The sequence below is a fragment of the Sciurus carolinensis genome, chromosome 1 (assembly GCF_902686445.1).
Source record: "Sciurus carolinensis chromosome 1, mSciCar1.2, whole genome shotgun sequence".
Taxonomy (NCBI): domain Eukaryota; kingdom Metazoa; phylum Chordata; class Mammalia; order Rodentia; family Sciuridae; genus Sciurus; species Sciurus carolinensis.
In genome coordinates, this window is record NC_062213.1 from 130,748,853 (window position 1) to 131,037,210 (window position 288,358).

Consider the following 288,358-nt stretch of genomic DNA (forward strand, 5'->3'; position numbering starts at 1 on the left):
AGTTGGGAAAAAACAAATAGGGCAGAATTTATGTGTGCGGGGGCAGGGGTGCTGTGCTGGGGTGTGGGCAGAGGGTGTGATGAGTTTATTTGCGGTTTTAGAATTTTTATATCAAGACCGAGGAGCCAAATAAAATCTCAGCTCCTGCAGAGCTGAAAAGTCTGAAGGATCTAGTTTGAGCGAGTGAGTCCGTGTAGTTCGCACAGCTTTGGCCGCTCTTCTTCCCACCCGCTGTCCCAACCTGGGTGCGCTGAGTCCGGCCGCACCCCAACTCCTTGGCTTCTCCGCCGTGAGGGAAACACAGGCTTGAGCTGCTCTTGGGGCTCATCCATCAGCCGGGGAGGCTAAGGGGAGGAGAGAGGAGGCGGGAGGCGGGAGGAGGAGTTTCTGGGCGGCCCGGAGCCCCCGGTGGGGACGCAGCGGAGAAGCGCCCTTCCCCCCGCGCGCTGATTGCTGTGGCGTCCTGCCCGACCCCGCCCGCGTGTGTGTGAGCCAGAGCGAGTGCGCTGGGTCGGCCCGATGGGGGTAATCGAGGGTTTCGGGGACGCCAAGCGGCACTTTCCTCTTCTCAGGGAGTGAGGGAGGGAAGTCGGTGGCTCTCGCGCCGGCCACTTTCCCTGCGTGATTCTCGGAGCTCCCTGCAGGAGGTGAAAGTCCCCGGCGGGTCCGGATGGCGTAGTTGTGCCGCGGCGCAGCAGCTGCCGGAGCTCGCAGCCGCCGAGTGCTGGGCGGGGAAACTTTGCTCTGCTTTCCTCCAGTTTGCCGCGGGTGGATCTCCTCTTGACACACCGCCTCGGAGGTACGTGCCGGCTCGTCCGCTCAGCTCTGCAGCCCCAGCCGGGACTCCCTGGCTATGCAGCTTGCTGGTCACCCACCGGGCCGCGGACTGTGCAGACTGCGCGATACCCGTCCCTGGGGCGCGGGCTGTTGGTGCCTGCTTAGCTGCTGGGGTCGCCCCGGACGCCGGAACCCCTGAGCTTGGGAGGGCGGCCTTGGTCTTGCAGTGTTTATGCTCCGAGGAGCGGGGACCTGAGGTGCGTGGGAAGAGGTCGTCACCGGTGGCCAGTGCTCGGGGCAATGCGCAGTGGTGGGGAGGAATTCTCCAAGACTGCTTTCACTCTTCCTTTCTGCGGTTCCTTCTGACCCCTGTGGGGTGCGCCGGCCACTTTCCTCCCTGCGCGTGACAGCGTCAGTGGAAAGGTTTGTTGTGGGTTTGCACTCAGTGCCGTGGCAGAGGCCGCGTCTCCAGGACTAGCGCACCCACGCGACCCGCGCTCCTAGCTGGCCGCGCCCTGGGGGTGCTCATAGGTTTGCGCCGCGCGTTGCTGCTGCAGCCCCAGCGGAGTACTCACCCGCATTAACTTGGCCGCGCTTCCCGATTTATTTTGAAGGCTCTCTTAAGTGTGTTAACTTGGTTCGGATAAACTTGGAAATCTTGGACTGTTGCTAGAAGAATCAGTTTACAGACTTGCTCTTATTAGGGCACTTTCCAGGATCACGTAGTGTAGGGCAACCGGCGTGTCAAGCATGCCCTACCTTGGCAGAATAGAACCTAATTGATTTGGTGTCCATACAAAAAACTAGGACTGTGAAATCGCCCTTTTTCCTCAGCTGTGGAATGGAAATAGCCATACCGGCCCCACAGTGTTGCTGTGAGGATTGAACGATTTAATATGTGTAAGGTGCAAGAACAGAGCCTGGCGCCGGGGAAGCGTTGCCAGGTGTTAGTGTTTGCCGGAGCATTGCAGTGATACAGCGGTGAGGGTAGGGGACTATAGGAGTGACAGACTGAGATGGGGAACCAGGCGTTTTCGGAGTTCCATCTTCACTAGATGACGTGACCGTTTTGGAAAGATAGAAGATAGACAGGTCAAGATCTTTGAATCTTCCTGGAATGGTATTTCTGACTACAGTTACTTCAGTGTGGAATCAGCTATTTCTTTTAGATAACAGTAATAACTGATATTTATTGAACCCCTACTGTGTACTGGACATTTTATGTTCTTACTGACCTGGTGGCACTTAAGCATCACATCAATTCTATGGTAAAAACTCTTATCAATAGTCCCACTTTACAGGTAAGACTGTAGAGGTTAAGTTACTTGCCCAAGATCATAGCTTTTTGTTAGTTCTCACTCCTCCGCTAGCTTGGTGAGCTGGGCAGAGAGCAGTCAGATTTGTGTGTGGTGAGTCAGTGACCTTCTCCCATCACCCAGCTTCCCATCTGAGCTCAACACATCTCTTAAAACTCAGATAACATATCTGTGATTAATTTAGGTGATCATATATGTACACATACTTATGGGGGTGTCAAATTTCAGCTCCTCTGAGGACTGGTTCCAAATAATTATAAATAGAACTGACTTGTGTTAATATGGATCTTTATTCTTAATTTCTTTTATTAATTTTCCAGACATTGTTGATCACCGTTACTTGGCTTCCTTAGGAAACAGCTTGAGGCTGGCACAGGAGGCAGGGAAATAATTCTTACCCCCTTAAGGGCTATTAAAATGGAATTGATTTCATGCCATTGTGTCAGTTAAAGGATGTTGCTCTGTTTCTTGGTGTTCTCTGCGTTTGGCTTTAATTCTGCATTGTTTAGTGTTTCAAAGCTTCAGCATATTTTTTGCCCTTTAGTTTGTCTTTGTCATTTGTCAGCCTTAATTTTTCCTGTTGTGATGGAATCTGACCATTATATGGCAACTTTTCTTAACAACTGTTGATTCAGCTCATGTTTTTAAATATAAAACCACCAACTTACTTTTGAACACCAGAACTTCAAAGGCAATCCCTGGGGAATTCATTGTTATTTTTAATATTAGCCAATAGGGGGAGCACAACATACTCTTAATGTCTATAAGGTATACAAATCAGTTTTAATGTCTCTAAGGTATACAAATATATTTTAGAAGAGAAAATTGTTGCTTCTATCAAAATAACCAAGTTGCTTTCTAAATTTGCAGTAGAGAACTGTATTTAATTTCAACTAATTAAAATAACAGTGATTTTGAGGACAGGGCCTCTATATTGGATATGTCAAGAACCCTGGGGTGTCTGGATAGATATTAAATACACACATACATGTTCTTCTTTTTTAAAAATTTTTTAGGAGGAATGCATGTAAAATAATTTTGTGTAGTTTGAATAGTATTTCAGGTTATTGGGAAAACTGATAATCCAGAGAAATCCATTCTGAATCCTCTTACAAGGCTCCTTATTTAACTCACTTTCTCTCTCCCTCTGTACTGGAGATTGAACGCAGAGGGGCTTAACCACTGAGCCACATCCCCAGCCCTTTTTAATATTTTACTTAGAGAGAGGGTCTTCCTGAGTTGCTTAGGGTCATTCTAAGTTGCTGAGGCTGACTTTGAACTTTTGATCCTCCTTCTTCAGCCTCCAGAGCCTCTGGGATTATAGGTGTGCACCAACGTGTCCGGCTATTTATCCCTTGTATAAAACTGGTTGTAATGAATTGTTCTCAGACTAGTACACTCATAGTCCTGTTATTATTATGTTTCATTAACATCTTTCAAGTGCAAGACAATAGAAGATTATCAACCCTAAGTTAACGACAATTCTATTACTGTGAGTTCTTTGGAGGCATATATTTTAGTATAGGTTGAATATGCCTTATCTGAAATGCTTGGGACCGAAAGTGTTTTGGATTTCTTCAGATTTTGGAATATTTGCATATGCAGAATAAGATGTCTTGGGAAAATGACCCAAGTCTAAACAAAATTTATTTATGTTTCATATATACTTTATAGCCCAAAGGTGATTTTATAGTGTATTTTTAGTATACTTTTTGACTTCGACTCATCATATAAGGTCAGGTGAATAATTTTCTACCTGTGATGTCATAGTAGCACTGAAAAAGATTTTGAATTTTGGAGCATATTTGAATTTGGATTAGGGATGTTCAGATTATCATATTCAATATCAGCATAGATATCTATGATGTGTCTATGAGTGGTCATACTTGTTACTACATGTGTAAACAATATTTAAGAGTTAACGTGCTTGGAAGGTGGGCTTGATGGCACACACCTGTAATCCCAGCAATTCAGGAGGCTGAGGCAGGGGGTTGCAAGTTTGATGTCAGGCTGGTCAACTTAGTGAGAGCCTGCCTTTAAAAATAAAATAAAATAAATTAAAAAATAAAAAAAAATAAAAAAGAGCAGGGGAACTGGGGATGTAGTTCAGGGGTAAAGCACCCTTGGATTCTATGCCCAGTATCCTCCCCAACCCAGTCCTGCCAAATTAGTCAAATTGACTTTTTAAAAAAAGGTTTTCTATCTTCGCAGTTTTTTAAAAAAATTGTTCTATTTAGTTATACATGACAGTAGAATGCATTTTGGTTCATTGTACACAAATGGAGCACAACTTTTCATTTCTCTGGTTGTACACGATTGCACTATTTATGCAACCATACGTGTACATAGGGTTCTTTGCAGTTTTATAGGCCAGTTTCTTTTCTTGTTTCTTATATATCACACAGTTTCGATTTAACTTTACTTCATTAATTTAGGTTCATGTGGATCCTATTTTTAAATAACTTTCAGATTTAATCCCTTCTTTCAAAATCCCAGCATTGTACTTACACTACAGAGTGGCATTTATTTAGGATCTCATTTAGTCTTTCATGCCTCCGTCTACTTTACTTTCTCCACAAATGTTTATGAACCCCTTACTCACTAATCGGCTTATGGTTTCTGGTTTTGGAGTTTGGCAAATTATTCAATTCTGTGATAGCAGGGGGCTAAGATGCCTTAAGGATGCCTAGGACTTTGTCACCCAACGCCTTTAAAGATTGACAAAATTGGTTTGCTGGAAGAAAGCTATTGTCCCATTCCTTTTAAGACTCCAAGGAATTAATCTTTCCTTTTTGTATGAAATTTGCTTGTAGCTTGTAAAAGTGAGGTGACTGCTTGCCTGAGAGCACAGAGAACTTAAAAATGTCCTTTGCAGGTCATTACTGACTTATTTTAGTATGTAAGGGATGTACAATTTCCTGGGATCATAAATCTGTGAAAGGTTCTGACTTTATATTTTAAGCGTAGAAGACAGAATAATTAGAATTTAGAGAACAACTGGGTAATTTGTAACATTGCTGTAATATTTTTCCTGGATGATTCTGCTCTGTAGTCACTTTGAATTGCCAGTTCTTGATAATTCATTATGAAGTGCATGTTTCTGTCTTTTCATTGCTAATGGATGAATATTTATAATTGTCAGGTTTACTAGTTAATAGACGACAGTCTTCTTTTTTGCTCTTAATAATTATTATAGCAGCGATATTGTCATTTTCATCAATCCAATGGTAGATTTTCCTTATATTTCCAAATATATTTAATTTTGGGGGGGTACCGGGGATTGAACTCAGGGTTACTCAACCACTGAGCCACATCCCTAGCCCTATTTTGTATTTTATTTAGAGATAGGATCTTATTGAGTTGCTTAGTGCCTTGCTGTTGCTGAGACTGGCTTTGAACCGAAATCTTCCTGCTCAGCCTCCTGAGCCGCTGGGATTACAGGTGTGCGCTTATATTTTTTTAAATTGAAAAAATGTTAAATACTTTTAGAAATTTTTGTAAGTTGAGTTGGATAAGTATTTTTAAGGGTCTTTAACTCAAAAAGCAGTCTCATCTTGCCATTAGGAATGTGGACAATTTGGAATGAGTGAATCTAGATTATATGAAAATCTAGTCTTTAACAAATAATAGTGAGCCTTTAAACGAATTCAGTAAGGGCATTTTTGTCATTGGAAGAAAATTAAGGGCACTAAGATGAATGGCAGTAATTTCTCTGGTTCCACGTCTTCAGAGTAACACTTGGAATGATAGTACTGTTACTTTGTAGCATTTCATAAAACACAAAATTTTACTAATTCCGTTCAATTTCTAGTCAAGGTGAAATAAATCAATACCACTTGGAAAGGCTTTACAAAAAGGATCTGGGTCCATTTCCTGGGCTCTGACCATTTCTAGATTTCTTGTTTTCTACTTTGAAATAGCACATTTGCTTGTTAACTGACGTTGGGCTTTATTTTCTGTGCTTGCAAAGTCCTTTCTTAAGATTTAGCACAGATTTCCAGCCGTTCTCCCTCTCTATCTTAGGGACTAGTGATTGATCTCTTGCTCTCTCAACCAAGATATGTGCAATATTTTGTGTGTGAAGCAACATTAATATAAATTCTGCCTGAGGCTACTCTTATTTGGACCTTATTCTACCTTTTTTATTCTTTAGCTTTCCAGGCTAAAGATGGAGACTAAATAGATTGACAGCTACCTAAATATGGTGGAAACCATATTTTAAATGGAAGGTCTGGCACACGAACCCTAGAACTGCTCCTTCAGTCCATCCCGACATATCCTGCTAATGATAATTACTGTGTGAGTAGGGGGAAGTTAATATCTGGTATTATTTGTGGTGATTCCTTTATGTTGAAATCTCCTAATTGGAAAGAGGACTCTGAGTGATACGTATTTTGAAATTTAATGTTAAACTGTTGCCAGGATAATAATTTAGAATTAAGTCTGAAATGTTAGTCCTGTCTTCACTTTAAGAAAAAGGATCCCAGAATCCCAAATAAATAAAGAAAAAAAAAAAGAAAAAAGTTAATGCAGAAGCATGTGCTCTCCCTACCTCTTGAACCCTGGACTCTGAGAGGGGCCTTCCAAGTTAGGAGCTGTGTGCAGGAGGATGAAGCACTCACTTTTCTGTCTTTTATCTGGTATATGCTGAAGGTCAGGTTTTTGTATAAAATTGCAGACAGACCATTTGTAAAAACACATTTGAGTTGATTAGTTCCTGAAAAAAAATGATCTTTAGAAAACAATCTTTATAGACACTAGTCCTTGAGCTTCCCTGTTAATCAGATTACCTTGGGAGATGGTCTGTAGTTTCACAGGCAGGATGACCAACACTCCTGAGCGGCCATGTGGAGGGCCTAACAGAACTTTGGATTTCTTTTTCACTATTTTATTAACAGAAACCTGGTGACTACTTAATTCCATTTGGTGTGTGAAAAGAGTCCCTTTGGAGAGTATCATTCTATTAGGATTTGTAATGATTTATGTATTTCGACAGTATGATATTGGTCCTTGGAAGCAAAAATGCACTGGTGGCTATTTGCAAATTTCATTTCGTAATTATCTAAGTGTATGATAATTGCTGTAGTAGAAAGTGACTTTTTTTCCCCCTGAACTTGGAAGGTTATTTGAGGTGAGATACTTAGATTCTAATCACTAAGCTCCATGTTCTGGTGGTATCCTAAGTACTTTGGTATGATCCTCAGTGCTGTTATCTCTTTTATACTTTTTTCTGTAAAACAAAACATACTCAAACACAAAACTCACCTGAGTGTCTATGAAATATGAATGTTTCATTTTGTTATATTAGACTCTGTGCAGTTGGTTGGCAAATTAAATGCAACTTGGAGGGAAAGCACCATTGACTCATTACATACATTTTTCATCATTGCAGTGTAAGGTCTTCCCTATGTGTGTGGGAGAAGTTTCTGATCTTCTAAATGGGCATGTTTATTATTGCTGGTCTCTCTTTTTGCCAAAGGCTTTCCGAACAGATATTCCTATTAGTTTTATTATTTTTGTGACCTTAAAGAAATTGTTACGTGTCATGCATTCATAATATGCCATATGAATCATGAAAAAACAACCTGTTTTGTGAAGATACACCTGTCTTTTTGTTTTTAACTCATCACATTATTTACCACAGTTGCAGGAAAGCCATTAGATGAATCACGTTTTTAATAAGAGCCAGGGTAGGGATGAACAACTTGTTACATTTCACATTTTCCTGTATTTATGCTTTTTTCAGTCTGTGGCATCTTTATTTCATGGCTTACAGTGTTTGCTCCATAAGGTGCTCAAGACATTACATTTATTATGGGCTAAGTAAAGAGGATTTCTTTAGAACCAGTTCTACTAAATTCTTGAATATGACTCTAGAAAGTGTCCCATGTAGATACCATGCTGGTTGGGGCTTTTGGTAATGTCTGAATGGGAGATAGCTGAACTCAAAGCAGGATTTCACTTAGTTTAAATGGATAGAGAAGTGAGGAGAGGGAGGGAGGTGGCTGATTATTAGGAGAAAGCTCACTTTTGCATAATAATAAGGGATTTAAGTGTTTTCTTTGGAATCAGTATAGATTTCAAGTAGGTATATAGGTAAGAGCTTTGCAAAAAAACATTTTTTGCTAAAGCTGAGGTTCTATAGCGGGCAATCCTTATAACCCCAAAGGATCTTATTCTCTAAAAGCCAGGAAAAAGCAGTCTGTTTCCAATTATGTATCACAAAAAATAGTGAAATTAAGCCAAGAAAAATGATCATTTGGGAGTTGGATTGCTTTTTTTGCAGAGGGTAAAGGAGAAAGAATTGTAGATGCACATTTTAAAGAATCTGCTAGTTTTTTGTTGGATTCAGATGTTTCTCAAGTGCTCTGTATTGGAAATTAAGAATAATTTTAGGATTAAAGTCTTTTTCCTCTTTTGGCTCCTTTCTTTTCTCAGAGAGCACATTGAAGAGTGGTTAGGCAACTTTGCTGACACTAACTGGTCTGGGCCCAGTGTTCTGGGTCCCAGCTTGGATTTTTGGTGAAGCCTTTTCCTGTCTGATTTATGCAATGTATGGATCCACAGTATCACACGTGGTAGTTGGTGCTATGGACTTTTGTTACACTTAGCCTTGCTTTCAACTGAAATGCAGTCCTTATTGCTCAACAGTATTCTGCTAGGGGAGAAAACACAGAGATGCTAGTGTTAGAAGAGAATGGAGGCCAGAGGTCTAATAGTTGGACAATGCGTGGGTGGCTATGTTGTCCTTGACACTTATCAGAAGCAACTAGCCTTTCTGAGTGCCTGCTGCTAGTTTCAGGATTAGTGGTCCCATGAAATCAACCAAGAAACCTCCTTTTCACCACCAGAAGATCACCCCCAGCAGCTCTTGGTTCCTGTTTCTCACACCTTACACCTCCACAGTGTTGAATAAAACTTTCCTGATGGTACAGAATCTCTGATAACAACTAGTCTCGCCAGGGCTAGTGGTGTTAGCTCTTGGTTCTTTTCTTCTAACCTTCCATTTACTTCTCAGCTTGCGGGGCAGGCAGGCTCCCACGCCCACCACACCATGAGGAGCCAGAAAAGGTGCAAAGTGCAAAATTCCGAGCCTGCTTTCAGTCAGCATCTTCATTGTTCTCTCCCTCATGCATTTTCTGCTTTACTCTCCTCTTTTCCCCTTGTTTTATTTTCTTGGTTTCCCCCTCATGTTTCTGATCTCTCTGCAGTCTTCCTTTTCAATGTTGGATCCCCATGTATTAGTGTTTGTGTTAGTCCGTTTTCTGTCACTGTAACAAAAAAGCCAAGACTGGCTTACTTATGCAGAATAAAGTTTATTCAGTTTACAGTTCTGAAGGCTGGAAGTTTAAGATTGAGTGACTACATTTGGTGAGGTACTTCTTGCTGGTGGGGTACCTGCTGCACAGTTTCTAGGCAGCCCAGGGGTAGACAGAGCATTCTAGCTCTGGTGTCTCCACCCTCCCCCCCCTTACAAAGCCGCAGTTCCATTGGATTAGAACCCCACCCTTATGGCCCTGTTTAACCTTAATTACCTTCCAACCCATCCCCCACTCCAAATACCATAGTTGGATTAAGTTTCTAACCTCTTAGTACCTCAACAGGAGATTAGATTTCAACGAGTTTTGGTGGAGACATTCAAACCATTAGCAGCATCTCCCCCTTCTTTTTCTTTTCTCAGTCTACATTTAGTTTCTCCTATTTCCATGCTTCATTGGCCATGCCTATGTCAGGAACTTCCGGTTTTTTCATTTCATACCCATATTTTCAGCAGCCTGTTATTTAGCATTGACACCTGGTTGTTCTGTAGGTATTTTCATTAGAACTAATTCCCAAACCCAAATACTACTCTGTGGTCCTCGGATTGTGGCCTTCCTTAATTATCTTTTGTTATGCTCTTATCTATCAATATAATAAAAGATAATTTACTTATAAAGAGAAAAGTTTTATTTTAGGTCATAATTTTAGAGATTTGACTCCATGATCTGTTGACCCTGTTGTGTTGGGCCTGTAGTGAAGCAGCACATCCTGATGGAACTGTGTGGCAGAATAATCTCACTTACCTCAAGTCTGGGAAGCAAAAAAGAGGAAAAGAAGAGATTGGGATCCCATCATCTCCTTCCAAAGACCTAAAAACCTCTTACTAGACCCCGCCTTATAAAGATTCTACTATCTCCTAATTGTCGCCACCCTGGTGATATTCCTTTAGTACATGGGCCTTTAGGGGAGGCATTCAAGATCCAGACCATAGCAGAGTGTTACCGTCTTTGTATCCTGGGTGTATTGTATGGGCCTGATGCATGATGTGTTGTCAAATTGAATTCTTCAACTCAGTTTCACTGCAGTTAAAGCTTTGAGGAAAGGTCGGGGTTATAGTTGATATAACTATAGACAAGACAAAAGAAATCAAATCAGAATCAGAATTTGAGATTAGAGCAGGATTTAGAATACTCTTCTTTAAGGCCCTCTCAAGATGAGAACAACCAGAGAGGTTAGGTGGTCTACCCAAGATCACACAGTCAGTGAGCAGCGTTTCCCTCCCCTCCTTACCCCTTTGTAATCTAGTCTCTGCCTAATAGCCAGAATGATTCTGATAAAACCTAAGCCAGAGCCCATCATTCCTTTCTTGAAACTTTCTATTGCTCCTGTCTTTTTCAGAGTAAAATTCAGAATCCTTACAGTGATCTGTGAAGTCCTGCATGGTAGCCAACCGTTCCCAGGTCTCTTGTTACCTCTGTTCCCTGGCTTGCTCACTCTGCTCTAGCTGCCTTGCCTGCTTTCTGTTCCCTGAGTGTCCACTTTGTGTCAGGGCCTTCACATGTGCTGTTTTTCTCACTTGGAAGGTTTTCCTCCTAAATATCTACAGAGTTCACTTCTTTTAGGTCCTTACTGAAAACAAAGAAACAAACTCAAGACTCACATGCATGTCTTTGCTTTATGTGTTTTCTTAGCACTTATGTCTACCTAACACACAGTTCCATGTCTTGTTCGTGTTCGTCCCCTATTTAGAATGTAAGCCTCATGAGGGCAGGGATTATGTGTTGTTCCCTGCCCAAATCCCATGTGGAGAACAGTCCTAGAGTAGAGAAGGCACTCGATTAATACCTGCCGAATGAATAAATGAATGAGAAAAATAAGAGTTTGTAGATTCATTATTATTCCAGTTAAATAGCACTCAGGGTGTGCAAAAGGGAACACATCAGGCCTGTCAGGAAGAAGGAGAATCTGATTTTTTAAAGCCTCATTTAAGACTTGTTGGACTAGAACACTGATCTCTTTTTAATTGTCCGACTTGAAGCAGCAACCCTGGGCTCTCCCCAGCCTTACAAGTGGTTTGGGAAGATTCCCATTTTACCTCTAACAGGCATGGGCTTGCTGTGGTTTTTCTCTGCCTGTGGTTTGCCCTATAACCTATCCAGCTACAAGGATGAAAAATAAACAGAGCAATAAAGGAAAGAGCTGGGGGAGAGGGTACCAGGCAGAGAGGAAGAATTTCCTTGTGGCCCTGATATTCTCCCTTAGCTCTGAGCCCATGCCGGTGATGGCGTATGGTGCCTTCTAGAGTTGGTACTGTGCTCCAAGGAACAGTCTTGAGACTGCCAGCCCAGATGATTTTTGAGTTTTGCTTTACTGTTCTATTTTCTTTGAAAAGAAATATTTATTTTAGGCCAAAAAGAACATTGGAGAAAGAATCAAAAAAAAAAAAACCTAAATTGTCATCTTAATTTTGAAGTGCAGCTTGAACCCTTCTGAAGATGGAGGATGTAATTGAGGTTGCTACTTGCTTCTGTCAGTGATGCCAGCGAGGAGTGAAGATGGTGGGACCAGTCCTGTGACAACCAATAACGTTCGCCTAAGGGGCAAGAAATCCTGTCCTGAAGAAGTGTCAGATTCTGGGGGCAGGGAGTGTGGAATGAAGAGCATAATTCATGTTAGTGTAATAGTAAGGCTAGAGTCATGTGCCTCCCACTGTTACTGAGATAATATCAGTATGGTTCCATACGGGACTCTTCTCCTCAGGACAGGAAGCCCAGCCACGGAAGTCTAAGGCTTAGGAGGAAGTTGTTGGCCATGTACAGAGCTAGTAGTGTAATTAACCCTGGGATTCAAAACTATCGATTGAAAATGAATTGTCTTGAATGGAACTGAGTTATTGATGACTAGTTCACAATCATCATAGCTCTCATTTCCTGAACCCTAACAACGTACTGGGTATTAAGTACTTTATATGGTATTAATTTACTTAATCTTCCTAACAGCCCTGTGAGGGAGACAGACACATTATGCCTGCTTTACAGATCAGCATGGAGATTTACCTACGTTGCCCTTAATTACATTGCTTGGAAGAGGCAGAGCAGGGATTTGACCCCTGTGGGCTTTGTGGCCCAATGCTTCCACTGCACTGTAGAACTCACCAAGGACCCTTGCCCTTGCTATTTCCACTGCCTGGGATGTGTTTCCCTTAGATGTTATCACAACTTTGGCTCTCTCCTCTGTGCTTAAATGCCACCTCATCTGAGAGACCTTCCCTGGCCCCCGTTAAAATAGCATCTCTCCTCACATCACTGTCTCTCTTTATCCTGCTTTATTTTTCTTTCTAGGCCTTACCACAGTTTGACATATATATTTGTTGTCAGTCCCCCACATCAGGAGGTAAAACGCCTTAAAAACAGATGTATTTCCTGCTTTGTGTCCAGCTCCTTAAACAATGCCCAACATGAGGTTGGTGCTCATAAATGTTTGTTGAGTGACTGAATGAGTGAAGTAAAATATAATTGCTGGTCAAGCTTTACAATCCTGATTTCAAAACAAAATAATTTGTCTTTGTGTCTGATTTCATCAGACTGCCTATTACCAGAGTGACTGCCCATTTGGAGCCTGTTTGGTATCCATAGTGGTTTAGTGATTAGGCATTGACCCTGTCTTTTTTTCTTTTTTGGAAGCCAGATGTTTGTGGAGGAACCCTAATTTGTAGTGGGTAGGAGGATGGGCTATGTAATTAGATATGGGCTCAGATCTTGGTGCCAGGACTTAATAGCTGTGATCTCAGGCTTTCTTAGCTTCTTGGGGCCTCTCTTTTTTCACTCTAAAATGGGTGGCAATGCTTATAACTCCAGCAATTTGGGAGGCTGAGGTAGGAGGATCGCAAGTTCAAGGCCAGCCTCAGTAACTTAGTGAGGCCCTAAGAAACTTAGCAAGACTGTCTCAAAATAAAAAATAAGAAAGGACTGGGAATGTGGCTCAGTGACTAGGTGCCTCTGGGTTTAATCTCCGGAACAAAACATAAAAATTAAAAATTAAAAAATTAAAGGGAGTCAAGAGTAAACAAACATCCTTGGGTGCTTGAGGGGATGGAATGAGAAATTGTGAAGCATATACTAGGTGCTCAGTAGTAACAGATGTTCTGAGGAGTCAGAGAAAAAAGCAGGGTGTAAGCCTTTAATAAGAAGGGGAATGAGGTACAAGTACAGAATAATTACAAAGCAGCATGTGAACAAGCCTTGCTTTACCGCTAACTGTGTAACAGTGGGTCAGTCATGGAGTTTTTCTGATCCTTGTTTTGCTAATCTATAAAATTAAAGGGTTGGAGTGGATTTTATCTATCTAACATGCTGAGTTGGCTCTGAGTAGGAGATAACATGGAAGAAATTATAAACAAAATGTTAAGGAGACCGTGTTTAGGATGAGATGGGATTAATTAGAAGTGGCTTTGAAAGGAGAGGGAATTAAGTAGAGTTCCTGGACTTTGAAGAATAGCATAGAAATGGCAGGTTTGGATAAAATGAGCAGATTTGGACAGACTTCAGGCTTTGTGTTTGCTTGCATTGTTGGGAATTTGCCACACTTAAATATTTTTGGTTCAAATAAATTATAGATTAAAAACAACTAATGTAGTATTAGTATATTATTTACTCATATGATATCAAGCTGAATGTTTTTGTTGTATAATAGTTTCTAATTTAAAGTCATTCCTGCTAGCCATTACATGATTACATATTTCAAAGTTCTTTTTTTTCTTTTTTTTTTCTGGGGCAGTGGTGCTGGGGATCATCTGAGGCCTCACATGTATCAGGCAAGTTCTCTACCACTGAGCCACACCCCAGCCCTTCTACATATCTACAGATATGTTTGAAGTCTTGTTTTCTAGGGAGGATTCAGGATCAGTCATTAGTCTATATGATGACAATTATATGTAAGATGTACAAATAAAAATTTTTCTTGTTTAATCTCTTAATAATAGAGATGAAGCAAGTAAGTCCTAGAATGTCTGAACTTATAAAATACATTGATGTCAGAACTCCTCCCCCAATTGCTTTGTGGGTGCTTGAAGCTCCAACCCTTATTTGTTGTTTTATCATTTGCTATCAAGACATGTTCTAACAATTTATCATTTGTCCATACTACTTTTGTTGTAATGTATGTATATGTTGTATGTATGTAATGTATGTATGTATGTATTGTAATGTAATGTATTTTATTTTATTTTATTATTTAACCCAGCTTCTTATACATGCTAGGCATGTGCTCTACCACTGAGCTATACCCACAGCCCACCTAAAGCTTTTTGTCAGTGGCCAGTGCTTGCTAGGGCCTGGGGAATAATGATTGCAGCCTTGGGAATATTAAGTGTGCTGAGTTTTGCTGAAATAATTGCAGCTTCATGATTTAAACCCTCTTGATGACAGCTTGTTCCTCATTCTAAGTAGTTTGGCTGGTTTGGTGGCAGTGCCAGGCTAAGTTCCATAGTCCCCTGGCTAAACCTCTACCGCTAATATGGGAACCATACGGTAGAATATAGGGAAGATATAAAGCCAGAGCCCTAAAACTTATACCAGAAATGTTGAGGCAGTGCCTTCCCCATCATTTGGGAGCAGTTTTGCAATATTATGACTATCATTAGGACTTAAATCTGGTATTGAGTTTGGAATCATTATTTTTTGGTGATGGAAAGAAATTTTGAAATTCTAGATAATAAAGTCTCATCTCAAAATGAATACAAAGCTTTCTATAAACTACTATTGTATAATCTCATTACTGGTAATTGACATTATTTTTAGAAGTCTTGGGGTGTTTTAACCATAAAAACAACAATGACTATTATTGATTTAAAATGAACTGGGGGTATAGCTTAGTGGTAGCTTGCTTTCCTGGCAAGCTCGAGGACCTGTGTTTAATCCCCAACCCCAAGGGGAAAAAGAGAACTCTGGGACAGAATATAAGTATTATTTTTAAGTACCATGCCCATGTTCTATCTCATGTATTATAATCAAAGTGTTGTTATCATTTTACAGGCGAGTGAGTGGTAGAGGCTGGGTATTTCAGGTTTTGAACTCCCAAGTAGAGTTCTGTATTAATTCTAGCTTAAAAGAACCCAGCCTTGTAGATCATAAGCAGCAGAAATTTTGGAATGCAAAAATTGTAAATGTGAACAGGTGGGTTTTTTTTGGGGGGTGGGGGTTCTGGGGATTGAACTCAGAGGCACTCAACCACTGAGCCACATCTCCAGCCCTATTTTGTATTGTATTTAGAGACAGGGTCTCACCGAGTTCTTAGCATCTCACTGTTGCTGAGGCTAGCTTTGAACTCCCGATCCTTCTGCCTCAGCCTCCGGAGCTGAGCACTGGGATTACAGGCATGTACCACCACACCTGGTTGATAAGGTGGTTGAATTTGAACAAAACATGGTCTTTCACAACTTGTGAAATGTATCTGTGCTTTCCTTCCCGGTGTTGATATGTTTTCCTTGGGAGGTCTGTTGTGCCTGGGTCTTTAAGAATCCACTCGTATTGACCGAAGAATGGCAGGACCAGATGTATTGATGTGGTCTGCACCCTGGGGCAGCCCCCTGATTTCCTGTGAAGGTAGCCATTGCGAGCAGGGGAGAGTGAGCCCAGCAGTTCTGCTCCCCTCCTACCCTCTGTGTCTCCTGCCTCCCTTCCCACTAGTCTTTTATTTTTATTTATTTATTTATTTTTATTTTTTTATTGTAAACAAATGGGATACATTTTGATTCTCTGTACATGGAGTCAAGGCATATCATTCATGTAATCATAAATTTACACAGGGCAATGTTGTTTGATTCATTCTGCCATTTTTCCCCCTTCCGCCCCACCCCTCCCACCCCTTTTCCCTCTATATAGTCTTTCCTTCCTCCATTCTTGTTTTTTGAGATTGGCTTATCTCACTTAGCATGATATTCTCCAATTTCATCCATTTGCCTGCAAATGCCATAATTTTATCATTCTTTATGGCTGAGTAATATTCCATTGTGTATATATGCCACAGTTTCTTTATTCGTTCATCAATTGAAGGACATCTAGGTTGGTTCCACAATCTGGCTATTGTGAATTGAGCAGCTATGAACATTGATGTGGCTGTATCTCTGTAGTATGCTGATTTTTAAGTCCTTAGGATATAGGCCAAGGAGTGGGATAACTGGGTCAAATGGTGATTCCATTCCAAGCTTTCTGAGGAATCTCCATACTGCTTTCCAGAGTGGTTGCACTAATTTGCAACCCCACCAGCAATGTATGAGTGTACCTTTTTCTCCACATCCTCGCCAACACCTATTGTTGCTTGTGTTCTTGATAATCGCCATTCTAATTGGAGTGAGATGGAATCTTAGGGTAGTTTTGATTTGCATTTCTCTTATTACTAGAGATGTTGAACATTTTTTCATATATCTGTTGATTACTTGTAGATCTTCTTCTGTGAAGTGTCTGTTCATTTCCTTAGCCCATTTGTTGATTGGATTATTTGTATTCTTGGTGTAGAGTTTTTTGAGTTCTTTATATATTCTGGAAATTAGCGCTGTATCTCTAGTATGAGTGGCAAAGATTTTCTCCCACTCTGTAGGCTCTCTCTTCACATTGCTGATAGTTTCCTTTGCTAAGAGAAAGCTATTTAGTTTGAATCTATCCCAGTTGTTGATTCTTGCTTTTATTTCTTGTGCTGTGGGAGTCCTGTTAAGGAGTCTGATCCTAAGCCGACATGTTGAAGATTTGGACCTACTTTTTCTTCTATAAGATGCAGGATCTTTGTCTGATTCCGAGGTCCTTGATCCATTTTGAGTTTAGTTTCATGCAGGGTGAGAGATAGGGGTTTAATTTCATTCTGTTGCATAAACCCACTAGTCTTTACATGGAATTCCTGCCTGCTAGTACTGTAGTAGTTCAGGAGTAATCTTCCTCTTTTCATTTCCTCCTACTGGCAACCGCAGCACTTTAGGACTTTCATTAATCCTAGGCCCCAGGATAATAAATCTCTTTGGTTGAGACAGCCTGTTAATGATAAATAATGATAGCTTTTATGCTGTGTATGCACAATCTCATTTGATTCTTACAGCAACCCTGTGACCTAGTTTAGTTTATTACTTCTTACAAAAGAACAAATTGCAGTTCCGTTTTGATCTCAACCTCCGTTCTCTCTTGTCTGACCTGCTGTAAGAATCTCCATACAGCATCCAGAGAAAAATTTAAAAACTCAATCTGAGCTGGGTTTGGTGGTGCACACCTGTAATCCCAGTGACTCAGGAGGCTGCAGCAGGAGGATCACAAGTTTAAGGCCAGCCTGGACAATTTAGTGAAGCTGTGTCTCAAAATAAAGTATAAAAAGGGCTGGGGATGTGGCTCATTGGTAAAACACCCTTAGGTTCAATCCCTAGTACCAGAAAAACAAAAAGTGATGGTGCACACCTGTACTCAGGAGGCAGAGGCAGGAGTATCACAAGTTTGAGGCCAACCTTGGCAATTTAGCAAGACCTTATGTTAAATAAATAAATAAATAAATAAATAAATAAATAAATAGGGATGTAGCTCAGTGTCAGAGTGCTACACTGGTTAGCGAGTGTGAGACACTGGTTCAAGTTCCAGGACCACAAAACGACAACATCAACCCCATTCTGATCATCCCCTTTCCCTGCTTATCTCCCTTTGAATCTGCTCCTCTTTTTCCCTGTGGACTTGCTGCAGAGCCAGGACCTGTAATGTCTCTTCAGCCTGAAGGGTCTTGCCTCACCTGACCTTTTTTTGCTTACCCTCAGGATGTGGATACTCTTCATTTAGCACATTTGTACACATTGTGTGATTACATATTTGTGATTATTTGTCTTGTTTATTTCACCAGACTTAAAGCCCATTAAGGCAAAGAACATGTCTCTTTGCTCAGTCATTATATCCCCATTGCCTGTCATGGAGTAAGCAATAAAAAAAGATGTATTGTTAGAAGACACGAAGTTCAGAAAAGTAGACATCTTGCCTAAAGCAATGAATATTACTTTTGCCAAAATGTAAACTCCATGAGGGCAGGAGTTTGGGCTCCTTTTTTCATTGCTAAACCCTTGGCATCTTGAACAATGCCTGGCACGTAGTAATAGTAAATATTTGTTCAATACCGATCATGCTTGGATATGATTCCAAAGATTTCTCTTCTAAATCCGGGACTTTTTCCCTCTCTGTGCCAAATCTGTCTGCAGTAGGGATTGGAAATTGTCTAGTTCCCCTTTTGTGACAGAGAAATCTGAGAGTTGTTGCTGTGACAGAAAGGTGGCTTTGCTTTCTGGGTACAGGTCCTAAAGGGCATCCAAATGTCATCAAATAACAGTATCTATTCCACATGCTGTGCACCCCTTTTTCTCCCTTTTTCTAAACTGACAAGCTAGATTTTGATGTCATTCATGCTGCCTCTTTCTGCATCCCCCAAAGAACAGGTTGACTAGCCATCAGAACAATTTCTTTATGAGCCTTTTTTAATCACTTGCAGACTTAACTGTATATTTCTCAAAAAAAATTTTTTTTTTCACTTAAATGGCAGACTAGAAACATTGTAAACATTGTAAAGATCTTTCTGAAACCATTCCATGTTTAAGCAACTAGTAGCTCAGGTGTTTCTCACTATTTGAATTTAGACAATGGTAATTTTAAAATTCTACTCAATATATCTGTGTCCTTGAGATCTTCAAATTTGTTCAATCCCTGATTTCCCCTAAACTGTCAAGTTAGGATGTGACAGTCACAGGTTTGTGCTTCATCTTGCCCTTTGCATTTTTAAAGAGCTTTGAGTTCAGCATTACCAAGGATCATTTATTTATTATAGCTGCCACCTGTGGTCCTGCAGCTGAGTCTTGGTTGTGATCAGTAATCAGTTGTGCAGAGTGCATGGCAGTGTTTGATAGTAGCCCTGGCAGGCTTCTCCCTCTCTTGGAAAAAAGGTTGTTTTGTTTTCAGAGATTGAATGTTGAGAGGACAGAATGGTTTCCAGTTTGTGGCAACAGCTGAAGCTAGGAGGTAGAGTGGTAGTCATGGAAAGAAACCTGGTTTCTAGCCTTGACTCTGCCCTATTATTTTGGGCAAGTGTAAGTCTTGGAATTTGGGGCTCATCTTCATCAATGAAATCTTGTACATCTCTTTCAATTTGAAAAGTCATTCACATATCTTTAGTATGCTAACTTTTTTAACTGTGTAATTGATCAGCTACAAATTAATTGTGATTTAGTGCTAACTGAATAATCTCGTATAGTCACATGTTAGCCATCAAAAGGGTAGTATTTTTTTTTAACTGATTACTAGCCTACTGCTAAACACCCATTTTTCCCATTTTCTTTCCTCTAAAATAGAGCAAGTTTTGCTCTAAAACAAAACAAAACAAAACAACAACAACAACAAAAACCCAATCAGGGAATATTATTCCCAACCAATTTCTTTTTGAACATTGGTTTAAACCCATGATGGTATTAAGGATTCATTTGAATTAGGGTTTTTCAGCTAATCCCAGTCTTTACCTGTGTGCTCTATTGGATTACCAGGGAACGTGGGATGGCACGCTCAGTTTGTTGGCCTCAGAAATGAACAAAGACAAACTCTTGAAATTAGCAGAATTAGTAGCACATTCTTTTTTAATTCATGAAGCTCCTTTTTAGAATTTTATTTTCTTAATTTATGAATGCTAAATGTTCTCAAACCCCTTAAATGGAATACATTGCTTTGAAATGTGGGCAAAGTGATTATTCCACCTCAAATTATTCTCAGGATCGCAGAGGACCTATCTGTATTTTGAAAGGCAGCACTTGGATCATGAAGTCCCAAGTGACTCAGTGAAGTCAAAAAGCCAGGACCTGGAGTCCCCGGTCTTTGCAAAGTGAATGTGGCAGAACCTTCCAGAAGAGAGGAGCTTGTGTTGCTTGGGTTTATTTCAAAGCCACTACTTACCAGAAACTTGTATCACCTGCATTCTTCTAACTGGGGAACAGATCCCTGGTTCTTGTGTTGAGGTGCTGGTGCGTGCAGGTGGTGGCTCACACTGGAGTTGGAACCTCATGCTTCCCTTTCCATTCTCCTCTGCCTTAGGATCCTGTCACCACACTTGATGATTAGACAAAAGCCCGCTGCAGTTTATTTTCTTTTTACACAAGTTACATTGTGAAGGGACTTTTAAGCTAAAAGAAGGAAAGCTCTCTCTTTGTTAGAAACAGCAGTGAGTAGTTTCAACTTGTCTTGGACTTCCTCCGAGATGTTTTAGGATCCGGTGTAAACTTGCTGTGGTTTGCCTTTGGGCATCAAACTGTTTAGCTTGGCTCTATTATATCTGTAATTGCTGCATTTTAATAATTGCCCAATATTCTTGTCAGCAATTTGCAGTCTATATTTTTAATAGAACCATTTGCCTTTCTTTTCACAGGTTTGTGCAAACCTGGTTTAAGCCCCTGAATTAATGGACCACAGCCCCACAGACCCTCTGTGGCTGTGGGCAGCGGGTGACACATGCTCATTAAATATTCCCCCTAGCCTCGTGCTGCCTATGCTTTATGTGCTCCATAAAAATCCTTTGGGAAGCCATCTTCCTCTGTAATCTCCTTGGAGGGTTTTGCTTTATAAAAATAGCCCTTGGCATTTGTAGAAATAGCGTATTCTTTTAGAGAGTTTTCTCCTTATCGATCCATTCAGGAAATCTGATTTCTTGAAGGGAAAGCATAGGTTTCCCTATTGTTGCCAAATCGTTAACAGAAGATTTTCTTTTTGTCTGAGGTGCTTTGGAAATATAGCAACAGAAATGTTGGACTTTGAGGGTCGATTGAAGTCAATTTTATGACTTCCAAATTAGCTCTATAATTTAGTTGGCTTTGAGACAAGACCATTGTGCCACCGATGACTTGTGCCTCAACTTCACCGGCAACTTTATTCTTTTAGTGATTCTACTCTTCAGTTTATCTCCTGTTTTTGGTCTGTGTGTGTTTATTTTTTAATTAAGAAGGGACTGAACAGGTTTGACAGTAGCTAAGATTTATGTAAATGACCACATCCTAATCTTTCCACTTTATCAGTTTAATTATCTTAAAGAGAATGAACAGGTAGTGAGAAATCAGCTAATATTTACTGATTGCTTATTTTTTTATATGTTAGTCACTTCTCTATGTATGTACTAATTGAATCCTCACTATTTATCTCATCCTACCACATGATAGGTTCATTCATGAAAAGTAATCTTCCTAACATCAGTCATCACTCATTGATAGGTGGCAGGGTGGATTCACAGCTGAGCAGATTTTTAACTCCCACCATAAACCATATTCTATTTATACTAAGCTTTTATTGTTCTATACTAGGCTTTTAATCCACCATCATATACCAAGACTGAATCACAGTGCCTCCTGCATATATAATAATTTATTTTTAAGGCATATCTAAGAAATTCTTTTTGAAGTTAGAACTTTATTTTTATTGTTTTGGATAGGTAATACTCACATATGGTACAAGGTCCAGAACCTGCTCCCTGCCACCCATGTCCCCTAATATCCAATTTTTCCTTTGTGCATAGACATTGAGTGTTACAACAGTGAAGAGCCATTTTATTTATTTATTTTTTGTGGTGCTGGGGATCAAACCCAGGGCCTTGCTCATGCCAGACAAGTGCTTTGCCACTGAACTACGCTTTCAGCCCTGAAGAGCCATTTTAAATATTTTTCTGTTGACATCCGATGAAAGACCATTTAAATGGAAACTCATTCTGTGGATGGCATTTCCTGGGTGGGGGTGACAAGGTTGCAGCCCTTCTCTGAGAGATTTCTGTGACCTGCCCCCATCCCACCTTGCCCAGGGTTTAGATCAAGCAGAGTCTTTGAACTTTTATCCGGTTGTTGGATAACTTTTATTGCTGATGAGAAGAAACCATACCTAGAACACAGTAGGAGCTCAATACACATTTGCTGAATTGAACAACTTTTGGGAGTTGTTCCAGATTCAGGGATAGAGGGCTGGAAAGCATACTTGGAAGCGTCTTTATGCGGTAACATGGCCATGGGAGGAATATTCAGGTTAAGTAAACCACCAGCAGACTCTGATTAGATTCTGGATAGGAAAAGATTGGAAAGGACCTTTGGGATCATCTAGTTTAGAGGGGGCTGAAAGGCAGGGAAGACATATGCTAGAATGTCAGCAAACAGTTGAAATAAAAGCTTTGTCTTTTTTATGGTTCTTTGTTTTTTCAGATTGATTCTCAGTGTAATTTAATTTGATGCCTGTGATAACCCTGTCATTATAACATTAGATTGAGTCTCTAATCAGAGCTATTTCTGTTTGTGTGCTGGCACTAGGAAAGCTTGTTTCATGACATTGTTTACTTTAGTACCACCATGTAGCTGGTGGTATTACAGGTGCATTTGAATTTTCTTCTGTGGTTGTGATTTATCTAGTTGTGGTGGTACGTGCATGTAATCCTAGCTACTCAGGAGGTTGAGATGGAAGGATTGCATGAGCTCTGGAGTTTGAAGTCAGCCTGGGCAACATAGAGAGACCCTGGGTCAAAAACATTCTCAAACCCAAAGATTTAAAATGCCAAATATTTAAAATGTCAAATTTAAAATGTCATTTGCTAAAGTATTTGCTATAAAAATCTTTATTTGGTTATCAGCACCTTTACCCTTGTTTGCTTGAGTACTGGCCTATCATTTTTTAAGTCAGATTTCTTCTTTGACACTTTTCAGAAATTCTTGATTTAACTTTAATGTGTTTGTTTATGAAACAATTTTCTGTACTATGTTTTCTTATTGAAAATTGTTTATTTTTATAGGCATTTTGAACTTGCAAAGAGGGATTTTAAGGCCATTTTTGATTTGCAAAAATTGTGATCTGAAGAACTACAGGCTGAAGTGACTGGAAGTGTACTGTTGGAGAAATAAAAATGACATCCCGTTATGTGATCACCATGTTTGCTCTGATGAGCTCTTGTTTAGCCACTGCAGGTGAGTTGTGTAATATAAATTGCATATTCATTATATTCTTTTGAATATATTATTTCTCAATATCTTCAGTTTACAAATATTTGTGCCATGCGATGTTCACATAAAACTTGAATATTTAGGTTCTTCAGGTAAATAAAATATTTCACTACTATATAGATTCATATGTTTGCCTATGCTAGTCATTCCAATATCAGTGATACAGATACTTGCTAACCTTGTTTAGGCAAGTAGAGAACAAATATGCTAAATGCTAATAATTAGCCCCACTTTAATTTTTTTACATGCATAGATTATACTTACATTGTTGTCTTTAAATAAGAATTTTAAGAAAGAAGTTTTTATTCTTTTTCTCAATTACAAAGTAAATATGCCTTCTTGATGAGTTGACATTCTTGGCATGGAATGCTTGGGAGGTACTTAATTTTGTCTATTTCTTATTTATATATATATATATATATATATGGTTTGGTTCTGGGGATTTAACCCAGGGGCATTTTATCACCGAGCCACATTCCTAGCCCTTTTTATTTTTTATTTTGAGACAGGGTTTCACTGAGTTGCTTAGGGCCTTGCTAAGTTGCTGAGGCTGGCTTTGAACTTGAGATCCTCCTGTTTCAGTCTCCTAAATCACTGGGATTATAGGTGTGCCTGGCTAATTTTGTGTATTTCAGATATTTTAGCATGTAACTTTTTGAAAAGTAGAGGAAGGGACTGGGGATGTTGCTCAATGACTTACTTAGCAAGTGCGAAGGCCTAGGTTTGAAACTTAAAGCTGCAAAAAGCATAAGTCACTTTTTCAAGAAAACAGAGAAATTCGTGTTTCTTAGGGACCATCAGAGTATGAAGTTGGAGCTGAGAAGAAGCAAATGATATGTTGGAATGTTGTCCCTTAAGTAGGAGTATCAGATCCCTTACCCCAACGTCTTAGTGTTCCTTGTCAGGTTTACTTAATAAATTCGGAAGCTTGATCGGCTCCATTTGTAGTAATTTGCTTTGTGTCTTTTCCCTAATGGCTGCATAAACTAAGGGTTGGATCAGTTTTGGAAACTGGCAGGTCTTAAAAAGAAAAGCATTGACTTGAAAAATGATTAGCCCCTTGGTTTTGGCTGTTGACTTGCACATGCACATAGGAGGGGTAATAATGACCACTTACTAAGTATGTACCACAACCAGCCACTGGGCTGAACCATTATAGAGTATAAAAATGCATAAGGATATTTTTATTTAATGAGCTCAGATAATCACAACTCTGAGTTAGGAATTACAATTTTTGCCACTTTATAGGTGATGAAATGAGATATGAAGAGGTTAGATAACTTTCAGTGTCATGTAGCAGGGAAGTGGAGGATTTCACATCTGTGCTCTTAACCAGGTATTGTACTGAAGAAACCATCCCATCATGAGGGCTCCCATAGCCTCAGACCAGGGGTGGTATGTAGGCAGGCTGAATGGAAGTCAGTTGGGAGAAATTGGTTTATGAGGCTGGAAAGTAGAATATTCTCTTCATTGCACATATTTTGAAAGAAAGTTGCTCGGTTTTGGGTTTCCTTCTGAATGCCAATGTGTAAATTTGAACTGCCTATTCTTCAGTGTTAGTGTCTGTTAGCAGTTTCATTTTGTCTCATTATTGAAGAGTTATTTGCCTTGAAGCCTGTGTATTAAAATGGGTCTTAATTAAAACCACATTGAAAATTAGTAGCAAGAGAGAAGATGAAGAGGAAGAGAGAAAGAGAAACATCATGCTTTGATAACAAGGTGTGAAACCACCTCAGGTGGCTCTGAGCAGGGCTTTCTGCTTTCATTGATGCCCAGATCAGACTGAAAAACACATTGAAGAAGGTCCTTCATGGGAACGTGGAGAGGTTGATGGCCTTGTACAACCTTGATGTTTTTGATAGCAAATAAGTTTTGCTTAAAAATAACTTCCTTCCTCTTTCAAGCCATTGGGAAAATATTGTTTTGAGTTGCATGCATGCTCAAAGCTTTTTAGAAGTGGAAGGGACAGTAGAATTGCAGATTTTTTAACAGCACAAGGTAACCGATAAATAGTATAGGGATAGGGAGGTCTTTAGGGTAAAGTTTGTTGGTTGTTACTATTTTTTAACCAAATAGGCCAAATGAACAAAGAAGTTAGGGGAAAATGTTTTGTATATGCTGATACCTAGTAGCTTTCTATGTAGGTGCTGCATACTTTACCAAATGCTTTTTTAGGGCATTATGGATGAGTTGAACTTCAAAAAGATAGTAATAATAATAAATATTTAAAGAGTATTTACTGTGTGCCAACCCAATCAAAGTGCTTTATCTAATTTTATCCTTATAATACCATAAGATGTATAGATGGTTTGGTTATCTTGTTTATAGATGAGGACACTGAAGCACAGAGGAATTAAGTAACATCCTGAAGGTCACACAGCTAAGTGTAATGGATTTAATCATAAACCTAATAAGTCTAGATCTGGAAATTAAGCTATTAAAACTTTTTTTTTCCCCTTGGTACTGGGGATTAAACCCAGGGGTGCTTAACCACTGAGTAACATCCTTAGACCTTTTTTATTTTGAGACAGGGTCTCACTAAGTTACTGAGCACCTTGCTAAATTGCTGAGACTGGCTTTGAACTTGCGATTCTCCTGTCTCAGCCTCCCAAGCTGCTGGAATTACAGGCATGCACCTGTATGCACTAAGCCTGGCTGAGCCTTTAAACTTCTGCACTATAGAAGAGTATTGATCAGAAGGGTGTTTGTTTTGAAAGAATGATAATGGGTTTGCTTTACACCATCTATGTCTTCTTGAAACATTAAGTTAATCACTTATTCACTGAATCATTGCTAAATGCAAACACAGTACTAGATTTTTAGGGTTACACAAAGAAATGTAAGACTTATTCCTGACCTTCTTGTACTTTAATTATGTTTGCAAAATATGACTATATAACAAAATAATCCATGCAGGATGAATGCCAAGTAAAACCCAGAAGACCTCAGAGGGGTCAGAAGGGAAGCCCTTGTGGACCAGAGCAGCCAACAAGGGCTTTGTGGAAACTCTAGTCTTCAGCTTTGTCCTCAGGCTAGACTGTCCAGGAAGAGAAAGACTCTGGACTGACCAGTTGGGAGAACCATGCCTGGCACATACTTGACATTTAGTGCTTGACTTTTTTTCTTTTTCTTTTTTTTAATGAATGGATGACCTGGAGAATGGTGCAGGCATAGAGCAGGAGGTCTACGTGGAAAGAAGGATGGGAGTAGATTGTAGAGGACCTTAACTATCAGAGCAAGGCTTGCGGATTCCATCCTGAGGTTTGGATTTTCTCCATCCTCTGTGGTCCAAAGCATGCATCATAGAATTCAAACTGGGCCTCCAACAATGAGGCTGTGAACATAGCCTCATCATCTTCAAACACAACAGTCCTGGGACACAGACTGACTTTTATCAAGGGCTTGCTCTCTGCCAGCTAGTTAATTTTGTTTTAATAAGACAACCCTATGAGGTGGGTATTATTATGATTATCATCATCTCCAGTTTACAAACAAGGAAGCTGAGACTCAGCTTGGTTAATAGTGTGTACAATGTCCTGTGACTAATAAGTTAGAGCTGGAACTTAGTCCGAATAGTTGACTGTCAGTTCATCAGTTCAGCTGAAGGTCGCTACATTAGTGCCTTCTCTAGGAAGACCCTCATGTGGAATGAGCAAACCTATTAGCTTGACTCTAAGTTCCAGGTGAGCAGCCACCAATGATACATCCTGGAATCAGATGAAACCCCTTTGGCCTCAGAAGAGATGGGTAGAGCTGTCTGGGCAGAAAGACCCTCCAGTAATCTTCGTTATTTGTATTCCCACTTCATGGAAATGGCCTTGAAGCTCTACATCAGAGTAAAGGCATAGAGTTCTTGGTAGCAGAAGAGGTAAAAGAGGTAAAAGGCTCCCTGTAGATTCTGGGAGGGGGCAAGCCCAGTGAAACATGAAAAATGAGCCCAAGTTACTCGAGTAAGAATCTGCTTGCTCCAGCCCTGCGGGTTTGGCTGGCTGGTCCCTGAAAGCTTTCCTTTTCCTTCTCTGCTTGCGGTGGAGGGTGAAGAAGGCAGGGGGCAGCAAGCCACAGCCCAGGGTTAGTGGTTGCCTCCACAAAATTCATCCTTTCCTCCCTCCCTTGTTCTGTGGTTGTTGTATAGCATTGAGAGGAGGGAGGGCCCTGCTCTTGGTGAATGCATGCTACATAGGAACCATATTGCCTCCTGATTAGAAAGGGCCTGAGGTTATTTGTTGGCACTTTATCTTGAGTCCTATGATCTATCTTATGTAAGAAAAGTGGGAAGTTTGAAAAATAAATGCTTGCTACTGCAGGCTTAAGACTCACTACATTTTTTACTTTAAAAACGGTTCTTACACATCTTTAAAAAATATTAGCTGCTGCCTCTGAGGCTTGGCAGTGTTAGGTAGGGCTGTGTTTCCAGGAGTTTTAATAATGAGAAAAAGAGGCATGCATGGAGAATTCAAGGAAGTTAGTTTGGTTGGAAGGGCTGGATTTGGCAGCATTCCATGGGCCCTTGTGCCAGGTTGGAAGAGGTCTGCCGAGGTGAGTTCTGCAGAAATACTGCTGGCATCCTTGCCAGAGGCTAAGATGGACACCTGGTTCCCTCATTCCACTGTCTCGATTTGGTGCCCAGATGTTCCGTTTTGGAATCTTGTTCACAACCTGCATACACACTTCTATTGAGAAAATATATTTCTTTTCATCACTGTTGGATATACCTGAAATCCCAGGTAGAGTCCACGGGAAAATTGAGACATTTTTAGTCTGAGCTGTTTTCTTGCTAAGAAAGTTCAAAAGTCTTTGTGTCTGTGGGACAGCAAGCAGTGATGCCAGCTGATTAATGCTTGGTCGGGAATAGGACAACTGGCAGCCTTGCAGAGTATGTAAACTAATAATAATATCATATTGTATTTATAGTTTTCAAAATGCTTTTATATGTAGTACTTCATTTGATCCTCCCAGCAGTCTCCGGAGTAGGCAGGTATTACTTTCTTTATTTCTAGAATGACAAGTAATGAGGCTTAGAGCAAGTGAGTGATGTAGAAAGATGATTCAACTCTCAGTTAAACCAGAACTCACACTTTGGCAGACAAACTGCTCCAACAGATTCTTATGTGTTTTCTGCTGCCAAGCACCCCTTAGCACCTCACCCCCAGCACCTCTTTCCACAGTGCAGCCAGGTGCTCTCCTAGGCACGTGGCAGGTATTAGTTCATTTAATCCCACCAGAAACCCTGTGAGAGGAGTATTTATTATTTCCCTATTTTTGTTATTATTACTACTGCCACCATGGCTAATATTATTATAACACTCATTTTAGAAATGAGGAGACCAGGGTTTAGGGAATTAAATATAATATATAATGAGAAGCAAATAAAGAAATAAGCAGAGAAGCAGACTCCAGAGTTTATGCTTTTTTGGTTATGCTGCCCAAAAGGGACTGGCATTCTTTCAAAAAATATAATTAATTTTTAAATTTACTTTTTAATTGACAAGTAAAAATTGTGTATCTTTCAGGTGTACAACATGATGTTTTGTTATATCTATAACATACATGTTTGCATCGTGGAGTGGCTGAATCAAGCTGTTTAACTTATGTATTACCTCGCATGTCATTTTTTATGGTGGATCCTTAAAATCTATTCTCTTACCAGTTTTCAGGTGTTAACTGTAGTCATCATGATGTACTATTCAGCTCTTGAACTTGTTTTTCCTAACTGAAATTTTATATTCTTTGACCATATCTCCTCAATCCTTCCCAGTCCCAGCCTCAAGTAGCCATCATTTTACTCTCTGTTTCTATGAGTTTGACCTTTTAAAATTCCATGTATGAGTGAGATGATTATGTAATATTTGTCTTTCTGTGCCTGGCTTATTTCGCTAAATATAAAATCCTCTACTTTTGTCCATGTTGTAGCAAATGACAGGGTTTCTTTCTTTTTAAAGGTTTAGTAGTACTCCATGATGTTTGAATACCCCTTTCTCTTCATTCATTCATCCGCACTCTTTCTCTAGGTCTTGAGTTAGTGGCCCGTGAACCTCAGGGTTTCTCCTCTCTGCCAATTAAAGGATCCAAGGTTTTAACTCCTAAAGGCAGGAAGCAGGGAGGGTGCTGACTGACAACCACACCAGGGAATGTAAAGGATGGAGGATGATGGGGTTTGGGATGTATCTCAGTGGTACAGCACCCCCCTGGGTTCACTCCCTAGTACTGGAAAAGAAAAAAGATGTCTTCTCTTTCCTGCTCCTAGATCTTTGGATATAGTTAGTTGATTTGGTCTGTGATTATTTTTAATATTAAGTCTTTACTTTTGCACTTAATTCTGATTTTGGAAACTCAGGGAATGCCCATTATCAATTTTGATGCCAGTTATGACCAGGATGCCAATTTATTTTAAAGAGTAAAGAATTGTTCCTGAAAGACCAGAGTGGGTGAAGTGTTGTGCATTTAGGGCACTCCCTTGTTCTCTTTGGATATAACCATGCACATCAAGCATGGTGAAGTTTCCCTTCTCCCCATTTTCTTTAGGTTTTTGCATAGAAACAGTACATATAAACATGCATGAGCATGCAAGCACACATACACAAATGTACACACACAATTTGGACAGTTAGTAGTAGTCAAGAAAGATGAGTTCATTTCTCAAAGATTCCTTTTCCCTGCAAAGGCCTGTGTATGTGTGGGTGAAATATATCTGTATAAAAAGGACTTTTTCTTCTTCTCACTTGCAAGGAGAGTTTACTAATAGCTAGTTGGGTGACTGGATGTACATATAGTGTAGGAAAGATGATTACTATATCCATAGATTTGATGTCACAAAGGCAACAGGATCCAAATTTCTCCTTCCTTTTCATCCTTTTCCTAGGCTATGTCATTGCTACCCTGCTTTCTGAATTTTTGATTTATTTGGATTATTTTAGTATACCAGCTATGGTTTGTTTTACAGTGATCAACATTTTTATCAGGACAAAGCTATCCATATGTGACTACATAACTGTTTAATTGCTGAAAGTTTATACTATGACACAATTGTGCGCAGAGGAAATTAGACTTTCTTATTTGTTTGCTTTGGTAACTAATTCCTGATACTCTGGGGGGCACCATGAATCACTGATAGAGCTTGGAGCATGCTGGTTTTGGAAATGATGTAGGAGCAGAGAGTGTCCCAATGTGAACCTTTCCCCTAGGAGTGACCCTGCCCGTGGCACCTGTTTTGTGCTGAGGCACTTGCCCCATTCAAATGATTGGCCCACTCTGCACCATATCCATGTGAACCACTGGCTTTCATTCTCTTTAAAATGTCATTACCAGAGTGATCTAAGAAAAATTGATCTGAAGTCCAATCTAGTCATATTTTTATTTTCTGAGAGAGTGCTATAAACCAGGCAGAATTCTATAGGGTTTAAAAATGCACTTGCTCTTAGAAGTTTCCTTCTAAGAAATAGGCAGCAGGTGCTCTGGGGACTGAAGCCCAGCTCTTCTACTGCCCTATCCTGAAATCTTAAAAAAAAAAAAAAAAAAAAAAGTGGCAGAGGGGGTGGAGGGGTGTGTGGAAAATCTTACTACCCTCAAAGGAAAATGTTGATTTTAAAACAGTTTTGAAGTTATTCTGTCTGTTGGCAATGAGGGGAACCATATATGGCAAAAGGAAAAAGTTTCAGTAATACTTGCTTCCAGTTCTTTGTGTCGCTTCCCTTTGTCCTCAAGCCTGAATAGCTTTGTCCTAGTTTAGAGGAGCCATCAGAAGGAAGACCTTTCTTTCTTCAGGCCCATCTGGAAGGATGCTGAGGAGAGTGGGGCCACAGCTTCTGAAGTCAGCCCCTGCACTGTTCTTTCCACCAGGACGCCACTGGGCTTCTCTGTGCTTTCCTGTGAAGAGCTTCCCAGTGGGTGTGTCTGTGTGTGACAGTTGTGTAGTTTTGTTGCTGAAAGTTTTAACTGCATATCACCATTTTTTGATTTGTATTTTCCTTATATTTTTAAATAACTGCTATGTTTTAGATAGAACTTATAGACTTATCAATAAACTGAGTAACCTGCTGAGTCTCAGGTACTTTTCTGGCTTCTGAGGCATGGAAAGGGAGAAGGGACTTTAAAGTTAGTGCAAAGAATGAGGCTTTTCCATCAACATAGTTAAATTTTCAAAAGTGTTTATTGATTCATTGATTCAACGAGCGTTTATTGATCACTTGTTGAATTCGAGACACTATTCAGGTATTGGAGATAGCAGAAGGGAAAAAATAGACAAAAACTCTTGTCCTCAAGAAGCAAGTCTCTAGTGGGGAGAGATGGATCAAAAACAAAACAATCATTCATATTTTAGCAAATGGAGAAAAAACAAAAAGGCTAGGGATTATTAGTGGGGGTGTATGATTTAAAGTTCAGTTAGGGACTAGGGGTATAGCTCAGTGGTAGGGCACTTGCCTAGCATGCAGGAGACCCTAGGTTTGCTGCCCAGCATAGGGGGGAAAAAGCATTAATTAAAAAAAATTGGGATTATATCACTAATTGAGTGCATATTTAGCATGCACAGGGCCCTGGATCGAGTCCCTAGCATGTGCATATATGCGCACATGCACACACACAGACACACACACACACACACACACACAGTAAGGGAGGCTTCACTCAGATGATTTTGAAGCAAGGTTTGAAGGAAAGGAGCTAAATGAATATCTCAGGACAGAGCATTATAGGCAGAAGGAAAAGCACAGAGGTCCTAAGGTGGGAGTTAGCTTGAAGTGCTCAAGCAATAGCAAGCAGGCCAGGTGGCTGCTGGAGTGGCAAGTCAGAGGAGCTGAAGGGTGGGGAAAGGTGGGCTGAGGGTTCATTGGTATGTGTGGGGCTGCATATAAATTAGGGCCTTGTTGGTCATCATACAATTTTTTTTCCCCCCTGAGTGAGATGGAGCCATCTGAGGGTTTGAGCAGAGGAATGATATGATTGAAAAGATGTTTTAATAGGATCATTCTGGTTGCTGTATTGAAAAGGACTGTAGGGCAAGGGTGGATTTGGTGATATTTTTGGTTGGCTGCTTTAATAACATATTAAGGCAAGAGATGGTGATGATGAGGATCACTTAAAACAAGGAAGGCTCTTTGGGAGTGATATGCTTATGAAATTAAGAGTGACAATTCTGTGATTTTTTTTTTCAACCTAACAGATATTCCTTTTGGGGAGAAAAGAGGATAATGATTTATTTCTCACATTAGTGGAGTACTGTGCCATAAGCTAATAGTAGAGATAAGTTCTTCTACACAACGGTAAAAACTGTATCTTAAAACAACCTCCACAAACCATTTAAAGACAATTTATTCACACTGAGTGACTATCCTTGAAAAATCATTGTGTTAAAATCCTGAACCTCTCTTCCCACTTTATTTTCCTTCCTGGTTGCCAAGTCTCGTTCTTTTCATTCCTCAAAAGTCTTACTACCTTTTGCAGAAGTGCTTCTTATAGTGTTTTAAGGTGGTGCTTCAGAGAAATGCAGTCACATCCAACTTTATATAGTAAATAAGTCTTTCTTAGTTGTGTGTAAACCCATTTTTATAAGTTATACTACGTATGAAGTATGAACAAGGAGTTTGATATAGTAGTTTTTTCTATAAAGAAAATAGTCACTTTTAAATATGGATACTTATATTGGTATTGCCTAAGGCAGAGCATACCCATCTTGCTTGTGGAGTAGGAAGTTTTGCTTTTTAGAGATGGAAGTTATAAACATTCATTAGACCAGTGCTTCCTAAACTTTGAGGTGCATAAGGATCACCCGGAGACCTTATTTAGAAGGCAAATTCTGTTTCAGCAGGTCTTGATAGGTCACAGGTTGTACATTTTTAAAGTAGACCCATATGCTGCCAATACTGTTGCTCTGAGGACCACATTTGACTGTATAAATCATCTGTTTTCTCAGTGTACAAATTTAACAGAACCTGCTGCCACCTAGACAATTGCTTAGTGTCATAAAACAACTTGGTTTTAGCATGCTTTTTGAAATGCTACCTTGAAAACCTTTTTGGTAAATTCATTTGGGTCAAAGGGAGCTATGTGCTAGAGAGGAAATCGGTTCCACAGACACCTTCAGCTCCTGACTGTCCATGGGGTACACATGCAGAAGCCATGTGCATCTTTCACCAGCTGGGGCTGCACCTTGATGCAATCAGTGCAGTTGTTAAAGCAGGAACCCTCTGCCTTCATTTATTCCTTTTATATGCCTTTTTTGCCTGGTCCCACTTCTTGCCTTATAACTTGGTAGACCATGGTAGGAGGCTTGTGTTGACTTGGTGAAGGTGGGGACATTCATACAGGTGGCTGTGGCTGAGGGACTCTAGTTAATGAGGGAGGATATTGATTGACTAGATAAAAGAAGGAGTTGAGATTTCTCTGGGAGGCTGGGTCTAAAAGTTAATGGTAAGTTCCTCATGACTTCCTACTCCATTCCTATAATCCGACTCCAGGCTAGAGTTTTAAAATTTAATATTTCCTTTTAGAAGGGAAAAATGGACCAAAGTTTTTACTGATTCCTATTAAGCATGCCGACACCATATTTATTATAAATTGGGATAAGACAATGAAAAGATTTAACCTCTGTGACCAAAAAGTTGTGTGTTGAAATAACTTCATTTATTTACCATTGATAAATCTGTAAGTTTCCCTGATTCACTTTCTCAGGCCTTGTCTCTGTTACTAGGGTGGCCATGTGCAACCTCACGATGCCCAGAGATCACCATAAGCCCCAGGTGCTGGTCATTCTGTTTTTGAGAAATTGAACCAGAAAAGTCCAGAGGAATGCAACAACATTTTTTCTTTTTTGCCCCCTGCTAGTTTTTTTCTAGGCCTCCCAAAAATGTGTTTATCTTGTTGGCCATGCATGTGGAGCAGTCTGGAATTCTGTGTAGCATTAGATAGGGAAAAAAATAGAAAGATTTCCCATATGACTGACATTATGGGATGAGAAATCTTGGATTATGCAAGACTCTTTGATCAGAAAAAGAGAATCCTGGATGAGACTTTTTTAAAGATCTATATATTTAAAACTATATATCTTTTTTCTTTCATACACCAGTCTTTTGGGGGTGGAGGGGTGAGGGTGTAGACTAGAAGCAGTACCAGTAACTTTTCGGCACTAAATTCAGAACTTGTACTGAAAAAAACATCTTTAGGGTAAAAGAATAGCTTGAACTTTAAGAGCTTGATACTTTTTTATATAATTTGAGAGGAGGTCTTTCATATTATAGAGGATCTCAAGGACTCGACTCCAGCAGGCCACCACCTTTGTCACTCCAGGATTATTTGCAAAGACAGCTTCTCTGTCTGTCAGGGACCAGGTCTCAGCCTGGCCCTGGCTGGTGGCCCGGGGAATCTGTGTCCTCCGTTTTTGCCAAGCTTAATTAGCTCTAGAAATACACTATCAAAAGCTGTCTGGCGACATTTCATTAATGATACGGGGTGAATTCAAAAGCACTAATTAATTGTGTTAGATTATTTGCAAAGCCCATGCTGAAAAACCTAATGCCTGTAGGAGAAAGTTGGCAGAGAGGTTGTGCAGAGATTAGCCTGGACCTTAGCCTGCTCAGTTGCCTTTTGGAGTTGGGCCAAGAGGGGAGTTGCTTTTCTTTTAGGAGTAGTGCATGTGACCATATTCTTCACTAAATTGCCAGTTGAGTGCTCCAGGTCCTTGGATGATAGAGCTCATGTGGACCTTTGCAGATCTAGAGAGCCCAAAGGGCATCTTCAAGAGCCTTTGCATGTTTTTTGTTTTGTGAGAGAAGCATAATCACTTAACATTCATTAACTAAATAAATACTTCCCAAGGGCCTCTTAGAGAGAGGGAAGGGAGCTCTAGTTTATTGTGAAACAATTCTGATGTTAAGTGTTAAATGTTCAAAGGCACCAGGATCATACTTCTAAGTAGCCTCTCCTGCCCCGCCCCCCTCCCCCCAAATCAGGTTCCTCTTGTCCTCTATTTAAGTGGCTCAGGGCAATAAAAAGTGAAATTTTTCTTCTTTTTTAAGTTTTTTGGAGACAAATTCCTATTATGTTGCCCAGACTGGCCTCGACTCCTGGCAACCCTCCTGCCTCAGCCTCTCAAATAGCTGGGACTGTACAAGTTGCACACCACTGTGCCTGGATGGCAAAAGTGAATTTTTCAACTGCTGCTGCATTTGGAAAATGATGTTTAAAAGAATCTCAATTTGAAATCATACACGTGTCAACTGAAGTTCAGGGCATACTGAATGATAAAGAGAAAAACAGGTTTACATGATTTTGCTACATTTGGCATATCTTATAGAATAACAATGCCTAGGATTAGCTCAGCCTCACGAATTGTAGAAAAAGTATAGACATTCCTGTCCCTTAAACATAGAGATTTTTTGAGTCAATGCCAGTTTCTGTTGACTCTGAGGCAATGCACAGTTGAAGAAAGTGTAGAAGAGTATTTCAGACTTATCTTAGAGCCAATCAAGTGTCATTTAAATAAGGGAACTGTGTATAGCTCTGTTTGAAAACATCTATCCAGAAATCTTCCAATTCCTAGGCCTGGCCCTGCCTTGCACTGACAGCTCTCAGTGTCTTTTCCTGTCCTTCTGGATTTGGGCAGCTGTGAGTAAGTATTTATATACAAATCCCAGACCAAATTTTACTTTATTAACATGATTCAGAAGAAAAGAATTCTAATGAGTTTCAGAGGACTATTGCGAGCCATTTCGTGATATTGTCAGATCTTCCTGAACTTAAGGAAGGCCCAAGAAAATCTATTTTTTTCTGTTTATTACTCCATTTGGAATATATTGGACCAAGCTTAAGTGAATGCCCCAGGAGAGAGTGGCCTGGTAGAAGGATTTATTCCTGAGTACACAGCAGCCTCTCTGTTTACTCTGTGTGAGGCGGGCTCTCCTGAAACTGGACAACCTGCTTCCTCCTCAGTCATAGGCCCACAGTAGCAGCTTTGGACTCAGCCATTTCTGGAGATGATCCCCAGCCAGCTGTATGGAGTTGATAAGATCAAAGCCCTCAGAACTATGAGGGATCATGAAAGATATTTTAAAAGTTGGAAACAAGGTCCTTGAACTAATAAATGGCTTAGGATTTTTCTCTGGGAAAATAATATCAAGGCCTACTGGTATATTCCAGTTAAGCTGTGAGATACCTGAATAATGTTATAACTAATAGTTAAATTGAAAAATTTAAAAACTGATTTTTCTTTAAAAAGATGAAACAAAACCCAAGGGGGATCTGAAATAACCATGGCCATTTGCATTTAAATATATTTGAGATGAAGATAGGGCCTAGGGTTTGCCAGTGATAGAATGAAAAGTGCTCAGAATCTATAACTAGTTGTGTCTTTTGTTATTCATGAACATGGTATACCCTTTAATTGTCTAGGTTTTGTTATTTCTGTAGTGCTTTTGTAGTTTTCAACAGTGTGTGTGTGCATGTGCACTAGAGATTAAACACAGGGCCTCATGCATGCAAAGCACATGTTCCCCCAGCCCTCAGTAGTTTATTTTGAAAACTACAGTGTGCCCAGATATAATATTGCTTCACCTTGTCTGTTTCATTAGACTTAAGTTCTAGAACCCATTTTATAGCTATAATTTTGTCCTCTTCAAATCGCTCTTTATCAATCATGATGAAAACTAATATTCCCTCTGGACATCTGAAAAGTGAACTCAGTTGCAGAAAAACCAAGGCCAGTTGCAAAAGTGAGTTTTTGACCTGACTGACTTTGCTTTAAGTTGTAGGAACTCAAAGCTCAGTATGTCCTATAAGGAATATGTTCTTTAACTGAGGCTCAAGACAAGTGTTGCTGAGCAGGGGAGAGTCGTAGCATCTCTTCACTGTAGTAAAATGAAAATCCTTGTTTCTTTGAACTAAAAGTCAAAAGAAGTAAAGGGCAGTCTCAGACCCCAAAGATTATTCAATTGTTGTAAGCTTTTGTCAGGTCTTTGGATTTTTCCCATTACAGTTTTGCTAGTGCACATTTACTGCAGTAAAATTTCATTTTGAACTTATGAGGATTTTGCAGAGATTTCACCCTCCAAATATGGGTACTATCTGAGGACTTTATCAAGGTGAACAATCACTGTGAAACTATTCCACTTTCAGTTAGGGAAAGTAATTCTCTACTGCAATGTCAAGATTGGTCTGGACAGAGACATTCATGTTGCAGATTAACTCTTTAAACCAGTAGTTCTCAAATTGTGGTCATGGTTTGAGACTTTTTCAGGGGGTCTGTTAGGTCAAAACCATTTTTGTAATACTGAGATGGCGTCTTTTTCACTGAGTTAACTTTGTGCTGATAGATAAAAGCACTTGTATAAAACTGCTGGTGCCTCAACAGGAATCAAGTTGGCACTTCATTGCCTCATACTTTCATCTAAACACCTGACTACCAGTTTCTTTAGTGTTCTTGATGAAGGAGTAAGACCCTTCAAATATATGCCTCTTTTATATTCTGAATGATGAAATGGGAAGTCCGCGTACCACTTCTACATTTCAAAATATGATGGTTGCCTTGAGGAAAAGTACTTCTGTAGTTATTTGAATTATGAGCTGAACTAATCTGTTTTTCATGGAACACTATTTTACTTAAAAGAACAACAGACAGACAAATGATGGTTATCCAGACTTTGGAATTTGGCAGGCACTTTTTTGACAAAGTATAAAGTGGGCCTGTTACTTCAAGGAAAACAACTGACAGTATTTGTTGCCAGTGATAAAATCTTATTTTTCAAACAAAATCAAAATTTTGGAAAACTTTTATCCACCACCACGAATGACAGTTTCTCAGTAGTTGAATACTTTTCTGATGAGGTCAAAGGAGATACTGTTAACAAATGTGATTAAAAAAAAATACTATATAATGAAATGTCTTATTGGGCTTATTTGTATAACTCAGTAAGTAAACTATTATTTTCTAGATGACCGATATATGATGTTATAAAAATTGTGCATGGATAGGAGAGTCAACATCTTAAGGGCACAAAATAGAGCAGTTGATTTTTAAAAACCTTTTTATTTTTAGATAATTTTAGATTTATAGAAGTATTGCATAAATAACACAGAATTCTTTTATTTCTACCACTCAGCTTTGCCTTATGATAATATCTTACATATAACCATAGAACAATGGTCAAAACTAAGAAGTGAATGTTGGTACAATACTATTAACTAAAGTATGAAATTTATTTGGATTTCATGAGTTTTTCCACTAATATTCTTTTTCTGTTTCAGGATGCAACCTAGGATCACACATTGCCTTTAGTTGTCATGTATCCTGAGTCTTATCCAACCTGTGACAGGTCCTTGGTCTTTCAGTGACCTTAACATTTTTGAAATATATGGAAGAACATCCTTCAGTTTGGATTCATCTGATGTTCTCTCATGGTTACAGTGAAGTTATACGTTATTGGGAAGGACACCACAGAAGTGATGTACCCTTTTCAGAGCATCAGATCAAGGGTACATTATGTTGGTTGCATTTACTGGTTATGTTAACCTTGGTCACTTGGTTGGAATGGTGTCTGACAGAATGCTTTGCCATGAAGTTACTATTTTTCACTTTGAAATTACTCAATAGTTGAGGGAAAGCAATGGATTTTAATGGAGTAGGGTTTTAAAAGTTCATTGTGGAACTCAGATGCTGTATTGCAACAAACCTTAAGAAATGGCATTTGTTGAATTGAGGTATAATATCAAAGAGGAAATAGCCACAAGTACATGTGAAAAGACTATTAATCTTTGTGGCTCCAGTTGCTTATATAGTCAGTCCTCAATATCTACAGGTTCTGCATCGAAGAATTCAGCCAATCATAGTTCAAAAATACTGGAAAAAAAAGCATCTGTACTTAACATATACAGATTATTTTCCTAGTCATTATTTCCTGAACAAAATAGAGCTATTTAAATAGCTCTTACATTGTATTAGACATTATCAGTCATCTAACAAAGTTTTTTGTATGGTCCTGGGGATTGAACCCAGGGCCTTGCATATGCTAGGCAAGTGTTCTATCACTGAACTTTATCTTCTGCCCTCATTATAAGTAACCTATAGATAATTTTGAAGTATCCAGGAGGATGTGTGGAGGTCCTGTGCAAATACTGTGTCGTTCTATGTAAGGGACTTGAGCATCCACAGGTTTTAGTGTCTGAGGGGGTCCTGGAACCAATCTCCTGAGGATACTTTGGGACAACTGTATCTGTGTGAGGCCACATTTCTTCATATCCTTCAACCAGAACAGGGTATCACAACAAATTGAATGCAGAAGTAGATCTGAAAACCCAGCTGTCTTTTATTAAGCAGACATTGAAGAGATGTGCAAAAATGCAGAACAGTGCTGCTCTGCTCACTAAATTATGCTTCATTTCAGAGAACAATTATTTTTCACTAGCAATACTATTTATATTAACATGCAGTGAGTTTATTGTTGATTTTGAATGAATTATGATTTTTTTTTTTTGTCCACAGCCCTTTTAATTTATTTTTTTAAATTTTAAGACAGGGTCTTGCAGAGTTGCTGAGGCTGGCCTCAAGCTTGTAATCCTCCTGCTTCATCCTCCCAAGTCACTGGGATTACAAATGTGCACCACTGCACTTGACTGAAATAATAAAATATTTCAAAAATTAGTTTAAATTTCGATTGTGGTAAACATTGATGCATGTAACTCAGAAATAAAATCTCCTTGAGGTCCCCAGAAAATTTTTTTCTGTTTTTGAGACAAGTTATTATTATGTTGCCCAGGCTGGTCTCAAACTCCTGGGCTCAATTGATCCTCTTGCCTCAGCCCCATGAGTAGCCCCATGAGTAGCTCCATGAGTACCAGCAAGCACCACCATGACCAGTTAGTCCTCAGTAATTTAAAAGCACAAAGGAAACCTTAAGCCAAAAAGTTTCAGAGTTGCTGCTTTCTGAATAATACAGAAAAGATAACTTAATGGAAGGAATTTTTTCTTCTGACCCAAATAAAGATTTAATGCAGGGACTCCACCAAGGAGTCTTGACATGAAGAGAAGCCACTTAGCCTCCCTGCATTAATCAACTGGCAGATAAGGGAGATTTCCCACATGATCCCCAATTTTCTTTCAACTCCAAACTCTGTGATTTGAAACCACTGTCACTCAAAGATGCTTTCTTGCCAGCACAAGCTTTATGGAGCAACATAACAATTGCCCAGGTATGGCATTTGCAAGGTTAGAGATGAAGAGCGTATGATGTGGTAATATTTGTGAGGAAGGGATTTGAGGACTTTGTTCTGACTTTTTAGGCCTGTAAAAGTGATTTCTTTCAAATTCCCTTTTGAAAAAACAGAAGTTTTAATAGTTCTTGTATTTTACTATGATGGGAAAGATTTTAAATTATTTGAGTATTTTCATCAGTTTATGTATATCACAAATAAAAAGTGCACCATTTCCTAGAAATTTTCTGCTGTAATGTTGTGTATGTGTATAAATCTATTTCATGTGAATATTTATAAATTTTATGTAAATAATTTTAATTTGTTAATAGGTTCTTAATATATTACCAATTTCAAAATTGAAGCAGACTCAGGTTGTATATTTGCTATATGTTTTTAATCTTTTTGAAGTTAATTTGCTATTTTGTGCTTGGACTTTTTAAAGAAATTGATTACTAAAAACTTCAAATATCATTAATATTTGTAAATTCAGATTAAAAAAAAAAACCCTCCAGCTGGGATGTATCAAGAATCTCAAACTTTGGAGCTTACGTTTTTCTTTTGTACTTTAAGTGGACTTAAAGGAGACTTGATGGCTCAGTTTTTCAAATGAGGGGAGGGGGAATCTAATAGTATCTTGTCATATTAAATATCAGTTTAAATCAGTTTTTAAACAGGATCCTGCATTTCCACAAATTGGATTTTGTAATGGAAACTGCCACAGCTAAGGGCCAGCTTTGTCATAATCACCAATTTGGGCATTGATGATATTTAGCAGAAATATAAATATCTAATGCAGTGTGTGTTTGTTATACTGTCACAGGAAAAATGTTGTGACTGATTCTGAGCCAGATTCTTGTAGTGTTTAAGCTACTACTTGGACCTGAGATTTGGAAGCTGAACTAACTTTCTGAGTGCTTCTACAACTTAGTAAATTATAATCAAGTAAGTTCAGTATGTATTCTATCTAAAGTAGAAATTTATGATTATTTTACATCAAAAGAGTTTCATTCATCAAATTTCAAGAGTTCTTTCATATTTTAGAATATTGCTCTAGAATATTCATGAAACCCAATCTAAGAGGAAAACAGTCCCCACCCCACAAGACAGCTTCTGGAGCATAATGCCCAGCTCCGATTTGAGGACCAAAGACCTGTGTGCACTCCCAGCTCTGCCGCTGAGGAGCTGCAAAACATGTTTGTTGCTGATCTGTAAAGTGGAAACACCAACAGTATCCACCTCACTGTATTGTTTTGAAGATTTGATGAGATACTATGCTCAAAAGCTCTGTCACTTACTAAGCATTGCTAAGTGTAGCTATTAGAATTTATGTACTGTTGCAATTACTGCTTAGTGGCATATTTTAGGTTGCTTATTTCGTCATGACATCTGAATTTTTTTATTTCATTAGCAACATTATCCTCAAGTAATATTTTAGGATAAGTTACATCTGGGAAGGTTTTGTGTTCCTAGGGCACAGTAGAGTTCTAGTGGTACAATGGCATTTTAAGAATCTTTAGAGATTATCTGGTCCAACTCAGCCTGATACACAGATCACCTTTCTAATATCCTGTTGACTGAGCCCCCAGTCTTTGCTTGAATTTTGAAAAGCTCTGACTCTTGGGAAATTGTTTTTTTATGTTGTGCTGCAGTTCACCTCCTCTCAGCCCCTAGAGCTACCCTGTAAAGCTCCATAGAATTTGGATAACAAATAACCCATCTGAATGGTTAAGTGAACAGATGGATTCCGAATAATCAGGTATTGTCTGAAAGTAACCAGGTACTTTGTGTCAAAATTGAGAGGGCTCAAAGGACTTTGCTCCCTGTTGGTAAAAGAAGTGAGGCTTAGGTTGGTAGTTTGAGCTGTCCCGCACAGTTGGGAACACATTGGCATAGAGATTTGTCCCACTGAGCCTGTGATGGGGCTGTAAGCTGGACAGTAAACAGTCAGTACCTGGGTTTCTGGGTCCACTTTCACAAAATTCCTGCCTTATTGTACTTGTCCTTTCTGAAGGTGGGGCTTCTTGGCTTTAAAAATTCACTTTAGCATATTTGTTGTCTGGTTATTGCTTTCTTAGAATGGAAGCTCTGTAAGAATGGAGACAAAGCTGCTCATCTTGGGCTTTGCTTTTTCTCTAGCAGCCATAGGACTTGGCGGTGAGTGCACTTTTTAAATGATGCAATTGAAGATTGACTTTGTTGCTGGGATTGTGGCTCAGTGGTAAAGCGCCTGCCTAGCACGTGTGTGGCACTGGATTCGATCCTCAGCACCACATAAAAATAAAAAATAAAGGTATTGTGTCCATCTACAACTAAAAAAATTAAAAAATAATAAATATTGACTCTGAACTTTCAGATGGGAATATATCTTCAATTTAGTGCAGAAAACCAAACCTTACCATCCCTTGTGTGTCATGGGCCTGTTCTTCTGGCCCAAAGGGAAGAGGAACCCATTAGAGGGGAGGAAATGAGATTTCAGGAGAAGTAGCTATTATTACTTGCAAATTTCAAACAGTTCAGATAAAAAAAAAAAATCCTTTCATGCTTGGTAGGTGAAGATTTTCTAGAAAGGAAAAGTTTCTAATTGTATCAGAGGCAGGAGTTTACTGTGCTATCAAAATTGAGATTTTAAATCAGCCCAGCTGAATAGCTTCAAATTGCAGCCCCTGGCAATGTGTGATGTGTTATGTGAGCTTAGCTTTACTTTCAGTGTTAATGATCAGGTTGCTAGAAACATGAATTGTAAAAAGTCATTAAAAAATTAGAATGTAGAAGAAAAATGTAGTGAAAACTTCAACATATAATGTCCAAATAGTTCCTTTCTTTGGGGACATTAAATATTTTCTTAAATAATTTTCAAGGACTATCATTATAGAAAATATAAAATTAAAATAAAATAAGCTGAGAATTTTGAGAATTAAGGGATTCTGGTGTTTGTATCTCTCTTTAATATGCCAGTAGCTGAGCTTTTTATGGAATGAGGATGTATATTTAGGTTGGAGCTCATTGGCATATTGCTTGGCTTATCTTGATTCAGCATTTTCTCTGAAACAAACACTCTTTGATTTTGGAACCAGGAAGGCTAACCTGCCTTCCAGTCTAGGTTCCACCCTTGCCTGTAGCCTGGTTTGGCATAATCATGTGATTCAGTAACTTCATGACTTTGAGTTACTTAATATCATTCTACTTCAAATTTTTTTAACTCTGTAAAATATAGACAATAATAGTATATCTCAAGGTTGTTGTGAGGAATAAACCTACTATTGCATAGATAGTGCTTAGCAGAGAGCCTGGCACATGGTGACATTCCATCAATCTAATATTACTCTCAAATGTGAGTATTTTGAAGGTACTATAATGGAAAATAGGTGAAAGAACTTCAAAAATTTAAAAATCCCTATATAGCTGGGTCCAGTGGCACACTCCTGTAATCCCAGTGGCTCAGGAGGCTGAGGCAGGAGGATCACCAAGTTCAAAGCCAACCTCAGCAGTTTAGCAAGGCCCTAAGCAGCTGTCTTGAAATAAAAACATAAAAAGGACTGGGGATATGGCTCAATGGTTAAGTACTTCTGGGTTTAATTCCTGGTAGCAAATGAAAAAAAAAATCCCTATACAGATTTAAAGGAATATTAATTGTTTGTCTCCATATATCAAAGGTGACCTTGTTATTTGTGAAGCTCTCTCCCAGTTATGGTCCCTTGCACTTCCCTGTGTACTTCTCTGTGGGTGTTAGCTTCTAGGGTTAGAACTGGGAATGTCCTGAAGAGAAGTAGTTAAGTACTACCTAGTTAGGAAATGAAATAACTTTGAATTTTCTAAGCTTGAAATCTTAACTTTGTTGAATTTCTAAGGGGACAGAGGAGCTACTGTTTGATTATTAGATTCACAGCATTCATAGGCAAAATGGAAACAAAAGTAATACAGGAAAAAATTATAATTTTGGAAGGAAAGTAATTTTAAACTGCCTGTATTAATCAAATCCCATGCAAATTGTCTGTGCAGAGATTTTGAACACACTTTACCCCCTGCTTAAAGCACATTGGCCATTATATTTAACAGGACTTGAGTTCTTTTACAAATAGAGGTAATTAATTGTGAAGTATTTCGATGTTTAGCAGACAAAGGAAACATATTACTTTGTGTAAACAGAGGTTAATATGGAGTCTTTGAAGTCTAAATTAGTGAACTGTTTGCCTCAGGACAAACTTCTTAACTGTTTAGGTTTCCTCTGCCCTGTAATAAAATACAGTGGTGGGAATTTAAAAAAAAAATCCTGTATGTAAAAAATTTCAGTCCTGTTTGAAAAACATGTTTGACCCATATCTTCAGGCTAATCTTTGAGTTACACTTATGAATTAGGGAATCCCATTTCCCTTCTGTGTTGTGGTCTAATTGGCTCTTGATTGATAAAGACAGAAGCATATGTTTCTTGGAATGGAAAGCCTTAATTTTGTTTAAGTTTTAAGTGATCACTTATCTCTGAAAGTGGTGCTGGGGCCACAACATGTTTATTTCTTCCATGTCATTAACATGGGATCAGGTCTGAAAGACTTAAGCGAGGTTTATGCCCAGTTCAGTTCTATAGCTTCTTTGGATCCTGCCAATGGTTTGATTTTTGCTAGAGTGAAGAGGACCCATCATATAGAGCAGCCTCATTTTTATGGTTATTTTTGCTAGAAAGCATCTATCTGGAGGGCAGAAGCTGCATTTTGCAGAATCAAAGACAAACTGTTAACTGATCTTCCCAAGTGGACACCCCCAGGCAGGTTGGCAGGGGTGTGTGTTCCCACAGGCTGTGCCTGGCCTCTACTTAGTTTGTATCACAGGTATAGCAGATCTGTGACCTTCCCAAGAGTTGCCTTGGGTAGGTGGAAACAGTAGTGATAGTCTCTAATCAGAAAAGACCTTTGGGACTCCAGCGCTTACCTGTGTGCTAGCTGGAAGGTATGATGTGCTTCCTGCTGTGGAGGTGGGAAAACAGTGTCCTACCTCCCTGGAAAAGAGAGAAAGTATCTGATTGACCCATGTGATGCAGAAGTGTCACTGGCCCAACTACACTTTCAGTTTTCCAAGAGCCTTCCTTTTGCACCGAGTTCCGACCTTGCATCCTTTCACTGCTCTGGGGGCTGTTGAAGGAACAGGGAGAGAGTTGCCACTCATGCCCTTCACTGTTCCTGTGTCCTTGGTTAACATCTGTCAGGTAGGGTCTGGGCCCCACCTGAAATGCCATTTGTGTGTAGCAGTTGATTTGGCAGTTCCTCCTTAGGACCAGTTCCTGTATGAATTCCTGGCTGATATGACTGCAACTCCTATTCACAGATGCATAGGAACAGACTGTAGAACCCAAAGAAAGCTCTGGGTGACCTCTGCTATTTAGCAGCTGCGCACAGCATCAGTTGCTGTGGCAACTGGGCTCTGTTTATGAAAATGAATTAGGACCTCAAGCCTGGGGCATCCACACCATGGACAGAGCCCCCCCTGGAAACAGACTGCTTGCCAGATTACCAGGGCTAAACCAAAACAAAGACATACCAAACAAAAGTGGCCGGGAAGCATTCTATCCTAGGGGACATACACCAGCACCCAATTCCCTGGATCATTCTTCACCAGGCAGAGCTTGCCAGGGTGAGCTTATCTTGGTTATGTCAGAGAAAGACAGAAGCCAACACCATGGCCCTAGTGCTAGCAGTTTGCAGAGTGCGGTCTTGCATTGCACAGACCTGGCCTCTGCTGTGAATTTAGAGAAGTAGTTTTTAGTATCAAGGATCTGACTTTTCCAAAAAAGTCATTTTAGGTCTTCTCTTTATGTGAAGGATAAAGCTATCTTTGGGTCTGCACCTTTAGAATGGACCTTTGTTAGGAAGAACCAAGTTTGGAGTTTGTCCTCTTTGAGTTCTTTATTTGACAATGATGGTCTTTTAGGTCTAAAGTACCCTTGGTGGTTATAACTTCCCATGACAAGTGGTGATTCATGGACACTTTGAAGCCCAGAACTTCCTTTGAGGGTTCTTCTATACTCTCAATGCTTCTGGCATTCTTAGGTTTCTTAATTTCATAGCTGCACCCTTTCATCATTTGTGTCCTTTGCTTTCACTTGAGTACAGCCCTTTGGAAGAGCCAGAGACAGTGCCTGGATCTTGCAGTGCCATTCCAGGGCTCCAGTCTGCATGTCATGTCTTGTCACTGTGAGTCTGCTTGGGTAGTGGTCCAGGAGTCCTGGTATAGGAGGAAGCATTGGGGAAGTAGAGAGGGCTGATTTTGGTGATTTGCTAACAGAACAGATGCTCAGGAAAATGAACCAGAGAAAGAGAGTCTCCTTCACACGCATATAAGCCAGCCTTAGCCATAAAGTTTAAAGCACACATTCACTGTATGCACCTGCTTGTCCTCCTTTGACTGGATGTCAAGGACTTGAGGGAGAAAAGGGGACAGAGACTTGGGGTGGGGGTGCTACTAGTTGTGACTACAGTGATGGGAGTAATCTTAAACAAGAATTTCATCCCAGAAGAATTCAGGTCTGCCTCTACCCTTAGAAGTCCTCGTTCCCTACCTCACAGTGTGCTTTGGAGCTTGACCCATCCAGAGGGACCCCATCACTATGGGGAAGGGAGTGAAGCTAAGTTCCCTTGCTTCTCCGTCCTGTGCTTAAGGCCAGTATTTAAGGGGTGGCTGCTACCATTTGCTTGGGATAATTCCTTATGAACTCTCCTGTTGATGAACTGAACTAACTCAGCTTTAGTTCGCCTTAACTAAGATTTAAGTATCACCTCAAGTGTCCTGTTGGTTTCCATTCACTTCAGTGCTAAACATTTATGTATCGGGCTATGGATTTGATGTTTCCTTCCTGTCTTGACTGACAGACCTGTGTGAAATGTGAGTTTGCCATTTGGCAGGCTCTTTTTCCTGTGGCTAGTTAATGAAGCCAAAATATTGATGGAGGTGTGGGTGGGGTTGATTGGTTACATTGGAGATGTCATCATGGGTGCAGATATTGGTACTGGTGAATCTAGTGCTTTATGCTAATGGTAACTAGGGAAAGAAGTAAATGTTTCCAGGTTTATTCTGTAGCCATCATGACCTTTGGGTTCTCTCGAGGAAGGCATGGGATGAGGACTATCAGTGAATGTCCTGCCCTGGTGTGGATCAAACTTTGGACCTCAGGGTGAGCTGTAAAGCAAGTACCCTTGGCTGGGGAGATAGCTCAGCTGGTAGAGCGCTTGCCTCACAAGCACAAGGCCTTGGGTTCAATCCCCAGCACCGCAAAAAAAAAAAAAAAAAAAAAGCAAGTACCCTGGAACAGATGAAGCTGTGGACCAAGATGCTGCTCTGGACGTCTGCAGCTGAGCTGTTTTCTCAGAGATCTATTCCCAGTTGGCCAATGAGGTTAATAACAAGTCAGTTGGGAGTCGTGCCTGCACTGGCCATAGCTACCTTGCATTCTGGATGAGAGTCAGAGAAACTGAATAGATTTATTCATTCAGTGAGCAGTGAGTGACAGCAACCTTACCCAAACCAGCCCTTTTTCAGCTTTTCGATGACATGAACTATTATTGTTGTGAATAGGTTGGCTAGGAAAGTGACCCTGGAAGAGTCAAGGCTTTGTTCTGCTGTCTGCACTCAGATGTTTTCTCCTTCTGTCCTGTACTGATGCTTTAAACATTTTTCAAGTGCCTTCTGTGTGCCAGGGACTGTGCTATCATGACCTGGAACTTAATGAATTATCTCATGTGTCATGCATACAAAGAAACCTTAAGAAGGGGAGGCTATTTGGAGTCCTTTGTGTTTCTTCTTGCTTATCTTTTGGTGCCTTCACACCAGGGAAAGGAAGCAGCAGTCAACCCAAATCAGTTTACTTTGGTAATAGCAATTTTAGAAAATGTTTGGAGCAGGAAACTGAAACTGTGGAGAAATAGGTGGTTTGGGGATTACTGCTGGAGTTTTCTTATTCCTACTTGCCCAGGGACTCTATCCTAATTACCACTGATAATGGTTCCTTTTTATGTTTAACTGTCTTGTCAGTAAGTCAGTGACACATGCTGAGAATAGCAACCAGTACCATTCCACACTGTAACTGCCAGACCCCATGTGCCCTAGTGGTTCTGTTGCTGTGATTGTCACCATGACACTTCACATTAAATGCCAGCCATGTGCTTGGCACTTTACCTCACACCTACAGAGGCCCCGCCCCAAGAAGCTTACCTTTGCTAGAAGCCCAGGACACTATAGGACATGGTGGAAGGGAAGGGACAGAAGCCTTTCCTCAGTAAGATGTGGTCTTTGTTTAAATCAATAAATGTGTTTGTCATTTTTAATAGGGCAGACCTTTATTTAGGTAAAACAAAATTTTTCCTGTTAAATTCTGCTTTTTAAAATATCTAGAGTGGAGTGTAACAAGAGCAGACTAACAATTCTGTTCATTATTTTTATGATCTTTGAGGACACATGATTTGCAATAAGTGGGGCACAGTGGCACATGCCTGTAATCCCAGTGACCTGGGGGCTGAGGCAGGAGGATTACAAGTTGGAAGGCAACCTTAGCAACTAGTGAGGCCCTAAACAACTTAGCAAGACCCTGTCTCAAAATAAAAATTAAAAAGGGCTGTGGATGTGGTTCAATCCCCAATACCAGAAAAAAAAAAAAAAAAGATAGGACATTTTTCTATCATCTATTCTTTCTCCCTCACCCCAAAGAAAATTCTGTTCGCTCCCTTTGTAGTCAAGATCCCTAGTCCCAGGGCATTATGGATCTGCTTTCTGTCACTAAAGATTGTTTTTATCCTATTTTGGAATTTCATGTACTCTTTTGTGTCTGGCTTCTTTTGGCATAGCAAAATGTTTTGGGGAATCAACAGCCAGGTTGTTGCATGTATCAGTAATTTGTTCCTTTTCAATGCTGAGTATATTTAATTGCATGAACATATCTCAATTTGTTTACGTATTCACATGTTGAATGTTTGTGTTGTTTCCTTTGAATCTTATGCAGTTAAGTAGTTGTGACCTTTTGCAGACATGTCTTTTGGTGGACATACGTTCTCACTTTCTTGAGTAAATACCTAGGAATGTAATTTCTGGGTTGAATCATTCATGTATGCATAAATTTATAAGAAACTGCCACCTAAGTTCTCCAAAGTAGATGTACTTAGTTGATACAGATTATTTTAGCACAGATTTGTTCTTTCCAATCCTTTTTGCTTGGGTAATTTATACTAATTCTTTAAAGTCATCTCAGATACCACCTTGCCCTAGGAAACTGTTTTTGATCCTTCTCATCTTTCCTTTTCTTGAGGTGGATTAGGGCGGCTTCTCCTCCATACTCAGATAGCACTGTGGGCATTGGTTGTTCACTTGCCCATCTTTCCTGTTAGATTGTGAGCTCCTTGAAGGTGGAGGATGTGTTATTATTTCTGTATCCCCAGAACCTTCTGTGGTACTTACCACCTAGCTAGGTGCTTAACAAATGCTTGTGAGCGGATGACCAAATTGGATATTATTTGGCTTTCTAAGGGAGCTTACAGTCCTGTAAGTGAGTTAAAATAGGCATGCAGATGACTAATTAAAGTAAGAATTGATAGATTGGAAAAACAAAGTCTATGGATGTTCACAGAGGGAAATGGCTTTTAGTAGTGAGGATTTGGGAAGGTTAATAAAGGTGGGATTTCAACTGAGCCCCAGAAGATAAATTTAGGAGTGCAGAGACATTATTACTCATTGGTTCCAAGGGGATTTGACTTGATCTTCTGTCCCAAAGATTGAGAAGACTGGATAATGAGGTTGTCTTTGGAAAGGTCACAGGGATTCATGTGTTTTTTAATGCTTTGCTATTCCTGGCTTATAGCTGGTATTAAGAGATATTGAAAATGTATTCTATTGTGCACTAAAAGAATAGGAATATGTCTGCCTCGCTGTATTGCATCCCTCCAAATTCTGAAGTTTTCTGGACTGAAGGAAAGGCTTCTCTTATCCTCTTTTTTGTTACCTCAGGATTTGGTAACAGTCACAGAAATCACACCATTCCCCAGGTCCTGCCTGGCAATGCTGTTTGCTCTGTGTTGTCTGGTCTTTGGTCCTGTCACCTGGTCACACTATTCACTATTCCTTGAGTGTTTGCCCATTTTTTCCAATAGCATATGTTTGTAGAACATTAAAACCAAACTTCCAAAATAATCAAATGGTAGACCCTCATTTTACAGATGAGAATGATCTTGAAACTCAGAGAACTTCCTGATTAACAATAATAATAATAATAATAATAACAGCTGCTATTTATGGAGCACTTAGTAGGGGTCATATATTTGCCTGCGTTAGCTATACTTCACAGAATGTAGATATCCCCACTTGACAAATGAGAGAACTGAGTCAAAGTGTCAAAAAGTACAGGCAGAGCCAGGATTCAAAGCCAGTCTTTTTCACAACAGCATCCTATTGAGTCCAGGCAATACTCCAGGTTTGTAGATTTGCTGACCACAGAGAACAAGAAATTTGGGCCAAAGATGTCAAGTTGATGAGAGGATGTCGGCACTCAGTTGAGAACAGAGTTTTCTGTTTCCTAGAGGGCACTGAGTCTGTTCTTTTGAACCACATATGATGCTGTCCTGAAACAAAACATCCAGAGCGGGAACTAGTCAATCAGCATTTGCTTTGGTTCTAATATCTGTGTGATAAACTAGGGCTTATTTTTTGGTTTTTAATTATACAAGTAATACTCAAAAACATTTGCATGGTAAAAGAGTTACATGTTGTAGGACAGAGAGAAAAGTCAGAGCTCCCCTTCTTCATCTTCCCAATCCCTCTTCTTTGGCATCACCCCACCTTAGGTAAGAACTATTTTCAATTAGATATCCATTCAATCCTTTTTCTATACTTATCTATCTATCTATCTATCTATCTATCTATAGATACACACACACACACATAAACATAGTTTTAGAGGGTCAGTAAATCTTGTCATTCCTTACATGATTTTCTGCAATTAAAATATTTGCATGTCATTAAGATATTTCCGTCAGTACTTGCACTGTTTTAAGTGCAGCATATACGTTTTCATGATACAGATGTACCATTAGTGATGATCACTTAGGTTTTCTAGTATTTCTCTATTATAAGTACTGTGGCAATTAACACCTATTCCTGTAATACTGTATTATCTTTACAGTTGTGTTGTAAAGTTATGGTGTAATACTTTTGGTATATTTGTAATTATGCCCATTATAGTATGGTATAATTACATTTATGGCATAAAACCTTTACAGAAAGGTTGGCCAATTTCTACCTAAACCTGGCTGAGAAGATTGAAAAAAGTTTAAAACATTCCTTCTGGTCTTTATTATTGAATGACCACACACTTTGAAAAGTATGAGTTGAGAATTATGATTGCTCTGTAGGTAAAAGGTTACTAAGCACTCAATATGTATTAGGTACTTTCTTATAAATTCTCTAATATAAATCTTATAACAGTCTTGTGCAAAATGTGCTACTCTTCATTGCTTATCCGAAACTAAGACTCAGAAAGATTGCGAGCTATATGAGTGACAGCGTCTAAGAAGCCAACCGAAGATTAGAACCCACATCTTATCAATTCACTGTTTCTTTCCCCATTGTTTTGAAGCTGACCCATTCTCTTAAGTACTTTAAAGAAAAGATTATAGAAGGTAAGTATCTTTGAAATAATGAAATCATAGCATGAGCAGAGAAAGGAAGAGTGAGTATCCCCAGATCTGGGGATGGTGGTGCTGGTGAAGCCACTAACCCCGTCATCAGGCTCAGAGATGTGATCCGTAACTTTAGAGGCAGTGACAATGGCTGCTCTGAGAGACCTTGGTGTCCAGCAGGAATATCTTGCTACTATAAGCTGTGGATTTAGTGTCAGGCTAACTAATAAATCACCACCAGGAGTGGCTGACTGTGTGTTTGGAGGCTATCCATTCCTGGAGGCTTCTCCCAGCAGGAGAATGACTCTTAGCAGAGGAATTGTCCCAGCTTCCTTTGAGTTTTAATTTCTATATGGGTCAAAGGGTCACTTTTGGCCTTGAGATGGCTTAGCTCTTTGAGAAGTGGCTACTTTACCAGGGACAGTGGATTGGGATGAGGTCAGGGTTTAAGAGTTGCTTCTGAACTCTTCCTGGACCCTGTGGTTGTAGGTCCCAGAAGGAGGTATGAGCAGCCTTTTGGAATCGGTTCTACTCCATGGCAAGCACTTGTGTTCATGGATTACAGGAGGATCCTGTTGGCAGTAAAACTATCTCAAATTAAGAAATAAGTCATCAGATATATTTTAAGAAGAGAGCTGAGAAAATCTGGGGGGAATCAGGCAGAGTGGTGCATGCCTGTGATCCCAGTGACTGGAGGCCAAGTCCAGAGGATGCAAGTTTGAGGTCAGCTTCAGCAACTTATCTAGGCCCTAAGCAACTCAGTGAGACCTTACTTAAATTAAAAAATAAAAAGGACTGGGGATGTGACTCAGTAGTAAGGCAATCCCTGGGTTCAAACCCCAATACCAAAAAAAAAAAAAAAAAAAAAAAAAAATTGGGGTAGAAAACTCCAAGAACAACAAAATTCCCCAAACTCCCACATTCAAATAGGGTGAATGATTATGTCAAATGATTATGTCAGCATTTTTAACAGTTGTGTACTCAAGTGTGTGGTGATGCAGAGAATATATAAAAATCAAAAACACAAATGTAGTCAATGTTTACATTAAGCCTCCCACCTCTAAAACACACACACACACAAACGGTCCCACTTTTGTATGTATAATTACATCTCTGAATACTCCCTTGATCCCATTTTTCCCCTTTTCCCCCCAAACACATATTTTGGTTGCCTCTGTAAAGACACAATATATTTTTGCCTCACTTAGAACTACAGGGAACAGACTGAATTGAATCACACCTCTCTGAGCAGTGCATAAAGTGTAACACTTTGAAACCCCAGGGACCAGGGACGGCAGGTCCATGGGGAATCCTAAATGCTAGTTTCCAGCCACAACTGTACTGGAATGAAAATAGAAAACAATGAAGCATGTGCAGAGTCAGCTTTTCTTTGTGCCTCAGCTCAGCTTTCCTGCTGTCCTAAACTTTTCTTTAAGAAAAAAAAAGAGAAAAGAAAAGAAAGGCTGGGGGCAAAGGGGAAATGATCCAGTTTAAAAACTGTTTAATGGTAAAGAGTAAAAATGTAAAATAGCAGCTAGGGCTCTGGGAACATGTACAGAGCTCACAACTGAGAGCTGGGCCCAGTGGTGCATGCCTGTAACCCCATCAACTTGGGAGGCTGAGCCAGGAGGATCACCAGTTCCAGGCCAGCCTCAGCAACTTAGCAAGAGCATCAGTAACTTAGTGAGAACAAAATATAAAAAAAGACTGGGGATGGGGCTCAGTGGTTAAGCTCCCCTGGGTTAAATCCCTGCTACCAAAAAAAAAAATTACAAAAAATAAAAAATAAATCACACCTGAGTCAATGATGAGAAATCTCAAAGCTCTTCCCTTGTTGTGAGGATGTGTGTGCACATAGGCACAAGGCGCAGCTCACCACACGCATAAACCCAGGCCCCCTGAGGGTTTTCCTTGCAGATGGTATAAACTGTGCTACTATGGTCATCGTGAAGAGTGGATTAGATTTTTGCTTCTGTTGCTCACTTACCGTGGAACCTTGGAAATACAAACGTATTTGTTACTCAAATAATTCCATGTAGCAATATGTATTGAATCCTTGTTATGTATGAGGACCTGTGCCAGGTGCTATGGAGAATTCATAAGAAAACACTTTTCCTCAGATGCTGGGGAATCTGGATTGGGCTCAGTTCTGCAGCCATGGTGCTAGGGTATGTGCCCGGTGGAGAAACAACCTGTTGCAGGAATGCAGAGGAGAGGGCAAGGTTCTTTCTAGCTGAGACAGGCATGGAGGAGGCTGTGAGAACCACTAGGGTGGGCTGCAAAAGCTGGGTGAGAATTCAGCATGTGAGAGAAAAGCAGTGAAGGTCAGGAGTCCACAGATGAGCTATGGAGCATGAGGCCTTGCTGAATGGCCAAGCTCCAGAATAGGTGGACCCTTTTGTGTTGCCACTGACCACCAAGCTAAACTGTCCCTTCATTTTTCTGGGCCTCCTCTGCAAAAAAAGACAGTTAAGATTTTTTTTTTTTTTTTTGCTTCAGTTTGCCAAAGGAAGAAAAAGAACACCATGTTTGCGATATAGGTATGCAAATTGCCACTAGTCATTTGCCTTAGTGGTTTAACCCTTCATGAGAAGTAGATATCAAAAAGCTTTGCCTTTTCCCCTTTTCTTATCTTTCCTTTTTTAGCACCGTTATCACAAGGAAAGTGATTGATACAGGAAGAATTAGTGGAAACTTATTTGGTAAAACAGAAAAAAGGAAAAACCAAGTCGAGCCTTTTTTGTGATTGGTGCTGAAATCCAGATTTACATACCATAGTTTAAATATAAAGCTTTATTAGCAACAGTATTATTTTAAACAGCTGTGTATGCATCTGTAAAAGATAACAGCCAAGACAAAGGGAGATGTGAATATCAAGTACTTTCACATTTTTCCCTTGTTATCAGTGGCATCCTTCAGAAAGTACTGATTAAAAAGGAAGGCTGTTCCAGTTTTTGGTTTACTTGTCTCATGGTGCACCAAGGCTGAGCTTGGGGCCTCATTCCAGAGAGTACAAACTTCCTTTCTGGTTGGAAATAATCCATATTTTGTTTGACCTTCAGAATACTTATGGCCTTACTGGAATACTCGGGCCAACATTTGTCCTGGCAAGGCGAGGGCAATTTAAGATTGGTGTCCACAGGGACTGCTTTATAGAGCATTTAAAAGCAGTGGGAGGAAGGTGACTGGAGTAATGCAGATATTTGCATCCTTTCCAGCTTAAAAACCAAGGGGTTCTAAGATAGGCAGTATTTGAAAACAAACAAGCCACAAACACTTCTCTGAGTTCCTACTTGTCTGAAACCTTGAGGTTTTTGCCAAGGTCAGAGTGTTCTTTTGCTACTGACCTTGATATGAGGAGGGTATTACATTTCATTTATTATACTGAACTAATATCTACAATCCTTCTCTGAAGATTGTCAAATATAGACCTTGGAAAACTCAGTTTCCATGACTTTTGAACAATATGCTCTTTCTGATACTTTGTAAAAATATTGTTAGATGGCTAAGAATGTCTACTATGCTGGTGTTAGATAGGCCTCATGGTTCCTTTTTGTTGATCAGGGTGGAGGTGAGTCCAAATCCTATCACAGAGATAAAAGTTTTGGTTCTTTGGGCAGGGAGTGTAGCTCAATGATAGGGTGCTTACCTGCATGTGAGGGACCTGGGTTCCATCCCCAGCACCAAGAAAATGAAAAAAAAGTTATTGCTCTTATTTTAAAGTAAATGTATGACTAGAGACTATATACTAAGTTTGTGAATTATTAGGTAGGCCAATAATTTGATTATGTCAGATATGTAATTGGGCAGATGATAAATGGTAAGGTACGTAGGGACTGGATGAATTCATATAGGAAGACATTATGGCGTTTTCTTTAATAAGAGTATCCATTATATGGAAGTAATTCAAAATAATCATCTTAATGTAGTCAAAATCCTGTATTAATTTAGGGAGGAAAGTAAATACTTTATAGCCTGATTATATAAAAGGAATACAAAAGAATATGTATCGTTAAATTTCTTCATGCTGTATTTTACTTTCAAAGCATTTTGCTCTTACTGGGTAAAGTTATAATTGAATGTTGGCACTTACTGAATGAGTCTAAAGTTTCAGATGAACCCCATATATGGGAACCATAGTGTCTAGTGATTTTCAAAATACAGCCCCACAAAGATGGAAAGGACCCTACAACTCAAACAGATGGGATGCTTGACTTAAGTGAATACTTGCTAATTTAGGAAGATTCAGGAGCCATTCTGATTGATAGTTACAAGGGAGAAGTCTTCAATTAAAAGAGTCTACAACTGAAAAAAATGTCTTTAAAAAGAGAATAGATATTAAAACAAATGTGTTACTCAATGTCTCTTCAGTCCAGCTTTCTATGTAATTGCCCACTGCAGTTGAAAAAGCAGGAGTGGTAAAAGTGAAATGCAAGAGTTTGGGGAAAATAATTGAGAAAAATGAGTAGAAAGAAAGAAAAATACATGTTTTGATAATCTTTGTCAAATGTTTTCTCAAAGACCAACCTCAGATTTAAAGTATTATCCAGATGTAGTCTTTGGCCTTTGGTAGTTTTCTGATAGGAATTCAGCCTTGAGTTGAACTTGGAGATAAGTTATTTTCTTTTCTTTTTAATTACAAAGTGACCGATCTATTGTAGTTTGTTGATCTATTGTCTCCTCTTACCCTTCTTCTGTTGCTTTCCCCATGAGCTGCTGTTTATTCTGGAATGCTGGGCATCCACTTTTAAAATTAGGAGTTTGTGTGCCTGTCTTAACCAGGAATGGAGAAAATCTGACCTGATATTTCAGTTTACAAACTTAAGTAGACTCAGAGGAATTAGAACAGGTATGTATTCAAAATTCCAATTTTTAAAGCCCTGTTTCATTACGTAATGAACACCCACGCCGGCTCTTCTGAGTGCACACTGAGGGGGCGTCTCCACTCCCACCTTGTTTGACTTTCTTCCCCACAGTTCTCTCTGATCACAGCCAGATTCTTTACTTATCTATCAGTTTTAGCACATAACCCATTAAAGTCCAAAATTTTTGTTGGGCAAATCTAATATATTAATTTCTTATATAAGTATCTCACTTTCAAGTTTATCTAATTCTTTGTTGTCTATTACTTTAGATCATTTTGGCAAGGCAGGAAATATTAGTCCTACGTGAAGCATAAGTAAAGCAAACTAAGAGAGGTGGCCCAGGCAATCAGCTTGTTAGTGTCAGAACTGAGACTGGAGCCCAGACCTTCTAACTACAAGTTTGGCCTTTCTCTATTCCCATGGTTCTCCTTGTATGTTGTGGGCTTCTCTTTTGAAGGGTGTGAGTGGGATGATGGGAGTATAGGAGTCTTAACGATTGATTGGTTATGTATTTATTGGTAATATCTTTAAATTTATGTAGAACTTCCTGATTTAGCTAACATCTTTCAAGTACATGGTCTCAGTAACATCTCTGGGTATTAGCTTAGGACAGGTATTATTATTATCATTATTATTATTACTATTATTATTATTATCATTATTATTATGGTGACAGGGATCTCACACATGCTAGGCAAATGCTTTACCACTGAACCACACCCTGAATGCCTATCCCTATTTTAAAGATGAGAAAACTGGGCCTTGGGGAAACTGATGTTATTAGTGGGTCTGGAGTTATACTAAGACCAAAGTCAATGGGAATTAAACATGAACTTTTCCTTTTTGTAACATAATGTACCACTTGCTATGTTAGAATGCTGTGTGTTCAAATATACCCGTTATTTATTTATTCATTCATTCATTCTTTTGGCCCTGGAGATCTAACTGGGACCTTGCATGTGCTAAGCACCCGCTCTGCCACTGAGCTCTATCCCCAACCCCATGGTGTGTGTGTGTGTGTGTGTGTGTGTGTATGTGTGTGTGTGGTGCTGGGGATTGAACCTGGGGACTTATGCATGCTAAGAACCTGCTCTACCCCTGAGATATACCTTTGGTCCCCAAAAGGCCTGTTTTAAATTGCTCATAGAGGTTCTTACAGTTTAGTGGGGGCTGGAAGTTAACTTTGTTTAAGGAAATTAAATTTGGAAGACAGTGTTGTAGAACTGCAGCCAGATACATGTTTACTTTTGTGAATGCGTATTTTATTTGCTGGTTTATTCACTCCTATGCATTTAGATAGAAAAATAAATATAGTTCTGTTTGGGCTCCTTGAAATAGTTTTTATATTTTCTGGAATTTCCTCACTTATTGTCTTTAATATTCCAAAGTTTTATTATGACTCATTTTGGCCATACAATAAAAGAAGTAGGTGTAGGCCTGTTTGAAGATATTCATTAAGTAATTTGGGAAAGTGTATTTTTGAAAGCTTGAGATATTAATTTTCTCTTAGTGTTGAGATTGTGCATGTTCTTGTATATTTTGGATGAGGGAGAGTAAAAGTTAGGAGTTAAAAGAACATAGTTTATTTTTTTTCTCTGCTCAAATATGTAGTTTTGCCATAAACTACTGAAAGTTTCCTGTGCTTGTTTGATAAAAAGCATACTTCCATTCATTGTTTGCATGCAACTTCCTATACTTTTTACATTTAAGAAAAGTTGAAATCTAGGATAAATTTTGAGTTATCTTTGGGGGCAAAGAAGCTCTTATTTTAGAAAAGAGCTTAAAAAGTGGACCTTCTTAAGTCTGTACATATGTTTATCTACCCTCAATATATGTGTATATTTCTTTTTTAAAAAATAATCTTGGTTTACAAAGAGTGTACCCCTATTTGTAATGTATGAAGGCTGGGAGATTCCATATTGTGATTTTTTTTATTTTTTATTTTAGAAAACTTTTGATTTTAGAAATGGTATCGTTATACCACAGAGGGACTTTTTGTGTGGCCCCATTGTGCATTTTCCTTGTGAAATGGTACTTCAGCTTGTGGCTTGCCTTGGGTTACATGGTATGTAATGGATCATTTGTACTGACCTGGATACGGACCACTGGTAGGGGCATCTGTTCTCTATGATGGTGCCCACTGGCCCTGACTAGAGAGTGAAGACAGGAAGAAGTAGTGAATACAACTTCCACTGAGGAACTGCAGTGGAAGTATCTGCATTAACCTGGAATGTGCAGGTTAGATATCTTTTCATCCTAAAAGATGGGGGAGAGGGCACCAGAAGAAATGGAGTGGAGAATCATGAGAACTCTGTCAGATCTAACTATGCATTTGTTTTTTTCTCTTAGAATTTCTAAAATGCTTGAAGTCTCAGAAGCAATAGGAGAGTAGAATTTTAAGCAATTTGGGTGTGATCTAAGTTTCTAATAGTTCACCCGTAGTACATAATCTTCACTTTCTTTGATGGCTTGCCATTCAAATTGAATTGGTGTGGACAGGGTTCCCAATATTGTTTCATATTATTATTTGTCAGGGTCTTAAGCCCTCTTGCTCTTCTCGACCAGCGGCAAGGGAAGGGGACACCCCCCAACAAGGTCAGATGGGGATAGGTAGGGCCGACTGACCACCCGCTCCCAGCCCTACAGTCGGAGGATAATCAGTCGCGTCAGGGAGACCCGTCACAGCAGGAACTCGTTTATTGAGGAAGTCACACAACTTTTATGTAGGGTGGGGGCTAGGCGGGAACCAATCAACTTAAAGATCAGCAAGGCACGGGGGTTCACACAGGCCTGAGTTAGTTAACGTGCCATTAGTCCCAACAATAATTCTTCTTCTTCTTCTTCTTCTTCTTCTTCTTCTTCTTCTTCTTATTATTATTATTATTTTTATTATTATTATATGTGTCAGTTTACAGCAGGTTCTTGCATCATGAAGGAAGCCAAATCATTTTAGTGAGTCACAAGAAAAAGAGATGTCAAAAACCTATATAGATTACTCTGTATATAGAATGGGGAGCCACCTCTGGCACTCATCCAAAGCTGGCCTGCTTAATGTGGAATGTGAGCCAGTGTAAAAGATGGTAAGTGATGAGCTTGATGTAGACATAGGCTTTCAGTCAGGATTAGAAAAATCCCTAGAAATATAGAAAGTATAGACAGAACTATAAAGTGTAGAAATTTGGGAGCATGTGGTGGAGAGAAAAACTGAAATTTCATAGTAGCTTTTAATGAACTGTAATTGGTATTTAATGAGAACTGTAAATATTCAAGAAACGTACAATAGGTGATATTCAGGATGCTCAAACTATATAAGGAAGTAATTAAGCATTCAGTAACTTTTAAATAAATTTCCCTTAAAAATGACTAAAGTTTCTTTCCTGAAATTTTGTTTGGAAAATTTGCTTATGTGGAATATCTCATTACCAGTCAGTGTTGAATAAATGAGACATTTATTGTGTGGTGGGAAGGTGGGAAGAAGGGAGTATAATATGAATTACTGAGCACAGGTATTAATTATTACTTTAAATAATTGATGTAGCATTAGTACATTTTTCTGTGCAAACATTGAAACAAAGCTCTTTTTGTTGTAGGAATTGGCTTGCAAAGCATTTTATTTTCAGATTGAGCATTTGAAAGTATCAGAGCTTGTCTCCATGTGAGAGAAGGTGAATTCCCTCTGGCAGAGTGGTTTCCGCAGGTTCACTTGAGAGGAAAGGAGAGGAGCTAGTTGATTCAGAGTGGAAAAACACTGAAGAGAAGTTTCCCCCCAAAATAACACACACAGATTTTAGAAAAACAGAAATTGCTTTGACCCAGTGTGACAAACTTGAAAAAAAAAAAAAAAAAAAAAAAAAAAACACCAGCTTTCGCTTTGAAACATCATATGACACTTCTGTTTTGAAAGGTTGCTTTGTCAGATACAGATGTGTGTTTTACAGTCTGTTTCTGTGTGTGGTTTTGTCATGAGCATGATCAGTAGATGTCTTGTGGTACAGGTATCTCATTTAGCCCAGTTTTAAATTTTGGGGGGAGATTTTATCATACAGTAGGACAGTAATTTATGTACAATGACCTCTGGATTCACCAATCCTTACATTATTGTAGGTCTATTAAATGTGAACCTAGGAAAAATATTTTCTTGTCCAAAGAGCTGACTTGTTTCCTTTTTATGAGTTCTGTGTAAGCATCATGTTTTCTCTTTATCTTGGCTGCTAGGAAGCTTAGAGCTGAGCTTGATACTCAAGTGAAATAGTCTTCCTTAGCCAGGTTGTTGATAAGATTTCCCTTTTGCCATAGTGACTTTTAATTGATTGGCAGCTGAAGTAGGTTTTATGGGTCCATTTTCTTGTTATAAGCCCCTCAATTTCCTTTCTAGAAATAATTGAGTATATAAATAATAAAGGAATGTGTAACATGACATTTTGGTGGGATCAGGAATTTTCTAGGAAAGTGTTCACTAAAACTGGGGGCTTCCTCTTGGTATGTTGATTTTGCATCTCTAGAACCAGAAACCATGTCAGAACTTGTCTGAAAACTAGGAAAGATTTGGAAGAAGCCTTTTTGCTAACTGATTTGTAGAGTTCTCTTAAACTCTCTGGGTAACAGTGAAGGCACTGAACTACCTAGTAGCCAAGGTTCCATTAAGTTCTACTTTTCTGTGATTCCTGATACATAAGAAGACTGAGATGAATTAAAAAGGTATTTTTTTCAGAACATATACTATAGTTGGATACATGGCAATAATTGTTATAATAAAAAGAAAGCAATCCTAAGAACAGTCCTTTTGGTATCCACAATGTATAGAGAAGAAACATGAAGAGAAATTGAATGCTTGGGTAACTGCCTGAGGCCACAAAGCTAAAATTTGTCAGGGTTGAGATTTAAACCTGGGAGACTAGTCCACAGTCTACAGATAATTAGCAGCTTGGATCTTTGGTTGTTTGGCCAGTGAATTCATCACTCAACAATCATTTATGAACACTTACTGTATGCCATGCATGGTACCCAACACCAGGTTGGAAGATGAGCAAAAGAACCATGGTCCTTGCCCTCATGGAGTTTCCAGCTGTGGAGAGGACATAAAAACACATGTCCAAATAAAAGAAACAATAGGTTTGTGAAAGCTGATATTTTCTATAAAGGAAAAGTACAATAAATATAACAGGTTTAAGGGGTTTCTGAATCTAATCAGATATACAAATATGATGCTGGACTGAGCCTACTTAGCTAGGCGCAATGTTTCTGTCTTTCTCAGGCCCACGGTTCCTCAGTCTGCACTGGGTAATTCCATGGAACTGCTTGATTGGCCCATAGCGGTCATAAACTCTGGAAATTCCAGCTCCATAGCTTCTCCAGAGCCTGACTGTGAAAGGAACAAGAATGCACTTGTGCCCAGGTGTTCACAAAGCTCTCTATAAACTTTTAGCTCTCAGTTTCCCTTGTAGCAGAAGCACCTGAGCAGCCACCTAGCTCGTCTAAAGAGGAAGGAATATACTTGAGTCTTGTAATGTGGTTTGACATATACATTAAGCTGGGTAATTGACATTCATGTTAAGCATTTCCTTCATTCCTTGAAAACCAATTGTTGACTGCCCTGAGTTATATATAAAATCCTTAAAGTAAATGTGTTTCAGGTCATGGCTCAGTTTGTACACGTGGCTGTAATTAGTAATATTTTGCATGGCCAAACCAAAGTTTGTAGATTTTCCTTTTTAAATCTCTTTTATCTGTAATCAGGACTAGTGGTTACTGGCCATGATTCAGCTCCCTGGTAGTGTGGTTCCCCCTTCTGTCCTTCCCAACATGCTTCCTTATATCATGTCTTGCTGCTTGCCATCCACCCCAGACCCTATGCAGTCCTAACAGAATGCTTGCCAGTCCCAGAGTAGATCCCTTGCGCTATGTCCCATTCCTCCATGGTTCTGTGCATATTCTTGCCTCTGTTTCTTCTGTCTTTTCTTTTGTGTCAGACACCAGTTTGCTAGAGCTGAAAAGAGAAAATGAGATGTTGGGGGAAATAACTCAGAGGTTCAGCCTGTGCTCAGCCTGTGCAAAGTCCCTCATTCAGTCCCCAGCACTGCAGGTTGGGGAAGGAAATTGGTTTAGCAATTATCTTAAGTATAAGTCAAGGTCTGAGAGATAAAAAGATTTGGTAATATTATTCCTCAGGGTTAAAGAGAAGTCACTTCATATTCCTTAAAGTCTCACTTTGCCCTTAATGCTGTTAGGAGGAATAAACTGATAATTTTTATTACGTGACTAAATTGAGTTTAATGTCGCAAACCCACATCAATTATGCATTTTCCTCTTAATAAAGAAGCATGTTTTCTCTCAGTTATATTGTATCTGCAAAACTTGGGGTAGGGGAAAAAAGAATGTATTTTCTTCCATCCTTCAAGCCTTCCCATTTGTCCTTGGTCTCTAGGCTGAGACCAATAACATCTCATCAATTCTAATTTTCCCATAAATGAATACTGTAGCAAGTGTCCCCATCTTCTTAGCTTCCTTCTCAGCCCTTGTCAGAAGAATAGAATTTGGTACACCATTTTTTAGATCAAAGCCAACAAGAGAAGTTTGACGAAGATGGTGCCACATTTTCTTCCTGGATTGCCAGAATTCCCTGCAGGCACAAATCTGGACTGTTCTCACCTTTGTTTAGAAAATGGCAGAATGTACTCAGAGAACAGGAATTTTTACTCCTATGCTGTTATACTGTGCATAGTTTTATTTTAAATCTCCCCAGTGCAATTCTTAGACATACTTTTTGGGGAGTAATGACTAGGGAGTAGTATAAGAACATCTTATCTTAGATACTTGATTAATCATTCTAAAAGTCTACAAAGAAAATATTTTTCAATTGGAGAAAATATTTTCATTCATTTATTTCTCCTCCCCTCAGGGGATTTAATTTCTCTAACACTACTTGTGCTTCTTTTGATCTACAAGTGGAGCCTGTCATAGAGTAAGAGAGAACTTAAAAACAAGGTTCGAGTTGAGGGTGTAGTTCAGAGGTAGAGCACTCATCTAGCACAAATGAGGCCCTGGGTTCTATCCTAAGCACCACAGAAACAAAACAATGACAACAACAAACAACAACAACAAAAACAGCTGGTAAGCAGCAGATGCAGGCTGAAAACTGGCTCCTTTAGCCACTGGTCCAGTACCTCATGCTTACCTAATGCAAGGGCTCCTCTTTTTTTTTTTTTTTTTTTTTAATTTTTCGGTGTGAAAACCAGGGCCTTGCCCATGCTAATAAGCACGTTTTCTACTATGGAGCTATACTGCTAGCTCCTCAGAGGCTTCTCTTGCTGTGTCTAGTGGTGAAATCTGGGACATGCCCCCTCTGCTGCCTTGTCTTAGCTCATAAAAAATACAAAACAGCACCCCTTCCTCCTCGAGCTGCACAGATCCCCTCTGTGGACACTTCTGGATGGTATAATGGTATCCTGCCTAGATGGAAGGGTCAGTACCCTTTATAGCTTGGTACTTCCCAGCACTTGGAGAATTTAGGTTCTCAGTAAAGCTCTACCCTTTGTTTTCTTTAGAACACCGAAAAACATAATTTGAACACAGGAAATTCTTTAACATGGTTGCACCACAATTTCAACACAACATATACAAATATGCACTGGCTTTTAGCCCAGCAAATGGGCATTTGACTTCTTGGAAGAGGGCTGGTTTGTCAAGAGGAAGGCTTGAATTTAGATATTTGCCTGGAGGATGAAAGAAACTATGATAAGATATGCCTAAAGAATTGTGCTGTAGAAAAATCTGGGCTTTCCCCCATCCCTGAGAAATCCATATTGCAAGTATTATAAGTTTTCTTTTCCTAGCAGGAATAAAATTCAGCCTCAAGCTAAGTTTTATTGTTGAAAAACCCAGGTGGGGGCTGCAGTAGAAGGGCCCCTTTGGAGTTTAATGGTGGTACATTCCGCAGCTCCATCCCCAAGGGGCTGTAGATCCAAAGTCTTGTAATCTGAGATGGTACAAACATGAGCACATGTGTACAGATCAGGCAGGGCCTTCCAGGTGTTTTTCCCTTGGAACTTTGTTTTTGCATCCTATCCTGGTAACATTCTGTCTCATAAAGCCAGACTGTGCTATTGCCTGAGAAATCATCCTGGGTGCCCTTTCTTACAGATTCTGACATCCCATGGGTGTAGAAGGGATGTTGGGCTTAAGGACAGAGTAGATCCTGTAGTGCCCAGTCCCACAGTCTGTGGGAGTTTGTCCCTCTTTGCAGCTGACAGCATTGCAGAATTCCCTGTGGGACAATAACAGAAACCCTTATGAGCCAATGGTGTTGGTAGAATAAAATCTCCCCACTGCGATGTCTTGGTCCCAGGCTATAATGTTACCCCTTAATTCCCTCTGCATCTTTACCACTTTTATTACAGCTGAACACACGCTCCTCATTAGTACTCTGGGTGATATGGGGAATCAGAGCGCTGGAAATTATGTGGAATAGGTACCAGATGTTTGTGTCAACTTGGTATGCATTAGAATTGGGAATGCTTGCAGATCACATTTATTAAACGTGAAGATTACTTACTATGCCTTCCCCTAAACAATACCCTCCCCTCAATATTTTACTCTGTGTCACATGAGGTGTAACATTAAGAATTTCTTTGGGGATAGATTAAATTTAAAGTGTATGCAGCAAATGCATCTGTTCCCAAATGCTTTGTCTGCATTCTATCAAGGCTTGGGGCTGGCCTGCAGCCAGCATGGACGTGGGGGTTCTGTACTGAGATTGGAATGCTGTGTTGTAGTTAAAGGACATAATGAAAGGGTGAGTCCATTTTCATTTTTTTTTTTTTCTTTAAGTAGAACTGGGAATTTAGATGTTGGTGTTATAGTCAGATCTTTGAAACGTTTCCCATGTGTCCTGATAATCAAGCATTAGTGAAAAAGACAAAGAGGATATTTGGTAAAATGAGAAAGGAACTTGTGCTTCCTCATTGAGTTTACAAGGTCTTTTAAGTCAACTAAAGGTTAAAAGTATGAACTGAGAAGTTTATTTTATCTTATCAGACATGAAATAATGTTTATGTTTGTCCTGTGAGTCTGTTCAAGCCTCCCTAAGGTGAAAGATAGGAAAGTTCAAGTCGAAACCTGGTGTCATGAGAAGAACCTAGACCTAGAGTGTGACACATCCAGGTTTGAATTCCCTGCTGTCACTTACTGGTGCAGTGTGTTCTTTGGCAAATTCTTAACCCCTCTGAGCATCAGTGTCCATTGCTCTAAAATCTGGGCTTTAACACTGTCTTCATGGTAGTGTTTCAAGGATTAGAAACAATACGTGCAGAGTATGCACATGCACACGATAATCCTCCACCAGAAGAGTGCACCTTTGGTTCATCACACCAGGCCTGTGAGTTGCCTCAAGTAGCCTAGTTGCTGAGCAGGCTGAAGGGTAGGGACCCTGCTTGGTGCAGGAGTCTGCTTGGCAGTGGCCTTGTCAGTATGGCTCTGACCCGGGCCACCTGGTGAGTTTCTTACCACAGGATTCACTGGAGTCTGCACTGTGTTCAGGTCAGCCAGTGTTTCAGTCAATAGAAGTAGCATCTTGTGGGTAGGTAGGGCCAGGTGTCCATCCTGGTGCCTGAGAGAGTATAAAAACAGGAAGGTCAGAACCTGGCTACAGGTCAGGAGGGAAGAGGACAATTTAGACAGAACACAATACCCAGGAGGATTATGAGAAGGTCAGATTTTTCCAGGAGCCAGTAGGGAGTAAAATATGGCTAAAACCATAGAAATGCCCAGTTTCTTTGGGAATAACCCCCCCCCCCCCCCCCCCATCCTAGACAGGACCTATAGTAGATGCCCAGTATAAATAGAAATATCCAGATTGGGAGGCAGCAGTGAGGTCTGTCTCTGGAGGTGAGCCTGTATGTGCATTCCTGTCAGGAAGCACTTTACTGAAATATGCCCCCAGCTTTGTGGCTTTACTTATAGTAGGAATAATAATATTTTTTCTACCCATTTTCAGAATTTCCATGAGGTTTCCAATAAAGTATTTATAATATGCCTTTTAATAAAAAGGGGAAGTCCTGAGCATTGCTCTAAGCCAGCATTTGTTCCTTCTTTACCTGGCCTGTTGCTCCTTACTGTGGTCAGACAACTTTTGCCATATTGATTAGGATCTTCACCAGCTTGCTGCTTACCAGTCTCGTGACTACCAGAATGGATTGTATTGTGTAGGGAAGATCAGGTTGTGGGATTCCAGCCTGCAGCCTCTGAGGCTGTCCTGTGGGCCTGTTTCAGCAACTCCAGAATGCTCGGGGCACCACACATATGAGCAACTGAATCACTCGGGGTTGCGGAACATGTTCTCCTGGTGACTGGACTCTGGTGGCTGGGAGGTGCCTGCCCTCTGGAAGCACTAGGCTACCTTGTTTCATTGGGAATGCACGGGAGAGCCTGTGGGGCTGATCACACTGTTCCCAGAGGAAGCTTTTCTAAATGGAGCCTGATGTAACCTTGTGTGGGCAGATTGCACGGACCCACTGTGAGCCCAAGGGCAAGGACAGAGGCAAGGAGGGCAGGTGAGGTCTTGCAAACAGGCTGTGTCTAGGCAGAGGGACAGGGAGGCTTGGGCCAGATGTGGAGGTGGCAGGCCAAGGTTGGGAATGTGAGGTATGGATAGGGAGATAGGGGGCCCTCCAGCTGCCTGAGGAGGACCTTGCCAGAAGAATGTTCAGGAAGAGAGGATGGCAGGTTTGTGTTTCCTGCTTTCTGTGACAGTCGAGGGTGGAGAACCCAACTGGGACTTGATTCTTAGCAAACCCAAACACTTCTTCATTTCATGATTGATTCCCCACCCCACTTTGGTGTACAATTAAAACTCTTAAAAAAGAGCAAAAGGAAGAATTCTAGGATAGTCTCCTGGTCCTGTGAAATTCATCAAGCATGGATCACCTCAAGGTTCCTTCCTCTTTCCTCAGTAATGTTGGCGTGCCCACTGTGCATAGCGCACTGTGTTGGTGAAAGTGTACAACAATAAATGGAATGTGTGTATTCCTTCTTTTGTGGTATTTTCAGTCTTTGGGAGAATGTAGACATTAAGCAAATAATTATGTACATCAAATTACATGAAGTGCTTTGAAGAGAAGTAAAGGGTACTATGAAAGTATGAAAAAAAAAAGGTATCTAACATAGTGAGAGGTAAGGGAAACTTCTTTAGATGAGATCAGGCACTTTCAGGGTAGTACAGCCATGGAAGCTTCCTTAGGAGATCCAGAGGATAAGCTAGAGTTTGTCTTGCCAAGGCCCAGGAGGGAACAGAAGTGGTAGGGCAAGTGTTCATGGAGGAAACTGGGTGTATGTGGAGGCCCCTGGAGGGTTGGCAGGTTTGATAAAGTAAAAGAAGGAGAGTATATTAATTAGGGTAGATTAAGCAGCAAGTATCAGAAAACCCAAAATGACTTTGGGCTCGAAGAGAGAAAAGTTGACTTGTATTTCACATATAAAGAAGCAGCCCAGAGCCTATTCAGGGGCTCCATGTTCATCAAGTACTCAGGCAACTTCTTAGTGCTTTGCCTTCCTCAGCAGAATTCTTCCATCTTACGGCCCGAAGGCTGCTCTAGCACTGCTCTTCACATCTGTATTCCAGTCAGCAGGAAGGACAGAAGAATATATCTCTTACTCTTCACAAGGAAACTTCCTGGAAGTTCTATGTGTCATCTCTGGTTAATATCTCAGTCAAAATTTGGTCTCATGGCAATATGTAGCTGAAAGTGGGACTGTAGTCTTATTCTGGATGGCCATAAACCTTACTAAGAGTTGGGGGAAAATGAGAATAATTGATCTTGGGAGAAAACTAACAGGTTTATGCCTCAACCAAAATGGCTAAGACACAGTGTTTTCCCGAGTTTTGAGAGAAGAGGCCTGACTAGGAGGCAAGGCTAGATCTGGAAGCGCCCTGTAAGTCATGGCAAGATTTTTGGGCTTCGCTGGAGAGCAGAGAGAGATCACTTTTAAGCAGTGTATTAAGCACAATCCAAATTAATGTTTTGAAGGTTTATTTTCATTTTATCTTCTCTCTTAAGTTGTTTTTCCCCCCATTGGTACACTCTGTACTCTTTGCATACAGATCCAGTTATTTCTTTATGATAAGTTCTTAGAGGGAAACTGCTGGGTCAAAGGATATGTACCTTTTTTTTTTTTTTTTTTAAGACTTTTGATACTATTGAAAAGTTAAACTAGTTTGCTTTCTCAGAAGTGTGAGTGTGTTTTCTGGGACATTTCTGGCCTGATTTTTTAAATAATCATCCCCTCCCCTTCAACATTTTTGTATGAAACATTTCAACATACAGAGATGTTGAAACCACTGTACAATGAACATCCAGATTCCAGAATTAACATTTTGCAATGGTTGCTTTATCAAGTATCTATTCATCTATCAATCCATTATTTTTTAGGCACATTTCAGAGTAAGTTGTAGCCTTAGGATACTTTACCAATACATCTGTGATTCACTGAGCCCATCTTCCTTTTCCTTAAGATGGACTAATACTACCTCTTTATGGTGTGTTGAAAAGATATATAGTACCTCTCATTGCCTAACACATAGTAAAATCTTAATAAATGGGAGAAGTGTCTTCATTGTTTTTATAAGAACAGTCTGACACTGAGTGTTGAACTGTTGAAGAAAAATTTTCTTATATATTCTTGGTGTTGGTGATGGATAATTCCTGAAATTTTTGTTGGGGTTGTTGTCTTTTTGGCATATTAATAGCTTAATCACATATCATATTTTCTTTTTCTTTTTCAAACTTGGAGGTAAAAATGCAGTAATGAACCTCAAAAACTCTAGTATGTCAGATGGTCAAGAGCACTCTTGCTGAATGTTAGTCAGCTGTCCATTGATGCAACAAAATACCTGAGATAAACAACTTAAAAGAAGGAAAGTCTTATTTTGGCTCATGATTTCAGAAGTTTCAGTCCATGATGTCTTGGCTCTGTCACTTTGGCCTGTGGCTGCATAGAAAATCCTGGCAAGAGCGTGAGGCAAAGAATACTGCTCATCTCATAGCAGCTGAGAAGCAAAAAGAGACAGTGAGGAAGGGCCCAGGGCTCCAGTATCCCCTTCAATGGCATGCCCCCAATGACCTAACCTCCTTTCACTGGGCTCTACCTCCTAAATTTCCAGCACCTCCCTCTAGCTCCACAAGTTGGCAACCAAGCCTTTAGCACATGGGCCTTGGGGGACATTTAAGATCCAAATCATAACATTGAGTATATTTAAACATTGACCTCAGAAGGTTGCTATAAAGAAATGCTGTCCCACACTTAATCAGAGTGTGCTCTGGGGCATTGCCTTTCTCTCTGTCTCTCTCTTTCTCCCTCTCTCTTTCTTAATCTTGGACTGACTTGTATTACTCATGGCTAGAGCTCAGCCCAGAAAGAGGGATTCTGCCCTTCCTGGACTCTAGCAGGACAGAGAGAAAATAAACTCTGAGGCAAAGTATTCTTGCCTTCTGTATTGAGGCGGTTTTCCTCTTTGGGTTAGATCTTGCTCTATGATTTGCTTCCATTGAGTTTTTACTCTTGCTTTGTTGTGAAAGTGAACCATATGGTGGTTTTTTTAAAATTTATTTTTATTTTTATTTATTTATTTATTTATTTTTATTTAAGGAGGACCCCTGTGGGCAATGGTGGCATTAGAAGGAAGAGGGCCAGTCAGGCAGATAGTAGCCTTTTTTGCAGATGTGTTTGGGGTCCAGTGACAGACTAGTAAGAACTTTGCACATGTATATCCCAAATGAAACTTAAAAACATTTTTATTTGTGTTTAACTTGTGATCATTGCAAATTCACTTCAGAGAGGTTCCCAGAGTGGGTAGCTATGGCCAGTATGTGTCCCCAGAATTGAGTAGGAACGGGAGACTTTCTCTGGGGCTTTGGGGTGTACCCAAAAATGTGCCTCCTGCCATTGCTGCAACAACATCTTCACCAACTCCTACTTTCTGAGAAAGCAGCTGGGCACAGTCCAATGGTACAGAGTGGCAGTGATTATTTGAGAAGGCACATACTTCATTTTAGACCAGATTGCTATTATCAACCTAGATAATTTCTGTGAGTCCTGAAATAGATTTGGCCCACCAGGCAGAATGTCTACTTATGACATAGCAGTAGGATCCGGGAGTGGCTAGTTCTGAACTCCATTTTAGATTGGGGCTACGATCCTGGAGAATACCTTTATTGTTTAGAAGTCAGAAAGAACTGATTGGAATGCATGCAAGTCTTTTATCTGGGTTCCATTTGAAAGGGTGTGGTTTAGTGGAGCTGTGTGTTCAGGTCCCAGGCTCCTCAGCCATTGAATGGGGATAGTAGCAGCAAGCTCACAGAGGTGTGTGAAGATGAAGCATTGTAGGGGTGAAGGGAAATTTATCACTGCTCTCTGAATGTTCTCTGGAATGAACTGACAAAGACAGACTAAATAGGAGAAAAGGAATACAAATTTATTATTTTGTTCTATTTTACTTGTAGTACTGAAGAGTGGACTCAGGGATACCCTAGCTCTGAGCTACATCCTCTGTCATTTTTATTTTTATTTTTTTAGACAGGTCTTGCTCAATTGTCTGGGTTGGTCTCAAATTTTCTATCCTCCTGCCTCAACCTCCTGAGTATCTGCAGTTACATACAAATTTATTAACCTGCAAAAATAAATTCTTCCAGGGCTAAATGACCAAAAGTGCTCATCTGTTCTTCTGAAACCCCAATCTCTTAAATTTCTTTTGGGTATTTTGATATATATTTGATTTTCTAAATTCCCGTTTAGACTCACAAGTAATGAATGTATTCCTCTGGATAAAGGACACTCCTATTTGATTTGTGTTGAATTCTTCTTCTCTTAGAAGAAAGTCAGAGATAAATGGAATAAATTGCTTAAAGTCTCAATTAGTTCTGGAAACAACTTACTTGTAAAGGCTCCTCTGATGGGTTGGCAGTGGTATGATCATCCGGAAACACCGGATGACTACATTGAGGTAGACTACATTGCTCTTCCTGAGTGGCTCTTGTCTGTATTCTGTCTGCAGGTCCAGAGCCTGGTACCCAGTGTGAGCTGTCTCCTGTCAATGCCTCCCATCCCGTCCAGGCCTTGATGGAGAGCTTCACGGTCCTGTCAGGCTGTGCCAGCAGAGGCACGACTGGGCTGCCACAGGAGGTACATGTGCTGAACCTGCGTGCTGCAGACCAGGGCCCAGGCCAGCCGCAGAGAGAGGTAGGTACAGGTGTCAGCTTTCAGCCCACCACCCACTGAGTCTGCAAAGATGCTTTTCTGAATAAAGAGTCCTTTTCTTTTCTTCAACGAGGATGCTCACAAGTGAACACAAGAGAAAGCAAAACTTAGAATATCAGATTGCTCTCAGAGCTTGGAATAACAGATTGTTCCTTAGCCTGGTCAACGTTAAGATTTCTCTCTCTAGGGATTGTTTGGCTCCCTCCTTTCCTGGCCTTTCATATTGGGAAGCATGTTTGTAAGAATTTTCGACTTCTAAACATGATTGTGAGGAAGCAAGGTGCCATTCTCTGTAATTTTAATGTCTCCTCATCCTCACCAGTGGCCTCTCTTTCTTCTGTCCTTGCTTGGTCTTACAAACCTCTTCCAGAATGAGTCAGGGAAAATGGGAACACTATGAAATAAACCCACCAGCACTTCGTGTTTCTGTGAAAAGGCCTGAGGGCAACTCCTTATTACTGTCCATGTGGCTTTGCCAAGATGGTAGAGGTCTCAGTTGTGACAGTGAGAATGAAGGTACAAGCCCAGCGCTATCAGTATTTGCTCTGTTCTCAGCACTGTTCGAGGCTACTCACATGCTACCCCATGAAGCTCTGTCATTTTACATGGGACTAAACAGGTTCAGAGATAGCTCACTAGCCCAGGCATATCACCTTCAGAGAGAAATGACCTCCACTTTCTTGTGACTCATGGCTGAGATCCTGGTTGCATAGTCATTATACTTTTTTAAGAGGATGAACTTCCCCCAAGACAACCTGCTGTTGTTATTCTTTCTGTTTTTTAGCTTCTGTGTCAGAGATGTTATCACTTAGGTATTATCTCTCTGGGGAGAATGAAACCACAGTATATCCTGATCACAATGAAGTAGAGGAAAACTAATGTAGAATGGGATTTATCTTTGAACTTTCTCCCAGTCAAGAAAGTGAATTTCCAGAATGACTAGTCTATGTGCCTCAACCACCCTGTCCATCTGGGGGAGTAGGGATAGGAGAGGCATGAAGCATCTTGAAGGAAAAGCAAACTGATTTTAATCTTTTGAAAGTGTGCAGAGTTGGCTCATTTCAAAGATGGATCGCCTAACCTTTCCAGCTCCGTTGGAAATTATTGTTAATACTCTTGGTTGCTTGCCATTGTTGCTGCAACACATATTTCAGGTCAGATTTCTTTATCCTGGTAATGTGTCTTTAATTCTTAACTTATGGGGGAGAGTTTGTGGTAGGAGGGGAAGGAGGAGAGGAGGAAATGCAGCTCCTACCAGGCGTTGCTGACTCCAGCAGTTCTTCAGCAGCAGTAATCACTCATTTTATATATGCATCTCTCAAAGGAACTGAGAAGGGAAAAAAAGTCCAAGCTATTACAGAAGCAGCAACAGCCGAGAATTCTTGATGTTAAATTGTGCGGTACTGTTGTTGACCATGCAAATAGATTCAACAAGACTACTGGAGCAAAAGAAAAATACCTCAAGGAAGGACAGCAGAATTCTCCCACACTTTCACTTACTTTGTTAGATCAAAATGGAATTTGTTTTAGGACATGGCAGTGCCAAGGATATATAAAATTAGATGGCACCAAGTGACATAGTGTGATTGGTGAGAAAAGAAAGAGGGACTACATGAGATAATCCCAGACTTGTTTGAAAACTGTGCATTGTGCTCCTTCAGTATTTGTGCAGTATGTGTACGATTTGGGGCTAGTGATTTGAAGACTTTTCTGAGAGTAGGTGACCAAGGAAAATTGCATTATTTCCTTCTTTGGGGACCTTTAAGGATTAGATGATTTTAGTTCAATCCTGTTTGAAAACATGATGCTGGGGTAACTGATATTTGGAATTTCTATCAGGCTCTGTGTGCTGTCATTTTGTAGACCTCCAGGTATTTTGTGTATACAGAGTGAATGTAGAAGACAACATTAGACAGAGAACGAATGAGTCTTTGGAGGAGTGGCAGGATGGGGGTGAAGTATTAAATACCACTTGCTCTTTTCAGACATCACTATGAGAGAAGTTACTGCAGTTGTGCAGACAGTTTTGAAAAAGGTCTCTTGAACCATGTAACCTAGCAGTTCTCCTCTTAGGTACATGCCCAGTAGAAATGAAAACATAGGTACCCACAGAAACTTGCCCATGAATGTTCATGTTAGCATTCTTCTGGATACTCAAAAAGTGGAAACAACTTGAATGTCTATCACCTGATGGATTAAAGAAATGTGTATTTATAGAAAGGAATGAAGTACTGACATATGCTATAACATGGGCAAACCTTAAAAATATTATGCTAACTGAAAAAGAGAGACACAACAAACCCTGAATTATATAATTCCATTTTTATGACATGTCCAGAATATACAAGTTTATAGAGTCAGAAAGTTAAATGAATGCTTGTTTAGGATAGATGGGAAAGGAGGAAATGGAGGTTGACTTACTAATGGTTAAGGGTTTTTTTTGGGTGGGGGGTAAAATATTCTAACTTTCAATTGTGGTGATGGTTGCACAACCTGAAAATATAATAAAAACTGTTGAATTATAATTTAAAGGGTGAATTTGATGGTATGTGAATTGTATCCCAATAAAGCTATTTAAAAAAATCATTCAACCTGCCAATGTGTTCTAATTAGCCCATAAAATGTATCTTGGCCCAATTCACTTATTTTATACCCAAATTGCTTCCTTCTCCAACTCACTCAATTCTTTTCGCTATTCTCAATGGATAACTTGCTTTTTATAGATACGCTATAATATGGGCTATGCAAAAACTAACAGCTGATTTGTTTGGGGGCAAGAGCGCGAGGACCAGAGGCAGTCTTTGTACAGCCTCTACCAAATGCTTAAGGCAAATAGTTTTGAAGATGAACTAAGTGCTGATGCTTGCAGTTTAGCAGAATTATCATGCTGGCTCCAGACTTCACTTGCCTATGACTGATGACTGCAGCAGTAGTTTTTCACAAAGTCCCCTTTGAATTCATGAGGGAACAACCCCATTCCCCCTCAGCTTGTGAGTGGTGCAGGATTATCATGAAGATCTATGACAAATCATCCCTTTTCTGACATTTTACTAAACTCTTACCTCCCAGGTGCCTTAAGGTCCTTCAGCTGAGAAGTGTTTTTTTTTTTTTTTTTTTTTTTTTCCCCCCAGAGTAGAGGAAGTGACAGAGACTACAACTAGAAGTAGTAAACACAGCAGGTTGACAAGGTTTGGGGAGGCAGTTCTGCTCAAGCTGGATAAACAATTGTATCAGCCAGCAGAGGGTTTGTATCAGAAACATACTCATTATGGCAGTGTCGGAAGGCCCCGCTCCTCTCCCATGGGCCTCCCTGCCGGGTTCTTTCAGGACAGGGAGACCTGTAGTTGTATTTTTCTTCTGAGACCACACCTCTCATTTGTAATCATTGGTTTTGGAAACAACAGTCCTGGCAGTGACAGGAAACTGGAAAAAGACTCTCTGGCGACTGAGGAGGGCAGAAGAGGATAAACAGCCCTGAGAGATTGGATTTGTCTTTTAGCATAAGTGAGGACCTGTGTCATTTCTCATCACTGCACACACCAGCTCCTAGGGCCCTTTGACTGTAGAAAGTGCAGCTGGCCCCTCTGTGAGCCTCTGGAGCGTGGAGTGTGGTGCCTCGGGTGCTTCTTAGTCCTTGAGCAGGACTGTGAACCATCAGAGGCTTGTTTACAATAACATGCTTTCATTTAGTTGCTGGAATGGCAACAGTTTTGTTTCCTATCATGTAATTTTTACTTGTGATCTGCTTTTATGTGGTGGTGTGAGTCTTTTCTATTTCTGATCTAATTGCTTGCTTCTTATGAAGAGCTGTTGAGGGTAAACCCCTAGTTAGCCACTATACATGCATTTAAAAGATACAGGCATTTACATTTATGTATTTGTTCTGACATTAATGGACGGACTGTTGATGGGTGTGCCAGTGCCTGGCTGTAGGGGTGGAGTAAGGATTAGGAGGCTCCCTTGACAAGGGAAAGGGGCCAGGTTTAATAACTTCACCCGTCAGAAAGCACATAATTCCATACTTTTATATATTTGCTTCTCTGCTTCATTCCAAAAGACAATTTGGGATGGGCTTTCAACAAGAGATGTACCAACAATGTAAGTAGAAGTACAAAATGAGAAACAAAGAAAAAAAGAAGAGTGAGACTTGTTGGCTGTGTGGGTTAATACGTGCTGTGATTGAGTTTGAAATTTGGCTCTAAGCTTCTTGGCAGGCATGACCAAATGGGATGTGTGGTTAATCACACATGTGGCTCCAAATTGCTTTTACTTTATACCTTCTCTGAGGACTGGGGCATGAACTTGTCCCTTTCTTGGTTCTTTTGAGGGCAGGAAGGCCCTCAGTTGGGAGAAAGAAGGAAGTAAACACATCTAAAATGCTAACTGTTCTGCTTGCCTTTTACTAACTCCCTTATTTCCCAAATAACAGTACCAACAACTAGCGGTGGTGGTTGGTGCCTACCATGGGCCAGTCCTGTGCATGAAGGGCACTCGTATTAACTTCGCCAGTCCTCAGCAGCCTGAGGATGTTTGGTTTTAGGAGGTTAGACAAGCAGTTGTGGAGCTGCTTCTGAGCAGTGTTGATACTACACAGTTCAAGCTTTTCCCACCCTTTGGGATGATGGCCTGTATTTTACTTTTAGCTTTTACCTTATTCCAGGCTGTGGGCTCTATCAGTTGGCTGAGCAGGCAGGTATCTGAGGGAGGGTTTGGGTTTTGTGCACAGGCTTTCCAGTCGCTGGAGTCCTTTCTTATTCCAGTGGGGTTTTAGGCGCAGTATTAAGGTTGGTATGTGTGTGGCAGTGTTTCTTTTTTCCTTTTCATGGTTTAGGATTATCATTCTGAATGTCAGTAATTATGAAAGCAGGGCTGAGCTCAGGAGCCATTGTGCTCTGTGTGGTTGTTAATCCTCACACTAAATGCCACTGCCAAGGGGGCTTTGGGCTGTTTTCATAACTAATCATCTCCCTAATGCTTTTAGAGTCCTTTGCAAAAGTGCTTCACCTGTTCTCTCCTTATAATCCAGTACTTCTTAGGACCAAACTTGCTTAAACTGTGTAGGGGAGAACTGGTACATTGAAGGATTCTCCCTGGGCTGGGGGTGTAACCACGAGGAAGAGTGCTTTCCTAGCATGCACAGCGGGCCCTAGGTTCGGTCCCTACTCACAAAAGCAAACAAACAAACAAGACTCTTTCTTTTCCTGCTAAGGATGAAAAAGACTCAAGAACTTCAGTATTCAGACTTTGCTATCTGATTTAATATCTTTTTTGCTTACTTTGAGGACTTTGGTATTTTCAGAGATCTCTACCTCCCTACCTGTCTACCTACTTACTTACCTCTCTACCGATATCTAGTTTTTCCTCATGTTTCTACAATATTAATAGATGCACAACTTTTTCTTTTTTCCTCTGAGTTATCAAAATACAGACATGACTGCTTGGAGAGAGGGCAAGGAGTGTGTGTCTTGCCCATCACCATTGAAAGAACTGATACAAGATTTCAAAGCTGGCTTTTTGGAAAGCACATGTATGGCAGCAAAAACATCAAATGAACATCTATGGCAGCAGAAACATCAAATGAGCATCAGCACACTTGTTACATTCCTTCTCTATCTGGAGCATTTTTTCCTCTGCTGCTCTTCAGGGATGACTTCCCAGTACTAGTTTTGTATATATGCAGGAAAAAAAGAGCTATTTATGTTTGTGTTATCTCAGATATAGTATGTACTAAGTAAGTGTCAGAGTAAACTCCCCTCACACACAGACATTGTATATTGTTGAAATTCAGTTTCTAAACAAGAAGCTCCTATATGTAAGCACTGCTTGGTGTTTGTTTAAAAGGAGGTTGTTCTGCAATTTGCTTCAATGTGGCAGGTAAGATTATCTCTAAACTTACCATTTTGTCAGAGACAAATACATTAAATTTTTCCCAAACACTCTTTTTTTCCTTCTTTCTTCCACCTCCTTCCCCCTTCATTCTCTCCTTCCCTTTTGCCCCACCCTCATTTGAATGTGGCTGTAAAATTATTTCACATTTTCAAAGGCAACTGACTTTGTCTCTCACCTGGGAACAGAGAACCTAAAGGAATAGTTTACTTTTCTTTAAAGAGTTGCACCTTCACATGCTGCTCAGTGCAGTTTGAATGACGGCCTGCTCGGCAGCTTGGAGTCACCAATCCAGGCCTGAATAGAGCAGCAGGAGCAGGGTTGGGGGCAGCAAGACAAGGGTGTTGCAACAGAGGACAATGCAAACCAGTTAGGACTGGCCACACTAGTCAAGGATGACTTCTAACATGTAGGGGCAAGATGTTTAATCTGAAACTATGGCTAATTCTCAAATAAGAATTCTCCAAAATCCCAATTTTGGAAAAAATGAAATAAATTTTTTTAAAAAAATGGAATTCAAGAAAAAAATAAAAGCAGAAATCAAAGAATACTAGCAAACACCAGTGGTTAGCAAACAAATCAGGACATAATGCGCCTACCAGGACCCTGGCTGGCTATGTAGTTTAACCCTATCATTTATCATAGGAATGTCTAGGTGCTACAAAATTGCCCTGGGAAAGCACGTCCTGTGCCCCACCAGGGGGACTGAGCTTGGTTAGACTTTGCTGTTTTAACAGGTTATGTTCTTTGCTGGCTGGAACATGACAGATTGGGAAAAGACCTCTTATTGCCTCCTCCTCAATGGAGAAGAGATGCCCTGACCCCTTTTACAATTTGTTCAGCAGCAGGTTTCCCCAGTGTGATATTTTGTCTTCTTGGAGGTTAGGGTTACAACCCTGATGCACACTGCTATTGTCATGATAACTGCTCCTGATGTTTTAAAATTTTCTGAAAATCTTGTTAGATTTGTTTCTATAAGAACACCCTCCATATTTGAAAATGTGATCTTTTTGCTCTTACAATATTTTTGGAGAAGATTTTAAAAAAAAGTCACCAAAGTAAGGAGCAGGTCTATAAATCTGAGACCCAGATGTGTCAATTTGTTGTGAGCTCAGATGTTCCCAATTTGTGTGAGCTCAGAATGTCCAGTTATCCAACTTCTGTTTCTCCTTCCCATTGCTATCTGCTATCTTGACATTTTGTTTGAAAATATAGGGAAACTTACTGCTAATATCTCTAAGTTATTAGGCTCAAATTCTGCAGAAGTATTATCATATTACCTTCCATCCTTCCTCTGTGTTTTCTAAATATTTTTGTGTAAATTAGACATATGTCCAATAATTTTGCTTTTCTTTCTTCCACGATGAAGAACTACAGGTGAACTTGGCTCCTCTGATTGCCTCTGGGTGCTTCCTTATTTCCCTTTTCCTTTCCTATCCAATTTCCTGAATGAATGAACATCTGGGTGAAATTCTTCCCTATCTGCTGCCTGACTTCTGCTTTCTGGGGTTACCTGTGGGTGTCACTGATGTTGCCTGTTGGCTACTCATTGGATACTGTACTGGGGAGGGGCCTAATCTAGTCCTGCCCACCTTCAGAGGGGACCAGTCCAGGGAATAAAGCTAATGCTCACTGTCAAATAGGAGCTGGACTGGTACCCAGGGACCCCAATTCCTACTGAAGAGCTCTTTCTACTGTGTTGTCTTTCCCTGTTCCTTATCTTCCTCATTTCTTTTTACTTTCTTCAGGTAGCTCCCTTTGATTTCAGCATGGTACATTAGCCAGAGTCTCCTCCCTTTCCACCTATTTTTCTGTTTCCTTTCTATCTTCTTCTCAGTGTTTCTTAATTGAAGCAGTTGTTTTGTTGGCCCTCTGTTTTCCTCTCTTTTCCTGAGGAGGCCTGTTGTCCTTAGGATTTGGATTGTCACATCCTGCCTATCACTCCCAGAATTCTACTGGGCTTGTCAAGTGTAGGGCCAGTTGGGTCTCTCCAGCATTCCATCTCCCAGTCCTCCCTTGACCTCCTGGGTGCCTGAGGTGTGGTGTAGAGGAGAAACTTCAGATCCAAGGTTAGTCTCAGCTCTTTTCCTTCCCAGGTGTGGTCCTGGGTGAATTACCTAATTCTTTAAGCCCACTTGCTTCAACTGTGAAGTGCGGGTGATAGTAGCACTTGTTTAGGGGGTTCGCTGATGATTGAGTGGCATCGCTGTGCATTTAGGCTGGTGTTCTCTGCCTGGCACACACTCAGTGATCAACTGCTAGCTAATATTGCTCTTTATGATCTCTAAAATGGAATCCAAGAACTTACCTAAACTTGTTCTCCTCAGTCCACTGCTGGTTTTTAGGGCCAGGTTTTTAGGACATCAGTGTCCTCACTGCCATCTGTCTTAGAACTTCTTAACCATCTTGGATTTACCTGTCCCCCTCAAATCTTATATCGCGTGAATCTCCAAGTTTTAATGCCATTTCCCCTTTTCCTTTGAACATCTTGCTCTCCCCACTAACCCTGCAGCCTCCCGTTCTTTTGGGACTGGTGTCTTCAGCTCTAGGCCTTGATTCTTTCCATCTGGATTGGGAATCACTTCGTAGAACCAATCTTCTTTAAATATTACTCCCTTGACTCCTTCATTTACTCACTCACATCCCCTTTCAATGACTTGTTACTAAGAACCCACAGTGTGTCAGGTGGAATCCTCTCTAGATTCTACTCATTTTTTAAAAAAATGTCTTTAGTGCCTATTGGGATCAAAGGAGAATAAATTTAATATAAATGACAAATAATATAACTAATGTATTAACAAAATTGTGCAGAAACTCAACAAAGGGAGTGGTCATTCTACGTGCAGGTGAGGGAAGGCTTTCCGGAAGACAGAGCATGTGGCGAAGGATGTAGAAGGCAAGCAGATATTGCTGGACAGCAGGACAGCGCCTTCAATATACCCAGAGGGCAAAGTAGAAACCAAGTGTGGAGGAAAATTTCCCCTATACATGGTGTGACTGGTATACAAAGAGAGTGGCAAACTGTGGCCTTTACACCAAACTAATAGGCCTGCTGTCTGTTTTGGTTTCTAAGGAGCTTTATTGAGATGCCATTTATATACCATAAAGTTCACCTGTTTAAACTGTGCAAGTTTTTAGTATATTTTTAGAGGTATGCAGCAAGTACTATAATCTAATTTTAGAATATTTTTATCACCCCAAAATAAACCTTGTATTCTTTAATAGTTATTCCCCATTTTCTGTGCTCCCTGCCCAGCCCAAACCAACCACTAATCTCTTTTCTTTCCAGATTTGCCTATTCTGGACATTTATATAAATGAATCATGCAGTATGTGTTCTTTTGTGACTGGCTTCTTTCACTTAGCATAATGTATTTAAGATTAATCCATGTTGTAGTCTTCCATTGTATAGCTATACTTTTTATTTATCCATTTACCAGTCTGATATGTGCTTTTGTAAATAAAGTTTTATTAGGATACAGCCACACTCATTTGTTTATATATTGTCTGTGGCTGCCTTCTTAGTATAATAGTAGAGGTGACTACTGTGACAGAGACACATGACCCACAAAGTGTTTAATATTTACTGTTTGCCCCTTTGCAGAAAGAGCTTGCCAACCTCTGGGATAGAGGATGGGACAATGTCGGGGTGGACTGGGTCATAGAAGTGGAAGTGGAGACTGAAAAGGCTGTACAACTAAGGATTTGGATTCACTCCTGTGGATCAGTGTTTCTCAAAGCCTGGGTGATATGTGAAGCCCTTATATCTGAATCCCTTGGAGTTGCTGAAGAGTGCAGATTCTCAGGCCTCAGATTCCTTGGGCACACATCTATAGTCCCAGCTACTTGGGAGGCTGAGGCAGGAAGATTGTCTGAGCTGGGAATTTAGGGCCAACCTGGGCAACATAGCAGGACCCTGTTGTAACATACAAACAAAATACTGGCTAGGGTCATACCTCTGACTTATCTGCTGAATCCATTGCTTACAAGCCTTTCTTCTTTTTGTTTGGTACCAGGGATTGAACCTAGATGCACTTAACTACTGAATCATGTCCCCAGCCCTTTTTATTTTTATTTTTTTGAGACAGGGTCTTGCTAAGTTGCTTAGGGCCTTGCTGATGTTGAGGCTGGGATCCTCCTGCCTCAGCCTTCCAAGTCTCTGGGATTGCAGCTGTGTGCCACCACACCCATATGCCTTTCTTCTTAATTCCACTTGATTGTTTATCTTAATTCTCCCATGCCTGGTCATGTTAGAAGCCTATGCATCAGTCTTTCCTCTCCAGCAGTCCTTTTTCTGATTCCTTTACCCTTCTCCATCTTCCTCTTTTTAAAATGTTGCCTGAATTCTCCATTTCCCCCAACCATACTCTGCTCCTCCCTAGAGTACAGAATTTTATTTTCCCCATATTCTTTGCTACTGAATTGTATGTATTAATTCTGTGCACCCAGCTGGGGAGGGAACTTCTTAAGGACTGGAACTAGGTTGAGGACCTCTTTTGCATTTTGCAAATTGAGTTCTTACATGACATGAGGATGTTATTTCAAGTATCACTCTCAGTTTCTTAAACTACTTTACTTTTCCATGGTGCCATGTTTATTTGATTTGCATTATATCAGTGAACTTTGTGTTTGGTCCCCAGGCCCCTGCATTTTCTATAATTCCTTTGATGTATTTTCTCTTAGTTTAATCTCCTTTAATCTACTTTAAGATTTACTCTAAACTCTGTAGATCTCTGTTTCAGTCTTTCTGCAGACCATTTCTGAATCTCTGTAACATTCTTTTTTACTCTTAGGGGTTTTAGTCATCTGCTAGTAAACTAGTTAGTCTTTCCCTTAGCTGGGTAAAAGCTATAAATGGTTTTTGACTCTGTGTTGCTCCCTTGGGTAGCTCATTTGATCTGAGCCGGGTTTGAAGTTGGGCCATTGAGAATGATTTGTCCTCATGATGTAGGAGGTGACTCTCAGCCAATTCTTAATATTGCTGGAATTAATTAACTTTGATTCCTCCAATTGAAAGAGAGTATTTTACTCTACTGTGTATTATTAAATACCTAATAACTTGATTTTTTAAAATTTTGTTTTCTCGCTCAGTGAGTACTTAAAATATCCCTGCCTGTATAGTAATTTGTTCCTTGTTTAATGTGGCTCTTTCCTTTGTTTACTCTGGACTCAAGTCTTTGTAGCTTGTTTTCTAAGTCAGCTCAGAAGTTGCTGGTCATTGGATTTGGCAGCCTTTTCAAGCTTTACCCACCAGAACCCTACAGGAAGTTGTGTGTCGGCCAGAAGAGTCTGTTTATTTAGAGCATGGTGTCCAGCAGAAGCAAGCCATTTATGAGGGTCTGGTTTTAAAGACACAGGAATCTGACTTACTTTGGAGGACTCACTTCTCTGGCCTCCACTGCCCTAAGCTTTTCTTTCCAGCCCACAGGGGCACCTTGCCTTGACCCTGGGCTTCTTGGAGTAGTCCTTTCCCTGAGCTCCTTGGCTTTGTCTGAAAGACCGAAGTGTCAAGACCCAGATACTAGGTAGCCTTTGACACTTGTGAGAGTGGGATTGATTTTTATTTTTAAGGCTTTTACAAGTTTATCACCATTTCCTACAAATCTGGTAGAATTCTGTTAAACTTCCTTGAGATGGTTGTACTTGGAATTCCTGATAGTGATTCTTTGTGCACAATTATCTGGTACTGTGTTCCAAGCACCCTATAGTTTTTGCCTGAATCAGAGTCCTTTAACTGAATCTAGAATGTTTATAGCTCTTGGAGGAAGAGGGGTGAGTTACAGGTAGTTTTGATCTCTTTTGAAGGTAGACCTGACTGGAGGTTATCTGTTCTGTGAGCCAGCTTTGGGATCCAGGATTACTGCCATAGTGTAACTTTTGCCTGTAGCCCACTATGCACACACACATCTGATTCTATTTGAATTTGCTACAGCAAGTTAGTGATGTGGCTATAGAGGCCTTTGTGCCCACTGGGCCTGCAGCAGGGTAGGTGCTTGATACCTTTGTGCTGATTTAACTGGAAACTGCACACGATGTTATCTTAAGAGGTGAGTTCCTCACGAGTGTGACCTCCTGAGTGATGTGAGGGTGCCTCGGGGAGAGGAGCACAAAGATACGCAGCTGCTGAGGCCTGAGAAATGAAAGGTATCCAGAGAATGAGATAATGTATTCTCAGCTCTAGCCATGCTCCTGGGGTCTTTTAGTGGCTTATAGTTGGATTTTTTTTCTGTGATGTGTAAGTTATATTGAGATTTCTGCCTCAGACTGGCACTGACTTTCTTGGATTCTTAAGTAAATTTAACACTTCATGAAGTTTGAAACAATGCACATCTCTTTCCTTCTTCAACCTCAAGTAAACGCACATGCAAGCAGCGTCCTCCTCAGGACCCAGCAGTTTCCGAAGTGAAGGAGAAGGCTGAAGTTCAAGGGAACCAAAATTCTATTGGGACATGTGCGTTTCTTCGTGGGACATATGGCCTTTAGGTTGTCCCCTTTGCTTACCTTGCTCAGTCTTAAATTTAGGAGGCTTCCAAAATCAAAGGCAACTGAAGAGCCTTGTTTCCAATAATGATGCACTTTGCCTCAGTCATCTGTCACATCTTAAGGGCTCATTACCCTCCCTTATATTCTGAACACCCCCTGAATTTTCATCTGGTGCAGTTGTCCAGGGGGCTCTGTCTCTAGTCTATAGGGAGTTCTTCCTCCTGAGCCTCCAGTGTTTCGGAGGAGCCTCCAGCCCTGGCTTTGGTCTGCTGTTGGTGCACGTGTTGCTGTTTATTTTTGTTTCCTGCTTTTCTAAGGTTTGAAGATTCTACTTTTGCCCCACTTATCGCTACTGGTTGTTAAGATAATGAAAATCAAAATGAAATGGTAATAGTACCATTGTGAACAAATGTGTTTCTGAAAGAATCTTGTTCATTTTTAATGCTGTTAAAGATCTAATTCCCAGTGTTTGAATTGGAAGCTGTTCATATTTCCCAAATCATAAAATCTTTCAAAGCCTTCTGCAAGTTACTTTTTCTTGATTCAGTTCTCCTCCTACTTGCATTAAAAAAAAAAAACCTGTTTCCAAATAGGAAAGTGACTTATGTTTATTAGAAACCAGAGTGATAATGGACCCTTGCCTTGAGTTTTTGGATGTGATTTGAACAATGTACAGGAGTAAATTTTAGTCCTGTTTTGCTGTGTGCTCTTATATACATTTCCTAAACACTTTTCCTGGCTTGGTATTATTACTATGTATATGTCCTACATGTGTTTCCTATTTTTTATGACTCATACTTACGGTACTCATAAAGATTTATCCTTTATCTTGGCTCTGAGTAATGAGCCCACTTGCACTTTTCCAGCAGAGATGTGGGCTGGGGCTTTTGCATTTAATCCTGCTGGAGGCCCCTGGAGGGCCCAGCACAGCAGCATGACAGTCATCTGTAGGCACTGTGTACTTTTCCCTGAGGGAACGGGCAACTCAGTTTTTGTGAGTTTACCAAATACTTGTTTTTCAGTTTCCCTTTTCCCCCTTTTAGCCAATTTCTTGCTTATGGGTGAGACCACTGTGGGCCACCAGATGAAATAGATGCTGTGCTTCTTTTCCCTAATGTGGTAAAGGGTATGATGGAGGTAGAAATGGAAATAATTAACTGAAACGATATGTGTAACATGCGGCAACAAGCACACACAGGGGGTCTCCTTGGGTTCAAATAAACATTCAGATCCAAGAGACGCAGGCGGCTTCAGTCTACTCAGAAGACTCTAGGGTTAGGACTGCAGCTGGTAGGTAGCAGGGCAGCATGGCGTTCCTCTGTTTGGGGGTACCTTGAGGCTATCTGTACATTGTTCTTACAGCCACTGGGAGCTCTCCAGTTGATGGTTTAAATGCCCGGAGATGAGATCTACATTGTGTGTCTGTGTGTGTGTGTCTTACCCTAGTTTAAAAGCCTCACATCCTCCCAGCAACCAATAAGCAAGTATGTTCTATGGGACTAGTTTCCATGGTACCCACCAAGCCATTGCTCTCAGGATCCCCCAAATATTGCTTCATATGAGATATTTAAAAAATTTCCAAGCCAGGCATAGTCATGCATACCTGTAATCCCAGCAATTTGTGACGCTGAGTCAGGGGGTTTGAAAGTTTGAGGACATTCTTGACAATTTAGGGAGGCCCTAGGCAACTTAGACCATGTCTCACAATAAAAAAGGCCTGAAGAGGCAGCTTAGTGGTAAAGCACTCCTGAGTTCAAGCCCCAGTATCCCCACTCTTGGCCCTTCCCCCTGCAAAAAAAAAAAAATCCAGCTCCAAATAAGTGAGTTGCTTTGTATTATGGTTGACCTCTTGTCTTATCAGGTTACCAGGGTCACAGAATTAAGAGTTAATAGAAGATCAAGTTTTCAAATGAAAGAGGAAAAGTTCTTTAACTCTTTATCCATATCTGTAAATTTTATTATTTTCATTCCTATGATAGGTTCAAAGATATGTCTACATCCTAACTCTCAAAACTTGTGAATGTTATTTTATACAGAAAGAGTCTTTGCAGATGTGATTAAGATTCTTTTTTTTTTTTAAAATTTTTTAGTTGTCAGTGAACCTTTATTTTATTTACTTATATGTGGTGCTGAGAATCGAACCCAGTGCCTCACATGTGCTAGGCAAGTGCTCCCCCACTGAGCCACAACCCCAGCCCGTGATTAAGATTCTTGAGATGGAAGTTTATCCTGGATTATGTGAGTGGCCCCTAAATGCAACCACATATATCCTATTAAAAGGGAGATTGACAAGGAGAAGACAATCTGACCTTAATGTCAGGGCTTAAGGGAATGGCGTCACAAGCCAAGGAACACCAGTAGCCATGAGAAATTCAAGAAGCCAGGAGCACTTCTTGTCTTTGGACAAGTCAGTTAACTTTTCTATGCCTCACTTTCCTTGTGTAGGAATAATGATAAAATCTACTTCATAGGGTTGCCAGGACAGTTAAATAATTAAAAGGTGACAGGTGGTTACAATGGTGGGTGAAATATAATCAGCACTCAATAAATGTCAGCTACTGTCATTATCAGCTAATAAGATCTGTACATAGCAACAGTGCAGTTCTTTAAAAACGCAAGTCCATTCATGAAATTCACAGCTCAGCTTCCTGGAGTCGTTTCCCATTACATTTAGAATAAGATCTCCAGTCCCTTCTAGGGCCCCAGGTGATCTTTAGGCCCCTCCCAGCATCTCAGCATTGCTCACTGTCCACTGTTGTTGGCCCTGATATTCTGCCTTCCTTCTTTGACAGGGTCTTTGTTTGGCTCGGAGCATTTCACTCAGCTCCCTACCTTGGCTCAGTCTGGCTACAGAGAGGCCTTCACTGACCATCCCATTTCAAATGCCATAATCTTCCCTCCTAAGTCTCTGGACCCTGTTTTTTAGAAAATGACTCAGAGCCAGGCACAGTGGCACATGCCTGTAATCCCAGAGACTCAAGAAGCTGAGGTAGGAGGATCACAAGTTCCAGGCCAACCCCAGCAACTTAGTGAGACCTGTCTCAAAATAAAAAAATAAAAAGGGCTGAGAATGTAGCTCAGTGGTAAAGTACCCCTGAGTTCAGTCCCCAGTGCTGAAATAAGTGCAGGAATAAATAAATAAATAAACAAATAAATAAATGATAACTCCTATCACCACCCGGTATTCATTTACCTTCAGACATGTTTATTTTCTATGTCATCACCTAGAATATCCATGAGGATAGATGCTTTGTTCACTGAAACCTCCAGCATTCGGAACAGTGCCCAGCACTCAAGTATTTGTGAAATAAATGCATGAATGAATAAATAAATATGTTGTTGCAACGGTGTAGCTTTAGCAAATAGGTTAAATCTAGCAGTTTGTATTTGGAAATTTCTCATTAATTGTATTTCCTGGAAAATCTGATTACTGATATTAGTATCCATGGTTCAGGCATAATGATTTTTTTAAAAATTTATTTTTATTGTAAACAAATGGGATACATGTTGCTTCTGTTTGTACATGTAGTAACAGCATACTATTTGCATAATCATACATTTACATAGGGTAATGATGTTTGATTCATTCTGTTATTTTTTCCTCCCCCCGCACCCCTCCCACCCCTCCCACCCCTCTTTTCCCACTATACAGTTCCTCCTTCCTCCATTCTTGCACACCTCCCACCCCCCATTATGTGTCATCATCCGCTTATCAGTGAGATCATTCGCCCTTTGGTTTTTTGAGATTGGCTTATCTCACTTAGCATGATGTTCTCCAATTTCATTCATTTACCTGCAGATGCTATAATTTTATTATTCTTTATAGCTGAGTAATATTCCATTGTGTGTATATATATATATACATATATATATATATATATATATATATATACCACAGTTTCTTTATCCATTCATCAATCAAAGGACATCTAGGTTGGTTCCACAGTCTGGCTATTGTGAATTGAGCAGCTATGAACATTGATGTGGCTATATCTCTGAAGTATGCTGATTTTAAGTCCTTTGGGTATAGGCCGAGGAAGGCATAATGATTCTTAAACCAGGGTTTCAAGGTGTAGAAAACAGCACTGAACTGTGAGTCTTAAGTTGGACTTGGTCTTCCATCTAGCACAATCTTTTTTGTTTAAATTTAAGCAAGTGTGTCAAACCATGTGAGTCTGTTTCTTTTTTGGTCATTATAAGCTAGTTGGGAATATTGAGCTCTAGTGTTTCTTTCAGTGCTTTTTTTTATTTGTAAAAAGCATTTACATTTATGCATTAGGCCCACAGAAAACATAAACTTGATACAGAACATGTCTTTCTCATTTCATATTCCTGTTACCCCTTCAGAATATTTTTTTCCTTTCATTTATTTATTTTAAAATTTTAATTATTTATTTTTCAAAAAATTTTTACAGACTACACTTTGATTCATTGTACACAAATGGGCACATCATTTCATTTCTATGGTTGTACATGATGTAGATTCATATCATTCACGTAATCATACATGTACATAGGGTAATGATGTCTGTCTCATTCCACGATTTTTCATACCTTCCCTCTCATTTCCCTCTACGTAATCTAAAGTTCCTCCATTCTTCTCTCACCCCCCACCTTCCACCCCCATTATATATCATCATCCACTTAGAATGAATAAAGAAACTGTGGTATATATATACATAACGGAATATTATTCAGCCACAAAGAAGAATAATATTATGACATTTGCAAATAAATGAATGGAATTGGAGAATATCATGCTAAGTGAAATAAGTCAATCCCAAAATCCAAAGGCTGAATATTTTCAGTGCTATTTTTAAAAATATTTTTTAGTTGTGGATGGACATAATAACTTTCTTTTCTTTTCTTTTTTCTTTTTGTGGTACAGGAGATTGAACCCAGGGCCTTATGCTTGCAAAGCAAACATTTTACCAACAGATTTATATCTCCAGCCAAATAGCTTGATTTTATTTGTTTATTTTTTTACGTGGTTCTGAGGATCAAACCCAGTGCTTCACATGTGATAGGCAAGTGCTCTATCACTGAACCACAACCCCAGCCTGGTGCTATTGTTTTTTGAGTCTACATTGGGAATTGAGATATATAAATTTATTTTTATTGTAAACAAATGGGTTACATCTTGTTTCTGTTGTACATGAGTAGAGGCATACCATTTGTGTAATCATACATTTACATAGGGTAATGATGTTTGATTCATTCTGTTACTTTTCCCTTTCCCCCACCTCTCCCACCCCTCTTTTCCCTCTATACAGTCCCTCCTTCCTCCATTCTTGTCCCCCTCCTATCCCCCATTTTGTGTCATCATCCGCTTATCAGCAAGATCATTCGCCCTTTGGTTTTTTGAGATTGACTTATCTCACTTAGCATGATATTCTCCAACTTCATCCATTTGCCTGCAAATGCCATAATTTTATTCTTCTTTATGGCTGAGTAATATTCCATTGTGTATATATATATATATCCATATATATATATATATCCATATATATATATATATATCCATATATATATATGGATAAAGAAACTGTGGTGTATATGTATATATATATATATATATACCACGTTTCTTTATCCATTCATCAATTGAAGGGCATCTAGGTTGGTTCCACAATCTGGCTATTGTGAATTGAGCAGCTATGAACATTGATGTGGCTGTATCTCTGTAGTATGCTGATTTTAAGTCCTTTGGATATAGGCCAAGGAGTGGGATAGCTGGGTCAAATGGTGGTTCCATTCCAAGTTTTCTATGGAATCTCCACACTGCTTTCTAGAGTGGCTGCACTAATTTGCAGCCCCACCAGCAATGTATGGGTCTACCTTTTTCCCCACATCCTCGCCAACACCTATTGTTGCTTGTATTCTTGATAATTGCCATTCTAACTGGGGTGAGATGGAATCTTAGGGTAGTTTGATTTGCATTTCTCTTATTACTAGAGATGTTGAACATTTTTTCATGTATCTGTTGATTGCTTGTAGATATTCTCATGTAAATTGTCTGTTCATTTCCTTAGCCCATTTGTTGATTGGGTTATTTGTATTCTTGGTGTAGAGTTTTTTGAGTTCTTTATATATTCTGGAAATTAGTGCTCTATCTGAAGTATGAGTGGCAAAGATTTTCTCCCACTCTGTAGGCTCTCTCTTCACATTGCTGATAGTTTCCTTTGCTGAGAGAAAGCTTTTTAGTTTGAGTCCATCCCATTTATTGATTCTTGCTTTGATTTCTTATGCTTTGGGAGTCTTGTTAAGGAGGTCTGATCTTAAGCCAACATGATAAGATTCATGCCTACTTTGTCTTCTATTAGGTGCAGGGTCTCTGGTCTAATTCCTAAGTCCTTGATCTATTTTGAGTTCAATTTTGTGCAGGGTGAGAGATAGGGGCTTAATTTCATTTTATTGCATATGGATTTCCAGTTTGCCAGCACCATTTTTTGAAGAGGCTATCTTTTCTCCATTGCATATTTTTGGCACCTTTGTCTAGTATGGAAAATTGTATTTATTTGGGGGGAATTGATATATTTTTAATGCAGTTAGTCTGGGCCTTCAATGTGAAAACCAAAGAACTTGCCATTAATGAAAAATAACAACAAAAAGTTGGAGTTGAAAGTATTTCTGGAATTGTTAATCTAGAAAATTTCCTTTAAGAAACCATCAGCATCCAGTGGTTAATAGCTGAAATGTAAATTAAGGTTATCTGATGATTTTATTTAAAAAGAACTCTGGATTAAGTAGGATTTACGGATCTGGGGGTGTGTGCAAATCTGGCTTCTAAATACATGGAAAAATGCTTTTGAATTTCATTGCTTAGATCTTAATGCTTTGCACAGTAAAAAAAAAAAAAAAAAAGAAAAAGAAAAAAACCATGATTTTTCAAAGAGCTCTGTTCTGTTCCATCGGGACAGAATACACACATGAATTTTTCCCTCTCCCGTTTATTTATTGAAATACAGAAGATTAGAGGAACTAATCATTTCAGCTTGCTGAAAAAAGGGCCCTCCCCTGGTAAATTAGAACCAGGCAGTTGGACAGTCAGCAGGGAAGACTTTGTGGACTGTGAGCCAGTGCAAAGCATTGTAGGAGTGATGGAGGAAGCAGCCCCCGAGCTCTCGGTCTGCTGTACATCCCAGGGACAAGAACAACACCTGTGAGCAGAGAGGACCGAGACCTAGAAACAGCATGGCCTTAAACACACATGACAGAAACTTAACCAAATAGACTTAATCAACTACAGCTGGGCTGAGATAAACAAGTGCTAAGTAATCAGGCATGTGGGAAGGGGCTGGGGCTGGAACCAGGCTTGTTGCTGGAGTAATTGGAGCCAGGTGTGCTAACCTGGCACTGCTTCTTGGAGGTGAGAAGTTGGAGAAGTTTGAAATAGGGATGTGGTTTGGCTGCGGTGGGGGGTGTTGGAGGCAGACTTTCCCAAGACTAGGGGGGAAGAGCAGTAAATAAAATAAAGGCGAATTGAGGAGTATGGAATATGTTGAGGACAGCAAGGACCTTTGCAGCTATGATGGCCCATGTCTGGTGGCCTTGCCTGTTGGGGTTTATGTGGGAGGATGGGTGTGTTCAACTGTACTATTGCAGGTCTTTAAAACTGATTGAATTGATATCATCATTAACACTGGAAGGGGTAAATTAGGTAGACCTCTAAAGATAAATGTTTGTCCCCAAACTTCCCAGCTACAGATCTGGGAGGAACCTCCCACTTCGCCGACAGTCCAGCTGCCTGAATGAAGCAGTTCATTGCTCTGGCACTTCCTATGTGCCAGTTCTCAGCAAACATCCTCTCGGGTGAGGAGGCAGCAAATACTGATGGTGGAGTTTCCGTTCAGAAATGTAGGGTCCCTTTAGAGCAGAAGTGTTGGGGGCAGATGTGGATTGAAAATGGTATTCCCCAAAGTTGCAGTGAAAGTTTATGAGCAAGATCCAGGTCTGACCAGGTTACTGATGCTTAACCAGGGGTAACCAGTGAAGATGCAGCTGGCCATGGTAAAGAGGATTGTACTCATGCTGCTCAGGCTCAGTTTCTAGGGCCTGATCTTTTTTGCAGTGATATGGATTGAACCCAGGGGCACTTTACCACTGAACTACATCTGCAGCCCTTTTAATTTTTTTATTTTGAAGTAGGATCTCGCTGAGTTGCCGAGGCTGGCCTCAAACTTACTGTCCTCTTTCCTTTGCTGGGATTCCAACTGTGTGCGACGAGCACCTGGCTTAGGGGTTGATCTTAATATGCTCTTAGTCCCAAAGGTAAGGGGAAGGTAGACAAGTGGCAGAATACTGTTAGTTTTTTATTAGAAAACCAAGTGGTCTGAAGATCCTGTGTATATGTGTCATCAGTTTGTCATCCTGCTTCAAAATCCAGGCAGAAGGTAATGGTACTGCACTGATCAGAGCCACAGTCATGCACTGATAAGCTTCTTTCCAGAGAATTAAAACAAGAACAACAACAAAACAGCATTTTATTCATTCTTAACACCCACGCAAGGGTGATGTTGTTGAGTCTGTTGTTAGATCCACATCAACTAATTGAGGCTGAGAGAGGCTAACCGTTTTTCTACCCAGGGTCATAAGCTAGGAAGGGATTGTTGGAACCCAAGCAGGAATTCATAGCATACCACCTTAGATGGAATTAACAGGGTTAATGGCTGGGGGCAAGGTGGGCTTTCTCAAAGTATAGATATTTCTTCAATCATTATTTGCGAAGCACCTGTTATTTGTTGGGCACAGTGCCAGGCACTGGCAGTCCTGACAACTCTAACCTTGGGAATTTGCTAAAGGTGGCAAAGAAACAATGGATAGTGGGTTCTGCCTTGCTCCTATTCCATTTAGATGATTTCAGCCTTTTTAAAATGTGGACTTAAATATTGCTCCTGGGGTTGTTTGTTGAGGTAATCATATTGGAGATAAGTCTTTGAGCTGCAATAAAACAGCCATCTGGTAAGAATTAAATGTGAATAGCTGGGTTGTCATCTATAGGTGAAGAGCTTAGAAAGAGGGACAGGTTGGGGCGCCCTGTTATTAAAGATAGCTCTGTTCTATACAAACAACTCTCTTTACTGGATTATCTGTGCCAAAATATTACTAAATAGCTTGGAAACAGGTTGGTGTTTTTGCCCTTTAGGGAAAAAAGACCATGGAGTTGAATTTGGAAAGGAATCTTGGAGAACGTTTCAATAAAACAATGTATCATTCACATGCCCAAAAATTTAGCACTGCAGGGCTCCTGCTGGCAGAATCAGGTGAACTTTGAAATATATTCTGACTTGAACTCTTGCATATCTTGAGCAGGACTAAAGATGGTTATTTTTGTTTTATTATCAATAACCTTTTTTTTAATCAGAAGTGCCCAGGAGAGCCAGGCACATTGGTGTATGCGTGAAATTCCAGCAACTTGGGAAGCTAAGGAGAAGGATGGCAAGTTTGAGGTCAGCCTGAGCAATTTAATGGGACCCTGTCTCAAAATTTAAATAAAAAAGGGGCAACTGGGAATGTAGCCTGGTAGTAGAGTGCCACTGTGTTCAGTCCTCAGTATAAAAAAAGGAGAAAACAGTGCCCAGGAGATAAGCCTTAGATAGAAGTCTTTCTCCTTCCCTCCCTCCCTCCCTTTCTCCCCCCTCCCTCCCTCCCTTTCTCCCTCCCTCCCTCCCTTCCTTCCTTCCTCCTTCCTTCTTCCCTCCCTCCCTCCTTCCCTCCTTTCAATTTATAACACTGTAAATGAAAGGACTTTCAGCTCAGAGTTCTGGATTTGCCCCACATGTTGGTTTCCTTGTCTTTCATAGATTAGTTCATTTAGCCATTCTAAAAAGGTGCTTACTGTGTGCTCTAGGATTGGAGATTCTGTGGCAAATAAGGCCATTTCAGCCCTTCCTGGTGCTTTTGAAGATGGGGTGCCCAGGTATTCAAGAGACAGGAAGGGCTTCTTCGCAGAGGTACACTTGAACAGAGACTGAGTGATGAAAAGGATAAGCTGTGCAGAGAGCTGGGGGAAGAAGAAGCAAGATAAAGGATCTGCTTATGTCAGGACCCTACAGTTGGAAGTGCCTTGGAGGTGAAAGGGCCTTTGTGACTGAAGGAGGTGGCGGGAGATGGGATTAGTTGGGGCTCAGATTGTAGGGTGCTCTGCAGGGGAGAAGTTGTTTCTTGGCATTTCTAATGTTTCTTTATCCTTATCCAGTGGTTAAGAGCTGATGCTGAATTCTGAGGACTTGGTGAGGCCCTGTTTCCCAATTGGTTCTATAAGGAGAGACATGAATAGTCCACTAGCAGGATCAGCTAGATGATGGGAATGAACATTTGGGTTCTAATCCCAGTGACGCTGTAGCCAGCTGTGGTACTTGGGCAAGTTATGATCTCTTTGGGCTTTAATTTCCTTAACATCTGGAGTAGAACATCATTAAAATCTCCTTTATCACTAAAAACCAGTGATTTTATTATATACACATTTCATTTGGGGTTTTATTCTCTTCTTTCAGACTTATCAGTATTCTTACAGTAACCAGGCCCATGAACTGGTTCTAATTTCACTTTTTTCCATATTCCTTTGCTTCTGGAGCAGCCAGTGAAGTACCACAGGGGCGGGGAGTGGGGGTGGAGCGGGGATGGCAAAAAGGTGTAGGCGAGGGAACTTTATGACTCCACCCATGTGCCTGATGGTGCCCATTTAGTACATTGCTTGTTATCCTGAAAGAATTCCCAATCACCAAATGAGTGGATTGTGATGACTGAGACTTGTTCTCAGGCTAAGATTTACATAAGGGTTAACCAGGAGCTGCCCTTGTACTTTTGAAAGATGATTTATATAATCTAATGGCGTTTTAAAAACCTGCTGGTGTGATAATGTTGTTTGCATTTACTCTTATTTTTAAAATTATATTTTGATATATTGGAAGCTGTATGTTTCAGTATAAAATAGAAAAATTTTGCCAGTTTTCATGAAATTCAGTATAAATCATACAACTGTCTTTTCAGGAAGTATATCTAAAAGAAATTAGTAAAACTGAATAAATGAACTTAAGACTATTGTCAACACTACCTATTTTAAAAGACACTATAAATCATGATTTGCCCTTAGGATTAACTTTGAGTATTTCATGATTTCTTTTGCTTCTGCCAGGCATAGAAGACTAGAGGGCATGTCCTCCCCAGGGTAGTGAAGGGGTGGGGACAAGGACAAAAGAAACTCTGTATAACATGTTCACACTGGTCTAAAAAATAAGACAAGTTCATTTTGGGATATTTTTACTTGTTTAAAGAAGAAAGATCTTCTGTTTTGTTCTCTTGTATTCACTTTGGCAGGTTAAACAAAACTTTGGTCAATTGTTCCTTTTAGTTGAGTATGCAAATTATTTGGTGTGACCTGGCTTTATAAAATTGATGATTCAGTCACATTAGCCTATTCTTTCTTGTCAGCTGCATCTATTTCTAGGGATCTGTCTGTCTTGATGACTGTTCCTCACTCCATCAGTTGCTCAAAGAACCATAGGCTTTAAAATTATTGGTGGACATGGAGATGTGGTCTAGTCTTTTCATTTATGGTGAAAGTGAAGCCCACAGCAAGATACTTCAAGAACACTTTTTTTTTTTTTTTTAAAGTGCATGATGCCAGGAATCTTACAGTAGGAGGATGACAAGCTTGGATAGCACCAGTATTTGTGCATTATAGTTCATTTCCTCTGTTTCTCAGACAAGACTTAACTTTTAATCACTGAAGGCAAAAATGAATGATTATTTTCTGGAAATCAAACAATCTTATTTTATTCTAAAATTGCTTGCTTTCTTTTTTAAAATGTGAGCTGTAAGAGAGATTATGAACTTAAATTGTTTTAGTCATATATTGGAAATACTGATAATTACCTTGCTAAGTTTTAGAAGGACATCTTGGGAAGACATTGTAGGGTGAAAATTGTAGTCAACTTTTTCACTGCTGTGATCAAAAGACCTGACAAAAACAATTTTTAGAAGAGGATAAGTTTATTCGGGGGCTTACGGTTTCAGAGGTCTCAGTCCATAGAACCACTGGTTCCATTCCTTGGGGCTTAAGGCAATGCAACACACCATGGCAGAAGAGTGTGGCTAAGGAAAGCGGCTTCAGACGTGGCCACCACAAAATAGAGAGAGAAATGGGCAGGGAGAGGGAGAGAGACACACTACCTCCTTCCAGTTACCACTAAATTAATCCCATCAGGGGATTAATGCACTGATTAGGTTAAGGTTTTCATAACCAATAATTGGGACTCTAAACCTTCTTGTACTGTCTCACACATGAGTTTTTGAGGGACACCTCACATCCTAACCATAAGAGCGAAGAAGGTGAGCTATTTGTGCTTTTGAGGGGAAAACTAGGGGATTAGGTAAGAGGCTTAATCCAATTCATTTCTTGCACAGAAAAGAACCATGTGTAGGACTTAATGAAGTTTTGCATAGAATAATATAACCAGGACAAGAATTGCCAGGCCCGTGAGTTTTTCCTTGTAAAAATATATAAAGTTCCATAGTTCACATGCTTGATTGATTGATTATTTTTGATTAAAATATACCCATAACTCAACAAGTATTTATTGAAGGCCTATGACATAGAGGTAAAGCCAAGAATAAAATCCTCAAGTCTAGACTTGGGGTTGAAAATTAAAGTTAATTTTTCTTACTTGGTGAGATATTCCTTGTTAATTCAGTAACAACAATCTAAAAGGAAACCATAGAAGACTTGGAATGGGATGGTAAATAAAATGGGATTTAAATTTTTTTTTAGCTGTTAATGATATATAGTCTTTTGGGCAAGTAAGTCAGGTGATTGAAGTACATTTAATGAATTAACACCTTAATGTGATCGACAGTTTTCTAGAAGTTAATGTGCCAATCATTTATCAGGAAGCAAATGGTAGTCCACATCTTTGAAAAGGGAATCATATACTGTGTTATATTGTCTTCACCACTAGATAAGCTCACCTTTTAAGGCCCATTGTGATGTACCCCAGTTCACCTTTTCAAATTATTTCTCTTTATTCCTTTTTATATTTTCTCATGTGAGTTAAATGTTCCTCAGACCTCCGTATGCTGCCTCCACTGCTCTGACGATTCTTTCAAGTTTCTCCCTGCCTCTCTTACAGCTCACATTGCCCTCCTTACTTCAACTTTAATTCTGCCTGTCCCTGTCTTGCTTGCCCTCAGGGATCAGCTCATGTGCCCCACTTTCACCCTGTGTGTTCTCCACAGAGTGTTTATAGCTGTTGTTTTGTCCCCTTGTAACTGTGAACTTTATTTTAAAAAAATTTCCCCCATACTGAGGACTGAACCCAGGGGTGCTCTACCACTGAGCTATATCCCCAGCTCTTTTTATTTTTTATTTTGAGACAGATTCTTGCTCAGTTGCCTAGAACTTGGAATCCTCCTGCCTCATCTTCCCAAGTAGATGGGATTAGAGGCATGAGACACAGCAATAAGTTAATTTTCTTTTCTTTTCCATTTTTTTTTTTTTCTGGTACTGGGGATTAAACCCAGGGGCACTTTACTACTGAGCTATTTTTTAAAAAATGTTTTATTTTGAGATAGGGTCTCATGAAGTTGTTGAGGCTGGCCTTGAACTTGAAATCTTCCTGCCCCAGTAGGAAGTAGTTGGGATAACTGGCATGAGTCACTGTGCCCAGCAACTATGAACTGCTTAAGGACAAGTTTTGTGTCTGATTCACATTCAAATCCTTTCATTACTTAGTGATGTTTCCAAATATGTGTACATATGCTGCCTTCACAATTTGTATAGTATTATACTACCTGTATTATTTTTTATCTAATATTTTTCTTCATATCTATTCACTAAAAAAACAAATCCTATAAAAATAGCTTTAGCCTCAACTTCTAATATCATAAAAATAAATACATGAACTATATTTTTAAAAATTATTCGGGATCTCCATACTTTGGGGAAGTTGATTTAGCAATGCACCTTACACATAGTAGCCATTCAGTAGCTACACGATTAACTGATATATATAACTTGTGAAATAAGAACCCCTTTTCCTTGTCAGTTGGGAGGTATCAAGTCACATACTTGTTAACTTGGAGATGAAACTGGAAAAAACTAAAAAGATTGAGCAAGTATGTAAGCCAAGCCTTTGATTCCTGTCTGTGAAGCATCTAGGTGTTAGAGGTTATTTCCTTATATATTGTGAACTGCTGGGCCAAGGAGCCTAAGGAACAATAAATCTGTGGCTAACAGACCCCCTACTCATTCACTGAGCCTCCTGCTGAAACTCCAGTAGTTGTGCAAGTGGACCCTGTCTCTCTCCTGAAGAGAGTCAGGAAGCAGCCCTATACTAGGCTCATCCTAGAAGAGTGTGATAAGTGTGTGTACACAGCACATAGTTCTAGTTGAATTTCTAAGAGTTCTTGTTCAAGCTAGTTTGAGCGACAGATTCCTTACTACCTCTAAGTGTTTTTCTATGAGTATCTTTTGTGTACCGTCACTATGATTAAGGATTGAGAATTGTTTTTATAAATTCTTGCTAATGGGAATTGTATGTTTTTTTCTTACCCAATTTTTGAGGATGCTCTAAGGCTACTCAGGTGGACCACCCTGAGTTTCTTTAACAAACAAACAAATAAAAAAATCAAAACTATATTCAAGCCATAGTTAACAATTAGATTAATCATTCTAATAAAAATTGAGAGCTTTTATAAATCTACAAATAAATTTCCAAGCTGCTATATTTTGTAGTTCCTGCTCTATCGTTTCTTGTTTGCTTTTTCAACTATTGTAGATTTAGAGTAGCAGACCAAAGATTCTAGAATATGCTGTTTTTTCATTGACTGTTTAATAAGGGTTATAGAAGTTTTTCTTAAAATTATAGGAATTAGTCCATGAAAGGTCAGCATGAAATAAAATCTATTTAATATTTTATCAGAAAAATCACACTCATTTTTTTTTTCCCCTTCCTTTTTTAAAATCCAGGGTTTGGATCAACAGCTGTTCTTGCATGGGCAGGGTAACTTGATATAATGGCATACATTTTTACCCTGGTCTGTTCTTACTGCAAATTTGAAATGGGTGTTTTGGAAAATGTGCTATGAATTTCTCTCTAGACCTTCTCATCGGAGCAGCCTAGCAAATCCCTGGCACTAGATGTGCATCTTTCGTAACAGAACTTTGATGCTGTGACTTGATGCCTTGAAATCAGCACAACAAAATGGTGCTTGAGGAGCAGTGTTTACTTTGATCATCTTTCAACTTCTGTGCCCCAGCCTTTTCACGGAGTACAAATTGCTTTACCAGAGTTATAGGGCTGAAGCCCACGGACTGTTTTTGTAGTCTGGTTGCTGTGGTGATTCTTAGCCTTCCATGACTCTCCCATCTCCAGGGAAACAGAAACCTTTGCAGCTGTCTCGACCTTTTTGATATTGTATCTGTTGGAGGTCTTCACTGAGCTTGTAGCAAGCCCAACAGTGATGGGTTTGTGTCAACAAATATTTGGAAATAGGGCATCTCATTTAGGATATGTTGCCTTTAAAAACAAACAGCTTCCTATCCTTTCCCAAATCTTATGGGCCTTCAAAGCATCTCAAAGTCTGGTTGAAGCCAGAGTTAAGTGATCCTTGGAGATGTTGGTCATGATAATGATCTAAGAAAGAGCTCTGAGGATGATGGAGGAAGTTTTTAGAGTTGTGAGGTGGGGGAAGAAAGAGACTAGTAGTGAAGGGGGAGCTTAATGGGGCTTGTGTGTGCCCTGAGAGAAGATGATTCAGGAAGAGGATGTGAGCCAAACCCAGCAGTCTGTGTTTGGAGATCTATGAGGGAAACTATCCTAAGCTTGAAGGACAATATAGGCAAGAACTTCTTTCTATAGGAACCAAAGGAATAGAGGAAATAGCTGTGGTTTTAAACGGTAGGTGTAATAATAGCTAACACTTAAAGAGCATTTACTATGTGCCAACTCACTGTTCTAAGTGCTTTACACAAATGACATATTTAATCCTTTGACATCTGATGGGATAGGTACAATTATTATCCCCATGTCAAAACCAGTGAAACTGATGCTCATAGAGTCTTAACATAATCAAGGTCCTAAGGCTGGTAAGAGGAGAGCTGAGATTCCAGCCCAGAGTCTGGCTCTGAGTCACTGTTCTTACCCACCCGGTCAAACTGCCTGTAATTTAGAAAGGAAGACAGAGTGACCCAAAGGATTGGATTACAGAACTTGCTGGCCAAGTTGGAAGAAAATGTAGAACTTGGGAGAGACTAAATTTTACTTTAGGATGTATTTATTGGTTTATTTATTTATTTATTCCATATTTATATACTTCCACATAAGTGCCAGGTATTGGACCAGGCTCTAAGGTGATAAAAACACAAGTTCCAATCCTTCCTGTGCAAACTTTTTGTCACTATAATGAAATACTTGAGATAATCAACTTTTAAAGAGAAAAGATTTATTTTGGCCCACAGTTCTGGAGGTTCTAGTCCTAGATCAGTTGGCCCTTTTGCTTATCATGGCAGAGCAAAACCACTCACCTCATTAGCCAGGAAGCAAACAGGGAGAGACCAGGGTCCTCACAGTCCTCCTTGAGGTCACACCCCCAGTGACCTGTGGACTCTCCACTGGGCCTCATCTCCTAAAGATCCACAGCACCTCTCAATAGTGCCACCCTGGGAACCAAACCTTTAACTCATGGACCTTTGGGGGGATAGTCAGTATCCACACTATAGCACTTCCTCTAAGAGAGTCCATTTGTACAAAGTTAACTTAATATACGGCAGCAGATGATAGGTACTGTAAGAGAAAGGTTAAGGGTATTTGCTGGTAAGAGCTTCCTTCTGAGAGCACTGATAACTTGAAACCTTCATAGAAGGGCTGGTATTTTTTTTTTTTTTCTGTGAGAAGAACAAAATTGATTGTATGTGAAAATATGAAACTATAATTAAGTAGGTTAATACATAAACCTACCTCTTTCTAAAGAGTTGAGAAACCTAATTTCCTGAGTTTGCATATAGTTTGACTTTGAAAATTTCCAAAGTAACAGTAGAACATTATGTCCACTTATACACAGCTCGGATACGAGTGTGTTTCAGGGTAGTGAGTAGAGAACACTTCACAAGAAGGAAAGAGGTTTGAGAAGGATCTTTGTAGGAGAAAGTTGAGAACCTGTCTCTAGCTAACACATCGTTTTTAACTGTGGGACTATATTAACTTTCTTGTTTCACATAATAACTCAAAAAGGTAGGTACTGTTATCCTGTATTTTAGATGAAGAGACTGTAGCACAAAGGGGTCAAAGCAACTTTTCCCAAGGTCACATTGCTAAGAGAACCAGTGGAGCTGGAGTTGAACCAGAGAGTCTGGCACAGTGTCCACATTGTCATTCCTTATGCTACGTTGACAGCCGTGTTTCACTTCATGAAGCCCATTCTAGATGATAAATATTAACGGAAAGGCAGATGGTAAGACATTCATTCTTAGTGTAGCTTGAGGCCAGTGTTAAGAGCCCCTCCCTCAATTAACACTGGGCTGTTCAGTGCCCTGACTTGTCCATTTTTCCCATCATTCATACTTTATTTCTTGATGCTGATTGGCAACCTTCCATGGTGAGTGGAAAATTAATAGAAGAGGAAACAAAAATCACACTATTTTGCTACTTGTTAACTCTGGTTAGAAGGTTTGTTTGCTTAAGGATGTGGAAACTGATGGCTAGATTATGTAGGTAACTGACTATATCAGATTTCTGTCTCTGTTTTAAAGGGCATTTTAGAATATTGCTCATCTGCCATGGTCTGGAAAATGAAACTCCTTATCTTTCTTTGATATAATAATAAAATTTTCCTTATAACTTGGAGTTTACAAAGTAATATATTTATAGCAAATATAAATTATCTAACCTCAGCAATTTTATACCATTGGTCTCTTTTAAGGTTTGGAGAAATTAAGTTTAACATTTTCTGAAACATATAGCTTTTCCAAAGCTAGTTTTAATTTCAGAATCTGGACTTAAAAGACAACAAGCCCCCCAGACTCACCATATTCCAAAACATGGACAGATGTGACCTGAACCTACCAGGACAGTTTTCCAGATCTTTGTGAAAAGCTGAAATACATGGGCTTTTTTTTTGTAGTACTGGGGATTGAACCCAGGGTCTTGGGCAAGCTAGGCTCTACTGAGCTACATTCCCAACCCTTTTTGTTTCTTATTTTTGAGATAGGGTCTCACTAAATTGCCCCGGGTGGCCTCAAAATTGTGATCTTCATGCCTTAGCCTCTCAAATTGTAGGGATTATAGGTGCACTACTGTGCCCAGCCCAAGTGTAATGCACTTTTAAAAACAAATTTAGGAAACATCTTCAGAGAAGAAAATAAATGGGAAGTAGGTAAAGAGAATCTGAAGATCTTAGGAAAACTCTTCAATAATGAAGTCGTGGAATCATTAGATCCTAAGGTCAGAAGGAGTCTGAGTACTCATCTAATATAGCTTATTTTTCCTAAAATATTTCTGATAATTGATCATCCAGCCAATTTAAGTAGTTCAGAAGTTGTGAGAAACAAGAAAATTTATCATGGTCACAGATTTTTATGTTTCCTAACTAGTTTGGGTTCAGTTTGTCCTGTCTGGGAGACCTGTCCCAGTTCAAGCTGCTTGTTTTTTCTTCTGCATCCTCTTTTCTCTCCACATACCCGACACATCTGTCATGGTGTCGTATTGTATTCATCCCTTCAGGCGTCTATCTTCCCATGAACTGTGACCAAATTGGGGAAGAATAGTCTGTTTGTCTCTTACCTTTCCATCACTGGTAATTGATGTGGTACCTGGCCCATAAGAGGCACTTACTTCATACTGTTCGAATAAATGCAAAAAAAAAAAAAATGCACAGGAAACACAAGGTTTTAACTGAAGCTAGCTTAGTGTATGGCTTAGTTTTGGATGCTGTGGATTTTAAGTTCTGAGGATTGATAGGAACTTTGAGCCTTTTAAGATAAAATGAATTCCTTATAGCATCACATGAAAGTCTTTTCCAAATGAGATTTTAAACTCTAGAGTTGGTCTGCTCTATCCTATGTGAAAGTTAAAACCACATTTTATTGTGGTAAAACATACATAGCATGAAAATTTACTATTCCGGTTGTTAATTTTAAGTGTCAATTTGACTGGGTTAAGAGATACCTTCTTAGCTGGTACCCACTGTTTCTGGATGTGTCTGTGAGGGTTTCCAGAAGAAATCAGTATTTGAATTGGTGAATTAGTAAGGAAAATCTTTCAGTGTTGGCAGGCATCATCCAATCTATTGAACGCCCAGAGAGAACAAAAGGCAGGGGAAAGGAATTCATTGTCTTTTTTGTCTCCTGCCCTTGGACATCAGAACTACAGGATCCCAGGCCTTCATATCCTGGGCCTGGTATCAGCAGCTCCCTAGGTTTTCAGGCCTTGGATCCTGGACTGAGAGTTATATCAGTGACTCTTGGGTTCTCCAGCTTGTGGACAGCATATCATGGGACTTACCAGCCTCCATTATTTTGTGACCCAATTCCCATGATAAATTCCCTCTTATACAAACAGATGATCGTCTATGTAAATGATGGAGTGTTATCCTGATAAACCCATCACAAGTTGAAAATACTGTAAGTTGAAAGTGCATTTAATCCCCCTAACCAGCTGGACATTGCAGCATAGCAACATAGCACACCACAGAGTACTGGTTGTTTTCCCCCATGATCTCATGCCTGACTGGGAGCTGTGGCCTCCTGCCCTTGCCCAGTGTCAGCAAAGAGTATTGTACTACATATTTCTAGCCTGGGAAAATATCAACATACAAAATTCTAAATATGAGCCTGTTGTGGTTGTGCATGCCTATAGTCCCAGCTATTCAGGAAGCTGATGCAGGAGGATCACTTGAGTTCACTTTGAGTTCAGCCTGGGCAACATAGGGAACCCCCATCTCAAAAAAAAAAAAAAAAAAAATTGATGTATGATTTCTTCTGAATATGTATCAGTTTTGTACCATCATTGACTTGGGGATCATTAGGCATAAGATAATTATGTTTCTCTGGAGAACCCTGACTAATAAAACCACTTCAGCCATTTTAAATTGTGCTGTTCCATCACATCTATATACTCGTAATGTTGTGCAACCATCTCCACTTCAAAAAAGAAACCCCATATCAATTAACAGTAATGTCTCATTTTCCCTATCCCCAGCCCTGCAGCTTCCAATCTACTTTCTGTCTCTGTAGAGTTTCTGGTTCTGAACATTTAATAAAAATGTAATCATACAACATGTGACCTTTTGGGTTTGTCTTTTTTTTTTTTCTTTTCTTTCTTTCTTTCTTTTTTTTTTTTTACTTCACATGATGTTTTCAAGGCTCATCCATGTTGTATCATGTATTAGTACTTCTTCCTTTTTATGCCAAATAATCGTTTATTGTATGGGTAGTGCCATATTTTATTTATTTCATATCACATTTTAATGGAGAGATTTGTCATACTATGAATAAAATTTCTTTTTCTCTGCTCAAACATCACATGTAGAGAATTTCAGTTACTTCTGTAGGATGCTGGTAACTTTGTCATATTGAACTTTATAATCAAGACCTGAATATTTAGTAAGATAACCCCCCACCCCTAGTTCTACTTTTCTCATTTTGGCTCTAATTACTATTTATTAGTGGTAGTTTCAAAGTATGAGTATGAGGCAGGACTGAAAACTATATTAGTTTTGCAGAAAAGGAGAAGTAGAAGACTAGAAGCTATTGACTTAATAAGCATTTGAGATTTAACTGAATTATAAAATGGAGCTTAAGCAGTATGACCTTGATATCTTTTAGGACCTTCTATATTATGGACAGAATTAGAAAATTCTTTGGAGATCTATTATGAAAAAGTAGCTTGAACCTTTTCCATTTGCATGAAACCAGGCCTTCACAATACTTTCAAATCCTTTAAGTTCAGGTGCTCCAGCTTACGTTTAGTTAAATTTAGTTAAATATTTGAATGACTTCCCTGTCCATCACACTGAGTAGAGTTCAGATATTAGAAACTCACTTGAAGAGTAAAAATAAAAGTTAGCATACAGTTTTCCCTCATGGTAAGGCAGAACCTCATATTTCCCAATGTCAAATATGGAAAGCAATAAATTTTAATTACTCACTTAGAAGATAATTAATGTTGTCTCTTTTCATTCTGTTGCTCTGTCATATGTCACACATCCGCAGTTGTATGAACGGATTTACCAGCATTTAAATATGCTGACTGTGCATAAAGCTTTGATACGACTACAGTATCTTTGAATGACTGGTCTTATATTAGTAGTGTAACTTGAAAATCAAATGGTCTATGTTAGCATTTACACTTACTTCATTCTGAGGTAAAACCCCTTCTTAGTCCCTGCGTAACCCTCAATTCTGATCTACCTGTGAATAAATGTCCTCAGGATCATTGTTTAGACTTCTCACCACTTGGACCTTCTGCTTTTTCCTTTCTTTCATTTCTCTTTTCTTTTTTCTCCCCTTTTCTTGAAGGGTATTAAAAAGTACTTATAGGATCTTAAGGTTACAAAGTAACCTTAACAACTGAATTGCCAGGTGTCTCACTCTGTATTGTAAGCTTCACCCCTTTCCAGTCAGAACAAATGTGTTGAACTGCTTTTAATGCTGCCTCAAGAAAAATGAAACTTAAACACTCGAATGCTACTTTAAGAAGATATTATCCCACCTTAGACACTTATCAGCTCCAACATGCCAAATTCCAAATGCAGTTTTGGCAACCTTCCCTCTACTTTTCGTGATGATAGGTTCTTTGCCCTGAAAAGGCATCCCAGGGCTTAACAAAAACTGATTGTGTGGAGGAAAACCAGCAAAAATACCAAACTGACATGAACATTGCAAACTGTATTTGCTCCCTTGTGTGTTATGCTGTTCTGACATTGTTTATTTCCTGAATTAAAAACATTTATGATTCCATGCCTCTAAAAGAGTATGGAACATTTGGTCCAGAAAGATAATACTTTTTCAGGAAAAATGCTCCCCAAACATCGACTGATAACATGTTCCCCCACCTTTGACTCCGTGTTACTTTCTCTCTCTTCCCCAAGGTAGGCCATGTAATTGAAACTGAAGTTCCTCTGAAAACATTTCCTTAAAAGCATAACCTGACTGAACCAGAATACTCTCAGGGGGCTGGGACTGTGAACTTCAGGAGTTGTTTTTGTTATAGCTTTCAAAGGAAACCAGATTTCACAGAATTCCCAAGGTTTTCCTCCCTTGACCAGAATCAGTTTCCTTAGGGAGTAATTTAGTCTAATCCACACATCAGCCAGGGCCCCCTGCAGCTCAGGAGTGATTGGTTTGCACCTCTGCTAATCCTATGGTTTGTAGAAATCCAGATAGTCTATTTCTGTAGACTGCCAGAGCCTTATGTTCTTGTGGTCCTCATCCTCCTTGAGTTTATGATTCTAATACTCCACATGTCTGGGACACACTTGATTCACATGGATTTGAAATGCCACCAGTACCTTTCTGTCCATAGCACACATTCATGACAGCAGTGGGCACCACGGAAGCTTTTGCAGTGGAGTTGGAGGAAGGTTTGCATCAGAGCACTGGAGCTGCATTAACTGGCACTGTAGGCATACATGGCTGTTCTTATTTGTTGACTCATTCTGTTCCTTGGCCTCTCAGCTTGTGCTTGCTTCCCCTCAATTTGCTTATAACTGGATCCCCTTCCTTTCCTTTTTTTCTTCCTTCTCTTCCAGCAGTAAAGTAGTTCTTGCTTCTGACTTGCACATTCCCCTTATTATCTAACCTTGAGTAGGAGAATATGTTTCAAAGATTATTTTTCACATCTTACATGTTTTAATTCACAAAACTGTTAAGATAAAATTTCTGTTTTCTTTTTTGGCCTCAGATGGTCTCCATACACATTATAAGAACCGCTCTGCCCTGTCCTGAACGCATAGCAGAGGACCACAGTTAGTTGGGGTGTTTGTTCCCACAAGGCCTGGATGTGGCCTCAGAATCCTCTCCAACATACTGTCCAGGCAGCTCCTAGAATTCATTTTGGTAGTTGGAATCTGTTTGCTTTTCTTGACTCGGTTTTAAAGTTCAAGTTGAACTTGATAGTGAAGTTAATGTTCTCTTTATTAAATGACCCCCTCTTTTGGTCAGAAAAACAGGGCAATATGACTTTGTAGTCATTATTTGAGTCATATTTCATTAATAACTTTTGCTCATTCTTTTATTCATTTTCCCAGAAAACTTATTGATTACTTACTAGATGTCTGGCCTTATGCTAGGCCCAAGGATGCAGAAATGAATGTGACTCAGTTCCTGCCCTTGGATTGTGCTCTGAAGACTTCACAATGTCACGGGGGGTGAGGGGGGCAAACATCTAAACAGATGCCTGTCAGTTTCCTCAGACTTGCCATCAGCAGAGGCCTACTGCTGTGTTCCTATACCCAAACACACCTACACCCAGGGTCTCCACTTTCCCTGCCTCTTTCCTGCAGCGGCCAAGCCATGGGCTACTCTGGGAAGGGAAGTCCAGGGTCCCTGGAATCCCCTTGCAATACTCCCAGGACCCCTTTAGAGGGTCATGACCTGTAAGTTTTATAAATATTCTTTTGTTTATATGAGTTCTTGTCCCTCAACCCCCAACCCAAATTTAGTTCCCGGAATTTTTCCAGGGCATTCAAAATATGGAAGAGAGAAGACAGACTTATTTCTGCATCAAATTTCAGACTTTTAGGATCCCCCTGCCCTTTGTGGTTTTATTAGATTATTTTCAGAGGCTCCCAGGGAGTCCAGAATCATGTCCTCATTGCAGGAGGGGGATTAGTTTGGGAATTGATGACTGTGTCCCTCTTAGCACAGTAAGTGGTTTCAATTCAGAACCATTGGGAAATAGCTTGATGCCTTTTTTATCATAACAGTGTGACATCTTTGACCCCAGTGATCTGGAGACTGCAAGGACAGTCAGGTGACTCTCTGTGGTAGGGGTGGGGACATTAGGAGGTCCCAATTCCTTGAATTCAGCACCAACTAATTGATGTTCCTTTAGAAATACAAAACTTAAAAAATAAGGAAATTTTAAAGTGCTCCAAATCCATCCCTCCAAGAATATTTTAAAAGGAATCTTTTTATACCAATTCCCAAGTGGTGAAAGACAAGCAATGGCAAATAAAATGTCAGCTGCATCTTTCCTCAGAATGGATACCCTTAAAAACACTGTAACAATAATGAGCTAAATACTGTTCCCAGCAATCAGTTGTAACATTTCAGATTCATCTGGGGTCACCATTAAGTTCCTAAAAGTCCATTGCCCAAATGTAAGTGAAATTTGAGTATAACTCTGGGACCCTAGTGTCTTGAAATAGATTCATGCCTCATGGTCTGTCTGTGTAATATATGGGTGCTGGGAGGACAGGATTCAGGAGGTTTTCAGTTACTGCCAGCTCTATTGCCAAGGGATGTCTCCTTATTCTGAGGAGGGGACAGATAATGGCTATATACAGACCAGGCTGCGATTTTATGGGTCTTGGTTATAGGCATGCTGTTGGAGTTCTTTTCTTATCTGTCTTAGTGTAAACTGATTATTGAATCATCCATTTCAGAGCATTATTTGGTCTGGTTTTAGATACTAGGAGTCTCTCTGGTAGTATTTTGGATGACTTCATTGCCTCGTGGGTCCACCGTGGCTGTTCTAAGAATCAGAAATGTTGAAATAAAACCTCACTGACACGTTAGCAAAATTGGGCAACGGTTAGACTTTCCTATCAGTTGTTTCTCTCACTTTGCTTTTGTTTGTTTTAACAAACCCCAGGAGTAGGGGTTTCTTACTAATAAGAAATCTTTTGAAATCTCTATGGTAGGGATATCTTGCATCTATACTATGAATTCTGGGAAACTCAAAACAATTTTCATATGGCAACTTTTCATAAAAAGTTAAGTATTTTCCCCTCCCTGTAAGGACATAATTCATTTTCATAAAGTGACTTACAGAGTCTGAGACAATATATGTAACTTTTGCTTATCAAAGATATTCCTTGGAAAACTGAGATGTCTTTACCACCCAAGGTCTAGAGAATGTTGTCCTTGCTTTTTTTTTTTTTTCTGGTGATAATGCAGGTGAGGACATGCATCCTAATTGGAAGATAGGAAGGTTGTCTTTCCATTTGGAGGCTTTATGCTCCTTAGAGTTGGCCTTGACTTTGTACTAAGTGGTGTTCAGATTTCCCAGAGAAACAAATGATTTGCTTTGAATTTCTTTATGAAATTACACATAGCATGTTTGCTGAGCTGCATAGATAACCTCAGAATATCTGGAATGAGAAGATGTGGTAGACCTGATGAGACCAGTTGACTTTCCTCCTTTTAGGAAAGGGATCAGTGAGGTGTGAGGCACAAAGTATACATGTGGGATGTGACAGACTAGATATACTTGCACTTCCTCACCCCACCAGGAAGACTGACTATTCACAGTTTGAAAGAAACATGATGAAAGCAGAAGACAGGACTGCATGGATCAGTATGTGGTCAATTGTGGGTTGAAGAGGCCTCTGAAGCCCCCAGAAACTACACTGAAAGATTTTTAGTTCTGAGTTATCATCTATGAAGTTCTTTCCCAGACAGGGTGACATCTTTAGACCAGAAATATGCTTTCTAGTTTAATCAGATGGAACTATTTTGTTTCCATTTCTGCCATTAAAATTTTCCTGCTATTCTACGATGGGTTCCTTATCCAGAGTTTATGGGCACTTAACCTGGAATACGTGGCATCTGCAATGGATGTGTTTCCTTACCATTGTCTGCAAAATGTTGTGTGGTGTGTGTGTGTGTGTGTGTGTGTGTGTGTGCATGTGTGTGTGTGTGTGTGTGTGAGAGAGAGAGAGAGAGAGAGAGAGAGAGAGAGAGAGAGGATTCATACTCACATTGAGTTCTCAAATGCTGTCACTCCCAAAGATTAACAAAGAAGCCACTGATTTGGAGACTAGCCATTAATCCTTCATTTGGGATACATCTCTATTAGCCCTGTTAGCTTCCATGACTCATATGACCCCTACATTCAGTTCCTTATTACTTTTGAAGCCTGTAGATTAAGCTGATAAGTGGATTTTTATGTGTAAATTTGATAAAGGATTGAGGATCAGCTCCTTAAACTACTATTTGAATTTCTAAGCTAGAAATTGTTGGATACCATTTATATCATTTCTCCTTTCTTTGCTGCAATCTGCCTTAGCTTTGGTCTTTAGCCCACCAACACTGGACAAGCTAGTGGTGAAGAACTGCAGAAGGATGTTCTTATGATCTTATCTGTTACCTCTCCTGACCTATAATTGATCCATAGAGAGGACCCTTCCTTCCTTTCTAAAACCTAGGAGAAATTAGGCAGCTTGGCCAGGGATTCTTTGAGATATTCCAGGTACATTCTCCCTACATTCCCAGGAGCTGTTATACCTTCATTCTCTTTTTGGTTGTCCCCTGTCTTCCCTGCAGCACAATTGCTCAAATGTAGGAAGTATAGAAAATCAAGAGTGTTGAGGGATTAGGTGAGTGGATGCTTGTAGGGCTCTTTGTTCCTGCCAAATGATCTTTTATAAAAAGTATTGGGTATTTTTCTTTTAATTTCCCAATTGTAGTGTGAATTCTTCTTTGCCAAATGGCTTTTGGGGCTTTGCCTGGGACCTTTGTGCCAGAAGCAGAGATTCATCTTGGCCAGACACTGCCACATATTGAAGAAGGAGCTGTTTCCAGGAAAGCTCAGAGAGCTGAGACTCCTAGAAATCTTTCCTTGATTGTCTGAGCCAGGCCTTGACACTTTGGACCATCTGGAAAATTTTGGACCTGGGTACCAATATCTGTTTCATACATCTTATTTCATAAGCTTTTTTTAAAAAAAAGAAAAATTCTTATTCATTTGAGATATGTACTTACTTATTTTGTAGTATGCATTTTGACCCAAATGTATGCATATCTGTGAATTTTAAAAAGAATCGTATGCCTGAAAACGACAAAGAAAATCATCAGAAAAGAGGTTTGATGTGCCCTCTGCAGATGGACATTGTTATTGTTTGTACGACTGTGGTGCTCAAGGAACAGTTTTGGAATAAATCAATAGGGAAACCTTTTACTGCCCCGTGCTGTTAGGGAGAGGCCACAGAGAATGGCGTCTTCTGTTAGGGAGAGGGCTGCTCTGCATTTTTCAGGTACTCTTAAGCCAGTATGTCATCCCTCCTTTCTCCACTCTTCACACAGCTCTCTGTAGTATGCATCTCTCTGTTCTGTGAAGGCTTCAGTTTGTATCTTTGCCTCTGACCTGTTTCTATAGTTTCTCTTGTTTTCAGTGATTATCCATTTATTTCCAGATGCAGACAACATCTGCAAAGTGTGGTGAAAAACCTCTCACACACAAAATAATAATAATACGTAAGTAAATAAAACAACAACCAAGGACACTTCTTTTTTTCCTTTAACTGTACTTGACATCACAGTTTATTTCATACTTTGAATTGGTACTGATTTGGCACCATACTTATGCCAAAATATAAAAACAATCCTAGCTATGTGCAAAAAGGGCTTATGTTTTTTTTTTGCTTTTGTTTTTGTATTTTTCTGCAAATTAGCTAGGTAACTCTGTTTGAGCTTATGAATATCTTCAGCCTTTTTTTTTAAAACTTTTTAGGTAACATACATATTTATGAATTTGATGTGATAAGTCAATTTTTTTATTGTCTATGATATGTTAAGCATGGTATTAAATGTAAGGACATTGCCCATAGTCTACTTTGGAAATTAAGACATGCACTTTCAATAGTAAACAAGATACTATCATGTACTTTGGTGCATAAGTACTTTTGTGGCATTGAAAAGTAGAGAATTAAATCATCTAGGGAGTGCTTACCATATGTTAAAGCATGGTGCCTTTTTAAAACAATGACCTGAGAATATACGGTAATAAATAATGCTGGTCATAGGCAGTCCCTAGAAAGGATGGCAGAGATACAGAGAAGGTAGAGATACACGGAGACCAAAGCAGGCTGGCAGCCACTAGGAAGATGTCAAGTAACCAGCGTTCAATGCTGTGTCCCCGGTGACTGCATAGACTCAGATCATGGATCTAGACCATTTCCTCCTTGGAGGGTTATGACTGACATGTATATTGTTTCCCATGTGTCCCTCAGTCTGTACCTTCCTAGCCTAAGCCCTTTTTTGTCCCTTCCCTCCCTTACTGCTCTTTGGTGAGTTCACCATTTAAGTATGTGATTCCTTGTTTTGCCTCACCCCTTGGAATAGAAAGTCCCTATGAGACAGGTTATTAAAAATGTCTCATTAGTATTTCTTCGTGCAGCATTTTGCTTTTCTATGTTAATGTTGACTGCCCTTTGCTCTTGTGCTCTCAGAAGACACTGAGTCCACCTTTTCTGGCTTTACTTACAGGTGCCTTTTGATGATGCTAATGATAACTTACAATGGTCCTTGATCCTACCTCAAAACTGACCTCAGTTGTTTTCCTATCCAGGCTCATAGTTTTCTCCCCCATTTTTCCCCCTGGGGAACTCTGTACAATCAGTGTTTATTTGGTGTGTTTTCTGCCTCATTTCTTTGGAAAACCCCTTCCCACTAGTAACTGGGACAATGAGAGCCTTGGCAGCTCCCTTGGCAGCCCCTTTCTCTTCTCTCTTGGCACTTTCTCTGGCAGAACTCACTTGACTTTATAGAGCTTGGAGCTTACCTGAGAGAGTAGAAAGTCCTTCCTCTGAAGGTCCAGAGGGATAACCCACCCTGAGTGGATCCTATTCTCTAATTCTCAGTATGGCCTCTTGACTTTAAGTCAAGTGAGGGACTTGGGGGAAGGTACCTTTTATTCTGCCTTTGTCAGTTCTTAAAACAAAAAGCGTTTTGTTTTTATTTGTGTTCTATTCTTGGGAGCTGAGTCATGTTTTGACTGAAATTAGTGGGGCCAAACCGTATGAAATAGTCACTTTGTAGTAAAAAAAAGGTGGGGGGAAGGAAAGCAAAAAGGCCCAATATTGGCAGTATCGTGTAACTCAACCTGATATATCTTATTCATAGATTCAGAACTACTTTATAGCTTCTTCTCTTAATGGTGAGTGGTGGAAAGGTATTCAGATGCTGCTCTGAGTGATCTGCATGGAGAACTAGTGCTAACATCTCTCCCCTCTTTCTGTTGCTTCCTAGGTCACTCTGCACCTGAATCCCATCTCCTCAGTGCACATTCACCACAAGCCTATTGTGTTCCTGCTCAACTCCCCACAACCTCTGGTTTGGCATTTGAAGACAGAGAGACTTGCCACTGGGGTCTCCAGACTTTTCTTGGTAATGTTTCAAACTCTTCTAATTGATCCTTTAAGGTTATAATGACCCCAAAACTTTGCAAGTCTTTCTAAAAAGGCTTTTTTGCACTGAAATAATACCAATTTTCAAAGAGCATTGAATGTGGAGCTGTACACTTGGTGATATTTGAGTGGCATAGGTAAGCATTTGCAAGAAGCAAGCACCACCCGTGTGTCCTGTGTGGATGAGGAGTCAGGTCTTGTTTGCATGACAGAGGAGGACCTGCAGTCCTAGGCTGTGTGACCTGAGCTTTGATCTCAGCTCTGAGATCCCCTTGTGGCATCAAGAGTACTGGAAATACTGCAAACAGCCACGGGGTGTGTGGTCTCTGATCAAAATAAAGATGCACAAACCCATTCTATTTGTATATAAAACAGGCCTGACTTCTGATATGAGAAACTGTTTTTTGAGAAAGTGACACAGTGAACTCCAAAATGAAATCATTTGTATTTTATTAAAAAAAGCTGGAACCTAGTTCTGTGGAATGATCCAAATATTACCTACTATTTGTAAATCATGTCTTTTGGAGTTTGCCAGAACATTCAAATTTGCTAGTTGTGGAGAAATAGATGGGTTGTTTGGATGGAATTTTTGGGGTATGATATCATGTCTGATGATGAGCGACACTGCAACTTGGTAGTGATAACTCACATTGTCCACTGCAAGAACTCCTTGCTGGAGTCCTAATGCACAGCCTTAAGCTTTTACACCTCTCTTGCTTGTAGGCATCTCAGGTGAGTGGAGTCCTTAGTTAATAGTTTTCCTCTGGCCTAATCAATAAACTTTCCCCAATTAATGTCCTTAATTCAGATCTGTAGCTTTTTGTCACTTGCATTTGAAGAATGCTTTTAAAAACTCAGAGGCACCCACAGGATAAAGAGTCCATGATCAATACAGTTATTAAGTGAAAAAAAAATAAGTGAAATAAGTGAATAAGTGAAAATAAGTAAATAAGTGAAAAAAAAAGGGGGGGGGGAGAAGAGGAAACTGCTCTTTAGAGTAGACTGCCAATTAAGAAATGTGGAAGAAATGATGAAGTTAGGAAATCATCGTTTTGTAACCATCATAGTAAAAGTTATTCAGGCACAAATCATCAATAGATGTGTAAGTGAAGGAGTTTGAGGAACAGTATGTTTGCATATTCTCCAAATATCTTTTTCACAAGTTACTTATTAAATATGGAAGAAAAGAGCAACTCTATATAGTAGAGATACCCAGAAATACTTCAACCAAGTGATCAGAATTAATGTCACCAATATGGGGCAGGTGGACATTGTGTGCTTGCTAATGAGCAAGAACACGGCATCACTTATGTAGGATTCTAGCCAAAAATATGTAGAAGCTGAATCTAATCATGAGGTTACACTGGGCAAAACCAAACTGAGTGGTTTTCTATAAAATAACTGGCTTGTCCTCTTCATGTTTATCATGAAATTCAAAGAAAGGCTGAGGAGCTATTCCAGGTTAAATAAGACTAAAGAGACACATATGATCCTGAACTGGATTCTTTTGGGTAGAAGTGGCACAATTGCCAGAAAGGATATTATGAGGACAGTGGATGAAATTAGAATCGGGCCTATAGATTAACGTATTACATCAACGTTACAGTTCTTGCAGTTAATAACGATACTATTATTATGTAAGAGAATGTCCTTAGGAAACATACCTGATGCACTTTAAGTGCTAAGGAACAAAGGGTCAAATAGTTCAGGAAAAAGAAATTACAGTGTATAAAGAGAATGTGGCAAGGTATTAAAAACTGGTCAATCTAGCTGAAGAGTATTCTAGACTCCTTTTTTTAATACTTGCAACATGGCTATTAATTTGAATTAATTTCAAAATGAAACATTGAAAAACTCAAGGTGGGAGTTACTAAGAACTTAAATTGTAGCTCTTTTTTGAGAACTGAAATTCTTAATATGTCTACTAAAAAGGCCAAAACTGTAATAATTTACTTGTTATTATTAATAATAAATTTATAGCCAGGCATGGTGGCATATTACCTATAGTCCTTGGGACTCAGGAGGCTGAGAGAAGGATCTCAACTTTGAGACTAGCCTGAGGAACTTAACAAAACCCTGTCTCAAAATAAAAAGGAGTGGGGATGTAGCTTAGTGTTGGAGCGCCCCTGGGTTCAATCAGTCTCCAGTACCGAGGGGAGGGGAAAGTACACTTAGTGTTTAGTACAGATCCAGAATTGTACTAAGAGCTCCAATAGTTTATCTCATTTAGTTCTCACAATATAGTCCTAGTGTATTTACCCCTTTTTATAAGTGGGGAACTAAGACTTAGAGGCTAAAAACTCAAATCACAGGGCTCATTTCTTGCTAAGCTGTCTCTCAAACCCAAATAGTACCTATTCTACAAACTTTTCTGCTGAACTGGTTCTCCTCATATTTAGTTATTGTCAATCTCCTTTAAAAAGATTATTTGTGATATTAAGACTTACTGATCTGATTAGAAACTCATGTGCATTTAATCCTCATGCTGTAGAGTTGCACTATCTAATACTGTAGAACTAGCTATTCATGGCTATTTAAATCAATTCAAAATTCTTTTAAAAAACTAGTTCCTGTTCCTTAGCCACATTTCTGGTGCTCAGTAGGCTGGTGGCTACCACATTGCAGGTTATGGCAAGGTTCTAAGCAGAGGCTTTGCCTATTCTGGGCAGAATTTGAGCAAACTAATTTCTGTTAGTCTGATTTTTCTCGGGAAATAATTTGGAAATAACAATAGTCCCTACACCCTAGGAGTATTATCTTGATTAAATGAGATTACATATAAAATGTCCAGCAAAGTGCCTGCCACTGATATGTTCATAGACATTAGGTGCCATTGCTGGTGTTATAGTAGAGAGCACTTGGGAGAAGCATGTTGAATTTATATTTGTAATTATAAAATATCTAGTTTGACTAGCTGACTGACCCCAGATTAAAAGAAGTTCCTATTGCTCTGGGCTGTAGGTCCAGTTGAACAGTATGGGCCACATATATCCTAGCTATATTTATCACTTTCTGAATTCCTTCTTCCATCTGCCACTGCATGGGTTTCAAGGGAAAGTATCTTACTCCAAGTTATTATTTGCTTTAATTTTGTTTACTATCTAGAAGAACTGCTTGACCATTGGGTTTAAGATCTACAAACAGGGGGACAGTATAATAAGCAATGTAACATCAGTGCTATTTGGAGTTAATCCCACTTAAGGATGAACCTAAATGGTGAACCTAACATTTTAGTTTCAAATGATGAACCTAAAATTACCCAGGCGGGGGAGGCAGCAGCCGGAGAAGTCAAGGATTTAAATTCCAGGACACCTGAACTCTACTCCATTGTCCAGCAGGCTTCCTCTAGGGAAAATGCTTTTCTCCCATCACACATTTCTTCATGGCCTGAAAGAGATGATGGAACATCTGTTGTTCATTCCAATTCTCTGATCAAGAGATGAGTGATGCAAGTTCTCTCACAAGCTGGGCAGCTCTCCCTAGGCAAGCTCTTCCCTTCTTTCCTGTGGGCCGAAGTGAATTTCAGGGCCTCTTTATCGTCTTGACAGTCTTTGCAGCAGAGGGACAGTGATGGAGAGAAAGCTACTTGTGCATTTCTCATGCTGGAGAGAAGACCAGTAGAATGTCCTACTTACCCACTTATTGTAGTTAAGAGTTAAAATTGCAAGATAAGGTAACTCAATTATTTTAAAATTGTTTCTTCATACACTTCATATGGCCCATGGAATCTCTGGAAGCTGAGACTTCTTCGTTTCCATCACTATCCTCTCCAAGGTCACGCGGATTGCTTAGAGTTCCTGAAGAGAGAGCAGGAGTCTTCTGACTCCCATTTCCGGATGCGCAATCCTGGTCTCCTCCTGCATGTGTTGCTGAAGGACTTGCATTACTTTTCAGTTTCAACACTTGAACAATAATTTTTTTTTTAAGTAGGGTTCAATTGACAGCACTTACTCCATTGTCAGGATGACTTTTTAATTTAAATCGACATATTTGCACTGTTAAATGCCAAATTAAAAAAGGGAAAAATGTTCATAATTGGTTAGGAGGTCTTGGGTTGCACAGAAGGTCTCAACCACTCACTTTAAAAGTATAAAATATTTTGCTTTATTATTGTCTAATAAAGGTATCTGCATTTTTTTCTGTCAGCTTATTTGATTCCTCCTCTTGACCCCACAGCACAGGCCAGAGGAGGGAGTGTGTCAGGCAGGGGGAAGTTGGGATTTTGTTTTTTCTGCAAGTGCCGATGCTTGACCCATTTGTTCTGGTTACCAGGAAATAGGAGTGGGACGGAGAGTGTTTCAGACTGAGTTTCAAGTAGTGTATCTTCATGAGTCACATACGTGCACGTACGTGAAAGAGTTGTCACAGTCTTAGTTTTCCCTTTGTAGGATGTGTGGATGGTCCAAAGAATATTGAGTAGGTTAGGATTGTTCCTCAGTGCAATCAAATATTAAGGGAATCTTTCCCTTAATTCATATAGTTTCACGTTGAAACTATAAATAAAAACTCTTAGAAAGGTCATAGAAGCTTATTTTTATTTGTGAACATATTTCCACAATTGAAGAAAAAGTACAATAACTCAACTGGGTAATTGATGTCTGAATTTTCAACCTGAAAGGGTTTTTGTTGTTCTTGTTTTGCTAAAAATTATTGGGAAAAGCCATAATGTTAAGTTGTCTTTAAAAACAAGCTCCAGCTTGAATGGATATTTCTCCAAAGAAAGGACACAAATGACCAAGGGCACGTGAAAAATCTGCTCAGTGTCATTAGTTATGAAGGAAATGTGGATCAAAATCATAATGAGATGCCTTACCAGGATAACTTCATGCTAATTAGGGTAGCTATGATAAAAAAGGCAGATAATAACAAGTGTTGTCGAGGACATAGAGAAATTGGAAGGCTTATATATCACAGATAGGAATACACAACAGTTTTTTTGGAAAATAACTGTAAAACATGTATCCACAAAATCTTTTCTGTAAATGTCCAAGGCATCATTATTCATTGTAGCTTAAAAATGAAAAACAACCAAACGTCCATCACATGATAAAAACAATGCTTTATCCACACAGTGGAATATTATTTGACCATAGAAAGAATGAACCATCAGGTGTGGGGGTACACACCTATAATCCCAGTTATTCAGGAGGCCAAGGAGGCAGGAAGATGGCAAATTCAAGGCCAACCTGGGCAACACAGTGAAACCCTCATCTTAAAAAATAAAAAAAGAATGAAGTTATGATAAATAAATAACACAACATGAATGAACCTTGAAGACATGCTAAGTGAAAGAAGCCAGACATGAAAGACTCCATATTGTATGATTTTCTTTATATAAAATAACCAGGACAGGCAAATCCATAGAGACAGAAAGAAAATGAATCATCGTTAGAGGCATGTGGGGAGGGGAGAATGGTAAATGGCCCCTAATAATGATATGAGGTTTCTATTTGAGAGTGATAAAAAGGTTCAGGGATTGTATCAGGTTTACCACTCTTTAAGAATACACTAAAAACACTGGATTATACAGTTGAAAGGGTAATGTTATGGTATGTGAATTATATCCTATAAAGCTGTTAGGAAAAAATCCTCCTGTGGCACTCTTTAAAAGTGATATGATCCTATAATATGTATAATCAGAAAAATGAGAGATTACACTCTATGTATGATCTATCAAAATGTATAAATGCATTCTACTGTCACGTACAACAAATTAGAACAAATAAACTTTAAAAATTAAAAAAAAGTGATGGTGCAAAGGCTGGGATGTAGCTCAGTAGCAGAATACTTGCCTAGCATGTGCGAGGTCTTGGGTTTGATCCTCAGCACTGCAAATGAACAGAAATAAAGACAAACAAACAAAAAAACCTGATTATACAAAATCAATGAGCTAGATAATAATGATGATGATGATGATGATGTGATGATTTTGGTACTGAGGATTGAACCCAGGGCCTTGTGCATAGTACCCATGCCCTTTGTCACTTCTAGCCCTGAACTAGATTTTAAAGTGTATCTTTTTACTTTATTCCACGTTCCCTTTTTTTTTTATTTTTTAATCTTTATTTGCATTCCAAACCTGAGTGCTATCTCCCACAAGGTCTACAGACTTGAAACTAGGGATAAACAGAAATTTTAAGATGAGACCGTTGGCTTCTAATAACATAATGCCTAATCCAAAGACCATGGCCAACCTATTTATGTCAGAGTTAGCTGCTTTGCATGCTCAAAAGGAAAAAATAGATATCTAAGATTAGGAAAGTCTCGAGAAATAAGCAGCTTCTTCCAACCTCATTCTCTCTTGGGATTACTGCGCTGTGATTTCTTTTTTCCAGCCATTTATCATTAAAACCAGAGGAAAAAAATCTGTGTGAATGTGTGTATGTTTGAGTGGGGGATGGAGGGTGGAAGAGGATGGATGTTGGTCTCCATGGTGTGGTTACTAGAGTTGGCAAATAAAAATATAGGATATCAATATAAGTGGAATTTCAGATAAACATCAGATAATTTTCTTAGTATACCCTTATAATATTTGTGGCATACTTATACTAAAAATTATTCATTATTTATCTGACATTCAAATGTAACTAGATGTCCTGTATTTTATCTGGCAACTCAGAGGTAATTCAAGTTTTTCTAAATATATTCTGTATAAAACCCTGACCTGGGTGTTAGGAAGCTTGAGTACTGGTGGTGGCTCTACCACTAACTAGTTATGCATAAATGAACTAACTAAACTACAGTTCGTATATCTCTAAGAGGAGGGTGTTACATTAACTGATTTCTAAAGTTCCTTGCAGCTTTTAAACTCTGATTCTGTGATAATACAAATGCTATATATTATAGCCCATTTTAATTGGAAACAGAAAACAGCAATATGAACATTGCCTCTTCAGCAAATCCAAGTAAATATCAAGGCAGAGCAGTTGAAATAAATGAGAGAAACCAAACCTTATGCTATTGGCTTTGGATTAAAAACAAATCAAAACTTAATCCTAATGAAAAATGTAAATTAATACCAGGAACATGCTTAATATCTGAAAACCAGTTTTGCATTTTCAAGAATGAGGGAGAGGTGGGTAAAGAAGCTGTGCTTGCCAAAATCTGGTTTATTCCTTTTACTTAAACTGGAGGCAAAAAAAAAAAAAAAAAAAAAAAAAAAGTCCAAATATTTTGGGTCTCTGCCACCAAACCACAGGCAGCTCTCTGGTCTGTACAGCAGTTTGGATGACTGACAAGGCTCAGTGAAAAACAAGTGCTATTTGTTTTCCTGTGCCTCGTATTTAACTGGAAATCAGAAGGCTAAATTTCCAATCAGTTGTTAAACAGCCCCAGATGTGAGCTTAGTGCTACGCTAGGAAGGGACTCGTTCAGCCTGTACCACAGCGCATGTCCAGCCATTACCTTTTCATAAGGCCAAGAAATGTGTAACTGAGGGTCTCAGTGTCCAAAAATGCCCTAAGAATAACTCAAACATTCAAATTTGCTTGTGGAGGAGGAAACTTAGAAATATATATATTCTGTATTCTATTGCATTGCCTTTAGAAATCTGGAAATAATTTTTTTTTCTTTGCTAATTTCCTCTTTTCCTTTTTTGGCAACTCATGTCCCTCAAGTTTAGAAAAACCACAATATTAGCATACCTAGTATAATGGTTTATGTATCTACTTGTTCATTCATCCAACACCCAGTTTTTGATGACTACAATTCTGGAAACTGAGCCAGCCTTGGAAGGTCCAGGGAGAAGTAGGGTGAGTGACCTGTCCTCAGGGAGCTTCCCATTATGTGGGAGAGCTGGTTAGGAAACTGGGAGTTGCCAGTGTAGTATAATAAGTACCATGGTTGGATCCTAGAAATTGGATAAAGTGAGAACCCTCTTGCGAATGCAGCTTGAGGCAGCTTCCTTTGTGGGATTGACTCTGGGAGCAGCAGGGTGCTGCACACAAACACAGCTTCCTGCTCAGTCAGAAGTGTCACCCCTGTACGCTAGGGATCTGAATACACCATTTTGGGCTTTCCAGTGAGGTCTTTCTCCAAATAAATTCTCTCTCAAAGGCAGATTAAATAGCTAAACGTTTCAAGATTGGTGGTTCTTCTTTGAAATGTCTCTAGTGGAATGACTCATTGTGTCCTGTGGGATATTCCAAGTGGTTGTGTACCATGCAGTTCTCTACCAGAGCCTGCTTATCTGTTGGTTTTGTGGCTTGTCTTTAAGAGCCTTAATTATATGGAGCTTGATCCTCTTATGAACTAGGGTCAGTCAACTACCATATTTCCTAGGAATGAGCTTCTGGCCCCTTTGTGGTGAGAGAGCTCTTCCTAAATGTCACTTTGTATTAAGAACACTGGAGAGAGTCCAATTCCATCTGGTAAACCTGATCCAAAAGCATTATCTAAAGACTTCCTAGGAGTCTCACTGGGTTCAGGTTGGTAAATGTTGCCAGTGAGTGAGTGGCCCGGGGCTCTTGTGAGGTTTGCCCGGTGTCTTTTTCCTGAGCAAGGCATCGTCCAGGAGGACTCATGCAAACGTAGACTTTTCCTGGCTCTGACTGGACATGTGTCATGTCTGTGTGGGCATGGCCCCAGCCCTGTGAAGGCTTTGCTTTTATTCAACAAATTGAGGTTAAATAAACTTTCTTTCACTCAGGAGGGAAGGTTGGTGTTTCTTTGTGCAGATTCCCATGGTGTTCTTTAAGGCTTGATTGTCGAAGGCGAATCTGGTAATCTGATGCATCTCTCCTTCCAAGCATTGGGCAATTGTATCAAATGTTAATCTTTGGTGCTATGGATACCAAAGTGGACAACCTCAGAGAGCCATTTGGTAAAACAGTGAGTATTTTGTTAAGGGAGGTTGCAGAATATTTTATTTTTTGTGTGTGTAATGAGAGGCGGGGAAAGTCTATCTTCCAGAAGGCTAGGGGAGGGTGATGTGAGAGCTCTTGGCTGTGCCTAGTTCTTCTTTTAAGTTGCTGACAGCAATGCCCTTGGTAAGGCTCACAGGTGCCTCACACTTCCCATCTCAGAAAGTGACTGCATAATGACCCAGCTCTTTCCTGAGCACAGATTGTTGGGTTTATTTAAGGCAACCTGACTCTACTCTTCACATCCCTGTCATCTAACTCCTGGTTTGGAAGCTACTGCTGATTTCTGGAGGGAGGAAGGAGTCCCAACATCCTTTATTATTTCTGCCTGTGGGGTAGGATTTATATTCCAAGATATGCTTTTGCCCTTGATTCCTAACACCCTATCTTAGATGATCTGGGGTCTTCATTGCAAAAGTGGCTCTTAATGCTACTGTGCCAGGGAGTTACCTTTGGTTCTGCCTCTGGCTTAACCCCTTGGGGTGGTGAATGACAACGTGATGCTAGGACCCAGGGTATACCTGGAAACCAGGGGCTTATCCATCCACCTCCTCTGGCAAAAGCCTACAATGGTCTTAGCCCTCTGGTCTCTAGTTCATCTTTCTCACAGAAAACTATTCTTAAGATTCTCTCTTCTGGATGATATAGTCTTCAGGGCAATGCACAGAGCTGTGGCTTGAAGCTAACACTGACCCAACCCTTGAAAACAGGGTTCTTATATCTTTTTCTAGAAGTTTGGGCAGGAAGGCTATGGTCCTGCCCCAGTGAAGAACGAAGTATGGCCTATCAATCTCAAGATCTGTCAGACAACCCTCATGGCCTTTGTGAGGACACATATGCATGTTTGTGTATATATAACACTTAATAGTGTGTGCCATGTGCTAGGCATGCATCTAAATACATCCATTATTTAATCTTTATAACAAGTTGGTGAAGTGGTTACTATTATCTTCTTAAGAAGAAGCTGGGACAAAAAAAAGTCAACCTGTGCATAGTCATATAGCTAGAAAGTGGTGGTTATAACTCATGTAAAGTACTTAAAATAGTGTCTAGCACATAGTAAATACTCAATAAATGTTAACAATAATACTATTTTTCAAGAATGGCAAATGGTGACCTCCCTGGGGATAGTCACATTGCTTGACTTGAGGGTATAACTACGATGTTATCTGTAACTCTGGTCTCCGACATGGAGCCACTGATGACAATCCCAAGAAGAGGGCTTCAGAATTGAACCCTTAGAGTCACATTGAGGCACGAGATTAGTTGCACAAAGGTGCTGTTTCAGTATGTCGTGAAAGACTTGCTTCAGTATTGGGATCTAGGTCATACCAGTGTTCCATTGGGATGAGGGTTTTGGAACTGTTTCTTTGACCCCTTTCCCAATAACATTCTCCCTGTGGGCTGGTTGGATTGTGTCCATGTCAGCTCCACCAGGCTGCCTCGCTTAGTATCTGCATCTGTCCTTAGTCCTTTGGGTATCATTTCATCATCATTGCTAGTTTTGTTCAGTTCAAGCTTCTTGACTTTGTCATAGACCACTGTGGTCTGCTTCAGAGACTTTTAAATGTCAACCGAAAAGTGGGTGTGGGCATAAAAGTGTCCTGCTAAGGGGATCCTCCCTGCCTTTCTTTGCTTGAGAGCTAATTTTAGGGAGTTCTAAGAGGGCTCCAACCAGCTGTTTTAGGTTGGAGGCTCCATCTCTGTTCCTTCCCACCAACAAAATGTCCTTTAGATGATTTTTTTCTCAAACTGTTCTTGGATCTGTGGTTGCTCAATGGTCCAGAATGTGTAGCCCCATTTCTCCTGGGGCCTTTATCAGCCATTCACACACACTGTTATCAGTTAATGTTTATCTAGAGAAAAATAACCAGTAGAGGATGTATATGAAGAGATGTATTGCAAGGATTTGGCTTACACCATTGTTTTGGGGACAGGCAAGGCAAGTCAGAGAGCCCTGCAGGAAGAGCAGCTGGTATCTGTAGGCGTGAGCTGAAGCTACTGTCCACAGCTGGAATTTCTTCTTCCTCAGGGAAGCCTTTGCTGTTCTCCTAAGGGCTTTCCACTGATAGGATCAGGTCCATTGGATAATCTTGGACAGTCTTTCTTCCTGAATCATCCAGTTATGAACTTTAGTCGCATCTACAAAATACCTTCACAGCAATATGTAGATGAGAGTTTGAGTGAATAACAGGTCTGTAGTCTAGCCAAATTGACATATAAAATGGACCATCACAGACATATTTATATCTTATGTTTATACAGTTATTCTTGTTGTGTTGTATCCATTATCATCTTAATTTAACCATTTTAAGATCCTTGGGCAATTTGTTGTTGTTATTTACTATACCTTGCTTTCCAGCACAATAATTCATTTCTGTAACAGACAGTCCTATTTCTGTCTGTTCCTTCCATTCCCTTTCTCCCCACTTTATCATCCAACATAGCTCCTCAGGCTGCTTGGAGAAGCCAACTCAGAGAAGGAAGCAACCTAACAGATTGCAAAAGGCAGAGAAGGCAGTTACCCTCTAGTTTACCTTCCTGCTTTTCCTTTTAGCTAAAGGAAACCTGTTTGTATTTGCCTGCTTTGTGTTGCTAGAAAGCTAAGCTTATGTTATACAGCTCTTTGCTGACCTGTAAGCTGGTTCCCTCACCAAAGAGGGATGATCTATCCAGGCACATTCCACTCCCCACGTGGAAAGAGCATTGCCTCTAAAGTCCAACAGTCTGAATTGGCACTCATTGCTTGCTAAAACTAAGTATTATAGCACTTTACCTAATCTCTCAGAGCCCCAGTTTCTTCAATTGTCAAATGTAAGGATTTGGAATCTACATGATGTATACTTAGTAAGTGTTCAGACTGAGGCTTTATGCTTATAACCTCCCAGCATTCCTTTAGTATGGGGCTGAGGGAGACTCCTATCTGCCCTATGCTGATTACTGAGTTTGGTAGTGATTGCTACATGATGGTGTAGAGAGAGCGCTAGTGAGAAACAAGGGCTTTCATTCTATTATCAACCCTGCTTATCTATTAGCTCTGTGCTTTGGGTAGACCCTTTAGTTTTTTTTTTTTGTTTGTTTGTTTGTTGTTTTTTTTTTTTTTTTTTTTTTTTTTTGCGGTGCTGGGGATCGAGCCCAGGGCTTTGTGCATGCAAGGCAAGCACTCTACCAACTGAGCTATCTCCCCAGCCCCCCTTTAGAGTTTTTGAGCCTCAATTTCTTTGTAAAATGGAACTGAGATTATCAGTATCAATGAAGAACTCCATAAAGAACATTCTAAGAACATATTTGGAGTCAGGCATTTGTGAAATTTATTTTGTGCACTTGAACCTGGCTTGGCAGATTGGATGTAACCTAAAAAAAAAAAAAGAAAGAAAGAAAAAGAAAGAATGAAAGAAAGAAAGACACCTCCCTATGAGCACATTTGGAGGGCAAAAATAAATTGAGGAACATGGCAAGTAGTGGTAACTTGCTAACTTTTTTTTTTCCTTAAAAAATATGCTTTAGATGACAAATGCACTTTGAAATTTGGGGCAAACTTCTCTTAGATGAAAGGGTAAATGCAGGAGTCTGGGGAGTTATATTGTAAGGCTGAGAAGGATCCTATATAGACTGGGACGCTACTTTGGAAAACTATTAAGCTTCATTAAATTTGGTAACCTGTGGGGAACTGAGTTCATTTTTCAGATGGAGTGAGATCTTTTTCTTCTCTTTGTGTGTGTAACTTACTCACACACATTGTCATTCTTGTAATGTTTCCATGGGAGATTAGAGTATTGCTTTTGCTCTGGCTCACATTCAGGTTTGTGCAAACTCATATTTGGAGGGCAGCATCTCAGAGCTTTCCTTAGGGACATGTGTCAACATGTAGAGGGTTAAGAACATAGGGAAGTTTCAATCCCTTAGCTTTTTACATTGCAGCAAAAATTAAAATTAAAAACAGAGACTAATCATCATAAATGTTTTGAGAAAAAATTAATAGTGTGTTTTAAGTCATTTTTATTGGAGGAAAGTAATCGGGTTTGGGGTACAAAATACAAACACCAAGAATTTAAAAATGGTTGCATGGATTTGTGTTCCTTGAATGCATGATTGGCAGATACTATAATCTTATGGCTCATGAATATGTAGCTTTGCAAATTATGAATGTAGGTTCATGGGCATGGAAGTTATTATTTCTTTAAAACAAACCTTTTTTTAAAAAAACAACAACATTGAGTCATGATATATGTTAATAGAAAACATGTTTCAGATCACATTTCACATCTCAGGGATTGGGAGGAAATAGGCAAATACAGTCCTCCCAGGAGTTGGGTAGGGAGAACGTGAGCTTTTCTTCTTTCAGAATGTAGGGGTCAATCCTCATTAGGGAGGTAAATATTTCAATATTGTTGGAGTAAGTTTATCTTTACTGGACTTTATGTGCACAAAATACATCAAAGGATAATCTCCTTAATACCTTTCTGTGTGGGGGCTGTTATTGAGTTCTAGGGCCAATTTGTAGATCCTACTTAAATATAAGCCTGGATTCTTGAGAAGTGCCTATTCTCCTTTACCATATGTCTTTTCTCCCCTGAAATTGAGCTAGCAAATTCTTGGCATGGCAGGTGTTTCTGAAATATCAATATGTTTTTCTTTGCTTTATCTGTTTTCATTGTTTTGCTTTTTTTATTTTTCTAAGCAGTCAACTCTAAAGAGAGATTTGTGTATGCAGGAGTCAGGAAAACTGAAGAGGAATAGTAAAAGTCAGGTGTGGGGCAAGACAGAAGAGGGAGAATAGCTGATCCTTCATTGTGCAAGTGTTGAACTTCTACCAAAACCGAAATCATGGAAATGTGTGAAGTTGGGTGTGTGAGGCAGAGCTGCCCCAAGGGCCTGTAACATGAATAGCAGGCACTCAGCCAACCGATAACTCAAGCTCCAAGTGGACCACAGCTGAGCTATAGTGTGGTGTGTGTGTGTGTGTGTGTGTGTGTGTGTGTGTGAGAGAGAGAGAGAGAGAGAGAGAGAGAGAGAGAGAGAGAGAGAGAGAGAGATGTTCCTGGAATGGCTTTTCCTCTGAGATCCCAACAGGCTTGTCTTTATCACTGGGGAGCTGTGGCTTCTCTTATTTCACAAGACCCACTTCTTTTTAAATGTGCAAGAAGATGACTCCATCCATAACTTGGCTTTTCCTTCTCCCTCTTGGCTTTTTTCACCAGGGCAGAGGAGGAGATTTTTTGCTTGTTCTCCTAGCACTTTCATTCAAGCTTTATAGAGATTATTTGGAGTTTAAATAATATTTGTGTCTATGGCCTAAAGCATTGTTCCTCGAGTAAGGTTGGAATCACAGTGGTGGGAAGAAGATTATAGCGTGGTTTCCTGGATTGTAGGTCCCCACCACTTCGGAAGCTGCATTTAACTTATTTATGCTGTGATAAACTAGTCTGAAAGTCACACTTTGGGAAGCACTGGGCTTGAGGTGTCTTCTTGACACTGGTTTATGTTCTGAGACCAAACCAAGAAGCAGATGGGCTGGCTGGTGAACATCATTAGTCCATAAACATGTTCCTTCCTCAGGGGCATATCAGGGGGACCTAGATCAGTGCTGTCCAATAGTGATGTAATGTGAGCCACATGTGTAATTTAAGTCTTCTACTAGTGCATTTAAAAAAGCAGAAGAACCCAACAGAGTAGCACTTGCCTGTGGTCCCAGCTCTCTCGGGTGGCTGAGGCCCAGGAGTTCAAGACCAGCCTAGGTGACAAAGTGAGACCCCCCTGCCTCCGTGTGTGTGTGTGTGTGTGTGTGTGTGTGTGTGTGTGAGTGAGAGAGAGAGAGAGAGAGAGAGAGAACAGAAAATTTTAATTAATATATCCCAAATAATATCATTTAAACTTGTAATCAGTTGATAAACATTAACAAGGTATTTGACTTTTTCTTATAACTAAGTCTTCAAATTCTGGTATGTATTTTAACATTTGCAGCACAGGTCAATTCAACTAGCAGTGTTTAGGTGCTTAATGGTCACGTCTGGCAAGTGACTACTGTATTGGACAGCAGAGTCATGGGCAAAGGTGGTCTTGCGCCCTTGACAGACATGTGGCTGATCATGGCATTTGTTCTCATTTCTGCACTAGTCCAGAATAATGATCTCAGAATCTTTCTCTGCACAGAACTTCAGACAGGCCCTGCCAATTAATCAGTCTTCAAGATTCATTCTCTAAACAAGTGCTATTTGAGTATCTTCTTTTACTTGGGTTATACCCATGCACAAAGCAGACTTCAATGCCAGCCTCTGAAGGAGCTTGTGTTCTAGTGGGAAAAGATGGGTACAAGCATAATAAATTATATATTATATGGTATCTTAGAAGGTGTGATGGGTGCAGTAAAATAAAATGCAAAGATGACTTAGGGAAACCAGAATTGCTAGAGTGAGGGCTGGATGGTTGCATTGCAGTTTTATTTGTTTATTTTTTACAGTGCTGGGGTTTGAACCCAGGGCAAGTGTTCTACTACTGAGCCACACCCCCAGCCCACATTATAACTTTAGATAGTCCTTCTCAAGAAGGTAATATTTGAGTAGACTTGAAGGAGGTAAGGTTAAGATGGAGGTGAGAATTGCTGCCTCTAATCTCGTGTGGCCTGAATTTTCATCAGAACTGTTCATCAGGGAGCATTCATTTTGGGGTGGGGTCAAGGAAGCAGGAGGGTGTGCACAAACTAGATGAGGCCTTGTGGTGTGGCACTTTCCACAGCAAAGTTCCTCTTGTCCTCCCTCCTGGAGAATAAACCAAGTTGGGAGAGACCCAGGAGAGACTGTCGTGAACCGCCAGGCCTGAGTCAGTAGATGTGCTGAGATAAGTGCTAAAACGAAGAAGCAGCTCAGTTCCAGGAAAAAGCTGTACCCATTAGCGAGAACTTGTTCACTTTACTCAGACTTGTGGGATCAACCCTGAGGCTTCCGTGGATCTACCTAGGACTTTAAGAGTTAAAGCTTAAACACAGGTGTGGAAACAAAAGAGCTGGTTGCCTCTTTTGCTTTTTTCACGAACTTTTGGACGGGGTTGTTGAATCTAATCCAGAAAAAATAATAAACTTGGCTCTCGTTGCCTAGCCGTAAGTTCTTGTAATAAAACTCCCAGCACTGGCAGATAGAATAATGTTCTGCTCTTTAAAAAAGTCTGGTAGCATAACCAAAATTTAAAATACAAATGTCATGTGTGGTTCAAGTAGGGAAGAATATTCAAGCCAGGAGGGAGCTCAGGTGTGTCTCTGCATCCCAGGATTTGTTAGATTGTAAAATGCTTCATGGTTGCCCCTTCCACAGACCCTTGCTAAGAACCAGGATCTTTGGAGCTCTGTGCTCTGTTCATTCCCACAGGAAGACATTTGTCATGTCAGGGAATGTCAGAGGATTGAGTTTTAATTAGCAAGCAGGAGGAAAGTTCAGTGTACTGTGGGGGGAGACATGGAACTCCTAAAAATGCTTTAATAATTGGTTTTTAGCTAGAGTTATGAGGTGAAAAATCAAATCATTAGCTTTAAAGCCTGACCCAAAGCTCAGGTCTTGGGCAGTGGGGGAAACAAGGAGTTTGGGTAATAGGAATGAAGAAATTATGGCATATCCTTTCCTGTAAGTAACAACATGGAACTTTCATTCATAAGCAATTATTGGGTCTCTGCTCTGTGCCATGTCCTGCACCACCATGACAAGAGATTCAGAATGACAAGGTGCTTCCTTGGCCTCAGGGTGGTATTCTTTGTCAAGTGAAGGTAGCAGGTATGCTGATAAACTGGAACCATTCACATGAGAGAGTGGATGGGCTGGAGGCACATACAAGGCATGTGGGTAGCTGCATCCTGAGGAGCACAGGGATCCTGGGAGGTTTCACAGAAGGGTTGGGGTACCTGTCGGGAGCAAGGAATAGCTCAGTAGGTGAGCAAGGCAGGTTAGTTGTCTGGTCGAAGTAGGGGAGCAGGATGTTAAGAGACCCAAGGGTGTGTGGCCACATGATATGTTCTGCAATTATGATTGGTTCCATGTGGTGAGTCTTGGATACCCTGGGAAGTAGCGTGAAATGGGGGTGGGTGAGACCCCCTGTGGCCATGGGCCATATTAAGATGCTTACCTGCTCTTCTGCATCATCAAGTGTTTCCTTTTGGGAAAGCTCCCTCAGCTGACAGCTTGAAGGAGGGAAAGAGGGAACTGTATTGGTTACTGTAACCATTCCGTCAACACAGAAGGGCCAGAAATGGGTTAGTTAAGCTGGCAAGGACCCAGAACTAAGGTGGAGGATGGGAAATGGAATAAATAGCCTTGGGAAGTTTCTGCCATTTATCCAAATATAAAATTCTTGTTCGTAACCTTTTATTTTTTTTAAACAATTCCACACTCACTCATTGTGACACAGTAAGACATATATATTTAGTTTCTACTCCTATTTCCTGGCACATAGCTCCTAAGACCCTTGGCATCTCCAAAGTGATAAATGACTTTTTCTGTGCTCATGAAGATAAGTAACTGGGGGCTCCTGGGTGGCCTCAGGATGGGACTGGTTACCAGGTGAACCAACCACCTAATTAAAGATTGAAACTTTCAGCTCCTCACCCACCTCTGGAGAAGGAAATGGAGCTGGAGATTGACTTAACCACCAATGGGCAATGATTTAATTCAATCCTGCCCACTTGAAGAAGCCAGTAAAAAAAAAAAAAAAATCCCTGAACTACAGGGTGGGGCTTAAGTGCTCCTGGGTTAGTGAACTTATGGAGGTGCAGGGAGGTTGGTCTCCCAGCGAGGGCCCGGAAGCTGTGCACCCTTTCCTCCATACCTTGCCTCATGCAATGCTTCAATCAGACTGTCCAGAGGTGGTTCTTTTAATAAACAGGTAAATGTAACCAAAGTGTTTCCCTGAATTCTCTGAGCCATTTTTGTAAATAACTGAACCTGAAGAGGGAGTTGTGGGAACCTCTGAGTAATGCTGGTTGGTCAGAAGTACGCTTTGTATGATCTTGCGGTTGGCATTCTGAAGTGAGGCCAATTTTGTGGGACTGAGCCCTATATCTGATAGATATGACACTCTCTCAAGGTAGATAGTATCAGAATTAAATTGAATTACATGACACTGGCAGGTGTTCAGTGGGCTGAAGAATTGGTCGATGTGGGAAGAATACCCACTGTAACTGGAGTCACAGGTGAACTGTTGAGAGTGGCAAGAATATAAAGAACAACAGATTTTTGTCCTATATGCTCATGTAGTTATTTCCCTTACAGTAATGATTGCAACCCATTTTCATATTAGAAAGTTATTTTCCCTTTATTTCTTAATGTGTTTTGCTATTCTCTTTATATTCTATTTTGTTCCACAATCTTTAACCCAATATGGGTGCTGAACTTTGCAAATCAATCAAAGCAGGGTTTTGGGTGTTGACTGAAGAGTCGAAGAACTATGTACACATCACATACTTGTTTCAGCAGGCTCTTGGCAGACCCTAGTATGATGCTCTTAGAAAAATGAGGACAGTTCTATAGGGTCACTTGATAGTTGGGCAGACAACCTGGGACCTCACAGGGGTGTGGAAAGTACCTGTGAGGCATGGACTTCTTAGGGATTTGGGTGAAAACACAAAGAATGTTTGCACAGGAAATTTAGTTGTTTACAGCTAATGGAATAAGAGTTTTTACATAGTCCTACAAACTTGAAATGCAGGTTTAAAAGATAATCATGTGCATTTGCATTTATATTGAAACAATTACTGGTATAAGGGAAGAATAAAACAAAGACATACAGGTGTAGGTATCATCCTTATCACCACCTCCCCAGAGTGAGCTGCCACTGTTTCTTGGCTGGGGTTGTGTTTCGAATGTTTGTGTCCCTGAAAAATTCATGTTGAAATCTAATCTCCAATGCAGTATCATTAAGAGGAGGACCTTTAAGGAGGTGATGAGATCGTAAGGGTGCCACCCTTGTGAAAGAGATTAAGGTCCTTATGAGAGAGGCTGCGCAGCACAGTGTTTGGGCCTTTTGCTCCTCCATCTTCTACCATGGAAGGACACAGCAACAAAGCAGCATCTTGGAAGCAGGGGACAGCCACAGCCCTCATTAGATACTGAAACTACCAGCACCTTCACCTTGAGCTTCCCAACCTTCAGAACTGAGAGAAATAAATGTCTGCTGTTTATAAATTATCCAGCCTCAGGTTTGTTATAGGAGCATGAAGTCACCTAGAGTATTCCAGAAGTCAAATGTTCTTCTGCTCCTTATCCTCAGTCTGGACAACATAGTTGTGAAAACATTTGGTAGATGTTTTAATAAACCCTCAGTGGTGGCTCATCTCGTCCAGACCAATACCAACTTCTTACAGTGGTTTATAGGGTCCTATAGGGCCTTCTGGTCTCTGGGACCTTTTCTCCCTCCAGTCTCCCCTCACTTCTGTGCTGTAGTCATGCTGACCTCTTTGCTAGTCCTTTGCCATACCAGACCTTACACTCGCTGCATCTTCCCTGGGAATGCTTCTTCTCCTGATGCCTGTGTGGCTTGCTCTTTCATTTCCATCAGGTCTTTAACTTCTCATTGACTTTCTCTGTTACATTGTTCAAAAGTATAAAACGCTTCTCCTCTTTCTCAGTTTTTCTTTTTCCCTAGCATTTGTTCACATGGAGGTGGCAAACCCTAAATCCGCAGAGCTGATGTCCCACTTTCAGTCTAGATTCCAGGAGACTTCTCTAGAACAAAAAGAGATGATGTTTTAGTATGAAGGCCGTGAGGCTGGAGAATTGTTTCTTGTTCTGAGATGGTTAGCCTTTTTTTCTATTTAGGCCTTTAACCAATTTGATAATCACACTCATTAGTGAAGAAAATCTGCTATATTCAGTCTACTGATTTAAGTGTTAATTTCATCCCAAAATATCCTCAAACACCAAGAACAATATTTGAACAAATATCTGGGCACCCCATGGTATAGTCAAGTTGGTGCCTAAAATTAACCACCATTTGTCAGACCTTACCTGGAGACCCTGAATCTTGTCCCAGCACATTTTGTAGACTATGCTGGTGAAAAGCTAACAACCAGGGTGTCTGGGGAGGAGTTGAAGAAGCTGGGAATGTTGCCCCAAAGAATCAACATGTGATAAAGATCTTCAGATATGAAAGACTTATCTCATAGAAGAAGGGAAGGAATTCCTTAGTTTCATAAGTGTGACTCAGACTAGTGGACAGAAGGTGAATCTTATGGATAGAAAGAAAGACCAGAAATCTGTTCTGGAAGCTAATGAGTTCTTCCTGAAAGGGTTCAAACAGAAGCCCACTGTGACCTGGCATCAAAAGCCTCACATTCTGGTCCTGTCCTGGTGTTGACTCTCTGGCCTGAGGTAGGCCATTAGTCTCTCCATACTGTGGAAATCCTAGTAGCCTACCTCACAGGTCCTGAAGATCAAGGGGGAGTAACATCTAAACGACACCTTCTGCAACTCTAGGTGTCGGGGCCTTCTGGACACTGGAGAGCTGGCAGTCAGGAGACGGTGCTGACTAATGCTTTGCCGAAGCAGGAAATTTCCACTGACCTATAGTCAGGGACACTTCACTGCTCCTGGCAGCTTTGCTTTCTTCTTATTGGAATGTGCCTGAGGAGTGGCGGTAATTTTGTTTCCAAATTCTTTAGTCCTTAGTCTCTGAACCTCATTGCTGCTGGCCTGGGAGAAGATGCACTGGGGCAGGGCTGACCCATACATGGGGGAATCAGCAGTTGTCCCTCCTGGAAGAGTCAGCCTTGTCATGGTACTGCTTTTTAATTACTTGGTATACATTCTAAAGTTGCTTCTGATTTCTTATTTACACTGTCTGCTTTCTTGCCTCTGGAATGTAGCAGTGTGATATATCACTTCTTTTACTCTGAAAAAAAAGGTATTCTTTGTAAAACACATTTAAAACCCAGGGTTATATTTAATGGCTGTAAGGTGAATGAGGATACAAGCAACAGAACATTTGGGGATTCTTGCCTACAAAGCCAGAACTGTTGGCAGTGGGACAAAGGCCTCTGTACTATTGTGGTTTTTCTCCCCCCAGTGACGGACTTAATAAAAATGCCTTTTTTTTTTTTTTTTTTTTTTTTTGGGTAAATGTTTATCAAATGCTTTTTAGTGAAAAGAAGATTTTACTGTGGGGCAAAGTCAGAAAACCAGATAAAGATGACCTGAGGGTTCAGTGCTGGTGAGCAGCAATGTGTCAGAGCAGTTACCCGGTTTATTGTTAGGCAGGAAGATGTCTCACAAGCTTTTTCACGTGTAGGTGACATCAAGTCAAAGTCAAAGCTAAACGTTCCCTGCTGGTTTTGCTTTTAACTGGCATCAGGACCCTTAGAAATTGTCATTACCACACTTGATAACACTTCACAGTACCTAATGCGTAGTTGGTGGGCAGTTAATGGTCACTCTTGTGAAATAGTTTATTTCCAAGGCAGTACAAACTGTGAAGCCCTCACTCAATAAGTATAAAACAGCCTTATTTTGATCATAGAAGGGGCTGTCAGTTAGGGATTCAGGCTGGAGATCCAGCAGGTGTTTGGTGATAACAGCTGGTTTGAGCTGCCTGAGTATAGAGCAGGGCTTCTCAGCCTGTGCATCATTGATGATCTGGATCATTGCTGGGGGTGATGTGGTGGGTGCTGTCCTGCACCTTGTAGGATGTTCAGCAGCATTTCTGGCCTCTATTTTAGATGCTAGTATACCTCCCTCCTGGTTATGACTATCAAAAATATTTCTTGACAGACGCTGCCAGATGTCTCCTGGGGGAACAGAATCACCCTAGGAAGTATTGGCATGGAGGCAGCTGTGAGGTGGCCACCTGAGCCTGTGCTTTACCTATGCTTTTCACACCACTGGTTGCTCTGTGCTCGTCAAGGCCAACTTTTTCAATATGGGAATTACCCAGGAAGCCTTAAAAAATGTTGACACCTTGGGCCCCACCCAAAGATTCTCACCCACCTGGAATGTGACCTGGGCATTAGGTTATTTAGAAGTTCTCCAGGTGAAGAGTTAGCAGGGAAGTAGAAGGGAAAGGGGGAAATGGGAAAAGGGAGGAACTGTAAGATGAAATCAATCAATCTATGTTATGTGAATTCAGTCTATTTTATGTATAATTATAATGTACCCATTAAAAATAAATTTAAAAAAGGTTCTTCAGGTGAATCTAGTTTGCAGGTGAGATAGAGAGCACAGCACCAGTAATTAACTCATAGAATCAATTCAGTGAAGAGATTGGCAGCATTTAAAATTAAAAAAAAAATACATACACATATGCATGTGTATATATATTTTTAATTATAATTAATCATATTTAATTATATATACATATATATGATTGAGTATAAAATATTAATGTCTAGCACAATAGTTGGGTAAGTACTATTTTGTGTGTACGTTAGGGTTGTAATGCTGCTGTAAGTGAAAGAACCATTTGCAAAATCATACACTCAACTTGCTTTTTGGTCTGGCTATTTATATCCCCTTCAGAAACTGCTTAGTTTTTTTTTTTTTTTAAGACAAGCGTCATCTTTTTTTTATACCTTTATTTATTTATATGTGGTGCTGAGGATTGAATCCAGTGCCTCCAGAGCTAAGCAAATGCTCTACTACTGAGCTACAAGCTCAGTCCCAGTTTTTGTTAAGAATAGTTAATATAAGATTTCATGTAAGACATTTATAAATCTATGACTGGTAAACCTTTCTCCCTACATTTTGAGTTTTCACCTTGACATTGATGAAATAAGTTATTTTTTTAAATGCTAGTCAATGATATGCATTTTTTACCAGTTTGATTATAGCCCAGCAACAAGATGATTTTCCTCCTTGGAATGTGTTAATTATTTATGCACCATGATATACTAGATCAGCAATGGTCTAAATACATCCAACAGTAATGTGGCATTTGCATAAATCATCCTACAAGTTTTATTAGGATCAACTTAATAGCCTCTTGACTTCATTATCTGTTGGAATTTTGAGGTCTTACAAAATAAACTGTTGTATACATTCATCTCACTGCGATGAAATAGAGGAATGTAGTAGAAGATTGGCCCCCTTTGGTCATTCTTTTAATCTCAGAACTCAGAAGAATATAAACCGAAAGGACTCTGTGTCCCTGTTATGGTGACTCTGTCCACAGATGTCACAGCTGTGGAAGATCCAGAAGTCATGTTCAGTTGCCAGCAAACCTTGGGATCACTTTCCCTGATTATGAAACCCATTATAAGCCCATAAGTCCACTCACCAACACTTTCCACTTGACTTGCCACACATTCCAGTCAGTTGACTCCTTGGTACCCATGGGGAATTAGCTCCAAGACCATCTCTAACTCCAGGATACAAAAATCTATAGATGTTCACGTTCCTTACCTAAAATGACTAGTATTTGTGTATAATCTATGTATATCCTCCTGTGTACTTTAAATCTTCTCTAGACTACTTATAATATCCAATACTGTATAAATAATATGTAAATAGTTATTAGACTGGACTGTTTAGGGAATAATGACAAGAAAAAGTCTGTACATGTTTAGTACATGTACAGTTTCTCCCAAAATATTTTAGATATGTAGTTGGTTGAATCCAGTAATGTGAATCCCATGTAAATGGAGGTTCAACTATTCTTGGACAGTGTATCTTTGATAAAGATATAAGAAAAATAACCAGGATAATTCTTATAATTATGCACATGGCACAATGTAGTCTCTCATCACAAAGTTCTTTCAAAGTTCTGAGGGACATCTTGGGTGAGTACTTTTGCCATTATCTGGAAGAACTAGGTGTGGGATTATTTCTTGAATCAACTGCTAAAATTAAAAAAAAAAAAAAAAAAAGGAAAAGAAAAGAAAAAGAAAAAAGATCTACCTGTATAGCAAAGGGAAGCAAAAATCTGGTATTGCCAAATACCCATCAGTGGTCTGATGAGTGCTTTCTGTACTCACTCAGCTCTGGATGGCCTGCTGTGTTAAATGTGCAATTCTGTTTCCTCTAGGTGTCTGAGGGCTCTGTGGTCCAGTTTTCATCAGGAAACTTCTCCTTGACAGCAGAAACAGAAGAAAGGAACTTCCCCCATGGAAACGAGCATCTGTTAAATTGGGCCCGAAAGGAGTATGGAGCAGTGACTTCATTCACCGAACTCAAGATAGCAAGAAACATTTATATTAAAGTGGGGGAAGGTAAATTTTAAGTGACTTCAGTTAATGACTGATTTACGATAGTCAGTTGTTTTCTTTTCTGAGACCAGGTGGCTAGAGCCAGGAGTCATAGGATTCTGAATGTTGGAGCTGGCAGGGACCCTAGGGATGCATTGGGCCTACTCTCCCCCTCCCCTTCTTCCTTTCTTCTGTGGAAACCAGCCTGGTAATGACCAAGTGAAAAATGGGGAGTAACATTTGAGAGAAGGGGAGATTGTTGTGTAGGATTTCAATGACTTGTCTGCACAGAAGTCAGAAAACAAATGAGTGGAAGAAAAGGAGTGAGGGGAGTTGGGGGAGGGAAAGATGGTAGTAATGAATGTGATGAAGGCCCTGGCAGGACAGGTCATAGCTAGGGATTCTTACCTGTTATTCTGCAACTGTTTGAAGCCAATATCAGCTTATAGTATTGAGATATCACTTAAAATTTGGACAATAGCAGAGGAAAAGTGTTCAAATATATTTTTAACACTAATGCCTCTTATAAGGATAAGGCATTGGAGAAAGGAAGTATATGGCCTTGATAAGAAATTGCCCATTTTAATTTCCTTGCATTGCAGAGGGATATAAATATCTGATGACTCAATTTTGAAAGCCTATTATTTTTTTGAAAAAAAAAAAAAAAACCTGCTTCATTATTTTTAGTTGAGTGCATTTGGAATGCCTTAAGTTACTAGGAAATAACTCTTGTGAATGAGTCCTTGTTAAAATCAGGGGATGTGTGAACATTATGTTTCAGGTCTTCAGCATCCAGTGCTTTCTGTTGAATTCTAGGGCATTTGTCAGCGCTCCATCAACAGCATGGCAGGGGAGGAAGGGTTATTGAATGCTTGATCCCAACTTCTTTTTGGATCTGAGCTGGTTTAAACTGTTTGAGACAGGTGCAGGAAAGGCGGATAGTGATGTTGGAGTATGTGCTACATGTAGAGGCCACACTAGGGACTTTCCATATACCCTGCTTAACCCCAAAGTAATCCAGGAGGGAGACATTATTCCCACCATTTTGCAGAGGGCTTAGTGGAGGGTTATGTGAACTTGCTCAAATCATGTCACTAGCAAGTGGCAAAGCCAACTCTCATCCCAGTTTTCCTGACTTGAGTCTAATGCTTGTTGCCTGCTCTTGTACTTTAAGTCTTAGCCACACAAGCATAATCTGAAAATCAAAGTGGGCTGCTGGATGGAGACTTGTCTATTTGGGATGAGAGGAAGTGTTTTAGAAAAGAGTTGGGTTCAAAAGGTTTAAATTTGTCACATGGCTGTCATGGTAGTCAGGTAAGTAATCATGGAGGTGGAACCCCATTGAGACAAAATGAAAAATCTCATTTCATAAAAATTCTAAGCCCTGGTCAATGCTCTGCATTTCTGAAGCAGAATTCTGATAGCATGAAAGAATGTTAATTACCCCTTGGAATTTGTCAGACTAAAATTTGTTACAGTAACATTTAGACTGTTGGGCCCCATTCCCCTGACAGTACATGAGTTTCTATGTATAGCAGCCACCTGCCCAGTGGGCTAGGGGTTAAGTCACTTAAGTGGTTAAGGTACATACTGGGTAGGGGAAATGAACTTGAAGACCTAGTGTCCAGTTCAGTAAAAACTGATTAGCTTTTGGTAACCCCTTTAGAGCCCCTGGAACTTGGCTCCAGTCACAAGCTGGGGTCTAAGTCACTAGCTTTAGAGAGGAGCAGCTGGGGAGAGCAAGCCTTCTTGGTTAGGTTGATGGGTCTTTAGAAATGTTGTCTGTTATCACCATGGGTCAGACTCCCCTGAACCAACCTCATTACCTCGCCTGTATGTTACTCATTTCCAGGGACTCCAGGCCTTGAGCCTTCTTCTGCACAAACCCGGCGGTTCTCAAAGTGTGATTCCATTGCCTGAGAACTTGTAAGCGATCCCATTTCTTAGGCCTCCCATGACCAACTGAATCAGGAACTCTGGGGTGGGACCAGTAATTGGTGTTTTCATGACCCTCAGGTGATTTTGGTGCTCCGCACATCTGAGAACTGTTCTTACCTGTCTACGCAGAGTGGGAGAATTGAGTAGTGTCACTTCTTATCCCAACTGGTCTTAATAACTAGGCCTCAAGCAACACAGATTTACTACCAGAGCCTCAGTTTCCACAGCAGGAAAATAGGGCATTCACATTACCTCTCAGGCTCATTCCTGTTCTCAGAATATATCCTTCTGGGTCTCAAAGTCATTTGCCAATCTTTTCTTAAAATATAAATAAGCCATGTGTTGCTTTGTTCCACCACCCCCTCCCCCCGCCAAATTTGCCTGGTTCCCACTTGGGATTCTCCTTTGTGATTTTCTTTCTACTTGGCAATTGGTGTGAGTTTTGATGCCAGGCATGCAGAAAGTCATTTGGGGGGAAAAACCCAGACATGTGATCAAAAATGATCAGCTTATTCAACTTAATGACAATGGTATCTGGACTGGAGCCCTTATTAGCTGCAACTTTTGAACAATTAAACCTTTCCTAGTGGCTTCCCAACATGAGTGAAGTTTTTCTTATTTGTTTCAAATCTCACATCATTGTTTATGAACTCAGGAAATCAATGCCATTGCCTATTACATGGCAGCTACAAGCCAGTTGCACCTGTGAACTGGAAATGCAGGCCACAGTCCCAGGAGGGTCCTGGTCTCTTGAGTTCTCTGGCCCATACACACACCTTCTGATTCTCGATTAAATTTCAGCCTGGTCGCCAATATCATTTTCCATCCTGTGATCTGGGGGAGACATCACAGGGCTGCAGCTGCAGGGTGTGCATACCTCATCTGCACATCTGGCAAACCTTTCAGCAGATGTGGAGGAAGGCAGCTCTAGCAGCCCAAGTCAGGAGCCTTGGCTCTTCTCTCTGCGGGGGTTTTTAGAAAACAATACAGAGTGCAGAGTCCGTGCTCTCTTGCAATGAGCTTATAAGCAATCCTTGTGGACTGCTCTGTCCCCTCTGTCCTGGGGCTGGTGCTGAGGATGCCATGGTGGTTGGAGCTCTGATGCTGCAGTGTGCACTTCAGACTTCAGCACAAGGGGTGGGGGTTGCACAAATTGGGGAGGGGAGCAGTGTCAACCCAATCTTGAAACTTCCTGGGCTGATTCCTTACTCTCAGGTGAGACTTTCATGTGGATGTGAACCCTGGCATCCCATCCTTAAAATGAAAAAGGCAGAAGTCTGTTTGATTAAAGTGCCAGGTCTCTGATTAATTACCCCTTCTGAAAAGCTTGCTGCACCTAGAACTTCCTTGACACTGGTCCCAGCTGTCAGACTGCCAGCAGTTTCTTTCAAGTTCTGTTTAAACATTTAAACCACGGGATGGAAATCCCATCAAACCCAGTGCTGTGTAAATGGTGTGTGCTGTTGGGGGAGTGTCCTCAGACTCTTAGTACTTGTGTCACTTTCCCCAGGGGGAGGTGGTGAGCAGCACTCAGCACAGTGTTTGTAAAAGCATTTTAAAACTGTAAGGTGCCATATAAACATGAGTTGTCTGGGTCAAGATTATGAAAGTCTGCCCACCCTGGTTCCCCTGAACTCCTACCTTTAATCTTCAGGGTAGAAAGGTCTGTAGGGAATAAATAGGAGGGAGTGATTAATGCTACATGTGTGGACCATAGAGTTCATGAGGCGACTGTTTCTTCTACTAATTGAAATTACAAATATCCATGGAGGAGTATATATGGGCATAGGGTAGATAAAGGATTCAAGGTTGAGTATGCTGACTGTGAAATACCTGTTAGATTTTTAGGTGGGAGATGCTCTGTAGACAGATGGCAATACATGTCTGCAGCTCAGAAAAGGAGTGACAGTCCAGGTACAAGTGGAAGCCATGGAGTGGCCAGCCTCATCTAGGAAAATAGGAGACAAAACGGGGAAGAGGAAGGAGCTGAGGTTCTTAGCCTTGTATACATCAGGATGAACTATGGAGCTTTTCAAAATAGAAAACTGCCTGGGCACCACCTTGATGCCCTGAATCAGATTCCTAAGGATGGGGACTAAAGCTGGTTTCTGACACACACCACAGTTTGGAGACCATTCCAGTGAAAGCAACTGAAACATGGGCCAGAGGAAAGGTACCAGGAAAAGAAAGGAGAGGATTTAGACAAAAAAAGGCCACTAGCATTGGTCAATGGGAAGTCACTGGTGATCTTAGTGGCAGGCATTTCAGAGTAGTTGAGAAGGTCACAGACTAAGGCCCTTCCTTTTGCCTTGTGGTTCCTGGTGTCATGCACTGACTCAGTCTCACCGTCACCTCTTTCCTTTGATTCTGGTTACAGGTAGCTCAGTGGTTTTGACAGATCACCTTGAATTCTTTACTTTCAGATCAAGTGTTCCCTCCCACGTGCAACATAGGGAAGAATTTTCTTTCACTCAATTACCTTGCTGAGTACCTTCAGCCCAAAGCCGCGGAAGGTTGTGTGATGTCCAGCCAGCCCCAGGATAAGGAAGTGCACATCATTGAATTAATCACCCCCAACTCTAACCCTTACAGGTGAGCAAGTGTGTACATGATCTGACTGAGGAGAGGTAAGAGTAAAGGTCTTTCCTGACTTGAGGCAGGGAGAGGCACAGACCTGCCAGTGCAGGAGCGCAGGAGCCATCCATGCTTCAGGTGTGTGTCACAGCAGCTTTAAAGAGGGAGAGAGAGAGCACAGTGGTGTCGTTTATATTCTGCATCTGTCTCTAGATACCATATATTCCAGATGAGTTCCTGAAGACTGTTCTAAATTTCTGGGCATTAATTATGGGACACAATCGCTCTTCCTCCATCATGATCCCCTTTGACTGAGGTTATCCCTGTTGAGAAAATTACAAAATGTGCCTTACTAACATAATAATCATTTTGGTAACATTCTGTTTTTAATAAAGTTCTGTTCATAGTGTCTGCACTCAGAGCTGTTTCCTTTAAAGTTCTGTGCGTGTGTATTTTGGGAGTGGCTCCTGTGGTGATCTGCCAACGACCCATTAGATACAGCTTGCCTCTCTCCTGTGTCCTTTCTCTCTTTCTCTGCTTCCTACCACTGGACCAGAAATTTGACCTTCCCTATTGAGAATAATTAGAGAAATTTTTAAAAGAAAGAAAAAGGAACAAAAATAGTTCCTTTTCCCACTCTAACCTATATTTCATCTGGGTTAGTGACTCAAGAATTTAAATATACATGTAGTGGGGATTTCAAAGTTAAAATTATAATCAAGTTTTGCTTTCAAAAGTGAATAAATTACTGAATAGTTTTGGTAATATCCCATTCTGTCCTGCATGAAGAATTTTGTGGAAAATGAGAAAGAATAGAGTAGCACTCTCGCAAATGTCCTTAGATATTAAGTCCAAGGCTGCATGAATATACTATGCCCTTTGTGCCCTTTATGCTTTACAAGTATGTAAAACCAAGATAAAGACTCTCCACTTAAATTCAGAATGATAGAGATGCTATTGTTTAGTAAAAAAATTATTTTCTTTATACTGAATTCTTAGAAGTTTGGGTTGCATTCATCAATGTTCTAGCAATCCCTTGGTTGACCATCTGTTTTATTTTAATAACTATGTCCTGAAGTTTGGGAAAATAAATGCAGATCTGATTCTCTAACAATTCTTAATGGCTTGAGCAAAAGTTATATAAGGCAAGAAATTCTCCAGCCTTTTACTTTTTATTCTATTCTAAAGTTTCCTCTTTCTTTCTCTTTCATTTTCTTTCTTTGTTTCTTTGTTTCTTTCTTTCTTCTTTCTTTTTCTTTCTCCCTCCCTCCCTTCCTTCCTTCCTTTCCTCCTTCCTTCTTTCCTTCCTTCCTTGCCTTCCTTCCTTCTTTCCTTCCTTCCTTCCTTCCTTCCTTTTTAAATCACCATGACTTCCTCCCTCCTCCCTACCACCAGCCATCCTGGTCACTGAATTGCCACCCACTTCTGGTTTTGAAGGACTTTGAGTGTATAGCCAAGTTGAAAAGTTACACTGTTGAAGGTGTTGAAGGTTGAAGAAGCAACAGTTCTGCTTCAAAGTAAACTCCCCTGGTTTGTTCAAGTCCATTTCAAACAGTGGCTGCATTAAGTAACCGCCTCTTTTTGCCCCACAAAGAAGAGAAAACTCAAGTGACTAATTTTTAGCAGGCTTGTGTTTCTATTGTTATGTAAAACTATTTTGTTATGTGTGCAATAACAATGTGTTTTGCACATGTCATTTGCCTGGGATCAACTCCAGCTTTTTAATCAACTGGCCAGACACTAGAAACATGAAGACTTGGAAGAGAGGAGATAGTTGCAACTTTCTGGCATTTTGGTCCTAACTTTGCCTTTGTTTTCCATTCACAGTGCTTTCCAGGTGGATATAATAATTGACATAAGACCTTCTCGAGAGGATCCTGAGGTGGTCAAAAATCTCATCCTGATCTTGAAGTGTAAAAAGTCTGTCAACTGGGTGATCAAATCTTTTGATGTTAAGGGAAACCTGAAAGTGATTGTAAGTTGGTTGTACATTTGTCTTGATGAATGGCAATAATTTAAATTGTGCTTATGCATGTTAGTTTTATAAGGATTCTAACTCATTGGACTCTCTAAGTTCTCTCAGTTATTTTTTCTTTGCAAAATAGACTGCTTCTTGGCTTCCCCTGACAAGGGTGGTCAGTGTGGTGGTTAAAATGGGCCTCTCAGGGCAAAAAAGATCTGGGTTTAAGTCCCGGATCTTCCATTTATAAATTGACCTTGGACTAGCCACTTAACTTCCCTGAACTTCACTTACTTTTTTTGTGAAATTCCTGAAATGTACTAGAATGCTTCTTATAGTGTCAGTATCATGATCCCAAATATCAGCTTTGTCCTCTGGGGTTAAGTACTTAGGCAATATATGGGAAATTAGGCTGACCCCAAGTCACATCATAGACTTTGAGTTGAACGTGTGATATTGGCATGAATTTTTGCTTACTTCTCTCTCTTAGGGACCTGCAAATATGCCTGATCCTTATGCATTTTATTTTATGAAGGTCATGTACCTAAGAGGCTTAGCTGGTTGGCATGAGGTGAAATAGCAGCTAGTTTCCTGAAAAGTTGAATGTTGAAGTCTGGTGAAATAAATCTTATCTGATAGCTTCAGGGAATAACTATTTGGCAGAATATTGAACTGATTTATACTGAAAGTTAAAGAAAATTCCTTCTCCCCATTTTTGTCTTCTTTAGCATCTCTTTTGTAGGCTCAAATTTTTACACATTGTCTTTTTTTAAAAAGTGGACCAATTTCTCTTTCTGTACCTGTATTGTATCTGTTGAATGGGTTTTATGTTTTCAATATGTTGGGCTGTCTTTGGTTTTGGCATTGGTCACTCAGGGCACCTTCCATGTCTTCAGCTATGGGCAAAGCCAATGATTCTCTAGGGAACACCATGAAAACACACTCACGGGAGGCAGCATGCAAAGTCAGGAGCACACACATCTTAATTTTAAAGTAATTGTTCTTGGTTCCTGTGGGTTTTAAAACTTTTTTCTTAAACTTTGAAAGTAATGACCCATCATGTGTAACAGTGACAAATTAATTTGGTGTCCACCACAAAACCTGGCTGTGATTTTCTGAAGTTGCAGATATTTTGATTGCCTTTCCTGGCATGGCATGAGGGGTGTTGGTGACCTGGGGTGTCTGATGCTTTTGCTGCCTGGCACATCAGCCAAATGTTTTTAATTTCAGAATAACAAAAACAGGAAAGGGAACCATGCTTTGAAAGGCAAAAAACATACGGTACATTTTAATTCCCTGCTGGAGTTCTTGTGTAAATATTCTTTCAGCCCTGACCCTTCAATGGCTCTTTCTCTCCCTGAGTATGTGTGCCTGGTCCCTGGCAGTTCTGGAGTTCACTTTGAATGTCCCATCTCTCATATGAATCAGAAAGTCTAGAAATGAGATCGCTCATCCCAAGCAAGATCTGTTTATATTCCTCTCCTTGGCTGTACTCCTATTGCAGGCCAATTTTGGACAATGCATGACAACATTACTAAACAATTAGGTAATGTTTCATGATGTTCTTTTCTATTCTCCAGTCAGTTTCATGCTTTGTAATTTCCTAACTCCCTAACTTCAGATGTGAATTCTGACTGCTGTAGGGGAAAGGTACTTGCTAATACAAAGGTTTAAATTACTGCTTAGAAAGGGAGGCATGGCTCACAGAGACCCTGTTTCTATTATTTCCTGTTGAGACAGCATGGTGTAGTGGAAAGATTCCTGGCTCAGGGCCCGATCGGACTGGATTCAAGTCCCATCTCTAATTATCATTATTGACAGCAGATGTTGTGCAGCCTAAATGAGCACTAAGTCTCTTCACCTGTGAAATGGGTATGATAGCATTCAGCTTGAGTTATTGTGAGGCTTAGCCAAGTTTATTCATTTGTTTGTTCATGCACTCACTCACTCACTCATTCACTCAAACAGCAAATATTTGTGAAGGACCTACAGATTATTTCATCTAAAGCACCGAGCATGCTGCCTGCACACAGTGAACTCTCAGCTACATAGACTACTTAATCTGCAAGTTTCAGGTTCTTTTCTAACAAGGGAATAGCAACTCCTCTCCCCTTCTATTTTGGAGGATAATTAGAGAATATATGTAAAGTTCCTAGCACAGGGTCTGGCATAAAAGTGTGTGTGTGTGTGGGGGGGAGTTCATCTTCCTTCCATAAGAATTCTCTTTAAGAGTGTGTCTATAGGAACAATTAGGTACTTCTCTAAACAAGCAAAATGTCCACCAAAAGAATTGTAAGGAACTTTATGGAGTAAATTTGAAGAAGAGCCATATGGTGGCTTGTGCCTGTTTGTTGGAGGTGGGGGTATGGGCCGAATGCACCCTCCAAATGGCAAAATGGTCAAAAGAGATGCAAAGGGTTGTTCTGAGTGAGAATGGGAACACTGAAAGTGTCCATTTGCCAGGTCCAGCTCTGGCTCCTTCCTCAGGTCCCCTATGGAGAATGCATAATCACTTCTAGTGCAAAAAGAACCCCCAACATGTAAGAACAGATGGAGGAATCTTATAAGAATTTTCCTCTTACACTGTTTCATGTGGTCTCAGGACTTCCAGGTTGGTGATGGCCAGCTTATTCTTAGAAAAAGTATTTTTCAAACCTCAGTGAGAATATGTACTGCACCCTCTGGCCCACTCCTCCCTACACCTTCTATTCTGATGCAAATGTGACAGGGGGCAGGGTGGGGACACTTAGACTCTTCCTAGCTCATCATCTTTCATGAAGATGTGGTTGGGAAAGATGGTGGTGGTTTTTGAAGACCCCCCTTAACACTCCTATTGGGGAGTAGCTCCACTAAACTTGGAAAAAGCTTGGGGATTCCCAGAAATACAGGGTGAGGAATTCGCTTAGTGCTGAGAATCATTGTCCCAAGCCTTGCTGCCTTACCAATGTGTTGATAGACTGTAGTCTTTTAAGTTCTGAGCCATAATTGATATGAGGTGTACTGACAGCTTCTAGATTTAATGTGGAAAGGTGTAAACAGATGATTCCATATTGGTACAAAAGGACAGGTGGCAGCTATGATGAGAGTATTCGGGAAATACAATATTTCCTCAGCTGTCCAGCAACATGAAAGACTAGGGCAGATGAGGCCAAGCAGTATCGTTTAGGCCAGGGTTGTGATTCCCGCCAATCAAAACAACCCGCTGCTTTAAAAGGCTGGAAGGAGCGGAGCCTAAGAAACCACTGTTGCTAACTGAGTAAAAAGTTCTAAGAACAAATTGGATCCTTCTTAACTTCATTTTAATCTTTCTTTCCTCCTTCCTTCCTTCCTTCCTTCCTTCCTTCCTTCCTTTCTTCTTTTTCTTCCCTTTTCCTTCCTCCCTCCAACTCCTCCTCTCCCTCTTTCTTATTAACCTCTTTCCCTCTTTCTTTTTTAACTTTCTCTTAAGGAGTTTTTCTCTTAATTAAAGCAAGAGCCAAACTATTCTAAATCTGTGAAATTGAGTTTACAAATGGGGGCTGCAGAACTTGGTCAAAACTCCACCTGGTTCCTTTATGTGCAGTGGTTGTGACTGCTCAGTCTGGCTGATTTCCCTTGGATAAGCACTTTGGTTAATAGAGAAATATATCGGCTGAGATCCTTTAAGCTTTAATTGAAATCTATGTGTCTTCAGCCAATCTCCCACAACCAAAGATGCCAAGAGAACTTAGAGCCTGTGAATCTTTTATGGTTTTACAGTGGGAAAGGATTAATATTTAGTCATGTTCGGGGCAAACAGAATGGGAAGCAAATGAGGAATTTAGGAAAAATGCTGCATATATTCAGGAGAAAATCATTGGGCATGGAAATTAAAGTGATTTTTATTCAGCATGAAAATGGCATAATCTGCTGGCTGGAAGGACTTTGCAGCCTGGTTGGAGCTTTGTTAAAAATGTGCCTTCCCCCTGGGGTCCCTCTGCAACACTCTCTGACAAGGTCACTACTGTAGAAGTCAGCAGGTGACATTGACATTTACCTTCCATGACCTGGTTACTCAGACTCCATTTATATCTGTCATTTAGTTTTGATACTGATTGCCCAGTAAAAGCTAATTTTGTGACCTCCTTGTGTTACTGTATAAAGTATCGATTCTTAGAGGAGTGATGACGTTAATTTGTATTTTAGAGTATAAAATGTAAACATAGTCAAGAGAATTGGCAAATGCATACAATTACAGAAGTGCTAAATTAATCATAAATAATAGATGAAATATGAACACTGGTTGTTTCACCATATGGAATTTAATAGTTTATAAAGTTGGAATCATCTCCACACTGAGTAGAGGCAAGAAGGCATTTGTGGGCAACATAACAATTTACAAGTATAGTTTATACATAATTTTAAATAAAACAAAAAAGTTAAGTTTGGTTTATATTTTTGGGGTTGTGTTTTAATAATGTAAACATTAGAGCCAGGCCTGGTGGCACATATCTATAATTCCAGTGTCTCTGGAGGCTGTATCAGAAGAATTACAAGTTTGAGACCAGTCTCAGCAACTTAGTGAGTCCCTGTCTCAAAATGAAAAGTAAAAATGGCTGGGGATGTAGCCCAGTGGTAAAGTGAGCCTGGGTTCAGTACCCAGCACCTGCCTCCCACAAATTAATGTGAACATTGGGTTGGGAATATGGCTCATGCCTAGCATGCTCAAGTTCCTGGGTTTCTTCCCCACTAATAATAATGATGATAATAATAATATAAACATTAAACTTGCTTTATGGCAACAGATTAGGTATACTTTAGTATGTAGCTACTTAGCTATTCTTAGATTATTTTTATGTTCACAAGCAATCTAAAGTAGTGTGATCACATAGTATGAATAGATGTCTCTCTTGATGTGCTCTTAAAAGTTATATCAGGGGACTGGGGAGATAGCTCAGTCAGTAGAGTGCTTGCCTTGCAAGCACAAGGCCCTGAGTTCCATCCCCAGCACCGCCAAAAAAAAAGTTATATCAGTGTTCTTAGCCCAAGGAAAATAGGGATCAAAAGAATAAATGATCCCTCATATACAATTTGGAATCTATGTTTCAAGTATTTAATTATTATTATTTAGAGCACTGTTTCATTTTAGACTCATGAGTAAAAACTTGCTATTATCTTTAGGCTCCCAACAGTATTGGCTTTGGTAAAGAGAGTGAAAGATCTATGGCAATGACCAAATCAATAAGAGATGACATTCCTTCCACCCAAGAGAACCTGTTGAAGTGGGCTTTGGACAATGGCTATAGTCCAATAACATCATACACAGTGGCACCTGTGGCTAATAGATTTCATCTTAGGCTCGAAAACAATGGTAAGTATGATTTTTTTTGTTGTTTTAAAAATATCCTCCAAATGAAGCTTTCCAGTGAGGAACTCTCATTTCAGCCTGAATGGTGCTGTTTTTCTTTTGCACATTTTAACAATTCCTTTGACTACTTTCTACTATAAGACTTAAAATTATCTAGAATTACAAAAATTATTTGGTGAAACTATAATACAGATTTTCTTAGAACCTAGAGTTCACTGCATGTCGAAGAATTTTGGTAGGAATGAATTAGAGCCTGTGTTCTCTCAGGGAAAACTGAGGCTGAGAATTCAGAGGGTTTAGGGCTGTAGACAAGGCTGTGGGTTGTGGTCTTGTCTGTATCTTATAAAAGAAAGGTCATGAGGACTCCTACTTGAACTATCTTACTCAGGGGGAAGGCCAGAGGTGCTACCCCAGTTTGACGGAGTAGAAAGCAGAGGCTCCACAAGTTCTTGAGTTTCCAAAGGCTTATAGTTAGCATGACTCAAACCCCAACTCTTCTGATCCCCAAACCTGTTTCTTACTCTGTGTTACCACTACTGAGTGCAGTGCCAATAGAACAAAGGTTACAAATGTGGGATCAAGTCCCAGTGCTGCTGTGTTGGGGGAGAAGCTGCTTCACCTCTGAGTCTCAAGATTCTTCTTCAGTAATCAGGGGAAGATAATTGCATGTACTTTACAGTTGTTATGGAGGTATTATATGAACATACAAGTTAAAAACCCTCCAAAGCTATGATTGCTATTGGATCTGTTCAGCTATAGCATCCTTTTCAAAAGTATTGTATTGAAGCAGAGTTGATGCCAATAAGTCATCTTCACATTCAACTTCCACTGACATGTATTTGACCTTAAGCATACATTGGTTGACCTTAGATTGTAGATATAGAAATACTGGGGAAACTTATTTTTATTTTAAATTATTGAAAATATGACAGAATACTGAATATTACTTGTATAGAAATATCTCTTCCTTTGAAGAAATAACTATATCTAAGCAGCTTTTTCTTTCCCCCTTAGGGACTAGGATTTTAAAAAGGCATGGTACCCAGATACCTTCTAGAGTTTAACAGTCAAAAAGGAGGTAGTAAAATAATTTTTAAATGACAGCATTAGGGGTGGCGGTGGTAGCACACTTGCTTAATGCTCTTGAGACTTTGGGTTCAATCCATAGTACCTAAATAAATAAATAAATAAATATTAATATCATTTCAAAAAATCTTTTGAGGAACTATTCAAAAGATTTCTAGATCCAGGGAAAGTATTTTAATGGCATTTGTGTAGAATATATTGCCCTACATAACTTGCTGTAGTCAGACTTTTATAACTTGTAGGAACTTAGAAGTCATCTACCATAATGGTTCTCAGTCTTAGGGAGCTTAAAACATATTGTGCTCTGGAGAGGATGTAGAGAAAAAGGAACAGTTTTACACTATCGGTGGGATGTTAATTAGTACAACCACTAAGAAAATCAGTCTGGAGGGTCCTCAAAAGACTAGACATGGAACTACCATATGATCAAGTTATACCACTCCTTGGCATTTATCTATCCTAAAGAATCAAAGTCATCATACTGCAGCAATTCATGCATACCCATGTTTATAGCAGCACAATTCACAATAGCCAAACTATGGAGCCAACCTAGGTGTCCATAAAGAGATGAATGGATAAAGAATATGTGGCATATATATACAATGGAGTTTTATTCATCCATATAAAAAATGAAATTATGTCATTTGCAGGAAATGGATGGAACTAGAGACCATTATGTTTGCAAAGATAAGTCCAATTCAGAAGGTCAAGGGTTGTATGTTTTCTCTCATATGTGGAGGCTAGAGAGGAAAAAGGAAAAGAAAGGTGGGGGGTGGGAATCTCATGAAAATTAAAGGGAAGTCAATAGAGGAAAGGCACCAAGGGGTGGGAAGTGGAAAGTGATATTGGCCAAATTATATTGTTATTTTGTGTGCGTGTATAAATATATAACAAATTTCATTATTATGTACAAGTATAATGCTCCAATAAAAAAAAGTAGAGTAAGATTTTCCTATCCCAGAGACTTGAGTTTTAATTGACTTGGGGTACAACCTGGGTGGTGGGGATTTTTTTTTGAAAGCTCTAAAAGTGGTTTTAATATGCAGCCAATGTTGAGGACCATGAATATGATCCAACCCCTTAATTTTAAAAACTGGGAAACAGACACAGAGAAGCAAGCAACTTGTACAAAATCACTCAGCTAATTAGATGCCAAGACTAGAATCCAGGCTTTTAGATTCCTAATTGCTTTTACATATTTTTAAATGTACATTTACACCTGCCCATTCTGTACTAATTCTTCCAGTTTTTCCTCTAACGATGATGGTTGTGGCCTGGTATCACGCACTAATGATGTTTTGCCTTCTTCTGTTACCACAGAGGAGATGAGAGATGAGGAAGTCCATACCATTCCTCCTGAGCTACGGATTCTGCTGGACCCTGGCTCCCTGCCTGCCCCAGAGAACCCTCCCTTCCGGGGTGGGGGAGGCCGAAACAGAGGTCTCCCCTTTCCTTTCCCCGATATCTCCAGGAGAGGCCAGAAGGAAGTGGGAGAAGATAGGACCCCCCATCCAAAGGACTCTGTCATCCCCAGCATACAACTGTTTCCTGGTCCCAGAGAGCCAGAAGAGGTGCAAGGGAGCATGGATGTTGCCCTGTCAGTCAAATGTGACAATGAAAAGATGATTGTGGCTGTAGACAAAGATTCCTTCCAGGTTAGTACAGTCTCTCAAAGGAGAGGCCACCTCCTTCCCATCTTGCCCCAGTCTGTGTTTATTATTTCCCTCTAGCTTTCTAACTTATGAATTCTGGAGACTTGATGATGTTTTCTCAGTTGGATGAACCCACTTCCCCTTGGCTATGATTCTTACCTGGTTCCTGTTGTTCTCAGTGAGGGGCGGGATGTGGGTGGTGGAGTTCCAGATCCTTGTATGTCAATATTTTGCTATTGAATTTCCAAGGCCAACAAACATAGTCCTTGGGCTGTTGACAGGTGGTCAGCTTGGAAGAGGTAAGTGGGGAGAAGTGTGACGCAAGCCTCCAGCCACCTTTACTTGGAAGACCAGGCAGTATGTGTTAACTGTGTATAGCAGCACTGCCTGTGAGCCCTCCATTATGCCTTTGGTGGTTGTTGTTTCAGGCCAATGGCTACTCAGGGATGGAGCTCACCCTGCTGGATCCTTCCTGCAAGGCCAAGATGAATGGTACCCACTTCATTTTGGAGTCTCCACTGAATGGCTGTGGTACTCGGCACCGGCGGTCAGCCCCCGATGGTGTGGTTTACTATAACTCTGTGAGTGTTCTCCAGAACAAAGCTTTGCCCCTTGTGAAAGTGTTTTGGGGCATTACTTTAAAATTCCTCTTAATGTTTCTATGAAAATGAGGAGGGACCTGAGTAAAGCCAGGTATCAGTTCTCAACAAAATGGGATGTACTTTGACCCTGAACTCTCATTTGCTTTATTGGTGAGTCTTTGGGAGTTGGAAGACCCTATTTCCTCAGCTGGCATTCTGATGGTCTCACCCACTCCTTCCTTCCATCTCCTGATGGAGGGTTCACTGGCAACCAATTGTGACTTCTCTCTACGGCCAACTTGCAAGTTCAAATGACCTGGAATAAAACCCAAGGCCTTGGGCTATGTGTGAATAGCTCTAACCAGGTGCATGGTCTCTCTGGTCTCATTTGAGTCTTGTCCAGAAGTGACAGGACTTCACTCTCTCACATAAATAAAGACCAGAAAGAGAATTTAAAATCTGAAAAGAACCTTTAAGTAATTATTAAATCTTTATCTCTTCACTTCTAAAAAAGACCCTAAGTTGAAGAAAATCTCCTTTGAAATTACCTGAAGACAGAGTCCACAGATAGCCCCTAGTGATAATCCATTGCAAAAGCTAACCTTCACTTCCCAGAAAAACCCTTTCTTGTGACTATCTAAATCTTTTCTCTTCAGATTAAACCTATTCTCTTAGAAATGGAGACTAGACAGTGAATATTAAAAGAATTTGAAGATGAAATCCAAAAAAAAAAAAACTTCAAAGTGCTGATTTTGGAGTTTGCATTGTACTTTTCATGTTAAAAGTGAGGCTCAGAAGTCCCCTTTTGTGCCTCTGATACCGCATGTCTGTGTGCTCCGAGTACCTGCTCCAGTGTTGACCTGGGATAGGGTGACTGTGGCTGCTGGTTCTTGCCACTGCTGATCCACAGATAAATTTGACCCAACACAAAGGAGGCTGGAGATCACATGCTGTGGTCATTGTGGTTCATGTGGGCAGTGGCTCTCCTGTGGGCCCAAGTTTATTATTCCTTCCAGAACCTCAGGATCTTGCAGCTGGAAAGAATCCTCAGATGATCTCATTCAATTTCCTTATTTCACAGGTGAGGAAATTGAACTCCTGGGAGTTAAAAGATTTGTTTAGGCTCAGGGGACTAGTTAATGGCAGAGTCAGAACTGAATTCTCTCATGCACTAATCTTTCCTTCATACCAGGCTGGCCTACCTAACCTCCCTTTGTTACCCAAATAACTAATTTATTAACCTTTATTGTACTACTGATTACAACACTAGTTTTCTTGAAGTTATCCACTTTCTCCTAATATGCTGAATGCCATATATTACTGCTAGACTTGATTTTGGCATTTCAAAACTGGTTTCCAAGTTAACACCAATAAAGGGTGTTATAATCTGCCCATTAAGGCAAAAAGGTATCCTTTCCTTCAGGAAAGAAAAGCATGTCATGACCCCTTAAAGTACCTTCTTTCTCTTTATTTTTATTTTCTTTATTATGATGTCCTGGGTAAGCAATGTCCTAGGTATTTATTTTGATTGTATCAATACTTATTTTTGAGTACTTGGTAAAAAGAGAGGCAGTTTTCCCTCATTCTCTTCCCTTCAGTGTCTTAACTGTTTGTTCCAGATATAACTTTTTGTAGTAATATCACTATATATTTTTTTTGTATCGTGTTCAGAATCCAAACATATGAAGCAGAAATAAATTAGGATTGTGTGTGTGTGTGTGTGTGTGTGTAGCCGTGGTCCTTGGGTGAATTTTTAATCTTATTAAGAACTAACCTAGGAACAATAATTTCAACCAATGTTAAGATATATTGTCCCAGAATAGAACGTACTCTTTTCTGTACCCATATACCATACAGAAAGATATTGGGGGAGAAATGAGCAAAAAAGTAATATAAAGAAAAGAGGAGGAGACTGGCTCCAGGGTAAACATTAGGTCCTCTCTTTCTAACTCAAACCAAGCTTTCCACAAAATTTGAAGGGTAGAGATAACTGAAATTCTTTACAATAGCCAACTTTTAGCATTTTTAGAGATCTAATACAAAGACCTGTAAGGAGAAGCTTCCCTTATAGTAAGGCAAGCCTGTTGACAGCCCCTTTAACCCCGTTTCAGTGTCTAGTGTTTTCCCACTATTTGAAATAATTGTTATTTAATTAATTATTATTCAATGTAGTTGTAAAATGAACTGTATTTTTCACAAGGGAAATATAAGTATTAGTTCAGATCTTAACTTGAACCTGCATTGGGCTTCTCCTTATTATTTATCAAAGGTGAAATCCTAAAAAACTTGGAGATTTTTTTTTTTATATTAAAGTCAGGTTTTAAATTTGCATCTGAATGACCACATGGTGTTCACATGGTTTGGTGTCTTTATAACCAATGGCTATGTTTTCTTTGCCTTTTAGATTGTGATACAGGCTCCATCCCCTGGTGATAGTAGTGGTTGGCCAGATGGTTATGAAGATTTGGAATCAGGTGATAATGGATTTCCTGGAGATATGGATGAAGGAGATGCTTCCCTCTTGAGCCGACCTGAAATCTTGGTGGTATGTGTTTGTTTTAGTGTATAGTTTGTGGAGAATGTTGTCCATTTAGTTGACTTTCTTTGGGGACTGTCAGACAGTAAGATTGTATGTCACAGCTCATAAAACTTGGAGGGCTTCATGCTTCTTGTGATTGTGATTTATCCTTATCTCTGGGCTTTTTTTCCCTAGTTTAATTGCAGCCTGCGGCAAGTGGGGAATCCCAGTAGTTTTCAGGACCAGCCCAACGGAAACATCACTTTCAACATGGAACTATACAACACTGACCTGTTTCTGGTGCCCTCCCAGGGGGTCTTCTCTGTGGCAGAGAATGGGCACATTTATGTTGAGGTGAGAACTGAATATTATCCTCAAGCTTTCAGCTTGGTGCTGAATTGCAGTTCATGGAACACTAACTGAAGCCCCCTGTGTGGGCCTCTTCCTGCACCTCCTCACAGCCTGTTGCTCTGAGTGAAGGCTTGACTGAGAAAACACTTCCAGGGTGCTTTCTGAACAAAGTGGGAAATTTCAGAATTTAATATATTATGCTAAAGGAGAGAGAGTGATTTTTTTTTTTTTTTTTTTAATGTACCAAGGGCACTTAATCTCTGAACCACATCCTCACCCCTTTCTATTTTTTAAAATTTTAAGATAGGGTCTTGCTAAGTTGCTTCAGGGTCTTGCTAAATTGCTGGAACTGATTTTGAACTTGAAATCTTCCTACCTCTGCTTTGCAAGGCACTGGGATTACAGGCATGTGCCACCACGATGTGCCACCACGCCTGGCTTTTTTTTTTTTAAGTGTGTTCTAGTTATACACAATGGTGGGATTCATATTGGCATAATCATACATGCATGGAAGAAGAGAAAATTTCATGGATAAATGTTTTAAAAAATGGGCAGAGCATGAATTCTACTAATAAAACCTTATATTTGCTTTGATATTAGCATTTTTAGAGCATTTTAGTAGTTGCAGTGTCAGAGTTAACCATGGAATATTTCTAACAACCTCACATATTATCTTAAAATTACACTCACCTTTTATTTTAGTGCTAGGAATCAAACCCAGGGCCTCACACATGATGGGCAAGTACCCTACCACTGAGCCACGACACCAGCCCCTTACACTAACTTTTAAGTGAAATGCTTTATACTACCATATCTCATGAAAATTGTTTTTTGGCGGTGGGGTTGTGGCTCAGTGTTAGAACACTTTTTTAGCACGTATGAGGTCTTGGGTTCAATACCTGTACAACCACCAACAAAAATAAATAATAAAGAAAGAAAGAAAAGAAGGTAATTTTTTCTAAGTCATTATAGCACAACTCTGGAATGACTACAGAATATTAGGCAGTTATTAAGAAGTAATAATGAAAAAGTAACAGCTAACATTTTTTGCTGATTTATGATGTGCCAAATACAGTTGTGTATTGTAGTAATTAACTCTTCAGAGCAATCTTGTGAGAATAGACTAATAATAGCTGCATCTCATGGATGAAAAAAATTGCGGCACAAACTTGTCCAAGTTCACACAACTAGTACCTAAGTAGAGTTCAGATTCAGAGTTCCCTGTCAGGCCAGTGGCTCCATGTCCACTGGACACTATTGTCATTTATCCTCAAAGTACCATTTGAAAGGGAAGAAAATATAAAGTCTCATCGATGCAGACATCCATGTTCACAGATTGGGTTCTAAAGACAAATCTCCTTATGGCACTGGGCTGTCTGCTGTTCCTTACACCCTGGGCACAGCATGGTCTTACAGGGAAGTTGGCATCTGATAAGCTGGCTTTGGTGCTCAGCTGCAAGCTGGTGTTCTACTGTGATCACTGTAGGAGGAGTGAGAAGCTTAAGGGGTCGAAATAGGATACTTCCAGATGTTAAAAGTGACTTCAGTGCACATATTTCTGTTTTGGAAAGTCCAACAATTCTCACATCTGCACTGGCTCTGGGACGGAGCCCGCTGGCTCTGGATGTTGTTTTCCTTGATCATATGGATTCTGCCTCTCCTCTTTAAGTCCCTGTTTGGAGAGTACTTCTCTTTCCAGGGTACACTTCTTTCACCACTGGGAAAAATTCACTGCTTTCTACATACTGGCCCTAATCATAGATTTTCCCTAATCCAAGATTGCTGTCATCCTCTGGCTGCACAATCTACATATGCAGTGGTCAATGACTCCCTGTTGTGCTGTGGATTTTAGGGGCACTGCTCAACTGCAGTTTGTTCTTTTCCAAATGTGTGCCTGGCTTTGCTAATTTATGACTTTGCTGGTTTATGCTGATCAGTGGCTAATCTTCCTTATGTACTTACCCTGGATATTTTGGGATTTTTCCTCCATCTCTGGAGTGCCGGCTTACGTGAAATATGTCATTGGTAAGGTTTTTTTTTTCTTTATTCTTATTTTTCTACTCGTATCTTTTCAAATATCATCTATATATTTTAAACTTAAATTTGGTAAAAAGTGGACCATATCTTTTTGCTACCATTTTATATATAAAACACATTGAGAATTTGGGGGTGGACAAAATTTTATAAACTATTTTATCTTAATTGACTTAAATTACTTAAAATCGTAGAAAGAATCTGTAAATGTGTAGCTAAATTAGGATAGCAACCAGCCACACCTTGTCTTTGTTTCCCAAGTTGGATTCCACTGCTGGTGGGAAAATGTTTTACTTGGGTTAAGTAAGACTTAATAAATCATTGATTTGACCTAAAAAACTATTTCCCAGTTTTTTCTCCTAGCCATCCTTCTTATCCCTTCCTAGAATCCTCTGTTCCCTCTTGACCACAGGTCCTTCCTTTAACTCAATACATTATCGGTTTTGCCACCTCTTCCTTGGTCATTTCTGGGTAATTGTTGGTGAAATAATGGCAGTTTTTCTATTGGTTTCTTTGTCTTAGAGAATTTGGAAAAAAAAAAATTTATAACACCCCAAATTTAAATCCAGAATTTTACTGCTAATGATGGGTGGGATTCATTAACTCTCTGGGAGCTGTGTTGTTTGCATATACTTTTAGTAATTTTCACAATAACTGTATCATGTACGTGTTAGTGTTCCATAGGTAAGGAAACTTTAAATCTTGGTACATTTGAGAATAGCAGAACATTTGATTGTCTTGGACTTGTCTCATTTCCTGTTCATTTTAGAGTAAAAGACTTGCTGATAATGTTTTTTCCCTTCCAAGAAAAAAAATAATGGGGATACCCTAGGTGTTCTGCCATTACATACTTTCTTTGAGAATAAGAAAAGATTTGCAGTACCTTTGCTACACATTTTTGTATTGTGAATTCTGAGTTCATGTTAAAGGATACTTATTAGTAGGATATATGTAATTTGCCATCTTTCCAAGATAGGATGTCTTGTTCTATAGAATATCTTATTGCAAAGATAAGATGGTTGAAATATCAGAGTGTCACTATAAGCTGCGGTATTCTAATCATCTTCGTTAGCATTCCCCTACTTCTCATCGTCTTTGTTGCTCAGTGCCTCATGGTTACTTCTCATCGTCTGTGTTGCTGAGTGCCTCATGGTTACTTCTCATCGTCTGTGTTGCTGAGTGCCTCATGGTTACTTCTCATCGTCTGTGTTGCTGAGTGCCTCATGGTTATTTCTCATCGTCTGTGTTGCTGAGTGCCTCATGGCTAACCGCACAGACATCTTTCACAGCAGTGCTGTGGATTCAGAGCTCCATGCAATGTCAGGGATTTCCCCCGGGTATCTCAGAATGGAAAGTTTGTTTATATCTCTGAGTCTTTTGAAAGGATTCTGGGGCTGTTGGCCTGTGGGTAAGGACTAACTTTATTTGAAAGTGTTTAAGTTTATTTTGATCCTAAATTTAGTGAGGGAATGAGGCATAGAAGGGGGAGGGGCAGTTCGCGCCATGATCCATGTGTCACCAAATGGAGAATTCAGTCTATTCTGGGGATTTTAGCTGAGTTCAGGATAGTTGACGTTTGAATTCTGTTTACACTTGGCTAAACACTACTTCCTGTTTCTAAAGAAGAGAACCTTAACAAGATTTGGACATGGCCCATACAAATGTTTTGTAAGAAGGAAGTGTAAATGAATTGGAAATGTTTCCAGATTAGATTTCCCTTAAAATACCCCTGGGCTTAAAGAGTGAAGGGAGAGTACTTGGCAAGGCTGGTTTGGTCCTGTGAAGAGCTGGAACACTTTGCCAGATCCATGATGGCCCCCAGATTGCAGTATCCCTGACATCCAGCACCAGAGGCTAGCTCTGCCTGCTCGCAGACTAAGCAGGACCTCAGATGAATCTGTAGCTGTAATGTTTTAGGTTTGCTCTGACTTGTGGTTTAGAAACTCAGTCTTCCCTGCTAGGTTAGGTAGATTCTGCCTCTGTATTATACCTTTTGAGCAAGTTTAAAAAAAGAACTTGCCCTGTACGCAATACACTATTATTATGACTTTACTGTAGGTGTTTTATTTATTTTGGAAAATTCACTTCAGTGCACCATGTGCTTTTATTTTTATCTCTCAGAGGACTTATGGGAGGTTGAAGAGACTTATTCATCTTGAATTTGAAACTTCCAGGCTGGCATTTGAACTAAATAATTCACTGTCATCATCTATATCAAGTTTAAGTGGAAAATACCTTTCTTTAATGAGCGTATGTTACTTTTGTAGTTAGAAAGAAGGCTATAAATATGTTATGGAAATAAAGAAATGTCTCATCTGAAGGGCTGTGTCAGCATGCTGTCCTTGTGCTGCAAGTAAAAACATGCTAACTTGTTTCTGAATTGATTTTTCTGTTCTTTTGTAGGTGTCGGTCACTAAAGCTGACCAAGAACTGGGATTTGCCATCCAGACATGCTTTATCTCTCCATATTCAAACCCTGACAGGATGTCTGATTATACCATCATTGAGAACATTTGTCCTAAAGATGAGTCTGTGAAATTCTACAGCCCCAAGAGAGTACATTTTCCTATTCCACAAGCCGAGATGGATAAGAAGCGATTCAGCTTTGTCTTCAAGCCCATGTTCAACACCTCCCTGCTGTTCCTACAGTGTGAACTGACATTATGTACCAAGAAGGAAAAGGACCCCCAGAAGTTGCCTAAGGTCAGTGGGTTTTCATCCATCTAGACTGTTACTTTGGCATTTTTAGGTGATGCAGTGACCTACTAGGCAAGTTTAATCCCTGTTATTGCAGGTTGAGGTTTTGGTTTTGGAATTGCCCAGTTGAAGTAATAAAGTCAGGGTGAGCTGAGAACTGTGAGTTTTATGGAGTCTTAGAGAATAAATCCTGAAAGTATGAATTTTTTCTTTCTTTCCTTCCATATGTGCTACTTAGTATTACCTTACGAGTGATAAATCAGGACTGTTTTCCACTGAGGGAGAGATCTGGCTTTATCGCCAAGGTCAGATAGTGTGTAGTGCCAGAAGCACAGGGAGCCGAAAGGACAAGTTCAGCATGAGGATTAATTTTTCCAAATCCCCTTGAGACTTGGATTGCAATTGTTTTTTGACCTTCTCTGTGTGAGTTATAAGGTTCACTCATTTCAGAAAGATTTCTAAGGGAAACTAACAACTATTTTACTCTTTCTCAGTTCCATGTCAGTTCATTGTGTTTGCCTTATGTTGCTTTCCATATTGAACCACTACATTCTGTTGCTGTAACAGAAACCAGAGCCCTTTGGCCTCACTGGAATGGCTCATGCATTGGCTTTGCTAGCTTAATCACAATGCCTCTTTAGGTCAGCCTTGTGTGTGAAAGGTGTCTTCTGTTGTAGTTTTGTTTCTGTATCCTCCCATGATTATGTATAATTTCCTATGTGCATTTATTCCATAGATACCACACAGTGTAAATTAGCATCTTATCCTTTTGTACTCACATGTCAATTGATGTCTGCAAGGCTAAGAATCAAGCTGTATCATTAATAATGTATATGCGGAATTCTTTCACTTAATATATAGGCCATAGGAAATAGGTATAGAAGAGGGAAAATTATCATTATCAAATAGATTACCATTGATCTGAATCCCTTGCACTATAATATTTCCCTGGGCACTCATTTCTTGAGAGTTTTGTCTATATATGAAATTATAGAAAATCTGAAGGTAATCATTAGGGGCATACAAGGTAACTTAGTATCAATTTCTTTGCTTTTGGAAGCATGGATACCTTAGGCTGGTAGACGTTCACCTTTCAGTGTCCTTCAAGATTAGGGCTCAGTGGATGGTGGTAGAGAGCCATGGGGAGCTCAGTGCTTGGCTGTGGGACCCAGTCACTTCCTCCAAGCAGAAGGATAACTTTTAGGAGCTAGGTATTTAGGAGAGGAGGCCTGGCAGTTTTCAGGGGTCTTTGTTGGTAATCCCAGCTTTGTGGTATGTCGACCTGTGAAAATTAATCCTCATGTTTCTTCCAAGGAGAGTTCTGAGTCCCAAGAGATGACATGATGGAATGTGATCCTAAACCTCAAGTCACCGTTCACCTCCAAAATAGGGTATAGTGGAAAGGGCACAGGAATAGAGAATGGCCTTCTGCCTAGTCAGGGAACTTTAAGCAAGTACCTCAGCCCTTCAGATCCTGTATGTCCTCACCTGTAAGCTGGGATAATAGTACCTGGCTTCCCTCTGGTTAGAAGAACAGATGAGACAATAACTATGATGCAGCAGAGGCTTAGGATGAGCTGTTACCACTGTTTTCCCATTTGGTGCTTATAGTAAGATTTCCATATTTCTAGTGACTTCTGAGTACTTTCTGTGACAACAGAGAGAGCCTAAGAATCTTCTAGGAAGAGGTTTCAAAGATCCTTACTCTTTGCTGATGAAACTGAGGCCCAGATAGTTAAGTGTCTGGCCCAGGGTCACCCACTGAGATGGAGTGAGATTGGGGTATAATCATAGATTCTTACTTGTCTGAAGAACTGATAGGGCACTGAGAATAAAATAGAGCAGAAGAGTAAAATGTAAATCTTTTTGATAAATATGCCTTTCCACAGAAATTCCATTGTTTCCTTCTACCTGAAGGTTTTTTTAAAAGATATTTCTCTTGCTGTGATTGGTGGGATTGTCTTCATAAGTGTCTGACTTGTGTGTTGCTCAGAGTAGTCAGGACTGTAAAGTCTCACATCTTTGTTCTTTTTTGATTGGGAGGGCTGGAACTTAGCTTTTTCCAGGATGCCTTGCTATACACTTTAAAAATAATTGGCAGTTTGTGGGTTTCATTTGCATTACAATGTCATCTATTGATGAATGTAAACAAAGAACCAAAATTATTTTAAAGGAGAAGGTACTGGAGTTTGGTCATCCCTTTTTCAGATATTGTGAACCCTAGGCATGCTTCTTATAAGTTAGAGACCTTAAAATAGCTACAAATGACTGATCTCATGGGCCGCACACCTGGGTGCCACTCCCTATAAGCTGCATTTTGGAAAATTAAAAGCAGATGATCCTGGTCTGAAGGTGTAGCTCAGTAGTAAAGCATATGCTTAGCATGTGCAAGGTCCTGGGTTCAGTGCCCTGCAACCCCTTCCCTCCCCCAAAATAAATAAATGAAAAAGCAAATGACCCTAGAAAATTTAATTTTGCAGTGCCTATACTAGGATTTTTTAAAAAATCAAACAAACTTAACAACATTATTATCTTTTTGGATAACAAATGTAAAATCTGTCACCCATATGATGCAGTATATGATGTTTCCCACAATCATAAATTACAAACATTTATCACAAATGTTATTACAAACCATTTACATGAAACCAGCTCAGTGAAGGGCCAGTATTAGTCCCATGGTTCCACTGTTTTTCGAACTAACTCTAAAACTTTTGGTTGTTTTGTGGAAGAAGGGGTGAGGAGGACAATATTCATAAGTCATCCAGTGATATTTGCGTATTCCAAGGCAGCTGAAAGTATAATGGGTCTGCCTTGATATCTCCCTGATTATTTAGGGTTCTTGAAAAACACACAAATCTCCTGCTTTCCTGTAGTAAACAGCTGTGAGCTGTCTGATAAGGGGCCACACGGCTACTGTGCAGGCCAGGATGGCGAAGGCACTTTGCAGCGACCCCTGACTTCTTTGCTCTGCTTCCCTATAGTGCGTGCCTCCTGACGAAGCCTGCACCTCCCTGGATGCCTCCATGATTTGGGCCATGATGCAGAATAAGAAGACGTTCACCAAGCCCCTGGCAGTGATCCACCAGTCAGAACCTAAAGGTGCGTATTAGGGGCTCAGTCAGAGAATGGGACCCAAAGGGTACTTCTAAACCTATTCAGTATTGTAAAGTTCAGTTTTACTCAAGAGATAAATTAAGGGCCTGTTAATAACTTTAGAAAGGAATTCTTTGTCCAAGGAGTGTTTTCTTTAGCTAGTTCTCCTTCTGCCATTGTGATTGAGTTGTAACACATTTATGAAGTATGTCTTCCTTAAAAAATTAGATCACTCTTCTTCTCATTCTGATAGGCTTCCATGGAGTATGGAACAAAAGTTTAAAGTTACCTCTGGTGTTCTGGGACGTGCTTCCAGTCCATAGCCCATCTCTCCATGATCTATAGCTAATGGTCATGCTGGTTATAAGCTAATGTGATTCTTTGTCAAAATTGCAGATGCCTTTGAGAGAGAGTTATGTCTGTTAACATTGTTCATGTTGAGTGTGGGAGCAGAACGAAGATGGAGAACCACCACCCAAATGCATATTATAATTCAGTTTTCATAACTTTATACAATCATATTTGTTGCCCAGATCTAAGAGTCCCTCCTCCTACACATGCAGAAACATTTAGCAAGCTGCATCTTCTAGGAGAAAAGGAAGAGTGTGCACCAGTACCTGGGAGGACAGGCAGGGCAGAGCCAGACTTGATGTAAGTCAGGCCAGCTGAACCAGTAGAGAAGTGGAGCTGGGCCCAAAGAGGATGTCAGGAATGGAGATGAGGCCTTATGGATTGTGAGGAGAGCATCTGACAGGGACTGCATCGCAGCTGCAGGGGGCACAAACAAGCGTGGACACAGCAGGCAGCTGTCAACATCTGAGGGATTGAACCAAATATCACATAGGATATCTGGACAGTTATAGTTGTCCCTGTCTAGAAACAACCCGTCACTCTCCAGAAGCCTTGCTTGTGTGAGGGTGTCAAACTAAGAGGAGGCTGGAGAGTGAAAGTGGATTCCAAACCTCCAGGGTGAACTATTTCAGGGCTGGATCCACAGGTCATCTCCTACCCCATGCAAGGACAGAGAGGAGCCAGATACCAAGGGCCTTGACAAGTCAGTGAGCATACTGGCTCTAGCTACTGGGCATTAGCAAGAAGACCTGATGACTGGGTTTGGGGCCACCTGAAGAGGATACTTCTGATCTGAGCACTGTTGGCCTGATATTTGACAGAACCAGGCAGCTGGGGTGGCTCTGGAGCAGGCAGGCAGGACCTACCAGAACAGAGGCATATGGTTGCTAGCCAGTTTCTTATTCGGCTGAGTGAACATTGTGTGGATAACTGTGCCATTCTAATTGTCATATCTGTCTGTGGCAGCTTCACCCTTCCTAGGGACATGCCCATGTCAGAAAGGAAGGAGAGTGTCAGAGGAGAGTGCTGGCATAGAGCCAGGAGCCTGGGCCACCACTCTTGACTTTCCCCCACCAACTGGATGGGAGACTCCAAAGAACTCTCCTCACTTCTTCGGGTTTCATTTTCTCCATCTGGAGAGGAGGGGTTTGGATCAGGTGGCTTCCAGACTTCCAGCTGCAACACTCAAGTATGCTGTTGGATGGAGCAAAATAATTTTTAATTCATTTCCCAGCCATCCTGAAGTCAGTTTGAAATGTACCTGTTAGACGTGAAGTGGGTCCTCCACATTGTTTTTGTTGATTTTTTTTTTTTTTTTTTACTTTTATTGGTTGGTTTTCAACCATTTGAAAGTTACAACAAACATCTTTCTTTAAGTGGACTGCCCCTGTGTTCCTTTTTATTGGGTTCAGGGGAAAGAAATAAGGATAAATTAATTGTGTTGCAAAGAAATAACAATTGGGCAACAGCTGGCTCTGTTTTGTCCTGTGAAAGTGGTTCAACAATAGCAGCAGCTCCTCACGCTGCATCTGTTGCTCCCACCTATTTTGAGAGAGGTAATTCTGTGGGTAATTGAAGGCAGCAGCTTGCTTTTTCCCATGCCAGACAATAATTACACATTAATATTGCAGCAGTATAACTTCCAGCAATTTATTCATTTTTTTAAGTCTGGTGGTATTTTTCTAAGTAATTTTTCTTGTAAATTAGGTAATTACTTTTATCTAAACTTGGTGGAATTATACTGAGAGTTCAGTGTATTTTGTTACGTAAAAGTTCAAGAGGAAAGTTTTACCAAATATCAAAGCAATTTCCTGAGATTGGCTAATTGAGACTAGATTTTAGTGGAGAAGCACGTGGGCAAAGAAAGTTTATTGCTTAGATTTGTTAAATTCATGAGGTTAAACAGTAGGCCAGCTTCCCAGAGGCTATATGCAAATTTGCTAACTGCTCTGAATGGGTAGGATTTCTGACAGTTTTCAGCTATAGAATGACCCCTCCCCCTTTTATGGTTTTTTTTTTTTTTTTTTTGTTTTTTTTTTGCTCTAAAATCATTTCACCTATTGTAGACCTTTGGAGTCAGCATGCTCTCTACTGCCTCACAGTGAATTGGAATAGTCCTTTGAACAGGGACTGTGATCATTTGCCCAATACCAGAGGTTCATTGAAATAATAACAGCATCATGAATGTTCTTACTGGGAGCAGGCAAATCACTTTCTGGGATTAACTTTTTGGGCAAAAAATTCCCATCCAAGGGATGCTTCACTGTCCTTTTATTACATAGATGCCCTTTGAAGGAAGCTTCAGCTCTCTCTGGCATTTGATTCATCTTATTTTTTGATAGTTGGGTTTTTAGGGGCAGCAGATAAAGGCAGACCACCAGGCAGAAGGAGTGTTGACTACCGTTGCCAGTAGCCTGGGCGTCCCTCAGGTGGTGTTTCTTCCTCCTGTAAACAGGGAGAGCAGACCATTAAGACTTCCTAAATAATTCTGAGTTCATCCTCCAGTCAGTTTTTAGTGGAGCCTTCCTGAGCACATCTCTGCCATCTTGTTTTTAAAGTCTTTTGGGAACCACCATTGGGTTATCATTCTTTTTCTTCTTAAACTTTCAACAATGGATTATGGTCCTGGTGGTGGTGATGATCCAACATTTATTGAGCATTTACTTTGTATAATGTTCTGTGCCAAACAGCTTCTGTGGATTCTATTTAATCCTCATAGAACCTACATGTAGAGACAGATTAAATAACTTGCCCATGGTCATGCAAACTATAAAAGCAGATCTGGAATTCAAATCCAGACTTTTTGATTCTATAGCCTGTGCTCTCAAACTCTGTGCCTTCTCTCAGATGGAGGGTGGCTCCAATTTTTAATGAAAATTACCAACAATACAGGCATGTATCTCTTTATACCCTTTTTCCTTTCTCCCTTTCCCTTCTTTATTCTATATCACATAGGTATTCACAGTGCCACATACATACTCTAAGGAATATGAACTGGAAGGAAGATGACGAATTTTAGGGGGAAAAAAGTCTGTTCCTCTAAAGGGCTAAGGAAATGTGGAGACTGTTTAAAAATGTATTAAAGTTTAGGAGAAGTTTTGTGACTTAGAATTATAATGCGCACACACACACACACACACACACACACACACACAAACCCAGAAAACATGAATAGCTTATACATATTATGGTTTATGGCAAAACAATTAAAATAGTTGAGGTAGGACCATCCTACCATATTTTTGGAAATATGTTGAAGTGTAGGCATGTCAGTGCTATTTACTTTGGATGCCATGACCACTCTTTACAGCACTCAGAACAGTTGATCTTACACAGTAAAAATGGTTACACCATACCAGTGATGATTTAAAAAAAAAAAATGGTGACAAGGAGGATAGTCATTTCTCTGAAACAGAGTACACAGAGACATATGGACAGAAAAGAGCAATAAATATCTTTCCCTAATTTGTCATGATTTATATGCAATACTTAATTCTTAGTAAGTTTAGTGTTAGAAATACTGAATTTTCTTCATATTTCCAGCCAACAGCTTCAAAAAATAAAAGCACCTGCATATCATAGACACTCAGTAAATGTTAATTTCCTCTCTCTCTTCTCAGCCAAAGTTGGTGGTGGTTTTTTTTTTTTTTTTTTTGGCGGTTGGTGGGGTGCGTGTTGTGGAAGAAAAAGTTGTGAATGTCAAATGGAAGTTAATCCACAGGAGGCATTACTTTTTGGAACACGTTTGATTTTTCCAGAACAAAAATACTCTTAAGAACCAGCCAAGTTTTGTCCTCAAGCTAAGGTACAGATGAGGGGAAAACAGTAGAAAGATGGTAGAAATGCTTCACTGGCAGAATAAGACATTCTGTCTCTATCCAATAAGGGAGGGGTATTATAGGGATTTTTATAATTCCATTTGCTTTGCATTTAAACATTTTTTTATTTTGGAAAATTTCAAATATATATAAATAGAATGAACCCACAATCTGGTTTTAGCTACCTGTTCATGGTGAATCTTGTTTTATCGCTTCCTGTTGCCCACTGGATTGTTTGGAAGTAAACCCAGACCCTTAATTTCATCCATAAACATTCCAGTATGCACCTTTAAAGGTTAAGGATGATCAAGAGGTCTCTGGCAGGAAACCCATGATTAGATCATTTGGGAAGGCTACTTCCAGAAGGCAGTGTGAAGACTAGGTTGCTGGGGAAAATACCCAATAATAGTATATACATGGTATTTATAGTTATTTCTTCCAAAAAATAAGTCCCTATGATATGCTATATATAATAGTTGATGAATGGTTCTGTCATTATTTTATTTACGAGATGTTTTTCATATTGGGGATTGAAACCAGGGATATTCTATCACTGAGCTATATCCCCAGTCCTTTTTTTTTTTTTTTTTTTTTTTTGAAATAGGTCTTGCTGAGTTACCCATGCTGACCTTGAATTTATGATTCTCCTGTCTCAGCCTCCCAGAACACAGGGATTAGAGACATGTGTCCATTACCCCATCTTTAAGGCCTTTATAGTTTAGTGCAGTGTTTTTCAATCTCAGCAGTATCAACATGTTCAGCTGGTTGACTCTTTGTTGTCCTGTGCATTTTAGGTTATCTAGCAGCATCCTTGGTCTCTACCACTAGATTCCAATATCAGCCACCCCCACAACTGTCTTGATACCCCAATATGTCTTGATACTTTTCCAATTTTCCAAAAATCACTCATAGGTAAGAACCATTGTCTAGTGATAGAATGAAGATAAGTGAATATCAGGATTGAAAGAACCCAGAGAAGAGGTTCAGAAACAGCAAAATAAGTTTAGTAAAACTTGTCTTTAGTGGGGTCTGCACAAAGTCCGCAGGAGATTTCCTCTCACCATCCCAAGTGTTACTCAGCTTTCTGTTGCTGTCACAAAATACTCGAGAAAAATAACTTTAAGAAGGAAAGATTTATTTTGGCTCATGATTTCAGAGGTTTCAGTCCATGGTCAGCTGACTTTATTGTTTCTGGACCTGAAGTGAGTTAGAAATCATGGTGGAAGGGCATGGTAGAGCAAAGCTGCTTACCTCATGGTAACTGGGAAGCAGAGAGCAAGAGAGACAAAAGGGCCCAGAGATAAAATATAGTCCCTAAGGACATGCCCCCAAGGACCCACTCCTTTCCACTAGGTACTGTGTCCTGAAGTTTTCACTACCTCCAATATTCCATTCAATTATGAAATTTATTTATTTAAATTTTTTGTGAGGCTGAGGATTGAGCCCAGGTCCTTGAGCATGCTAGGCAAACACTCCACCATTAAGTTATATCCCCAGGCCCATATTCCATTCAATTGTGAACACATCAGTGGATTAATCTGTTGATAAGATCAGAACCCTCACGATCCAATCACTTCCTAAAAGTTCCACCTGTGAATATTATTACATTGGGAACCAAGACTTCAATGCAGGAGGCTTTGGCAAATATTCTACATCCTTCCCTCATTGCCAGACGTCAGTAGATGTGGGTACCACTTTGACGCCTTGTTTCTCTGTGGGCCTGCGCAGGCCTACTGTGTTTAGGAAAACTGAATTGAAAACTGAAGGCCAAAAGCTGTGGTCAGTTACTCATGCATAACCCCAGAAATATCCCATTTATGAAAACCATGCCTCACAATCTGAGGAGGGAAATTTTGGTTCTAGAGGTAGACCAAAATTTGCTCAGAGTATATGAAAAGATTTAATTCAGAATGTTGATTATAGTTTATTCGTTCTGCAAGAAATGCATTGTTAAAGTCTCTTTACAACAATATCTAGGATTCCTTTCTTACAATCTTATCCCTAAACCCAAAGTAAATATTGTTGCATCCACTCTTTTCCTTTCGGCATGCCAGCTCGATTATAGGGTTCTGGTGGAGATGAGACTATTTTAGTTAGACTCAGGGGTTATGGGGGATTTGTGAACATAAGGAAGTTAGAGGATAAAATTCTTCAACCTTAACTCTGCAGCCTGTGCTTGTTATTGTTTATGTGCAGTCATGAAGGAATTCCACCCGGGAGAAATGAGCAACAACTGTTCTTGTTTAACTCTCTGAGAAGGCCCTGTTTGGGGTGGGGGAGAAAGGATTAGATCATAACATAAGTCCATTAAGAATTTTAGAACAATGCCATCCATCACACAGGCCCGGCTATAAAACCTAAATTCTTACATGTGAGGTCTCCTCAGGGGAGAATCATTATTTTTAAATCACTTGGGGATTCTGAGTGACAAAGTTTAACCACAGGCGGTTGATTGGATGGAACTCTTCCCAGAAGTGTGTATACTTCTCGCATGATGCACACTATTGAGACCTTTAAATGCCTTTGGACTTAGTTCAGTGAATCAAACCACTACTTCTTGAAAGTGGGTGAATTTTGTGGTTAGATACTCCTACTTCATAGGGTTCTTGGGACTTTAAAAATGAGCTAATATAAACGAAGGCTTTTTGTCAATTGGAAAATACTATACAAATGTACAAATGTAAAGTGTCACAGTTGTTATTGCTGCCAATAAAGCTGATGGGACCAAACTCCCCAGAGAGTTCATTTTGCAGTTAGTGTAGTGAGGGTGCTCCTTGAAATTAGGTTTCCTTGAAAACACTGTCAGGACTGGGATGTAGCTCAGGGGAGAGTGCTTGATTAGCATGTGTGAGGCTCTGGGTTCTATCCCCAGTACTGCCAAAAAAAGAGAGAGAGAGAGAGAGAGACACACACACACACACACACACACACACACACGCACACACACACATTTTAATTTTCTTAGTAATTTTACTGAAGTGTAACTTTTACACATCTTCTCATCCCAGAGCCACCATGTTGCACAGATCCTGGGGCACCAGTCAGTGTAGTGGCTCTGATTCATCCAGTGACATTCCTTCTCCTAGAGCTGGACCATTGAGGATGCATGTTGATCAGTCTAGTTGAGATGGTTGATACTGAGAATTTACAATTCTGTCTTCTTTCACCCTGTCTACCTTTATTTTCCATAAATATCAACTCATATACTGCTTATTTTGGTCAATTTTTCACAAGTTTTTTTAAATTTTTTTTCTTCATTGGGAATTCAAACACAAGGTGTGTGTTCCTTCTTTTTTGGATGGAAATGGAGATGACAAAGGCACTACATACCACTTTTATTTTGGTAGTGCTGGGGATGGAACCCTGGGCCTTATGCACATGCAACCAAGTACTCTACCTCTGAGCTGTACCCAGTGGTAGCTCACTCAGCTGCTGAGCCTCCAATTTTGAATCCTCCTGCCTCAGCCTCCTTAGTAGCTGGGATTACAAGCATGTACCACCACCAGCAACATGTATCACTTGAAACTCTAAAGAAAAGGGTGGAATCTGTGCCAGAACCCAGCACCCTTTTTCTAGAAAAGGCCAAATGAGAATATTTTTAGTTGGAGGCACATATAATCCCTGTCTCAACTACTCAGTTCCACTGCTCTAGCATGAAAGAAACCATAGACACTATGTAAATGAGCATGGCTGTGATCACATGAAACTTCATTTATGGAGTAAATTTGAATTTCATACAACTTTATGTCATGAAATAGTCATTGTATTTTGATTTTAAGAAATCACTTCAAAATTTGAAATTCATTCTTAGCTCACAGGCTGTGGTATCCTGACCCCTGGTCCATGCTGTTCTGTTGAGGGCAGTGAGTCTGTGAGCACAATTACTTAATCCCTGTTTCCCAGCTAAGGACAGAGTGACACTCGCCAGTCATTTAGAGTCAGTTAGCCTGTGAGGAAGGAGTCTGGAATTCTAGTTCAACTCCTGCCCTGATGCTTTCCAGCTGTGACCTTGAGCTAATCACAGGATATCAGAATCTCAGGCTGCTTATTTGTAAAACAGTGATAAAAATTCTTTTTCTGCCTCCCTTCCAGCACTGGGGTGAACCTCAAATGAGATCTTGGCTCTGTAGCACTTCATGAACATGAAGCATTATAGAAATAATGAAGCACACAAACATTTTAATAGTTTTATTGCTTGTTTCCTCCATCTCCAAAAAGTACATCAATATTTTAATTGACTTTTGCTAAACAGTCTTGAAAAACCAACACTATGCCAGTTCTAGTCCTGAGGATATAGAGATGCATAAGAACTAGACCTTGCCCTCAGGGCAGGAAAAAATGGCAGGAACCCCCATCTCCCAAGCAAATTAGAATGTGATGTGACCCAAGTGCAAGAGGAAAGAGATGAAATGAGCAATGTGGAAGAGACCAGGGGGGCCAGGGTAGAGCTAGGGTGAGTCAGGGAAAGCTTCCCAGCAAAATTTCCAACTAAGTAGGTCTGGAAAAGGAGACATTTCAAGGGACGGCTTGCAAAGTGTGGTGACATGGAGTAGCATGGGGAGTTAGGGGAACATATAATTCAGTGTGAGAAGCCCAGCATGGGTGAAGGACTCCATTGAGGGAAAAACAGTTAGAATTTTTTTTTATTTTTTATTTTTTAACCAAAGGGGAGTCATTAAAGAACTTAAGCAGGGCAATAACATGTTCAGCTCTGGGCTCTGGAAAATTCACTCTGGGGGCTAATGTGAAGGAGGAAGTATTGGGGGGTGGGGAAGGTAGTGGTAGACAAAGAGACTTCTGTGGTAATGCAGATGAGTGATGAAGAAGAGCTGAACCCTAAGACAGTAGCATTATAATCAATAGGGTACACAGCTTGATATCAGCAACTTGGGAAACTGAGGCAGAAGGATCAAAAGTTCGAGGCCAGCCTTAGCTACTTAGTGAGACCCTGCCTCAAAATAAAATGCACAAGGGCTGGGAGTGTAGCTCAATGGTAGGGTGCTTGCATGAGACCCAGGGTTCAGTCTCTAGTACCAGAATATACACTCAAAGCAACAACAGCATTAAGGGAAGCAAAATGTGTAAATTATTAAATTAAAAGACTTTTAAAAGTGGAATAAAATGAGAATACACTGTAGAAGCATAATATTTAAAGACATTGAATTCTTTTGTAAGTAAATAGAAAGGTACACACATACCACTAGACTCGAATTCTCTAAGTTTTGGTGCTTGCCTTTGAATTTTCTTCAAATTGGAGTGCCTCTGTAATTGACCCTTAGCAGGTACAATGCTTAAAATTTCTGGGTAACCCGCGTTATAGTTTTGCTATCTAAAGAAGGTCATTGGCAGAGTATTCACAAAGTGTTAACAGATAGGAGAGGTGTCAACTTCTGAGATTTTGACAACCCTTTGCTCAAATCCTGGCGTCTTCATGGAATGCATTGTGATTTGACTTATGCTTTTGTTTCAGAAAAAGTTCCAAGCATTAAGGAACAGAATCCAGTTCCTCCACGTAAGTCTTTGTGCAACTATTTCGAAATAGAGCCTCCTGGGCTTTTATAAGAATGAGCTGGTTAGTGAACACTTGCCAAACTTGGGGTTTTGATAAGGAGACTTCTGCTCTCATCCTCCCTTCCCCTTTCCTCTCTCTCTCTCTCTCTCTCTCTCTTTTTTTTCATACTCTTTCCCTTTCCTCTGTCCGCCTTTCATCATCTTCTTTCTTTTATCCTCTCTGCCTTTGCTATTTTAAAATGTTAATTTGTTGACCTGTTGACATGTGTGGCCTGAACAAGAAGGCTGTAACTTAGCTTTAGAGAGATAGGCTAATTATGTGCATGTGTATATCTGTTGTGATTTGAAAGCATTGATGTAGAACTGTGTGAGTACTTGGCTGTAAGTGTTGGTCAACAATGTTTACCTGCTCAGAGAAGTAGGGCTAAGGGAACCAGTTGCTACATGTTCAAGACAATCTCTAGTCCAAGGAGTAGGGTGGAGGGGACCAGAAAGAGCACGTAAGAAAATAATAGGGCATAGCACTAGTTACTACAGAATGATGACCTGAAAATTATGTAGGCCAATTTCAACATTCTGTATGGTAGAAAACATTAACAAGAAATATTTCAGCAAGTTGCCCAAGATCATCGTTGGCACTGAGGCAGGATTCCCAGCTGCCCACAGAGAGTTCTAGATGATGCAGCCTTGGAAGGAGAGTCTGTATGTGAAGATTCCTACCAGTATTAGTCTCCAGGGCTGACCCCATCACATACGTGTGACAGTCAGGAGAGTGCTTTATACAAAGCCATAAACTGTTCCCTAGTGGATTATTTAACAAGATTATGGAACAATATCATGACTCAGAAAGAGTGACCCATGTGAACACATTCTCTCATACTTACCTAGTCTGATTTTCATAAGTGACATCTGTGTCTTTGGAATTTGAAGATGTTTTCATTAAAAACTTATGATCATGTTCCATCTTTGCTTCTATAGACATATAAAGGCAAGTTGTCTTTTAATATCTGTTCTAAGTAAGATTCAGCTTAATAGGTTGATGTCTTGGTTCATGGGAACATCCATAGGGCTCTTCCCAGTTCTTGTCCTTGCTAGGGGACCCTCATGTTCATTTTGTGTAGGTAAAGTTATCCTCATTTTTCAGAATTTAAGTGAACACACAAAGGGGCACATGCTAGAAGAGCAAGGCCCAGACTTGGAAGTGTGGATCTTTCCAGACTGTTCTCTACCATGACATACTTTCCTGAGCCCTCTTGGTGCTGGAGCTGCTCAAGAGTCACATTTAACCACTACTGAATCTTTTTTTTTTTTTTTTGGGGGGGGGGGACGGAGGTGGGGGAGTACCAGTAATTGAACTCAGGGGCACTCGACCACTGAACTATATCCCCAGCCCTGTTTTGTATTTTATTTAGAGACAGGGTCTCACTGAGTTGTTTAGTGCCTTGCCATTGCTGAGGCTGGCTTTGAACTCGTGATCCTCCTGCCTCAGCCTCCTGAGTGGCTGGGATTACAGGTGTGTACCACCGTGCCAGACTACTACTGAATCTTTTACATTGAAGTGAGTTAAAAGGCAAAGAGATTTAATTTATATAGAGATGAGTTGCTTCTGACTAGAGTAGAAAATAGAGATAGTATTGAGGGGAGCAATCTTATACCTTCAATTTATACTAAAAAACCAAGAAACCCTTGAAATTTTAATCTATCAAATCCCTCTCTCCTTTGGACACTGCTTTTAACTTTTTATAAGTGACTCAAAGAAGATAGTTTTCTTAAAAGAAAGGAAATATCCTATTTCTGTTGCCTGGAATTAATTTCAAATATAAAATTCTTTGCCAAATGGAGGAACAATTGGTTCTATTTATATTTTGCTGACTGTGAAACTGACATCACTCCCCACAGAGAAGTATTTATGTTCCCCTTGTAGAAAGATCAGGGTTGGAGATGTGTTAAAGAGTAGGCTGCTTTAAATACATAGTTGTTAAGATTGAGAATTTAATATAAGGTGGGTGAAATGTTACAATCCACAGGCATAGTTTACTCTTGTTCTGTACTTTCTTCTCTTCCTCTTTCTTCCTTTTTTCTTTCATACTTTGAAATATTCATGAAAATACCACAAAACATTCTAAGTGTGTGTAGTGTGTCTCACTGTTGGAGGTGTTCAATGAATAAGAAGCAATGAGTAAGATTTTGATGATGAATGTTCACCTTGTTTTCCAAAGCATCCTTACCTGTGAATTTTTAAGACACTCTCCATCAAATAGTACGTCCTCAGGTTGAGACCATGAGACCATAGACTTACTGTTTTACAAAATTTACAAATTTGGTTTTTTAAATTAGTTTGTTGTTCAGAATAAGTTGCAAACTGAGAATATTTGGAAACTCCATAATTTCATTTTTCCTTTGACCAAGAATTGCAAGTAACAAAATATAGTGTATTTTATTGGAACCCTTATTGCATTCTCAAATTTTATTAGTTAATGCGCAACCTTTATGATGGTGCTTGTAAAAAAATATAAAATTCAGTATATGATGTAGACTGACTTAAAAGGGTATGTGTATTGGTTTCCCTCTTTTGTAGAAATTTTCCATGGTCTGGACACCCTAACTGTGATGGGCATTGCGTTTGCAGCGTTTGTGATCGGAGCACTCCTGACGGGGGCCTTGTGGTACATCTATTCCCACACAGGTTAGTGTGACTGTGGACTCTCGGTGCACAGCCCATGCCTGCCACACAGTACACAGTCAATGTTTTGTTGGATGGATGAATGGATGAAATGATGAATGAAAGTGAGAGAAGGTTCATTCCCACTCTTGTTGTATTTATGGATTTGACATAAAAATTAAATTTTATAAAAATATAATTTATTGCTGGGTGTGGTAGCCCATACCTATAATCCAAGCAACTTGGGAGGCTGAGGTAGAAGGATTGTAAGTTTGAGGCCAACCTCAACGACTTAGTGAGGACTTCAGTAACTTAGTAAGATCCTATCTCAAAATTTTTAAAAAATGGCAAGGGTGGGGGGTGCTGGGATTGTGACTCAATGGTAAATCCCCAACACACACACACATACACACACAATATATATATATACATACAATATATATTATACATATTATATATATATATTATATTATGTATATGTATTTTACATATTATATATATTTGACACATATATATTATAAGTAATATATAAATATATGTAATATATATTATATGTATATATAGTATATATATAAAATACATATGTATAATATAAATTTGCTTTCACAGTGGTAGAAAAGGAATGCTTAAACTATTTCTGCTTCTGCTAGTTATAATCATGATGTTGGTGAAGTTTAACATGTAATAAAGCTATTTTATCTTTAAAGGAAGTTAATATAGACAAACTGGAAATATAAGTAGTTACTCCAAAGATAAAGACTTCAGAATAGACATATAAATGTACAGGAAGTTAAAAAAGGACACCAAGGGTTTACTACCACATCTGCCAAGGTGTTGACCACTGTTCACCAGAGTCCCTAAATCAATGACTTAACCCAGAATTTCTCAACTTTTTTTTAACCCATGCTGTGTCGTCTTTGGTAAATATAAAATTCTCATGTCTTTCTATAAAAAGTTAAATTTTCAAAAGGTATTTTCATGCATCAAAAAGAAATAATGAAACAAAGCACTTTGTTTTCAAGTTATGCTTCCCAAACCCCTCAAATTCTGATGTTCCCCCTACCCAGTCCCAGGGATGAAAGCCATTGGCCTGAACTGGGAACCTCATGCCAGTACAGAATGCAAGCCTGCAAGGGGAGCTCTAGTCCAGTGGGGAAGGAGCCCTGGACTGCCCTCTTGCTTCTTTCCTAGTTTCCCTGCAAATATGGGAAGGAATGGCATGCATTTTGAGACATGCATTGGGAGCTAGCTGGTCTTATTTGCTCTTGGGTACTTGTTTACACTGTGAACCTGTGTCAACAGTACTAGATTGATCAGTTCGAGGCAAGAGGCAGACTCTGTGTTTAGAACTTTATGCTCCATTGACCGCTGAATGCTCTGATCTTTTTGCCTCACCTTGGGCCATTCAATCAGCCCAGCTAAAAGGATGACCAATTTAAAGGGACACAAAGCACTACTGAAGGACATTTTGAGGCATTACGTTTTTGTTCTCTTGATTGCTAGACAAAACCTCAAACTGTTCATTAAAAAACATGTCACAGACATCCTATTTCTTTAAAATTCCAAACTCTTTTTCATTCGAATTTTTGCTTCAAATACTACACCCTCTGACTAAGTATTTTAGAAAGGGAGGAACAAACCCTTTTGTGCCTAGTATGGGAAATTCACCCAACCCAAAGCCAATCTCTTGGCAAAAGCAATAGTGGGGCTCCGAGTTCTCAAATTATTGGTCTTAATTAGCAACCTTTGAGTGAAGTATGTTTCATGTGAGAGAAGGAAAATAAGGCTCTTAAGTATAATGATTCTGAGGATTATATAAGCGTCAATGGATCAGTTTAGGAATATTCATTCTCATCAATAGTTTATAAAAGGACCAGAAGGGACAACTTTTAGCAGAGTAGTATTTTAGAATAAATCATTTTTGTCACAGGAATACTGACATGTTCAGATCTCAAAGTTCTTTGTAACTTTTTCCAACCTCCTGCGTGGCTTAGAGGTTCTGGGGCTGTTGGCAGCCTGTGTTGTCTCTTGGGAATGCACTTGAAAGTACTCCAAGAAGACTGTGTAGCCCTGAGGATTTTATACAGCCTAGTCACCCACAGATGCTTTCCATGTGCCTGCTTAATCACCAACCAGTCCCGGTCATAGCTGACTCTCAAACCCTCACAGCTAATTGTGGACCAGGAAGCCAGGTCCAGGCAGAATACAGGGTGACCAAATGGCACCCACTGTGGGAACACACCCCACTGAAAGCCCCTCAATGAGCCTAGTTTCTTGTCCACAGCCAAGTGCACAAACCAGGTAAAAAGCAAAGTGTGGTGGTGAGATAACCTGTGTTCCTGTTCCTTGAACTTGGAGGATCATTGTTACTAATGCCCTGTCCCTAAAACCAGGGGATTTAAAAGTATTTTTCATACAGAAATAGGTTTGTAAATAGATTGAAGAAAAACCAGAAATGCTTCCTGTGATGCTTTCCAGCAAAATTGTGCCAATTCAGAAGGCAAAGGGTATATAGACACTCTCATTTGGGCTTAAAATCTGTTGGCATCACTTACGATACAGCCTCAAGATCACTTTTTATTCAAAATTGTAGCCTCTGGTTCATTTTGTAGAGTGCTTATAAGAAATCCCAGGGTCACAGAAGTATGAAGAAGGCTTTATTTTTCCCTAGGATTAAGTCTCTCCCTACCAGTCCCTAATTTAGTTTTCTATATGTTTATCATTAATTCATCTGCTGACTCTGTCAGTTATCTCAGTCCCCTCTTAATGCTTTTAGACATATCAGGTGTTGTACTGATTCATTTTCTTCAGTAAATCTTTTGAATTTTGAAAGTGCTCATTGTCCTCTACCTCTGAGAATTGCTGTCATTCAGATTCTTGATTCCCTTTGTATGTGGCCTAATTTTTCTTTCTGAAAGAAATTCTGCAGTCAAATCCCTTGATTCAGGTATATTTTCATACACTGTGCTGAGCACTAGTTGGGCCCCTTCAGTCATGTCCTTCAGTATTGATACTGAGATCTTATTTAGAACTCCTTATTTTCCTCACCCCCATTTTATATATTCTCTTATTCTGGAAACCATTTTATTTGAAAGTGAAACCTCTTTACTGGTCTTTGAATTTTCATTTCTCTTTTGTTTTCCATCTTTTTGCTTTCTTTATTTTCTGGAAGATTTCCTCATCTTTATCTTTCAGTCATTATTGAGTTGTTAATATATAGACATTTTTTAATTCTAGTAATTTTTTCCCATGAATTTGTTTTCTTTTTAAAAGTCCATCTGAGAATATTAATTTAGAATTGTTTCTGAGCTTGCAGGTGGGAGGTATTAATTGTGAACTTCCTTAGGGTGATCTGGCAGGGCTGTGTTATTGATGAGCCCCTGATGTCAACTCCTGGTGATTCTCTCAGGGTCATTACTTTTTAGCTTAGGTTTTCCATAAAACAGGTTTTGTTTCCCACCCAGAAGGTGTAGGTTAGGAGACCTTTTAATGAGCACTGATTAAAATAAGCTGACATGGAGCTAGACATGGTGGCCATGTAATCCCAGCAACTCTGGAGGCTGAGGCAGGAGGATTTCGAGTTTGAGGCCAGCTTCAGCAACTCAGCAAGACCCCTTTTTCAAATAAAAAAATTCGAAAGGCTGGGGAGGTAGCTTAGTGATAAAGTGTCCCTAGATTAAATCTCCAGTACCAAAAAAACAAAAACAAAAACAAAACAAAAAACTGACATGGCAACAAATTATATTTGGCAGATAGACACTGGAAAGCGAATATTCAGACTTCCTGGGCAGGGCATGGTACCAGCCCTTTTCCTGAGCATGGATAATCAAGTTGTGCTCTGGGAGGAGACAGACAAGTCTTGTTCGCCACTGCTAGAGGAGGCAAGGCCACCTGATTTAGCTGCTGTCAGGCCAACCAATGCCCAGGAGAGCTAAAAGCTCTCATGTTCACCAGCTCTCCTCTCTGAGTGCAACATTCTTACCCTCAACTGTACCTGGTGCTGGTCATTTCTGGAACTCTTGGTTTCACCCTTTTCAAAGAGTAAACTTCCTGTCTTCCTCCTGGGTGAGGAAGTCGGGAGATTTAGAGAAATTTTACTGTTTCTTACACAGTTGCTCAGCTAGCCCCACTGCCTACAGCCCTATATTCCCCCTTTCTTATTCCTGATGCCATTTCCTGAGTTTCTGAGGGCTCTGTGACACAGCTTGCTTATTCCTCAGCCTTCCCACAGTTGCTTTAGGTTTGCTCTCTTGAGTCAGTTATTCTCCCATTTTCTCAACAGCCTCCAATACTTTATTGCTGTTGTTTTCACTCCTGTTATCTTTGTTTTTGTGGAGTTATGCCTTTTGAAAACTCATTCACTGTCATTCTGGTGAAATTTATAGAGGGAATGCCAGTCTCTGTGTATACAGAACACAGTCTCTACACTTAATCTTGCCCTTGATTTTTAAAAATCATCTGCTTTAGGGGGGTTCTTGGGAAATTACTGTCTGCTTCAGCATCTCCTGTTTACATTGGGAAGGACAGGGCCAGAAAACCAAATGATGCAACTACACAGAGTTACACGATTATAGCATTTAGGCCTGGAACCTGCTTTCTGGATTTGGAGTCTTCATATTCTGTTGTTACACATTCAAAGGACTTGAAATTATAATACTTTATCTTCCTTTTGCTTATTAGAGAAAAAAATTATTGATTCACATATTTTAAAATTATAATAAAGATGTATTTGATACTGCTTTCTTACGAGTCGATCAGCACACCACAGACTTTGAGGGTACTCCTACTAATGTGTAGCCAGGCTCTGTGCCCAGCTATGAAAAATGCCAGCAGAGTGGAAGGGGTCGGGGAAAGCAGGTGGATTCACATGCATCTTGATTATTCTTTTTGCCTCTTTTTAGTATATGCTAAGTTTTGTTTGTTCACTCATTTATTCATCCTTTCACTCACTCAGTGAATCTTTTTTGAGCTCTCATTCAGTGTAAACACTGTGCGAGCCCCCGGCAGCACACTAGTGAACAGTACGGAGCCTTGCTCTTGTGGAGCTTACATATATTAGGAGCAAGACACTAATCAGACAGACTGACATTAAATAGCGGTTCAGGTAGACACCCAGATATGAGCACAGATGTCAACCATTAGGAAAACAACAACTTAGGGAATTTTGTCAGAAAGATGGAGAACTGGCAAGACCCGTCTCATCAGAATAGGAAGTAGTGTTGTTTTTTAAGAATTAAGTTTCTTCTAAAACTATCATAGTAACGGAATAGAGTTTGAGAAGAAGGAGTAAGGATTTGAATGGTCAGAAGTTTTGTCTGGTGTTTTGTTTCTTCAGAAAGACACAGGGACAGAGACACCAGGAAAGCTTAAGGCTTTTAACCTAACCCTCTGTGTTTAACTGTTTTATAAAAAGAAGGATGGAGCATTCTGGTGAAAAGAGAGCAAATCCTGCCCTTTGTACAGTTACAGTGGGTTCCCCTCTGTCCAGCTGCACCTCCCCGATCCCTGGGGCATCCTCTTTTGACTCCCACCTCACCTTAGCCTAGCTTGCTGCTCCTTCTCGTCATCAGAGTAAGGCTTAGGACCTCAGCAAAACCTTGAACCTCTAAAAACACGGGGATCTCCAAAGATGCCCCTAATTCAAAAGTCTTACCTGACTCTAGACTATGGGTTTGTGCTGACTTCTGCTTAGAGAACACATGGTGCGTCCACTAGAGGATTATTGAATCCAAGCCTGAGGGATTGGGATGGGCATGCCTGATTCAAAACTTCCACATTTTCTTTTGCTCTGTGAACTGCAGTGTTCCTTCCACTCTTAGATTTTTTTTTTCCCTGCTTATACATCTGAGCAGGCTCAAGTATCTTACATTTTTTATAGGACTTGGGAGTTCAAAAAGCTTTTCATATGCATTTCTTGTTTAAGCATCCATCCTTAAGAGCCCTGTGAAGTAGGGATCTTCTTCATGTATACTAAAGGGAAATATGGTTAATGTACCAGACTCGGGTAATAGGACTAGCAGTTAAACAACCTAGAACTTCAAGTTCATTTTTGATGCTAGCCACACCTAGGGGTTATAAAAATGGCCTTCCTCCTCCACCCAGGTTTCTCTTTCTTTGCCCTCTCTCTCCCTGTTCTCTTATTCTTATTGTCAGTCTTTGAGTGCATCCTCTTAGTCAAATTAAAGTAAGATACAGAAAACCAAAGTGCAGGTGCAAATAGGTCGACCATGTTGCCGGAATATAGGAAGGAAGTAGTAAGCAGGACATTTTGAAAGACTTTAATTCCCACCTTGAAACATTATTCCTTTTCCCCAGAACTTATAACAACATCTAATCTACCCCTCCTGGATATTTTTGCCTCAAAAGAAAGTTCTTTTAGCTTTGACAATGGGGAAACCATTTTTGGAAATGATAAAAAGTGATTTAAGACCTCTAAACTGTAGGTAACCTAGTTCATTCTCCTTACAGAAGTCAGCCTGAGAATTAGTTAGGCTATCAAGAAATGGATACTGATTGCTGCAAAATTACAGTCAACACATAAGCGTAGAGGAAACTATTGTTTTTTCTAGCATCGAGGAATATTAAATCTAAATCACCCTAGGCATATGGTTTTCAATCCTTTGCTTAACTCTCTCCCAAGAACCAGATTACATAAATTCCCCTTATAACCAACCCGTCCTCGTACCAGCAAGTGCTATCTCACCTGTCTCCCTCTCTGCCATTTAAACTCATTTCCTTATGTTCTGCCCTTCAGGGAAATAAAGAATAGCCGTCTACTCCTCTTTGTAATCATCTGCATGGGCAATATTTGCACTCAATCTGCTTTGGGCTAAATAATCTACATTCCTCTCACCTTTCTTTTACCTCTTCCATTGTTGTTTCCCCATATAGTCTTTCCATGTTATCTACATCTTTCAGAGTTTTTCTTCCCTAAGACCTGCATGGTGAAAGATTGAGAAATAAGAATACAGTTGTAAAGTAGGTTGTCAAGAGGTGGCCCCAAATCAGACCTGGACAACACTGGGCTAAGCTAAAGAAATAAAACACATTCTCCCTTGAGAAATGTTTTTTTTATGTTTCTTAAAACTTCTCTGGCACTGTCTAGGCTCATCCACAGGCTGATTAGAGATGAGTGGATTCCTCCTTTGTGTTCTGTCCTTCAGCATACCCTCTTCCTCCAGAATATTCCAGGCACCACATGACTCTTTCCCCTACTCTCTCTCCCTCCTCTTCCAATCTCCTCTCTGGATGTGATTTTAAATTTTAGGAACAACACTGAACACATTGTCTTTGATGGTCAAGTTTGAGAGTATGAGTAAGGAGCCTTCCTCAAACTTCTTACATGTGTTGCTTAGCAACAAGGTCATCCCTCCTCATCTTCTCCAGAAGTAGCCTGATTGTATTTGACTCCCAAGGGATATTTTAGAGAAAGTGGTATTCCAAAAAGCCAGTGTCACTGTGACAGTGAGCAGAACACCAAAAATCCCATCTCAGACAGAAATCCCAGACTGTTGGTCTTCTAATCAGAAGCCCAGAAGAACTCTGTTGGCACATTTAACATCCTTCCTCATGATGGAGTTTTCCACCTGACAATGAAAAATCTTCTTTTTTCTTAATTTTTCCAAAAGGTAAAAAATTTTTAGAAATTTGGTTATTTTGAGAAATCTTGTGTTTTGCCTATGAAAACAGCCATAAGTGGAAGGGTTAGTCTGTCTATAGAAGTTTTTTTAAACGTTTCCAAGCAGATGCTCAGACAAATTCTCCTTGACATCATATTGGATCAAAGTTGATAGAACATTAGGTTAACATGACTCTTGTCCTCCTGGGTGAAAGATCCTGCAATCTCAAGTGTAGGAACTTCTGTGTTTTGTTGTTTTTGAGTTTTACTTGAGCAGTGTTTCCAAGGCCAAGAGTTTCTGAAACTCTGGAAGTTGAAAGATTTCTTTTTAATGGGCACTGATTAAAATAAACTGACATGGCAACAAATTATATTTGGCAAATAGACACCGGAAAGCAAATATTCGGACTTCCTGGGTAGGGCATGGTACTGGCACTTTTCCTGAATGTGAATAATCAAGCACGTGTCATGTTCTGGAAGAGACGCACTTGTCCACTGTGGCCAGAGGAGGCAAGGCCATCCGGTTTTAACCGCTGTGAGGTTGAGCAAATGAAGCCTGGAGGGCCTGAACCCAAAGGGAGAGGGCTGGCTTTCCTCCTACTTTTCTGGTGTATCCTTTATTTAATTGGGAAAGAGATTTTTTTTAAATGTGGTTCATATATAGCCACATTATTCCTTCTAATTGATAACATGAGTACCCAGCTGAGAGTGGATCGTGAACATGTAAGTTGTAAAGGAGCTGAATTCTATTTTTTTTTCTTTTCTTTCTTTCTTTCTTTCTCTTTCTTTCTTTCTTTCTTTCTTTCTTTCTTTCTTTCTTTCTTTCTTTCTTTTTTTTTCTTGGTAGCAGGGATTGAATCCAGGGGTGCTTAACCACCTGAGCCACATCCCCAACCCTTTTTTAATATTTTATTTAGAGATAGGGTCTCACTAAGTTGCTGAGGGCCCCACTAAGTTGCTGAGGCTGCTTTTGAACTCTCGATCCTCCTGCCTCAGCTTCCCAAACTGCTGAAATTATAGGTACCTTGTGCCACCATACCTAGCAAGGGAGCTGAATTCTTAAAGTATATCAAGAGTTATGTAAGTCTCTGGAGTTTGTAAATGTGTGCACTGTGTACATCACAATAATTAAGGACTCGGGTTGTAACTCAGTGGTGGAGCACTAGATTAGCATGCAGAAAACCTTGGGTTCAATCCCTAGCACTATGAGAGAGAGAGAGAGAGAGAGAGAGAGAGAGAGAGAGAGAGAGAGATTGATTTGATCCCTTTCTAGAAATAAGCGTCCTCTCTGGGGAAAGTAAATTTTTGGCAGAAAATTACTGCAATTGAGGCAAATTCACCAACTCCCCTTAATTATATCTACCTATGAAGGGTAAGGGGCAATGCTGGGGAAGGTCTAAAATATAGATTTCCAAAAAAGAAGAGTAAAAATGCAGTTTCCCTGTTTTTTGGGGAATATTAACCCCCATCTCCCTCCCTTACCAATCCCAGAAGAAAAGATAATCAGAGGAAACACAGGGCCAGCCGTACAACAAGCACATAAATACTCTAAGGTTGATGCAAAAGCATGTGGAGCTTTGGTTCATAAAATGGGTGACAGGGAGAGCTGTAACCAGACCCAGGGGCACGAGCCGGTTCTACGTTTTGCAGAGCTGCTCTTTTGGCAGATGCTTTTGAGGGGCCCCAGAAAGGGAATGGAAGTAGCGGGCTCAAGTTCCTGCACTTGGATGGCAGAGTATTTGCTCGTGTGTTTTGTTTTAATGAAGCAGAAGGGAGGGTTGCTTATCTCCAGCTGATAGATGTGTATTTCAGCATGACAGGAAAGAGGAGGCTCATTCCTAAACAAACCTGGCCCTCTGGGGCTTCCCACATTGGAGGGGGGAGAATGCTTACAAGAAGTTTTTGGAGTTTGTGCTCTGACTTTTCAAAGAAAATGCAGTGTGTTTCTTTGGAGAGCCCTGATCACTTTTCCCCACCTAGAGCCATTTTTTTGAGGGTTGCACTGAGGCCAGTTTTGCTGAGGAGAAGACTAAGTCTAGGGCCTTTTGCACTGTTAAATGCAAACCATGTGTGTGACCCGAGGTTTCCTCCCTCTCCACAGCCCTGCACATTTGGCACGAAGAATGGGTTTAGCTGAAATGCAGTGGAGTGTGTAATGAAAAGTGGGATGCTTAATGTGTTAGGAGATACTCACGTTGCACTCAACAGTGAACCTCAATGTGGAAGGCGGGTGTTTGCTGGCAACCCCTGCAGTCTCCATGTGCAAACAGCTAAACCCCTTCCCCCAAAAGTTTTTACCGTAACAGCCTCCCTCCCCTTCCCACTTCCTAGGGAGGTCATATGCTTAGTACACAGTGCTCTCTCTGCTTTTGCTGGGGCACAATCTAGACTTCACCAGAACAGTTTTAAACAAGGGCTTTCAGAAAAAAGGCCTCTAGGAGTTGAGGTATAGCCCAGTAGTAGACCATGTGGTTTTGCATGTATAGGCCCCTGGGTTCAATCCCTAGCACCAAAAAGAAAAAGGCCCCCAAATTGCCGAAGTTTTCTTATTAAATTTAAAGGTCTCACCCTCTCAAGTATAATATCTTTAGAGAAACAGCATATCCTGAGTACAGGTGCTGGTTAGTTGCCCTACACAGTCTAGATGTAAATCCAGGGCATTTGTCATCCACTGTCAGAGGTCTTAGCCACTAAAACTGCTTGTTAGCCAGCTGGAAAACCCTCCTCTTTTCCTCGTGCATGAGACTTCTAAAACAAAGCAACAATCCGAAAAGCCTTATGAGATAAGGTCTTCCAGCCATCCAGGACCTGGGCTAGTTGCTTCTGCCTGTGGTTGAGAAAAATAATAGATAAACAGGAAAGCAGGGGGAAGGCTCTTTTCCACACATGTAATAAGCATGTTTCTTTGCTTTTTTTCTTTACTAACTGCAGGGGAGACAGCAGGAAGACAGCAAGTCCCCACCTCCCCACCAGCCTCTGAGAACAGCAGTGCAGCCCACAGCATTGGTAGCACTCAGAGCACACCCTGCTCCAGCAGCAGCACGGCCTAGCCAGACCCAGCTGGGCCTGCGACAGCTGACAGGGCCTGATGCTGATGCTGCGCGTCCAGACTTGGAAGGCTTGTATTTGGTTCCATTGTAAAGGGAGAGTGAATTTCAGTGTAACAATCACCTGCTGTATTCACCCCTCACCATGGCCGATGTAAGCGTGACCCCTGGACTTCTATGACACACTAGATATCATGTGCAAAAGCTAAGATGGTGGCCTTCTCCACCGGCCCCTCACAGGCTGGGGGGTTTTCAATGTGAAACACATGCCAGTTTTTTTAAATGCTGCTGTGTCCAGGTGAGAACATCCATGGTTTGGAACCCTGAGTTTTTACCCAGACTCGAGGAGACAGTAAAAGGATAATAGCTAGACAGCAGAATCAATGAGGAGATGTGGCCAAAGATTCTTTCCTATCTGAACTAAGACATAAAACAAAAGGAATGCTTTAAGGCTTTCTGGGCGCTCCTCCTTGTCTAATCTGCATCTTTGTTTGGATGCACACTTCTGACCTGCCGTGCCCTGTGGGGTCCGATGTAAGGTTAGCTGGGTGCTGCCCTTGGGGACTGCATCCTGCCACATGTCAACGCAACATTCCTTTCTTGTACCCTGGGCCAAAACCAAACCTTGTCGGCTTTCTGTGTATCCCCACACTTACACACCAACTACAAAAATGTCTTAATGCAAATTTTATATTTCTTATTGGCATACAGAAAGTGAAAATGGCCACAATCTGGAACTACAGATTTGTGTCCATCTCTGACATTTTTTTTCTGATAAATTAATGTCTAATTTTTCTGATAAATTAATGTCTAAATTGGGGCAACAGTCGATTGTAAAGTTGAAGAGAAGTTTGCAAGGTGATATATGTGTATTCATATGTAAGTACAAGTATGTAATATGTCATCTGGCACAGTAATTTTCTCAGTTAAAGAAGAGAAAAATTCATTCCCCTTTTGAAAATGTCCTATGCTTCCTGAGTTGGAACTTACTTTTAAGCAATATTTGGTAAAATGAGCATTTCCACTCAAAATACATCAACTTTTTTAATAAGCCCTTTTGTAAAAACCAAGCTCTTATGAGACACAAATGCCTGGCAGATCCTGTTGGAGTCCTGTAGGTTATCTGAATGGTGTCACCAATTCTGCCAAGACAGAACTGAGATAGGGAGAAGGGCATGCATTTGGATTGCTTTAGTTCTCTTGCCTTAAATATATCCCAAACTCCCAAAGAATTTGAAGTGAATGTCATTAAATGGAATAATATGATGCCACTTTGCAGCTATATAGAGCTCAGTGATACCTTTATGATACCTTTTATGCTAAAAAGAATGCCAGAAGAGGATTTTCATGCCAAATCATTTACTTCTGAAGATAACTTCAATGTAAATCAAATAGTCTTCTTTTTTCAGAATTCCCACAGTTGACTTAGGATTCCATAAATAGAACAAGTTAGATCCACCCCAAATATTCATAAGCAAATCTTATTTCCCTTAAAATAAAGCAGTTGTGCCTGGTCCCCTGCAAATGGAATAAATAATGCTGATGAAACTCAAATCTTTAGGGAGTGTCTTCATGCATTCAAGTAAGAGGAAATGGAAATCACTCTTATCCAGGCATTGAGTACTAGTGATTGATTGGATAGGTGTAGACATTCAATCTAGATCATTTTAACCAAAGCAGATCACTTTAGCACTGAAATTTCCAGTCTACCTACATTGATAAATTGAATCTTTTTCAGAGTTCCATGTATGCATGAAGACAACATGAGACTAGAGAAATGTTTCCCTTTAGTTTGTTCTTTTTAACATAAGGGTATCAGAGTGGAGGACCTGGGTTATGCTACCTGTGTTTGAAAATAATGCGCTTTGCCTAACCTTCAGCAGAATGTATTGTTTTAGCATATTCTATGTATAAAAAATTTAAAGATGTCTTCAAAGAAGACTAGAGTCTTTAAGTCACTTATAGCTATATTTTACTACAAAAAAGTGTATAAAGATATATTTAAATGTTTTAGATAAATTTAAGTTACTCCATATGAAAGTTTAATTTCAGTTACTGTGAATTCTTTTGATCAGTTCTTTGCTTTTTAAAGAAACTCTTTCCATCTTATTGAAAACAAAATTAGCTATGAGGAGGTATTAAAAAAATTCATTTTTTAGATGGACAGAGTTAAAAACTTCTGTAATATATTTAAATGTATATTTTTGAGAGAGATGCTACATTGCCAATGATTTTATGAATAATCTTAAATTAATTTACAAATTTATAGATGTACACCAAAAGATTTTTAAAAGAGAGTAAGAGAGAAAAGAAGAAAAAAATCACCTTTTATTTGTTTGGAGCTCATTGTCAGAAGTATTATTTAAAGATCAAGAAATCCCATGCTAATGAAACCTGATCCCATTTTGGGGAGTGAATGTCCTTAGGTATTTCTGAAATGTTTCTAAAAAATGAACATTAAAAAGTAGTGTGTTTTCTCCCCACTTCTTGTTATAGCAGTTCTGATTGCTTCACTTTCACAGTTTTCATACAAAGTACAAGTTCTACTTTTATAACATGTTCTGCAAGTTTCTTTAAACCTGTTTTTATATTCCAGTTGAACTCAATTCTATCTGCCAAATCACGTGTTATTTCTGCAGGCTACGCCCATAATTTGCAAAGGCCATTTTGTTTTGTTTGTTGAAGCTGAAGCTATGGTTGAAATGCTCTGAACTCCAAGGCAGATGTCTGTGTAACATCCTATAGCTTCTCACCATGCGATGTTCACCAACTGTTACTCTGTATTTTGAAGTCAGAGATCACTCTGTCTAAGTTGTTTCTGTAGCATTTTCTAAACACAAAATGGTCTTTCCCTTGTCTGGTAATAAGATTGTAAATCCGTTTCCTGCGTGTGTTCTCAGCGGGCATGACTGAGTGTGTGTGGGGCGCGCACATGCGTGCTGGTCCTTTTGTACTGTAACTACCTCATGGTTTGAATGATGACTGTACTGCTGGTTGTGTTAACAGAGCACATTTTGTTGGGTGAGTCCTGTATGCGATTTTTTTCCTGTTTGTTTTATCTGGGGGTTGTTCATGAAACTGACAGATGTTTTTCTAAAATGGACTATTATCAGTTTCCAAATACAATACTTCTCTCTTCTGGTTTTTCCTGAATGAGCCTGATTTTATTGCTGTTTTTCGTCAATTATAAGGGTAAAAAGAGTACCCTGAAAATCCCTGTGGCCAGTTTGAACACCCCTGTCATTGTCTTTTTTCTGTCAGTGTGTCAGCAATTTTGTGAACATGCTTAGATGTATAGTTTTGATAACCACAGTTTTAAGTCCTTTATCTGTGCATAATAAAAAGATATATATCAATTATTAACACGTGTCTTGTTTGGTCATCAAGAAATTCCACCCTCAGACTGATGGTACAGCTTCCTCACTGTAACTTTCTCTTACCTATGTGGCCTGCTATGTTGATGGGGAAGATGGCAGAGAAAGGCAAAGAGGCCTAGGAGGGGGAGGGGACAGAGCAGAGCACTCCAGGCCTTCTGTCAATTGCCTGAGTTAAGGAAAGGGAAATAACAGGTATTTGGGCTCTGCCTTCTTTGTCCCCTCTGAATACCCCAATGCTGTTCTACCATTCCAGTCTCAATATGGTGCCACCCTCTTCCAATTGCCCCAGACAGAAATCTAGGAATCTAACTGGAGCCTCTTCATCTTCCCAATCCCCAGTCTTCCTCTAGAATACCTTTCTCCAAGTCATTGCCTTACTCCCATTCTGCTTTTACCTACTGCCCAAGAGTCATTATCTCCTGAGCTGAATCAGCCACAACAGCCTCCAAACTAGTGGGCCAGCTCTCCCTCTTGCTTCACTCCAGTTCTTTCTCCACCACACAGCAAATTCAATCCTGAAAACACTCAAATCATGTTACTTCCCAACTTGGACCCTTTAAGTAATTCCCCTGTTTGCCTTCAGAATAAAGTTCAAACTCCTAAGCATGGTTCAAATGAAAATCATCTGCCTACCTTCCAGCTGCCTCTCTCATCTCTTTGGTGTTAATTCTGTTTGGCATGCTCCCACCAGACAAATTTATACTATGAAATCAGTTTTCTTCCACTATCGAAGATTAAATGATAACATTGAATGTATTTTTACACACTAAACTGCCATGTCCCAATCTTCTCCACCCCTTTCCAGAGTTAGTGTCTTAGATGGTTTGGAAGGAAGGCCAGCAACCCATCCCTCATACCCTGCACAGCTCGGTGCCCGCAGAGTAGGAACAGCATAAAACACTTAAGTCATTTTGTTTAAGTGAGGTTGGAGTCATCACAGGTGTTAAGTCCCACAGATTTTCAGAACCAAGATAGTCCCCAGCAGCCAGCTCCTCTAGGAGACTAGGGGGAGAAACTGGCAGGTCAACTACTATTTCTGCTGTTAAAGTCTCCATGTTTCTAGTGGAGAAGAGACTTAGGTGATAACCAGTAGGCTTCAGCAGGTCTGTGAACTGCCTAGAACTGTATGCAAGAGGTAGCACAGATGGGGCTGGGCTGTTGTTGATTTTGATAAGAGAGTCCTTGGCCTCTTTGTAGCTATATCTTTCTTAAAAATTTTTGTTTGTTTTTCTTGCTCACAATATGTGTGTGTAAAATGAATGTAAGCAATATAGGTGTTTGCCACAGTGAAAAACCTCCATAATCCTTCCACTTAATTACAGAGCTATTAAGTCTATGTTCCCAAACATTTCCTTAGGTTCATGTCAATAGGCACTTGCCACTGTAATTAAAAAGACTGGATTATAACATTTGTGACTTGTCTTTTTTCACATGCCACAACTTGCTGTTAGTTCCTTTAAAATGAGTGCTGATCACATCACTTTCTTCCTAGGCCTACCCTAAATTGCTAAAATAAGATATTATTATAGGAGGTGAAGCAGAACAAAGATGTTTTTTACTGCTATCTTTCCCAAACCCTCCAATCATTTCCCTGAGGCAACTGGTGTTGACTGTCATTTTTCAAACTCAAACATATTGAAACATATTTGTAAATAAAGGGATTTCTGTTTGTTTCTGTTTTGTTTACTAAAAATAGGACCATAACACACATACTCTACAACCCGCCTTTTTCATTTAGCACTGACCTCCCTGTAGATTAGTAGATGCAGAACAAATCAGTGCTTTTTTGATGCTATATACTATTTCTTGTAATGAATTCAGCCTATTCACTAGAAAAATGACATTTAGAAGTGTTATTTTTAGATTTCTGCCCACATACTCTGTTGCCATTAATACCTGTCTATTATATATCCATATGCCTGCATATATCTGTGTATATGTCCTTGCATTCTAGTACTTTAAAGCAAAAATAACAGAAACTGACCATTTCATCATCATAGGTGATTTTAATATATTATACTTAGGAATTGATACATCAAAGAGATAATAATATGGAAGATTTAAATAATGTTATTAGGCTTGATCTAATAGGCACATGTAGCATCCTGTGCTTCTAAATGTGAATATTTTATAAATATGAAATCTTTGTAAAAATTGACCACCACTAGAACCATAATGGAATTCTCAGCAAATATCGCAGAACTTAATACTTAGTTAACACAATTCAAATAGTTTAGAAATCAATGTGAAAAAGGATAATTTTAAATACTAAGCACGAAACATTTAAAATACTTCTAAATAATTCATGCTTGAAGAACTCAATAGAAATAGAAGATATATAGGCTTGAAGAATAATGAAAATACACTCAAACATGCAGCTAAAGCACAAATTTATGAGAAATTTATAGATGTAAATTTCTTATATTGGGGGAAAAATTTCTTATATTGGAAATAAGAGAGTATCCAACATAGCAAGACTACTAGAGATTGAGAAAAACTAAGTCTCAATAAATACATGTATTAGGACTGGAGAAAAGATATATATATATACTACAGAGGTTTTAATAAATAAGGGATTTCCATAAACAACTTCATTTGAATAAACTAGAAAGCTCAGACAATGTGTGTGGTCACTCAGAGTCCTGTAGGCTGAAGTGAAAGGGACCCAGTGAAGCAGGTGCTGTTGGGGTGAAAAGGTAAAGAGAGAACACAGAGGTTAATAAATCACATCCCTAGGGTTGGGATTATCAGAACTAAATTGAGTGTGGTTTGCTGAGTCCTGATTCCAGCAACACCAGGCAGTGAGAGAGCAACTGTTGAGTTGGAAGGATCAGAATCAAAGCCAAAAATAAAAAGTCACCAAGCCCAGAACAGTGGAAACTTCATAACCATTTATAGAAGGCTAGACTAGTGCCTGCACTGGCAAAGATACCTAACTCCAATACTCTACTCCAAGGGAAAGTTAGAAATAAAGAATCTAACAAATTTGGATTGGTAGGCCTGGAAGGAGTGTGTTGTTTCCGTTGGTGCTGTAACACTTGAAGAAATAAGAAAGGCAGGGCAAGGAAGAGGAGGGGAGGGAAGAGGAAGAGAGAAGAAGAAAGAGGAGGGGAGGGAAGCTGGGAAGGGAAGGGAAAAGGAAGTGTGGGGAGGGGAAGGGAGAGGAGAGAAGGGTGGACTGGGAACGGGTAGACAAAAACCTGGTAAATGGAACAGATATATCCTGAGTGGGAGGGGGGGACATAATTTGCCAAAATTAATCCAAGAAGCAACAGAAATTGGAAATAAAATTTTAATTGTTAAAATTCAAATCTACTCACAACAAAACAGCACAACATTTACAAATAAATAGTGCAGGCTTGTAATCCCAGCTACTTGGGAGGCCCGATATAGGATTATGAGTTCGTGAGCTCAGCGTAGCCTGGATAATTTAGCAGGGCCCTGTCTCCAGGAAAAATACGGAAACAAAAACAAAGAACCCCCGAACCCTCTGCCAATCCCAGATGGTTTTATAGGTAAATTCTACCAAGTAGCCAAAGAATAGCTGATGCCAAGATCCTGGTGGCTTTTTTATTTCTGATATGGCATTAATATTTAAGGCCACATTGCTTTCTCTGAAGGTCTTCAAATTCACCCTGCAGCAGGCCCTTCTCCTGGGCATGTTGAAACAGCTTGGGCTCCAAGCATGAGACTGGGATGGTTTAAATCTTGGCTCTACCATTTGTTGAGCTGTTTCATTAATTAAAAAAAAAAAAAAAAAAAAAAAAAAAAATCTTAGCATTGTTGTGAATATTAAATGAGATCATTCACACAAAGTTCTTAGGATAAATTAATAAAATCATCTCTTGCTGTTACCGGCACTACATATCTTCAGTTTTGGCAATCTGATGGTTGAAAAATTGTCTCATTATTTGAATTTGTATTATCAGCATGAACAGTGAATTTTAAACCATTATTATAAAATCAAGGATCTTTCCCAGGTCATTCTGTGCATTTCCATTTCCCTTGTCCATTTTTCTAATGAACTGTATTTTTCTTAATAATTTCTACACTAGTGAAATTTTTGTGTCACATGTCATGTATGATGAATATTTTCCTAGTAGATCACTGTCCTTTCATTCTGTTTGTAATGGATATTGCCAAAACAATTTTTAATTTTTATGTAGTTGAATATGCCTATCTTTTCCTTTCAACTTCTAGTTTTCCTCTTTTGCCTAGGGTTCTCTAACTCTAAATACATTCTAATATATCTTCAAATTTTACCCTAAAAATCTAGATTTTTAATCCATACTTTTGTGTGTGATATAAAGGTAGGCTCTATTTTTTGTTTTCTTCCAGTCTATTATTTAGTTTTACTGGAAGGACTTATTAAAAAGTTCATCCATTCCCCCTTGAATTTTTAAAAAGAATGGTGGTCTGGCCTTAAGAGATATTAAAATTTTAGTATAAAATCAAGTAATAAAATAGCATGGTATTAGGATTAGAATAGTTAAATAGATTAGTCAAATGGACAAGTAGAACAACTAGAAATACATTTAACTTATTGGAACTTTAACATATGACAATAAGTCATAGTTTTCATTCAATTTTTAAATGATTCCAGAACCCATAAAAGGCTATAATTCCAAGACTTATGTAAGAGTTTTGGATTGTCTGATTTTCATTATTTAAAAAAAAGAAAAAAAGATCTGATTTATTTTTCCTTTTATTCCAAAAAAATTTAGAGAAAATGTTGTCTGGTAAATTAAAAGCAGATCGATGTTAGGTCCATTCGAGACTTCTCCTCTCCTGGTTCAATAAGGCATTCTTGATAATTTGGCACCAGTCCCCTCTTCTTCCTCCTACCCCATAAATGCACATGCAAAAATCACTTGTAAAGCATTGATTCATTCCTACTATTGTGAATGCTGTAATAATTCTGTAAAATGGAGAAATATTGCCAAAATGCCTTTTCAAAGAAAATATAAACATCTTTTTTTTTTTCCCCACAGCAAGTCAAACATATAGAACTGCTCTTTCCAATGCAACATGTTTGAAAATGCACAAATGGCTGGATTAATTTTTATGGATGTCATTAATAATCCAAAGTTTGAGTTTAGCATATTTGCTGTCTCTGTTTCTAAATTTCCTTCTAAGCTTTTTTACAGGAACTGAAAACTATGTAGATTTGATTTCACACTTAAAATAAAGGTCATATGACATCACCTTTCCTTCCTCAGAAGGTCACAGCATGAATTGATTTTTAATGACTTTCTCCATTTACCACCACTGAGAATTCATTAAAAAGATTAAAAAATTAAAGAAAGAACCTCATTACTGAGGCACATGCTACTTGATATTGAGTGTGTATTCCACAACAACTCTGTCCTATTGTATAAGGACTGGTTCCAAAGTGCTATGAGACCCAAGAAAGAAAGGCAGACAGATCTAGGACAGTACAGAGTACAACTTACTAGGGGTTTACTGGTCCTGGGTGGCAGAAAGTCAGTTGGATCCCTGCAATTTGGGTCAGAAAGAGGGCTGTTTCTATGGGTTAAGATGAAAATCACTTCGTGCTGGCTGGAATGTACCTGGTTTAGCTTAAGATAATATTGAACTGTCAGGTGCATCCCTGGAGCCAGGGACTGATTGTAAAGCCCCATGTATCACTCTAATGGGTTTATGTATTTTTGGTTTTCTGGGCAACTATTCAGGAAAAACCACTGCAAATTACCAGGGGCAGTCGTGGTGGTTACAACTTGAGATTGTTGCAGTCATGTCAAGCTGTATCCATACATTCCACCCCTCCAGATAGAACTTGGAGAATGACCACTGACTATAGAGGGTAAAGTGACACATCCTATTTATTCTGGGATGCTAATGTTGCTCAGACACTGAAAAAAAATCACATTCTTTCTTGACTCTTGCATGTTCTTGTGGATTTGACTAATGCCTTCTTCTTCTAATGCCTTTAAAACTGAACTTACAAGACTAACTCACCTTCACTTGAGAGGAAAGGCAATGGACATTCCCCAAGGAAGCTATCTGGTTCCTTTATTTTGATGATATTATGGTAACTGGTGAAGATTATACTATTTCAGGACTTGGTAAAATGTGTGTTTGTCTATGCATAAGATCCAAGGCCTTGGAACTGTCTGTAAAATTCCTAAGGGTGATCTGATCACACGAAACCCATTTGATTCCAGGTATGGTGCCAGATAAAGTACAAGCCTTCCACATCCCCCATATGGTGAAGATGTACAGGTTTTTATACAGGCTCTTGGTAATAGGTGGCTTTTATTCCTCATCTAGCTCAGTACCTATACCCAGTATGTGAACTGATTAAGAAGGGAACCACAGTCAGGCACAGGGTGCATGCCTGTAATCCCAGTCACTCAGGAGGCTGAGGCAGGAGATCACAAGTTCAAGGCCAGCCTCAGAAACTTAGTGAGACCCTATCTCAAACAAAAACAAAAATGGAAAAAAAAAAAAAAAGAAAAGAAAAGAAAAGAAAAAATAGGCTAGGGATTCACTCAAGGATAAAGTATTCCTGGATTCAATCCCTAGTACTGTCCCCAAAGACCCCCCCTCCACAAAAAAAAAATCAAAAACAAAAGAGAGCTGCATGTAACTGGAATGTTCTGCATCGAAGCATTTGAGAAAGCAGACTTTGATAACCCAGGTGCATGCTCTGGGAACCCTCCATGAGGTGTGCCAGTGCAGTCAGATGTAGTGCAGATGACATGAGGTGGGCTCTCTGGCAAGAACAACAGGACGAAATGTACCTGTAAGGTTTTGGTCACAGATCTGGGGGGAGCTAAAATGAGACATACCCTTTGCAGCAGCAGTTTCTAGCAGGTACAATATCCTACCAAATGTAAAGTCACTGTCCAAGGCTCACAAGTACAGAAGAAGGTGGCTGCCATATCTCCAAATGCTTGCTGTGCAAATGGATCCAGCAGAAGGAACCTGAATGTCTAAATGCCACTGCAATATCACCTGCCACTGAAACTCTTTGGTTTGGAACAGGAGAAAATCTATGTAGTATGGGGCTAGTATGTTAGTCACCTTTTCATCACTGTGACAAATACCTGAGAAAACAAGTTAATTTGGTTCATAGGTTCAGAGGTTTTAGTCAATAGGCATCTGACTCCAAGGCAGAAACATTGTGGAGGAAGGTCATAGTAAACGAAAGCTTCTCAATTCATGCCAGGAAAGCAGAGACAGAGATGGGAAGGGGCCATGGACAAGGAAAACTCTTCCAGGGCACATCCCAAGTAACCGGCTTCCTCCAACTAGGTTCCACCTCCCAGTAGGTCACTTCAGTTATCGATGAGGTCAGAGGAGGTCTGCTGAGGTCAGAGCCCTCATGATCCAGTCATCACCTAAAAGCCCTCTTTACACATGCGTCTGCAGGGGACATTCCAGATCCAAACCTTAACAGGTAGCAACTCATAATCCACAGTCGCTGCTTATTTGTACTAACAAGTGGCCAGTGTGCCAAGGCTCTATGTTATGAATGGCACAATGGAAGGTGGAAAAATGGTCTATACCAGGAAGGGCTCTCTGAAGAGGCATAAGTATGACGATACGTGTGGGAACAGCTACACAAACCAGGGCACAATTAACTATGTTTCAAGTACCTGCTCACATTAAGAGTTCCACTCCTGCAAATATGAAGGCAGATACTTTGACTAAGAAGGGACTTGGTCCTGTAAGTTCATAGAAAGAATGAGCATAGCTGGGTATGGTGACTCATGCCTATAATCCTAGCTACTTGGGAGGTGGAAGCAGGAAGATCCCAAGTTCAAGGCCAACCCAGGCAACTGAGCATGACCTTGTCTCAAAATAAAAAAGGGCTGGGATATATCTCAGGGCTTTCCTAGCATGTGCAAGATGCTATGTTCAATCCCCAGAACCACAGAAGAAAACAAATAGTATGAATAAAAGTGATAAAGTAGGACAGTTAAGGGGCAGGATTGCCCCTAAAATATAGTAACTTGGTGGTGACCATAACTCAATGTTAGGTGTCCTCCCATTGATAACCCTATTTCTTGACCCATGCCCAGGGACAGATGTTCAACCAGTATGGGACTGGCAGATTGATTATATTGGCCCTTTGCCAAATGGTTAAGAAACATAAATATGCTTTAACCTGCGTAGACATGTTACTGGCCTTATTTGAACTTTTCCTGGCAAGAGAACCTACCAAACTGTCACTATAAAAGTTCTTGAGAAGTTACATGTAATGTATGGGTACCCACACCTAATTGACAGTGACTAGGGCACCAATTCATAGGACAGGCTATCCAAGATTGGGCCCAAGCACATGATACCTCATGACATTCTGCAATATAGCTCTTGGGCAACAAGGCTGATAGAAAGAATGGTTTATTAAAGCAAAAGATAAGGGCCCTATTAGGCAAACCCACCTTGGCCAGCTGAATTAAAGTCCTTGGAGAAGTCTTAATAAATTTAAATACTCGTATAGCAGTCATGGCTGATCCTTATGTGTGTCTCTCTGTGTCCAAGCTGTGCATCCAGAAACTGTAGTGACAAAGTTGATACATGCACAAAGAGTAAGAATGTTTTGTATACTGCAAGCATTAAATCCAGGGAAGACAATTCAGTGGGGTTCAAGTGGCTTGTTTCCCTAGAGGGGTAGGCTATTTTATGTCAGGGTAAAGAGTCTCCAGCACTCCTAATTTGATCTCTGTTGATCCTGCTGGACTCTGGACCTACGGTCACAGCTTATGCCCTGATGGGCTAAAGGAAATACCTCAGGATATTATGGCCAATCTCCTGGTCTGGAGTAGCACTTTGCTGTTAGTTTCAGAAATCACTCTTGGACCCCATCTTGTTGGCCAGCATGTGTGGTGTGTTCCACACACCAGCCCCAGATGCTGCTGCCATGTTGTCTAACAGAGATGATGCCACCATCATGCTGCTGGATGATGCAGATTTATCCTCACAGGTTCCTACTAGACATTTAATTTTCTGTCCATAGGTGTAGTCTTTCCGTTTTTGTTGTTTTCCCTGGAACCTGTGCTGTTATGAAACCCAAATCAATGCCTTGTCTGATCCTTTCCTTCCATATGGATATGCTGTCATTGGTTTGGTTCCTGAGGCTCCTGGTAGGAAAAGTGATTAGTAACATGTGCAAAACTGTTGTTTGCCTCTTTTCATGCACATGCCTCTACTATTGCTGTGGACTCTGCTTACAAGCTGAACAAATGGCCCTGTAGCATTCCACCCACACAATGCTAGAATCTCTGGCAGACTTAGTTCATATCCTGGTAGAGGGGAGCATGTGAGATTGTAAGTGCTAGTTATAAGGGGTGGAACATACGGATACAGCTTGACATGACTACAACCATCTCAAGTTGTAACCATCATGATGGCCCCTGAATAACCACCCCCCTGGTTTTACTGCATAGTTTCCCAGCAAGCCATAAATACATAAAACCATTAGAGTGACATGTGGGGATTTATAATTAGTCCTTGGTTCCAGGGATGCACCTGACTCTTCAATATTATCTTAAGCTAAACCAGGTACATTCCAGCCATCATGAAGGGATTTTTGTCTTAACCCATAGAAACAGCCCTCTTTCTGACCCAAATTGCAGGGATCCAACTGATCTTTCTGCCACCCAGGACCATACTTTTGTTGATAAGTCCCCCAGTAAGCTGCACTCTGTAAAATCCTAGATCCATCTGCCTCACTTTCCTGGGTCTCACAGCACCTTGGAACCAGTCCTTGTACACTATGACAGAGTTGTTCTGAAACCACGTGCTTGTACGTGCACATACATACACATTTACATCTCAGCCACTTCCTCTTTCTTTTTTATTAAAAGATTTTCAACATTTATGAACATGTTCTCAATCCTTCTGCTCAGAAGCCTCAGAACTGATCATTCTTTTATAGATCACGGCACAACACACAAGTAAAGAGGAAATAGGCAAAGAGAAAAAGGATTTCTCAGCTTTAAAACCCAACTTGGTTCCTTTCACTTGACCAAAGACTCAAAGCTGAAAGTCTTCATAAGTGATTTGGGTGGAGTAGGTTTTACTGTTCTGTTACTCGTCCCAGCTCATAAACTGCCTATGACATAGTTCCTGCAGTGAACACAGTGTACTTGACAAGAATGCTGAAATACTGCTAAATTTTAAAGGGGGAAAATCACATGGATTCTGTTGGTGGAGGGGAGGTTTAGGAAGGCCTTGTTGCTATTTAAATCCAATGCAGACAGTAACAACCAACCTCAAAAGTAGAAAACAGAGCCTCCAGAATCTTCTCAGAAACAAACTTCTGGAACACCACTGTACAACATCTCCAGAAGAGACTTTCCATTGAGGTGTCTAGTTTGCAAATCTTTTTCCTAAGTGGAAGTGAGATGAAAATAAAAACACTTCTTAACCTACAAATTAACCTTAAAAATAGAAGCGTCTGTAGGAGCACCCATCTAATCTGCACTCCAGGGAAATCCACCGTTCTTTGACATTCCATTAAAGTAAGTAATTAAGAGAGGGTAATTCAATTATTATACCAGCAAAGAAAAAGGTGAAAAACTTTAACCCAGACTGAGTCCCCATTTTAATTGATTTTTTTCCCCTTGAGTATATTTCTCAGAATGCCAATGATGTGATAGGAATTCCTCAGTGACAGCATGGAAAAGTCACAGGAAGTGTAGGAAGCAGTTAACAGAAGCATGTAATCGGAAATGGAAGATTTGGTTTCAAGTCACTTCATGTCCATGTGTCTGAGCTGAGCCACAATGGAGAAAAACGAAGCATAGTTAAGAGAGAAACTCAATCACCCAGAGTAGAGCCTTCGACTGCCATTTGGTCCCTGGCTCCTGGCCTTTGCCTGCTCCCTTTGTTCTCTCTTCTTCATCTGCAATGACTTCTCGCCACCTCCTCAGATCCCATTGTCCTTCACAGTTCTGCTGATATGCAAACTGTGCACTACCTGGATGTACATGATTTTACCAATTTCTGGGCTCTGGTAGCACCATCATCACCCTCTGGCTCAAAGTACAAAACGGTTATTTTCCTTCACCCCTTAACCAATCCATCATCAAACTCTGTTGATTTGACTTCCAACACATGTTCTCTTTCCCACCATCTGCACTACCATCATCCTGGTCTAAGCCATCTGTAATGTAGTCCAACACATCTAAAAGACTCCCTGTTTCCTCTTTGTCTCCTGCAATACATCCTCTCTTGGCTGCTACAGTGCTTTCTTTAAAGTATGCTAGATCTTGTCAATCCCCTCTTTAAAACTCTACATAAGTTTTCCATCACACTTGGAATAAATTCAGAATTCTTTTTCAAGGCCCTAATTTGTTCTGAACTTTAGCCGAAAGGTTTCTTGTTTGTTCATGTCTGTCTTTTAACTGTTTTTTCTTAAGTTTTGAATAAAAATATAAACCAGGGATGGTGCCTCCTCTCTGACTGCTGCTGATACAACTCTCCTGACCCCTGCTATCCTCCAGCGGGGATGTTCTGTGACATCTCTGCTGTTTAAGGTATTGCATTTGCAGTCCCTCTACCTGGAATGCTGTTCTCCTAGAACTCATGCAGCTATATTCAGATCTTGGCTTAAGAATCTCATAAAGAAGGTCTTCCCTGATCACCCAGTCTACAGCAAGCACCCCATTTCTCTCTGTCACGTCATTCAGATCAATTCTTTGTATAGTACTTATTTTTTGTGTAACACTCACTAATATTTTTTCTTATTAATTTTAGTTTGTTTTTTGTCAGTCTTTCCCTATCCAAAATGCAAGTTCTAAATAAATAGAGTTTGTCTTGCTCACCATTCTATCCACAGTGCTTAAAACAGTGACTGGCCCATAGTAGGCATGTCATATCTATCTTGAACCCTTTCATTCTCTCCTTAGGCATTTTCATATACTTTTACAGTGAGTATTTCCTGTCATGTTCCTTGAAATTAAAATTGAAAATAGTGCTGGATGCAGTGGCTCATGCCTGGAATCCCAGCAACTTTGGAGGCAGAGGAAGGAGGATCACAAGTTCAAGGTCAGTCTCAGCAACTTAGGGAGGCCTGCAGCAACTTGACAAGATCTTATCTTAAACTGAAAAATAAAAAAGTACAGAGGACGTAACTCAGTGGTAAAGCACCCATGGATTCAATCCCCAGTAATAACAACAACAACAACAACAAAGTATCATACTCTTCTGTTTTTTAAACAAAATAACCAGAGCATCACTTCTCTTCCTATGGCATCAAAGTTCTCATTCCTAAAAGTAAATATTGCACCATATCAACAAGGAAAATATTGGGAGCATTGGTTTTTATCAACTTTATATTTCATCATGAATGGGTCACATTTTCTTGCTTCTTTGAATATCTAGGAATCTTTGATTGGTTGCTAGACATTGTAAAGATACCTTGTTGAATTCTCAATGTTGTTGTCTCTTTAATGGAGTATTGAGTTTCAATCTACCAGGCAGTTAACTTATGGATCAACTTGGATTTTTAACAGCCAAGTTGTTCTTGAGCCTTGTTAAAGTAGACTTTGTTAGAGTAGCCTTGATTTTAAGGCAAGCTTAGCCATCTCCTAAGATATGACCTGGGCTCTCTACTAACTACTTGGAGTGTTCAATGAGATCTCTTCATCTCAATGGCCAGAACCTAAAAGTCTCCTAACTGTGTGAGTTTCACTAGTTATCTAGCTTATACCACTAATAACTATTCTTTTCTTGATAGTTGCTCTTTGCTCAGACTCATGAAGTCTTGCCCCACAAAAGCACAACTTATTTTTCACCTTAAGACTCCTGGGGCCAGGTACAGTGGTACACACTTGTAATCCCAGTGACCTGGGAGGCTGAGACAGGACGATTGCAAATTTAAGGCCAACCTCAGCAAATCAGCAAGACCCTAAGAAACACAGAGTGAGACCCTGAATCAAAATAAAAAATAAAAATAAACAAGGGCTGGGAATGTAGCACAGTGGAAGGATGCCCCTGGGTTCAGTCCTTCTAACTGTGCCCCTCCACACACACACACACACACACACATACACACACACACACACAAACTCATGGTGAACTCTCAGTAGATATCTAGTTATTTCTCTGCAAAGTTTCCTCCAGTGTCTTGCCCACAAATTCTAGCCATCTCAGTAGCTCTGAACTCTAATCTCTATCATTTCTGCTGAGGGAGAAGGCTGTCCTCTGAGCAAGCCTTCCCTGTACCACAAGAAGGTAAAGGGCCTCCAAGCAGAAACCCAGGGCAGTTGAGGAATTCATCTCATTTGTTTTCCTTCTTTCAGTAATTGCAGTCCTGTCTAAAGTCTGAAAACAATTATTTCACATATTTTTTCCAATTTGAGAGTTGTTTACCACAGGAAGGCAAGTCTGTTACTAATTAATCCACAATGGCAAGAAATGGAAGTTGCCTGCTTGGGTGCTTTTGAGGTGTGTAAAATTTATTTCCCCTAAAATGAATGGACCAGAGGGCTATATCATTTTTATATTTTTTCTTGGAAAGAATAGGATGACTTGTGAAGTTCAAAGAAACTCAAAAGATATAACCACACTGTTGTAATAACTAGGTATATCAGAAAGTAATAAAATAATATAATAGTCAATGGTATAGGTCAGTGACTAGAACATGAGGGTATCTGTTGAATATAGCATTCTTTCTTTTCTCCTCAGGGATATGCTTGAAGCCAAGTTCTATTTTAAATTGATTTGGTGAACTTGTAATAGAAAGGATTCCTGTGGTGACTCTTTTTCCAAAGTGAAGGATCCTTTTGTGAAATGAATAAACACCTCCTAATCTTTTTGTAAATATAGATTTTTTATATATTTGGTTGGTTTAATGTGTTCTGTGAGGAATTTGCTTGCCAAGGCTAAGTGTGGGTGTGGATGTGAGTGTGTGTTTGGGAAATGAATAAGGAAGAAGGGGTTTGCCTGTTCCATGTCATAAACCCTGTTGGTCTGGGTAGAAGCCATGAGGTTTTAGAATTGTATTCTGAACAAGATGATAAGACAGTAACAAATGTAGGATGGGAAATCCCTAGGCTGAAAAAAAGAGGCAACTGGTGTTCTAGTTTCTGCTATTACCTGCTCCCTGGGTTTTCTTTTCTTTTAACTTGAAATTTTTATTTTATTTTTTTAATAAGGATACATTCTAGTATCTAGTGCCCAGATAAGTATGTTTTCTTTTCTGAAAGTTAAGGGAATTCAGTAATTTCTTTCTTTTTTTTTAATTTTTAAAATTTTTACAGACTGTATTTTGATTCATTGTACACAAATGGGGTACATCTTTTTGTTTCTATGGCTTTGCACGATGCAGATTCATACCATCTGTGTAATCATACATGTACATAGGGTAACGATGTCCATCTCATTCCACCTTTTTCATACCCCCCTCCCTCTCATTTCCTTCTATGTAATCTAAAGTTCCTCCCTGGATTTTCAAAGAACACTTTCTAAGAACCTGGAAGGAAATATGCCAGGTCATGTCATGGAAGGAAATATGCCATGGAAATTTGCTTGTCCATTTATCTATTCTTGTAATGAATACTTATTGAGCACTCATTGTGTTCCAGGTGTGTTGCAGATTCTGGGGACACATCTGTGAACAACAGACCTGCCTCCATAGAACATTCCAATATGCAGAAAAATACAACAGGGCAAGGATGTTAGAGAATGTGGAGGTGGGTGATATTCATTTTAACTGGGACTGGCCAGACATCCCTTTTGTATATAAGAAGGGGGCACCTGAACAGAGCACACTGGAGCAGAGACCAAAAGAAAGTAGATGTGTGGGGAACCATGTAAATACATATGAGGAAACAAGGGATGCAAAGGCCTGGAGTGGGAACAACATCTGGGGGGTGCTGAGGACTGGCAAGGAGGTCACAATGGTTGGAGTGAAATAAAGAATAGGTGAGTTATAAGAGTAAGAGATAAGGGTAGAAGGTTGGGGAGCACCAGGTCAGGTAGTCTTGTAGGCCATAGCAAGAACTCTGGAATTTACTCTGAATTAGATAGGAAGCTGCTGGAAAGTGTTGAGCTACAGAAGGACATGATCTTATATTTTAAAGGGTCACTTGGCTGCTATGTAGATAAGAAACTAAAACAATAAGACCAATGAAGTGGTTCATGGAATAGTACTGGTAAGAGTGGTTTAGATCAAGTAGCAGCAGAGTTGGTAACAAAGAGTCAGATTCTGAATATATTTCAAAGGAAAATTTGACAATACATATGACTGGGTTGGGTTTGAGGTGTGAGCAGCAGAAAAAATAAATAAATAAAAAGCAAAATCAAGGACAGCACCAGGTGTTTGGCCCAAACAGCTGGAAAAAATAATAGTACCAATCTTGGTAGTAATGGACACTGAGGCAGTAGAAATTAGAGTGTTGAGATTTGGAAGAGAAAATGAAGAATTCTATTTTGAACTATCACATTCATTCCTAGTTTTTCAAGAGAAGATGCTGAGGGAGCCCTTTCAAGATGATGGAATAGATAAGGTTGCTTTGCTGGCTGCCCCGCAGTGTGAAACCAAGAAGGCAGACCATCAGCAAGGTGGGTGAACAACAACAACAACAACAAAAGGCGGGGGGGGGGGGCAGTTTTACTGGTATTTAATGCTGGACACTCAAAGAAGATCAGGGATTCAGGAGGTTGGAAGTTAACAAAATAAGGAAGAAATACCCAGTGCCACAACCACTGCTGCAGTGAGAGTCACCAGCCAGAGTGGTCCCTCCACAAGAATAGTGGAGGGATAGGGAATTAAAGGAACCCACATTTTTTGGAGATTTGAGGCATGTCTGGGTAAAGAGAGTTTAGAGAGCAAAGACACTGCCTGACTAAACTGAAAGGTATGCTGCACAATATTCTTGTGCAGGAAACTGTATCTCTCCTGGTGGAGTGCCGAGGACAGAGGAAGGAACTATTTTGCAGCTGCATCAGGGGGGCTGGCAGCTAGGGGAACCGATTCCAGGCAAATCTGAGTTTGGCCTGAAATACAGGCCTGGCAAGCACACACTGCATAACATAGAGTGTGCCTAAGTGATCAGGAGAAAATCAAATGTGGAGAGAGGTTTATGCAGGGGACAACTGGTCATGGATACCCACCCTGCTCTCCACCTGCCCCTCCCTCTCCAATTCAGCTGATTTCAGGACCAGTTGGGAGAGATGCACCTGTCAAGGAATTCAAAAGAGCAGGACAGGGGAGATTGAGTTTGGAGACTGAACCTGAGGTCGGGAAGCGTTCAGTCTGCAGGTGATGCCGTAGACTAAGAATTGGCCACTCCACCACAGAAGTGAAACCCAGGGGAGATTCCTGAGGTGCAGTCTTCCAGCCTGGACCTGCAATTGCTGGCCCTGGAGGTGCACTGATTTAAAATCTTCGGACCAATTGGCATTCATTGAGGAAACTGAAGCCCACTTAAGAATAAACTCCTGCTTCCAGGAGTTCTGCCTATGGAATTACCTCTCTCACCCTAGCAACCTCACCCTGAGGCTGGAGCAAGCATCATACTCCAGACAACCCCACCTAAAACTGCTAGGAAGTGAAACTGAGAATCTCTTGAACTTCAATGGGAATAATTCTTTAATTTTTCATAAAGATTTCTCCCCTTTTTCTTTTCTCTGCTTAATTGTGACCTTAATGGTTTATTGATATTTATACATATTCATATTTGATTTTTTCTCATTTCTATAATTTATGGAACCAGTTATTTTTCATGGATCATTTTTTTGAGGACCAGGATATTTGATTAGTATATTTGAGTTTTATTTTGCATTCTTTAATTTTTATTTTGTTATTTTTAATTAAAAATTTTTTTTTACTTTATATATATTTTTTCTCTCACTTATGTTTTCCTTGATTCTCTTTCTCTCTTTTCTTCTGCTAACAGTCAATCTCTATGTTATTATTTGTCTCTCCCTAAATGGTGAGGTACTGGAAGCCTTCAGGGACATTATAAGTCTACAGTATAGAAACTCTACTGCCTCAGATCTATATTGTTAGATGGGTTAGATGGGTAGACACACAAACAACATAAAAAATCAAGGGAACAAATTGCCCCTAATAAACCAACGTACTTCAGTAACGGGATCCAGTAACACCACAGTGGAAGAAATGTTACAGAAGGAGTTTAGAATGTACATAGTTAACCTAATCTGTGAAGTAAAGGACAATGTAAGGAGTAAAAGCAGAGAGAAAATACAGGAAGCGAAAGGTCACTTCAAAAAAGAAATAGAGATTCTGAAAAAAAGAATCAAGCAGAAGTCCTTGAAATGAGGGAATCAATAAACCAAATAAAAAAAATTCAGTGGAAGTTGTTGCTGCCGCAGACTCAACCGCTGTCACCTGGAGGTCTTCTCTCTGGGGACAGTGGCTCCTGAGGTCACTGCTGCAAATGCCTGGAGGTGTTCCCTGCAGGCTCCGCTGCCACCACCACGGCTGCCACTGCCGTCACTGCCATTGCCGCTGCCATTGCCGTTGCTGCTGCCATGGATACCCAGAGGCCTTTTCTTCCGGCTCTGCTGCCATCACCTGGAGGTTTTCTCTTGGAGCATAGCTGCCCCTGACGCCACCACCGAAAACACCTGGAGGTCTTTTCTCTGGGTCCTGCTGCCATCTACACTTCTGCCACTGCCGCTGCCAACACCACTGACCCCCCTGGAGGTCACCCGGAGGTCTTCTCTCGGGGTGCTAACTGCCACTGCAGCAGCTGTTGCCACTTAACCCCAGCTGCTGCCGATGCCACCCAGGACATCTATCAGTGAGATAGTGACTGGCTCTGCCAGGGCTGGTCTGGGCAAGGCAATCTTGTGGGAAGCCAGAGGTCTGAGAAACTTTAGAACACCAACAGAGACAGTTGTTCAACTTTCCGTCGAGATTTATCTTATTTTTATTTATTTCTTCTCTAACATCTCTCTCCATATTTGGAGCAAGGTATTTTTCATGCATCACTTGTTGAGGACATTGATATACTCATGGTGTTTTGTAGTTCTGTTGTGTATTCTTATATTTTTATTTTTATTTTCTCTTTATGTGTATTCTTCCTCTCACTTGTCTGTTTTCCTGGATTCCCTTTCTACCTTTTCTCCACCTAAGGGTCAATCTCTTTTGGTTCCTCTTACACTCTTTCTGTGGATTTCTACGTCTAGTTTCTCTCTTTCTCCCTCATGAACATCACATCCTACACTATCTCTGTTCTCTCTTTGTCCACCATTTGAAATTGTAAACCCTTTTAGTATATTTTCTGTTTATATTGTGGACAGTGATTGACCTCATTATTTCTGTTTATAGTGAGAAAGAAGTAGATTCCTTGGTGGGAGCTCTTATTAGATTTAAGTCTATATATTGTTTACTCTGGGTGCTGCTGACATTGGTCTCCCTCTTAAAGGTGGGATCCTGGAAATCTTCAGGGATAATATAGGTCTACAGGGTAGAATCTATACCAGCTCAGATCCATACACACAAGCAACATGAAAAAATGAGGGGGAAAAAGTACCCCAAACAAACCAAGATGCCCCAATAAGAGAATCCACTGACAGCACAGTAGAAGAAATGTCCAAGAATGAGTTTAGAATGTATAGAGTTAAACTGATCTGTGAAGTAAAGGATGGTATAAAGAGTGAAATCAAAGAGAAAATACAGGAAGTGAAAGATCACTTCAATTAAGAGTTAGAGACTGTAGGAAAAAAAGCAAGCAGAAATACTCAAAAGGAAGGAATCAATAAACCAAATTATAAATTCAATGGAAAGAATCACCAACAGACTAGACCATTTGGAAGACAGAACCTCAGGCAATGAAGACAAAATATTTAATATTGAAAATAAAGTTGACCATGCAGTGAAGATGGTAAGAATCCATGAACAGAACTTCCAAGAATTATGGGATAACATGAAAAGACTATGATCGCCCACTGCCCGGCAGGGACAATCACAACGCATACGCTCTTCTTGATCACAGGAACCAAAAGGAGTTTATTCCACAAGTCTCAGACTTATATTGAGAACATCAGCCTATCAGAGAGTAGACTACCAGGAAAGTCAGCCTATCAAGGAACAGTCTCCAGGCAGATACCAGGATCGCCTCATGTACAACAGCCAACCAGAGTTACTTCCTAAAACTTGTATATGAGTGCAGCTATGTCTGGCAAGCTGCCAGGCGCCATCTTAGAGATCAGGCCACGGTGCGGCTCTGGGGCCCTCAGAGCCCGCCCCTGACAAAAGACCAAATTTAAGAGTTATCTGGATAAAAGAAGGAGCAGAGATATAAACCAAAGGAGTCTTTTCAATGACATAATATTAAAAAATTTCCCAAACCTAAAGAATGAAATGTAAAATCAAATACAGGATGCTTACAGGACCCCAAATGTACAAAATTACAGCAGACCCACACCAAGACACATTATAATGAGAATGACTAAAATAAGAATAAGGATAAAATCATAAAGGCTGTGAGAGGAAAAAAAGCAAATTACATATAGGGGAAACCAAATTGGATCTCAACTGATTTCTCAACCCAGACCCTCAAAGTTAGGAGGTCATAGAACAACATATTTCAAGCTTTGAAGAAAATGAATGCCAATCAAGAATTTTAATATACAGCAGAATTAAGGTTCAGGTTTGAAGAGGAAATAAAAACCTCCCATGTTAAACAAAAGTTAAAAGAATTCACAATTAGAAGACCTGCACTATAGAATATTCTCAATGAAATATTCCATGAGTTTGAAGTGAAGAAGAAAAAAAAAAAAAAAAAAAAAAAAAAAAAAAAAAAAACCAGCAAAGGGAGGAACTACACTACAGGACTAGCCAATCAAAAGAGAAACTAAATCAAATTAAAAACCAGGAGTAAACCAAAAATGACCGGGAATGCAAATCACATAGAAAAGCAGATTGGATTGAAAAACAAGACCCCAAAATATGCTGTTTCCAAGAGACTTACCTCATAGGCAAAGACAGAAGGTGAAAGGATGGAAAAAAACATATCACTCATATGGATTGTGTAAACAGACCCAGAGACCAATGTTATAGAATAGAAGACACAGAGACAAATCCACATAAATACAGTTACCTCATACTAGATAAAAGTGCCAAAAAACTCACTGGAGAAAAGATAGCAAAAGATATTCAACAAATGGTGCTGGGGAAAATGGAAAGCCACATGTACCAAAATGAAATTATACCTTTATCTCTCACCCTACACAAAAATCAACTCAAAGTGAATCAAAGACTTAGGCATTAGAACAGAGATCCTGCACCTGCTAGAAGAAAAAGTAGGCCCAAATCGTCACCATGTAGGTCTAGGATCTGACTTCCTTGGCAAGACCCCTAAAGCACAATAAGTTAAATCAAGAATTAATAAATGGAATGGATTCAAACTTAAAAGCCTCTTCTCAGCAAAGGAAATAATCAATAATGTGAAGGGAGAGCCTACAGATAGGGAAAAAATCTTGACCACATGCACCTCAGATAAAGCATTAATCTCTAGGATATATAGAGAACTCAAAGAACTTAACACCAAAGTAACAAATAACCCAATAAATAAGTGGGCTAAGAAACTGAGCAGACACTTCACAAAAGATATACAATTGATCAACAATTATTTGAAAAAATGTTCAACATCTCTAGCAATTAGAGAAATGCAAATCAAAACTACACTGAGATTCCATCTCACTCTAGTTAGAATGGCAATTATCAAAAATACAAGCAACAATAAATGTGGGGAAAAAGGTACACTTATACATTGCTGGTAGGACTGCAAAATGGTACAACCATTATGTAAAGCAGTATGAAGATTCCTCAGAAAACTTGGAATGGAACCACCATTTGACCCAGCTATCCCACTCCTCAGTCTATACCCAAAGGACTTAAAATCAGCATACTACAATGATGTAGCTACACCAAAGTTTATAGCAGCTCAACTCACAATAGCTAAATTATGGAACCAACAGATGAATGAATAAAGAAAATGCAATGTATAATGAAAATGTGATACACACACACACACACACAATGAAATATTACTCAGCTTCAAAGAAGAATGAAATTATGGCATTTTCTGGTAAATGGATGGAGTTGGAGAATATCATGATAAGAGAAATAAGCCAAACTCAAAAAACAAAAGGCTGAATGTTTTCTCTGATATGTGGGCCCTAATTCACAATTGGGGGTAGGCACTAGGGAAGAATAGATTTATTTTATATTAGGTAGAGGTAAGTGAAGGAAGGGGAAGGGGTGTGGGGTAGGAAGGATGGTAGAGTGAAATGGACATTATTACCTCATGTACATATATGACTGCATGACTGATGTGATCCTACAATATGTACAATCAGAAAAATGAGAAATTATACTTCATTTATGTATGATTTATCAAAATGTATAAATGCATTCCACTGTCATGTATGACTAATTAGAACAAAAAAAATTTAAAATAAATAGACAAATTTAAAAAAATTCCATCAAAAGCATCACCAACAGACTAGATCACTTCGAAGAAAGCATCTCAGGTAATAAAGACAAAATACATAATTTTTTTTTTTTTGGTACTAGGAATTGAACTCAGGGGCACTCAACCACTGTGCCACATCCCTAGGCCTATTTTGTATTTTTTTAAAATTTATTTTTATTGTAAACAAATGGGATACATGTTGTTTCTGTTTGTACATGGAGTAACAGCCTACCATTTGCATAATCATACATTTACATAGGGTAATGATGTTTGATTCATTCTGTTATTTTTTCCTTCCCCCCAACCCCTCCCACCCCTCTTTTCCCTCTATACAGTCCCTCCTTCCTCCATTCTTGCTCTCCTCCCACCCCCCATTATGTGTCTTCATCCGCTTATCAGTGAGATCATTCGTCTTTTGGATTTTTGACATTGGCTTATCTCACTTAGCATGATATTCTCCAATTTCATCCATTTGCCTGCAAAAGCCATAATTTTATTATTCTTTATAGTTGAGTAATATTCCATTGTATATATATACCACAGTTTCTTTATCCATTCATCAATTGAAGGACATCTAGGTTGGTTCCGCAGTCTGGCTATTGTGAATTGAGCAGCTATGAACATTGATGTGGCCGTATCTCTGTAGTATGCTTTGGGTATAGGCCAAGGAGTGGGATAGCTGGGTCAAATGGTGGGTCCATTCCAAGTTTTCTAAGGAATCTCCACATTGCTTTCCAGAGTGGCTGCACTAATTTGCAGTCCCACCAGCAATGTATGAGTGTACCTTTTCCCCCACATCCTCTCCAACACCTATTGTTGCTTGTATTTTTGGTAATCGCCATTCTAATTGGGGTGAGATGGAATCTTAGTGTAGTTTTGATTTGCATTTCTCTTATTACTAAAGATGGTGAGCATTTTTTCATGTTTGTTGATTGTTTGTAGATCTTCTTCTGTGAAGTGTCTGTTCATATCCTTAGCCCATTTGTTGATTGGGTTATTTGTATTCTTCATGTAGTTTTTTGAGTTCTTTATATATTCTGGAAATTAGTGCTCTATCTGAAGTATGAGTGGCAAAGATATTCTCCCACTCTGTAGGCTCTCTCTTCGCATTGCTGATAGTTTCCTTTGCTGAGAGAAAGCTATTTAGTTTGAATCTATCCCAGTTATTGATTCTTGCTTTTATTTCTTGTGCTATGGGAATCCTGTTAAGGAAGTCTGATCCTAAACCACAAGTCGAAGATTTGGACCTCCTTTTTCTTCTATAAGATGCAGGGTATCTGGTCTGATTTCAAGGTCCTTGATCCATTGTGAGTTGATTTTTGTGCAGGGTGAGATATAGGGATTTAGTTTCATTCTGTTGCATATGGATTTCCAGTTTTCCCAGCACCATTTGTTAAAGAGACTGTCTTTTCTCCATTGCATATTTTTGGCACCTTTGTCTAGTATGAGAAAATTGTGTTTATTTGGGTTTGTGTCCGTGTCCTCTATTCTGTACCATTGATCTACCTGTCTATTTTGGTGCCAATACCATGCCGTTTTTGTTACTATTGCTTTGTAGTATAGTTGAAGTTCTGGTATTGTGATTCCCCCTGTTTCATTCTTCCTGCTAAGGATTGCTTTAGCTATTCTGGGTTCTTATTCTTCCAGATGAATTTCATGATTGCTTGCTCTATTTCTGTAAGGTATGTCATTGGGATTTTAATTGGAATTGCATTGAATCTGTATAGCACTTTTGGTAGTATGGCCATTTTGACAATATTAATTTTGCCTATCCAAGAACACGGGAGATCTTTCCATCTTCTAAGGTCTTCCTCAATTTCTTTCTTCAATGTTTTGTAGTTTTCATTGTAGAGATCTTTTACCTCTTGGGTTAGATTGATTCCCAAGTATTTTATTTATTTTTTGAGGCTATTGCAAATGGAGTTGTTTTCCTTATTTCCCTTTCAGCTGTTTCGTCGCTTGTGTATAAAAATGCTTTAGATTTATACGTGTTGATTTTATAGCCTGCTATTTTGCTGAATTCATTGATGAGGTCTAGAAGTTTTCTGGAGGAGGTTTTTGGATCCTCTAAATATAGAATCATGTCATCAGCAAATAGTGACAGCTTAAGTTCCTCTTTTCCTATTCATATCCCTTTAATTTCTGTAGTCTGCCTAATTGCTCTGGCTAGAGTTTCAAGGACAATGTTGAATAGAAGTGGTGAAAGAGGACATCCCTGTCTTGTTCCCATTTTTAAAGGGAATGGTTTCAGTTTTTCTCCATTAAGAATGATGTTGGCCATGGGCTTAGCATAAATAGCCTTTACAATATTCAGGTATGTTCCTACTATCCCTATTTTTTCTAGTGTTTTGAGCATGAAGGGGTGTTGTATTTTGTCAAACGCTTTTTCTGCATCAATTGAAATAACTATATGATTCTTATCCTTAAGTCTATTGACATGCTGGATTACTTTTATTGATTTATGGATGTTAAACAATCCTTGCATTCCAGGGATGAACCCCACTTGATCATGGTGCACAATTTTCTTAATATGTTTTTGAATATGGTTTGCCAATATTTTGTTAAGGATCTATGCATCTATATTCATCAAAGAATTGGTCTAAAATTTTCTTTCCTTGATGTGTCTTTTCCTGGTTTGGGTATGAGGGTGATATTAGCTTCATAGAATGAGTTCAGTAGGGTACTCTCCTTTTCTATTTCCTGGAATACTTTGAGAAGTATTAGAAAGAGTTCTTCTTTGAAGGTCTTGTAGAACTCGGCTGAGAATTCGTCTGGTCCTGGGCTTTTCTTGGATGGTAGATTTTTAATGGCTTCTTCTATTTCATTGCTTGATATTGATCTGTTTAAATTGTGTATGTCCTCGTGGTTCAGTTTGGGAGGAGCATATGTCTCTAGAAATTTGTCAATGTCTTCAGTACTTTCTATTTTGTCAGAATACAGATTTTCAAAGTAGCTTCTCATAATGTTCTGTATCTCAGTGGTGTCTGTTGTGATATTTCCTTTTTCATCATGAATTTTAGTAATTTGAGTCTTCTCTCTCCTTCTCTTTGTTAGTGTAGCTAAGGGTTTGTCTATTTTGTTTACTTTCTCAAAGAACCAACTTTTTGTTTTGTCAATTTTTTGAATTATTTCTTTTCTTTCAATTTCATTAATTTCAGCTCTGATTTCAATTATTTCCTGTCTTCTACTACTTTTGCTGTTATTCTGTTCTTCTTTTTCTAGGGCTTTGAGCTGTAATGTTAGGTCATTTAGTTGTTGACTTTTCATTCTTTTCTGGAATGTGCTCCATGCAATGAATTTTCCTCTTAGTACCGCTTTCATAGTGTCCCAGAGATTTTGATATGTTGTATAGTCATTCTCATTGACCTCTAAGAATTTTTTTATCTCCTCTCTGATGTTTTTTGCTATCCATGTTTCATTCAATAGCATATTATTTAGTCTCTAGGTGTTGGAGTAATTTCTGTTTTTTATTTTGTCATTTATTTCTATTCTCAGTCCATTATGATCTGATAGAACACAAGGCAGTATCTCTATTTTTTGCATTTCCTAAGGGCTGCTTTGTGGCATAACATATGGTCTATTTTCGAGAAGGTTCCATGTGCTGCTGAGAAGAAAGTGAATCCACTCGTTGATGGATGGAATATTCTATATATGTCTATTAAGTCTAGGTTATTAATTGTGTTATTGAGTTCTATGGTTTCTTTGGTTGGTTTTTGTTTGGAAGATCTATCTAGTGGTGATAGTGGTGCATTAAAGTCACCCAGAATTATTGTGTTGTGGTCTATGTGATTCCTGAAATTGAGAAGGATTTGTTTGATGTACAGGGACACACCATTGTTTGGGGCTTAAATATTTACTATCGTTATGTCTTCCTGATTTATGGTTCCCTTAAGCAGTATGAAATGTCCTTCTTTATCCCTTCTGACTAACTTTGGCTTGAAGTCCACTTTATCTGATATAAGGATGGAAACCCCCACTTTTTTATTGAGTCCATGTGTGTGGTAGGTTTTTTCCCATCCTTTCACCTTTAGTCTGTGGATGTCTTTTTCTATGAGATGAGTCTCTTACAGGCAGCATATTATTGGGTCTTTCTTTTTAATCCATTCTGCCAGTCTATGCCTTTTGATTGATGAGTTTAGGCCATTAACGTTCAGGGTTATTATTGAGATATGATTTGTATTCCCAGTCATTTGGCTTATTTTTGGATTTTAAGTTGGCTTGGTTTCTCCTTTGAGTGTTTTTTCTCTAAGGTAGTTCCTCCCTTTGCTGACCTACATTGTTGTTTTTCATTTCCTCCTCATGGAATATTTTGTTGAGAACATTCTGTAGCGCAGGCTTTCTATTTGTAAATTCTATTAACTTTTGTTTATCATGCAAGGATTTTATTTCTTCTTTAAATCTGAAGGTTAGTTTTGCTGGGTATAGGATTCTTGATTGGCAACCATGTTCTTTCAGAACTTGAAATATGTTGGTCCAAGTCCTTCTAGCTTTTAGAGTCTGGGTTGAGAAGTTGGCTGCTATCTATATTGGTCTCCCCCATATGTAATCTGATGCTTTTCTCTAGCGGTCTTCAAAATTCTATCTTTATTTTGAATGTTAGACATTTTCATTATAATGTGCCTTGGTGTGGATCTGTTGTGATTTTGTGCATTTGGTGTTCTGTAAGCCTCTTGTATTTGATTTTCCATTTCATTCTTCAGGTTTGGGAAATTTTCTATTATTTCATTGAATAGGTTGTTCATTCCTTTGGTTTGTATCTCTGTGCCTTCCTCAATCCCAATAATTCTTAAATTTGGTCTTTTCATGATGTCCCATAGTTCTTGGAGATTCTGTTCATGATTTCTTACCATCTTCTCTGTTTGGGCAACTTTATTTTCAAGATTAAATATTTTGTCTTCATTGTCTGAGGTTCTGTCTTCCAAGTGGTCTAGTCTTTTGGTGATGCTTTCCATTGAGTTTTTTATTTGGTTTATTGTTTCCTTCATTTCAAGGATTTCCATTTGGTTTTTTTTTTTTTTTAGAATCTCTACCTCTTTGTTGAAATGATCTTTTGCTTCCTGCAGGTGCTCTTTCAGCTTAGTGGTATTATCATTCATGGCCTGCATTTGCTCTCTTTTCTCAGCCTTTGCTTCGCAAATCATCTTAATCATGTATAATCTGAAGTCCTTTTCTGACATTTCTTCTAACATACTGTCATTGGATTCTATTAATATAGAATCTAGATTTGTTTGGATCATTTTCTTCCCTTTTTTTTTTTTATGTTGTTCATGTATCTTCCCCTCTAGCAGTGCAGATCTGGGGTATTACATATTTCCCCCTTTAAGCTTATAGTGGCCCTATAGGTTTCCAAAAGACTTTCTTTAAGGGGAGATCAATATTAGCAGTGCCCAATTCAGACACTATGCAATCCTAGACCAAATAGCCACTATGAGGACAATAACAAAATTGTCATAATAAACAGAATGAGTTCAAATATTGTCTACAGTAAAACAAACAAATTTGCAATAAGGTCTGCAGTTTCAAATGGAGGACAAAGAGGATGCAGAGGAATGCAGAATGTGGCTGTTGATCAGCTAAGCAAAGAACATACAGAAGTTCTAGATAATAGAAAGGGTGAGAGTATAATCAAAAGAAATTGGATGTTAGCATGCAAAAAAGGGAGAAAGAGACTCTGAGGGAAAAGGTAAACAAAAGGAAAAGAGAACAAGAAAAGTAAAGAAATAAAAACTTAAATTTTTTCAATAAGGAGAAAAAAGAAAATCTACAGTATAACAGTCATATATTAATGAAACCTCCCAGAGTTAAGTAGCCTGATGCATGAGAGGTACCTGACAATGAGCTTCAAGCCTCCAGCAGGCATCCCAGGATGGGATTTGCCCCACCTAAAGATTGGAGCTACGGCTTCCAGGATTATCCAAGATGGCTGCTCTGGCTTCGAAATGTGTTGGCAAATGGGGAACTGAAGTTCAGGGTGTGGCCGTGGTCTGCAGGAGGTCCTGGAGGCGGGATGCGGTTGGTCAGGCAGGGGTCCTGGAGGTTGGGTGTGTTTGGTGTGGTTGTGGGATCCTGGAGGCCGGTTGCAATCAGTCAGCCTGGAGTCCCGGTGATAGGGCACAGTCAGTTGGTCTGGGGGTCCTGGCAGCAGGGAGCAGTCAGTCGATGTGAGGGCCCCAGAGGCAGGGAGTGATCAGTCGGGCTGAGGGATCCTGGAGATGGGGCTCAGTCAGTCCGGCCAGGGATCCTACAGGGCCTGGCTGTTGTCTCAAAATGGTGGCAGCCACGTGTAATCTAACCTGCAGGTACTGTAACAGTGAACTTCCAGGCAACAGCAGGCAGCTGGTGCTCCACTGGCGGTCGGCGATCAGTTTGCTGACTGTTGTCGGATGATCGGGAGGTGTACCTCATGCGTTGGGTGATGAATAGGTCCCTATTTTGTATTTTATTTAGAGACAGGGTCTCACTGAGTTGCTTAGCACCTTGCTTTTGCTGAAGCCAGTTTTGAACTTGCAATCCTACTGCCTTAGCCTCCTGAGCCACTGGGATTACAGGCATGTACCACTGTGCCCAGCAAAATATATAATCTTGAAAATAAGTTGACCATGGAGAAAAGATGTTGAGACCATGAACAGAATTTCCAAGAAATATGGTATAACATGAAGACCAAATTTAAGATTTAAGATTTATTAGGATAGATGAAGGCTTAAAAGACCCCAAATATTCAAAATTACAACAGATCCATACCAAGGCATATTATTATGAAAAAACCTAACAGAGAATAAGGATGGGATTTGAAATGTTGCCAGAGAAAAATGATGGGTCACATTTAGAGGGAAACCAATCTGGATTTCAGCTGATTTCTCAATTCAGACCCTCAAAGGGAGATCTTAGAATAATATATATCAAGCTCTGAAGGAAAATGGATGTCAGTCAAGAATACTATACATAGCAAATTAAGCTTCAGAATGGCAGATTGGATTAAAAAACAAGACCCAAGAATGTGCTGTCTCCAAGAGACTCACTTCATAGGCAAAGACATTCACAGAGTGAAGGTAAAAGGATGTGAAAAACATATCATACACATGGACCTCCTAAACAAGCAGGGATTTCTATTCTAATATCAGTTAAGTGGACTTCAAGTCAAAGTTAATCAGAAGTGACAAAGAAGGACATTTCATCTTGCTTAAGGGAATTATACATCAACTAGATAAAATAATTTTAAATATTTATGCCACAAACAATGGAAAATCTATGTACATCAACAAAACAAAACAAAACAAAAAACCCTTTCCAATTTTAGGAATCAAATAGACCACGATACAATAATAGCGGGTGACTTTAACTCAATTCTCTCACCACTGAATAGATTCTCCAAACAAAAACTAAATAAAGAAGCTATAGAACTAAAAAACACAATTAATAATTTAAACTTAACAGACATATAGAATATTTCATCCATCAATGACTGAATACGCTTTATTCTCAGCAGCACATGGATCCTTCTCTAAAATAGACCATATCATAGGCCATAAAGCAACTCTTAGCAAATGCAAAATAATAGAGACAATACCTTGCATTCTATCAGATCACTGTGAAATGAAATTAGAAATTAGGAGCTACTCTTACACACAAATCTCAGAATCTTGTGATCTGTTTCTCAGGGTCCCTGAATTAGACAATTGGTACTAGAACTGATCGAAGGAAGTGGGCTCTAAAGTAGGATTTCAAATGGAATCACTCCCTGGCAGGATGGCTGTGAAGATCTCATCACTGGTGGTAGTTGAAGTACTCATAGCCTCTGGCAAAGCATAGCAGTTGTTGTCAAAACCAGTAACTAGGGTCAAGTCACATTATTGCTGAGCTAGGAAAGTACTGGGCTTACTAAGAAAAGGAAGGAACCACAGAACCTGACCAATGAGTATTGAGGGCATCTGTAAGAGTGTGCATGAGACTAGATCTGAAGAGTGCTAGATCAAGGGTGGAGTGTGGATAGAACATAAAGTTTGACAAGAGTAAGTGTATTCATTATCTATTGCTGAGTGATACTATGACCACAAATTTAGTGACTTAAAACATTGCCCATTTATGTCTCACAGTTCCTGTGGATCAGGAGTTCCAACACAGCTTCACTAGGTCTTCTGCAAGAATACCATGAAGTTATCAGCCCAGGCTGATCTTATCTGAAGGCTCAAGAGGGGAAGGAGCCACTTCCAAGCTTAACTGGTTGTTGGCAGGATTCAGATTCTCACAGACTATCAGAGTGAAAACCTCAGCTTCTTGCTAGCTGTCTTCTAGAGGCCACCTCAATGCCTTGCTAGAAGCACCTCTTCTTAGGGAAAAGCTCATACCATGGCAACTTCCTTCTTCAAAGCCATCAAGAGGGAGTGTCCTAGCATTCCTACCAGGACCGATGTTCTAATCTTAATGTAGCATAACCACATACACGTAACCACACGTATTTTGGAACATGTCTCAATCACACTCAAGGGCAGGGATTACCTAGAATGTGAATACAGGAGGCAGAATCATGGGGCCACCTTGGAGTCGCATCACAGAGAGAGAACTTAGTAATAGGGGAGCATTCTCCTGTGATGCAGCATTTGATACCCTGGCAAGATCCCAGAGCAATAGTGTTAATGTGCTTCTCAGAGAAAGCAATGACCCAAATTAAGTGAAGTTAATGAGAAAAGTGCTGTGGTCAATAATATACAAAAGGACAAAAAGGCTCAGAGCAGTGGGCAGGAGTGGCTACAGTATGTGAGACTGGAAAACCCAACAGTTCTGTTCTTTGAGATGGCCCAAAAGATACCTTGCTTACCAAAGTGATGCACTGGGGAGAGAAATGCTGAGCATCTGCCTCAGAAGTTCTGGCACAAATTCAGGCACCATGAGACTGAGGTTTGGAGGATGGGGAGTGGTGGAAGTGGTGAGAAGTGGATGAACTCTGGAAAGACAAGATATGCTGTCGGGTTGAATGTGGGATGAGAGAGTGAGGAGTCAGGGGTGCCTCTAAGGCTTTAGGGCTGAGCAAGAGGAAGAAGGGCAATACATTACTGAGAAAGGGAGGACTGTAAGGAAAGCAGGTTTGTAGGGAAAATGAAGAGTTCTTCTGTAAAGAGGGAGATGTCTGTTAGAGATCCAAATAGATCTGTGAATAGGCAGCTGTGTACGAGTCTGGAGTTCAGGGGAGAGGTTCAGGCAAGAGTGACACATGTGTTATTAGCCTATGGATGTATGGACCAGTCACATGAGGGGATGAATCGCCCAGGGAGTAAGTGTAGATAAAGGAGAGGTCAGAGAAACTGAACCCCAGAGCACTACAACAATAAAAGCCTGAAGAGGTGAGAGAGCCAGGGTCTACTGCAGGAATAATAAAAAGGGCAGGGGACCTACAAGGAATGAGGATAAGGACCAGGATGTGACAAGGGCTATTAGTATTATCTGATATGAGCTTCAAAGTCAGAGATCTGAGGAGTTGGAAAAAACAGGGGAAAGTGCTAAAAGTGGACTTGGAAATGGGGTTGTTGGGAGAGAAGGGAACGGGAAAGTTGGAAAAGAAAGTTGAGATGGGTGTAAGTTCTTTCATTTTCCTCTTTTTTTTCTTTCTTTCTTTTTCTTTGCAGGGTAAGTAGGAACTGGGGACAGAACCTAGGGCCTTGTGCATGCTAGGCAAGTGATCTACCACTGAGCTACCTCCCCAGTCCCTTTTAACCATTTTACTTTGAGACAAGGTCTTTCTAAGTCACCAAGGCAGGCCCCAAACTTGCCATCACAAGCTTGTGATCCTCCTGCCTCCGCCTTCCTAGTAACTGGGTGTCTGGCAGGTCTAGATTCTTAAGAGGGTGGGAGGGAATTGGGTAGAGAGTAGCATATATGCAAAGTCCTGTAGGGGTTATAAACTGTACTCCTTTGAGTCGAGCATGGTGGCCCATGCCTGTAATCCCAGTGACTTGGGAGGCTGAGGCAGGAGGATCACAAGTTCAAGGGCAGTGTCAGCAATGTAGCAAGGCCTTAAGCAACCTAGCAAGTTCCTGTCTCAAAATAAAAAATAAAAAGGGCTATGGATGTGGCTCAGTAGTAAAGTGCCTCTGGGTTCAATCCCCAGTACCAAAACCAAAATAAAACCAAAAAAATTGCACTCCTTTGAATGAAAAGAATTTGAGGAAAAATGAAACTCCTTTCCAATAATTTCTTAGTTGAATTATACACCTTTGTTTTTTGTTCTCAAGGGCTTGGGGGATGGACTTTCAGGTATTGACTAGGATAGGGTTTAATTTAGAAAAGACACTTGATTCAAGTCAAGGTTCTGGTCCCTAAATGAGACAAACACCAGGTAAGCAATCCTTAAAGAATACTACCATGTAGGACTCAGCCCATATATTCATCCATTCTCTGTCCATTCATGCAAGCAATCAATCCCTCCAATGTCAGCCTCAGGAAGAAAGAGATTATGTTTCATTTTCTCTGTTTTCCCATCACCTAGATGAGTGCATTTTCATTCATCCCTCAGGTGACTATTTGCCACCACGCCAGGTGCTGTAAGGGAGAAGTTAATTATTTTAGTCAACTTTTTTGCTGCTGTGACTGAAATATCTGACCAGAACAATTTCAGGGGAGGAAAATTTTATTTGAAGGCTCACGGTTTCAGAGGTCTCAGTCCATGGACAGCAGGCTCTGTTCTTTGGGCCTCAAAGTGAGGCTGAATATCATGGCGGAGTGTGTGGCAGAGGGAAGCAGATAACACAATGATCAGAAAGCAGAGAAAGAGATCTGCACTTTAAAAAAAAAAAAAAAAAAGAGATCTGCTCTTGCCCAACACAAATATATACCCCAAAGCCATGCCCCGTGCCCACCTCCTCCAGCCACACACTATCTGCCTCCAGTTACCAATCAATTAATCCCATCAGCTGATTAGTTCACTGATTGGGTTAAGTCTTTCATAACCCAAACATTTCTTCTCTGAACCATCTTGCATTGTCTCACACTGTGAGCTTTTGGGGGACACCTCACATCCAAACCATAACACACATGTTGGTGGGATAAAGCATTGGGTTAGGCTGGTTAAGGTAGGCCTGCCTGAGAAGGCATCATTTATGCCCAAGTCTGAAGAAGGAGACCTGGCCACCCCTGTGGGTGAGAGGAAATGCTTCCTTTCTTAGCAAACAACAAGGCAAGTGGAAGGAGGCCAGTGCCAGAAGATCTTGATTATATTTACTTTTTTTCTTGGCATGGTAATGCACACCTGTAATCCCAGGGACTCAGGAAGATGAGGCAGGAGACCAGCCTGGGCAATTTAGACCCTGTCTCAAAATAAAAAATAAAATGGGCTGGGGATATATCTCAGTGTTAGAGTGCTTGTCTAACATAGGTGAGGCCCTGGGTTCAATCCCAGTATCACAAAAAAGAAAAAAAAGAAATCTTGATAGTTTTGAGATTAAATAAAAACCCATGCTCAGTCTCTGAAAAATAAGAACATAAACTATATCTTATACTTTCCCCCAAAATACTTCTTTAGAATAGTTGTTAATGAATGTTTCATAGCAAAAATACCAACAATGTTTTAACATTTTTTAAATATTATTTTTATTAGTTTATTTGCCTTTTAGTTTGGGTTTATGGTGTTAATCAATACAATTTTTAATAGTTACATTTATCCAGCTTTTCACTAATGCTTTCTGCCTTTGGGAACATCCACAGAAAATCTTTCTTTCTGTAAACTTATATAATTACTTATCTTTTCTTCTAGTACTTTTATGATGTCATATTTTGCATTTAAAATTTTAATTAATCTGAATATTTTTAGAGGTGTGGCTCTGATGTTTTCACTGTCTCTAAATAAGGAGTGTTTGGGGGAGGCTGCAGGTGTAGTTCACTGACAGCAAGTGCTTAGCATGTACCTGGTCTTGGGTTCAATCTCTAGGACACAATAACATGCTTTCTTCATAGAAGTCCCTCATTTCTTATTATATAAATTCTCAGGAATTTTTAATTCTGTTGTTCCTACTGTGCATGGGACTTTTTCCATTATATTTTGTAGCTCATTATTGGGGTATTGGGGAAGAAATATATTTAGATCTCTATATATGTTGCTAAATGCTTTTATTTTATTTTTTAGTTCTTAAACAGGCCTCACTACAGTCACTGAGGCTACCCTTGAATACCATGCCAGCTTAAGTGCTTTTTAGATAAGAATATTGTGACCAGTCACTGGACTGCAGTCCCAGATCTATTATTTCAGTTGACTCTCTAGTTTTCCAATAATTAAAACTGGCAAATAATATTATTTTTTTCAATGCTTTCTAATCTGAAAGATACAAAATGGTTCCTCATTGTTTCAACTGCATTTCTTTGACAACTCTTGGGGGTGAACATCTTTACAGATGTTTATTGAACATTTGTTTTCCCTAGTGAACAGCCTTTTGTATGTTTTGCTTCTCTATTTCGTTGATCTGATATAATTATTTTTAATTAATTTCTACTTAAAAAAAAAAAAATACTTGTGTGTTATTTCTGCCAAGAGAGGAAGAGTCACCAAATGTCAAAGGTAAATGTCAGTTTATAAGAAAGGGTGAGAATCATCTCTTGAGCCTATGTGCCTGTTGTTCCTTGGTCCTTAAAATCCTGTGGGAGGTGAGTTGATCAGTAAAACTTGCATCCAGAGAGGGAAAGAGCTCTTCAAAATCACACAGCCCCAGAGCTGCAGGGGGCCCAGCCTCCCCACCCCCGGTTGCCACCTGCTAGGCCTCCCCTTTCTTTCACACAGGGTGGTCTCTCAGCCAGGTTTGAAAGGATTACCCAGGATCAATATTTGAAATAGTTGTATTTTTTTCTAACTGGAGTTAAGTTTATAAGTTTTTTTTAAAATTTAACCACCAAACACCAGAAATAAAAATCTGGAAGAGAGCCAGTTTGACTTGGAGCCAGTACACTTCCTCACAGCCAAGGAGCTTGCCCTTCGTCCCAGTTGCTTTTCCCCTAGTTACTGACATTTCCTCTCAAAAGCTGACTGGATTCCCCAACCTCTCAAATTCTTCATCTGAGTAATTCAGTCCCCAAATGATTCCTAGAGGTCCTGCCCTTTCAGTCCAGCCCCCACCTCACCCAGTCACAGACACCTGAACTATTGTGGGCCTGAGGACCAGGCTCCCTGACCTGGGCTCTGGAAGTACTTTCCTGAGGGATTTTAATTGTTGGCTTTGCAAATGCAAAACAAGGTCCTGGTGGAGTGGGTTGGGGACCCAGCATCTGCAGACTGAGGTCGGCAGAAGGTTTGTTCATGCTGATCCCTAATTAAGGGCTGGAACACAATGTTCATGCACAGTTTGTCACCTAACACGTGTACTGAGCACCAACTGTATACCAGGTACCCTCCCAGACACAGATAAACAAGACAACCTGGTCTCCCCTTTCCTGTGGAATTTTACTGCCCAACAGGAAAGACACGTGGAACAAAAAATTCCACGTCACAAATTCAATAGTTACAAATGTGAAAATTCTACTTGAGTCAAGTGGGAACAATTTCATGGCCTAGATTACAAACTCCTTTTCTTTGAAAGGATTCAGAGGAACTGCAACAAGACTGCCCTGGGGAGTTTAGGTGGTGGTCTCCTTGTCCTGCCTCTCACCCTTAGGGGTGGGCTGTCGGAAGAAAACAGCCCTGACATGAGTAAGACCCCAAGGGAGGGTTTGGGAGAGGCAGGGCAAACTGGACGGCTCTCCTCCCTGCCTGGGAAACTGGTACTGGGTCAGCCCTACCACTCTCGTGGCCTCTCGCAGCACCCTGGGACCTGTCGGAGACAAGGCCCGTCATCCTAGGTTGGCCTTGGAAGTGATCTCTGAGTCAGCTCTCAGTGACCCACACATTTTGGGCTCCTCCCCTGTCTCCTGCTCTTTCATGCTCAGAACTCATGTTCCAGATGGGCTCAGCTGGCAAATGTTTGAGACATGTCTCAGCATCTTGTGATGTATTCCTAAACCTCTGGGCCTTGTGTGGGGTGAGTCACTGGCTCTGACTTGATTCCTGATGTGTACTGGCCCATTTGTCCTGGGTCTATAAACCCAGGCCCAATATCTGAGTGCAGACCGCTATGTCCCTGTACCAGGTTTGGAGGGAGACACAGTCAACCGCCTTCCAAGCCTTCTCCCCCACGTCCCATTTTCCTCTATATTGATTCTTTCTCAGCATTTTGATAAGGGAAAATTATAAGCACTCTCTCTGTCCCTGGACTCTTCTCCCTCCCAACTTTCTTCCTCATATATTTTTTTTATACCCAGGCTGTGACAGAATACAGCTAGGAATCCTACCAAGGCAGGAATATGGCTGTTCCATCCAAAAGGGTGAATTTCTTTTTAGCAACTTAGGGTAGGTGGTGAGTTGGCAAGATCAGAAAATAGAAAGAATTCTGGGTGCAGTGGTACATGCCTATGATACCAGTGACTTGGGTAGCTGAGGCAGGAGAATCTCAAGTTTGAGGCCAAACTCAGCAACTTGGTGAGATCCTCAACAACTCAGCAAACTCCTGTCTTAAAATGAAAAATAAAAAAGGACTGAGGATGTAGCTCAGTGATAAAGCACTACTGAGTTTAATCCCCAATTAAAAAAAAAGAGAGAGAGAGAGAGAGAGAGAGAAAAGGAAAAAGAAAGAAAAGAAAATGGGAAAATGGGAAAAAAGGAAATTTTTTTGCTTTCCTGTGGTTAAGGGCATGGATGTTAGATTCAGATCCTACTATTGTCACTTCTAGCTGAATGGCCTCAGGAAAGTTTTCTGTGCTTCAGTTTCTCCATCCATAAAATATGAATAAGTACCTAACTCATAAGAACATTGTGAAGGTAAAATGAGCTAAAACATATACATATCTTCCAGAAGTACCTAAGATGTAAGCATTAGTCATAGTGCTTGTAATTGGTATTAAAGGCTCTTGGGGAGGTTGTTTTTCATAGCTTTTTCAATTTCAGACTGGTAAGAATGATTTTTAAGCATACTCACCCCCCTCTGCCTTTTTTTTTTTTTTTTTTTTTTTTTTTTTTTTGGGGCTCAGTACTCCACAATAGCTACTGTGGCATATTTTCTTCCATTTCTATCATTAAAATCAATAGCAATGCTCTGGCTCCAGTGTCCTGGCTGGTGTACACAGGTTTGGTGAGGGCTGGACCGGAGAAACCCTTTCATGATAGGGACTCTTCTCTTTGTGTTTGAGGTCTTATGATTCTCTGGGAATCTAACATCCATGCTCTTAACCACAGCAAACAGGGAAAGCCTGTTCGAAGCATTCATTCATCTATCATTGATCCATTTATTCACTTACTTCAAACCACTAATATCTGAAAAGAAATACTAGGTCTAAAAGAAAATTTAGTTCCCAAACTCAAGGGGCTCAGAGTCACAGGCAGTGATAATCCTGGTGTGTTTAGTGCTGCTGTGAAGGTGGGTGTAGGGTGCTTTGGGTGTACAAGGGAGGTACTTGACCTGATGCTGGGTGTGAGGGGTTGTTGGTGTTCAATGCTAGGTTCTGGCTGATTAGGAGGAGACTGTCAGTGTAATGAAGGAAGGACACTTTGACTGAGAAACAGCAGGTATAGAGGCCTGGGGAGGAAGGAGAGGAAGAAGAGGTGTTTGCTCCAGACCTAGGAAGGGGAAGAGGAGTGTAGTCCAGGGGTTCAGGCAGGGTATGCCAGGAAAATATGGGAGCTACATTCAGTCTTTTCCTTTGATGATGTAGAGTTGTCATATTTTCCTGTGGTTTCTTATTCCTTAGTATTCCATCTCAAATAGTGTTCACAAAGTGAAGTTAATTTTCAAATGAGCTATATGAAACTGGGAGGGCTCATTATATGTTACATGTGTTATGAACCTGTTTTCAAACTTCTGGGTAAGTGCAACAGATTGAACACATATATCTATTCCAGATGTCTTATAAAAATATCAATGGAATGAGAGTGGAGAGGGAAAAACAGGTACAAATTCACAAAGCCAAGTAATAAAGGAGAGAAGACAATAGAAGATGAAAAATGCCAATGATTTTTTGGAATATTAAAACCAGAAGAGAGAGCCAGGTGTTTCCTGGAAGATGGTAGAACACAGCAAGGCAATGATTCCCAATCGCCCCACAACAGAGAAATGAGGCAGTGAAGAAACAGTTGACCCGAAAGAACTTTACTCCAAATTTATACCTGGATTAGAGGAATTGTGGAGAACAGTATCAACAAATATTTTGCTTTTAATAAGGTTGAATAGTATGTAACTTGGTTCTGATGTGATAACAGTAGGGTTCAGTGGCTTCTCTCAAAGTGGAACAGCAGAGGTTACACAATGAGTTAAACTCTCAATACCTGGATATTTGCCCAACCCAGGACTCTTAAGAGAAGGAAGCTCATGAAATAGTCCCCGTCTTAAAATAAGAGGCAATAACCATCCCAAGAAATGGGTATACATGCAAGCAATACAAAAAAGCAAGGGAACAAACTACTTCAAACAGCTCGTAACACTTCAACAACTGATTCCATTGACACCACAGTGGAGGAAATGTTACAGAAAGAATTTATAAGGTTCATAGGCAAAATATTCAGTGAGTTAAAAGAAGATGTAAGGCATGAAATTAGAAAATACAGGACGTGAGAGATCACTTCAATAAAGAGATAGAGATCCTGAAAAAGAACCAAACATAAATCCTGAAAATGAAAGACTCAATAAACCAAATTGAAAATTCAATAGAAAACATCACCAAAAAATTAGACCACTTTGAAGATAGGTTCAGACATGAACACAAATTATATAATTTTGAAAATAAATAAAAGATATTAAGAGACATGACCAAAATATTCAAGAAACCTGGAATAACATCAAGAGACCAAATTTAAGAATCATTGAGATAGATGAAGACTCTGAAATACAAACTAAAGAAAGGCACAGACTTCACAACGAAATACTAGTAAAAGAATTTCCAAATCTTAGAAATGAGATGGAAATTCAAATACAAGATACATTTAGAACTCTAAATAGAATGAGAATAAATCTCCAAGACACATTACAATAAAAATAGCTAATTTATAGAATAAGGATAGAATTTTAAAAGATGCAACAGAAAAATGACAAGTCATATTCAGAGGTAAACCAATTTGGATTTCAACTGATTTCTTAACCTAGACTTTAAAAGTCAGAGGGCTTAGAATATTTTATAATGGGGCTGGGGATATAACTCAGTTGGTAGAGTGCCTGCCTCGCATGCACAAGGCCCTGGGTTCAATCCCCAGCACCACCGAAAACAAAAACAAAAACAAAAGAATATTTTATACCAAGTTCTGAAAGAAAATGAGTGCCAACCAAGATTAATATACCCAGCAAAATTATCTTTCAGAATTGAAGATGAAGCAAACATCTTCCATGCTATTAAGAGAATTCATATGCACAAAACCTGCAGTATGAAAAAAACTCAATGAACTGTTTCTTTCTTCTTCTTTTTCTTTTTTTTTTTTTTTTAATTTACTGGTTCTTTTTAGTTATATATGACAGCAAAATCCATTTTGGTATTATTATACAAGCATGGAATATATCTTATTCTAGTTGGAGCCCCATTCCTATGGATGCTCATGATGGTAGGATTCACAGTATTATTTTCATATATGTATATGGGTATACTATGTCAGATTCATTCCACTGGCTTTCCTTTGCCTATCCCTCTCCCTTCTCTCCCTTTCACAATGTCTAATCTACTGCACTTCTATTCTTCCCCTAACCCCCACCCCACTATTTGGGGTTAGCTTCCACCTATGAGAGAAGACATTTGACCTTTGGTTTTTTGAGACTGGCTTACTTCACTTAACATGATAGTCTCCAGATCTATCCATTTGCTGGCAAATGTCATAAAGTCATTCTTCTTCATGGTTGAGTAATAATAATGCCTCAATTTCCTTATCCATTCATCTATTAAAGGGCAATTAATTTGGTCCCATAGCTTAACTATTGTGAATTTAGCTGCTCTAAACATTGATGTGGCTGCATCTCTTGTAGTATGCTGATTTTAGCTACTTTGGATATATAGTGAGGAATGGGATAACTGGTTCAAATGGTGGTTCCATTCCAAGTTTTTTGAGGAATCTCCATATTACTTTTCAGAGTAGTTGCACCAATTTGCAGTCCTACCAGCAATGTTCAAGTGAACCTTTTGCCCCACATCCTCACCAACATTTATTGCTACTTATATTCTTGATAATTGCCATTCTGACTAGAGCAATATGGAATCTCAGTGTAATTTTTAATTGAATTTCTCTAATTTCTAGAGATGTTGAACATTTTTTCATGTATTTGTTGATTGATTGTATTTCTTCTGTGAAGTGTCTGTTCAGTTCCTTTGCCCATTTGTTGATTGTGGGTTTTTTTGTGCATATTAAGTTTTTTGAGTTCTTCATATGTCCTAGAAATTAATGTTCTATCTGAGGTGCAGATGTCAAAGATTTTTTCCCACTCTGTAGGCGCTCTCTTCATGCTCTTGATTGTTTTCTTTGTTGTAAAGAATCTTTATAGTTTGATCCCATCCCTTTTATTGATTATTGATTTTATTTATTGCTCTTTAGAGGTCTTACTAAGGAAGTCAGTTTCTAAGTTGATATGTTGGAGTGTTGGGTCTGTCTTCTCTTCTAGTATATGCAAGGTTTTTGTAACTTCATTCCTAGGTTCTTGATCCACTTTGACCTGAGCTTTGTGCAGGGCGAGAGATAGGGGTTAAATTTTATTCTGCTACATATGGATTTCCAGTTTTCCCAGCACCATTTGTTGAAGACTATCTTTTCTCCAATGTATGTTATTGGCACCTTTGTCTAGTATGAGGTAACTATATTTTTGTGGATTTGTCTCTGTGTCCTCTGTTCTGTTCTATTGGTCTTCTTGCCTATTTTGTTGCCAATACCATGCTATTTTTTGCTACTAGAGCTAAATAGTATAATTTTAGATCTGGCATTGTAATAATTCTTCCTGCTTCACTTTTCTTGCTAAGGATTACTTTGGCTATTCTGGATCTTGTTTTTCTAGATGAATTGCATGAGTACTTTTTCTCTTTCTATGAAGAACATCATTGGAATTTTGATGGGAATTGCATTGAATCTGTATAGTGCTTTTGGTAGCATGGTCATTTAGATAATATTAATTCTGCCTATCCAAGGTCTTTCTCTCTTTTAAGATATTCCTGAATTTATTTCTTTAGTGTTCTGTAACTTTCATTGTAGATGTCTTTCACCTCTTTTGTTAAATTGATCCCCAAGTTGTTTTTTTGTTTTGTTTTTAGGATATTGTGAATGGGATGGTTTTCCTAATTTCCTTTCAGTTGATTCATCTCAATGAACTATTTCATGAAAAATAAATGAAAAATAAAAATGAAAACCAGCATAGGGATGAACTGCAGTAGAAGAATTATTAAAGAAGAATTAAACATGAGAAATAAATCAAAATGGCAGGAAATAAAAATCATCTCTACATAATAACATTGAGTGTAAATGTTTAACCTCTTTAATCAAAAGACATAGATTAAGCAGATTATATTAAAAAACAAGACTCAAACATATGTTGTTTGCAAGGGACTCACAGACAAAGATATCCACAGAATGAAAGGAATGTATAGGAAAAGGCATATCATGCAAATGAATTCCATAAGCAGGCAGGAATAGCTATTTTCATATCAAAGTGTATTTTAAACCAAATTAATCAGAAGTAACAAAGGAGGTCACTTCATACTGTTTAAGGGAATCATTCAACAATAAGATATAGTGACTATAAATACTTATGCACCAAACAATGGTGCATCTATGTACATAAAACAAACCCTTCTCAACAGGAATCAAACAGACCACAACACACCTCTCTCACCACTAGAAAGATCATCCAGACATAAACTAAGTAAATATTCTTCAGAATGAAAAAATACTATTAATCAAGGGGGCCTAATAGACCTCTATAGAATATTTCATCCATCAATGATTGAATATACTTATTGAATACACTTTCTTCTGTGCAGCACATGAAACATTTTCTAAAACATATCCTAACACCTGGAGAGTAAATAATAAACTTTTGAATGAAGAATGAATAGTGGAAGAAATCAGAAGAGAAATAAAAAATCCTTAGAAACAAATAAGAATAGTGATATAGCATATTAAAATCTCTGGAACAGTATGAAGGCAGTTCTAAGAGTACAGTATATAGCAGTGAGCACATACATTAAAAAAATAGAAATATATCAAATAAATAAACTACCATCACACCTGAAGGCCCTAGCAAAAGAACAAACTAAAATAAAAAAATCAGTAGAAGACAGGCAATTACTAAAATTGGAACTGAAATCAATGAAATTGAGAATGAAGATATAAAAAGGATCAACAAAACAAAGAGTTGGTGTTCTTGAAAGGATAAACAAGATTGATAAGCCTTAGCCAAAATAACCACAGAGGAGATTCAAATTTACAAAATTAGAGATGGAAAAGAAAATATCACCACAAAAACTACTGAAATTAAGAGATCATTAGAAGTTATTTTGAAAATTTCTACTCCAATGAGCTAGAAAATCTTGAAGATATTGACAAATTCCTGGAATATATGACCTACCCAAATTGAACCGTGAAGGTATAGAAACTGAAGCAGCTATCAAAAGCATTCCAAAAAAAGAAAAGCTCAGGTTGGGACAAATTCTTAGGTGAATTCTATCAGACCTTTGATGAAGAACTAATACCAATCCTCTGCAAATTATTCCATGAAATAGAAAAGTAGGGAACACTAATAAATTCAATCTATGAAACTAGTGTCACCCTGATACCAAAACCAGATAAAGACACATCAAGGAAAGAAAACTACAGTCTTACATCCTTGATTAATGTAGGTGCAAAAACTCTCAATAAAATATTGGCAAACCACATACAAAAATACATCAAGAAGATAGTGCACCACCATGATCAAGTGTGTTTCATCTCAGGAATTCCCAAGTTTTTCAACATGCATAAATCAATAAATATAATTCATACCTATATAGACTTAAGGACAAGAATCACATGCTTATCTCATTAGATGCAGAAAGAGCATTTGACAAAGAACAGCACTCATTCATATTTAAAACACAAGAGGAAACTAGGGATAGAAGGAACTTACTTCAACATTGTAAAGACTATCTGTGATAGACACAAGACCAACATCATATTGAATGGAGAAAAACTGAAAGCTTTCCTCTAAAAACAGGAACAACACAAGGATACCCACTCTCACCACTCCTATTCAACATAGTCCTTGAAAATCTAGCCAGAGGAATCAGACAAGAGAAAGGGAACTAGACATTAAAGGGATACAAATAGGAAAAGAAGAGGTCAAATTATCTCTGTTTGCTGAGGACACAATCTTATATTTAGAAGACAAAAAACAACAGCAACAACAACAACAACAACAAAACTCCACCAGAATACTTCTAGAACTAATAAAATAAATTTAGTAAAGTAACAGTATACAAGCTCAACATACATAAATTAATCACATTCTTATATTCCAATAATGAATCTGCTGAAAAATAAATTAGGAAAACTATCCCATCCACAATAACCTCAAAAATATAAAATAAAATACTTAGGCATCAATCTAACAAAGGATGTAAAGGACCTCTACAATAAAAACTATAGAACACTAAAGAAAGAAATTTAAGAAGACCTTAGAAGATGGAAACACCTCCCATGGATAGGCGGAATTAATATTGTTAAAATAGCCATACTACCAAAAGCTCTACAGATTCAATGCAACCCCATCAAAATGCCAATAACAATCTTCTCAGAACTAGAAAAAACCTATTCTAAAATTCATTTGGAAGAGTAAGAGTGCTGGGGTCCAGCCCTAGCAGCAGTTGGGGGTCCGAGGTGGATGGGAGGCATCAGCGCAGTGGAGAAACAGCACACGGAAACACCAAGTGTTCTGAGGCTGAGTTTGAATCTTTATTGTTCACAGAGTCTTTTTGTATGTTTTTTCTTTGGTATTGATTACATCACTTCATGGTTAATACAAGGAAATGTTAAGTAAAAAATCTTCAAGAGTATAACTAATGATCTTATTTGATAAACATGTTTTTACTGTATGATAGCTTAAAAAGAAAAACAGTTCCCAGCAAGGTAGAGGGCACCATGCTCCGTTTAGTTTTAATTTCCCTGAAAGAATATGACATTAAGTTTCTGTAGAAGTTACCCTTTCCAAGAACTCTAATGTTAGTTATTAACAATGGAAAGTTTTTGTTATTACTAACAGAGAATAGAAGAATCAGCTTATAGTTAATATTTATTCTATTTCATGTACTCAATGGTGGACTAAAACTCTATTTTGATCTTCAAAGAACTAGACAGCTCTTGTAGACAGCTCTTGTTTTTTCTCTCCTACATACTTGCTTACTTTCTCCTCCTCGGTTTCTACTCTCTAGTGCGCACCCTTTCTCTTTCCCTTTCTTTTCCTCTCATTTTCTCTCTTACCCCGCAGGGAGACACTCTGTTTGCTTAATAAACCCTCTTATGTGATTTCCCGTGTCTGGTGTGGTTTTTGTGGGATCCCTTACATTGGTGCCACGACTCGGATGGGCTCTTCCACTGTCTCTTAAGCAAGTGAAACCCCATCTGAGCCCCAGTGTCCCTGGACACAGCCTCACCTTCCATTCTGCCCGGACGCTCTGCTCTGCATCCATCACCGGACTTCAGATTGAAGCACCCATCCCCAGATGCCTTTACAACCTGCTCTTCCCCAACCAGACTTCTACTATGGACCCCTCGATTAACCCGATTTCTAAAAAGGGAACTCCAAACTGCTTGCCCCACACTGCCCATTTCCAGCTCGAAGAAGACAGATAGGTCATAGCTCCTCTTTCCCTACAGCAGTAAAGGAGTTCCTAAAATTAGAGGGGTGAATGAAGACAGAATTGGGGACAGGCAGTGAGTGTAGAAATATGGGATTGGTCAAATCGAGGAAATGAAGTCCATGAAAACCATCTGCCTCTGGAAGTCTGGAAATTGAAAACTGCCCCTGGGAGAATGGACTTTTTACTTCTCACCTGCAAAACCAGCCCCAGTCACTTGGGCAGGAAGGAGAGAGAAGGCTTTAGAAAGAACTGGAGAACAAAAGATTTTCTTATAAAAACAGAAATGGGGGAATATAATGTACAAAGCTGCTCTCCCCACCCTTTCCAGTACAGCCATTTCCCCGCCTCCCAACTACTGTCAGTCTGTGAACACCCTAGCTAGCTATTGGTTCATCAGTCAGCTTGCAAGTATCCTTCTACATTATTGGTCCCCTGTTAGCCAAGTGGAATTCAACTGCTTCAGGGTAGCTACCCTGCCATCTTTTCTCTTGCTTTTTCTCTCCTACACATTTGTTTACTTTCTCCTCCTCACTTTTCACACTCTTTCTTGTGCACACCCTTTCTCTTTCCCTTTCTTTTCCTCTCATTTTCTCTCTTACCCTGCAGGGAGACACTCTGTTTGTTTAATAAACTCCCTTATATGATAAAAAATAAAAAGAACTAGACATAGGAAGAATATAAATTGTACTTATGATTAACCTATTTATTTATTAAAATGGAAAAATATCCTTAAACTTAATCATAAACACTAAGAAAGCAATGAAGACCAAACACCACATCAAAGCTCAGAGGAACACTCTCACATACTTATATATAATTTTTAGAGAATTTGTATACTAAAAGAAATCACAGACTCCTTACAAATTTTAGCAAATCATAATTGCTTATATATAATTTCATCTAAGTATTAATTTTAAAATTTATTGTAAGTTATTTTGTGTCCCAGCACCATGAAATCTCCCCAGTAATCTCTATTATCTGAATCTAAGGATATATCGATGATTAGTATTAAAAGCAACTGCACATGGAGACATGCCATGCCTATGGCCCCCAAAAGGGAGGATGATCTTTCAACAGAACCGTGTCAAGTGTTGGAGTAGTAGGAATAGATGTGGCATAAAAGAACCAGGATAGTTAAGCAATCCTGAACAAAATGAGCAATGCTGGAGGCATCACAATACTGGACTTCAAATTATGCTATAGAGATATAGTAGCAAAAACAGAATGGTACTAGCACCAAAACAAACATGAATATCAATGGAGTAGAATGGAAGATACAGAGACAACCCCACATAAATACAGTTATCTGATACTAGACAAAGGTGCCAAAAACATATTTTGGAGAAAAGATAGCCTTTCAAAAAAAAAGGGGGCTCAGAAAACTGGATATCTATACGTAGAAGAATGAAACTTGACCCCATCTCTCACCCTGCTCAAAAGTCTACTCAAAGTGGATCAAAGACGTAGGAATTAGACTAGAAGCCGCAACTGCTAGAAGAAAATGTAGGCCCAACCCTCCAACCTATTGGCACGGTCATTAGCTTCCTTAACAAAACTCTTAATGAGCAAGAAAGAAAACAAAAAAAAATCAATAAATGGTAAGGCATCAAGTTAAAAAGATTCTGCACAGCAAAGGAAACAATTAAGAGCATGAAGAGAGAGCCTCCAGAATGGGAGAAAATTTTTGCTATCAGTCCTGAGTTAGGGGATTAATATCCAGAATATACGAAGAATTCAAAACACTTAACATCAAATAAACAAATAACTTAACTAATAAATGGGTAAAATAAATAAACATTTTTCTAAAGAGGAAAGGGCCAACAAATATACGAAAAAAAATTCAACATCTCTAGCAATTAGGGAAATGCAAATCAAAACTACATTGAGATTTTATCTCAATCTGATCAGAATGGCAATTATGAAGAATACAAATAATAACAAATGCTGGTGAGGATGTGGGGAAAAAGGTACACTCATACATTGTTGGTGGGACTGCAAATTAGTGCAACCACTCCAGAAAACAGTATGGAGATTCTTTAAGAAAATTTTTGGAATGAAACCACCATATGATCCAGCTGTCCCATTCCTTGGTATATATATCCATAAGATCTAAAATGAGCATACTATAGGGATGCAGTCATATCAATGTTTATAGCAGCACAATTAATAATAAGTAAGCTATGGAATCAACCTAGGAGCCCTCCAATAGATGAATGGGTAAAGAAAATGTGGTATATGCACACAATGGAGTATTACTTAGCCACAAAGAAGAATGAAATTTAAGTCATTTTCTGGTAAATGGATGGAACTGGAAACTATAGAATTTTTTATCTGATATGTGGAAGCTAAGCCAAAATGGGGGGGGGGGAGAGAGAAGAAAAAAGATCAGTGAAACAGAGGAAAAGAATTGAGGGGGGAGGAAAGAAGGACAGGATAAGGGAAGAATAGTTGAATGAATTTAACCTAACTTTACCGCATACATATATGAATATACCACAATGAATCTTACCATTATGTATATCTATAAGGCACTAATTTAAAAAATAAACTATAAGTAAATAGCAGAAACACCAGTAGAGGAAAGGGAATGGGGTGGGGGAGGAGCAGAGGAAGTGCTGGGGATGGAATTAGAACAAATTATATTCAGTGCTTTAATAATTATGTCAGAATGAAACCTAATGTTACGTGTAACTAAAAAGAGCCAATAAAAGCAGCAGGAGGAGCTGCAGTAACAGGGAAAGGAGAAGGAGGAGAAGGAAGAGAGGTATCTTAGATTGGGTTCTCTGTGACATCCACCCAGAGTTGGAGATCCGATGCTGGAAGTTACTGGGCAGACCTCTGAGAAGCACTCCAGTGGGGGAGTGAAAGGCCAGGACAGAGCAGATAGAGGAAGGAAACTACAATGCAGTCTGGAGTCATGGCAGGGCCTCAGCTGACTTCTAAGAGAGCTGAGAGGCTCCAAATTGAGGCAAAGGGCTCAGACCTGCAGGAGAGGTAGTTCCCTTCACCAGGGCCAATTCCTGAGGAAGAACCTGGTTGTAAACCTTCATCAGCCAATACTGTCAGAAGCTAGGTAGTGAGAACCTTTGTCAACATAGGGGTATTTGGGTGCTGCACCCCAACACCCACTAAAATGGGATTCAAAGGAAAAGGCTGACGAATGGGGGATGCCCTCTGAGCACATGGGGAAATGAGGGACTGAAAATAGGAACATCATTTGAGGGGTCCCCACTTCTTTCCAACCCAGGCAGAGGACTGAGGTTTACTGTAGGGTGAACTTTGACCAGAGGGTTTTCAGAGCCAGGAACACCAGAACAGGAGTTCAGGGGAGCACCTGAAAATGGAAGTGATGTAGTCTTCCTGAAAGAAGGGCCGTTCTGAATGAACTCCAGCCCCGCCTGCATTCAGTTCACAGAGCCTTTGCTGTCAAACTCAGAGACTAGGCAGAAATCAGGAGAACTCTCTAAAAGACTGACCAGTGCAAGAGAAAAGCCCTATTGATGCTGAGATTTGGGGATTCCCAAATAAAAAGAGAGCTAGCCCCCTTATCACTTTAATGAAAATTACTATGCAACAAACCCCACCCAGGCTTACCTTTTTTTTTTTTTTTCTTTTGTACAAGGGATTGAACCCACGGATGCTTAACCACTGAGCCACATCCTCAGCCCTTTTTTATACAGAGTCTCACTAAGGTGCTTAGGGTCTCACTCAGTTGCTGAGACTGACTTCAAAGTCATGATCCTCCTGCCTCAGCCGCCTGAACCACTGAGATTACAGGCATGCACACCACTGAGCCAGGCTCAGTCTTTGCTTTTAAGCAGCTTTTAATACTCTCAAATACAGCGTCAGTGATGGCACTCATATACTCGAGAGAAAACTTGAAAGACCTTCTTTGAAAAAGTTCATTTGTTTTTTGCCTTTTTTCTTACAAATTATCTGTTCATGCTCTTTACCCATCCATATTACTAATAAATACCCCTTTGGGGTGCTATGTTTTAAATATGTGCCTCGAAGCTCACGTGTTAGAAACTTGAACCTCAATGCGACAGTGCTGATGGATGGGACCTTTTAGAGGTGATGAGGTCAGAGCCCTCACAAATGGATTACTGTCATCATAGTGGGAGTGGGTTGGTTATTGCTAGAGGTGGTTTGTTATAAAACTACCTTTGGGCCAGGTATGGTGACTCGTGCTTGTGGCTGAGGCAGGAGGATCACAAGTGCAAGACCAGCCTGTGCAAGTTGGCAAGACCCTGTTTCAAGATGAAAAGGGCTGGGGGATGTAATTCAGTGGTAGAGCATTCATGGGTTCAATCCCTCGAAGCCGCACAGACACACACACACACACACACACACACCCTCACCAGGTGTGGCCCCTCAATTTTGGACTTCCTGGTCTCCTGAACCATGAAGCAGATAAATTTCTGTTTGTTGTAAATGAGCCAGTCTGTGGTTTCTGTTACAGCGACATGAAATGGACTAAGGCATCTCATATCCCAGTGAATCTAATAAATGTGCAAAAACGCATTTTAAAAACGTCCCACAGAAACGCATACAGAACTTCAGAGGTGACCTAGTGGTGTGACTCTCATCTTACAAGAAAACAAAAACAAACAAAAAACAAAACAAAACAAAACAAAACAGAAAATACCTAAAGCCCTGAGAAGTGAAGTGCCAAGTCAGTTCTAGAACCCCGCTGGTAACCGATCAGGGGACAGAAAATCCTGCTTGATCCTCCACCTGTTCGAGTGTGCTGCCTCTTCAATTGCCTCTAACTTTGGTCCCCCAAAGCCACATTTCCCTCCCAATAGCTGTATTCAGGAATTAACAAAGAGCCACCTTTATTTTCCCACAGTTTGTAACTTTTTTTTAAAGACCAGGGATAAATAGCTGAGAGGATTTTAAGCTAACTTGAGACCCCTTGTGATTTCATGCTGTATTTTTGGCAATTTCCCCATTAGCACCTTGCAAATCTCCATTCCAGTTCGCACAGCATTCAGCGGCATTTTGCCATTTAAGTAATACAAGTTACAGTCAAGAAAGATTAGTGTCATAGCCCTGTCAAGAAATGAGAACAAACTGCTGATTTTTCTGCAGGAGGCGGGAGTGGGAAGGATAGAGGAATCATTTCAATGTTAATCCCAGTGCTTTGAGATCCTGGGAGCCCATGAAGCTCCTAACCACAAAAGAGACTGAAAATATCCTGATTATAATGGAGCATTCTGGGCTCCCTCCCCCTGTGCCCACTTAGTTAGCATCAGTGATATGGTGGTTGTGTGGGTCAGAGAAGATATAATTTGTAGATGAATAGCTATAGGGTTCAAAGTTCCCAAATGTAAACTTGAACTCAAGGAACATGAAGCATTGAGTGGGATTTTCTCTTTGTCCAGAGTAAATTTAACAATTACATTTTACCGACTCTAAGTTTGAAGACTTATCTACTGTAATTTGGAAGGCTAATTGCTGTTTTGTTTGTTTTGTTTGTTTGCTTTTGGTACTAGGAATTGAACCCTGGGGTGATTAACCACTGCATCACATTCCCAGCCTTTTTAAATTTTTAAAAATTTTTTATTTGTTCTTTTTAGATATGCATGACAGTAGTGTAAGCACCCAGAAACCACTCCGGACACAGGAACTCACATAAGAGAGTTTATTAAGCAAAGAGGCAGAGTGTCTCCCTGCAGGGTAAGAGAGTAAATGAGAGGAAAAGAGAGAGAGAGAGAGAGAGCATGCACGCAAGAGAGATAGTGAAAGCCAGGAGGAAGAGCATGAAAGCGAGGAGGAGAGAGAGAGAGAAAATGGCAGGGGAGCTATTCTTAAGTAGTGGAATTTCACAGGCTAACAAGGACCAATAATGGACAAGAATACTTGCAGACTGACTGTTGAATCAAAAGCTAGCTAGGATGTTCACAGACTGACAAGCTAGGTTGTAAGTTGGGAGGCAGAGAAATGGCTGCAGCATAAAGGGCAGGGGAGCAGCTTTATGTTATATTATATTCCCCTGTTTTTGTTTTTATAAGAAGATCTTTTGTTCTCCAGTTATCTCTCCTTCCTGCCTATGTGACTAGGCCTGGTTTTGCGGGTGAGATGTAAAAAGTAAGAAGCGGATGGGGCAGGGAGAAAGCCAAAGTAATTCAGCCAGGCAAGGGCCCAGGGGGCATTAATTAACAACTCCTTGCTTGCAGTTCTTGATAAGGGCAGGGAAATTTGGTAATCAATGGGCTCCGAAGATCCTTGACATTCCATTTTCCCAGAGGCAGTCTCCAACTTCCAGACTTCCAGAGGCAGATGACTTTCATGGACTTCATTTCCTAAATTTGGCTGATCCCCTATTTCTACACTAACTGCCTGTACCCAATTCTGGCTTCATTCCCCCTCAAGTTTTAGGAACTCCTTACTGCTGTAGGGAAAGGGGATGATGACTGCTCTGGCTGCTTAGAGCTGGAAGGGGATAGCGTGGGGCAAGCAGTTTGGAGTTCCCTTTTAAAAATTGGGTCATTCGAGGGGTCCATGGTAGAAGTCTGGCTGGGGAAGAGCAGATTGTAAAGGCATCTGGGGGTGGGTGCTTCTATGAGAGAAGAACAAAAGACATGAGTACTGAAATGATATTAATACAAAATAAATGCTACAGAATCTATGACATGTCAATGAATATCAAGAAGATGACAGAAGTCAATAATCTCTCACCAGGAGGTGGAAGAACTGAGAAATTGTTCCCATAACAAGGTCTTACAAAGGCTGGAGAGGACAAGGCCCTTATTTGGGAACTTTAACATTATCCAGGTTATCAGGAATGTAAACACAACATTTAACTCTTAATGTCATTGATGTCCCCAGAAAATATAGTTAAGCTATTGGTATAACCTGTGTTTAGTAGAGATCTCTATATTTCTGTTACTTAGGGCTAGATAATAAACATAGATTAAGCCTACCTGTGTAGCTTAGGAAGGTCTGTAGGCCTTAAACTGAATAAAAATTTCTGGCTCTGGCAGTTTCTCTTGATAGTTATCAGGCACATTTGCCTAAGAATCTCTCTTTTGTAGCTTCCAGTCTTTATTCTAGTGGGCTAACACAAGTGTGTATTTTACATTTAACTATTGTTTCTTTTAAATGCCCAAGAATGACTATATTTTGGTTTTAACCATTTTGCTAGGTGTCTAAGATCAAGCTGGTCAAATTGATCTGTTCCTGTCTTGTTAAAGAGTCAGTTGATTTCCCACAGGGGTCACTCATGGGGAACTTGAGAGCAACTTCTTAGCTCCATTAGTGTTGTCCATTAGGTAGGGTGTCCTCAATGAGGTGGCTTCCCTTGGAAGCATCAGGGATGTCTCCCTTTTCCAATGACCCTCCTCTGTAGCCGGATTGGCTTGTCATCCTCCAGTGGTCTCATCAGTCTCCATGATTGGGAGGTTGTGTGGCCCAGAGTTGCAAAGCTCCTTAGAGAAGTTCTCTTATTCCCTGGATTCAGGCTGACTTTGAGGGTGAGATCCAAATACTGGTTTTTCTTGGCCTCTGTATTTAATTTCGATCTCTAAGTTTGATCTTAACCATCCAGCAAGCCAGTCTCACCAGTCATAAAGTAAGAGTATTGGACTTTAACTTCAATGTCTATAACTTTACAGTTATTTACCCTTTTATTTAACTGGAGTCTGTATTAGTACTGGAAGTTACCATTATATACTATCTGTTCTATAGGTGATAGCTTATTATCATAAGTTTCCTAGGTTCTGTGTTCTTGAAGCAGTACCTCTGCAAAACAGGTAACAGTTTTACAAAATGAAATTATCAAGAGTAAAAATATATTCAGCTTGTATAATAGCTATCTTGAATTTTGGTTGAGCTCTATATTCTCATTTGAGATCATAGTAATTTTACAAGAAGAACCAATCTTTTGAATATAACTTTAAAGAAGCTGGAGTCTGGCTTATGTTGGAGCCACTCTAACATGCAGTAAGGTGGCAGGGGAGGCACCTGAGCCTTATCTCAGGTAAGGCATGGCTCTTTACAAATCTTAAGTGAACTGTTTTAATTCTGATATTGATCTTTGCTTCTTTCTTAAATGTCATTTTAAGAAGTTTACATATATTGATTCCTGAGTCTATATGAACATAAGTTAACACAATTTAACATTATATCTAAAATATGAATTAAAGAAAGGTTGAGAGAGCCTTTAACTTTCCTTTTGTGTGGCAATATGCTTTCATGTTTCACGACATTCACCTTTAAACAAACCAGGCTCTCACTAACTTTTGGAAATACATTTACTTTTAAATTTTGTTATCCCAGTGTAAAAAGTAACAAGTCTTATATATACCCTATTGATGACAGGTCCTATAAGAGTCCTGCTGAAGAAAAGTTGACCACCTAGAGACTTGTGAGTTAATTTTAAGGACATTTTACTTTTATTAGTTTACCCAACTTAAATTGAACCTTTTAAAATCACATGAATTAAAAGTATTTGGGGGGGCAATCCAAGATGGCGGACTAGAGGGTGACTGCATCTCCAGTCATTCCAGAAACCAGGATTCAAGAAGGGGAGGCATTGAGAGACACGGACTAAAATAGAGCCACGGGGTGAGTCTCCCCCACTGGGTGAAGCTCGGCCTGGGCGGCAGGCCTGGATAGGGGCAGCTTATCAGAGTGGGTAGGGCAGCTAGAGTCTTCCCCAGGCAGCCCTGCGCACTCCGGCGGTGAGCTCCTCCCACACGGCCAGCTTCTCCAGCTTCTCAGAGCAGGCCCCCCAGTGAGAGCCTTTCCACACAGAGCCAGCTCCAAGCCTGGAACCAGTAGTGGGCTAGGGGCAGCTTTCTTCGGAAGCACTGCATTATCAAGTTCCTCCAAGACTTCAGGCTACTGAAAGATGGGAGGTGATACACTGGAAATCTACAGGGACACTATAAGCCAATAGAGGAAATCTTCAATATCTCAGAGTCCCATTGACATCTGACCAATATGAGAAAACAAGGGAAGAAAATGTCCCAAACAAACCTAGATACTATATCAATAAAACCCAATGACAGCACAGCAGAAGAAATGTCAGAAAGGGAGTTCAGAATGTACATAATTAAAACAATCAGGGAAGCAAACAAGGAGATGAAAGAGCAAATGCAGGCATTGAAGGAGGAGATGAAAGAGCAAATGCAGGCATTAAATGATTGCACCAATCAACAGTTAAAAGAACAAATATGGGAAGCAAGAGATCATTTCAATAAAGAGTTAGAGATACTGAAAAAACAAACAAACAGAAATCCTTGAAATGAAGGAAACAATAAACCAAGTTAAAAACTCCATAGAAAGCATAACCAATAGGATAGAACACCTGGAAGACAGAACCTCAGACATTGAGAAAACATTTAATCTTGAAAACAAAGTTGACCAAACAGAGAAGATGGTAAGAAATCATGAACAGAATCTATAAGAATTATGGGATATCATAAAAAGGTCAAATTTAAGAATTATTGGGATTGAGGAAGGCTTAGAGAAACAAACCAAAGGAATGAACAATCTATTCAATGAAATAATATCAGAAAATTTCCCAAATCTGAAGAATGAAATGGAAAATCAAGTTCAAGAGGCTTATAGGACTCCAAATACACAAAATTACAACAGACCCACACCAAGGCACATTATAATGAAAATACCTAACATACAAAATAAAGACAGAATTTTAAAGGCTGTGAGAGAAAAGAACCAAATTACATTCAGGGGGAAACCAATATGGATATCAGCAGATTTTTCAATCCAGACCCTAAAAGCTAGAAGGGCCTGGAAAAACATTTACCAAGCCCTGAAAGAAAACAGATGCCAACCAAGAATCTTATACCCAGCAAAACTTACTTTCAGATTTGACGATGAAATAAGATCCTTCCGTGATAAACAAAAGCTAAAGGAATTTACAAAAAAAAAAAGAAAAGCCAGCATTACAGAACATTCTCAGCAAAATATTCCATGAGGAAGAGATGAAAAACAATGATGAAAATCAGCAATGGGAGGAACTAGCCTAAAGGAATAGCCAAATAAAGGAGAAACCAAATCATGTCAAAAAACAAAATGAGTCAAATGACTGGGAATACAAATCATATCACAATAATAACCCTGAATGTTAATGGCCTGAACTCATCAATCAAAAGACACAGACTGGCAGATTGGATTAAAAAGAAAAATCCAACAATATGCTGCCTGCAAGAGACTCATCTCATAGAAAGAGATACCCATAGAGTAAAGGTGAAAGGATGGGAAAAAACATACCATGCACATGGACACAGCAAAAAAGCTGGAGTATCCATCCTCATTTCAGATAATGTGGACTTCAAGCCAAAACTAGTCAGAAGGGATCAAGAAGGACATAAGGACATTACATACTGCTTAAGGGAAGCATAAATCAGCAAGACATAACAATCATAAATATCTATGCCCCGAACATTGGTTCATCCACGTACGTCAAACAAATCCTTCTCAATTCCAGAAATCAAATAGACCACAACACAATAATACTAGGCGACTTTAACACACCTCTCTCACCACTGGATAGATCTTCCAAACAAAAATTGAATAAAGAAACCATAGATCTCAATAACACAATCAACAATTTAGACTTAACGGACATATATAGAATATACCATCCAACAAAGAACGAATACACTTTCTTCTCAGCAGCACATGGATCCTTCTCTAAAATAGACCATATATTATGCCACAAAGCTACTGTTAGCAAATACAAGAAGATAGAGATACTACCTTGTACTCTATCAGATCATAATGGATTGAAATTAGAAATAAATGACAGAATAAAAAACAGAAACTTCTCCAATACCTGGAGATTAAATAATACACTATTATATGATGAATGGATAACAGAAGAGATCAGGAGGGAAATAAAAAAATTCTTAGAAGTAAACAAGAACAAAGACACATCATATCAAAATCTCTGGGACACTATGAAAGCAGTACTTAGAGGAAGATTTATTTCATGGGGCGCATTCAACAAAAGTAGAAATTAACAAATAAACGACTTAACATTACAGCTCAAAGCCCTAGAAAAAGAAGAGCAGATTAATACCAAAAGTAGTAGAAGACAGGAAATAGTTAAAATCAGAGCCAAAATCAACAAAATTGAAACAAAAGAAACAATCAGAAAAATTAACAAAATAAATAGTTGGTTCTTTGAAAAAATAAACAAAATTGATAAACCCTTAGCCACACTAACAAAGAGAAAGAGGGAGAAAACTCAAATTACTAAAATTCGGAATGAACAAGGAAATATCACAACAGACACGAGTGAAATACAAAACATAATTAGAAGCTATTTTGAAAATCTATACTCCAACAAAACAGAAAACCTCGAAGACATCAACAAATTTCTAGAGACATATGAATTACCTAAACTGAACGGGGACGACATACACAACTTAAATAAACCAATTTCAAGCAATGAAATAGAAGAGGTCATCAAAAGCCTACCAACAAAGAAAAGTCCGGGACCAGATGGGTTTTCAGCCGAGTTCTACAAAACCTTTAAAGAAGAATGATAAAATTATGGCATTTGCAGGCAAATGGATGAAATTGGAGAATATCATGCTAAGTGAGATAAGCCAATCTCAAAAAACTAAAGGACGAATGATCTCGCTGATAAGCGGATGAGGACATATAATGGGGGGTGAGAGGTGTTAGCGTTAGGGTTAGGGTTAGGTTTAGGGTTAGGGATAAGGTGGGTGGTAAGAATGGAGGACGAAGGACTGTATAGAGGGAAAATTGGGGTAGGAGGAGTGGGGGGGGAAGGGAAAAAAATTAACAGAATGAATCAAACAATATTGCCCTATGTAAATTTATAATTACACAAATGGTATGCCTTGACTCCATGTACAAACAGAGAAACAACATGTATCCCATTTGTTTACAATAATAAAAAAAGGAAAGAAAGTAAACATAAAATGCAAAAAAGAAAGTATTTGGATCCATATTTTTTATTTTAATTTTATGTGCGCTTCTATTTAGTTGCATACAGACTACACATAATACAAAAGCAAAGACCTTGTAACATTTATCTCCATTGCAATGTAACAGATGTTCAAAAATAACTCTAGAGTTGGATAAAAAGAACTGATAAAAAAATCATTAACCTAGGTATGTAGGATCAAAATTGTGAGCTCAAAAAATATAGCATTTAAGAACAACAAGAGTCCTAGAAGAATAATGATAATGGCCATTAATTATAGCATGAGAGAGTGAGAAAGAGAAGGGCAGAGAGAAGGGGTGAGAGGGAGATAGAGTGTTCTGTGTTGCAGCCCAGGAGAAATTTAAAATGGACAATTTTTTCTCAGGTTGGTCCCTCACTGAGCTAACTGCAGTATACATTCCAATGTAGGCTTCAGCAAGATTAGGCACGGGGAATTGCCTAGGGCTTTTAAACTTTTTTCCTGGTTGGGAATCAGGTCAGGTTTGGATGCAGAAAATTATGAAATATTATCTCCCCTACTTTTGAGGAATGGGGCTTGCTTTATCATACTCCTTACTGTGACATGCCACTGACTGTTGGGCTGGTTAGGGTTACTTCCTCCACACCAGCCACCTCCCATGGGGGGCTAGAATATGTTTGCAGGGACCTCGTGGCAGGAGGACTAGGTGGGCTGGGCAGGAGAACGGAAGCAGAAACAGAACTGGGCAAAGGAGATGGAGAAGCAGTGGCCGGAGGGGCCTCTGCCACAGCAGACGGGTACGGGGGTAGTTTGTTAGTTGAGTCGAAATTGGAGAAGGAGGGGGGATTAAGAGGGGGAGAAGAAGCCAAAAGGAGGTGTTTGAGTTTGCAGGAAGAGCAAAGAAGCACAAGAAAGAAAAGACTTGAAGATAAGGACTCCCTTTCCATCTGCCCGCTCGCTCACAGAAGCTGTGTGCTATTATGTGGCCATTTTGGATTGATTACCTAGGCCAGGGGTCAGGTAAAGGGGTTTAAGATTTTTTAGTAGACACCCCAGGGGTGAACCTGCCAGAATGGAGGACCCAGATCCCATGGTGGAGACTGATACAGCCGAGTCAGTGTCCAGGGTGTCCCGAGGTCAGAGTAGTTGGCTGGAGACGAGAAGGCAGCACAGTGATGGGGTTGTCACACAAGCAGCAATGTGGGCCAGGCAAAGGCCAAGAAAGAGAGTTGAGGACCCGATGTCAGGATTTTCAAGAACGAGAGCGAGCGTGAAGAGGAGCCTCAACCCTGAGAGAGAATCTCCACCATAAAGATCAGGGCCCCACCGTCAGATTAAGTCAACTAAGGGGGCCAGCTGTAACTGCAAAAGTCACGGATGGGGGACCCCCCATCCCTCAACCACCTCGAGGGTACTGGACCACCAACGGTCGCATCTCAGGTCAGCAGAGGAGTGTTTAAGCTGACCTAGGGGAAAACGCACCAATCTGAAGGCCAGGGATGGATGTGGAGAGCTCCGGGCGAATGGAAGGTGAGACCAGCATCTGGGGGTCTGGGGCGATGGAGGGGATTCCACTCACCTAAGCAGCAGTGGAAGAGCCCATCCGTCACGGCACCAATGTAAGCACCCAGAAACCACTGCGGACACGGGAACTCACATGAGAGAGCTTATTAAGCAAACAGGCAGGGCGTCTCCCTGCAGGGTAAGAGAGTAAATGAGAGGAAAAGAGAGAGAGAGAGAGCATGCACGCAAGAGAGAGTGAAAGCCAGGAGGAAGAGTATGAAAGCGAGGAGGAGAGAGAAAATGCGGGGGAGCTATTCTTAAGTAGTGGAATTTTGTGGGCTATCAAGGACCAATAACAGACAAGAATACTTGCAGGCTGACTGATGAACCAATAGTTAACTAGGATGTTCACAGACTGACAAGCTAGGGTGTAAGTTGGGAGGCCAAGAAATGGCTGTAGCGTAAAGGGTGGAGGAGCAGCTTTATATTATATTATAAGTAAAATGTAATTTGACATATCATACATACATGGAGTATAACCTCCCATTTCTGTGGTTGTACATGATGTAGAGTTACACTGGTTGTGTATTCATATAAAAACATAAGAAATTTATGTCTGATTCATTCTATTGTCTTTCCCATCCCCATCCCCATACCCTTCCCTTCATTCCTCTTTGTCTAGTCCAGTGAACTTCTATTCTTCCCTTGCCTTCTGCTAATTGTAAGTTAGCATCACATATCAGAGAGAATATTTGGGCTTTGGTTTTTGGGGATTGACTTATTTCACTTAGCATGATAGTCTCCAATTCCATTCACTTACTGGCAAATGCCATAATTTTATTCTTCTTTAAGGCTGAGTAATATTCCTTTGTGTATATGTACCACATTTTCTTTATTCATTCATCTGTTGAAGGGCACCTAGGTTGGTTTCATAGTTTAGCTATTGTGAATTGAGCTGTTATAAACATTGATGTGGCCGTGTCACTACAGTATGCTGATTTTAACTCCTTTGGGTGTATGCTGAGGAGTGGAGATAACTGGGTCAAATGATGTTTTCATAGAAGTCACCATATTGCTTTCCAGAGTGGTTGCACAGTTTGCACTCCCTGATAGCAATGTATGAGTGAACCTTTCTCCCACATCCTTGCCAACATTTATTGTTGCATGTATTCTTGATAATTGCCATTCTGACTCCATCACAGCCCTTTTTATTTTTTACTTTGAGACAGGGTCTCAATAAGTTTCTTAGGACCTTACTAAGTTGCTGAGGCTGACTTTGAACTTGCAATCTCCTGCCTCAGCCTCCCTAGCTGCTGGGATGATCGGTAAGAACCACCACACCAGGTTGCTCTGTATTTTTATGTTAATTTAGTGTTTCCTTTTCTGTTGACAGTTTGTTCCACGTAAGCAATAATAAGTTAGTTGCCTCAATTAAGCTTCTGGCAAGAGAAGAGTAGAATTATTTTAATTGCAGGTAATAGGTTTAGAATTGTGGAGAGATGGTACAGATGAACAAATATTCAACAATAACAAGAGGTCAGTTTAAAATTAATAATAGTAGGTATTTAGTATGTATTACACATTATACAAAACCTTCACCAGTATTTTCTCATTTAATCTTCCCCCAAATTTGTGATGTAGGTACCATTATTCTCATCTCAGATGAAGAGACTGAGGTTCAGAGTGGTAAAATTACTAGCTCAAACTCATAAATTAGATTTCTTGGGACCAGAGCAAGCAATCTGACTCCAGGATCCTGGGCTCTTAACTTCTCTCTGTACAAACTCCATGAATGCTCTGTCTGCTCCTGAAGTACTAGGAGCTCAAAAAATATTAGCTGACTAAATAAACACTGCATCTGCCTCAGTCCAGGTCAGAGGCAGATGGCTATATGTTTTATAAACTGAAAAGATCTGAAAGCTCTTGCAAGATTCTCAGAATATTTTGGTCAAATTTAGAACTTTTTGGATAATTGTCAAATTATTGTCAAGCATCCCTTCTTTGTTCTAGCAGGATGAAAATATTATTAAAAGTGGTGCCGCACACCTGTAATCCCAGCGAATCAGGAGACTGAGACAGGAGGATCCCAAGTTGGCCAGCCTCAGCAACTTAGTGAGGCCCTAAGGAGCTTAGCAAGATCCTGTTCCAAAGTAAAATATACAAGGGGCTGGGGATGTGGCTCAGGGGTAAATTGCCTGTCGGTTAAATTGCACCCCCAAAGAAAGTGGTGATTAAATTTATCACCGAGTTATTTAAGACTGAAATAAGGTAATTACTGGATGTCTAATGAAAGGGGTTTGTCAAATACGTTATGAAATGTATATGATAGCATATGCTACAGGCTTAAAAAATCAAATTGCTGGGGCTGGGCCTACAACTCTGTGGTAGAATGCTTGCTTTGCATGTTTGAGGTTCTGGTTTCAATCCTAAACACTGCAAGAAAACAGAACAAAATAAAGTTGAGTTGTACAGAGAACCTAATACTTCCATGTTTTAGGCATGTAATGAATTTTATGTTCTTTTCCTGTTTAAAAAAAAATCAGCTGACCACGATGAGCCTCCAGTTACTTGGGAGGCCGAGACAGGAGGATCACTTGCACTCACAAAATCAAGACTAGGGGCAACAGAGTTTAAAAAAATAAAAATCAAGTTATAAGAATATCACTTGACATAAAAACACACTCCAACAGGTTTTTGGCTTTTGTTTTATTTATTTTTTTGGAGTGCTAGGGATTCAACCTTGTGCCTTGTGCATGCTAGGCAAGAATTTTACCACTGAACTACCCCCTCGGCCCAAAAAGCACATTCTTTTTTTGGACCTTGAACCCAGGGGCCTGTTTACCACTGAGCTACATTCCCAGCCCTCTTTATTTTTTATTTTGAGTCAGGATCTCACTAGTTTGCTAAGGGACTCCCTAAATTGCTGAGTCTGGCCTAGAACTCACAATCGTCTTGACTCAGCCTTCTAAGTAACTGGGATTACAGGCATGAGCCACTATGCCTGGCTTTTTTTGTTGTTGTAGTAGGGGTTGAACACCCAGGTGCCCTTTACCACTGAGCTCCACACCCTAACCCGTTTTATTTTTTATTTTGAAACAGGATCTTGCCAAGTTGCTGAGGTTGGTCTCAAACTTGTGATCCTCCCGCCTCAGCCTCGCAATGTGCTAGGATTACAGAGACATCACTATGTGCCACGTGCAACACGTGAACCGCTGAGTCCAGCTCCAAAACACACATTTTTGATATACTGTCCAGTGGAAAAAGCAGTTACAAAATAATATGTAGACCATTACCAATAATGGGCATATATTTATGCATACAAGAGTGCCACACTGTGTAGTATCTTGGTTAAGTTGCAACTTCTTAATTTTAACCTAAGCTTCAGAATTTGATTATAACTGAGTTTAAAAATTACATTACTATTTTTTTCCTGATTGTAAAATATATGGTTATTATAGAAAGTTTGAAAAATATTTTTAATTTTTTTTTTTTTTTTTTTTTTTTTTTTTTTGCAGTGCTGGGGATTGAACTCAGGGCCTTGTGCTTGGAAGGCAAGTACTCTACCAACTGAGTTATATCCCCAGTCCCTGAAAAAATATTTTTAAATCACAATGAAAACTAAAACCATCTCTACCCTTGCCACACAGAAATAATGACTATTTCCCCAGTGTTGTGTGAGTTTATTATTATTGCTATTATTAGTTTTGTTATTTTGGAGCATTCGCCCACTTTCTCTCATCCTATCTTTCAAGATGCACAGGCAGAGGCAAACCCAGGGTAGACATTGCTGGGGTCTCTTCCAGTCCAAATGCACAACTGGGATATGCAAGAGGACCCCAGGCTGTGCCTCCCAGGGCTCAATATCGCCACTGCTGAAGTAAGCAGTTTGTGAAAACTCAGATTTGTTTTGCCCTCATTTATCAGCCAAATGATTAACCAGACTAACCAGAATATAAAGTGAAAATTGAAAATATTAAAATGTAGAGAAGAGAGAATTCTTCCAATTCTCAAATCACCTCTGTCTTGACCCTTGACCTCACTAGGTCCCCTAAACATAAACCACCTTCTTTAAATTCTTATCTTCCCCCTCACGCATCATCTCTCATCTTCCTCACATACCTCCTCTCAGGCTCTCCCCCCACCTCCCATTCCTAGCCCTGGCTTTAAGCACTGACCTCCATAAGGAGAGGCCCAATTCCACACCAGTGGACACCAGCTCTGACCTCTCAGGTCCTGGGAAAGGGAGTCTGAATCTGAGCCTCCCAGGGAGAGTGGGAAGTGGCAGTGAGATGCCCCCACAGGACCTGCTCCCAGGCCGGCCTTATCCCTGCTCCAGGGGTTGGGGCTTCCTGCCCGGAAGCACTAGGCCTGGACACAAAGAGTGTTATCAGTCACCATCAGGGGATTAGGACCACGGGAGCCCTCCACTTAGCTGTCAGATTTCCAGGCCTTTCCTGTGTGAAACTTTACTTCCGTGGAAGCCCTTGTTTTGGTGTTTTCCAAGAGGGAAGCCTGTCCCCCAGTTTCCTCCCTGTCTTTCACCTTGGGTCAGCTACTTTTCACTTCCCTCCTTTCCTTCTTTGGGTCTAAGTCAACTTAACCCACTGTGTCCCATTATCCTATATAAACTGAAAATTTGGGACTTAATGGGTTAAATTGGTAACAGTAAGAGCATAGATAAGAAAAGTGTTTCCACTCTTTCTAGATCCTTCTCTTTTTTAGTTGTAGGCAAAATATAAATTAATTTAATTGGTTTCTATGATAAAAATACTCTTATTGGCCAAGCAAATTAATAAATCACACCTGCATTGAGGTTTATGTTATTAATGTAACAGTTGACTTCTTTACCACCCCTTAATAGAGGGACTTGCCATATCAAAAAGCAAAGGTATTTAAAAAAAAAAAAAAGCCTAGTAGTTTGCTTATAAGAAAAAATTTTACAAAAAGCATAAATCATCAGGTTGTAAGTCATAAAAATAAAAGAGCAGAATTGCTTTTAAAACTTATGTTGTATAATAAGAGCTACCATTTACTGGGTATATTTTCTATGTATCAAGTGGCATTACTTATATTCGCTCATGCAGTTCTAAGGATCATCTACTTTATTCATTATAAAACTGACCCTCAGAGAAGTTGAATAACTTACTGAGGTCACCCTGTTATGTAAATGCCAGAGCTGGGTTTTGAGCCTGGCCTGTGTGACCACAATGTCTTCAGACCTTAGTATCTGACACCACCCGCCTTGATGAATAATCCCTAATATTACCATATTATGAGTTGTGGCTTTACATTTGAAAACTTTTCTCCCTCCCACTCATGCTAACCCCAACTACAGCTTCTCAAAACTGTAGTGGTGACACTATGGTCCCAGGACTTTAGGAACTCTAAACTCAGAAAAGCTAATGGTATTTGTTTTTATGGGGCCCCTTGTCATTCAAAAGAAGAGCTAAACTAAACCACAAAGAATGTGTCCACAAGCTAAACAAAGTTATGATTTTTCTGATGTGTATATCTGTGTATATGGTAATATATAAGATATTTTCTGAGCAATTTAGGGGGTATTCCTGCCTTCCTGGACCTTAAGCACACACTTATCTGCCTACTGGCTGCTTCCCAAGTTGGATATGGAAAGAGAAAAAACAGGGAAAAAGAAAAGGAAGGAGGATGAGGAAGAAAAGAGCATCAGCTCAGAAATGGAGATGAGTATTAAACCTGCTTTTCCCTCCTTGCAATCCTGTGATTTGTGATTTCTGTGCAGGGTTCACTCTGTCCTCCCCTTCAAGAGGGCCAGCTCCCAGTGAGGGGCAGTGGGGGTGTGCATAACCCTGACTCAGGGCATGAGGCCTGCTCTGACTCAGTGGGTTGAGTGGGCCAGACCTGCACCTCCCTGTTTACACTCAGATTCCACCGGGACCCATCTTCCAGTGACTCAGATTAGCTCTTGCTGCCCTGCAAAGCTTGAGGGATGTCACTGCCTGCTCTGGGTAAACACCCCAACAGTCAATTTAAATTATTTAATTAATTTTTATGACATCCAGTGAGTTTGCCCAAGGGGCAAATCTCTGAGATCATGATGACAGATGTGGCTGTGGCTCCTCAGATCTCTGCAGTTGCTGTGTTTTCCACAGGACCTCTGTCACATGCAGGGACACTGACTATGTATTGAGAAGCTCTATCCAGAATGTGGTCAGTGTGAGAACACGTGAGGGAAGATGGCTGGCCTTTTCCAGGGAAGAACAGTGGCTGTGCAACAGAGAAGCCACCCTGCCATATTCCTTGGGCAAGGTGACCTCATTCGGGTGGTAACTTGTATCCTCCATCCAAAACAGGCAATGCAGGTCCCTTTAGGGAGCTATAAGGGCCTTAGGGGTCTTGGAGGTTTATCTACCAAGGGTCCTGAGATTTCCCGGTTGGTTCTGAGTTTAGGTTGGGGAGTCTTCTAATGCCTCCGATAATAGGTTCAGGGTTTTATGAAGTTCATGGTGTGAGTCCTGGGGTGATTTTCTATGCACTGGGAAGGTACTGCTATCCAGCAAGTCCTTAGACATCTTATAATGTGGGCAAGGAAACAGTCCAGTGCTGAACTCTGATTCTGCTGCATTCAAGTAAATAGTTTCAATCAAACCAGGATAAGGAAGTTGGGCTTTCTTTGCTGAGATTGCTCCATCGGCCAGGAACAAAAAGTTCGGACTCACTCAGGTCCAGGGCCTCAGCATGACTGGGAAGAAACACGTGTGGAAAGGGCAGGTAGACAGCCACTGAGAACATTATATCTCAGCCTCCTCCTGGGTTGCTCCCACTCTGATCTCCTCGCACTCAGTCAGCCCAACACCAACTTTCCTTGCCTGGGGTGAGAGTGGGAGTACTGTCCCTGGTCAGAGACTCATCCTGCCCACTGGTTCATACTATCAGATGTTTTCTCTATGCTCTTGATTCTATTTCATTAATTTGTGTCTAGCTTTATGCCAGTAAAATGCTGTCTTAATTACTGTATATCTGCAGCTTTTAGAAATCAGGAAATGAGAGTACTCCAACTTTGTTCTTTTGGCTATTCTTGGTTCCTTTGCATGTTTCTATCAATTTTAAGAAACACCAATTTCTGCAAAAACAAAAAAAGCAGCTAAGATTTTAACAAGGATTTTGTTGTATCTGTAGATTAATTTGGAGAATATTGCCATCTTAATAATATTAAGTCTTTTATCCCATGAACATGGAATATCTTTACATTATTTAGGTATTGAATTTATTTCAGCAATGTTTATGATTTTCATTGTATATATTGTACTTCTATTAAATTTAGATCTGTTTATTATGTTTGATGCTATCATAAATAGAATTGCTTTCTTTGTTTCTTTTTTTTTTTTGGATAGTTCATTGCTAGTATATGGAAATACAACTGATATTTGAATATTGATCTTATATCCTGTCACCTTGTAGAGCTTCTAATAATTAGTGGATTCCTTAGGATTTTCTATATACAAGATAATTTCATCTGCACATAGCGATAGTTTTACTTCTATCCAATTTGAATATCTTCTATACATTTCACTTGCCTAATTGCAGTACAATATGGGTATAAGTGACAAGAACAGATATTTTGTTACTGATCGTGGGGAAACATTCAGTCTTTCATTGAAAGTATGTTAGCTATGAGTTTTTTATGTCTACCCCTTGAGGAAGTTACTTTCTATTTCTAGGTTATTGAATGTTTTTATCATGAATGGGTAACAGATTTTGTTAAGTGCTTTTTGTGAATCCTTTGAAGTAGTAATTTGGTTTTTGTCCTTATTTTTTGATATGGTGTATTACATTAATTGACTCTGGCATTAAACCAATTTTTGACTTTTCTGGGATAAACTCCACTTGGTCATGGTGTACAATCATCTTCATATGTTGCTGAATTTGATCTGTTAGTATTGTATTGAGGACTTTTGCATTTATATTCCATAAGAGATATTGGTATATCATTTTCTTTGTGATATCTTTGGTTTGGTATCTGGGTTAATACCAGCTTCACAGAATATATTGGATGGGTATTCCCTCCTATCTTTTAAAAGAGCTTCTGAAAGGCTAGTTTTAACTACTCTTTAAATGATTGATAGAATCTCCCATGTAGTCATCTGATCTTAGGCATTTCTTTAGGAAAAGTTTTTATTCATTTAGTCTCTTTATTTTTTCTCAATCCATTTAGATTTTCTACTTCCTGAGATGGTTTTTGTAGTCTCTATCTTTCTAGAGATGGTCCATTTTATTTGGCTTGTCTAATTTGTTGACATACAGTTGTTGATAGTGTTCCCTTACATTCCATTTTTTTTTCTCTAAAATTAATGAAGTCCCTCTTTCATTCCTGACTTTAGATATATTTGCATATCTAAAGATAGTATGGGACTATAAAGACTTAAAACATTTTTATTCAAGAAGACAGTATCTGTGGAAATTAGTATGATTTTGTATGCATACAGTTTGACTTGACTGCAGCCATCTTGAGCCATAACTGCCATGATCGCCCCTGAGTAATCTGGATTTTTCTTGCATAGTTTCCCAAAAAACCACAAATACATAAAACCATTAGAGTCACATTGCTGCTTTACATTCAAATACTGGATTCAGAGATGCACCTGACTCTTCACTATGATATTAAGATAAACTAGCTTTAAAAAAAAAAAAAAAGATAAACCAGGTTCATTGCAGCCAAGATGAAGTCACTTATGTCCTAACCCTTAAACACTTTCCTTTCTGACCCGAATTGTGGGGTTCCAACTGGTCTTGGTGCTGCCTAGGGTCATGCGTCCATCTGTAAGTCACCTAAGATATTGGACTTATACTGTTTGCCTTTCTTTCTTCTGTCTATGGCACCTTGGTGTTAGTCCCCTTAAACTAGGACTGGATTGTACCAGAAGAGATTTCAAAGGGAATACTGTAAACAATGGAGTCAATAAAATCTATTTTGTGTGTGTGTGTGGTACTGAGGACTGAATCAGATGCACTTTACCACTGAGCTACATCCATAGCCCTTTCTATTTTCTCTTTTGAGACAAGATCTTGCTAAATTGCTAAGGCTGAGATCAAATTTGCAATTCTCCTGCCTCAGCCTCTGGAATTGCTGGGATTACAGGTGTGCACCCCTGCACCTAGCAAGAGCTAATAGAATCTTAATGCAAGTTTATTCCAGCAGTGTTGGCTTCAGCTCCTAAGAACTATCTCAAAGAACTAGAAAGTCAGGGAGTGCATCTCTGTGTGTTGGGATTGCATCATTAGTCTAATAACATTATCAGGAAAGGCATGACTCAGTACATAGAGCAATTCAGAGTTATTTGACAGCATATGGAAATATTTAATGGGCAGAAATAGTTTTAAAAGGAGGTTAAAGTTGTCATGAATTAACCACCCTTACTCATTTTCATGATAAAATCAAGAAGGGCAGAATTTACTCACTCGTGATTGCTTGCATAAATTGTTTTCACAACGGCAGTTTAGAAGAAAAGGGGAAATCACAAGACATCTCAATTCATACAATGCATGTAGTGCAAGTAAATTTATTAGTTATTATATGTTTTGCTGGGGGATTAATAAGTCATTATTTGGGAATGAACTAGAATATTTAGGAGAATAGAAATGCAGGTATAAGGACTATTACTGATTTGGGGATATACTAGTGCATTCAGACTACAACTAGTTGAGGGAGGTTGAATTATTTCCCATTTTTCTTACAATGGTACAAGTGAACATTATTTAATATGGGAAAATTAAATCCTAAATCAGATTTTTTTTTAACTATGGGAAAACCAAATCCTAAATGAGACATGTCATATTGAGCCTTAATACAATACTAAAAATAAAATGCTTGTCCCACAGGGGCAGGGACTTAGGTCTTCTATTTCATAAATGCATCCAAAGCATAGTGTTTTAAACCATGTAGACATCCCATAAAAACTTTTGAATAAGTGAATGATTAATAGTAGCTGCCTGTCACTAGGTTCCAATCTAAATAATAATAATGGAAATCTCCTTTTCTTTGAGGAGGTATCACAGTTCAAGGGCAAAATACCCTCTCTCAGCAACTTCCAAAATGCAACTCTAAAACTCCTCTAAAGGATTAGTCCCTCGAGTGATGAAGCACCCCGATTCCAGGTTCTAAAAACTCAGCCTGTCGGAAATATCACAGTCCTAAAATGATCACATTTTAAAAACACTGTTGTTATAAGAATTTTCTTTGATTTAAATGCTGTTTCTCTTGGAAAAGTCTTGTTTTTCTAAGCAAGTTAGGTCATTGAACTGGGAATACCGGGAAAAAGACAAATTAAAGACGACATTTTAAAAACAGAAACTATGGTTACTTTTTTTGTATAGGGATTTCTGAGACCTCTGTGTGATTTTGCCAATAAATGCTTTCTTATTCAAAACTAGATTGAAAATACAACTTGATATCAAGGGGTTTATTGTTTGTTTGATTTCTGCAGTGCTGGGGATAGAACCCAGAGCCTCACACTTGCCAGGCAAGTGCTCTAGCACTGAGCTACATCCCCAGACCCAATGTCAAGAATTCCAATAGGACTATTTAATCATATCTTTCTCATGGGGTTGTTAATGAGGAGTGAAAGTTCTAATGAATGTGAAGTACCTGAATATATGACAACCACTCAATGTAATGAGTTTATTATTCCTGTGGGAAGATCCTTTCCTTATTTAACATTCTGATATTTTGTTCACTGTTGTTCTTCTAGAAGTAACTGGAAACTGGGTGATAGATTTCATTATTCTATTCTTTCTACTTTTATATATTGAAAATTCCATAATTAAAACATTTATTTTTTAATCATAGCCTTTATACAATTAAGCTTATGAATAGTTAAGGTAAAAAGCAAGTGTTATCAATTGTTGCCATTAGGTAGGGTTCTGGGTGGCCATGATAAACCATAAGCATTCCAAATTTATGAGGGAACCAGGTGCATGCCTGTAATCATAGCTACTCTGGAGGCCAAGGCAAGAGGAAGAGTGTAAGTTTGAGGGCAGCCTGGGCACCATAATGAGACAAATGTCTCAAAATAAAATAAAAAGGTCTGGGTATGTAGCTCAGTGGTAGAGCACCCCTGGGTTCAATCCTCATTATGGTGAAAAAAAAAAAAAATTGTAGCTGGGCATGGTGGTGCACACCTGTAATCCCAGCAACTCAGGAGGCTGAGGCAGAAGGATCATATGTTCAAGGTCAGCCTCAGTCACTTAGTGAGACCCTTTCTCAAAAAAAAAAAAAAAAAAAAAAAATTGTTGGTGATGTAGCGCAGTGGGTAAGCACCTCTGGGTTCAATCCCCAGTAACCAAAACACAACACAACACACACACACACACACACACACAGAGAAAAAAAAAAAAAAAAAAAACTTGAGGGATGTGAAAGTATGGATAAGCAAAAAGGACTTGTCAGTTTAGGGAGGAGAATGGAGTGATAATTCAGACAGAGAGGTATATTCCTAGAGAGAGAGAGAGGTCTCTGCTCCTCCTAGATTTCTAGTTACTGGTTCCTTTACCCAGGAGACCTAGTCATGCTGTGATTCCTGTCCTTGGATTCCACTATGCCATTCCTGATCTCATATTTATCTTTTAAAATGTTCCGCTTTTCTTGAGCTAGCTTTATCAAGCCTCCGTTCCTCTACATCAAAACAAGTGTGCTCAAAATAAATGATTATTTGTATTTGTTACAGCCAGAATCTGCCCAAGTGGAGCAACCCTACTGATCTTGGAGTCAAATGCTCAGCATCCTGTGGAGGAGGAGATTCTTGCAGGGAACCAGAATGCCAGGTGATCAAAGCCAATTCAATCCACCCTCCAGGTACAAATGTACCAAGACAAAATTAAAAGCTGTTTTCCTAAGAGATTTTCAACAGCAGAACTAATAGGCAGTTTGCCATGGTAGTTTCCTGGGAACCACATTGATCTAAGAAGTAAAAATGACCACTGGACTGTCAAGTTGACCTATAGATTGTGTGTGGACCAGGCTTCTTGCCTGAGGGGTCTTACATTTTAAGTAAAACAAATGCAAGGTAATCTTCCATTTGGATAAAGATGAAAGACTTGGATGACTATTCCTTTGCCCTTCATTTACCACAAAGAATAAAAGGTTTCTAGGCAGGAAAAAAATTAAGCTAGGAAAGAAGCCAGGAAAAAGGATTCCAGAGGGGTATGTTAAGAAACTAGTTTTTGAAGAAAGCTAGTTTAGAGTAGGAATGGCCCTCTGTGCTCCCTTTGGGAAAGTGAGGTGGGGCCAGGTACCTTCTGTGTCAAGAAATGTCACAAAGAAAGGAAGAGACAGACAAAAGTGAACACAAGTTTCCATAAGTTTAAAGAAGAGAATAACATCCACGTCCCACCATGCAGAAAGAATCACTATAAAAATTTAGTTTTTTTCCTATGCATTTGCATATCTGAGATAATAATATACACTAATTTTCAAGTGCCATTTAATTCAGGAACATTCACAACTTGTATAATTTAGAAAAAGGCATTTAATCATATATAATTTCTGTCCCTGGATGATTTACTGTCTTTCATCATTAAAAAATTCCAATGAGTTAGGTCATTTATCATGAGGCCTAAAGATGCATAAAAACCATTTCTCAAGTTCTTTAGCAATGAAAAAGTTCATTATATCATTCTACGCAATACTGCTTTTGTGAAGAGGGAGAGAAAAGACCCTTTGTTTAGTAATTTTCTCGGCATGGGGTCTTTGCCATGTAATAAGCTTAGCCATTGTTAGAAAAATCTGGACAAGAACAGCACCACTTATTGTTATAAGTGATCATCAAATAAGGCAAGAGATTCCATATGAACTGTAGGTTAAAGGATATGGCTCCAGAAATGTCCCTTGGCACCAAGAGAGGAGTGGAAACAACAGAAAAAGAGCTAACACTGTAGGGCTTTGTCACTTAGGATGGTTTTAGCTGTGTGTGACAGAAAATTTGGGCTCATTTGTATTAAGTAATAAGTATACCTAGAGTTGCAGACCCAGGTTTGATTAATTTAGCTAATCACAGTGTCAGAAAGGACCCAGGTTCTTTAAATCTCTGACTTTGCCATCCTACATATATTGATATGGTTCTCAGGCTAGTGACCTTCATTGCTGTGTGATAATTGCAGCCATTCCGAGACATGTCAATGACAAGAGAAGATGAGCCTGTCTCCTGCTGTCTGTATTTATACAAGTTTTTCTGTAGCCCCTAGACTTACCTTCCAGGGTTAAGTCACATGTCCATACCTAAACCAATCTCAGACCAGGGATAGACCAATCACAGTTCATACCATGTCTTGGTAAGAGGCTAGATTCCTTTGAAGCTCATGGCTATGTAAGGAGATAGATATGGACAAAATCAGGATGATGTTGGAAGGGAGGAGAGATGTTAGATAGCAGTCAACAACGTTTTTCACAAGAGCTAAGCTAGCTTTCTGAGCAGCACAATGTTCCAGACAACACAAACTATCTATTGAATTCCAGAATATGGTTCCAAATTGTATAAGGGAAGTCCTGCTCCTTTATGGGTATGGGTTTGTGTGTACATGTTTGTGTTGTTTTGATTCTGTAATCAGCTGGTCAATGTATTCTTCAAATGTTTTTAAGAATAGATCGTGGACCAATCCATTTCCTGAGGGTTTGGAGACCTGAGCATGACTCTTTGTTGTCTTGATTAACCAGAGACAACATGGTTAGATTCACAATCCTTTCCATCCATATAGTAGCCATGATGGCTGCAGAGAAGTCAGAGGTTACTACTTTCTGCAACTTTGTAAGTTATTACTCTTTTTAAAATCTGAGTTCCAGAAGGATTCTTTTATTTGTTCTTTCAATTTAAAAAAGGTACTCAGGATGAATGCAAATACAGGTCATTTTCTTTAAATTTACCTAGAAAATACTGAGTAGCCTGGCTACTCCAATCCTTTTTATCACAAGAAAGCAACTTATAATGATGCCTTCAACTTGTTTCAGCTCTTCTTCTTTTATTTTTTAGCTAGAAACTTCATTTTAGTGAATGAACTTCTTAGAACTACATATAAATGTTCAGAGGTAGGAAAATCACTAATATAGTGTCTTTTAATTTAAATGTTGAAAAGAATTTTGTAAGTGTAGAAGAAAAAATAATTTTTACATATGTTCTGTGGTTCACTAAATTCCCTCCTTTTTGGCACTGACTCTCGACTAAAAGAATCAAAATGATGGAGAACTGCTTTCCCAGATTCAGGTTGACTTCACTTCCGATTTTCTTTAGAAGATTTTACTGGTTATTTTTATTTGCCATTTTATTCTAAGAGACTTTCCCACTTCTTGTTTTGCTTTCAAACACATCAAGTTCAGATGTTTTACTAACTAACTGCTCAATCTGAGAATGAGAAATTGAAAGATCTGGACTTTCTTTACACCTCATAATTTCATCTTCCTCACCACTAAATTTGGTTCTCCAACTTTAGAAACTCCAGGGCTTTTTTCCTACTCTTCCATTTTGATTTCAAAGTCAAAATCATCACTTTTATAATGTTCCTGGTCATCTTCTATATCATCTTTGTCCATTAGGATTTTTTGAAGTGATGTTTTTAATTGTTTTGGTGATAGTATATTTGAGTCAATATTTTCCATTCATTCTTTCTCAGTGGTCACTTTCACATTTACAGAATGTGCTTATGGAACAAGATATCTAGATGATCTTTGTGTCAAAATTCCAAGAGAAGATAAAAATTGTCCAGGATCTACACAATTAGTGAGGTAGATGCTAGGATGCTAAGATGCTTTACAGAGAATATATCTAAGGATGATTGTTCTAGCTGTATACACCAATCCAGAAGACCCTCAGACATTTCAGAATGTTACAATTTAAACTCAATACACCAAAAATGGACCAATCATGAACTTTATAAGTAAAAATCAAAGCAATGAATCTTGTATGCCATCTACTGATACCAAGGAAGTAAGTTTTCTCCTCATTTGCAAGATTTATATTCTAATGCAAAATCTGGGACCTTTACCTATGATGTTTGTTTGACCATAAAACTGTTGTACTCTGATGAAGTTACACCTCCAAACTACCAGCCTCCTGGTGTGAAGGAGTAATATTTGAAGGGGAACCCATATACTTAAATGTGGGAGAAATCCCAACACCTTTTCACAACTTCATCTCTTCTTGTTCTTGTCTCTCAGGCTTATTAGGTTGAGTTGCGTTCTCTGTCTTCTGTGTCTACTATCTTCTTACCCCCATTTTTATTTCTTCACTTTTTCCATCTATATTATGGAAAAATATCTCAAATGTGATCTCCAGAATCCTAAACTTACTTTCCCACAGGGCTGGTGCTACTCTTCATTCCAAAGTATGCTTTATATTATATACTCAGAACCTCACTAAATGTTACTTACTTACTTTGCTAATACTCTTATTTACCTCACCTACGTTTCATTGCTGTTCATCTTACTCCATTGTCCTTACTGCCATTCTTTTCTCTCTTTTTGACTATCTGCTCCTCTTTCATAGATACCATTACACAGGACATTACACAGTTTTCTAAAATTTTCCTGGTTCCCTTAAAAGAGGTCATTTTTAGAGGGATTTTCTTTATTTCATCTTCCATATAATTGTTTTTTGTGTTTCCAATGCCAGTTGTTCTTTTTCTGATTACTCATCTTTGAAAGAGAAGAGACAAAGTCAGTGTCAGATTCACCCACAGACAGGATGTGTAGCTTTTATTTAATTCTATTGATTGGACACTTGGGTAATGATTAAATCTTCTCAACTGTACAGCTGGAGAGCAGGTTGATGAATGGGTCCTGCCCAAATCTGAGAATCTAGCTACCATTCCTACAGTATGGCTCTGCTGTGCTGAGTTCCTATACCCACTCTTCTATAATACTCTTCTCTGTATGGATTGCTACCAGGATATTTCTTCTGTCCCCCAAGTATAACATTTTATTTCTACTGATTATTCCTAACAGAATGCAATCATCCAGCATCCCCAGTCTCAGACACTTCCAAGAATTAGTCTCTAAGTGGATCTTAAAAGATGGAGATGGTGAAAATATGTGTGTCAATTCAAAATGTAACACCAACATGGTAAAGGGATAGCTCCCAGGCATCTTATGAGGTAGACCCCAGGTCAGCCTTCTTTTTGGTGGTCTTCTGTTTCTTGAGGAAAAGGCCAGGCTAACAGTTATTCTTGAACAAGTTTAAGTGTCATTTCCTGTGAGTTTTTTTTTTTTTTTTTAACTGGGGCACTTAACCACTAAGCCACTTCTCCAGCCCTTTTTATATATTTTTAGAGACAGGGTCTTGCTAAGTTGCTTAGGGCCTAACTAAGTTGCTGAGGCTAGCTTCAAACTGTCAATCCTTCTGCTTCAGCCTCCTGAGTAACTGGGATTGTAGGCATGTGCCACCATTTCTGAATCCTTTGAAATTTTGCCAAGTGATTTTCTGTTGGTCTTAGTTTTTGATAGTAGATGGGGATTTTATCTTTCTGTGACTTCATAGATATTTTAGAAGAAACTTAGGTAAGTCAGCCTGATATGATTTAAAATCAGAAATGAAAATCAATACTTTGAATTGACTCAAATCAGATATAAGCCAATGATGGACTTGGCTATTTTAATTTATAGATCAAGGTGGCAATATTTTCTTTGTGTTCTACCTGGGTTAAGTTATAAGGAGTTTTGGCCCCTATTGTAATACAAATTTAAAAGATTTTTTGATGAATAAGAACAACTTCAAAGGTGAGTAAACAGCATGCTTTTGAAGCAGTGGAAGTATTTAACTTTGAAAAAGAGATATGCTGAGACAGAGTGGGGAGACTGTGTAAAATAGGCAAAGGGATATAATATACAAAAGGGATTGTATTTATTCTGTTTTCCTTCAGAGCGTAGAACAAGGATAATTATTTCTCCACATTTTTTATTGGTGCATTGTAGTTGTACATAATGGTGGGATTAATGTTTATATGTTTGTACATGTACACAATATAAAAGTATAATTTGACCAATATCATTTCCCAGTGTTTTCCTTTTCCCTCCCCTCCTTGCTTTCCCTAGTCCCTTCCCTCTACTCTACTGATCTCCCTGCAATTTTCACAAGATCTTCACCATCTTTCTTTTCCTCTCCTGCTTCCACCTTGACTTTCTGAATTTGGCTTATTTTGCTTAACATAACATTCTCAAAGTCCAGCCATTTTCTTGAAAATAGCATAATTTCATTTTTCTTTATGACCAACTAAAACTTCATTGTGTTTATATACCACATTTTCTTCATTCATTCATCCACTGATAGATACCTAGGCTGGTTCCATAGTTTGGCCATTGTGAACTGTGCTGCTATAAACATGGATATGTATGTATCACTATAGAATGATGACTTTAATTCTTTAGGATAAATACAAAAGAGTGGTATAGCTGGGTCATATGGTAGTTCCATGCCTAGTCTTTTGAGGAACCTCCATACTGATTTCCACAGTGGTTGAACTAATTTACAATCCCACCAACAATGTAAAAGTGTTTTTTTCTCCACCTCTCCTCCAGCATTGGTATTGCTCTATTCTTGATGGCTGCCATTCTGACTGGAGTGAGACAAAAATCTCAGTGTATTTTTGATTTGCATTTCCCTAATTGTTAACAATGTTGAACTTTTTCCATCTCTTTGTTGCCCATTTGTATTGCTTTTTTTGTGAAGTATCTGTTTAATTCATTGGCCCAATAATTGATTTTTTTTTTGATGTTAAGTTTTTTTGAGTGCTTTATATATTCTGGGTATAAATTCTCTGTCAGAAAACACTAGCAAAAATTTTCTCCCATTCTGTAGGTTCTCTCTTCACATTCTTAATTGTTTCCTTTGTTGTGCAGAAAGTTTTAAATTTGATGCCATCTAATTTATTAATTCTTGGCATCATTTCCGGAGCATGAGAGGTCCCATTGGGAAAGTTTTGCCTGCACCTATATGTTAAACTTTTGACCTTGGGAGTTGCATAGTTTCTAATTTTCAGGAGTTTCAGAGTTTCCAATTCTAATTCTTCTAGGAATTGCATGGTTTCTAATTCTTCTTTTAAATTATTTATTTATTTTTTGTTTTTTACAGACTGCATTTTGATTCATTGTACACAAATAGGGTACATAATTTAGTTTCTATGACTGTGCACAATGTAGAGTCATACCATTCATGTAATCATACGTGTACATAAGGTAATGATGTCTGTCTCATTCCACCATTTTTCATACCTGCCCCCTCATTTCCTTCTACATAATCTAAAGTTCCTCCATTCTTCTCTCACCCCCCCATCCCCCACCCCCATTATATATCATCATTCACTTATCAGGGAAAACATTTGGCCTTTGGTTTTCTGGGATTGGTTTATTTCACTTAGCATGATATTCTCCAATTCCATCCATTTATTTGCAAATGCTATAATATTATTCTTCTTTATGACTGGTTCCACAATCTAGCTATTGTGGATTGAGCTGCTATAAACATTTATGTGGCTGCATTACTATAGTATGCTGATTTTAAGTCCTTTGGGTATAAACCGAGGAGTGGGATAACTGGGTCAAAAGGTGGGTCCATTCCAAGTTTTCTGAGGATTCTCCACACTGCTTTCCAGAGTGACTGCACCAATTTGCAACTCTGCCAGCAATGTAAAAGTGTGCCTTTTCCCCCACATCCACACCAACATCTATTATTGTTTGTGTTCTTGATAACAGGCATTCTAATTGGAGTAACCTAGATGCCATTCAAGAGATTAATGGATAAAGAAACTGTGGTATATATACTCAATGAAATAGTATTCAGCAATAAAGTTTCTAATTCTTAAGACTTTGATCCATTTTGAGTTGACTTTTGTGGAGGATGAGAGATAGGATCTAATCTCATTCTTTTACATATGGATAACCAGTTTTCCCAGCACCACTTGTAAAAAGGCTGTCTTTTCTCCAATGTATGTTTTTGAAATTTTGGTTAAGGATCAGACGATGCATCAGGGTGGGCTTATCTCTGTGTCTTCTATTCTGTACGAGTGGTTTAGGTGCCTGTTTTTATGCTAGAACTATGCAGTTTTTGTTACTATGGCTCTGTAGATTTGAAGTCAGGTATTGTGATACCTTCAGCACTTTTTTTTTTTTTTTCACTTAGAGTTACTTTGGCTTGAAAATAACATAATTTCATTCTTTTGTTCTTCCAAATCAATTTTAGGACTATTTTTCTAGTTCTGTGAAGAATATTATTGGTATTTTGATGGGGATTGCATTTATTCTGTAATTACTTTTTGTAGTATGGCCATTTTAACAATATTAATTCTCCCTACCTATAAACATGGGAAGTCTTTCTATCTTCTTGGGTCTTCTTCAATTTCTTCAATGCAGAACAAGAATCATTTGAAGGGAGTAGCAAAAAGGTGGATTTGGCTTAACCTAGAATTGATTGGCAATAGAGTTGAAGCTTCATAAAGAAAGCAGTGAATTTTCTGGCTCTCAAAGTGGTTCAGGTGATTCTGGTTGATCACCCACCAAAGAAGCTGTGGGAGAAATTATGGAATGGGTGGGAAGTTGGCTGATTTATATTTTAATGAACTTGGTTTGGAGTTTAGCCCTTGGGGTTTCTGCCTTTTAGGTAGGATGGGTGGCCTGGCTTCCCTACAAGGAAAGTACTTAACTGGGAGAACGCAATTGCTCTAAATATTGGTCTCCAGACAAACAGATGAGGATCCCGGGAAAGCAAGTTTTGCTCTCTCTCTCTTGTACTCTACAATGTCCAACTCACATAGTAGCAAAGACCACTTTAGAAGCAGATCATGACTAGCCAGGTATGCCTATAATTTCAGCAACTTAGGGAGGCCGAGGCAGGTGGACTGCAAGTTTGAGGCCAGTCCATGCAACTTAGTGAGACCCTGTCCTAAACTAAAATAAAAAGGGTTGGGGATGTAACTCAGTGGTAAAGTGCCCCTGGGTTCAACCCTAAATACTGAGAGAAAACAAAAAAAGAAAGAAAAGAAGGAGAAAGAGAAAGAGAGACTATGATCAGCTTTCTGCCCAGAAAAGTGGGGAATAGGAGCAAGCAGATCATTACATGTCATCTCAATGTAGTCCTCACTACAGCTTGGGGACATTGGTTTCCAGACAAATAGCTAATCACTGAGGGGGCTAGAAAACTCTCCCAAACAAGAGACATTCCTTCATGGAGCCAGGGAAGTCTCCAGAATTTTGATGTGAAAAGTGCTCAGGGGCAGCAATGGAGCAGCCCCCAACACGGAGACATCATCAAGTTGCAATTGTGTTTTTTAAAGACTCATTTATTCACATTGACATGTAAGTGCAATTTTAGTTTTTCATTTGTGGGGCAAAGGGGGCCCAAGGAGATGGGGACAGAACCCTTCCATACCATTTCCAGTCACTCTTTGGCATCGTATGGATGAGTCAAAATTAGGACCCTGGCCTGATTCCAAAACTCAGTCTGACCTCATAGTGAGCAGAAAGAGCTCTTTGAATGTTATTGGGGATTTTGTTTTGTTTTGTTTTGGTACTTCATTTAAACTAATATATCTAAATAAGGCAGGAGAAAGCAGACTGCTTGATTAGCCTATTTTTCTGAAGACTTTCCCAAATTCTGAAAACCAGCATGTAGCTGGCTGTCTTCACTCCTCCTCTGAGCTGGCTCCAGCCCCTCTGGTGGCTGCTGCTCCTGACCTGCAGGTGCAGTTGCTTGGCTGCTTTTTGCAACCCAGGCTGGAGGAACACTGCTGCTTCCCAGTGGGGCTGCTGCACTCTGTCTCCTTCAAGGCTGGAACTCATTTTTTCTTTCCTTTTACAAACAAAAATCCCTCCTCTGTTTATCCTATTGGACTTTGCAGAACCAGATGTGTCAGGAGTTGGTTCCTGCAAAGCAGCCTAACGGACTTTTCTGCTGCATTACGTAATGGCAGATTCACATCACTTTTCCACTGGTTTTGGACTGTGCTGCATGGTCCTTTGGGGATGTTGTGAAGTTCAAGCTCCTTCAGAGCCAGGAGAGGAAAGCCCAACAGCAAAACAAGTGGAAAGAAAGACAATATGTACTGTCACATGGCTTTGGGTCTTTGAAATGCCTGCCCTTATCTATTTTGTTTCTGGAAGGCAGCGAACAATCTTATTAATGCTAGGTCTAATGTTTTCCCCTTAATTATGAATCCGTCTTTCCCATCTGAACATTTAACACTATTGATCACTTCTTTGCTACTCGAGGTTGTTCCTCCCTTGATTTCTCTAACGCTGCATTTTGGAGTTATTCTAGTTCTCTAATCTCCCCTCTTCTTTTCTTAGCCAAATATTCTGCTTCTCTCTCCCCTTTGTCCCTACATTCACCTTTGACCTGGAATTCTGTAAAATTCCTTGTTGTGGACCAATCTTTAGCAACAAAGAAATTAAAAAACGATAATGACCCTATAACAAAATAAGTCTATTTCTCCGCCATGTATTAATCCACAGTAGCTTTTTGTGTTGGAGGTGGATCTCCTCTACTCAAGAACCCAGGGTGTTTTCATTCTTCGGTTCACCTTTGCCCTGGACTCTAGGGCCTCATGGTTACCTAGATTCAACCAACAAAAGAGGATAAAGAGAATGGAGAAAGCATGTCTGCTTTAAGACCCTAGCCTGGACAGGATGTCCATCATTTCTGCTTATTCTCCATAGGCAAGAACTAGTCACATGGTCACTTCTAGAGGGAAGGGGAGCTGGGGAATGTAGTCTGTGGATGAGTAGCCTCTTCTCCAGTAACATCTCTGTTCTATGATAATGGAAATGGATTTTGTAATAGTTAGACTTCTCTGTCACAGTCCCTGAGTTTTCTCACAGACCGTGACCCTGGGTGAATGCACCTATCCTTGTATCTCCCTTTACCTCAACACCAGTGACTCCTAAGTCTCCATGTCCAGTATCAACATAGTCATGGTCAGATAAGTGGCCTAGCTTCCCTGCAAGGAAAGTACTTAACTGGGATGTCTAGTCTTGTATCTCTAACTGTCTCCTAAACACCAGCCTCCTGGAACAATTGAACAATTTGTCCTTCGGATGTATTCAATTAAAGAATTAATCCCAGGATATTTGTATTAAAATATATTAAAATCCCAAATCAAAGTCACCAGGATCATCAAATAAAGCTTCCCTTACTTGATATGCTCACAATTAATATGACCTCATCTCCTCACTCTAACATTTTAGGATAATATTCAAATAACAATAAGAGCTGCCATTTATTGATGGTTTACTATATGTCCATAACATACTAGGCATTTTACTAGTCATTTAATCTTCATGAAAACTCTGTGGAGTCTTTTAACCCATTTTTCACATGGCACAATCGAAAGTTCGAAAAATAAAGTAAACTTGTCTGAGCTTATACACCTGGGAAATGGCAGAGACAAGATTTTAAAGCAGGTCTGTTTAATTCCTAAATCATGCTGTGTCTTTCCCAAAGTTCCCCATGCTGTACACTGTGGCCATGTCACTACACTTCCAATAAGAGCCGAATTGTAGTGAAACAATGAAAGGACCTGGATTCTGAAGCTCTAGACTCAGTTCCAGGCTTATCTCTTATTCTCTTATGAAAGGTTGAAGAGAAGAGGTCCAAGGCCTGTGTTTAAAATCTGTCTTGATTTATACAATAAAAGGAAACTGAAAGAATTATTTCCAAATTCATCGTGCCACATAACTTTGACCAATTATGTGTCCGGTATATTGCATTGAACTACTTCTCATGATCTTGCACCTTGCTCTACATTTGTTCCAAAAGGACTCGATGTTTTTCATACGCATACCATGAGGTGATATGAAATAAAAATTGGGATCATTATGGTTAAACTGAGCATATTGAAAATGAAAGAGAGGCTAAATTTTCTACCCAGCCCATGAATTGGAGTGAATGGCAGAACCAGGCTGAACTATGCACTGCAAAATAGACAGCAAAGTTTGGGCAGACGAATCACCATCAATTTCCAAATAACCAGTAAGTAGGTTGATGGGTAGTACCTACTGCACCAAAACCCCAGAAACTGATCCACAGGGAAGGATTGTTCAACTGATCTAGCCTCTTTATTTTCGAACTCACCATTTTTTCCCACCTAAGGCAGGTTCCACTCTGGTCCTCCCTGGCAAGGATGGATAACCATCCTTGGCATCATCTCTGGCTCTTCCCTTCCCTCCAGGCACCATATCCAGTACATCTCCAAGGCCTCACTGATTCATCCCCTTTCCTGTCTCCACTTTCCCTCTTTTTGAATCTATTTAGAGTGCTTTTGACAGACTAATCTTTCTAAAACACTTTTGCTATGTCACTGCCAAGAAATTCTCCTTAAGAACCTGTTGCCACTTCAGAAATGTGTAATAGCTTTAAATAGTAACAGCCTATAAATAAGACAGCTTGTTAGCAAAGCAGTAATTTTTTAATTCGAAGGGCAAGACTAGTATTGTGGGATGCGGTCTAACAAACAACAGACAAGAAAGCAAGAAATCATAATTCTAATTTACCCTCTGGCTAGCCAAATCTCTGAACCTCCATTGTTTACTCTGTAAAATTAGAAAAGTACCCTCTTTCCTGAAATCTGGGGGGTAAGACATATCACGTCTTTGGGTTCCTTCCAGCTCTAGGAATGATGATTTTGAAAACGCAGACTCCCCTACCATTTTTTAAAATGACTTTCCAGAGTTTGACCCCACTCTCTCCCCAACCTAGTCCAAACCCTCTTAAATGCTTTCTGCACACCATCAAGTTGTTTTCTCTCCTTGTCCTAGGTAATGCTGAGGGTGGTCCCACCCCTTGCTCATGCTGCTCCCCCTGCCCATCTGTGTCTCACTGGGACTATCATGGGCTAGTGTGGGCCTCATTGGAAGATCTGAGGTATTTATAAGGACATTGCCTCACATCTGGCTCTGCTACCTCCGGGTGTGGTGACCTCAGTAATATGGAGATGACTAGAACCCCCACAGTGGGGCAGATGTGAAGATTAAGCAAGATAACACATGAGAGTTTTTCTTTGTAAAATACCATCACCGCATAATTTCGTCCGCGTGATTGCTTCATGGTTTGGTTTTGTTTCCCCTGTTAACGGGCTGACTGGATTGATTTGCGGATTGAGAAATTGCATCAGTCAACAAGCTTTGCCTACTGTCAGAGCACATGAAGTTGCTGATATTTGCTTTTGACTTATTAAAAACCAGCACTTTCCTATGCAAATCCATGTAAAGTACCAGAAAAAATATTTGCTATTCTTTTTACTCAACTTAGCTAAAAGCTCCAAGGCCAAGAAGGCTAACATCTGGGAGGAGGAGGTGTAACTGCCACATTTCCTTTCAGCAGCCATCCGTCTGCTGTGATTGGAGGGGACTCTCCACCCAGAGGAGTGGCACATTCTAAACACGGGCCACACAGCTAGCGAAGGCTGGTCCTGGGGGACACAGAACACAAGGGCCTCCAGACCGTAGGAGTGGATTAAAGAGTTTGAATCATGCTTGCATCTGAGGTGGGCCTCTGATTTCATTTGCAACAGCCAGAAGGCTCCTTGTATTGGGAAGGACAGATTTTAGACACAGTTCTTGGGCCTCTTCTCTCAACCCTTCATAAGAGAGTGAGGGGTAAGCCTGAACTGAGTCTAGAGTTCCAGAATCCAGGTCCTTTCGTTGTTTCACTACAATTCAGCCCTTATTGGAAGTGTCGTGACATGGCCACAGAGAAGGGAAGAGCCAGAGATGATGCCAAGGATGGTTATCCATCCTTACCAGGGAGGACCAGAGTGGAACCTGCCTTAGGTGGGAAAAAATGGTGAGTTCGAAAATAAAGAGGCTAGATCAGTTGAACAATCCTTCCCTGTGGATCAGTTTCTGGGGTTTTGGTGCAGTAGGTACTACCCATCAACCTACTTATTGGTTATTGGAAATTGATGGTGATTCGTCTACCCAAACTTTGCTGTCTATTTTGCAGTGCATAGTTCAGCCTGGTTCTGCCATTCACTCCAATTCATGGGCTGGGTAGAAAATTTAGCCTCTCTTTCATTTTCAATATGCTCAGTTTAACCATAATGATCCCAATTTTTATTTCATATCACCTCATGGTATGCGTATGAAAAACATCGAGTCCTTTTGGAACAAATGTAGAGCAAGGTGCAAGATCATGAGAAGTAGTTCAATGCAATATACCGGACACATAATTGGTCAAAGTTATGTGGCACGATGAATTTGGAAATAATTCTTTCAGTTTCCTTTTATTGTATAAATCAAGACAGATTTTAAACACAGGCCTTGGACCTCTTCTCTTCAACCTTTCATAAGAGAATAAGAGATAAGCCTGGAACTGAGTCTAGAGCTTCAGAATCCAGGTCCTTTCATTGTTTCACTACAATTCGGCTCTTATTGGAAGTGTAGTGACATGGCCACAGTGTATAGCATGGGGAACTTTGGGAAAGACACAGCATGATTTAGGAATTAAACAGACCTGCTTTAAAATCTTGTCTCTGCCATTTCCTTGGTGTATAAGCTCAGACAAGTTTACTTTATTTTTCGAACCTTCGATTGTGCCATGTGAAAAATGGGTTAAAAGACTCCACAGAGTTTTCATGAGGATTAAATGACTAGTAAAATGCCTAGTATGTTATGGACATATAGTAAGTCATCAATAAATGGCAGCTCTTATTGTTATTTGAATATTATCCTAAAATGTTAGAGTGAGCAGACGAGGTCATATTAATTGTGAGCATATCGAGTCAGGGAAGTTTTATTTGATGATCCTGGTGACTTTGCTCCAGGTCAGGTTGCTCTAGGGGAATGTGCCCAGTGCTGTCACGCCTATCAGAGTTGAGCCCTATGTGTGAGATGCTAGTGGGGCCCAGATGTGAGCCTGATTGGACATTGCTGGGCTCTGTCAAGCAGACAGTCCCCTTCTTACTCAGCCATGTCTTCCATATCCAGACTAAGTCTGGGATGCCATCACTGAACAGGGTTTGGCTCTGTGAAAAGTTGGTCTGGATGTTTCTACACTGTGCTGGATTGACCATGGACCACAAAGGTGAGGCATCTTAGTTGCTACTGACCAGTTATATCAAGCCAGAAGAGCACCAGGTTGGCAGGCTCCTTTCTGCACACTGTGAATCAGTTACTTGGGCTCCCCAGGGAGTCTGACTATTCACATTCCCTGTTTCCTTCTGCCTACATTTCTGCAGTATGAGAACAGACAGCCAGCTGAGGAGGGGATGCAGAGCCAGGAGGGCAGGAGTGGAGCTTGGTGCAGCAGACCTCTGGAGAAGTTGTGGGAGGAACAAGTTTCCCTGGACCCTAGATGCCCTCCTTCCTCCTTGTCCCATTCACATGAGAACATGCCTTTTGGAGAAGCTCAGTCTAATGAGTCCTCTGAGCCTCTCTCAGCAGCCCCCTCTCTGAGGTCACTAACAACAGCACACTGAGAGAGTGGGTGGAACCCTGAAACCAAACCCATCTGTTTTGTCTCTTTAGACCCAAGTCAGACACTCCCTCAATCTGGTGACAATATTGCAGTCCTTGGAGAGACTGTGGGTGCCCTGGATGTATGCGGGTGTGCATGGCAGGGTAATGTGGTATCTTATGCTGTGCAAGAACAGTGAGCTAGGGATCACTCCGGCTTACTTGCAAAACCCCAGGAGCCAGGGCAGTGACTTCTGTGGCCCTGCTGGAATCCTACAGCAGGTGCTGTAGCACCCTGCCATACACCTGCACCAAATATGACAGGAACGCAAAACTTCCTGCACTGATTCCCTTAAACTTAGAGTCTGGGAGGGGCTGCTAAAGTGTCAATCGTGAGGGTCTTGCCTTTTTGCCTTTTTGTCTGTATCAGAAGGATTTGTTTGTAAAATGGAGAATGAAAGCGACAAATATTAAAAGTGGGCAAATAAGTTCTTTACATATGTTAGAAAACACGAAATGTTAACTATAACTTTGTGATGCCTGGGATAATCTGCTCATGTCCTGATGGTGCCACCCACCTCCTTGTGAACTCCCTTTCTAGGGAGTGATTGCTGACATTTATAGGGCACTGACTATGTAGCAGGCTCTGTTCTAAGTACTTTTTATGTAAGAAATCATTTATTCCCCATAACAACCTAATGAAAGAATGATATAGTTGTCCCTGTTCTCTAAGTGAGGAAACCAAAGCCCAGAGCAGTTAATTAACTTACCCAGTGTTGCAGAGCTTGTAAATGGCATGTTCGCATGCAGGCAGTCTGGCCTTTACCAGGTTACCTCTCTCTCCTGTAAGACTTATGGTGGTGGCCAAGTCCTCTGAACTCTATGCTGTTCTCCCAGCACTCAAGCAAGAGTGTGTATATTAAATGCATTTTTGAGTAAGTGAATAAATTAATGAAAGTCAACCTGCAGCAGCATTTTTCTTTCCTGTTAAGAACCCCTTGGGTCAATTAAAATAAAGTTGATGTTTTAGCTAAACTATTTGTCCTCATGAGCTGAGATAAGTGCCTCATTAACTTCTTAGTACCTTTATAGACCTCTCCCTATTCTAAGACCTCAGCTCTCCTTTTTCCTCTCTGTCAGCAATCTCCTCCCCTCTTGCTTTCCCACCTGGAGTTCTTCCTAAGCTCCAGCACAAAAATACTAAAATGGAGTTTCAATTTAACTTGGTTTTTCATTATATGGTTTTGCTCATTACATGAATCAAATCAAGTTCCAGAAACATAATTATACTGGGAAAGGCTGCATGTTGGTTCTGGAATCAGCAGGATGGACTGGAGTTGTAGGTACATGTGACAATATCTTAGCGAAAATATTTAAATTGTGTCATTTCACAGAAGTATGGAGGCTGTGGCTATTCTGCCCATTTTAGAGATGGGGAAACTGAAAAACAGAGGCATGGCTTGTCCAAGCTCCTGGGGGTAGAGGTCAGGGGCTATCCTGGGTCCTGGTTTGGGGCAGACTGTGACAGCTTCTCTACTCCCTGGACGCCTTTGCCTTCCCTACCCCCTCAGGCCATCCCTCACTCTAGTTGATGGTTCCTGCCCAGCTTCTGCTTCTGTGGAAGAAGGTTATGATTTACATGTTCACGCACTCATTCATTCATACTGATTTTTTTCCTCTTTGGCAGAACCAGAAAGTGGGGCAAATTCAAGGTAGCACTGTAGTATCTAAAGTCCTGAAATTCTCCTGTGGGCTCAGGACCCATGCCCATCTCAGAAGTAAAGCTTGTCTGCCATTTCCGTGCCATGAGGGCCTAACCAGATGACATGGGTGTCTTCCAGGTCCCCCAGATACTTTGGGTGGGTCCAAGTTACACTGAAAAGGATCCAGCAAATTTCCAGTCTGGTCCACACCCCTAATTCCCGGAGTTGAGTGACTCAGGGCTTCAGAAGATAACTCAACTGCCTAATCACCCCTGAGGGAGGGGTGTTTCCCATTTAGGGGCTATGTCACCTGTGGGCTAGGCCTTTCCATCCCAGTCCGGACAGTTACCCTGAGGTTTGCCGTGGGAGCAAACCTATTTTTCATGAAGACTTCTTAGCAGATAATGATGTCCTTGACTACTCCCTCCCTTTAGCAGTTTTTAATTTATCAACTAAGTAGAGAGAGGGGCTGATGGGGTACGTGGACTTTGGAGTATGTGTGCATAGCCCGTAGCTGATCTACAAGAGATGGCAGACTCAGCTCTCAGTCATACATATACTGACCCCGTCTCTGTTCAAGGACTCTTCCTGTTCTGGGTGCTGGAAACAACTGACCTTTGGACTTTAAGCTGAGTAGCTGGGTCTTGTTCTTCCACAGGTGACAGTCACCCCTTAGGGTTGGTGTAGCTCTGAGGGATCTTCTGAAGCTCTGAGTTAGAAGTCTACTCAATGACACAGCCATGGGCATCTTGCTTGGATGACAAGCTTCCAGATGCATCTGAGAACAGGCTGTGGGCACTGAGAACGGGATGTTATCCAGACTGGGGGAAGACCTCTGTTCAGAGGACTCATTGACGGTAACTGATATTCCCACAACTGACATGTGAAGGAGCAAGTGCTGAGTAGCAGCAGGACCCTGGCAGTTCAATGATTCATATTGCTACCATCAGGCTCTATCCACACAGTCCCCATGTGGTCACTATGGTGCTCAAACCTTTAGGAAGCTGCTCCTCATTCATTTGTGTGTGCCTGCCCTTGACTCACAATATATGCTTACTACTGTGTTTTTATTACATTAATAAGCCACAAATAAACTAAAAGTTCATCTACAGGGGAATGGTTAGGTAAGGGATGATGCAGCCATACAATGGAATAATTGGTAGGATTAAAAATTGGGCTGATGTCATAGAGAAGAACTTGGGATGTTTTGCTAAGTAAAAAGAGTGAGCTGCAAAATTTTACCAAGTTGGAACCCCTCTCCCAACAAAAACAACAAAAGTCAAGCTTTGTGTAAAACTTATACGTGTGTATACATATGTGTACATATACATGTAGAAAACTACTGAATTGACAAATACTAATATTCTTATAGTTTTCTTTTTATGCTTTTCTATTTTCTTACAGTAGTTGTATATTAATTTTAATTTTAAAAGTTTTATAGTTTCTGAAAAAGCATACTTAAAAATCATTTTGGAAATTCATGGCATAAGGTCCTGAACCTTCCACAACATACGTAACTGACATACACAAATTAAACTCTGAAATAAAGAGCGGGTGACGTGGGTAGGGCCCAAGGATGACAGTCCAAGGATTACCAGGGGCATGGCTGTGACCTTCCACTTCATATCCCTGAGCTGATTTGACCCTCATCAGCCAATTAAGTAAAATAATATGTTGTTCTGAAGGGCAGCATGACACACATTCCTAACCCACACTGTGTGGTACTGCAGCCTGTGGGGGTCTGCTCCTCTGCTTTGCTGTTCAGCTTGCCTGGAATTGGTCCTCATTCAGGGACAAGCAGGCCCCACCAGCTGCTGGCATTTGTCACTGAACTCCATTACCTTGGTGGTCCACATCAATACCCCTAGGGGTAGAGGGTCCTGTCTACCTTTACCCTAACAACTTATCCAAATGAACCCAAGGACAGGTAAGAAGGGTATAAGCAGTCACAAGAGGGTGACACAGCTGAAAGGTGTGGAAAGGGCTGGATGGCAAGTTGCTGGCTTTGCCCCAGTGGCATGGAGGGGGCATGTGGGTTTCCTGTAAGTTGTGTTCATGGGTCCCCAGGCATCTCTCACATCAGCTGAAAGTCCCTCTGATCCATTGCTCAGATGTAGGCCATAGCAAACACACACACACACGCGCGCACACACACACACACACACACACACACACACACACACCTTCTTTGCTCTCCCAAAGAGACAAAGTATGAGGCCCTGTCCATCTTGGTTGTCTTGGTCTCTGGGGATTTAACCCTTGCCTTAAGGTGACATGGGGGAGGTGTTGACATTTGAGAGTCTAGAGGGCACATGCAGGTGCTAATTTAGGGTAGCAATAGCAACAAAGAGACTCAGCACTTTTCATTCAATCATTTGTTCCCCTAATGTTCACTGAGAGCCTACCTTGTGCACTGGTGTGACAGCATGGAGCACAGCAGATAAGGACCATGTTCCCGTGGACCTGCTATTCCAGGGCAATGGGAGAGAGATGGTAAGAAGTGAATAACAAATGATAGTGACAAGTGTTACAGTGAAAGCACAACAGCATAATGTGATAGTACCAAGCATTATTATGTTCCTGCATAATGCTCATCAGTGCCCCATAGCAGGAGAGCAGGAAATGATTCTCAGCAAAGTATGAGGAGCTCCTCTGTCAAGGGCATTAAAATTCATAGTAGGTGGCTGCTGTGCAGTGTGTGTATGTGTACTGGGGCTTCCCCACTAGCCAAAATTGTTTCTTCTCCTGAGATTTAGACATGTGTCTTAGTCTGTTCAGGATGCTATGACAAAATACCTTAGACTGGGTAATTTATAAACAAAAGGAATTTATTTCTGACAGTGCTGGAGGCTGATGAGGGGTCATTCCTAATAGATGGTGCCTTTTGTTTCCTCATACACTGGAAAAATGTTAAAGAACAATCCCCCAGTCTCTTTACATAAAGACACTAATTCTATTCATGAATGTAGGACCTGTTATGGGGTGCAACTTAAGAATAGACCAATCACCACTAGGAAGTCCAAATTTGAGAGTCTTTATTAAGCCAGTCGACTGACTGTCTCACACAATGCCCCCAAAAAATGGCTATTGGGAGAACAGCCTGGACCACAGAGTTGTAGGGGTTCTTATTCCAAAAATCACATCAATCATAAGTGTCTGTTGCTATGATTCAAAATTACAAACTAACATAATGAAATCATTGACAGAGGGGGAAGTGGGTCATCTAGGTACAAACTAAAGAATGGTTACGAATAACCACACAATTACTGTTTACATGGTACATTGGTTAGGAGCAATAGAGATCAAAAGAGAGCAATTTTTTATTACATAAGAATTTTCATTTTGTATTGTTGAACATGTCACACTAAGTAACTGATATTGGGTACAGAGGTGGGGTGTTCCCATGGAAGAAACTTATTTCCTACATAACATGGAGTCTCAGAGCAAAATGTAGTCTGTTTAGTCATTTCCCTTATAGTCTGGCCTATAACATTCTCATGGAGCCAGATCTATCAGCCCATCACAGACCCTCATGATTTTAGTACTTTTCAAAGGTCTTGCCTCTTAGTATTATCACATTGTATATTGGGTGCTAATATGAATTCTGGGGAGACACCAAAATTCAGACCATAGCAACATGTTTGGACTTGTCTCATTAAATGGTAAGGAGGACCCTCAAGTTTGATTCACTCATGGCCCTTTCAGAGACTGGAAGGAGTTCAAAGATGCACTGGGGTCCTATGTAGATTGAGAAGACAAAAGGATCTGTCTTGATATTTCCTATCCCCTTTCCTCTGCCTCACCTCCCAGCTTGGTGAATTTATGTTTGAACTTTCTGGAGAGAAGTGCTGTGGACAAAGCAGGAAAAATTTCTATCGTTTTGAGCATCTGATAGTGCATGGTTATGTGGGCATGTCTCCAGTGCAATAAATATGCAATCATGATGACTATTATTATGATTATTTTAATGATGAAATATGAGATGGAATTAGAAGGGAACTTTCTAATCAAAGGTAGCTCTAGTGCTAAAGTTCCTAGGCCCCAGCCTACTTTGACATCTGCACAGCCTGCAGCTCTGGGAGACAGGGGACCTGAATCCTCTGTATAGAAGCAGCCTTTTTACGGGCGAATCACTTTAAGCCAAGAGGGCAACTAAAACTGGGATGGTGGCCTTATCAGAAAGTGAGAAGTGGAGAGAGGAAGATGCAGATGCCTCAAAGGAACAAATAGGATTCTTCATGACCTTCTTAGGACTTTCAGAATTGGAGGTGGGCTTGAAAATTCTACAGAGCTGGCCAGGCATAGTGGTGTGTGCCTGTAATCCCAGTGATCCAGGAGCCTGAGGCAGGAGGATTCAAGTTTGAGGACAGCCTTAGTAATTTGGTAAGGCCCTAAACAACCTAGTGAGACCCTGACTTAATAAGAAAAAAGGCTCACTAAAACAAGAAAAAGGGCTGGAGATGTAGTTCAGTGATAAAGTGCCCTGGGTTCTAGCCCCAGTATAAAGAAAAAAAGAGGGGAGAGAGAGAGAGAGAGAGAGAGAGAGAGAAAGAGAGCCCTACAGACCTGGGTTCAAGACAAGATCTGGCCCTTACAACCTGTATGGCATTGAGCAAATTACTTAACCTCTCTAGTCCACTATATCCTCATCTATAAAGTATATATAATATTATCATTCATATGCTTATTGTGAGGATTCAATAAGATAATTTGTGCATAAGGTGCATTATTAGGCCAGTACATGGCATGTAGTAAGTGCTCAGTAACTAGCAGGTAGGAGCCCAAGCATAGGAGCCCACTCTTACTGCCAGGCTGAAACAGTCTGGGGAAACCTGGGCTATGAACAAAACATGCTATTCAGTTTTCTCAGAGGTGATGGGTCCACTAAAGGGGACTATTGGGTCATCAGGATTTCCAGGTCACTGAGAGTGGAAGACTCTATTTGGGTACAGCTGTGACATAGGAGCACAGGCAGACTCAACTTGAAAGGGAGGTGAGGGTGGATTATCCACAGCTGAGCAAGCTGGGTCCCTACAATGCCATGAGGTCATGCTTTCCACTCAAAGCAGAGCTTGCTTTGAATGCAGAAAAAGGCAACGACATTACAAGAAACAAAAATGACCAAGGCACCCTTTCATACTCTTTCTCAGTACCATGGATTGGCCACTTTCACTGAAAATTAGAAGGGAAAAGGTAGGCTGAACCACCATTCTTCTTTTCAGTCCTTCCTCATTCTTTGTAAGCTGAAGGTAGGAGTGTTGGTAACAATGTGTACATAGCAAGATGTGAAATAAAGACAATTGCATTAATTTAGTGCAGTGTCTCCACTGTTCTAGTAAGAAAGAAATACATAGGTGTGTACAAGTTATGGAATACAGACTACAAACGTAGTGATTCTACATGTAAATTAAATGCTCTTATTTTTGCATTGAGAGAAGTTATTCTACATTACAGAAATGAATGGTAAAATTCATGCTAATAATTTAAAATGTTATTTTTCTTTACTTGAACAACAAATAAATATCAAATAAAAAATAACATGGCAAGTAGAGAGATAGACCATGAAAAATGTATAAAATGAAGAATATCTTCTTTTAGTATTTTTAAAGGCACATTTTTTCCTGCTTTTTGAACAAAGGGCTCCATGTTTTCATTTTGCATTGGGCAGATAAATCATGTAACTGGTCTTGGTAAGAAGTTTATACAGATATTGCAGGTTTTTTTTTTTTTTTTGAATAGTAGACATGCTTTATTTGAAGAAGGCAGCAGTCCCCGGTCTTTAGCCCCCTATCCCTTAGCCCCCTGAGTCATTTCATAGGCCTTTTTTGTTTTTTATATACATACAGATCAGACTAAGAAGGCAGATTGCCAATAGCAAAGAAGCCTAACTACTGCTATCTTGGCCTGCCCTAAAATCATATAAAATGTCCAATATATAGAACAATAGAAAAGAGACATTAAAATTCTCCTTATTTCTTAACATAGTCATTGTTAAAATTTTGCATGTCTTATTCTTGTGCACTTTTCTACAAAATAAAAACACATATAATATTTGAAACTGTATCATGTATACATCTTTGTCCTCATTTACTAATTAATTTATTCAACTTTCATCAGGTTTCTACAAAGTAAAATAGTCACTGCTCTGATTTTCCTGAGATCATCTCCTTTTATCAAAGTCTCATATCCTGGCAAATCTGTCAGTCCCTGGTAAACTAGGATGGTTGCTCACTCTACTACAAATATAAAGATGAGTTAAAATAGACTTAAATAATATCTAACTTAATGTGGGAATGCTATCTATTCTAAAATTTCTGTATCTTAAATATTTCACTTACTAGAATTTTTCATACTATTTGTATAATTTTTTAATTATTTTTTTATTATTATTGTATACAAATGGGATACATGTTGTTTCTCTATTTGTACATGGAGTCAAGGCATACCATTTGTGTAATCATACGTTTACATAGGGCAATGATGTTTGATTCATTCTTTTTTTTCCCTTCCCTCCAACCCCTCCCACCCCTCTTTTCCCTCTATACAGTCCTTCTTTCCTTCATTCTTACCACACTCCTTATCCCTAACCCTAAACCTAACCCTAACCCTAATGCTAACCCCTCCCACCCCCCAATATATGTCCTCATCCACTTATCAGCAAGATCATTCGTCCTTTAGTTTTTTGAGATTGGCTTATCTCACTTAGCATGATATTCTCCAATTTCATCCATTTGCCTGCAAATGCCATAATTTTATCATTCTTCATTGCGGAGTAATATTCCATTGTATATATATGCCACAGTTTCTTTATCCATTCATCAACTGATGGGCATCTAGGTTGGTTCCACAATCTGGCTATGGTGAATTGAGCAGCAATGAACATTGATGTGGCTGTATCTCTGTAGTATGCTGATTTTAAGTCCTTTGGGTATAGCCCAAGGAGTGGGATAGCTGGGTCAAATGGTGGTTCCATTCCAAGCTTTCTGAGGAATCTCCATACTGCTTTCCAGAGTGGCTGCACTAATTTACAACCCCACCAGCAATGTATGAGTGTTCCTTTTTCACCACATCCTTGCCAACACCTATTGTTGCTTGTGTTCTTGATAATCGCCATTCTAATTGGGGTGAGATGAAATCTTAGGGTAGTTTTGATTTGCATTTCCCTTATTACTAGGGATGTTGAACATTTTTTCATATATCTGTTGATTGCTTGTAGATCTTCTTCTGTGAAGTGTCTGTTCATTTCCTTAGACCATTTGTTGATTGGATTATTTGTATTCTTGGTGTAGAGTTTTTTGAGTTCTTTATAGATTCTGGAAATTAGCGCTCTATCTGAAGTATGGTTGGCAAAGATATTCTCCCACTCTGTAGGCTCTCTCTTCACATTGCTGATAGTTTCCTTTGCTGAGAGAAAGCTTTTTAGTTTGAATCTATCCCAGTTATTGATTCTTGCTTTTATTTCTTGTGCTATGGGAGTCCTGTTAAGGAAGTCTGATCCTAAGCCAACAAATTGAAGATTTGGACCTACTTTTTCTTCTATAAGATTCAGGGTCTCTGATCTGATTCCGAGGTCCTTGATCCATTTTGAGTTGAGTTTTGTGTAGGGTGAGAAATAGGGGTTTAATTTCATTCTGTTGCATATGGTTTTCCAGTTTTCCCAGCACCATTTGTTGAAGAGGCTATCTTTTCTCCATTGCATATTTTTGGACCCTTTGTCTAATATGAGAAAATTGTATTTATTTGGGTTTGTGTCCATGTCCTCTGTTCTGTACCATTGATCTACCTGTCTATTTTGGTACCAATACCATGCCGTTTTTGTTACTATTGCTTTGTAGTAGAGTTGAAGATCTGGTATTGCAATACCCCCTGCTTCGCTCTTGCTACTGAGGATTGCTTTAGCTATTCTAGGTTTTTTATTCTTCCAGATGAATTTCATAATTGCTTGCTCTATTTCTGCAAGGTACATCATTGGGATTTTAATTGGAATTGCATTGAATCTGTATAGCACTTTAGGTAGTATGGCCATTTTGACAATATTAATTCTGCCTATCCAGGAACATGGGAGATCTTTCCATCTTCTAAGGTTTTCTTTAATTTCTTTCTTTAGTGTTCTGTAGTTCTCATTGTAGAGGTCTTTTACCTCTTTTGTGAGATTGATTCCCAAATATTTTATTTTTTTCGATGCTATTGTGAATGGGGTAGTTTTCCTAACTTCTCTTTCTGAGGATTCATCACTTATGTACAAAAATGCATTGGATTTATGAGCATTGATCTTGTAACCTGCTACTTTACTGAATTCACTTATGAGTTCTAAAAGTTTTCTGGTGGAATTTCCAGGTTCCTCTAAATATATAATCATGTCATCAGCGAACAGGGATAGTTTGAGTTCTTCTTTTCCTAATCATATCCCTTTAATTTCTTTGGTTTGTCTAATTGCTCTGGCTAGAGTTTCAAGGACGATGTTGAATAGAAGTGGTGAAAGAGGGCATCCCTGCCTTGTTCCAGTTTTTAGTGGGAACGCTTTCAGTTTTTCACCATTTAGAATGATATTGGCCATGGGCTTAGCGTAGATTGCCTTTATAATGTTAAGGAATGTTCCCACTACCCCAATTTTTTCTAGTGTTTTGAGCATGAAGGGGTGCTGTATTTTATCGAATGCTTTTTCTGCATCTATTGAAATAATCATGTGATTCTTAACTTTAAGTCTGTTGATATGGTGAATGACATTTATTGATTTCCGAATGTTGAACCAACCTTGCATCCCTGGGATAAAACCCACTTGATCATGGTGCACTATCTTTTTAATATATATTTGTATGGGATTTGCTAAAATTTTGTTGAGAATTTTTGCGTCGATGTTCATTAAGGATATTGGTCTGAAATTTTCTTTCCTCGATGTGTCTCTGTCTGGTTTAGGTATCAGGGTGATTTTGGCTTCATAGAACGAGTTTGGGAGGGTTCCCTCCTCTTCTATTTCATGGAATACTTTGAGGAGTATTGGAATGAGCTCTTCTTTAAAGGTTTTGTAGAACTCGGCTGAAAACCCATCTGGTCCCGGACTTTTCTTTGTTGGTAGGCTTTTGATGACCTCTTCTATTTCATTGCTTGAAATTGGTTTATTTAAGTTGTGTATGTCCTCCCCATTCAGTTTAGGTAATTCATATGTCTCTAGAAATTTGTTGATGTCTTCGAGGTTTTCTGTTTTGTTGGAGTATAGATTTTCAAAATAGCTTCTAATTATGTTTTGTATTTCACTCGTGTCTGTTGTGATGTTTCCTTGTTCATTCTGAATTTTAGTAATTTGAGTTTTCTCCCTCTTTCTCTTTGTTAGTGTGGCTAAGGGTTTATCAATTTTGTTTATTTTTTCAAAGAACCAACTGTTTATTTTGTTAATTTTTCCAATTGTTTCTTTTGTTTCAATTTGGTTGATTTCGGCTCTGATTTTAACTATTTCCTGACTTCTACTACTTTTGGTATTGGTCTGCTCTTCTTTTTCTAGGGCTTTGAGCTGTAGTGTTAAGACGTTTATTTGTTGATTTCTACTTCTTTTGTTGAATGCGCCCCATGAAATAAATCTTCCTCTAAGTACTGCTTTCATAGTGTCTCAGAGATTTTGATATGATGTGTCTTTGTTCTTGTTTACTTCTAAGAATTTTTTTATTTCACTCCTGATGTCTTCTGTTATCCATTCATCATATAATAGTGTATTATTTAATCTCCAGGTATTGGAGAAGTTCTGTTTTTTATTCTGTCATTTATTTCTAATTTCAATCCATTATGATCTGATAGAGTACAAGGTAGTATCTCTATCTTCTTGTATTTGCTAACAGTAGCTTTGTGGCATAATATATGGTCTATTTTAGAGAAGGATCCATGTGCTGCTGAGAAGAAAGTGTATTCGTTCTTTGTTGGATAGTATATTCTATATATGTCGATTAAGTCTAAATTGTTGATTGTGTTATTGAGGTCTATGGTTTCTTTATTCAATTTTTGTTTGGACGATCTATCCAGTGAGAGAGGTGTGTTAAAATCGCCTAGTATTATTGTGTTGTGGTCTATTTGATTTCTGGAATTGAGAAGGATTTGTTTGACGTACGTGGATGAGCCAATGTTCGGGGCATAGATATTTATGATTGTTATGTCTTGCTGATTTATGCTTCCCTTAACCAGCATGTAATGTCCTTCTTTATCCCTTCTGACTAGTTTTGGCTTGAAGTCCTCATTATCTGAAATGAGGATGGAAACTCCAGCTTTTTTGCTGTGTCCGTGTGCATGGTATGTTTTTCCCCATCCTTTCACCTTTACTCTATGGGTATCTCTTTCTATGAGATGAGTCTCTTGCAGGCAGCATATTGTTGGATTTTTCTTTTTAATCCAATCTGCCAGTCTATGTCTTTTGATTGATGAGTTCAGGCCATTAACATTCAGGGTTATTATTGTGATATGATTTGTATTCCCAGTCATTTGACTCATATTTGCTTTTTGACATGATTTGGTTTCTCCTTTATTTGGCTATTCCTTTAGGTTAGCGCCTCCTGTTGCTGATTTGCATCGTTGTTTTTCATCTCTTCCTCATGGAATATTTTGCTGAGAATGTTCTGTAATGCTGGCTTTCTTTTTTGTAAATTCCTTTAGCTTTTGTTTATCATGGAAGGATCTTATTTCATCGTCAAATTTGAAGGTAAGTTTTGCTGGGTATAAGATTCTTGGTTGACATCTGTTTTCTTTCAGGGCTTGGTAAATGTTGTTCCAGGCCCTTCTAGCTTTTAGGGTCTGGATTGAAAAATCTGCTGATATTCTTATTGGTTTCCCTCTGAATGTAATTTGATTCTTTTCTCTCGCGGCCTTTAAAATTCTGTCTTTATTTTGTATGTTAGGTATCTTCATAATAATGTGCCTTGGTGTGGGTCTGTTGTAATTTTGTATATTTGGAGTTCTATAAGCCTCTTGTACTTGGTTTTCCATTTCATTCTTCAGATTTGGGAAATTTTCTGATATTATTTCATTGAATAGATTGTTCATTCCTTTGGTTTGTTTCTCTAAGCCTTCCTCAATCCCAATAATTCTCAAATTTGGCCTTTTCATGATATCCCATAATTCTTGTAGATTCTGTTCATGATTTCTTACCATCTTCTCTGTTTGGTCAACTTTGTTTTCAAGATTAAATATTTTGTCTTCAATGTCTGAGGATCTATCTTCCAGGTGTTCTATCCTACTGGTTATGCTTTCTATGGAGTTTTTAACTTGGTTTATTGTTTTCTTCATTTCAAGTATTTCAATTTGTTTTTTTTTTTTTCAGTATCTCTAACTCTTTATTGGGAAATGATCTCTTGCTTCCTGTATTTGGTCTTTTAACTGTTGATTGGTGCGATCATTTAATGCCTGCATTTGCTCTTTCATCTCTTCCTTCAATGCCTGCATTTGCTCTTTCATCTCCTCATTTGCTTCTCTGATTGTTTTAATTATGTACATTCTGAACTCCCTTTCAGACATTTCTTCTGCTGTGCTGTCATTGGGTTTTATTGATGTAGTATCTAGGTTTGTTTGGGACATTTTCTTTCCTTGTTTTCTCATAATGGTCAGATGTCAGTGGGAATCTGAGATATTGCAGATTTCCTCTATTGGCTTATAGTGTCCTGGTAGATTTCCAGTGTATCAACTCCCAGCCTTCAGTAGCCTAAAGTCTTGGAGGAACTTGATAATGCAGTGCTTCCGAAGAAAGCTGCCCCTAGCCCCTACTGATTCCAGGGCTTAGAGCTGGCTCTGTGTGGAAAGGCTCTCACTGGGGGCCTGCACCGTGCAGCTGGCCGTGTCGGGGGAGCCCACCGCCGGAGTGTGGAAGGCTACCTTGGGAAGACTCTAGCTGCCCTACCCTGCTATGATAAGCCACCCCTATCTGTGCCTGCTGCCCAGGCCAAGTTTCGCCCAGTGGGGGAGACTCACCCTATGACTCTATTTTTGTCCAAGTCTCTCAATGACTCCCCTTCTTGGGTCCTGGGTTCTGGAGCGACTGGAGATGCAGTCACCCTCTAGGTCTCCATCTTGGATCGCCCCGTGGAAAGAGCCTGCGGCCGGAGTGGGCAGAGCCGCCTGAAGAAGTCTCTGGCTGCCCTGCCCTGATCCCAGAGGCTGCTTACGGATCGAAGCTCTCTGTTGGCTCAGGGACTTGTGGCTGTCTCTATGTAGAAAAGCTCTCACTGGGCGGTCTGCTCCGAGAAGCTAGCCTTGAATGGCACCTCCCACTGCAGGGGTCCAGGCTGTTTGGGGAGGTCGCTGGCTGCCCTGTCCTGGTCCCTGAAGCCGCTTGCGGGCCCGAGTATGCCGCACTGGCTCCGGGAC

At 39.8% G+C, this 288,358-nt stretch overlaps 1 protein-coding gene across 2 annotated transcripts; it reads left to right on the forward strand.

Moving 5' to 3' along the window:
- Positions 1-487: 487 nt before the first annotated feature.
- Tgfbr3 (transforming growth factor beta receptor 3) lies at positions 488-190,201 on the forward strand. 2 transcript variants are annotated; one of them, XM_047550251.1, is made up of 17 exons: positions 488-799; positions 23,157-23,328; positions 72,096-72,280; positions 113,855-113,992; positions 137,865-138,048; positions 142,386-142,554; positions 144,364-144,511; positions 149,636-149,825; positions 152,229-152,563; positions 152,989-153,141; positions 155,546-155,686; positions 155,855-156,013; positions 160,448-160,747; positions 163,726-163,843; positions 173,477-173,518; positions 176,096-176,203; positions 186,729-190,201. In XM_047550251.1, exons 2-17 carry the CDS (start codon positions 23,268-23,270, stop codon positions 186,845-186,847), a joined length of 2,550 nt encoding a protein of 849 aa, XP_047406207.1. In that variant the 5' UTR covers positions 488-799; positions 23,157-23,267; the 3' UTR covers positions 186,848-190,201. The 2 variants fall into 2 exon arrangements, with proteins under 2 accessions (XP_047406207.1, XP_047406214.1); XM_047550258.1 differs by lacking the exon at positions 488-799 and adding an exon at positions 892-1,034.
- Positions 190,202-288,358: the final 98,157 nt, after the last annotated feature.

Coding starts and splice junctions, on each gene's coding strand:
- Tgfbr3 (XM_047550251.1), top strand. CDS start 23,268: ATGACATCCCGTTATGTGATCACCATGTTTGCTCTGATGAGCTCTTGT. Junction 138,049..142,385: donor TTATATTAAAGTGGGGGAAG/GTAAATTTTAAG, acceptor CTTTACTTTCAG/ATCAAGTGTTCCCTCCCACG. Junction 173,519..176,095: donor ACAGAATCCAGTTCCTCCAC/GTAAGTCTTTGT, acceptor CCTCTTTTGTAG/AAATTTTCCATGGTCTGGAC.